The sequence below is a fragment of the Chiloscyllium plagiosum genome, unplaced genomic scaffold, assembly GCF_037043375.1.
Source record: "Chiloscyllium plagiosum isolate Xiang-an unplaced genomic scaffold, Cpla_swu_hap1 HiC_scaffold_43, whole genome shotgun sequence".
Lineage (NCBI taxonomy): Eukaryota > Metazoa > Chordata > Chondrichthyes > Orectolobiformes > Hemiscylliidae > Chiloscyllium > Chiloscyllium plagiosum.
Window position 1 is genome coordinate 19,182,650 of NW_028270181.1, and position 243,793 is coordinate 19,426,442.

Genomic DNA, 243,793 nt, shown 5'->3' on the forward strand with positions numbered 1-243,793 from the left:
CCATGCCAAACATAATCCCAAATTAAACTAGTCCCACCTTCCTGCTCCTGGCCATATCCCTCCAAACCTTTCCTATTCATGTACTTATCCAAATGTTTTTATACCCCATCTACCGCTTCCTCAGGAAGTTCATTCTACATGTGAACCATTCTCTGTGTAAAAAAAAATTGTCTTATGCCTTTTTTAAATCTCTCTCCTTTCACCTTAAAAACAAGCCCCTCATCTTGAAATTCCCATCCTAGAGAAAAGGCAAGTGCCGTTAACTCTATCTATATCCCTCGTCATGTTATAAACCTCTCTAAGGTTGGTGCATCTTCAAATGTCTGAGCAGGTTGATTAACAATACCAACTTATACAAAGGTTTCACATGGATTCTATGAAGAAGAAAAGGTTTATATAACACAAATAATATATAAGCTGCTTCCTGGAGTGTTACAAAGGAAATTTGACACTGAACCATTTCAAACTGTAATAGCACAGATGCTGAAAAATATGGTCAAAGAGGAAGGTTTTGAGGAAGGTCACAATGGAGGAAGACAGTGAAAGGTTTGGGAAGTGAATTCCAGAGCATAAGGGCTCAGAAAGCACTGCCAGCAATAGTGGAGCAATTAAAATGAGGGATCCTCAAGTGGGCAAAATTAGACAAACACTGATATCTTTGAGATTTGTGGGGTTGGAAGAATGGGAATCTCAGTGTTGAGGCATTATTTAACTGGGAGTTATCATAAGTCAATAAATGTAAACTTGTTTGGGCCAAACTGCAATGAAATGACAGGTGAAACATAGAAACTAGGAGCAGGAGTAGGCCATTCGACCCTTCAAACCTGCCTCACCATTCACTATAATCATGGTTGATCATGCAATCTCAGTATCCCACTCCTGCTTTCTCCCCATACCCTTGATCTCTTTAGCCACAAGGGCCACATCCAGCTCCCTCTTGAATGTATCTAATGAACTGGCCCCAGCGTTTCCTGTGGGAAAGAATTCCACAGGCTCACAATTCCCTGAGGGAAGGAATTCTTACTCGCCTCAGTCCTGAATGACTCACGCTTTATTCTTAGACTGTGATCCTTAGTTCTTCCCCAACATTGGAAGCGTTCTACTTTCATCTAGCTTGTCCAGTCCCATCGGGATTTTATATTTTTCTATGAGATCCCTCCCCCCCCAATTCTTCTAAATTCCAGCGAGTACAAGCCCAGTCGATCCTTGTACTTTCTTTATATGTCAATCCTGCCATCCCCAGACTCTGGTGACATCTATATTAAAGTAATAGGAAAGCAATCATATCAAGTTAAAAGGAAACAGGTTTCAGCCAGATGTCCCACACAAACAGGGGATATCAGGGCTGGACAATAAATGTTCCGCTTGCCAGCAATGCTGACACTGCATGAACGGGTATTAAAAAGTTTGGCAAATTCCTGAGATAAAACTACCAATTGGGTACCATCTCCACCTCCCCCAAGTATACAATAAATTTCAGAGCAGCACAGAGCCCAGGTGGTGCCTCTGATAAATGATGGATTGCTTTGAAGACCACATTTGAAAGCAAGATAACTTTCCTCAATGACACACAGTCAAACATCTCACTAACATCTGTGCTGTGCTTCAAATGATTCGATCTTTTTAAGCATATCTTTAATGGCATTTGAAATCCATGTTCTTGTGAGAGGCATTAAATGACTGAAGAAATGCCAAAAAAACATCAAAATGTATAAACAAACAACATGCAGTCATATAGTTGTTGCTAGGGGCAACCCTCACTGATGAAGAAATCAGAACGTGCAAAATTTTCAGCATTTTTTGGTCTGCTGCAAGATTGTGCAGTCAGATTTCAATTTCCTGTTCCATTAGTTGTTATTTCTGACAGGCGTGGTGATTACATCCATTTAGAGGTGAATTACTCATTAAGATTTGTGATGAAATGACAAAACAGCTATTTGGTCCATTTCACAGACCAGCTACAACACAGCCTACAGCAGTCTCCACCCCATAGCATTTAATTGCCTGAGAGAAGTTATCATTGAATCCAGGAAGGTGGTACAATGAAGCTGCTGCTTCATTTTCTTTACTCTGTTCATGGGTTTCTGAAGAGGACAGTTTTGCTTCCTACCTCCAATTCTTTTGAACCCAGTGGCTTGCTGAATCAGGACAGAAGGAAGTTAAGATTCAGTCGGATTATTGTCGGGACAATAGGCTAGGCAGAGATCTGTTTTATTCATTCATGGGATGAGGACATCTCTGGTTAGGTCAGCATTTATTGCCCATCCCAGAGGACACTTTAAGAGCCAAGTCAAGATTAGAGTGGTGCTGGAAAAGCACAGCAGGTCAGGCAGCATCCGAGGAGCAGGAAAATCGACATTTCGGGCAAAAGCCCTTCACTAGAAATCGGGCAGAGGAGATGACCTGGGGGTTGCAGTGAGAGAGAGACTCACTGAAATCCTTGTAGAGAGAGGAGAACTTCTTCAATGTAGGCATCCTTGCAAGTTTAAGAGCCAACCACATTGCTGTGGGTCTGGAGTCACATCTAGGCCAAAAATGGCAGTTTCCTTCCCTAAAGGACATTAGTGACCCATATGTCTTCTTTTCCCCTAGCAATGGTTTCATGGTCATCATTAGACCCTTAATTCCAGATTTGTTATTGAATTCAAATTCCTCCACCAGCCATGGCAGGATTTGAACCCAGGTTCCCAGGACATTACCTACGTCTCTGGATTAATAGTCTAGTGATAAAGCCACTAGGCCATCACATGACAGATTTCCTTTCCTAAAGGATGAAAAACAGGCAGGATTTCATGAAAATCCTGGTCTCTATTACTGAGGCTACCTTTACATTTCAGATTCATTAGTTGAATTTAAATTCTATCAGGCTAAGGCAGGAACTGATAATCCCTGAGCACTGCAGGATTACCAGCCCAGATCAATGCTATACCAGCCATTTCCCTGGCTCACATGCAACTATGTCTTACTAGCTGTAGCAACAGGTTTCTCCCCATTGTTGCCATGGAAGAATATACCTTTCTCCTATTCCTGTCTGATCCCAGCAGTCTATTGAATAATGCATTATTTCTTCAGCCCTTTACTGTCTAGAGATTTGGGTAAATCTCCTAGCTCCTCCAAATCTGATCTTGAGGTTGACACTTCAAATGCACCAATTAAAATCCAGGCTCCGCACCCGAAACAGCCAATCCAATGCCAGCAGGAGGATACGTTTATAATTAAATGGCTTTGTCAAACAGGGAAGCTGATGTAAGGTCTATTCTTTAACATTGTTCTGTTCAGCTCCACAAATACTGTCACTTCGTGACATTCATGCCCCGAATACAATCTCTGTATATTTATAGTACAGGACAACAGGCAGGACACCAGAAAGCTCAGATGAACAGAGGGATCTTGGGATGCCTACCCACAGAATCCTGAAGGTGGTAGGGAAGGTTAATAGAGTGGTTAAGAAAGCGTATGGGACACTTATCTTTAACAAGAATCGAGAGTGTGGTGCTGGAAAAGCACAGCATGTCAGGAAGCATTCCAGGAGCAGGAGAATCGATGTTTCAGCCATAAGCCCTTCATCAGGAAGCCAAGGCATAGCTTACACGTGCAGGGAGGTGATGTTGGAACTTTGGTTAGGCCACAGCTGGAGTACTGTGCGTAGTTCTGGTCACGACGTTACAGGAAGGATGTGATTGCACTGGAGGAGATTCACCAGGATCATGCCTGGGATTGAGCAGTTCAGCAATGACTACAGGCTGGGTAAACTCGGGTTGTTCTCTTTAGAGCACAGAGGTTAACGGAGGGACCTGGTTGAGTTGTAGAAGATTACAAGGGATGTGGATAGGGTGGATAGAAAGCAGCTGTGCACCATAGTTGAAGGGTTAAGATCAAGGGGACACATTTCTAAAGTGAAAAGTGGGAGGTTTAGAGGAGATTTACTGAAAAATATTTTCACCCAGAGGGTGATGGGTGACTGGAATATACCACCTCGTCAGGTAGATGAGGTGGGTAATCCCACAACCTCCTTGAAGCACTAGAAATGGAATAACATTGAAGATTATGGGCCTATTGGTGCAGGAAAGTGGAACTAGTGTAGGTAGTAGGTTTTTTTAAATGTCATAGACTCAATGGGCTGAAGGGCCTCTTTTGTATGATTCTCTACTTTGTTCATTTCAAAATGATGGTGCAGGTGAGTAAGGACTAAGTGATCTCTCCATAACTGAGTAACCAACAGACCTATTTGTTCCAATTGTTGTCAGAGAGCAACAGCCATGAGAAGAATTTGCACTTCCTCAATATCTCTGGATAGCTCTGATGATTAACTGGACAGTCAGAACAGTGCAGGCATTGGGACATTGAGTCAGACGTACATTGCCCTGTCAGTATAAATGCCATGATGCAGTCATGTAGTAGGGAAAGGGTAAGTTTGATCAGTGGTCTTCCTGTTGTCTCTTCCCCGCCGACTGCTTTTCTCACTCTGGTCATTCTATTGACAAAAAGTCATGAAACTCACAGCCTCCAGCTCCTTTCTGATTGATGGCACCAGAGTGCACATTCAGCAGCATTGCAGCCACTCGGATCAATACAGTTACAGCAGACGTGAAAGGCTACAGGTCAAGAAAGGAGTCTGCATTCCGATTAAGTATTCCTGAGCGCAGGGAGCAGCAAATGGAGAGGAGAGATCAGTAATAATTTAATATCAGAACATAAAGTGATAGCTATATGCACTGTGAAAGAGTTTAATAGATTGGCTCATGAGATTGGAGATGAGTGGATTGTAAATGAAAACACTTCAGTTCTTTTCCTGAGAGACTTGCCAAGTGAATCCCCACACAGTGGGGGAGCTTTTGAAAGCAAGTATTCTATTAAGCAGAGACAGCAAGGGAGATACAATCAAACTTCAATGCTTTGTAGCCTATCCACGTAGCGACCTCTGCTTGCTGACTGGCTAATCGTTAATCTCACCAGCCAGGGAAAATGCTACAAATCTTCACTTTGGCCTCACTGAACCATTATTGCAAGAATCGCTTTATCACTCTCCTTTATATTGTTTAATTTAATCTCATTTATTGCCTATCTCTGGTTCCCCTGAGATGGTTAGGGGGGCTTTCTGTAGCAGTTGTTTTTCAAACTCCTGTTGAATGAACGGAGAGTCAGCCACAACATGGCCATGTTGAGGAGCGATGACAGATTGTCTTTCCTGAAGCACGTGAGTTTTGATCTGAATTGAGCTTTTCTGATAATCTGGCAGTTTTCATGGTTTGTACTTTTATAACATCAATCCACAGTGAAAGGGTGATGTGATTTATTCTCAACATTCCCTTACCCTGGGGTTTTTCCACACAAACTGCACGTCTGTCAACAGAACATTGCTGTGATCTGTTGAACCATTTCTCTTCGTATCATTAGCTATAGAACTCATTCAAGTAGTCCCCTTTGGGCATCAGCAGTTGAAATAGACCCAAGCCGTGGTTAGACCAATGCTGGCCTATTTTCTTTGATGTGGCTTTTCAATAATAAAATAGAGCTTGGGTTCCCCCCAGAATTCAATCATCGTTAGATGAACATGTGATGCTGCCTGTGAGACATTACCATGTGCCAACTGCCTGCCACATTTCCCACATGGCAACAATGACGACAATTCCAAGTTTCTTAATTAAAAGAACAAACAAAAGAGAAGTACAGCGCAGGAAGAAATTCTTCGGCCTGCTAAGCCTGTGCTGACCATCATGCCCAACTAAAGTAATAAACAAACCTTCTGCCCTTATTTGGTCCACATCCCTCGACTCCCTCCCTGTTCATGTCACCATCCAGATGCCTCTTAAATGTCACCCATGTGCCTGCTTCCACTACTTCTTTTGACAGTGTGTTCCAGGCTCCTACCACTCTCTGCCTGATAAACGTACCTCACACATCTCCCTTAGACTTTCCCCCCTCACCTTGAACCTGTGCCACCTTGTAATTGAAACTTCAATCCTGGGAAAACGTGTCTGTCCATCCACCTTATCATAATTTTGTGGACTGTGAACATGTCTCCTCTCAGCCTTGGTCTTTCCAGTGAAAACACTCCTGGTGTGTTTAACCTTTGCTCACAGCCAATGCCCTCGGGTCCAGACAACATCTCGGTGAACCTTCTCTGCACTCTCTCTGTGCTTCCACATCCTTCTGGTAGTGTAGCGACCAAATCTGCACACAATGGCACCTAACAAGGGTTTTTATTATAGCTGCAACAATTGGCTGTAAAATATCTTTTGAACTTATGAAAATGTGCTATAGAAATAAAAATCGCTCTTTTCCATGCTTTAGCGTAGACATCCAATTCTCTTTACTCAATTTGATGCCAGTTCTTTAACTGAGACTAGATTGTGTTTGCCTTAAACTGTTTGGTAAAACTACATTTAAATAAAACATACTTAATTGTACTTTTTTTCACTGATGAAAGGTATGTGCAGTCAGCTAATCCCAGCGGAATCCCCATTGCAATACCTTGACCAGAGTCTATTTGCCTGCTTTAAATTTGAAATTGGTTAATCAAGACAGGTAACAGTTCAATAAAGAGTGCAGGAAGTCATACCATGAAAAATATGTATGCCGAACAACGTAAGACAGGGCTTAGCAATTCCACAACCAGATCTGCAGCTCTGCCACATCCAGTTGTGAATGATGGTAGACAATTAAAAACTCGCTAGAAAAGGAGGCTCCACAGATATCTTCACTCTCAATGGTGGGGGGAGACCAGCACATCAGTGCAAAGGATAAGGCTGAGGCATTCAGCCAAAAGTGCCAAGTGGATTATCTACCTCAGCTTCCCCCAGCAGCACAGGTATCACTCTTTAGCCAAAGCAATTGACTCCGTGTGATAAGGAAATGGCTGAAGGCATTGGATATTGCAAAGACTTTTGAGTCCTGACAACATTCCTGAAGACATACTCCAGAACCTGCTGTGCTCATGGCCAAGCTGTTCCAGGAAATCTATAACACTGGCATTTATCCAACGGCATGGAATACTGCCCAGGGTATCCTGTGCACAGGAAGTAGGTCAAATCCAACCTGATCAATTAACACACCATCAGTCTGTTCAATTCCAATTTCACCATCTATGTGTGGGATTTGAACCCGTGGCCTCAGAACAGTATCCTGGGGTTATTGGTTTGCTAGCCCTATGGCATTGTCACTCGGCCATGGCCTCTCCCTCAACCATCCATTTACTCTCAATCAGTAATGTGATGGAATATGTCATTAACAGTCCCATCAAACAACACTTGCTTAGTAATAACCTGCTCACAAATGATTATATTGTGTTCCGCCAGTGCCACCCAGCTCTTGATGTCATCAGTTCAAACATGGACTAAAGTACTTAATTCCAGTGGTGAGGTGAGAGTGACCACCCTTGCCATCAAGGCCGCATTCGACCGATTGTGGCATTAAAGAGCCCAAGCAAAACTGGAACCAGGGAAAATCTCTCCCCTGGCTTGAGTCACACCTAACACAAAGAAAGATGGTGGCGCTTGTTGGAGGTCAGTCATCTCAGATCCAGGACATCTCTGTAGGAGTTCTTCAGGGCAGTCTCCTAGACTCAACCACCATCAGCTTCTTCATCAATGACCTTCTCTCCATCACAAGGTCAGAAGTGGGGATGTTCGCCAATGATTGTACAATGTTTAACACTGTTCACAACTCCTCATATACTGCAGCAGTCCATATTCAAATGCAACAATATCTGGACAATATCCCGGCTTGGGCTGATAAGTGGCAAGTAACATCTACACCAGGCAGATGCCATGTTCAAGAAGAGAGGATCTAACCATCATCTCTTGACATTGAATAGCATTACAATTGCTGAATGCCCGACTATTGACATCCTGGGAGGTTACCATTGTGCAGAAACTAAACTGGACCAGCCATATATATATGTGTGTACTGTGGCTAAGGAGCAGCTCAGAGATTTGGAATCTTGCAACAAGAATCTCATCCCCTGCCTCTCCAAGCCTGTCCACCATCTACACGCCACAAGTGAGGAGGATAATGGGATACTGCCCACTTTACTGGATGGATGCAGCTCCAACTAAACTCAATAAGCTTGACACTATCCAGGACAAAGCAGGCTGCTTGATTGGCATCACATCCACAGGGATTTACTCCCCTCACCACCAAAGCACAGAGTAGCAGCAGGGCATTCCATCTACAAGATGCACTGCAGAAATTCACCATGACCCCCATACAGCACCTTCCAAACCCATGACCCACGTGATCTCTAACACCTAAAAGATTATGCAAGTGGAATTGCTCCCCATGTATGTTTCCCTCCAAATCACTCACCATTCTGACTTGGAAATACATCACTCTTCCAGCAGTATGATTGGATCAAAATCCTGGGATTCCCTCTCTTACAGCATTGTGCATCAACCTGCAACACATGGATTGCTGTGGCTGAAAACCACAGCTCATCACCATCTTCTCAAGGGCATCTAGCAAAGTACAATAAATGCTGGCCCTTCGAGCAACGCTCACACATATTGAGTGAATATAAAATATCCATGTCAACCATTGTCCAAAACATTAGCACCCTCTTTTCCTGCTGTATGATTTTCTCTATCCTTTCAAAAATTTGTCTTCTTGCGTTTTAATCCTGATGAGCTCAAGACAAAAGACTTCCACTTAGAACCCCTACAGTGTGGAATCAGGCCATTCAGCCCATACCAACCCTCCAAAGAGCATTCCACCCAGTCCTGTAACCTCATTTCCCATGGCTAACCCACCTAGCCTGCACACTATGGACAATTTAGCAGAGCCAATCCACCTAACCTGCACATGTTTGGACTGTGGGAGAAAACTGGAACCTACACAGACACAGGGAGAATGTGCAAACTCTACACAGTCACCTGAGTGTGGAATCAAACCCAGGTCCCTGGAGTGGTGAAGCACCAGTGCTAACCACTGAGCCGCCATGAACTTTAGGCCTTGTCTTGAAAAATTGCAGTATCTAATATTTATAAAGCTGCCAGCATTGTGTTGGTTATTCATCACATGAGAAGTTTTAATGGTTAGCAAGGTGCTAGAGCATCGTGAATACTTTTTCCATCATGAATTCTTCTTTAAAATTAAAAAAGAACACATTTCTTTGGAAGTGCTGCTCTTGGTAGACTGATGAAGAATCCAGTGAGAACAGTGCAGTTTCTCACTGCCTTTTTATCATCCAAAAAAGCCTATTGCATTTTTCAAGCAGCTCGGTTGGTGGAGAAAAATGTGGCATGCCTGAAACAGGCCTCAAAATAAAAAGATCCAGTGGGGGAATTCAGGAGAAAAACTATCACCCAAGCAACTGTAAAAATGCATAAGTAGCACGTGGAGCAGTTGAGGCAAATGGCAAATGGCACAGGAGCATTTAATTGGCAGGTTATCATTATTTCAATCAAAACTATTCAGATATGTTACAACACACCTTTGGGAAGGGGTGGGATTTGAGACTCTCTGATTCACAGGTAGGGACATTACCACTGTGGTGCAGAGAGCTTTATAGACAGCTCATAGTGTGCGGAGGAAAGGAGTGGCTGGATATGATGATAACATAGCTCAAGTCAGATTGGTAGGAGCATCAGCAATCAGCCTGATTCTGCCTGCTATCCCTGTACCAACGGACAACCGCAAAATCACTGAAAACGCAACTGGGAGATGCAACCAGTACAAGATATAGAATCCCTTGCTGAAAACATGGTGGAAGCAGAATGCATAGTTATATCATTTTTAAAAAAGACCTGGATAAATATTTTAAAAACAATAAAATGTAAAATAAAGGCAAATGGTTTTAATTGGAAAGATCTTTTGGAAATCTAATGAACTGGCCTGAATAGCCTCAATTCTGCTCCTATGTCTCTTGGTCTTATAGATCTTGTTGCACAGAAGGAAGCCATTCAGCCTGTCGAGTCTGACCCAGCATTCAGTGAGATCATGGCTCACCGAATAATCCTCACATCCACTGTCCTACCTTATTCCCATGAAACAACCGCACAGAGGCTGTTATCCCATCACCAAGTCACCCTTTATTTACACGTGCACTGCATACTGGCTCTGACCAGCCAGCTCAACGCCAGTCCCTAGACTGAGGAGATCTTCTGAATCTCCTGTTTATGTCTGTCAGTCAGGGCTCCCTGATTGGCACAGGTTAACAACCCCAATCAAGGATCTCACAGTCAATGAGATCTCCGGCCTCTACAGCTCTTTGCAGTAAAGAATTCCATAAATTCACTATCATCTGAGAGACGAGATTCCTCCTAATCTCAGTCTTAAATGTGTGTTGCCTTATTCTGAGATTATACCCACTGGTCTTAGACTCTGTCACAAGAGGAAATGATGTCTCTGCACTGATCCTGCCAAGCCCTCTAAAAAACAGACATGACTGTAAATGTTTAAAAACTATTTATATTTCAAAATATATATGTTACATATTTTTTAAATAATTAAAACTTTTGAAGTAGTTTCCAATCAGACTGCAGCATAAATGTTACATTTAGGAAGTTAGTTTCTCATATCTGTGACAGTTTCAAGGAGATTAATTACTTTCCTAATATTATATTAAACATTCACTTAATCAGAAGTAACAGATGGTCATGAAAAATACTCTACAGAATATTAAACTGCTCGGCATTAACTATGCCAAATTAATTTCAGAAAATTAGCATATTCCTAGCAAATTAAAACTTGTCTTGTTCAGAATGCTAAATGAAACGACAAATCTTGATAGATTGAAGTATGTGAACCATTTTAAAGTGGTGTTACATCATCTGTCAAAAGAGAAATATTCTCTCACTGGAATTAGTACTAGAGTCCATGACTATGAAGTGCAGCAGTTCAGATAGATTGAGATTGGTGCTCCATTTGAAATGATCTTACTGCTCTGCATTGCACACCCACACAGATAATCCACTGAGGATACAACAGCAGTTTGCAGAATTTATACTGCTTGTTGAATGTTGGTGGTTTCGCTTGGGGATTATTGTTGTCTCAGTAACTATTGGAGAACTTAAGCAAAATACTCCAAAACTCAGCTGCCTGGAATTTATAAATAGTTGGAATGCTCAGGGCTAGAAATTTCACTGGTTTTTGGATTCAACCCAACCCCCTGAAACACAATATTACAAGAGTCTGAGGGATGTGGGCTATGGCAGGACAGGTGGTCGAATACGACACAAAGTCCACAAGACCAGTCTGAGATCATTCTCGCTCCAACTTTTATGCTTTTCACAAGCGGCTCGCATGGCGCTCGGCAGTGGCGAGATGCTAACTGAAGGGGATTAACACTTGTCAAAGGCATTGTTAATGCCACTCAACTCCTTAGCATTCAGCATCCCATCTTACTAAACTTACCAATCATCTGTTCAACCAATGTGAAGTTATGTGCTCTGCTTCTATCTGTGCCCAACGATCTCTCCAGTTAAATCCACAAAGACTGCCACCAGAGAGAGGGCATAAAAGTAGTAGCAGTTGGTACTCTGAGGAGTGGGCACAGATGGGCCAGGTGACTGTATTTAGCTCCTTTCTTTGCCCTTTCCACCTCAGACTATAGAGCATAAATCCCACTGCCCATGCCAAAGTAATATCCACTTTAAGACCAGGTCTCCTACTTGAAGAGGGAACCAGATAGAGTTAAACAGTTTTGGAAGCAAAGGATGAAGTTGTAGTGCTGAGACTGGTACAACATAACCTACTGTCTGAGTTGACAGGCATGAGTGGGCATCCTGAGAAACAGCCAAACCCTGTAAGATGTGTCAATTGTTTTCTATTAGCACTTTGGTGAAATTATAAACAACTTCTCAGTGGATATTAGTGACAGGAAGATCCTGGGTCAAATGTACAAGAAACCAGAAGTGTAAGTGGAGTTCAATATTAGAATTTGGAATTTATTCAGTATGTGGATGAACTTAAACCGTAAGACATAGGAGTGGAAGTAAGGCCATTCGGCCCTAGAGAAACGTACTAGAGATGGAGCAAAACGCGATCTATTCTTGGGAAATAAGGCAAAGCTAGTGACTGCAGTGTCAGTGAGGGAGAACTTTAGGGACAACGATCATAAATCTATTAGTTTTTAAAAAGCAAAGGAAAAAGATAGACCCGATCCATAGAGTTCTAAATTGGAGGAAGGCCAATTTTGACAGTATTAGGCAAGAACTTTCAAACGTCTAATGGGCAGATATTTGCAGATAAAGGGAAGGCTGGAAAGTAGGAGCCTTCAAAAATCAGATAACAAGAGTCCAGGGACCGTATACTTCTGTTAGGTAGGTGTAGGCAATGCTGAATTATTAAAGAAATTGAGGCACTGGTCAAGAAAAGGAATGAATATTACAGAGGAGGAGCTGCCAGATGTCTTAAAATGCATCAAGCTGGATAAATCCCCAGGTCCGTATCAGGTATACCGTAGAACTCTATGAGAAGCGAGGGAAGTGATTGCTGGGCCCCTTGCTGAGATATTGAATCATCGACAGCCACAGGTGAGGTGCCTGAAGGTTATTTAAGAAAGGTGGTAAGGAAAAGCCAGTGAACTATAGACTGGTGAGCCTGACATCAGTGGTGGGCAAGTTGTGAGAGGGGATCCTGAGGGACAGGATGTACATGTATTTGGAAAGGCAAGGACTGATTGGGGATAGTCAACATGGCATTGTGCGTGGGAAATCATGTTTCACAAACTTAATTGAGCTTTTTGAAGAAATGACAAAGAGGATTGATGAGGGCAGAGCATTGAACATTGTCTACATGGACTTCAGTAAGGTGTTTGACAAGATTCCATGTGGTAGACTGGTTAACAAGGTTAGATTACATGGAATGCCAGAATAACTATTTGGAGCAAAATTGGCTAATAGGTAAGAGACAGAGGTTGGTGGTGCAGGGTTCATTTTCAGACTGGAGGCCTGTGACCAGCGCTATGACACATAGATCAGTGGTGGATCCACTGCTTTTTGTCATTTATATAAATGAGTTGGATGAACATAGAAGATATGGTTAGTAAGTTTGCAGGTGTTAAGAAGGTTACCTCAGAGTACAACAGATGGGCCAGTGGGCAGAGGAGTGGCAGTTGGAGTTTAATCTAGATAAACGTGAGGTGCTACATTTCATTAGAGCAAATCAGGGCAGAAGTTATCCATTTAATGGTAAGATCCTGGGGAGTGTGGCTGAATAAAGAAACCTTGGAGTGCAGGTTCATAGTTCCTTGAAAGTGGAGTCACAGGTAGACTGGTACAATTTCAACTTTTAAAAGGCACCTGGATGGGTACATGAATAGGAAGGGTTTTAAAGGGAAATGGGCCAAGTCCCAGCAAAAGGGACCAGATTAGTTTAGGATATCAGGTCGGTATGGACAAGTTGGACCAAAGGGGTCAGTTTCTGTGCTGTACAGCTCTGTGTCTCTATGTGTTGCAGTTACATAAGTGCCAGCAACCAAACCCCAACAATCACTTAATCACTCCTCAAAAACACTCTCAGCAAGCTCGGTTAATGAGCAGTTCCTGTTTGATGTTACTGAATTCCATTGACATCAGAAATATCCTATATTGTATACATACAAAAGCAAAAGCACAATTAAATAAATTGCATGTTTTCCAGTGAGTCTGCAACGCAGGAAGTCTTTTGAAGTTTGAGTTGCAGGTTTCAAACACATTTTAGCTACTGAGTACAAAAAGAAGTTTCCTCTGTGTTGATAAAGAGAAGAAAATTCAATCAGACACTGAAAGTATCTCATTTCCAATGCAAGGCGGAGCTGTATATGACTCTGTGACATCACTGGCATCAAAAGCTCAGTGATTCTCAAGAGTGGGCAGCAATTACTATGAAGGCAGTCTTTGAACTTTGACGAGTTAAATTGAATTACTGGGTTTAGCTGCCAAACAAGACATGGACTGACGCTGGTCTTTATAACAAGCATAAATAGACTCGCAGTGAGTCAGCAAGCGTTGCGGGTGGGAAGAGAAAGAATTAACCAGCAATTCATTCAGAACGAAAAGGCTTTACACCGAGCCTCTCATGACACCAGTATCCTGAAAGGTATTAGAACCGATTAGACAATTTTCGAATTGCAGTTTCTGTTTTAACGCAGGGAAAGCAGCAGCCAGCTTGTGCACAGCAAGCTCCCACAACCAGCTTTGGGATAGAGGCATGAGTGCCTTTTGTGTCCAGACTAATTCCTCCCACCAGTTTGCAGATTCTTTAACAGCTTTTGAAATACAGTATGTCATCAGTTTGACTGGGCCTCAGATCAGCCTGAAATATCCCTCAGATTTTCAAGTGATATCTGTCCAGAGTTCCCAGAAATTGGATCGGGCTGTTCTCCCTCTTCAACAATAAATCTACAAGGCAACTTTATCCTGTGAAGATCTGACTTATTGGAACATCTTATGAGGGTGAATTCATTTGCGAATTTGTTGATGTATTGTGCTAACATTGTTATATCTAATTTAATGCGATACTGGTTGGTCGGTTAGTTCAGATGATTAGAGCGTGGTGCTAATAATGCCAAGGTCAGGGGCTCAATCCTCGCATGTGTAGCATTGGGGTTCGCAAGTGGCAGGGTTTGGGGTAGCTCAGTGGTTAGCACTGCTGCCTCACAATGCTAGGGACCAGACTCAATTCCAGCCTCAAGTGACTGTCTGTATGGAGTTTGTACATTCTCCCGTGTCTGTGTTGGTCTCCTCTGGGTACTCCGGTTTCCTTCCATAATCCAAAGATGTGTAGGTAGGTGAATTGGCCACATTAAATTGCCTATAGTGTCCAGGGATGTGTAGGTTAGGTACATTAGTCGGGGTAAACATAGGATAGGGGAATAGGTTTCGGTGGGATACTCTTCAGAGGGTTGGTATGGATGTACTGGGCAGAAGGGCCTGTTTCCACACTGTAGGGATTCTATGGGGGATGTGGCGACTGATCATCTCTCTTAATTCATGGAAGCACATTCAGTCCTTTAATAAAAGAGCTACAGGTGCTGGAGGTCTGCAACAAAACCAGAAATGCAGCAGGTTTGGCAGCATCTGTGGAGAGAAAGCAGAGTTAATGTTTCAGGTCCAGTCATCCTTCTTCAGAAGATTTTGTTTTTGTCTTTTTAATGTTAGCTGCTGTGTTCCCTATTTTTTAGAAAACAGTCTTTCTGCTTTTGGTATAGATTGCAAGAAAGGCAATCAGAAAGCAACACAGCCCTGCCTCACTGCTCTCTGTTGAATTGTTTAATGAAGTCCTATTGAGCTGACAAAGTTCTGATTCAGAGACAATCATCCTATCAAATGAACAAAACATGACAATTGTCCTAAGAACTGAAAATGTGTTGCTGGAACAGCGCAGCAGGTCAGGCAGCATCCAGGGAACAGGAGAATCGACGTTTCGGGCATAAGCCCTTCTTCGGGCTTATGCCCGAAACGTTGATTCTCCTGTTCCTTGGATGCTGCCTGACCTGCTGCGCTGTTCCAGCAACACATTTTCAGCTCTGATCTCCAGCATCTGCAGACCTCACTTTCTCCTCAATTGTCCTAAGAATAACAGCCATGGGATATTGGCATAAAATCACTTAAAGTCGTTCTCCGAAATTTCACCCTCACTTATTTCTTTTTGTTTGTACAATTATTTCCGAACCAATCGAAATAATTAAAGCCAGGACTGCTCCTGAGAGAGTTACCAGCTCTCATATATCGGGACATGCCACAACATAAACTCCCACCTCCAAATACCCACCCCCGCCCCCAGTAGACAAACCTTTTCCTCCTTCTCCAATACATTTAGAAGTAATAATTCAAAAATTGGTCATGAAAATTTGAAGAGCTGAATCTAACCAGAAATGGGTTAAGTGTCAATATTGCATGAAGGATCTCTCGACGTTAGGCCGAGTGAGCTTTCTTATGGAATTGTCCTGAATTTACCTCACTATCTCCAATGCCTCTATGCTTCCCCTCTCATCTAATGCTAACCTGATTCTCCCACTCACCATAATGGAAGTACTCCCCACTGCTGTGATATTGTGGGAAATCCTGGGATCTCTGTGGCAACAGCATTGTCTTGGAACGCCAGACGTGTACCCGATGATGTGTTGGCATACTGGGGCTGCCCTGCATCATCAGCATAATGGTGCAGCAGCACAGAACAACTTCTCAGGGCATGTAAGTGGCAAAGCTGACACTTCCTTGCACATACAACTGCACATCCTACACCTATTGCTGTTTAAACAGCAGGCCAGACCTGTCCTTAGCCACATGTCATCTTACCATAAGACCATAAGACCATAAGACATAGGAGCGGAAGTAAGGCCATTCGGCCCATCGAGTCCACTCCACCATTCAATCATGGCTGATGGGCATTTTGACTCCACTTACCCGCATTCTCCCCGTAGCCCTTAATTCCTTGTGACATCAAGAATTTATCAATTTCTGCCTTGAAGACATTTAGCGTCCCTGCCTCCACTGCACTCTGTGGCAATGAATTCCACAGGCCCACAACTCTCTGGCTGAAGAAATGTCTCCGCATTTCTGTTCTGAATTTACCCCCTCTAATTCTAAGGCTGTGTTCACAGGTCCTAGTCTCCTCGCCTAACGGAAACAATTTCCTAGCGTCCACCCTCTCCAAGCCATGTATTATCTTGTAAGTTTCTATTAGATCTCCCCTTAACCTTCTAAACTCCAATGAATACAATCCCAGGATCCTCAGCCGTTCCTCATATGTTAGACCTACCATTCCAGGGATCATCCGTGTGAATCTCCGCTGGACACCCTCCAGTGCCAGTATGTCCTTCCTGAGGTGTGGGGACCAAAACTGGACACAGTACTCCAAATGGGGCCTAACCAGAGCTTTATAAAGTCTCAGTAGCACAACAGTGCTTTTATATTCCAACCCTCTTGAGATAATTGACAACATTGCATTCACTTTCTTAATCATGGACTCAACCTGCATGTTTACCTTTAGAGAATTCTTAACTAGCACTCTCAGATCCCTCTGAACTTTGGCTTTACGAATTTTCTCACCGTTTAGAAAGTAATCCATGCTTCTATTCTTTTTTCCAAAGTGCAAGACCTCGCATTTGCTCACATTGAATTCCATCAGCCATTTCCAGGACCACTCCTCCAAACTGTCTAGTTCCTTCTGCAGCCTCCCCACTTCCTCAGTACTACCTGCCTGCCCACCTAACTTTGTATCATCAGCAAACTTCGCTAGAATGCCCCCAGTCTCTTCATCCAGATCATTAATATATAATGTGAACAGCTGCGGCCCCAACACTGAACACTGTGGGACACCGCTTGTCACCGGCTGCCATTCCGAAAAAGAACCTTTTATCCCAACTCTCTGCCTTCTGTCAGACAGCCAATCCTCAATCCATACCAGTAGCTCACCTCGAACACCATGGGCCCTCACCTTGCTCAGCAGCCTTGCTTACAGCCCTAGCTAAGTCACTGGCACTCTTTCTCCAATGCCCAATGTGGCCCAACATCTTCTCATTGTTCAAGGTGGGGGCCATCACTTACAGGAAAACCTTCTGTCATCTCATAACAGTTCACTAAAAAGTGAGCAGATATCAAACAAACAGAAGCTGCAGTTGCCTCGTGGGAACAGAAGCAAACCAATTGCATGCTGAGCACCAAAAACATTCCAGCCAATTATAGTTCACAGCAGCCAGCTCACGTTGGAGTTCATTAAGACCTGTCTGGCCGGAAGCTGCTGTATCCTATTGTCAGAACTGGTGTTCCTCCTGCTCAATGCCATCATCCTCAGAAGATGAACCTGACTCTCCCAGTGCATCAGCCTCCATCACATCCCCTTTATTGCCTGTTCTAGCCTGCTGGGGTTGGACAGCACACTGTGTCAAGTCCCTACCCGATCCAAAAAGCATAATCTCATCTTAAGGTTGCGTATCATCTGCTTTACTATGGCCTGGCTGAAGAATGGGCTGTTCTCTACCTCAGGAGGTTGAGTAAAAGAGGGAAAAGCCAGGGTTACAGTGGGAAGCTCTTGTCTCACAGTAATCAACCTTGGAAGATATCTGCCTCCTCAAACACAGCAGAAACATGAAACATCTCAAGAATATAGGAATTATACTGGTTTCTGGGGTGCAGATTTCAAAGAGGTGGGCCCAATGATTACAAAGCACTTGTACGTTGATGGACTGGAATACTCTTCTATTGATGAACTGAACTGCGTTCTGATACTGCCCTTTCAGCACAAGCTGCATATACAGTCTATGGCACCCTGCACTTGGGGGAAGCCAGCTAAGGTATCAAGTAACTACTGCCTGGATGCAGCATGGGGAAACCAGATGAAGTGGTGTGATCTGATACAAATGGCATTGGAAACAACCCCGATATGTTTGTGAGTGGACAATTGAGAGCTCCCACACAGTGGCTCCTGAGATAGTCACAAGGATAGGATGGACGTCCATTCCTTCAGGTCACATCAGTCAGCATAGTTCAGTGACAGAGACCCGGAGCATGTTCAGTCTGTGGCAAGACTGTGCATCACTCATACATGGGAAACTGCACTGAGGACCTCAGACCCTGGCCCTCCTGCACATCCTGATGGGCCCTGCAGCTGCAATCTCTTCACGGTGGTTGTTTTGCAGACACTGGAGGCTGCTGCTGGTTCCTGGATGTTACTGACATATCTGTTCCTCTTCCATTTCCTTTCACTGCATCGCAGCAACTGACATTAACCCCGTGTGTGGCTGGATCCATTCAGCACACTTACAGCAAACCTGCTGTAGGGGAAGGAAGAAACAGAACAAGTTCTCTGTAATGTGAGCAGTCAGCATTCACATCCCCATGCACATGATAGCTCAACACACTCCTCTATACAGTGGGAGGACTCGACTTGGACCTTATTCTGATGAATGCAACACCAGACACTTCACAAAGAGTAGCAGAGTGGGAATGCCACATGAACCCTTCTCCTGCAGTCACACATGACCACAAAAGGCATCATTGCATAAGGCTGTGTTGTGTTCTCCTTACAGTTCAGGTGTTGAGGGAATCAGTCTTGCCCACCCAAGTGGTCTTGCATTAACTGCATGTTGTAGCAGACCCGAGGTACTTATTTGACATATCACCTGGGGAATTATTCCTCTTCACAGAGATGTCTACCTTCAGTCTGGAAGGAGCAGTGACATGGTTGACATTGCCAGTGACCAGCATTCGCATCCCACACACTTGTTCTTTGCGTGCATTTCACGCACACAATGACAAGACTGGAAATGACCTCAAGCTGCACTCTATTAAGCGTAAGATCTTGGTGCGTTAAGCACACCTTAAAGACCATCACATCACACAAAGGTGAAGCCTGTGCTTTTGGACAGCAAACAGGCACTGACTCCATGCACTCTCAGCGTGTTTCCAGCCAGTTTCCATTCGTAAGTCACATTTGGAAATAGGCAAATCGTGGAAAGCAGCGCAGGGGAGGAAATGGCTTATTAGTGCCAGACTGTTAATCCAGGGAACCAGGTACTGTTCTGGCAACCTGGGTTCGGGTGGAACTTGAATTCAATAAATATCTGGTCTCTAATGATGACCACAAAGCCATTGTCTACTGTTGGAAAAACCCATCTGGTTCACGAATGTCCTTTAGGGAAGGAAACTGCTGTCCTTACCTGAGCTGGTCTGTATGTGACTCCAGACCCACGGCAATGTGGTTAACTCTTAACTACCCTCCAGGCCATTAGAAATAGGCAATAAATGCTGGCCTAGCCAGTGACGCTCAAATCCTGTGGATGTATATAAAAACCAGGTCTTGCTGGACACTGTGAATACAAGGTTCTGCCTGGTTATCAAATCCATCCCACTTTCACTCTTAACCTCCATGATTCTTTTTACTTAGCACTCCTGGGAGAATCAATCTCTACTGAACATCCACAGGTCATACCCCCACCACCACCCTGAACAAATGTTTCCAACTCTCACCCTTAACGGCAAAAGCTGCACCAATACAGATTATCTGTAACCGTCACATTGCACAGTCTCCCCCATACTGAGGCTATGGCATCAGTGACAGCCTATAACCCCACCTCCTACAGCGTCCCATGTCCTCCCCACCCACTGCTGGCTCCCCCCTCTTCACCATCCTTGTCCCTTTGTATCTCAGTTTGCTACCTCCAAACCACAAATATTAAGATACCCCTCCAACAACTTCATTTCCAAAACAGTGTCCCCTTGAAAGCATTGCCCCCACCCCCCTCACCATGATATCATTCCACAGAACCCTAGGACTGACCATGCCTGATTGTCTAGACTAGATTGGACAGTCAGCTCTGAACTAGAGCTCCCCAGATCCCTGACTACTCTCTGTGCAGCTCCCCAACAGAGAGCCTATAAAGCCCCTAGCTGTGTGCACCACAGCTCCAGGACTGATCACGGCCCACTTCCCCAGGCTGATGTGCGATGGACCCCTAACCCTATTCCTAACCATCATGAGCACATGTCTGACCATATCCAAACCACCAATTTGATTACAAACTCTGCCTTTTGACCCCTTTGTTAAACTCATTCATGAGGTGTGGGCATCACTGGCTAGGCCAGCATTTATTGCCCATCCCTAATTGCCTAGAGGGCAGTTATGAATAAACTACTTTGCCGAGAGTCTGGAGTCATGTAAAGGCGAGACAATGTAAGGACGGCAGTTTCTTTCCCTAAAGGATATTATTTAGCCAGATGGGCTTTTCTTGATACTCACCAGTGGCCACCATTATTGCCAGATTATTACTGAATTCAGATTCTACCTTCTGCCATGCAGGTTTCAAAACCCTGGTCCCCAGAACATAACCCGGTTCTCTGGATTAATAGACGAGCGATATTACCACTAGGCCCATCACCTACCCTTGGCTGACAGCAGCCCTCTGCCTTGACATGACTGAGGGTTAAACCCCCTCAACCTTGAGACATAACCATTTGGTTGACGGACACATAGTGGCTTGCTTCATAGACTGCTGGCACATGCTGTAGGTATGAGATTGCCATCCACGCCATCAATGTGTCCACTCCCTGGACAGATAACTGCCCGCAACCAGGACCAAACTGCCAGGCTTTGTGTCTGCACTAAACAGCAAAGTGAGGCAGAAATACTGTGAGTCTTTAAAATATTTAAACTACATTTAGAGAATCGCACTTGATGATTTTACGATTGAAGCTATCAAATTTATTAAAGTTGAGAGAACAGTTCTGAAGATGGGTCACTGGACTCAAAACGTTAACTCTGCTTTCTGTCTCCACAGATGCTGCCAGACCTGCTGAGTTTCTCAAGCGATTTCTGTTTTTGTTTGCTTTAGATCTCCCACATCCACATTCTTTTTGTTTTATCCTACTGAAGTCGATGCTTTACATGGGACAGTGTCTGGCCATTTGGCCCAACCTGTCTTTACCAGTAACAAAAACAGAAATTTCTGGGAAAAACTCGACAGGTCTGGCAGCATTCGTGGAGAGAAATCAGAGCTAATGTTCTGGGTCGAGTGACCCTTCCTCAGAACTGTCTTTACCAGTGTTTCTGCTCCACCTCTTAAGTCTTGCCGCCCTTCAGCCAATCAGCACAACCTTCCATTGCTTCCATCCTCATTTACTTGTGTGGCTTCCTCTTCAGTTGTAGCTATATGGGTTACAGGTGAAAATCTGCTATTGTCTATCTTAATGGTTTTAAGTTGGTGCTGAGGGTCAAATATTGAACGTACCCTGAATGAGCTACTAACACAAACTGAAGAAACTGAGAGGCCCACTTCGGAAGAGAAAACTGTCCATTTATTTTTATCAGTTTGAAAGCAAGTAATCACTATCTCCATTTTGGCACTTAAGACACCTCAAAGTGCTGGCAGCGATGTGAAACTCACAAGATCTATAAATACATACAAAGTGTCGCTAAATTAACAGTGTCATACAGTGAACAGTAGCCGTACTAAGACGAATGCTGACAGAAGTGTCACAACAGTATTACGACATTTATTATATTTATTAAAAGCAGCGTCTCATTAGATTTTTAGACAAACAAAGGCGACCTGCAGAAACTTAATTAAAAATCTGTCAGCTCCAGTACTCCCACTCGCAATTGAATGCCATGTACATAAATGAATGGATTAGCTCCACAGCAGGATAAGTTGACATTTATACCAGGGCGTTGAAGCAATGAAGATTTCTTCTGATGGAAGTTCCCCTTTGCAAGTTTGTACAGCATTTTGTGTCAGAACTGGCCTGATGAAAATCATTCTTTTAACGTACCCAACAGAGCTGAGGGAGTGAAGCAGACTTAATTTAAACACACAATATTTTGTTGGTACAATGTTCACACATTGGACAGTCAAGTGGAGTGCCATTTTTGAATGCCTTCCTGGGTCACAAAGCCCGCTTGCTAATCGGAAAGCAGCCCCCGGTGTGTGCAATCCAAGTTGCCTGTGGGCTTGGAGAGCCCATACGTCACAATGCTGTGCACTCCAGTGAGATCTCGAGCTGAATTTAAAGTATGGATGCTTGGAGCTGCTCCAAATGACATGGTAACTTTCACCCAAACTTTCTAAGAACCCGATTATTGGAAAATCTAGGAACAGTGGCACGGATGAAGTGACTGTCTGCCCAAAGGTCATTCAGCCCGCTTCGAATATTTGCACATTTTGGCAAAGGACAAACCATTCCTTAGTGTCCTCATTATCCTTAACCCCTGGAGGGCACAGCCATTTCCTTACTCCTTGTCATTTATCTTCTGCTCTCCACCATAACATGTAAAAATATAATTACACTGAAAAAAAAGCTTTTGCATTTAGTCTTTAGGAATCTAATATGACTGCAGTTATTCACTCTTCTGACTTATTCAACTTTATACTTTGCCCTACCTGTTTATCTGCCTTCCAGCCACTCATTGTTGAAGGGGAGTGTCACCTGGCACACTATATCGTGAAGCACAGCTATAACAGGCTGCATATAATGCTGCTTTGTGTCATCGCTAAAGTATAAAGGTTATAACTTGCTCTGGAGGCAGAAAACTGCACTCAATCACATGAAGTGTCTGCCAATGCACAAATTCTAAAGCAGCCAATGCCATGATATTTGACTTGCCATTTCCAGGACATTGGCTAGGAATTTCATAAACACCCCTTCAGTGATGAGGGCTTTCGGGAGAGGATGGAGTGAGGTGACACTGTGTAACTTCTCTTGGGAAATGCTCCCTCAGGAAAGCAGAGGGATTCAGGATTCCAGCTTAGAGGAAAGAATGATATATCCCTTCACATTATCAGGCTGGAAACCTTTTATCCTTCCATCCTGACAAGGTAACATCAAGTAACTCGGTGCAACAAAAGGAAAATGATGTAAAAAGATGCATCTGGCCATACTGAGGAAATACTGCCAAATCCCGTATTCAGATGAGAACTAATGAAACACCATTTAAAACTAATTAAAATCAAAAGAGCTAAACTGGTCGCAGGTAGCTTCTATTCATAGCAGACATTAACGAGGTTACATTTCATTATTACTGTGCAGCTGTACAATCATTAGAAAGAAATTGTTGCTTATATGTGCTCATCGGGCTGTTTAACATAGTGACGCCACAACTGGTAACTCTCTGAGACTGTGTCTTAGGACTGAAATAATAGTCAAAAGTATATCATCAATGCTATTAATGTGGTGGCACTGTCACAAAACCAGATATCCACTGCTGCGCACACACTAGCTTATTTGAAGGGAAACTAGAATTAAAAAGCAAATAACATTAATCATCTCAATAAAGGAGAGGAGCAAAGCATTGTTACCAGCAGCAGTAATCTTGGGTTCAATCCATTTGCTATTCAGGCAAGTTATTTTAACCATCCCATAGTTTGACAGCTTTAAAGAAAGCTCCCAAATGGGACCATTTGTATTTGAAAGAGCAGAAAGAGGGGGTATGGATTTTGTAAAACCAAATTCAATAATTATTACAAACCTGGGGCTCCAATTTGGAGTCAAAAAGTGTGGACTCTGATCTCCAGCATCTGCAATCCTCACTCTCTCCAGGTTCGATTTGGAGATCACCTTTTTTTCCCAGTTATAAAACCTGGGTTTATCACTAAGGTTATTGATTTTGGGTGCTTTTAGTATTGTTAACAGCCTTTTGCTATTGAATTTTGATGCTAATAATGAATAACAAAATTTGGGGTCATGGGAAGATTAAGATGATAATACTTGTAAATTTGAATTAGGTGGAATGAAATAATTACAACACAGCTCAGAAATATCTGTGCACATTTCAAAGACACGAGGCCGAAACGGCCATCTTACATTTATATGATTCCATGATTCATATCTGGGAGGCCTTGTCTTAAAACTGGTGCCTCAAGCCTAAACTCCATGAAAATACTTTTCTGCTTCCGTTATCTTACCTTTTGGAGCCAGTTTGGATTTTTTTTTAGGGCAGACTCAATTAGCCTCCATTTTCACCCCAACACTGGCTCAACCCAACTAATCAAACTTAAATATGTCAAACGAAGGGATTGTGGTTTGCACACACATTCACAGATACACACACATGGACGTAGACACGCACACATACATACATATATGCACACACACACACACACACACTCTCTCACACAGATATCCCGCACACACATACACATCCTTAAAAGTAAGAACTTTTCTTTGTAAAGAGGATCATGTAATGCTTGAGTACTTCAGAACTTCAATGAACAATGAGATGAATTTGTCTTCCTTCTTTAATCTTCTATTGATGGGAGCTGTTAGGTTCCTCTTTTGATTTTGCTGGTCCTTTCAAGGCAGGAAGCACTGGTAGCCATGGCGATGACAGATCGGGAATGGTTCTCTTAGCCTGGCTTAAGTGGCTAATAACCGTGTAGAGGCTTCCACGAGAACCAGCTTCCTGCTCCGAGTAATACATCTCCAGAGCTGCAGGAGTACAGTGCTTATGCTGCAACAAGAACAAAACGGAGTGTGACAGTTATACAGCTCGCCAGATGGATCCTCACCACCACACCTCCCCCACCCCTGACAACCGTCCCTCGACCCCATTAAAAATTGCTTCACAATTACATTTACATATCATGCACTAGAAAGGTGCTGGATTATTCTTTAAGTGGGGATTTTTTTGGCTGAAGCCATGCAATTGCCCCCACTTTTCTTTGTCTTTTCAGGAAACGTGTTGTCCAATTATTGGCAAGAACGCAACCCATCCAAGCAAGGCTTTAACAATGAACCCGATGGCGCAGCTGTCAATGGCGGGACGTTTTGACGTAAAAATACTTCAGGGGCTTTGGCTCCCATGGGCTACGCTCTCTACAGGACAACAAAGTGAAAAACTCACTGTGTCCGACTGGTACCTATTAACATGCAAGTAGCACCTCAATTGTGCAAGAAATCCCAGTTCTTCCATCCAGTCCAACAGCTTTATCTTGTCTTCCCTGAGTAATGCATTAAATTTACATTCCGGAGGGAGCAAACCCATACAGGAATGGTTGGGAGCCTTTTGCGTAGCCTGATAATACATCCTATTGCACCGTTGTTGCTATGATGAATCATGAATTTACAACGTGACATATCACATTGGTGATATCACTGCAGTCAGGAACTCTCACATTCGTACAATCACGGTTTAAGTGTGACTGTTTTCTAGGCACAGGAACACAATTACTATTTTTACTCCTTAATAATTTGTCCTTCTAGTTTTAACTGGTTGTGCAGCCAAACTGTGCATTTGAAACAAATTAGAACTTGTATTAAAATTGTTTTATTTTACTATCTTCATTCTGTTGAGGATACTGCCAAAGCTTGCACGAATGAAATTTGATGCATATTTCTGAAATACTGTTGGACTGCTTCACAAAATCCTCAATAGGAAAAAAGGGGTTGGCAATTTCCAATTTGACTCCAGACAAATCTAAACATTTGTCTTGCAAAAACAAAAACAAAACCTCAACAGAAACATCAAAGCTTTAAGTGAACAAAAGCTCAGTTTTTGGCTCAGCTCTGTCCAGACTTTGTGAAATAAATTTCAACTTAGACAGACAACGACTCATTCGAACCCTGAGCAAGGTGGCAGTATTAAATCAGAGCATTTCATCAGATGGTGCGGAAACTAACTCACCAAGGAAATCCATGTACACAGGAGCCTGGATTATCCGAAGGACATGTGTGGGGTGTATTCATTCAGTTACTCGAATGCTGGATAATCAAACGCTGGATAACATAGTTTAGCCAAGCTTCGGGACCTTGCAAACTTGCCGGATAATCTGAAATTCAGATAATCCAGGCTCCTCTGTATTTCAAAATGGGGTAACTTTCCAGCACAGCCAGTAGGGAGACCATAGTACGGGATGGGATAAATAAGCAATTGAAGAAAAATAAGCTAATACTACAGTCAACATTGTAACAATGCTGCTCCTTTAACAAGGTTATGTTGTCCTTCATTTTTTTATATTTCAGAGAGGTCCGAAAAGACACAGACTCCGAAAGGTCTGGGGTTGAAGGCTTTTAGGGCCGGTTTGATAATAGCTAACAGATACTGCCTCAGGAAAAAGGCTTTCAAGTTTTAAAAAAGGAACACTTGTGCAATGAAAGGGGAGTAGCCAGTTCTCCCAGCTCAGCTTTTCTCTGGTTTGGTTTGGCTTTTGGCAGTAGTGTGAAAAAAGAACCAGGCCCATGCTGGTACTCTTTCTCTCTGACTTCTCTCCTATCAAACCCTGTGTTTGATTTTATCTCTTGTGCCAAAGGGTGTTGAGGGATTGTTGCAAGTATTAGGAACACCGACATTAGGTTAGTATAATTTGTTGGGTTTTCGGTGAGATTGTTATTCAGTATTCTGTTCTCTTATGTTTGTGTTTCATTCGGTAATCTTGCAAATAAATTTTGTTTTGTTTAAAACTAAGTGGTTTGAGCAACTGCATCTCCCCTGGAATATCCACTGTGCATCCGTTTAAAAGAACCAGCAAAGGTAAGGTCTGGGCTATTTTCCTGAAATGTTTTGAGGGGGTCTGGCCTGGTCCATAACAGCATGGCTTTGTCAAGGTTGGGTCTGACAAATCTAATTGAGTTATTTGACAAGGTGACACAGGCAGTGGATGAGGCTAGTGCCGTGGATGTTGTATATTTCGACTTTCAGAAAGCACTTGATACATCGCCACACAGAATCCTGACAGTGCAGAAAGAGGCCATTCGACCATTGAGTCTGTACCAACCCTACAAAGAGCATCCCACCCAGATCCAGTCCGAACCCTATCCTCGAAATCACCTACCTTGCGCACTACCAATAATTTAGCATGTCCAATCCACCTAACCTGCATATCTTGAGACCATGGAATGAAACCAGAGCTTCTGACAGGAAGTCTCGCAGACATGGAGCAAACATGCAAACTCCACCCAGACAGCCAAGGCGAGAACCAAACCCAGGACCCTTGCACTCTGAGGCAGCAGTGCTAACCACTGAGCCACCATGCAAATTGGTTAGCAAATTAGAATTGCTTGGGATTAATGGGTCCTTGGCAGAATGGATTCAAAGTCGTCTGAAAGGAATAGTTGGGCATTTCTCAGACTGGAGACAAGTTGAAAGTGGTGTCCCCACTTGCAACAATCGTTTTTCTGATTTTTGTGAACAATTTGAAATGGGTGTTGAGGGCAAACCTCTAAACTTGCAGATGATGCTGAGGTAGGGAGAAATAGTGATTTGTGAGGATGACGATGAGTGACTTAAGAGAGACATTGACAAGTTGGCCAAATGGGCAGTCACCTGGCAAATAAATTTCAATGCAGAGAAATGTGAGGTAATATGTTTTGGTAGAAGAAACATGGAGAGACAACACAGGCACATTGAAGTTCACGTGCATGATTCTCTGAAAGTGGCCAGGCAAGTTCAAACAATTGTTATGAAGGCTTTAGAGGATCTTTGGGTTTATAAATCATAGAATCCCTACAGGATAGAAGCAGGCCATTCCACCCATCAAGTCCACACAGACCCTCTGAACAGCATCCCACCTAGACCCACCCTATCCTGTAATCCTGCATTTCCCATGGCTAGCCCACTTATCCTGCACATTATGGGCAATTTAGCGTGACCAATCCACTTAACCTGCATACCTTTGGACTATGAGAGGGAACTGGAGTACATTCATGCAGACACAGGGAGAATGTTCAAACTCCACACAGACAGTCGCCCAAGGGTGGAATCGAACCCGGGTCCCTGGTCCTGTGACGCAGCAGTGCTAACCACTGAGCCACCATATTGCCCAAGAGGCATACTAGAGACAAAGAGCATAAAAGCAACAAAGTGATGCTATACCTTTACAGACCATTGGACAGACTATGTTTGGAGTACTGCTTTCTGTTTTGGACACCCTATTTAAGGATGGCTGTCAGAGCCCTGGTGAGAGTTTAAAGGAGATTTAGGAGAATGAATATCAGGAATGAGAGATTTTAGATGTGAGGAAAGGTTAGAGAAATTAGGTTTATTCTTCTTGGATCAGAGAAGATTGAAATGTGATTTTATTGAGGTGCTCAAAATGATGAACAATTTTGATAGGGTAAAGAAGGATCTTCTGTTTTCATGAGTTGGTACGTCAGTAACTAATTTCAAGATTGTCGCCTGGAGAATGAGGATTGAGATGAGGAGAAACCTCTACTCAGAGAGTTTAGGATTTGGAATGCACTACCTGAGAGAGTGATGAAAGCGGATTCCAAAGGAGATTTGAAAATGATGTATTTCGAGAGCTATTGCGATAGGGCTGGAGAATGGGATAAGTTGGTCGGTTCTTTCAGAAGCCGGTACAGACTCCCGAATGGCTGAATGGCCTCCATCTGGACTAAAAAAATTCTAGATTCTGTGCTTCTAACCACAGTGCAATGTACATTGATGAAATTCACAATAAATTACCGAGTAAAGCTAACAATATTAAATGCAGCCCAATCTTTGATGAAGAGCTGAAACTTGCTGTCATATATTCATGTATTATGAATGATCATTGTATTGCTTCTGTGTGATACGATGCACCTTTGTTCTCTGACCCAGGCAGAAAGAAAGCAAATGATGAAATCACAAGTTGGCTTTATGAAAATCTGCATTGGGAGTTACTGACGTGCTGTCAAATCAATCCTCTCTGAAATCAAAGGCACATTTACACTGTCTGGTTAGCAACAGCTAAACTGAACCTAGCCTTGCAGCAAGGCCAATTTGTCAGCTTGATTTGGCTTTAATTAGTGGAATTAGTGACCTGCTTTTCAGTCAAGTGACTTGAGATTCTTCTGGGTGGCTTGTCTCAACATCACCTAGATTTGATCCATAAACTAAGAGAGGCAACCCACTCACCAACATGCTTGCGATGAGGCTGGGTGCTTTGTGAAACCACCTCACATTAACTTCAATAGAGTTCTCCTATCATCAAACTCTTAAGAATTTAAGCCTCTACCTGTCAAGTACCTGGTCACATGCCCTGCTCCCTCCTAGACCAGCTATACAATTCCAGAAAGACAACAGCAGGTATCCAAGCTAGTCTTCAACCAGTGGCAGTTGTGGCAAATTATAGAATCTCACAGCACAGCAAGTACCTATTGTCTGAATAAAACAACTATCCAATTGGTCCCACCATTCTTTCCTCTTTTGAAGTGCATTTCCCAATTTTCTTTCAAATGTTGTTGTTGATTCCACTCCCTCCAGCTTTCGGACAGTGCAGTTCACATCATAACTCCCATCTGTAAGAAAAAAAACCTCATACCCCTCTGAAACTTCTACTAATCTTTCTTAGCCTTCCTTTGTTATTCATCTTGCCAGACTTCTTCCTACTCTCACTCCATGTTTACCATCAACCTGCTTAGACATATTCTGATAGATGTCCAGAGGAGATAGGACTTGAACCCAGACTTCCTAGCTTATAGGTAGGGACACTACCACTGTACCACAACAGACCAAGATGCCTTGACTTTTTTTTATATATCCAGATATATTTTTATGCACCATTGAATGGTTTTCCCACCACCATCTCACCCGTGTTACTTCTGACCTTTATCATAGAATCCCTACAGTGTGAAACACGCCATTTGGCCCAAGTCCACACCAACCCTCTGAAGAGTATCCCATCCAGACACATTCTCCTACTCCTATTATTCTACATTTCCCCTGACTAATGCATCTAAGCTGCACATCCCAGAACAATATGGGCAATTTAGCATGTCCAACTCACCTAACCTGTACATCTTTGGACTGTGGGAGGAAACCGGAGCACCCGGAGGAAGTGCATGCAGACACGGGGAGAATGTGCAGACTCCACATAGTCAGTCGCCCGAGGCTGGAATCGAACCTGGGTCCCTGGCACTGTGAGGCAGCACTGAGCCACTTTGCCGCCCTATCCTCCACCACTTAATCATCCAACCTTCTGATCCAATTACCAATGCAAACCCTCTTGTTCTATCAACAGATCTGATCATTTCGAACACCCATGTTAAATCTCTCCTTAACTTGCTGCACTCTGGAGGGCTTTTGTGATGTAATGGTAGTACTTTATCTCTGTGCTAGAAGGTCCACATTTGAGTCTCACCTGCTCCAGAGGTTTGTTGTAACATCGCTGGAAAGTGATTAAAAATAACTCTGTGGTCTGAGCTGGACAAGTTCCCCACCATCTCTATTGAGCCAAAGTCATTCATTCCTGAGGAGCATTCTGATAAATCGACACTGCGCCCACTCCAAGTCTCCTTCCTGAAATAGGCTGCTCAGAAGTAGATGCAGTATCAGTAAGGCCCACCTAAGGGGCACATTTTTAGCGTGAGATGTAAGAGATTTAAGACAGACATGAGGGACACATTTTTTTTTACACAGAGTGTGACTAAAGCATGTGGAATGAACTTCCTGAGGAAGTGGTGGATGTGGGCACAATTGCAACATTTAAAAGACATTTGGATAAATACATGAAGAGGAAAGGTTTGGAGGGATATGGGCTGGTAGCAGGCAGATGGGACTAGTTTAGTTTGGGATTATGTTAGGGTATGGGCTGTTTGGATGAAGGGCCTGTTTCCATGCTGGATGATTCTAGTCAATGAATCTGAACACTTTTTGAAAAGCTGTGAAAGCATTCAAGAAGTTACAAAAGAAATGATAGAACTACTGGGAAATCAGGAGCACCGTGAATTGAATGAGCTAATCTCTGCAGCCTGGTCTGTGCTTCCATGATCTGTGATTTACCATTGGCAACAGAGAATTGCTATGAACATCAGAAACCAGGGGGTGGGCAGGGGATTTGCCATTAGGCCTCTTCAGCCTCCTCCACCATTCAACAAAATCTTCACCCACATCTTCACATTTCCACCTTCCCTCCATATCCCCAATTGGCTGTGTGCCTCATTCCCAGAAAAGTAACATAAATCATGCTAGTATTCCTTTCGGCCTGACACACACATATGCTCATATGAACTTTCTTTTTTATATGGAGACTGTAATATTGGCCCAGTCAAAGTTCAAACAGACCTGCATAACATCACCCACTCCATTCTCCGCAAAACATGAGCTGACCACGATGCAAAAACCAAAATTAACTGAGTGTAATGATAAATTATCTTGTTGCACACTGCAGCTACTTCAGAAAGAGTAACAATTATTTCTGGCCCTGCTCTATCCTGAAATGAATCTGAACACCTTTTTGAAAAGCTGTGAAAGCATTGAAAAAGTTGGAAGAGAAATGACTGGGAAAACAGGAGCACTGTAAACCAAATGAGTTGCTTTGGAAAGGGCAGGAATTATTTCTGGTTCTGCTGTATCCAAATATACAGCAGATTAAGCTCCAAAAGGCCAGTTTTATAAAAAGCATTTTTGGCTCTCAGTAGCTTTTTTGCTGTATCTTTTATTCTTATTGTCTATTCTCGATGTAACCTTTATGTGGGAGATAACCAGTTTAAATTCACAAGGTGAAGAAAGGTCAGCAGCACAAACAATCGATGTTATGATCAGAATGACTATTCTTTCCTTGAGAAAAGCCCATGTCATCTCAGCCAAATCTGCTGTAATGTATGTGTTAGAAACAAAGACTGCAGATGCTGAAATCCAAAGTAGACAAGCAGGGGGCTGGAAGAACACAGCAAGCCAGGCAGCATCAGGAGGTGGAGAAGTCGACGTTTCGGGTGTAACCCTTTTTCAGGACCTGAGTGGTTCTAAGTGGGAGATATCAGTTGTGCACGTTGTTCTGTGCAAGCTTTTCCCTAACTCTGCTTGTTCTTAGCAGACTTTTCTCCAACACAACTGGTTCCTCACAGGCTTCCCTCAACTATACAGCATAAAACAAGGACTTCTGCAAGTCAATCACTGGTCAAAAACAGCTCAAGTGGAGTCTACCACATAAAAAGCAGTTATCACTGGTCATATAATTTCTATGCAAGTTAGTTTAAAAAAATCTCCAATGCCCACGTTGAACTTTCAATGGCCCCTTTTAAAGGAACAACACATTCCCCTAAATGCAAAATAAATCTATTTTCTATAAACCTTACAAAACACAAGAGTCCAGGCTTCCCATAACAGTTCTAGGAAGCACTGTTTCAGCTTGCCACTGGTTTGTTCTTTGAGAGTTTGATGGCAAGGTGTTCATTGTGCACATGCTGTACATCGTGTATGGGTTCTATACAGAGTCATTAGCCATGTGGGCCACAGCTAGATGGTCTTTAATCACCCAGTTGGTCTGCTGACTCAAACATATTTGGCACAGCAGACTGCCAGGATATTGAGGTCTGACCCGCATGATCTATTGTTCAAATGCACAAACTAGCTGGAAGACGAAGGAGATACTGACTAATAGTGAAAAGAACTGAATTGAGATAATCACTCAGAACCTAAGGCAGTTCAGTAAGAGCATGCTCAGATTCATGGAATCGGCATAATACTGAACGCAGTAAAGGTTTACCAGAATTCAGGAAAACCAAGGACATTGTGAACAATTCACTCTTACTCATTTAAAATTCAAGTTGGGCTCCTCATGCATAAACAACTGAAATAACCTCAAGCAAGCAGGAGTAGTTATTCAAAGAGAGGAGGTTAATCTCAGAGCAGGCAAGTTATCATGCTAACTCCTAAAGAAATCCTAAATACAATATATGTGTAAATGAAATCCAGATGTGGTTTAGGTTAATCACAGTTGGAAAGAATCAGAGCATCATGTAGTCTTTTCGGACACTGTACAATGTGCAATCTATTAGTTTTTCAGAATGTCAGTAATGGCACAATGTATTTCAGTATACTACAGCAACACACAGTGCAGTGTTCATTGTGCAATGTGTTGAATAATGTGTTTGTACATAATATCTAAGTGCATCTTTGTACTGTGCTGTGTATACAATGTGAAGCACGGTGTGTAACTGGGTTGAAGAATGTCAAGCATGTTGTGTCTGTGTTCCCTGTAGTGTTGCACTCTACACTGAAATGTTGCAGTACTTCTCAGTACAGAGTGGTAGCGTAAAGTATGCTTTTCAGAGCATCAATACACTATGGCATCAGATAGCCTAGTGTACAGTGAGCTGGTACACTTTATAACACCAAAATGGCATCAATAGACTGTGATATTGCACATTTGGTTGGTCATTACTGAACATACGCAGATCAAAGAAATTTACTTCTTTCTAAGTTCCTGAGCTCTCTTTATCCCCAAAATATATCAATGTTGCTAAATGGGTCAACATGCATGAGGCGAAATATCTCCACTCAGGATGAACAGGGTACCTCCTACTTCCCATTAGGGTTAAATATATCCACACTGCAACGACCAGAATCCAGTCCACATGAAGCAACTGAATTTTAATACCCGTCACACATAGTTTAGAGAGAGTGCCTGTGAGATATTGAGAGTTAGGAATCTGAAGATCTTTATTGCAACAACAAATAAGAAAATTTCCCCCATTCAGCATTTGCAAAGGGCTTTTTTCATTACCTAGTCTGCTGTGTAAAATCTGGAAGTAATAAGAGGAATACTGACTGTCATCTTACCTTAAATACAAAACCCTCTGGGCAGCTTAGCTGATCATACCAGAATGCCTTGTACATGACCAGCATTAACAGGCAAGCCAGGAATGCCATTGTAATGAGAATCAATCCAGTGAGCTAAAGGAATCAAATCACATTGAGAGTGAGAAACTGGCAATATATATTCAATATGAAGTGGCTGCTATTCCACTTTGATGTTTGATGATGAAAAATAAACTTTACTGAAGGTGTATGTAAGCTCTCTTTGCAATGATTTAACTGGATCACCTTGACTTTTTCCGAGACTTCATCATAAAGGTTAATGTTGAGTTTCTTAATTCCAGGGATGTGTAGCTTTTTCTTCTTCTTCTGTTGCAGCTGATATTCTGTCCTGGTCTTCACCACGACCTGCAGGGAGTTGGATAGAATTTAAGAACACAGCTCCTGAGAGTGTTCGAAATGTTGTTGGCAACAAATCAAAGCGAAACAACCAAATTTATTTTTTGCATTTTGCTTCCCCTCAGTAATTCTCGCTTGATTTTCCTGTCCCAATTTTAAAGAAAGCGCCCCTCCCCAACTCAATTTCAGCTATTCCAACTGACTGAGTTGCTCTTTGAAATGTCACCACAGATTTGAACAGAATCCTTCTGCACTGCACTGTTCTCTGATTTGAGCCACACAGCAGACCTTCAAACTCTGGTGTATCCCTGCTTTGTTAGATATTGATCCACCTGCATGAGGTTTCACTATCTCACAGGGAAGGGGGCCATCAGCTAATATTGGAAACAGTCAACTCCAAAGCAAAACAAATCTTTAGCAGTAACAGTTGAAACCTGCAACTAGATTATTTGTTGATGTTGAGCAGCAATTACCGCTTATGGCGATAGTGCTTGAGATGAGATGTCAGGTCAGGCTGCACTTTGAACACCCTCAAGGCTTGTTTACCCCTTTCCTCACCTAGATCTTATCCAGTCATCCTCACCTCAGTAGGGCACGGACTCGAGCTGCTGCTTACAGTTGTAAGCCCTCTCGGACTCGTGTGTTTTAAAGGCTTCATTCATCAGATTCTTTTAATAGCCACATGTTCATCTACTTGTACCCAGAACGAGCTTCAGGTGAGCACGTAGAAAAATCAGGGTGTCCACGTGCTCTGGTTTTCCCAGGAAGGCCGTAACATTCAGTGCATATCTTGAGCTATTGGATGGGAAGGTGCTAATCATTACACTCGTCACTCCCTTGACATAGAGGATTACAGAGGAGACACAGCACTGAAGCAGGTCAACCAGTTTATACTGGGCTACCCATCCTCCCTCCCACTAACCACGGCAAACAGAACTCTTGATTCTTGTCATCCTCTGCTTTGAATAAGACATATGCCCATTACGCTGGTCGAGGGTCCACAGTTCTGTCCAGCCTCACCAGGCACCATCCCCTTACTTCCAATCCCCTTCAGATTAAACTCTTAAGCGCTTCTCTGTGAGGCTGAGGGGCTGTGCAGATTCTACTCTTACCCACAGCAGCACTCTAAACATCCTGACCGAAACGACTTTCTGCTTGCTCATGGCAACACAATTGCACACTTCCCAGCGACGAGCTGAGCTCAGAGGAAGTGCGTGTTGTGGAGGTAACTACTGAAGCATTGATTTGCCAACCTCAGCCGCCTTCTAGACCCTGCTGTCTGGGAGCCGAATATTAGTCACATTGTCAGCATATCTCGACAGTGCTCTAACGCACTGGTCTAAAGATACAGTCACAGGGTACAGCAACAGGATCTAGCTAATCCAGCACATGGTGAAAGACTTCCACTTGGCATTAAACGTGAAAAGTTAAAGAGTGGCCTCATTGTGAAATTAATTATCCATAAGTGGAGCAAAAATTCTTTCCTGATGATAAAGGTATGACAATGATCCCTGTCTCACACCAGCAGCCTATTCAGCATAGACTCTGTGTACAGTAAATAGGTTATCGTTATTTTTAGGACGAAGTGAGGACTGCAGATGCTGGAGATCAGAGTCGAGAGTGTGGTGCTGGAAAAGCACAGCCGGTCAGGCAGCCCTTCAACCTCCTTAAACGTGATGACACACCTACCTCCGGGCAGGTGGGAACCTGAACACAGACCTCCTGGATCAGAGGTAGGGACACTGTCAATGTTTAATTGGCATGAGGGCCAAGTGTCTATATTGAGTTCAAGGTGTCATTAATGCATTAAACTGAATTATGGTTTGTGCAATGGAGATTGTGCCACTAAGGCTACGAATTAAAAATTCACTCCAACTCAGTAGATGGATTTCCTACTTGTACTACCCGTTGCTCACCAAACACTCAGGCTCTGGTATGTCTCTAGCTTAACCAAGCGTAATGTTTGACAATAGGATCACTGGTATTCGAGCTATTTGCAGAAGTGTCATTCGCAATAGGTCCACTGTTAATAGGATAACTGGAAGAGGATCATTGGCTAAATGATCATCAGTGATGGGATCCTTGGTCACTTTTGAAAACACCTGAACAGTTCAGCATGTCACAAGGTCACCTTTGGCGAAAGTGAGTACTGCAGATGCTGAAGATTAGAGTCAAGATTAAAGTGGTGCTGGAAAAGCACAGCTGGTCAGGCAGCATCCGAGGAGCAGGAAAATTGACGTTTTGGGCAAGACCCCTGTTTACTGCTGCTCAGATGCTGCCTGACCTGCTGTGCTTTTCCAGCACCACTCTAATCTTGACAAGTTCATCCGTGATGACACTCAAAGGAATTGGAATTTCGAAACCAACTAAGATTGCAGTAATCAACACTGTTCACTTAGCAGCCAGCAAATAGAAATCTGTCTGGCCAATGCCCACAACCAGGAGGCCTCAGCAGCTATAAATATTGACCCTCCAGTTTTATCTGTATCTTCCTATCATTAGTTATACCTCCACAGGCAGCTCTCCATATAAGATACAACATCTCAGGCTTGTCCATGCCTCTGGCAACAACCACCCATCCGGCCCTGTCTGTGGGGGAAAGGGGTGTGAATAGGCTACTGCTGGAGGACAGAGATGAATGTAATGCCTTTAGATATTTTCTAATCAACATGTTCAGAGATATTATTCCACAGAGATGTTTGAATTCAGCCTTTACTTTAAAAGCATTCTGCTCCACTTCTGGATAATTAATTTCACAATGAGGTCCCTGAATGGGCTCTGCATTAACATTGTTAAGTTTAACACCATGTGGAGGCCCCCTTATGGCACCGTGGTAGTATCCGTACCCCTGAGCCGAGAGACACTAGTACAAGTCTCACCCACTCCAGAGGTGTCTGATAACATCTCTGAACAGGTTGATGAGAAAAATAGGTTAAATAAAAAAAACTTAATATCATGCGGATGTCTTAAAAAGAGTCCCTAAGCACTTGTGATGCACTGGTAGTGCCCCTAGCTCTGAGCCAAGAGGCTTGGGTACAAATTCCGCCTGCAATTGAGGTGTGTGACAAAGTTTCTGAACAGGATAATTATAATTTTTTTTAAAAATAGCTCCCTGAATAAAGGATACCTGTGACACAGTGTTATTGTCCCTACCTCTCGACCAGCAGCCCCATGTTCAAGCCCCAACTGCTCCTGCAATGTGTAACAACATCTCTGAACAGGTTGATTAGAAAATATCTGCGATTATCTTAACTAGGGAGTTTGTTTAACCAGGATGGTTAGATTTGTCAAGCCCTGGACCCTGGAGGGGGTCTCCCGAGTTAATACGGGTATGTTACAATGCTCCCGTTCCTTTGTTTGGGAGCTTTGCACCGAGCATAGCTGTTCTGTATTTTGTGGGGTTTTTTTTGTTTTTTAGTTTTGTTTTTCTTTCTTTTCTTTCTTTTTTTGGTCTTGCTTTGCACAATGTTACGGTTTGCTTTGTATTCTAGGGTAGGTTAGTAGTTAGTAGATAGTAGTTGTATTGTAATTTATGTTTTTTTTCTTTTTATTATACTGATATGTGGTATTGATTGATTTTTTCAATAATTTTATATGTCTGTAAAGTTAAAAAAATTTGCTAATAAATATATTTACAAAAAAAAAGAAAATATCTACGAAAGGCCCTCAAGACACAAGAAATTTATTGGTGGTTGTTAGATGAAAAAAAAAACCATGAGTGATGGGGAAAAAAATATAGTTGTGTTTAAGAGCACTTCTGGATTAAAAAAAAACAAAAAACAAATCCCTGTCAATTAAACAATGCCATTGCCATGAAGATTGGTCACAGGCTGTCCCACTCCTATGTTGATTTACCTTACCTTTAGCTTATGCTAAATAAAACCAGAATCCAGACTAATTTTCACCCATTAGTAGCCGGAGCCATTTAAAATTTAAATACTTACAAAGAATTACATTTTGCTTTTTGCCTGGCTCTATTGCCTGGTGTTTGGTTCAGTTGATTGCTTGCTGTCAAAATTGCAAGTGTTGATGATGTCACCAGGAAGCTGGTTAGGAGAAGTTTAAACTGAATTATATGTGGGAGACAGGTGCAAATTGAACGGTTGACTGTTTCAAAGTGATTCTAAGCAGCATCTGCAACTGTCCTTTTGTTTTACAGGTCCTGTAAAACTGATTTGACTTTATTAATGTGTTTAATAGCACAACAAGGCACAGAGAGATCTTATGAAGCAATGATAGTGTGCCACTTCTTCCAGAGATATGTCATAACATCTCAGAACAGATTGATTAAAAATATCTGCAAGAGAGCTCGGTTTCTATCTGCACAGAGATAGTGCAGGCCCTTCAACATAATGGGTTCACCTTCAGCTGTACAAATTTTATTCAACTACCTCCCACCACTGGGCTCAGTATCTGCTGAAGATATCGTCTATGACACCATGTGACTGGAACTGCAGCATTGAAAATCCTATTTTAAGCTGTGAATTCTTCAGATACAAATGTTGCCACGATACATAATTTATTTTTCAGTTTCTGAGACTCACATTGAAGAATTTTCACAGCTCCCTGGCAGTTTAATGCTGAACAGCATTCAGTGACAAATTTCTGAACCAAAAGGACAAGATTTAGTCTTTCGTATGCAATTTTATCTTAGTCCAGATAACAACAGGGTCTTTGAAATTGAGCTCAGTATCCCCGAACTGGATGGGAGTATTGGGCATGGTTTCCACTCTTTATTTTAAAATTTGTGCAGATGCTTTGTCATTAACATTTTTTTAACCACTTACTTCTTGAAGCCTTGAATCTGCCTAATTCTCAATATTTTTCAATCAACCTGTTCAGATATATATGAGATGCCTTTGGAGCAGGTGGGACTTGAATCTGGGTCTTCTGGCCAGAGACACTGCACTATGCAAGTGGTAGGCCATAGTGTCTGCTCTTCATTGCCATTATCTTTGGATAGAAGACCCAGTCGAGACTCAGGTTTGGTTTTGATGATGCTGCCCTAATGCTACATAGCCTGTAAAGCAGATTACACATGAGGAAGGCTCATTACAGGAAAGTGCCAAAGTCATTTGGAAGTTTAGAATTTGAGCCTTGGTGAAAGAAAGATATTTTGTCAAAAACCTTTTCATTTTGTACTCATCAGGACAATTCGCAAGAATATCAACTTAATATCTTGTACAAAACGTAAGTGGTGATTGGTTGGCAAGTGGTCTCTGATTGGTACAGGCATTGCCATGGAGATGCCAAGCACCAATAATAATTGACAGTTAACTGACAATGTGCAAACACCACTCATGTTGCCACTGGAAGTAGCAGGTAAAGCAGCCAATCACACAAATGAGGAATGTGGTAGATCAATTTCAGTGCCAGTGTGATGCCAGGTATGTAGGCCATACATCTCCAAGACTGACAGATCATATCAAACAGACAGCCCTTTGTTGTTTCCAACTAGCAAGGGGCTAACTGCCCCTGACCAGCTTCCACTTGTAAAACTCACAACACAGTATCCAACATTACATGTAATTCTATATTCTTTTATTCTTATGTGGGATCTGGGTGTGATTGGTATTGCTGGTGTTAGTTGCCCATCCTTTAATGCCCTTGAACTGAACAGTTCTCTGGGTCATTTCAGGGGACTGTTTGGAATTGCTGCGAGTTCAGAGTCATATGTAAGTCAGACTGGGTAAGAATGGAGGATTTCCTTCCCTAAAGGGCATTAGTGAACCAAATGGGTTTTTATGACAACAATGGTCACCTTTAAACTAAGTATTTAATTCCAAATGTTATTGAATTCAAATTTCACCATCTGCCCTAGTGGAGTTCGAACCAATGACTCCTGAACATTAGGCTGTGGCTCATGGATTGCTAGTCCACTTATATTACCAATATTCCAAACCTTCCCACCCATCGGATAGCACTTGCTGAATAATCCTAAGTGTGCAAATAATTCAACTGATAATAAATTTATGATTGTCACTTGGGCTAACAGTATGGTGCTTGTCTGTACTGGAAGCTCCATATAATAACGCATAGGGTTCCGTTCTTTGTAGGCAGAAAGGACATGTACACAAATGGTGCTTGTTTTATCTCAGCAAGATAGATGACAACTATTCACTGGTCCATTTCTGAAGGCTCTGACCAAATATTAATGTTGATCTCTTTGCAGTTTCTCTGCTGTGCACCACTGTATTCCATACACTATTCTGCCATCTGATGCACTTTGTATGGTACAAACTGCTTGTAGAGCATGCAAAACAATACTGTTCACTATATCTTGGTACATGTGACAATAATAAATCAAATCAATTCAATAATCCAATCAGACCAATCAGGGTCAATCTGCCTGGTCTAAAATTTAAATAAAGTCTAGCAGCATGAATTGCTGTATTCTCCATGCCAACACCTGCTCCAATCAAAGCCCACTTGCTAAACAATCAGCACTCTGCTCTAATGTTGGTTTTCCCTTTGAATTGTTAGTCTTGCAAATTGTCCTGATGTGTGCAAGGTGGAAGTGCCTCACCAAAATGGGCCATTGTCTAACAGTCATAGTGAAATACCAAGGGTCATTTAGACCCATTGAGTTGTCTTGCAGAATCAGTTGGTGCCTTCAGGAGATGAAAAAGGCAACTTCAAGAAAAGTATATTTTTGCAGGATATACACAGCAGATTCATTGCTTCTGACAGTTCTACACAACAAGTACTGAATTTGTTTCTTAGTGTTCAAAAATTGAGAATGTAAAGACAGAGACCTCTCAAACAGAGTTGCTGATGTTCTCCTTGCCATGCTAAAAGATAAGGATTTAAACTCCCCTTTGAACAAAAAAAAGTCAACATTAATAATGTGACTGGAATGTAAATTTTGCAGTTTAGCTGTATTTGTGCTATACAAAACATAGGGTCAATTGATAATCTGAAATGACATATGTTTGTTGAGCATTGTCCATTGAGAGGCATATATTTGACTGACATTATTATGATGTCTATAATGAATATATTTTTATGTACTTACTTTTATGAACAACTCTCGTTCCACAATTAACATACATCATCATGAACACATAACGTATCACTATAGCAAAATTGCGTGTGTTATTTGATATAAATTCCTAATTTCATTGTGGATTAACTCACACTGTTCAATTCTGATGTACAATCTGGATATCACTACCTTTAGGCTTACTGCATTCACCCAATATTATAACATTCATGATTTTTCAAAGTGATTATCTTGTTTGTCTCTCTATTGAAATAGTTGAGGCATTCATTTTGTTGCAGTTTTTGATGCTTTCCATTTAACAGAGGGAGCTTAAATTGGAGTTTAAAAGAGTAGAGTAATTTTTACTTTGCATTTAATAGAGAGACCTCTACGTTGCATCTAACCCTGTGCTGTCCTTCATGCAGGAGGTTTTGATAGGAATAGTGTAGAAGAAGCATTAGTTTCAGATAGTTCATACTTTTTCTTTATTCACCTGTGGGACGTGGGTATCGCCGGCTGGGCCAGCATTTACTGTCCATCTCTAGTTGCCCTTGAGAAGGTGGTGGTGAGCTGCCTTATTGAACTGCTACAGTCCACCTGCTGTGGGTTGATCCACAATGCCATTAGGGAGAGGATTTCAGAATTTTGACCCACCAACAGTGATGGAAAGGTGATACATTTTCAAATTAGGATGGTGAATGGCTCTGAGGGGAACTTGCAGGTGGTGGTGTTCCCAGGTGTCCTTGTCCTGCTAGTTGGAAGTGGTCATGGGTTTGGAAGGTGCTTTCTAAGGATCTTTGGTGAATTTCTGCAGTGCATCTTGTCGATAATACACACTGCTGACACTAAGCTTCAGTGATGGAGAGAGTGGTTGCTTGTGGTTGAAGTGCCAATCAACTGGGCTACTTTTTTCCTGGATGATTGTCAAGCTTCTTGAGTGTTGTTGGAGCTGCAGCCATCCAGGCGAATTGGGGGCATTCCATCACACTCCTGACTAATGCCGTGTAAATGATGGAAAGGCTTTTGGGGAATGAGGAGGTATTTGCCATAGTGTCCCTAGTTTCTGTCCTGCATTTGTAGCCACTATATTTATATGGTGAGTCCAGTTGAATTTCAGGTCAATGGTACCCCTTGGAATGGTGATAATGGGCAGTAATGGTAACACCATTGAATGTCACAGGGTAGTGGCTAGATTGTCTCTGATTCATATCTTTAGAGATGGTTATTGCCTGGTATTTGTGTGGCATGAATGTTACTTGCCACTTGTCAGCCGAAGCCTGGATATTGTCCAGATCTTGTTGCATTTGAACATGGACTGCTTCAGTATCTATGGAGTCGCAAATGGTGCTCAATATTGTGCAGTCATTGGTAAACATCCCCACTGCTGACCTTATGATGGAGGGAAAGTCATTGATGAAGCAGCTGAAGATATTTGGGCTTAGGACATTACCCTGAGGAACTCCTGCAGAGATGTCCTGGAGCTGAGATGACTGACCTCCAATAGCCACCACCATCTTCTTATGTGTCAACAAGTTTACCCCCAATACCTATTGATTCCAGTTTTGCTCAGCTCCTTCATACCACACTCGGTTGAACGCAGTCTTGATGTCAAAGGCTGTCACTTTCACCTTCCCCTCTGGAATTCAGCTCTTTGTCCATGTTTGAACCAAGGCTGTAATGAGATCAGGAGCTGAGTGGCCCTGGCGAAACCCAAACTGGGCGTCACTGAGCAAGTTATTGCTGAGCAGGTGCTGAATGATAGCATTGACAATGACATTTTCCATCACTTCACTGATGATTCAGAGTAGAATGATGGGGCAGTAAACGGCTGGGTTGGATTTGTCCTGCTTTTTATGTAGAGGACAAACCTGGCCAACTTTCCACAATGTCGGGAGATGCCAGTGTTGTAACTGTACTGGAACAGCTTGGCTTAATTTCAGGAGCACAAATCTTCAGTACTATTGACGCAATACTGTTGGGGCCCATAGCATTTGCAGTATCCAGTGCTTCCAACTGGCTATTGAACTGGCTGAAGACTAGTACTGTAAGGCTGGGGACCACTGGATCATCTATTTTGCATTTCTGGCTAAAAATTGCTGCATTGTGCTGGGTTCTTCCATCATTGAGGATGGGCATATTTGTGGAGCCCCCTCCTCCACTGAGTTGTTCAATTTTCCACCACCATTCATGACTGGATGTGGCAGGATTGCAGAACTTAGATCTTACCGGTTGGTTGCAAAATCACTTAGTTCTGCCTATCATTTGCTGTTTGGCATGTGAGTAGTCCTGCTTGCTCGCTTCACCAGGTAAGCCTGGTGCTGCTTCTGGCATGCCCTTCCCTCTCCATTGAACCAGGTTGATCCCCTGGCTTGATGGTAATGGTTGAGTGGGGGATATGCCAGGCCATGAGGTTGCAGATTGTGGTGGAGCGCAGTTCTGCTGCTGTTGATGGCCCACAGCGCCTCATGGATGCCCAGTCTTGAGTTGCTAGATCTGTTCGAAGTCTGTCCCATTTAGCATGGTGATACTGCTACACAACATGATGGAGGGTATTCTAAATGTGAAGGTGGGACTTCTGTCTCCACAAGAACTATGCGGTAGTCATTCTTACCGATACTGTCATGGACAAGATGCATTTGGAGCCAGCAACTGGTAAGGATGAGGGCAAGCATGTTTTTCCCTCACCACCAATCTAGCAGCTATGTCCTTTCGGACTTCACCACCTTGATCAGTAGTGCTGCTGCTGAGCCACTCTTGGTGAGGGACATTGAAATCTCCCACCCAGAATATGTTTTGCACATTTAACATCCTCAGTGCTTCCTCCAAGTGTTGTTCAATGTGGAGGAATATTAATTCATCAGCTGAGGGAGGACAGTACATAGTAATCAGCAGGAGATTTCCTTGCCCATGTTTAACTTAACGTCTTGAAGCTTCATGCGGTTCTGTTGTGGTGAGATTTGAACCAGGTCCCCAGAACATTAGCTGTGTTTCTGGGTTAATAGTCAATGTTGACAACTCCTAAAGCAACTCCCTCCTGACTGTGTACCATAGTGTCACCTCCTCTGCTGGGTCAGTTCTGCCATTGGGACTGGATATATCCACGGATTATAATAGTTTTGTCTGGGATACTGCCTGTAAGTTATGGTTCAATGAGTTTGCCTCGTCAGGCTGTTGCTTGACTAGTCTGTGAGACAGCTCTCCCAACTTTGGCACTAGATCCCAGATGTTCATAGGGAGGGCTGTGCAGGATCAACGGAGCTGTTTCAGTCATGATCTTTTCTGGTGCCCAGGTTGCTGATAGGTGGTCTATCCATTTTCACTTCTTTGTTGAGACTTTTTAGCAACTGATACAGCTGAATGGCTTGCTAGGGAGAGAGTTGAGAGTCATACGACATTGTTGTGGCTCTGGAGTTACATGTAGGCCAGACCAGGTGAGGATGGCAGATTTCTTTCCCTGAAGAACATTAGTGAACCAGATCGGTTTTTCTCACAGTCTACAATGGTGGATTCAGTAAATTCTGAATTCCAGATTCTTAAAATCAAATTTAAATTTCGTCATCGGTTGTGAGATTTGAACCCAGGTCCCCAGAACATTAGTTGTATTTCTGGGTTAATAGTCTAGCAATAATACCACTAGGCCATGGCTTTCATGAAAGGAGTAGAGAAAGCTTTACCCTATATCTAATCTTGTGCTGTGCCTGTCATGAGATTGCTTGATGGGGACAGTGTAGGGGGAGCTTTAGTTTCAGTTTTTAAATGAATGGAGGCAGCCACATCAACGTGTCATGTATTTGTAAGTTGCATTGATTTCTCAATTGGTCATTATTGAAAGATTTAAAAAAGATATTATCTTTATATTCATGCTGGTTGCTGCCATTGTCATTTGAAATGCTCTTTCTCCTTCCCTCCTGTTTTGGTCAAGAACAGGACAAACAACTTACGCTGAGAGTCCTGCTCCTGAGAAGCTACCTGAAAATGGACAGGAATGTCTGAGGAAAACTTTACCTTCCAACTTCCATTTGGTTCCCAGTGAGAAAAATTCCCTTTCTAGGTAGCAAGATAGGGAGCTCACTGTGTAATGTATCACATCCTAAATTATATGTTACAGAAACCAACTCCTAATTCCCTCCTTTTGATTTTTAACCTCATAAATATCAACTTGCTGTGACAACCAGATGAGTTGATATAATCAACTGTCTTTTTTTAAGTCTGAATTTCATTGTTTTTTAACTCATAACATTACGTTCATGACATTTTCTACGAGTTATCATAGAGTCATACAGCATGGAAACAGACCCTTTGGTCCAACCAGTCCATGCCAACCATAATCACAAACTAAACTAATCCCACCTGCCTGCGCTTGGCCCATATCCTTCCAAACATTCCTTATTTGTGTACTTATCAAAATGCCTTTTAAATGTTCTAACTGTACCCCCACCCATCCATCACTTACTCTGGATGTTCATTCCACACACAAACAAAGTTGACCCTCATATCTTTTTTAAATCTTTCTCCTCTCACCTTAAAAATATGCCCCTAATCTTGAAATCCTCTACCCTAGGGAAAGGACACCTGCCATTCACCTTATCCGTATCCCTCATGGTTCTATAAACCTTTAGAAGGTCACTCCTCAACCTCCTACACTCCAATGAGAAAAGTCCCAGAATATCTAGCTTCACCCCATAACTCAAACTCTGCATTCCTGCAACATCCTGGTGAATCTCTTCTGAACTCTCTCCAGCTTAATGATATCCTTCCTATAACAGGGTGACCAGAACTGGACACAGTATTTCAGAAGAGGTCTCACCATCGTCTTCTACAACCTCAACATAACATTCTAACTCCAATACTCAAAGGTCTGATCAATGGAGGCAAACATTCTAATCACCTTCTTAACCACCCTATCCATATGTGATGCAAACTTTAAAGAATTATGTACCTAAACTCCAAGGTCTCTCTGTTGCACAACACTACCCAAGGCCTTACGTTTAATTATGTAGGTCTTGTTCATTTTACCAAAATGCATTTAGCCAAATTCAACTCCACCTATCACTCCTGAGCCCATTGACCCAACCGACCAAGATCTGGATGCAGGTTTGCTCGCTAAGCTGGAAGGTTCATTTCCAGCTACCCCACCCCCACCTTGGCATCATGGTAGCCCACAAACCCGCCAACACACTAAAACAGCAGCTAATGAACTTGAAAGACCCTATACAGACAACAAGCAAAACTAATGTCATTTACAAAATACTGTGCAAGAACTGTAACAAACACTACATTGGACAAACAGGCAGAAAACTAGCCACCAGGACACATGAACATCAACTAGCCACAAAACGACATGACCCACTCTCACTACAGATAAGGAAGGACACCACTTCGACTGGGACAACACATCCATCCTGGGACAAGCCAAACAGAGACACGCATGAGAATTCCTAAAAGCATGGCATTCCAACCGGAACTCTATCATCAAACATATCGAGTTAGACCCCATCTAACACTCCCTGAGAAAAAGAACAGGAAATGACATCACAGGAAATGACATCACCAACCCAAAGAAACCCAAACATATAAATCGAAAGCAGGAATTATCAGCAGTGCTTTGCCTGGAGGCCCACTGAAGATATTACCTAGTAGGGTGAAGAAACATCTGGAAATAAACCTGACAGCTCAGTGAGCAAACCTACATCCAGAACCTCAACCTGAGCTACAAATCTTCTCAAACCTTGCTGATCAAGATCTCTTTGTAATCTTTGTTAACTTTCTTCACTTTCTTAACTTTACTACCAATTCTGGTGTCATCCACAAATTTACTGACCATGCCTTCTATATTCTCATCTAGGTCATTTAGATAAATGACAAATAAAAGTGGACCCAGTGCTGGTCACAGGCCTCTAGTCTGAAAGCCAATCTTCCACCATCACTCTCTGTCTCCTGCCGTTAAGCCAATTTTGTATCCAATAGGCAAACTTCCTCTGAATCCTATGATATCTAACTTTATCAATTAGTCAACCATGCAGAACTTTGTCAAAGACCAATCCATTTCAATGTTACTGAAAAGCCACAGGGATTATTTCAGGGTGAGTTAAAGCACATTTGTCAAGCTATGACCATGGTTGCTGTACATTTCTCTGTACCTTTTCAGGGATAGGCTGCTGAAGCTGATTAACATCCAGAGGGGTTATCAGAGGGATGTTATCAAACCCATCATCTACACCGTGCTCTTTCTCTGCCTTCTCAGAGAGATTACATCCAGGCTTCACCATGTCTGGCTGGGATGGCGAAATCAGCCTGAAAAAGACAAGAAAAGATAATAAGGAACTTCTGATAAAGACGCTTGTGTTTTAGCAATTATTAAAGAGCCTTTTCGTAGTCATATAATACAAGGGGCATATTTTTAATTCAGTAAAGAGCTTTCAGGTGGGCATCAGTACAGGAGACTGATGCTGGAGGTGTTGGGAATCTGAAAGGTTAATTCTGTTTCTTTGTCCACAGAGGCTGCCTGACCCTCTTAGTTATTACCAGCATTTTCTCTTTTCATTTCGGGGCCAGTCAATTCTCTTCAGAATCCTTTTTGAAAATCTTATCCTATAAAGTTAGACCTCTGGAGGCAGAATTTAATACCTCCTCCAACATCATGTTTGGAGGCAATGAGAGCATTTAATCGAGTATCTATTAAGAAGATTGCTTTGTCCTGGATGGTATTGAACTTCTTGAGTGTTTTTTGGAGCTGCACTCATTCAGGCAAGTGCAAACTATCCCATTATACTCCTGACTTGTGCCTTCTGGATGGTGGAAGGGCTTTTCAAAGACAGGAGGAGAGTCACTTGCTGAAAGATTCCTAGCCGTGGAACTGCTGTTGCAGACACAGTATTTATATTACCGGTCCGGTTCAGTTTATAATCAATGGTAAGCCATAGTATATTGATAGTGTTGACCAGATATTCTAAATTAATCTGGTCCCACTAGCCAGCACTTGGCCCTAAACCCTTCCTCCTCATATACCCATCCAGATGCCTTTTAAATATTGTAATTGTACCAGCCTCCAACACTTCCTCTGGCACCTCATTCCATATACGCACCACACTCTGCGTGAAAAAGTTGCCCCTTAGATCTCTTTTATATTTTTCCCTTCTCACCCTAAACCTATTCCCTCTAGTTTTACACTCCCCTACCCTCAGCTATTCACCCTTTCCATGCCCCTCATGATTATATAAATCTCAATAAGGTCACCCCTCAGCCTCCAATGCTTAAATGTGGTGGGCCTTTGTGATTCTCCAATTGGGAGGCAAGGCTAGCATTAAAAATCACTGATCATCACCTTTGCCCCCTTCTCTTATTGATTTATGGTTTTTCTTCTTACAAGTTAGTATCCGCAGTTATAAAGCAATGTCACCACAACATATCAACACGGCTACTTTCACAGAGCTATCCAAGTCAATTCATTAACAGTCAGTTTCATTTGATAGTAAACAGTCAGTCTTTTCTCAGGATGCTGTAATGTAATTCTCGAGTTCTGTCAATTATTACAAAGTAATGAGTCATGCTGTACTGATCAAACCTAGCAGAATTAATGCTGTTGATATCTTGTTACAGTACCAACAGCAAGCTCAGAAACTGTGGGTTAGACGTGAGTTATTAGATGTTGTTCAGTGGGTAGCACTCTTACCTCCAAGTCAGAAAGGCCAAAGATTCAGGTCCCAAAAGGAAAGACTTGCATCTAATGCAGTACTGAAGGGTTGAGATAATAAACCGAAGCCTTGCCTGTGCTCCAGCAGCTAGTGATATAGTAATTGAGTATTTAATTGCATTATGGACCTTAATTGGGCATCCTTGGGTTGCAATATTTCGGAGCAGACTCACACTGGGGTGGTTGGGTTTGAAGGTGCATGTTTGTTACATGCCTCTCTGTACTTAAAAGTTTATAAAATAGATAAAGATTGTTCTATTCTGGCTTTCTTGGTGGAACAAAGAGGAAAGGAGTTCTCCTGTGAGTGCTCGCCAATGGTTGCCTCTCAATTAATTTAGCAAAAACAGATGACCTGGTCATTGTTACTAGTCCCATTTGCCAGCATTTGGCCCATATCCCTTCCTACCCATCCAGATGCCTTTTAAATTCTGTAACTGTACCAGACTCCACCACTTCCTCTGTCAGCTCATTCCACACATGCTCCACCCTCTGTGTAAAAAAAATGCCCTTTATGTCCCCTTTAAATCTTTCTCCTCTCTGACCTTAAAACTATTCCCTCTAGTTTTAGACTCCCCTCCTGTTGGCTACTCAGTACTTTTGCTATTTGTGGGAACGTGCTATGCACAAACTGGTTGTCCCATTTCCCAAGCTGTCAACAGTAACTGCTCTTCAAGAGTATCCAATTGGCTGCACACTGTCTTGGAACATTGTGAAGGGTGCTCTATCAATGCAAGACTTTCCTCAAATTTCCTTCTTTCCCACGTCTAGACATGAGTATCACAACAGAGTCCACTATTCTCTAAACCAGTTTCCCTGCCAATTTGTACCAAGTTGGCTCAAGTTACACACACGAGCAACAGAGTTCAGTTTGCCCAATACTATTTCATATGGGACTTCTATAACTAATCATAGGAAATGCTGGTAGGTGAAGTCCAACAGATTGCAAGGAATCTGCAACTCCAGGAAACGGACAACATACTCAGTGCGCAACTTTGCCTCTTAAGATTAATTATGCAACTATTGGATGGATCATTACTCTTATGGTTTGATGCTTGATTTTGTCAGAGGCTGTTAGAGATTCGCATTCTTAGAAAATCCTTCCTGTTTTATTTGAGTAACTGGCATGCTTGATTGCTCCTTTCTCTGGGATTGAACCCAAGCTCCAGGGTGCTTCGATTTTCCTTGGAGGGGTTCTGGATTATTGTACCATATTGTGTTGGCATCTGACCACAGATAAAAGAAAGCTGGGTCCTATAGGTGGGTCCAGTTGCAGGGCAGATGTGGACATCTACTCGGACCCATATTCTCTTAGCAGCTGGACATTATACAACCACAATCCCAGGAAAAACTAGACAGAAATCTTGTGGGTTTCCAGTTGTATCATCAGAGGAGTGCAACACTGACGTGTGGCTCATAGTCTACAAACTACCTTACCACAACTTCTCAAAAGAGAAGATTCAAAGAATATAGCCATGCCCCAGCAAACTGGGATTAAGAAACTCCTGAGAAGTCACCCTAAGTCCAATCTGTTTAGTGGTTGTATCTATGAAGATCTTGGGAATCTCACCAAAAGACAATCACCAAAAGGAGATGTGCAAAACCAGTGGGGGTCAAGGACCAGAGCCACAGTATATAACTGGGGGATCAACAATTGGTTTTACCATGCCATATAGAATACAGACCACATCAGAACTATATATGAGCACTGTAACACACAATATATATATGGACCATGATACAAACCCTATGTGCCTTTGTAGCATGGACCATCTTAGAAGCCAATTCTCATTAAGATGGTACTCTGCAGAAGTAGTTTCTAATCATTTTACCTTATCAAAGACCGAATTGTTCATGCCCAATGAGTACATCAATAATTAATGCTGTTTTTCTTGCGGCAGTAACAAGAAGAATACATGGCCAGTAATGTTACTGATGTGATCATATTTAGTTTTTAACCTCCTGCATATATAAGCAGAAAAGAGATGGGAAGTTCACTTAGACATCATTGCATGGTTGTGCATTTACAAAAATGTAACAAATAACTGTAAAGTGTTAGAGATCTCTTGGTCCTGTTTTATAAGAAACAGTAGGATACAGATAGGAACAAGAATGTCCGACAAGAATGTTCAATGTCCATCGAACCTGCCCCACCATGATGTGAGAATTACAACTCTGTAATGCCTCACTGCAGCCCGCCAACTCTCCAAAATCCATCCTCAGACTCACCTCTCCAGGAAAATAATGAACCTCGACACTTCTAACTATCCGTGAGTCAGATTGTTGGTCAGAAATGAGATGTATCAATAATAATTTGTATCTTTAATGTAATTTGGCTAAGCTCACAGACAGGGGAGTGCAAGGTGGCTTGGTCACTGATGTATGTCAGCACCAACTATGTGGCTGTAACAACTGTATATTGTATTCTATTGTTATTACATTTATATATTGGTGTCTCAAAGAAAAAGACAACCTATAGGGTGGAAACAGGCCCTTTGGCCCAACAAGTCCACACTGACCCTCCAAAGAGTAACCCACTCCCCCACCCTAATATCCTACATTCACCCCTGACTAATGCACCAAATCTATACATCCCTGAACACTATGGGCAATTTAGCATGGCCAATTCACCTAGCTTGCACATCACTGGACTGTGGGAGGAAACCCACACAGACACGGGGGGAGAATGTGCAAATTCTACACAGACAGTTGCCCGAGGCTGGAAGTGAACCTGGGCCCCTGGTGCTGTGAGGCAGCAGTGCTAACCACTGAGCCATCATGCCACCATTTTGCTTTAGCTCATTCAGATCAGCATGAAATAATTAGTGTGCTGAACAGTTTAGGCAGAAACAGAATGGAAGTGTGTCAGCTTTTTATTTTTCAGGGAAAACGTGTACTGCAGGCAAGACCAGTGCTACATGCTCATCCCTCATTGCCTGTGAACTGAATGGTTTGCTGTGCAGTTTCAGAGGGCTGCTAAGACTCAATCATATTGCTGTGGAACTTGGAACCACATGTTGGCCACAGCAGGTAAGGACAGCAGATTTCTCCCCGCAAAGACATCAGTGATCCACGTGGGTTTTTGCAATAACTGATGTTAGTTGCCATGAGCAGATTGGCTTACCATTGCAAATTTTATGAATGTGACATAAATTTCACCAGCTGCTGTGACGGAATTTGAATCCACACCCTCAAAAGAATTAGTCTGATCTTCATGGATTGCAATGACATTACCACTTTCGCAATTCCACTTCTCGAAACAACATGGGTAAAATTGTCCATTGATTGTGGTCACACAGTGGTTGCACAGAGTTGAGATTATGTAAAGAGTTGGCTCATGGGCAGACCAGGAGAAGTAAACAAAGTCACAACATAGCCACTGGCGCAATATAAATGTGGAGGTTGCATGAGCTTCACCCCAGTCTGGTGCTATTACACAGGCATTAGAGTGGAGGCAGTTCAGTTCCACTCTAGCCTGCAGGAGGAGCACATGTATTCTGTACAATTCCTAAAAACCCTAGTACGTAAGACAAACTGATGAGGAATGTAGTGCACTTATTGCTGTAATGACGTAAGTCATCTTGTTAAATAAGACAAGTGGCTTTTATGTTTAGAGTAACCAGAGGGATATCCACTATCTCTGATAATTAGGAGGTTGTAGACAGAGTATTAACAAAAGGTGGTAGTGACCTACCTCAACCACCCCTAGTCCAGTACGAAATACTGGCAGTGGTGGCAAATATCATATGGCAGCACCAATGCAGATGTAAATTCCATTTAGAGACCCCCACCACAAGTTCAAACTTACCAAAGAAAAAGAAAAATTTACAGCCAAGGTTACCTCAGGATACATCGTGATCAGATGGGCCAATGGGCTGAGGAGTGGTAGATGGAGTTTAACTTAAATAAAGATGAGGTGCTGCACTTTGGAAAGGCAAATCAGAGCGGACTTGTACACTTAATGGTAAGGTCTTGGGGAGTGTTGCTGAACAAAGAGACCTTGGAATGCAGGTTCATAGTTCCTTGAAAGTGGAGTCGCAGGTAGAAGGGATAGTGAAGAAGGCTTATGGCATGCTTTCCTTTAGTTCTCAATGCATTGATTGCAGGAGTTGGAAAGTCATGTTGTAGCTATACAGGACATTGATTAGGCTACCTGAGGAACGCTACGTGCAATTCTGGTCTCCCTCCTATATGAAGGATGTTGTGAAACTTGAAAGGGTTCAGAAAAGATTTATAAGGATGGTGCCAGGATTGAGAGGGTTTCAGCTGTAGGGAGATGCTGAACAGCCTGGAGCTGTTTCCCCTGGAGTACTGGAGGCTGACAGGTGAACTTATAGAGGTTTATAAAATCATGGAGAGGCCTGGATAGGGTAAATAGCCAAGGTCTTTTCCCCGGAGAGGTCGGAGTCCAAAACTATAGGCCATAGGTTTAAGGTGAAAGGGGAAAGATTTAGAAGGCACCTAAAAGGCAATGTTTTCACACAGAAGGTGGTGCATATGCAGGATGAGCTGCCAGAGGAAGAGATGGAGGCTGGTACAATTACATTTAAAAGGCACCTGGATGGGTATAGAGTGGTGCTAGAAAAGCACAGCAGTTCAGGCAGCATCCAAGGAGCAGGAAAATCGATGTTTTGGGCAAAAGCCCTTCATCAGGAATCTATTCCTGATGAAGGGCTTTTGGCCGAAACATCGATTTTCCTGCTCCTTGGATGCTGCCTGAACTGCTGTGCTTTTCCAGCACCACTCTAACCTAGAATCTGGTTTCCAGCATCTGCGGTCCTTGTTTTTACCTGGCTGGGTATATGAATAGGTTTAGAGGGATATGGGCCAAATGCTGGCAAATTAGATTTATTTGGGATATCTGGTCGACATGGACAAGTTGGAAGGAGGGGTCTGTTTCCAACCTGTACATCTCTATGACTTAAAGATACTTGAAGTGAATTTACTACTTTACGAAGACACAGGTAGTTTTTCATTAACTGAAATGTGAGAGACTGCATCAGCAGTGGAAGCAGCAACGGGGCAAGCTCAGCACTTCAAAGACAAACCATCACCTGGAGATGGTAAGAGGTTCCGGGGACATCAATAGGGCATAGGAAGAAAGAGAAAACACCCAGCCACTTTTAGAAAAAGGCAGATGAAATAACTGCACACAGGCTGGTATCATCAAAGATGGACTGGGTCCGAAGGGACTCGATGTATAAAGATATGGGCAATGGGGGAAACAATACACCCAATGCCACCCTCACCCTGATGGACACCTTTGTGTGTGGCTGCATCAGGTTGTGCGTGGATCCCTGGTACGCAAACACCAAGTGTCACTCCGTACTGAGGTTCTACCTGGCCCCGGTGTTACGAAGAATGGGCCTGACCTCGCTGCCGCGGAACGCTCCGAGTAGTTGGACCATTCCGTATCACCTGTCCTTCGTGGAGAAGGTTATGAAGAAAAACACCTTTGACCACAAGTCCATCAGGAAGTGGTCAGCACATAGTGTTCTTGAGACCCTTCGGGAAAAGGAGAGGGCGGATCCTATCGAGCGGTTCCCTGAGCAGACTGTCAAAGCCATTTGGCAGAATGCCTCATCGCCAGAACTTTCCAACAAGCACCAAGATATGGCTTGGCTGGTGGTGAGAAGGGCTCTGCCTGTGAGATCCTTTATGCACGCCTGGACTCTCTGCTGCACCGCACGCTACCCTCGAAGCTGCTGTGGGAGGGACGAGACTGTCACACACCTCCTTCTGGAATGTGCCTATGCAGAAGAAGTCTGGAGAGGAATGCAGTGGTGTTTGTCGAGGTTCGTCCCGAGCAGCGCCGTGACGCGGGACTCCATGCTGTACGGCCTGTTCCCCAGGACACACACCGAGACGAACATCAACTGTACCTGGAGAATCATCAATTCGGTGAAGGACGCTCTCTGGGCGGTCCGAAACCTGTTGATCTTCCAGCTGAAGGAGTTGACCCCAACTGAGTGTTGCAGACTGGCACATTCCAAGGTCCAGGACTACGTGTTGAGGGATGCGCTGAAGCTTGGGGCAACTGCCGCCAAGGCGTGGTGGGGAAAGACCACCGTGTAACATCTGCCTGCCTAAGAAGAACAGGGGGCCCACGCAGTCATTTGGGCTCTGCTGACGCCTCAGCTAAATATATGGATATATGATTGATAAACGTACAGACCTGTAGATACAAATGGTAAATTCTGATCTCTGTATGCAAAGAAATTGAATGTTTACGTATTTATGGCATGACCAACTGTACAGACCATCAAAATATTTTATGAATAAAGTATATTTTTGAAATAAAAAGAACTGCACAGAGGCTGGAATCCCATCACCAGAGCCACCCTTTATTTACAAAGCCAGCCAGATCGGTGACAGCTCTCAAACTGAGGAGATTCTAATCTCCTGATTATACACTTTTTTTCTTTTTGTTTGTTTTTGTTTTCTTTTTTCTTCTTTTTTTTCAGACAGTCTCCCAATCCCAACACTACTGCCAAATAGCGACAGTGCTTATTTCTCTTGACTATATTTTTTCTCCAAACTGACAGGATTGTAAATCCCCTGTTTACATATTTTTTTAAAAGGGACACCTTTTTCATTCAGAGGGTGGTGTGTGTAGCTGCCACAGGAAGTGCTGGATGGAGTACAATTACAACATTTAAAAGACACCTGGATAAGTACATGAATAGAAAGGGTTTAGAGGGATATGGGCCAAATGCTGGCAAATGGGACTATGTCAGAATGGGATATCTGGTCAGCATGGATGAGTTGGACCAAAGGGTCTGTTTCAGTGCATATGACTCTGACTATAGGGCTTTACCCATTCTTTCAGAAGAATTTATGATCTTTCATGTCTCTTTTATCATGTGGAAATTTGAAGTTTCACATCCGTTACATTGTATGGTTTTCCATTATTAATTTGGCTTGTCATTTCTTCACAATTACCAACAGATTTGGTCGAAATGAATCTTCCCTTTCGAAATGTAAAAGTGGTTGCTGTTTATCTGGCTAATGTCAAGTACTTACTCCCCTAGACTGCTAAATCTATTCCGATTATGGGATATTGTTGTGAGATTAATGGATTAAGAATAGACCAGGTTTACTTCGATCACGTTTTCTCAAAATGTGACTGTTTGTAACCCAGCAAAACTCCCTAACATTCAAGTAACTCCCTCTAAAAAGGCAATTAGCATTTCACAAATCCCATCTCCAGTCTCTCCTAATATGTGCGGATAATTGTCCTGCATCTCTGTGGTTAATATGATTTAGTGCCATTTTAATGTCCTCCATCAATCTCGTTTATTTGGAATAAGACTGATTAACAATGATGTTTGTGCGCAATATTCTTGATGACTGTTTAGCAGGAGTAATTATTGGATTTATTAACTACTTTATGTTCATTCTGACTGCTGCATCCTCCAATGTTCTCATTTTATCTTAAACTTCCCTTTTCTTGTTCAGCAAATGGAAGAAATCCATACATTGTGCTTATATCTGCAACTTTGCTCATTGCCAAATGTAACATTTCCCCTCAAGTTACACTTTTTTAATTGTATTTTTTTTGAGGGTCCAAGTATTGATTTCAGTGTTTACATGTAACTTTCTCCCTGCAGACCTCATCGTTTTTTTATGTTCATTCCTTGCCCTGGTGCTAAATTGCTTTGCTGAGGAATTTAGGGTGGTGTCGTTTAGCCGAGGTTCATTAACCCTGTCAGAAGTCACCTGAAAACTGAGGGAACCACAAAGGTTTAGCATATAGGACCAGAAATGCTGATATCTTCAATATTTCACAGTAATACCAGCTGAAAGAAGAACATGCTGCTGAAGAACATTAAGCTCTTTAAAAATCAAGCCACAAGTTGGTGCAACTTGTGAAAGAGTTAATGCCACTAAAATTAGCAACAGTGAAGAATGGACAGCTTATTCCCTCTGCTCGCATTCCTGTGGCATTGACGAATGGAACAAGGTAACAGAAAATGGAACAAGGTGGTAGAATAATAGGACACAGAGGCCGTAGCGTTCACACCTGAACAGGTCAACACGATGCACGTGTTGTCATTAGACGTAATGTCAGATTAGCATCAAAAAAGCAATTGTTTCAGAAATATTGGAGTAACAGTATGTTTACAATGTTCAATTTCCTACCCAATCAATTAACAGCATGATGAAGAATGTATACATTACACAGAAGGGAGAAAGTGAGGTCTGCAGACGCTGGAGATCAGAGTCGTGAGTGTATTGCTGGTAAAACACAGCAGGTCAGGCAGCATCCAAGGAGCAAGAGAAGATTCCTGATGAAGGGCTCCGGCCCAAAATGTCGATTCTGCTGCTCCTCAGATGCTGCCTGACCTGCTGTGCTTTTCCAGCAACACACTCTTAACTCTATATTACACATAACACAACTGCCCATGTGTCCTTCAGATCTTTCCAATTCAGGGACCCAAAGTGAATGCATCAACATGAAGATCTTCTACACTGTGCGCTGTGTTGAAGCCACACTGCCCATGTGTTTATGTTGAACAATGTGGAAGGAATGCCATTTCCCTCTGGTTCCATTGTTCTGACACTCAGTGGGTCACTGTCTCCTCTGCAGTTGGGATTTTCAACCTCATTCGAAATGCTAAAGCATCAGTTTGATTCCATGAAGTCTGTGGCGTTTCCAGAGCTTGGGTTCATGAAATTGCAGGCTCATCATTGCCCTGATTTTCGTGCTCCTAATGTAAATTGTTGCAAAATCATGATGTGCAGCAGCTCAGCTCCCTAAGCAGTGCTCCACGTAATTGCCAAGCCTCACTGGGAGCCCTAGGCTTTGTGATGAAATTCATTTGAGGATCAGCCATACAAAAGGGCCTGGCACAAACAAACAGGAATTGCAGTCACAGCCGGAAAGTGTTTAATTTTTGGCAAGGAGTTGCATCAGAAAGAAATAAAACTCAATTTGCCAGCCCTGTCATTGTGATCTTGATGAATTGAAAATTCAATCAAAATAGTTATTAAAATAAATTATTTCTTTAATCGGGCACCTGTTGGTTATTAACTGATTCCAATGTGCTTTAGGTATGAATTGATATCGCTGTTGATTAATTGACCTTTGTTTTTGTGTTCTTGAATGAAGCAATTTCTAGCCCAAGCAACCAGCTTTCACAAAGCCCATATTAACATGTCAGAAATGATAACTTCTGCAGTGGTTTCCTACACAATTTCAATCCGGTTTGATGCTATATTGAACAAAGCAAGAAGGTTTCCGTCCTCTCTGAGGGTTGTGCTGAGTTAGTTGGTGCCAGTTAAAGAGAAAACTCTCCCTGAATAACAAAAAGAAGAAAATTAGCCTTAGTTTCAGTTTCTGACTGGAATGTGTGCATGCATGGATTGTTGCTGAAGGTGGGATCATTACAATATGAGATCTCCTGGTGTCCCAGATTTGTGTTCGATTTTTATCGATGCATAATTAAAAATATTGGGACAGTTGGATTTTTTTTAACCTGAAACAGCAGCACTTCAGTGGGCTGAAAGGCCTCCCTCTATCATGAATGCCTCTGAGGCAAAACAGCCTGCTGATATTCAACATGAAGAAAGCCCCCTTGGGTGAAGTGCTGGAAATGTAATCCAGCATCAATTAGCATCTTCTGGGATTATAGGAGGAGCAAACTGGGAAAGAAATCTCCACTTAGAGCATCAAGAAATTCTGGCATTGCTCTGCAGCTCCACTGATACCAACCAGCACAATCACATCAGTTCAAATACCATCTGCCTGGCAACAAAGACACAAGACACTTTTTTATATCATTGGGTAAATAATGGATCTATTATAAGACATTCTGTTTCATACCCAATCAGCAGGGAAGATCTCCTCCACATGCAGCATCCATTGAAATTGTAAGTTTCTTTCTAAAGAACACATTTGCAACTTCACTACATGTTGTGCATGGAAGAAATCTTCCCTGCTGATCTCACAATGGGAGTGTAAAGGAAATTTTCTTCCCTATTCAGAGCTTCTATGCTTTGTGGTTTCATTTATACTATGATTCTGCAGTAAGTCCATGCACCTATCAACCCACATCATCACTGACCTACTCTGTCTTCCCGTACCTCAATACACTCTGTACAAAATTGTTCTACTAGTCTGAATACTTTCAGAGTGTTGATAGAGGTACTGGTAGTTATGGAGATGCATTGGTGATCATCCTCCAAAATGCTGGAATGGCCCCTACAGTTTGGAAGCGAATGACACCTCATTATTTAAGAAGGGAGAGAGAGAGAGAGAGAGAGAGAGAGAGAAACATGGGAACAACAGACCTATTAGATTTACATCAGCACCAGGAAAATTGTTGGAATCTATTACAAAACATGTGATAAATGGACAGCTGGATAACAATCAGCTGATTGGGTACGATCAGCATAGACTTGCAAATGGAAAATTGTGTTTGATGAGTCTGTTGGGAGTTTTTTAAGGATATGACCAACAGAATTCATAAACATGATGTAGAGGAGCCGTTGTTGGACTGGGGTGGACAAAGTTAAAAATCACATGACACCAGGTTATAGTCCAACAGATTTATTTGAAATCACAAGCTTTCAGAGCGCTGCTCCTTCATCAGGTGAAGTTGATAAGGTATTGAGGAATCAACAGTTAAAAGTCTCCATTTTGTAAGTCTCTATTTTGCAATAATAATCTGCCTGACAATTTCAAAATGGCAGCAGTACTCCCAATAACTGTGAGAACATGAATTGCAAGAATGCAGCAGGCTCTGCACAATCTTGGAAACGTTTCTGTATATGCCTCTTCCCAGTGCTATGATTAGGCTGATCAATACAGCATTGTTAAGTGGCTTGCTTTACCTACTCTTACGCATGAGAATGCCTCAGAAGTAGAAACATTTAAATCAATAGCTTTGTTTTGACTGATGTGAACAAGACTAGATGTATTGATTATCAACTTTTGAATTCTGAGAACTTAACTAGAGGTAGAAACATTACATTGTGTGGGAACTGAAACCTGTGAAATAGTTACACACATAAGGGTTATAAAATATGCTGCCTTTTTGCTAGAAATCAGAGATCTGTCATTTGTCTATCCAGAGATCGATACCCTGGACCATAGACTATTGATCTCTCGCTTGCTTAATCGAAATAAAGTGTTTGTTCACATTTAAACTTCTGTGTGGTCTGAGACTTTTCGAGTCAACAAAGTCAGCTAGCAACATTAAAGCACCCTGGATGAGGAGGTAATGTACTGGCATGGAAAAGGGATTGGCTCACAGGCAGGAAACAGAGTGTGGACATGAATGGATCATTCTCACAGTGGCCAGCTATGGCTAGTGGGGTACTGCCAGGATCTGTACTTGGGCCCCAGTTGATCACAACATACATCAGTGATTTGGATGTGAGGACCAAATGTAAAATTTCCAAATTTGTGGATGGCACAAAGCTAGGTGGAAATGTGATGAAGATATACAGTTGCTTCAAGAGGATTTAGACATATTTACAATGTAGGCAAGAACATGGAAGGTGGAATGTAATGTGGAAAAAATGTGAGATATCCACCTTGGTATGAAGAAGGAATGTACAGTGTATTTCTTAAATGGTAAAAGGTTAGAAAGTTGAATGTACAAAGGGACCTGCATGTCCTTGTCATTAAGCCACTGAAGACTAACATACAAGTGCAGCAGGCAATTTTACTTTAACCTTTATTGCAAGATGATTTGATACAGGAGGAGGAAAGTCTTGCTTAATCTTGATTAAATCTTGGTTAGACCTAATCTGGAGTCTTGTGATTTTAGTTCACGGACTTTTATTGCCATTGAGGGACCGCAACAAAGGTTCGTGACCATTTCCAGGAGTGCCCTATGAAGGGACATCGGGCAGACCGGGCTTATATGTGGATGGTTTTTACTAAGAGGATTGTGAATCTTCAGAACTTTCTATCCGAGAGTGTGATAGATGCTCAATTATTGAGTTTAAGGTCAAGATTGACAGCTTTCTAATACCAGTCAGAGACAAAAAAACTATAGATGCTGGATTCCAAAGTAGACAAGCATGAGGCTGGAAGAAGACAGCAAGGCAGACAGGTGGGGAAGTCGCTCTTTCAGGTATAACCCTGCTTCAGAAATGGGGGTGGGGGTAAGGGGAGCTGCAGATAAAGAGAGTGAGTTGCTACTTGCTGCACAATACTCCTGTAACCTTCTCCATTTCTATAATCCCGTATAAATATCATAGAAAAACAGAATTCTGACAGTGTGGAAACAGGTCACTTGGCCCATCAAGTCCACACCGACCCTCCAAAGAGCATCCACTCCACTATGCTGCATTTATAACTGCTAATCGACCTAGCCTGCACATCTCTGCACACTATGGGCAATTTAGCATGGCTAATTCACCTAACCTGCACATCTTTGGACTGTGGGAGGAAACCCAAACAGACACGGGGAGAAGGTGCAAACTCCCAACAGACAGTCATGGAATCAAACCCAGGTCCCTGGCACTGTGAGGCAGCAGTGCTAACCACTGAGCCACTGAGTACTGCCCTTGGCTGTTTTTCTTTGGGGTAAAGCCTTCAAATCTGAATTCTACTCTGCAGAACTCCCTCACTAAACTTGATGGCTGCTCCAACTCTTTCTGCATTTAAAAACCTCCTTAACCACATCTGTTCAACAGAGTTTTTGAAATTTTCCCTGATCTCATCATATCTAGTTCATTTTCATCATGCCAACTTACAGAGAGCCCCTAGGAGTTTGTTTTCTCTCTGTTAGAGGTGTTACATAATGCAAATTGGAGTCCAACTGCTTAAACACCATTTCTCTCAATTTAGCATATGCATCTTAAATTCAAATTTTATCACAGCAACTACTGATTTAGCAAATATTATTACAGATGTGAAAATTTTAAACTTGCACAGAATCACATTAGACATTATACATCATAACCTATTTGCATTCCCTTTAAATGTTATCTAGGTCAGTGACACATTTATGTATTGAGAACAAGTTCACAAAAGCAGCAATACTTGAGCTGAAGTGCTGTTGTGTCATTTGAGACACGTCTCATAATTTAGAATATTAACAACCTGACATCTGTTCATCCCGCCTGTCTATGAAACCTTATGTTTTGGTTACGTTGTGTGCGAACTTTCCTATTATAAATTCCTACATCAACACTAATAATGAAAACTGTCCATGTAAATCTGTTCTGCACTAATTACACTCTCCTCCCAGTCGTGCCTCAGCAATGCGTCTTTGTCCTGGGCTGCAGGGAAACTTTTATGCTCCAACCAACTCTCTCCCTCTGTTTTCCAAGTCTTACCATCTGACCTCTAAATAATGTCAAATTGAGATGGTTTACAAAAATAGGGTTCAGAATTACTGCCGCAGTTCTCCTCCTTTGGATTGGCTGAAACTCTCGAGAAATGTTATCCAGAGCCATTCACTATTTCTTTGCATTTTCTGTAGGACGTTGGCTGATCCTCCAATGAACAGGTGTGGGAGTTGAGTGAATCCCAATGGGGACTCCACCCCACCCCCACCCCTGTTGAGACCAGAAGGAGTGATTATTAGCATGAGAATGGAAGCATTTTTTCCAATTTCATTCAAATCAATTCAATCCTCTAAGCCTCTTTCAATTATGTCAGCACTTTCCCATAGGCGATGGACTGTGGCACTGAAGATCTACTAGATTTGATTAAGGACTCATCTTTCCCTATTGCCCTTTTCCTTCCCTCTCCTTCTTCTCTTCCTGTTTCATGTGCTTAATTCAGGACCAAAAGGTTGAGTAGACAACTTGCCCTTGAACTTTCTCCAATATCACATTGGCCAGCAAGGACCAAAAACTGCACCTTATATTTATAGAGCACGTTTAACATAACGAAAGATCTCAAAGCACCTGAAAAGAACATTACAAAACAAAGCATGAGCCTCAAGTACACAAAGAAATGCATCAGAATTGTGTGCTGATCTAGATTTTTGTTTCTAACTTCTGTAAGCACCAACCCCTCTGCTGACTGCACCTTTGCTATGACATGGCTGAGAGCCGTAACTCAATGTGAGGAGGATTCTGCGTACAAGTCAGCATTGCTATCCAAGGGTTGGTTTGCTTTGTTGGCTGGACAGCTAATTTGCAACACAGACTGACGCCAACAGTTGGGTTCAATTCCAGTAGAGGGTTCCATAGAAGATTCTCCTTCTCACCTTCTTCCCTAAAGTCTGGTGACTCCCAGGCTAAACCACCACCAGCTGTGTCTCTTTAATGAGAGAGTAGCCATAAGGTCTGGTAAGACTCTGGTGATTTTACCTAAATTTCAAAGTGCACTGGGGCTCCAGCAGGCTGGACCAGATGATTTTGACCATTTCTTGATGCTTTTTAAGATAAATAGTTTAGTATTTTCCGACATCACAGAGTGACACTTCAAATAAAAACCATTCGTAAAATATCAGAGGGTAGTGTCAGAGCTTGCTTTTCAGATGGAGGCCTGTGACAAAGATCAGAGCTGGGCCCACTGCTTTGCTTCATTTATATAAATAACTTGGTTGTGAATATGGGAGGCATAGTTATTAAGTTTGCAGATGACACCAAAATAGATGGGGTGCTGGACAGTGAGAAAGATTATCACAGAGTACAATACAATCTTGATCGGATGGGCCAATGGGCTGAGGAGTGGCAGATGTAGTTTAATTTCGATAAATGTGAAGTGTTGCATTTTGGTAAGGCAAATCAGGGAAGAACTTATACACTTAATGATAGGGCCCTTGGGAGATTTGCTGAGCAAAGAGACCTAGGGGCGCAGGTGCATAGTTCCCTGAAAGTGGAGTTGCTGGGGGTATACAGGATGGTGAAGAAGGCATTTGGCATGCTTGCCTTCATTGGTCAGAACACTGAGTATTGGAGTTGGGATGTCATGCTGTGGCTGTGCAGGACATTGGTGAGGCCACTTATAGAAAACTGGGAAAAATTTTAAAAAGTGGGTAACTTTTTCACACAGAGGGTGGTGCATGTTTGGAATGAGCTGCCAGAAGGACTGGCGGAGGCTGGTAAAACGAGGTTGAAAAGGCAATTGGATGGGTATATGAATAGGAAGGGTTCAGAGGGATATGGTCCAAATGCTAGCAAATGGGATTAGATCAAGTTAGGATATCTGCTTGGTGCAGACGAGTTGGAACAAAGGGTCTGTTTCCGTGTGGTATGACTCTATTTACAGGGGACCATATTCTTTTCCTTCAGTCATTGGATGTGGGCATCACCATCCTTATTTCCCCGTAAAGTGAGTGACTTGCTTGGCCATTAGCACAGGATAGTTAAAGAGTCACATTGCTGTGGGTTTGGAGTCACGTGTAGGCCATTCCAGGTGAGGGCAGCAGGTTTACTCCTAAAAGCAGTAGAAAGTGAGGACTGCAAATGCTGGATTCCTGATGAAGGGCTTATGCCCGAAACATCAATTCTCCTGTTCCTTGGATGCTGCCTGACCTGCTGTGCTTTTCCAGCACTACACTCTTGACTCTACTCCTAAAAGGACAATAGTAAATTAGTTTGACAACATCATTTCCCGTTGTCATGGGCAACTAACTTTCAATTCCAGATTTATTGATTGAATTGAATGGGATTTGAACGAATATTTCCAGAAAGTAACCTGGTCCTTGGATTACCACTGGCAGCCTACTCTGAAGTTGTCAAAGCTAAAATATAAATGTAAAGTCTACGTCTCTACCTCTCTCTCTCTCTCTTTGCATTTCCACCCAATGTCAGTGATAGATGGTTCCATATTAGATATCAGACAGATACAAAGAAGCCACCCCCAATCTCACAGGGTCACTTTCACAACTTCGATTTAATGCCAAGTTTTGAATAGTTTTGGTCATCAAAACTAACTTCAGTGTGAATTGGACTGACATTGCACATACGTAATCACATCAATTAAAACCATTGCGGCTGGAAGAAGTCTTTTATTATATTTTTAAACCCCAATCATAATCACCAGCCAATATGCACCCCCATTTTAAATTCAAAGCATGTAATGAGAATGCATCTTTAAGAATGTTTGGATGAAAATATATTAAGCATACAGTTTTGATTTTCTATCTGGTCAATCGCCTGAAGCTAGTCACCACCGAATGATAGAAGCAACGTGTAAAAATCATCTCATATTCCCTATCAATTTATATGCTTTGCATGAGAAAGCAATAATTCTTTATCCCCACAATAAAATCACTGCAGTGAAGCACAAATACTACAAGGACTGCAGCAAGATTCCATTGTTTTGCAATGACAGTCCCAGGTATGAGTACAGAATAACCTTAGTCAGTCAGGTTAGCATCAGTGATCAAAACCAGAAAGGTTTTTATTAAGCTGATGGAACTGAAAGCAAGATAAACTGCCCTTTAAAATAAGAAGGAAAAATGACTGTGTTGATGTCCTTGTACTCGTCTTCAAAACAGTTGTCTTATTTGTTCAATGCATAAGTGACATGGGATTTGGACTGAGGAAACCTTGAGAAGATAGCAATAGGATGGCAATCTTGAATGCAAAGCATTTGCCATGCAATGCCTGAAGTCAATCACAGCACAACCATGACAAATCCCCGCACCATGAGATTCTTAAAATTCCATTGCTTTATACGTTCTTCTAATTAGTTTCTGTTTGATCTGACAATAGAAGTTTATGGCTATGAAGCTATTGCCTCAAGCAACAAAGGGGTGAATATTGTCTCACCAATTTATGCAGGCAAGAGACACTAATGAGAAACAAGTTCCCCAAGTATGCTAGAGAGAATGGCTGACCTTCTCCACAGGGTATTATATGATACCCACTCCCATTGTTATCCTGCATCTAGTTAATTTTCAGTCACCACACTGTTAACGTGCCATAGAGTTTTCATTGCATGCTTTTAAACTCATTACCATAAATTTTCTGTCAGCAGTTAGAATCTTGCCATAGGTATCTCACTTGAATCCTTTGAAGGCTGCAGTAGTTTTTCTCTTTGTATAAGAGTTTAGCAGTACTGAATTAGGATGAGAGTTTTGCATATCCTTCTGTTCCATTCTTAATGTTGGAATTGTTGATATCACACCATAGTTAACTTACAATTCAACCTGTGCTCACTGACCTATATTAGCTCTTGATGAAGCAAGACATCAATTTTACAAACCTCAATTCCTGTGTTTAAATTTTTCTGTGAGCTCAATGCTTCTCACATCTGTAATCTCCTTCAACTCGACAGCCTCTCGACATTCTAGACCATAATCTCACTTTATCTCTCCCTCCCTGCCTTAGTCATTCCTAAAAATCTACTTCCTTCAACAAGCTTTTGGTCACATGCCCTTATATCTCACCAGGTGACTCTGTGTCAAATTGTGTCTGATAACCCTCTAGTGAAGCATCTCAGGACTCTTTACAATGTTAAGATTTCTATACAAATGTGAGTTGCTGTTATATTCTGGAATATATTGTTTCCGAGCCTCCTGGTGTATTGTTGCATGATAGCATGTCACATTCTGTATTCAGTTAGGGTTCCGACATCTTGCAATATTCCAGTTGTCTTATATTTTCTCTAGAATATTAGATTATAGGATTGTGGCCTTCCATTGCATTTCTAGAATGTTATATTTAATACATTTTGTCCCCTGCAGGCCATGCATGTAATTCCCACTGGAAGGGTAAGATATGTTGCAACAAGTGTTGTTCCATCATTGCTGATCTTATTCCCTGGCCAGTTGATGTAATTTACAATTCAACTCGGACAAGGCAGTCAGCATTAAGAAGTCAGGTTGGATCACTCTATTACTTTTAAAAATGTCTTTATTTTTTAATTATACTATCATGGAAGGACTGTCATTCTGAACTTTTTACTTTATCTTTCTAATTTATTACTGTGATTTTATACATCTGAAGGTTTGTAATGCTGGATTTATTAATTTTCTTTTTTTGCCTAAGAATTTGTACTCAAGAATTATCCCCAGGTAGCTAAGATGGCACTGTAAGTGGTGAATTGTAAACTTTTCACTGCACTCATGTCAGTACATGGGACCATAAAGCTAATTCCTTCATTATGTTGGCTCCATTGAAATCATTGAAGTATCAACTGTGACTGTTCGCTTCTCCATCAACTGAGCCACCTTCACATTCTGATATCCTTCTGAATGTAACTGGGTCATCATTCTACTTTTTAATCTGTGTAACTTAGAGTCCTGGAGCCATACAGCATGGAAACAGACCATTCAGCCCAACTTGTCCATGTTGACCAGGTTTCCCAAACTGGTCTCACTTGCCTGCATTTGTCCCATAATCCTTCTACCACTGCTGTCTCACAGCGCCAGGGACCCAGGTTTGATTCCTGCCTCGGGTGACTGTCTGTGTGGAGTTTGCACATTCTCCCCGTGTCTGCGTGAGTTTCCTCCTGGTGCTCTGGTTTCCTCCCACAGTCCAAAAATGTGCAGGTCAGGTGAACTGACCATGCTAAATTACCCATAGTGATAGGTACATTAGTCAGGGTTAATATGTAGGCTCGGGGAATGGGTCTGGGTGGGTTACTCTTCGGAGGGTCGGTGTGGACTTGTTGAGCTGAAGGGCCTGTTTCCACACTGTAGCTAATCTTAAATGTTGTAACTGTATCTGCATCTACCACTTTCTTGGGAAGTTCATTCCATATACAAACCATGTTCTGTGTGAAAAAGTTGCCCCTCAGATCCCTTTTAAATCTTTCCCCTCTCATATTAAAATTATGTTCTCTCATTTTGAACTCCCCTACCCTAGGAAAAAGACCTTTGCTATTTACCTTATCTATGCTCCTGAAGATTTTTTACACCTCTATAAGGTCACCCTTCAACCTCCTACGCTCCAGTGAAAAAAAATCCTCCAGTCCTGGCAACATCTTGATAAACGTTGTCTTAACCCTGTCCAATTTAATAATATCCTTCCTATAGCAGGGTGACCAGAACTGTACACAGTACTCCAAAAGTGACCTCACCTGATTCAACATTGAGTTCAACAACTTCAGACCATGAATGTTGCCTCCATTTTGATGTTTTAAATTATTTTTACCCCAACTCTCTTTTTGTATTTTCTTTTAATATTTTGTCTTCAGGTGTGGTTTATCTTTGTTCCATTATTAACACCTACTCTCGACCAATGTACTCCCACTCCTTTTGTCTTTTGACCTTTAACCTCCCATTGTACTGACCGTACCTATGTTCCACTTGCCCCCCCCTCCTTTATACCTTCTGTCTGAGGAGGTGTGGTGCCAGGTGGGTGAGAGAGGTAGGATTAGTGAAGACAGTCAGTTAACAGAGTCAAAAATAAAGCGCAGGCATGATTTTCTTTAAACTTACAAATGCCAGATGTATATTGGAAAGCCAGTAGCTTCTAAATATAATTCATCATAAAGCTCCTTTGGTTGCTTGATGCCCCATGTGATAATGAGTCATGCAATAATAGCAGCAGCGCAAACATTTGCATTCATATAGTGACTTCAGTGTGGGAGAACATCCCAAGGTAGAGAAACACTTGGCATTACATCTGAGGAGTAAAACCTTAGTTGAACATACAGGTTCAGGACGATTATAAAGGAGAGGGAGATAGAGAGGTGTGAAAATTTGCTGAGGGCCTACCAAATTCGAAGGTCTAGATAGTTTAAGATATGGCCCCTGTGATGAGCTAAAGAGGTTGGCGATGCATATTGGAGGAATGCAGAGTCATAGGACGGTTTCAAGGCTGCAGGTGGCAACAGGAGTAGGGAGGACCCTGAAGAGATTGAACCAAGATTTTGGTGGAACCAGAGCCCATTGTAAGTCAGAGTAGTGAGGCAACGGACAGGCAGAACTTCGGATACAGAAAGCAATTTTGGATAAGGCCAAGTGCAAACAGAATGAAATGTTCAAGGCCAGCCCAGAAAGCATTGGGAATATCACACCTGGTGGGAAGATAGGCATGGTCGAGAGTTTCAGCTGGTGTGAACAATGCAAGGAAACAGATGGGGGATATAGACTCATAGTGTTATACAGTATGTAAATAGACCGTTCACTACAACTCCTCCAGGCCGACCAGATATCCGAAATTATCTAGTCCCATTGATAGTTTTGGTTCATATCCCTCTAAACCCTTCCTAATCATGTACCCACCCAGATGCCTCTTAAATGCTGTAATTGTACCAGCCTTCACTACTTCCTCTGGCAGCTCATTCCATACATGCACCACCTCCTGTGTGAAAACATTGTCCCTAAGGACCCTTTTAAATCTTTCCCCTCTCACCTCGAACCCATGCCCTTTAGTTTTGGACTCCCCTTATTCTGGTTAACAGAATCGGAAGCCAAACAGTCTGTGTGTGGTGGTAAGATCCTAAACTGAGCTGATCTCACAAAGTGTAGCACAGAATATCATTGACTTTGCTATCCTTGGGCGATTCACAGTCAATCACTGTTTAGTGACCCCTGCAGGAAAGTGAGGGCATGCAATGAGGTCAATCCTGTCCAATTTCATTGTGCTATCTGTTAGTCTGAGTGATCTACCAACACTCAATATCTATGTTCCATTAGAAAATATGGAATTGGATAAATAGTAGCAGCCAGGGCTCGCGTGTATCATCGGAAGGAACCGCAGCAAAAAAAAATAATTTATTGACTTAAAATCATAAATTGTGTTCTTGTACTGATATTCCTGGCAAGGTAATTGCACCGTGAATCCTTCAAAAGTAGAATTTCTTAATAAATATTGCACAAACGGAGGCTTCGACATGCAATTTTCTCAATCGAGAGTATTTATAGCATTGTTCGAAACAAGGACATCCACTCGATCATAATCGATTGCAAATCGATGTGCATATCCCCCTGAAAAGCCCAAGTCAATAATACACACTGATTCCAATCTCAATGCTCACACAAAGTGATGCATGAAACAAAAACGTACTGCAAATCGGTGGAATGTGCAAGATTTCCTTGGACAGGATAGTTTTGACTGTGACTGTGAGAATGGGCATAAGGTTGAGAATTCAGGGCGTGCACTCACAAAAATACACTCAGATCTGTACTGAAAGTAACAAATGCTAGAGATCACAGCGGATTAGCCAGCATCCAAGGAGAGACAGCGAGCTAACGTATAGATTGTTCATGAGAGCACCTCAGATTGATAATCTCCAGCAGGCCACTGGGACAGTACCTGCAATCTGTCTCCTGCTGGAGAGCACTTCGGATCATGCAAGCACCCTGCGAACTGGCAAGTTGATTGTAAAGCAGAGAGTCCGCACTCCTTGAAGATAATTCGAGCAATTCGCCAAACGCACAAGACTCACTACCATCCCTCTTTGTGCGCGGGAAAGGCTCTTCTCACAGCTCGTCCAGCTCTCTCTACAGAGCTCACATCACAGCTATGCAAATACATATGTAAAGTTTTTCACTAAATACAACAAAGCAGGTCGATTATTTTTCGAAGCAAGTTGCTGTTTGATAAGCAATGAATCGCTCAGGTATATAAAAAAAAACCCCAGCCTGCCTTGTGCACAGTTCAGTTCATGGGTGAAATGTTTCCCATATCTTACAGTGTTGTTACCCACGGCTTTCCAGAATTACCATTGAAAATAAACATTTTTTCGCGTAGAATTCGAGATAAAACCCACCGCATCGTGACGGCCAGGAGGGAGATTGAAGGCAGGAATTGCTGGAAAAACTCAGCAGGTCTTGCAGCGTGTGTGATGAGAAGCCAGAGTTAGTGTTTCGGGTCGAATGACCCTTGCTCAAAAATAATGGGGGCGCCAGGGCAAATCCTTCCAGTGAAACAATGGGGGGATGCTTGACTTTGGGAGTGCTGGGTGTTTTGTTCAGTAATTCTCAAACGGAAACCTCAATCTCCTTGCAAGCAAAAATGGGGGTCCCTGCATTCCCAGGTGCAGGGCCAATGTAACGAGGACTGATTGGGGATGGGGAGTCAGATGCGGTGAGCTCACTGTTCCCAAACCCCAGTGCATTCTGCAGCCTCGGTTCTGATCACAGTCAAGCTGCGCTCTGCATTTCAGCTTCTCTATTGTCTCCTGTAACATGGGCGGAGGCTGCTGGAGCAGGAGGGGTGGACTCAACGCCCTGTTGTTAAATCTCCTGCTCTGCCTGAATGGTGTCTGGCGGGGGTTAAAACCCAGGTCCCTTCTCTGCCCAATGGTGCTGCAATTTACAGCACACTGAGCAGTGATGGACGCCACAGAGAGAGAGAAAAAAAACCCGAGTGCATTTTTGAAAGCGAACGAATATCTACCGCAATTCCGAGTGTTCATTCGCAATTTGCATTCTTTTAAAAATAAACAAAATCGCCCAAATAACATACATTCATTGAAATATCGTGCATTTTTTAGTCCTAACCCCTGCTTGGCTCCGGAATTGCAAATTACACATCATTTATCTCAAACTGACAGTAGTGCAAGAGAGAACAGTTTGCGTTTTTTTAAACAATACAAAGAATGACTGATTGCTGGTACTTACCAGGAGTCGAGTGTATGTGTGTGCTTTGATGGGGAAGGATTGGCGGTGACTTGCTGAGCTCTGGAAGGAGAGAGTCAATGAGAGGAAGAGACTGTGAGAGTGTGAAATAGAACGAGAGACGGAGAGCTGGTTGCCTAGGAGATGTTGTCAGCGTTATTTTCTCCTCAGACTTGGTGTGTTGAAGCTACCTGTGAGCTCGGCACTACTGACGTTAACAGAGGAAAGGTCAGCCTTCAGATCTGACCTCTTTACTCCATTAGGCAGGACAGAGAGGCTTTGGGAAGCTCCAAATATCATCCTAATTAAACACCAACTCCACCCCACTTAGTATTCAGGGAATGTAAAGGTGAGAGTTTTCTATTACAATGGTAATGTAGGTCTGCTTCTTTCTATTTCAAGGCACCATTATGTAACGTAGGATGCATTGGTTTTGTAAGCATGGAGAGCAGTGAATGTTGTGGTGCAGTGGTAGGGATTCGGCCTCCAGCAGCTGGTTTCCAGCCCTCTATGGGATTGTGTTGGCAATGGAAAGTCCATTTGATACAAGTTGCTCACAAGTTGCTGTGGGTCTTCCAGAGCAAGGAATTGACCTCAATCGAGTGTTGCAGACTGGCACATTCCAAGCTCCAGGGCAACATGCTGAGGAACGCACTAAAGTCTGGGGTAGCTGCCATCAAAGTACAGTGGGGAAAGACACCGTCTTTCTGCTGAAATTAAATGGGGGTCTGTTAAGTTATGGGACCCTCCTAGTGCCTTAAATGCATTTAAATATGGTCTTGTCTGTGGAAGATATGTCTTTGGTGTATTTGGACGAAGTAAAACTCCAGTGTTTGTTTCCTTGATATGCTAATATACAGAACCGAACTGTGTTTGTCACTATGTATATATATACAAAGTTTTTTTTATGAAAAAAGTATATTTTTGAAATGTAGAAAAAAAGTTGTTTATCAGCCTTTAAATCCTGCCTAGAGGCAGGTGCTAAGACTGGGACATTATCCTGCTCAGCTATCCTGCAGGAGGCAATGACATACCGAGCATGGACCAATGCAAAGGAAGTCTATGGCCAGAAATGAACACAGAAGAGACAGTAGTGAGTATAGATCCTGAAGAGAAAGGGAAAAAGCCTGATTGACTAAGTTAGTTTTAATGCTAGTGGGAAGTTACTGAGTATTAACATCAGACTTGCAATAATTGCCTACAGATAATCTCAGCAGCAGTAGATATAATCTCCAACTCATCAACATTGTTGTCAGGGTTCAATAATAAAAGCACCATTGTCTTCACAATAGGTCAACATGTCCAAACACCTGGAATGTAGGCATTGCTGGCTAGCCCAGCATTTATAGCCCATATCTAATTGCCCTGGAGAAGGTGGGTGTGAGTTGCCTTCTTGAACCGCTATAGTCTTTGGGGCATAGGGGCATACAAAACTACATTAGGAAGAGAGTTCCAGGAACTTGACTCCCACAATAGTGAAAATCAGCGATTTGGATTCAAGTTGTGGATTGAAGGGGAACTTGTAGGTGGTGGTTGCTGTCCTTATATATCCGTTGTCTTTGCCTTTCTTGGGTTTTGTATGTGCTATCAAAGGAGCCATAGACATGTGCAGCACGTTTGCTGCAGTGCGTCTTGTAAATGGTACACACTGCTGCTACTCAGCATCTATGGTAAAGGAAGTGAATGTTTGTGGGTGTGGTGCTTTGTCTTATGTTAGTGCCCAGCTTCTTGAGTGTTGTTGGAGCTGTACTCACCCTGAAAAATCACACTCCTGACCTGTGCCTTGTAGATGGCACACAGTCCTTAGGAAGTCAGGATTCCTAACTGCTGAGCTGCTCATGTAATCACAGCATTTATATGACTGATCCAGTTCAGTTTTTAATCGACTGAAACCACAGGATGTTGATAGTGAGGGATTCAGCGATGGCAATGCCATTCAATATCAAAGAGCAATGTTTGGATCTTCTGCTACTGTCAGCCCAAATCTAATAGAGACATAGAGTCATATAGCACACAAACAGACTCTTTGCTCCAATTTGTCCGTACTGACCAGGATTCCCAAACTAAACTAGTTCCATTTGCCTGCATTTGGCCCATATCCCTGTAAACCTTTTCTAATCATGAACCTGTCCAAATATCTTTTAAATGTTATAACTGTATCTGCACTTATCACTTCCTCAGGCAGTTCATTCTATACACGCACCACCCTCTGTGTGAAAATGTTGCCCCACAGGTCCCTTTTAAATCGTTCTCCTCTCACCTTAAAATTATGTTCTTTAGTTTTGAACTCCCCTGCTCTCGGGAAAAGGCCTGTCCTTTTTACCTTATCTATGCCTGTCATGATTTCATAAACCTTTATAAAGTCAGCCCTCAACTTCCTGTGCTCGAGTGAAAAAGGTCCCAGCCTATTCAGCCTCTCCTTATAACTCAGATCTTCCAGTAATGGCAACATCCTGGTAAATCCTTTCTGAACCTATTCCAATTTAATAATTCCTATAGAAGGGCGACCAGAATTGCACACTGTACTCCAAAAGTGGCCTCACCAACATCCTGTACAACCACAACATGATGTCCCACCTCTGATACTCAGTGGTGTGAGCAATGTAAGCAAGCATACCACAAACCTCCTTAACCACCCTGTTTACCTATGACATGACCTCGCTGCATTTGAACATGGTCTGCTTCAATATCTGAGGAATCAGAAGTGGTGTTGAACATTGAGCAATCATCAGCAAACATTCCTAATTCTGGCTTCACAATGGCAAGAATGTCATTGACAAAGCAACTGAAAATGGTTTGGCCTAGGACGTACTCTGAGGAACGGAGATATCCTAGAGCTGTCATGGCTGACCTTTGTGCTAGTATGTGCTAGCAGAGAGAGATTTCCCCTTCGTTCTCACTGACTCTAGCTTTACTAGGGCTCCTTGATAACACACATGGTCAAAAGTGACCTTGATGTCAGCTTCCACTGTCGGGTTCAGCTCTTTTGTCAGTATTTGAATCAAGACTGCAATGAGCTCAGGAAGTGGCTTGATGGGACCCAAACTGACCGTCAGTGAGCATGTTATTGCTAAGGAGGTGCTATTTGGGAGAACTACTGATGGCCCCTTCCTTCATTTTGTTGATGATCAAGAGTATTCTGATGATTCAGATCATTGGATGAGTTAGATTTGACCTGGTCTTTAATTCCAGGACATTAATGGACAATTTTCCACATAGCTGGGTAGTTGTCAGTGTTGTAGCTGTACTGGAACAGCTTGGCTAGGGATGTAACAAGTTCTGAAGCACAAGTCTTCAGCAACATTGCGGGAATCTTGCCAGGGCCAGTTGCCTTTGTAGTATCCAGTGCCTTCAGCCGTTCTTGATATAACTTGGAGTGAATCAAACTGGTTGAAGGCTGGCATCTGTGATGCTGGGCTTCTCTGGAAGAGGCCAAGATGCAAATGCTTCAGGAAATTAAAATTATTCAACCATGTCAAATTAAATACAACTTCGAAAAACCCAAGATAGAGTGGGAAATGTGAAATCACAGAAATACTCGATCATCTATGCTTTTAAATATATATATATATAAAATATTAAATCACATTTGAACTGGATATATTTCATACGTGAATGCTTCTTGAAAATAAATCCATTGTTTACATAGGATTACGTAGGATATATTGCACAGAAGCAAGTCATTTGGCTTAATCAGTCCATGCTTCACTTGAGCCTCCTCCAATCTTTCTCATCTAATTCTATTATCATTACTCTCTATCCCCTTCTACCTCATATGCCTATCTAGTTTCCCCTTAAATGCAGCTGTACAGTTTGCAATTCACTCCAGCTGCTTCCTGTGGTCATGAATTTCACATTCTCACTGCTCTTTGGTTAAAATAGATTTTTCTAAATTTTCCTTTGGATTTCATGGCACATTTATAACATTTGAGGCCCCTAACTATGCCCTTCCTCACAAGAAGAAGCAGTAACCATTGTATTAAAACCTTTTATAATTTTAAAGACCTCGGTTGATCATCCTACAGCCATCCTTTCACAAGAGAAAAGAGCCCCAGCTTGTCAATTGTTAATCGATCCAACGAAACCAGAACCGAGATTAGATCAAACAGAATGTGAAGTAAGAGAAACTCCATCCATTACAATTTAAAAATATTTAAGGACTTTGTGCTTAGAGTCATAGAGATATACAGCATGAAAATTGACCCTCTGGTCCACGTCAACCATGCTGACCAGATATTCTAAATAAATCTAGTCCCATTTGCTGGCATTTGACCGATATCCCTCCAAACCCAGCCTATTCATGTACCCATCCATATGCCTTTTAAATGTAATTGTACCAGCCTCCACCACTTCCTCTGGCAGCTCTTTCCATACATGCATCATCCTCTGCATCAAAAAGTTGTCCCTTATGTCCCTTTTAAATCTTTGCCATCTTACCTGAAACCTATGCCTTCTAGTTTTGGACTTACCCACCCCAGGGAAAAAACCTTGTCTATTTACCTTTTCCACACCCCTCATGATTTTACAAATCTCTATAAGGTCACCTCTTAGCTTCCAACGTCCCATTGCAGGAAGGCTGGGAAAATCTCAAGCCTCAGCTAATGTAAAGGAAATTGTCAATTTCGAAGTTCATAATCAAGTATTAAGGACCAAAAGGTAACTAGTAGGGTCGCTTAAAGATCAACAAGGTCACCTATGTGTGGAACTGCAGGAGATGGGGGAGATTCTAAACAAGTAAACAACTAAATCAGTATTCACTGTGCAGAATCATATGGAAGATAGAGAACATGGGTAAATAAATAGCAACATCTTGAAAAATGTCCATATTACAGAGGAGATGGTCCTGGATGTCTTAAAACACATAAAGATGGATAAATCCCCAGGACCATATCAGGTGTACTATAGAAACCTGTGGCAGTGATAGCCGGGCCCCTTGCTGAGATAGTGTATTTGGATCATAAATAGCCACAGGCGAGGTGCTGGAAGACTGGAAGTTGGCTATTGTTGTACCACTATTTTTTTAAAAGTTGGTAAGGAAAATCCAGGGAACTGGTGAGGTAGAGTCACACGTAGGACAGTAGATTTCCTTCCCTAAAGGACATCAGTGAACCAGTTGGGTTTTTCCTGGCAGTTGTTTCCTGGTCACTTTCAGAGTTTAATTCCAGCTTTGTTTATTGAACTCAAATTCCACCATGTGGTGTGGTGGGATTTGAGGCCAGGGTCCCAAAACTTTACCTGGATCTCAGGACCACTTGTCTAGCGATAACAACACTAGGCCATCATCTCCCCTATATAATGATGTTTTCATCAAACACCAGTGTCCAGGAATGGAATTATTACTCCTTCCTGGATACACTCTTATAGAACAAAATTACTTTTAATTTACCATTACTAGGGAGATGATGCCCTAGTGATGTTATTGCTAGACTGTTAATCCAATGACTCAGCGAATATTCTGGGGACCCAGGTTTAAATCCCGCCATGGTAGGTGGTGGAATTTGAATTCAATAAATGTCCAGAATTAAGAGTCTGACGATGACCATAAATCCAATGTTGATTGTTGGAAAACCCATCTAGTTCACTAAATTGCCATCCTTACCTGATCTGGCCTACATATGTCTCCAGACAAGGTGATTAACTCATAACTGGAGGTAATAATTAGATATGGACAATAACTGCTGGCCTAGTCAGTGACACCTGCATCAAATGAGTTAAAATAAAGACCTGTGCTCAGGTACTTAGATGGTTGCACAAATGCTTGGTTAGGGAAGTACAGAAAGTGTAATTAGTATACTTAGGTTAGGGCCAAGCGAAAATACCTGAATTTTTAAAAAATAAAATTATGTCAGACCAGAATTTGTTTCTGGTCATCATTTCTAGGGCATGATGCTTTGTTAATTGAACCTAAATTCTTCACCATTCTTGTCATGTAATAAAAGAGCTTATTAGTGAATGAGGTTTCTGAAATAATAAATCAAACTGTAACCACTTTTAATCCAGTTAATCGTAAATAAAATAATTTTGGCTCATGCTTTGCTAATGTCTAAGAGAAGATGCCTGGAGCTCAGTTTTCACAAGCTCATTCTTTTAGCACAGAATAGCCATTAACATAGTCCGCTCTCTGCAATTCTAATCCTTTAGGATGATATCAGAATTTTCAGGATCCTCTACTTATGTTTGCACCAGCCATCAATCCATGCTGTCTCAGATGTGAAATCCAGTTATATCAACTTAATTGTGAAAAGATAGCAAAAGAATGAAGGCATGTTGGTTGAAACCAAACAGAATTATTGTAAGAAGTATGTAAAATCTTTTCTGAAATCCCTAAATTGTAAAAATGTTGAACTTTCTCCTCACCAGGCCCAACCTAGGAAACGTTTGTGAGCTCTGAAAATAGATGTTTGCCAACACAACAAAGAAACTCAGTAAGAATCCCATCCATGATGTAGAGATACAGTCTGCCATTGGCTTAACATAACTACAATGTGCATTGCCTACAGGACACCTTCAACATCATCTCTCAATGGCTAAGAAAGGCTATAAGGAGAAGCCTGGAAATAATTGACCTATGAGTCTGAGATTGGTGGTGGGTAAGTTGTCACAGGCGATTCTGAAAAATAGGATTTACATGCATTTGGAGAGGCAAGGATTGATCAGAGATAGTCAGCATGGCTTTGTGCGCGGAAAATCATGTCTCACAAACCTGATTGAAATTTTTCAAAAAGCAACCAAAAAGGTTAATGAGGGCAGAGCGGTAGATGTTAGCAAAGCCTTTGACAAGGTTCCGCACGGTAGACTGATTAGCAAAGTTAGATCACAAGGGATTCAGGGTGAGCTTGCTAATTGCATACAAAATTAGCTATATGATAGGAGGGTGGAGGTGGAGGGTTGTTTTTAGGACTGGAGGCCTGTGACCTGCGGTGTTTCACAGGAATCTGTAGCGAGTCCACTTTTGTTTGTTATTTATATAAATTATTTGGATGACAATGTGAGAGGAATGGTTAGTAAGCTTGTGGATGACACCAAAATACGTGGTATAGTAGACAGTGAAGGAGGTTATCTAAGATTACAAAGAGGTCTTAATCAGTTCGGTCAATGGGCTGAAGAGAGGCAGATGATGTTTAATTTGGATCAATGTGATGGCTTGCATTTTGGTAGCAGAAACAAGGACAGGATCTATACAATTAATAGTAGGTAGCGTTGTAGAATAGAGATAATAATCACACAACACCAGGTTATAGTCCAAAGGGTTTATTTGGAAGAACGAGCTTTCGGAGCACTGCTCCTTTGTCAGGTAGCTAGTGGGGCAGGATCGTAGTACAGAGAATGTATAGCAAAAGATCATAGTGTTATGCAACTGAAATGATATATTGAACAAAACTAGATTGCTGTTCAGTCTTTCATCTTTTAGAATGGGTTGCAGGTTTCATTTCATTAATATGTAAATCCAGATTTTTTTATCCTGCCTGATGAAGGAACATCACTCTGAAAGCTTGTACTTCCAAAAATAAACCTGTTGGACTATAACCTGGTGTTGTGTGATTTTTAACTTTGCCCACTCCAGTCCTACACCAGCACTCATCTCAGAATAGAGAGACCTGGGAGTTCAGGTACATAATTCTTTGAAATTTGCATCACAGGTAGACAAGTGGTTAAGAAGGCATTTAGCACACTTGCCTTCCTTGCTCAGACCTTCGAGTGTAGGAGTTGGAACTTGTTGTTGAGGTTATAAAGGACATTGATGAGGGCTCTTCCAGAGTACTGTGTGCAGTTCTGGTCGTCCTGTGAAAGGAAGGATATTAATAAGTTGGAGAAGGTTCAGAAAAGGTTTACCAGGATGTTGTCAGGAATAAGGGTTTGAGACTGGATAAACTGGGACATTTTTCACTGGAGCATAGGATCTTGAAGGGTGCCCTTATAGAGGTTAATAAGATCATGAGGGGTATAGTTAAGGTGAATGACAAAGATATTTTCTGGAGGTGGGGAGTTCAAAACTAGGGGGCATATTTTTAAGGTAGGAGGAAGACACGAGACGCAACTTTTTTATGCAGAGAGTGGTTCACATGTGGAATGAACTGCCAGAGGAAGTGGTGGATGATTGTACAGTTACAATGTTTAAAAGACATTTGGCAAAGTTCATGAATAGGAAAGGTTTGGAGCGATATGGGCCAAACAGAGGAAGGTGGGACTAGTTTAGTTTGGGAACATGTTTGGTGTGGACTGGTTCATCTGCAGGATTTGTTTCCACGCTGTATGATACTATGACTCTAAATCACACCCCCTCCCAATTTGGACACACATGGTTTCTGCTTCATTGTTGCTCGGTCCGAGTCCTGAAACTCTCTATTAAAAAGCACATTGTGGAAGTAACTTCACCACAGCAGGTTTTCCTATTAGTACAAAACAAAAACTGTCAATTTTCAACTTCCTTTGTCATCTCATCTTAAAACCTGACACCCTTGTGGACTATAACAGTTTATAAAAAAGGAGAGTAAATGAAAGTGTCATAAGTGTAGCTACCAATGGCAGGATGGGGGTTGGTTTAGCTCAGTTGGCTGGATAGCTGGCTTTTGCAGTGTGATACTGACAGCATGGATTTAAGTCCTGCACCAGCTGAGGTCACTATGAAGGATTCTCCTTTTCAACCTTTTCCCTTGCCTGAGGTACTACCGACAGTCATCTATCTCTAATGGAAGAGCAGTCCTGTGGTCTGATAAGTCTAGTGTTACTACTTTTCTTTATTTTATCAAATGACATTAAAACTACTCACTGAGTTAAGCATCATGAACCTCGCATCTCCAATTTTGATTTACACCTGTGCAATAAGTTTTGTTTATTGGACACGAAAGGACTGCCGGCAACAATCCAGTTTGGAATGACAACAAAGCCAGGCTTGGGAATATACAAATAAGCTATATTTGAGTAGTTGCTCGGCAAAGCAACAGAGGGAACGATAATGGATTGGAACCAGCAAGGACTAAAAGATTTCCTCTTTACTTCCTTCTCATCACCTCTTAAACAAATTGGAGAAACATACATACTCCAAGAACTCAAGGATTCCAGAAATCTGACTATTGCTGAGGATTCACGACAGTAACTAAGTATCCAGTGTCTCAATCTTTCTAAGAACTTCTAAGAATTACATATTATTTATCTTCCAATTTGATTAGATACTCTCTTCCTTTTTTTAACTTTATACATGTGTTTGGATGTTGGGATTACTTTTCTTGGGATTAGTAAATAAAAAAATTCCTCTACCATTCACGCAAGAAAACCTTGCAGTTGACTCTGAATTTTGATCTAGTCTCTATCGTTTAATTGAAGAATGATGTAGCCATGTGCTAAAGGAATTAAATATCTTTGTTGTGCCCAAATGAGGAGATTAAAATGCGGGGAACTGATTTGCTCCTCCTCACCTGTTCATAACAGGGTCAAGAAGAAGGTCTATGTCCCTAAATTGACTAGATGTAGCAGAAATGTTGTAGCTGGCCAATTGCCTCTGGACCAGGAAAAGTGAAATGAGCCAAGGTTGTTGCGCCAGATGACCTGCTGTAAATATTTTGTGCACAGTTAGCCAGAACAATAGTCTGGTATGAGGATGGGGCCGTGCGTGAAGTAGCTAGAAGTACAAATGAAACCTCAATTCAACAACAGACAGGGAAGGGGATATCTTTTAAAATAATAAATTAGTCTCATGTTTCATAACACTTTGGAACACATTGGCTCAATTATCCTATCAATTATTTTCATCTCAAATGCATATTTTCTTTTCTGGCAGTCCCTAACTGTTTTCCCATGAGTTACCAATATATGTTCTTGGAAGCGGCTTTGAGCTGGTAACACTAATAACTTCCACTCCTTCTGGGTTCAGCTTGGCCAGCTTTTACAACCTATACATTATGAAAAATAAGAGAGTTCCAGGATCAAAATCAATTATCTGAAGAGGGCGTGAAGCTGACTCAATGGGCTGAATGGCCTGCTTCTGCTCTTGCTATGTCTTAAGTTTGAGGACGCAGGAAAGACACGGGATATGTTCAGTATCAATGGCTGAAACTGATGGATAAAGGAGCATGAGCCAAGCAGTTATTCTGAAGCCCTTTTAGGGCCCCATCTAAATGCAGTGAAACCACAAATTCACTCATTTTCCTGTGAGAACATAGCAATAGTGGGATTTTGTACTCTCAACAGAACCCATTCATTACTGGCATGGATATTATTCCATCTCTAGCGCAACTGGCAGATTAGTCCAGCTGGTAACATTCTCAGCTTGAAATTAAGAAGCATGGATTCTATTCCACTTGAGACTTTAAGCCATATTTTAAGATGGCATTTCAGGAACTACTCAGAGATTGAAATATTGTTGGTCATTCTACCTTATGGAATATTTAATCTGAGGAGGCATCTGAGAATTCTAACGCACTATGCAAAGAAAACAAACAGGGAGTATCTTGTTACCAGTCACTGAAAGCAAGCATTCAGGTGCAGCAGGTGGTAAAAAATGGCTCATTGCAAGAGGATTCGAATACAGGAGCAGGGATGTCTTACTGCAAACGTACAGGACCATGCTGAAACCTGGCCTCTTTTATCTGAGGAAGGATTATCTGGCGATGGAGTGACTGTAGCAAAGGTTTACCAAACTGATTCAGGGCATGACTGTATGAAGAGAGCCTGGATTGATTAGGACCATATTCACTGGAATTAGAAGAACAAGGGTGATCTCATAGAAACATATCGAATTATAGAGTCATAGCTATGTACAGTACAAAAACAGACCCTTTGGTCCAACTCGTCCATGCTGACCAGATATCCTAAACTAATCTAGTCCCATTTGCCAGCACTTGGCTCATATCCCTCTAAACCATTCCTGTTCATGTATCCATCCAGATGCCTTTTAGATGTTGTAATTGTACCAGCCTCCACCACTTCCGCTGGCAGCTCATTCCACACACCACTCTCTGCATGAAAAGGTTGCCCCTTAGAGCCTTTGTAAATCTTTTCCCTCTTACCTTAAACCCATGTTCTCTAGTTTTGGACTTCCATACCTTGGGAAAAAGACATTGGCTATTCAACCTATCCATACCCCTTATGACTTTATAAGCATCCACAAGGTCATCCCTCAGCCTCCAACGCTCCATGGAAAACAGCCCAGCCTATTCAACCTCTCCCTATAGCTCAAACCCTCCAACTCTGGCAACATTCTTGTAAATCTTTTCTCCACTCTTTAAAGTTTAATGACATTTCCCTATAACAGGGAAACAAGAATTTAATACAGCATTCCAAAAGTGGCCTAAACCAATGTCCTGTCCAGCCACAAAATGTCCTCTCAACTCCTATGCTCTGACCAATAAAGGCAAGCATACCAAACACTTTCTTCATTACCCTGTCTACCTATGACTCCACTTTCAAGAAACTATGAACCTGAAACCGAAGGTGTATTTGTTCAGCAACACACCTTGCAATTTAATTAGATTAGATTAGATTACTTACAGTGTGGAAACAGGCCCTTCGGCCCAACAAGTCCCACACCGACCCGCCGAAGCGCAACCCACCCATTCCCCTACATTTACCCCTTACCTAACATTACGGGCAATTTAGCATGGCCAATTCACCTGACGTGCACATCTTTTGGACTGTGGGAGGAAACCGGAGCACCCGGAGGAAACCCACGCAGACACAGGGAGAATGTGCAAACTCCACACAGTCAGTCGCCTGAGGCGGGAATTGAACCCGGGTCTCTGGCGCTGTGAGGCAGCAGCGCTAACCACTGTGCCACCGTGCCGCCCTAATGTATCAGTCCTGTCCTGATTTGTGTTCCAAAAATGCAGCACCTCACTTTTATATAAATTAAATTCTATCAACTCTAATAGGATTGGATGGGGTAAAGGCTGGAAAGGTGTTCCTGATGACTGTGAGTCCAAACCAAGGGATTACAGTCTAGGATACAGTGCAGTCCATGATGGACTGAGATGAGGATAATTTCTTCACCCAGAGAGTGGTGAGCCTGTGGCAATGTCTGCCAGACAGAGCAGATGAGGCTAATGCACTGAGTGTTTTCAAGAAGGAATTAAATATAGTTCTAAGTGCTAAAGGGATCATAATGTATGTGGAGAAAGCAGGGACATAGTGCTGAGCTGGATGGTCAGCCATGATCGTATTGGATGTTGGAACGAGCGTGAAGAGTTGATTGGCCTACTCCTGTTCCTGTGTTTCGATGGCTCTGTGTTATTTGTAAAAAGTACGTCATTGACTCTGAGGCGTTTGGAGGTATCATGGGGATGTGAAAAACACTTTTACCACTATTCCCATTGACTTCTGTTAGCTTCTTACTCCTCTGTCATCTAAAACTGGAAAAATAATCAAACTTGGATTTGAATCCCTGCATGAACTACCCCTTTATTCGATTAGATTACTTATAGTGTGGAACCAAGCCCTTCAGCCCAACAAGTCCACACCGAGCTGCCATCCACCCAGACCCATTCCCCTACACCTAATACTATGGGCAATTTAGTATGGCCAATTCACCTAACCTGCACATTTTTGGACTGCGGAAGGGAACCCACGCAGACATGGGGAGAATGTGCAAACTCCACACAGAGAGTCACTTGAGGCAGGAATTGAACCCAGGTCTCTGGCACTGTGAGGCAGCAGTGCTAACCACTGTGCCACCTACCTCTGTAATCTCTTCCAGTGATATTACTCTCTCCTTCCAAAAATCCTCATGTGCCCTGCCTCTCTTTGTCTTAAAACTTGACGCTATTCCATAAGCAACCCAGCTCCCAGTCCCCAGATTCTGTTTTGAAATCCCTCCATTCCCATTTTCCCAAATGTTTTCGGACTCTCCTTGAACTGATAGGCTGACCAAATTTCAGATAACACCTCACACTTGGTTTGATAACTATCTTAATCCTACTTCGGAGAAAAGCCTTTGGATTGTTTCTACATTAACCCCTCTCTCCAATAAAAATGCAAATTATTGTCAAATCATAATTGTAATGATGACTGAGACTAGTTCCCAACCTCTGTCAATTCTAGAATAGCCGCAGTTAATCCTTTGAAGTGATTCAATTTAATTATTGCACTCAGTGTATGTTTCTATCTCCATTACTCACTGATGGAAGAAAAAAATGGATTTTAAAATTGGCAGTTTCATAAGGATCCGAATTGAGCAGCAGGTTCCTATTACTGACTGAGATAAGAACATGTATTACTACTAATAAAACGTATTAATATTCATGTAACTTTCACAGTCCAAAATATCACAGGAAGAAATGTAAACTAGTGCAGTGGGAAATTATTAATTGCACTGTCTACTGCAGGATTTCTGCTGGTGGTATGTAATAGAAAATTGTAATTTAAACAGGTCAGTGTACTTTATCCAGTATTAATGTTAAATTGGATTCACTGCTATGAATTTATCACAGCTTTAAGCAGTACCATGCAAGGGAAAAGTCATCAATGAGAGCCACTAATAAAGGCTCAGGGAAGTAAATACAGAAAAAAATACAGTATAACTGCTTTAAGGATAATTGAGTGCAATTAATACGTATCTGAGAGGAAGGTTAATATCGCATGTTCTTCTTTGATTATATTTATGCACAGGATGTTGCCATCATTGGCAGGGCCAATTGTTATGGCCCAGCTCTAATTACCTTTGAGAAATCAGTGATGATACAAGCAGACCCCAGGTTTACTCATTCATTCATGGGATGAGAGCTAGGCATCTATTTGCCTATCCCAGAGGGCAGTTAAGAGTAAACGACATTGCTGTGGATCTGGAGTCACATATAGGCCAGACCAGCTAAAGGATGGCAGATTTCTTCCATAAACGACATTAGCAAACCACACAGGTTTTTCCCTTCACAACTGGCAATGGATTCATGGTCATTATTAGATTTTCAAAATTGAATTCAAATTCCACTATCTGACATGGCAGGATTTGATCCCAGGTTCACAGAACAGTACCTGGGTCTCTGGATTAACACTCACACCACTAAGCCATAATCTCCCCTGAATTTGCAGATGTTGAGGGATGAACTGACTCCCCTTCTATATTCACCCAGACCCCAAGTTATTTGGAACAAGATTAATTTACAAAGGATTCCACTCCCTTGTGAAAACCGTTCTCCCAGACCAAACTGAACTTGTATTTTGAAAGGAGCTGATTTAAACAGGCCTTCTCAAGGTAACAAAAGAGTGTGTTTCCTTCAGGACTGGACTCAAAATGTTACTTGGTTTCTCACTGCAGAGATGGTGCCACACCGGCTGAGATTCTCCAGTGATTTCTGTTTTCCTTTCAGATCTTCAGCATCTACAGTTCCTTGGTTTGTCTATTTATAAAAGAGTGAGTTCACTTGTTTATTACTAAACACAAGAAGGGGAAATAATGCAACACACACAATATGGAGATGCCAGTGTTGGATTGGGGTCGACAAAGTCAGGAGTTACCATGTTATAGTCCAACAGGTTTATTTAAAATCACAAGCTTTCGGACTCGTGATCCTTTGTCTTCACCTGACGAAGGAGCAGCGCTCCAAAAGCTTGTGATTTCAAATAAACCTGTTGGACTATAACCTGGTGTCATGTGACTTCTGACTTTGCAGACATAAATAGACAAAGATTAGAAATGAGAAGTGAGTCAAACAAAAGAAAGAAGTTGAAGGACGTATGGAGTAGTCTCTCTGGGTTATTGGTGAAGAGAAATAGTGGAATCTTGATAGTTGGACAGTCAATTTTGAGATTTTTGGCTTTGCAAGTTAGTCGAAATCCTTTCAATAGTGGCTGACCTTCAGCACTCAGAGTGAAAGAGTTCTTTCTATGCCACACAGAACTGGGTAGTTCTTTGACTGTGAGCTTCACAGTGCGTTGGTATTCAAATCAAGGTGAGCCCACATGAGTTATCTCAGCCCTCTGGCACACACCAACACCTTACTCACTGCCACAGCTTCTTCCATTAGATATCCAAACCAGGGCTGAGCTGATCGAACACTTTTCACTTATCAATGCAGGTCTTTGGGGAGGCTGATCTCCATTTCCTCATCCACATCTCATTTTTAGTGCAATAGCAATGAGGGACTGCTTCTGCCTTAGCTTCTGTGTGATCAGTCTGAGCTGGTGCTTTTAACAGTGGGACACTTCATTTGGGCACTACCAAGGAAGATGCATTTATCACCTCCTTTGTGATTTTATAAATTCTGGAGAATAGTCTCAGATAACCAGCCTGGAGAGGCCGCGATGTACAGCACCACCTCAGCCTCCAATGAGCTTCTTTGGCCATGAACCATATGACCACACATTCAGACAAAATCTCAGGCACTTTCTGCTGTAGCTGCTCAGTCTCTCTAACCTCAGCATTCCCACAGTCTCCACTGGGAAAGGCTATCAACTCTGGTCATCTCAGGTCATTCCCAAAGACCCTGTCCACAAGCAGAATGGTGATAACCTCAATGGTCACCAGTCCCAACTCAAGGTCACTCTCCAGCTGTAAAGAGCAATGGACGTGCAACCACTGTCAATCCCTTTTTGCTAGCGCCATAGCAGTTACTGCCTTTTCTTGTGGGAAGGTCATGCCTTTTCCTCCGCAGTGAAGTTTGGTCTAAGGCTCTGGTAAGGTCAGAAGTTGTGTGCCCCAAACTGAGCATCAATGAGCATGTTATTGCTGAATAAGTATTGCTTGATAGTATTGTTGCTGGCAACTTCCATCACTTTACTGATGATTAAAAAAAGAGTGGGGTAGTAATTGACTGGTTTAGATAGTCTCTTGTTTGTACAAAACAGGGCACACTCTGGTAATTTTCCAGATTAACTGTATGATTCTACAATTCCATGATCAACAAGTAGACACTGATAGTGTTGCCCGATTGGAGCTGTCTTAGGTATGGCCCACAGCAACGTTTCAGTGCTCCATGCAGGATGTTGGTCATCGCCTTATTGTACCCAGTGACACCAGTCATTGCTTGATATTGTGTCTGAAGAATGTAACATCTTTGATCCATGCATACTTAATTATTCACAGATTAGCTGTCACAGATTCTCCTAACAATGTTGTTAGGTGTGATTTACTGCCAATAAACGCCTCTGGCGTTGAGAAGCAACTATTACAAGTACAGAGTCTGATTCCTTCTGGTTGCAATTATCATTGGACATTTTAAAACTATAACTTATTTCACATATTGTTACTTTTGGAGACTTTTTTCACTATATATTCACATTGCACAGTTGGTTCAGGAATTTATGTTGCTGTTTGTTAACGAACAATTTACCTATCAAGATTGCATCACAACACATCATGCTGTTTACTTCTTGCACGATAGTGATGACGATACAGTGCTTTTCTCCAACCCAAAATCTAACCACATTTTTAAGCAAAGAGGTTACTATTAAATTCTCTTTCTTGTCATTCACCTTTTGCACACATTCAACACCATAGAACACTCTGTTCGACTGTGCCCATTACTCAGATCACCATAGTCTTACCAGACCATAGGGCTGCTCTTTCATTAGGGAGAGATGACTGGTAGTGATTTAACCTCAGAGCCATCACACCTCAGGCAATGGCAGAGGTTGAAAAGCAAAGTTTTTCATGGCAACCTCAGCCAGTGCAGGAATTGAACCCACACTATCAGTATGGGTTCTCAAACCAACTGAGTGAAACGTAACACTGGACATGTGATGTGATGTACTCTGGCTTCCGATATCTACTTAAAAAGTTGGTAATTGCTACCCAGTCAGCCCATCAATCAGGCTAAATCTAATAGTCTGATTTATTTGTACATAAAATAATACACAACTTCTTTGTTAAAATCTGTTGCTTAGTCATGTAACTAAATTCTGAATGAATCTCAGTTTTGAAGTACAAGGTACATATAAGGCATGGGCCTACCCAGAGTGGTTCAGGTCACACAAATGTGTTGGTGTGGAAAGTTCTACCAAAGTTTGCCCTGCCGTTTCAATAGAAAATGTTTGTACATTGCATTTTGACCTTTTAATTGGCTTTTTCATTTTCAGAACTCTTTGACAAATAGTCCAAACTTACATTCCCTAAAATGTGCTTGAAATAATGGGCTTGAGCATAATCAATAATAGCATTAAGGAGTGCAATTGCTACCCATTTGAATAAGGACACCTTAAATTACTAAGGGGAAGGGATACGGGAATGGGAGTAGGTCGACAACCTTTTTAGAAATAAGACAAATGAGAAAGGCTCCAAATAGCCTTTTGCATACTGCTATTTCCTATAATGCGATGAAACACAATTCACAAATTTGTGGTATTGCTGTCTACATTGTATTGACCCTTTTAGTTTCTGTCAGTAGAAATAGCATCTGACTCATTTAGCAAAGGTCAGGCAGTTCATTTGCACATTCTGCTCTTGCAAGGCTCCAGCTGACATTCTATTGGATGAGTTTGTCTATAATAAGCAGTCAATTAAAGTGACGTGTAATTACAGCGATAGCATGACTGCAGCCTTAAAATCCCTTTTGTTATTTAAGAAGTCTTAATATTCATGCACCAGGATTGTTATGGCTTTGTCTGACCACAATGTCCAACACAAATAAAGCCCTTCTATAACATTAAAAAGATACAGACTTCAAGGTTGTAGAGTTTATCCAAAATTACCCTTTGAATTATTACCATTGCTGAAAAATAGACACATTTCACCGTCTTCTACCTCTCAGGATAGTTCACAAGAATACCACTGCAAGGAAAAATCAACATAAGACTGTATGAGAAGCGAGTACTGATTGGTCAACAAGTTGATTCTTATTGGTTGAGGGATTTGCCATGGAAACTACACTAATTAATGATGAGTGAAAGTTAACTTCCAAGCTTTGTTTATATTCAAAACTTGCCAGCCAAAGCTCCAGTTGTACACACGCCCCTGGCGTTAGTTCATCTGTAACCAGACTTCCAGCACTGTGTGAATAGGCAGCTGTGTCAACAGTATTTACAATGAGTGTCAGGTTATTTACTTTTCATAAAGTGCAGCAATCCTTCCAACAATCTTTAATTTTTAAAACAGTTCTTTTCCCATTTCAAAATCAAAAAATTCAGAAAAATAGAAAGATAGTCTCCCACGGTGAAACCTCATGAGTTTTACCACATGAAAGGTCGTTATACAAATGCAAGTTGCTGTTAACAATCTGATGCGAATAAACTCCGCTTCCAAGTAAATGAGCTGTGTAGACCATTGCCAAACTGCTGAGCCAAGATTAAACACAAAATCCTTTGCTAGCTCAGCAGTTCCTGCACCAATTTCTCAGGGAGATGGTTCATTTTACTTTGATGACCCATCCAGACTCATCAAGGGGGAGCAGCCTTTCAAGGCTTGAGTCCAAGGTCTGGTAAATAATAATGTTCATTTATGGAAATGTCTAATAGTTTGTTTGGTATTAAGGAGAGGAATAATTTTTTCCTTGCCTAAAGCTAGAGGAAGTTGGCACGATTATGTTTTCCCACAGTGGGAAAAAACATTTCTTATTGTTACTTTTCTCTCAATCCATGAAGCACAGCCTGATTGACAGCTTTGTTTACATAGTGTCTCAAGATTGTACAGATGCATTTTATGCTTTAAACTTCTGCTAATTTTTCAGTGTCTAGTTTTTGCTGAATTTATTAACTGGGTTGTGGACCAGCATATTAATCAGCAATAGAGGGGAAGGATGAAGTCATATTCCTGGTAATGGTATGCTGCAGTTCACTCAAGGAGTCTGAGTCAATGAGGTATCTTTTTACATTCATGGTCTGGTCTGGAAGTAGCGAGAGGGTTGGTAGAGACTCTAGTGGTGACCAGGAAGGTCTTCTGCTCTTACCAACTGGCATCAGCGTGTAATAGAAGGATTTGAAGGTTAGTAAACACCCTTTGACCATATTAGCAACCCACCTGCCTTGGCCATCAAGTGATGGGGTGGGATTCAAACCAGGAGCTCCTTGCTCTGAGGTAGGAATGCTACCCATTACACCACAAGACCCACCAGTAATGCTCATACAATACCATTAATACATGACATTGGTCTGCCATTAGACTGGAACAGTTTACTCAGGAGAAACATTGGTGAACTAGTTTAGATTATATTTTGACAATGACTCAGAATGTCAATAGTGACACATTCAATATGGCAGCCATCAAATACGCCAGGGGAGGAGAAAACAAGATAACACAACACATTCAACCAGGAGAAGAGTATTTACCACAGTTTAAAGCTAATGGATAACATTCTAGCTCGATGTTTTCATTGAAATAATGCTTTACCCAAATAGAGTCATAGAGTCATAGGGTATGGAAAATGTGGTCTCTCTCTCTCTTCCTTTTTATCTTGTTATAGAAAAGCAGCTCTTGCCAACAGTTTTGACATTACTTGCAAGTTTACCCCCAAAGTTTATCCTCTTCTTCTTCATAATTTTGTTGGTCATTATTGGTTTTTAAAACTTTCTCAATCACTTGGTTTACCACTAACATTGCCATATTGTTTTTATCCCTTCAATTTGATTTAACTTAATTTTCAATTTAACTTCCCTAGCTAACCATGATGCATTTATAAATTTTATATATTGCGAAGCCAGTGCATTTTTCTTTCACCAAAGCGCCAAGAGATTGGAATTGTTGGATTGGGAATAAATTTCTAACAGATAGTTAGAAATATCTTGTTCTGCCTATTCCCTACAATTCTGCCATCCTAATATTTTGACAGACAAGAGTATGAAACCAGGGCCTGTTTACTCACTTGGTTCATATAACATCTACCTTCTTGTTCCGTTAACTTGGATAATTAATTGTGTACTGGTTCCAATGTAGTAATCTAACGCAAGCTCTGAGAACAGTATAATGCTACTGGGAGTGTTGAATACTCTAATTAATTGATTGATTCAATTTAGAAGTTTTAGATCAAGAGCTTTCTATCTTGGTGAACCACGAAGCAAACAAAGCAGCACTGTGGTTTAAATGGCAAAGCTCATTCCAATTCCTGCAAAAGTGAGTCCACGTTAAGATCGCAACACAAGAAAATGCAAGTGACAATGTCACATTCATCGCTGAAGTGCCAACATTTATCAGGGAAAATTGAGTTACATTTGGCGTTTGTGATGTCACCAGTGAAAGATATTAAATTGCTTGAATTTGGGTAGATTAAATGCCATTCACAGCCCTTCAATTCAAGTGATGCTCATCCCTGAATAGCGACTCCTGAAAATCTTTTTCCCAAGCTGAATGAATGGAACATTACAAAGGAATGTAGGAGCAGTAACTTTACCCACACCATAAATACTAGTTTTAGAGTAAATGCTTTCCATTCACTGACAGCAACCATTCAATGCTTTGAAGAGATCATTAAGAGTTTTCATCACTAGACAATTATGTCATACTGTCTGGCTGAAATGGATAAAATACATTCTTTTTGTATGTTGCATTATTGAGTGATCCAGACTTCGCCAACGTTGATGGGAAGCTGAGAGGAATTAAGTGGCAGTGGTTAGCTGGTACCAAATTGGGTTTCTAAAGCCTATAATTTGTCATAGGAAGTGAAGCCTGAGGGTAAGAGAGCAGCTCCATGTGATGGAAGCTATGAAAAAGCTTCAGAAAAGCCACTTGGATATTTAAGTTGCTGTGGTTCAAAGTCTGAGAGACTGGCATTAAAAAGGTAGCTCCCATGGATTTTAAATTTTTTAAGTCTTAAATGCTTTTGCCTCAATCAAGAGATTACTTGCACAAGAGCACAGTACTTGGATGCTAGAGATTTCAAATAAAAACAGAAAGGGCTGGAGAAACTCAACAGGTCTGGCAGTGTCTGTGTTGAAACAGAATTTATGGTTCGAGTCCAGTGTGTTTTTTTTGCAGCAATTTCCTTTAGTGTTTCAGATTTCCATCATCTCCAGTTCTTTGTTTTATGACTTCTTTAGAACTGAAGGTACTGTTCTGGTAAGGTCAGTTTGTCTAGGTCCCAGTGCTGTATTTTTAAAATTCTAAATGGACTAGTTTGTCGTCATTTGTTCACAAATAGTCAAAAGCTCCCTTATCCATTAAGAGTGGTTAGCATTGCTGCATTACAGCAGCAGGGATCCAGGTTCGAAACCAACCTTGGGTGACAGTCTGTGTGGAGTTTGTACATTCTCCTCTGACTGCGCAGGTTTTCTCTGGGTGCTCTGGTTTCTTCGCGCAGTCCGAAAATATGCAGGTTGGCCATGGTGAATTGTCCGAAGTGTCCAGGGATGTGCAGGCTAGTAGGGTTAGCCATGGGAAATACATAGTTACAGGGATAAGGCTGGGTCTTGGTGGGTTGCTCTTAGGAGGGCTGGTGCAGACTCGATAAGCTGAATGGCCTCTTACTGCACTGTAGGGATTCTATAATTGTATGATTCACACAGTTACCGTGAAGTAAAAGATGAACAAAATGGGCATTAGTTTCTTCTTCTGTCTAAATGTTCCTTTGTCTTGCAATAAAGGATAAATCAGCAATTGGTATTGTAGCTCCAAGTCTTTGTTCCAACACATTGCACAATTAGTTTCTTTAATCACTTACTTTTATTTGTTTAGCTTCCTACACATGCCCCTACAGGAACTGGTCACCAGCTGTACTCCAGTGTTATGAATCAAGTAAACAACCTGTGGGTGACAGTTTAGTGAGAGAACAAGGCCTGTGTCCTCCCCAGGCTCTTAATGGAGACCAAGCCAAAGCCATTCTGGGATTTAGGTTTTTGCTGCTGGGTTGCTTGTTGTCAATTGCCATGTTCAAGAGTGAATTCCTTTCACTTCTGAAAGCAAAACAGGTCGGAGGATGATTGGCAGGACTGTTATATGGCACAATTTATTGAAATCAACTGTTCCACAACTTCTCAGGGTAATTATTCCGCACAGTAATAGTAACTGACTCAGATGGTGAAATTGTTCTGTAAATTGGGGCATAGTGCAATCTGCCACTGTGATTCATCCTCCCTGCAGTGCACACACTATATTCCTTCCTTGTTATTAAGCCCATATGCAACCTTGTTCCTCATTCAGTAAGGTTAAAAATTGCATTGGTCTAGTTTGTGCTTTTTTTTAAACTGGGGAAAGGCAGCAGACATCCACACTAAATCTCAGCAGCGTGTATCCCACTGAGGGAGAAATACCCAAACAAGTGATTTCTATACAGTCTCAAACCTGCGTGTCAAATAAAAGCCCATTCTCACAACACAATCCCAAATGTTGCGTCTTAACATACAATGAACATTATCTTTTCATTGTAGCACACAACACATTATTGACTTTTATTCGCAAGGTGTTGGCAAGTCTTCTTGATCAGTACAGCTCCTTTTTAGAGTGTATGGCATGTTGAGTTAACTAGGGATTCTCGATGCTTTCAAAGGTAGCAGTAGCTCATATTGGAAGAGGACTCTTTGAATGAAGTTTTTGTGAGGATCTGTAACTTGGGAGTTGGTTGGATTTGTTGTTGGTCTGTTCGCCGCACTGGTAGGTTTGTTGGCAGCTGTTTTCTTCCCTTTCTCGGTGATATCATCAGTGCTGTGTTGCCTCCTGTGAAGTACTGCTATACTCTTGCAGTTTGAATTGATGTGGTTCTGTTTGAGCTGTTTCCAGGTGGTGCCAGTTATGGTTCTCCATTGCAGCGGTTTGTGTATCAGTCCAGCTCAATGTGTTTGTTGATGGAGTCCCAGGATGAGTACCACACTTCCAGGAATTCCCTTGCTGTCCTTGTTTTAACCTGTCCTAATATCATTGTGGTGTCCCAGCCAAACTCATAGTTCTTGTCCATGTGCGTGGATACCAGGGAGAGTTGGTCGTGTCGCTTAGTTGCTAGTTGGTGTTCATGGATGCAGCTGTCTACCTGTTTGTCCTGCACAGTGCTTAGTGCAGTCGCTGCATGGCAGTTTGGTAAATTCCATTCGCCTTGTACTTAGTGGGTATTGGGTCCTTTATTCTGGTAAGCCGCTGTCTGAGTGTGGTTGTTGGGTTGTGTGCTGGTCGCAGCAGTTTAGTTGTCAGTTCTGAAATGTTTTTAATGTATGGGAGAGTAGCCAGCATGGTGGGGCGTGTCTTCTTGGTATTGCATGTCCGTCAGGCATCTGCGGACGAAGCTGTGAGGGGTATCCGTTTTCAGCAAAGACTTTCTATAGGTGTTCTTCTTCCTCTCTTCCCAGTTCTGGGGTGCTGTTGTGTGTTTGAACAGGATCCTAATGTGGCTACTTTTATGGGTGTTTGGAGGGTTGCTGTTGTAGTTTAGGATCTGATTGGTGGGTGTGGTCTTTCTGTACACTTTTGTTGTGCATTCACCATCATGTATCCTTGTAACCATTGCATCTAGAAATGGGGGTTGGCTGTTGTTCTCCTCCTTTCTCGTGAACTTGATCCCAGTGAAAATGCCGGTGTGTGTGGTTCCCTGAATATTGTCTTGTCTCTTGTCCAGCTTTCATGAGTTTCACTAGTGAAATGCTAACATGAGGGTATCCAGTTTAACTCAATGCTGCACTCACCTGATGCCTATACGTACAGGCCTTACCAAGACTACTCCTCGGACAACGGTCAGGAACCCTCAACGTCTGCAGTGCAGAATTAGCCAACTTGGTCCATCTTGTCCATGTTGGCTTCCAGCCAGAGAAACTCGAGTCTGCTCCCTGTTGAGACCTGGCTGCTTTACCTCCTGCCTTAGCTGAAAATTACCGAGCTCAACTGTCCTCGAAATGTCTCAGTCACAGATGACTCAAGCTGACCCAGGAACATCTTTTCTGTCTGGCTGCTCCCACACTGGGAACTGCAATTAGCAGCTGAACCACCGAGGAACCAATTTTTTTTAATGTCTTACATTTGAATCACTAGTGTCAAATAAACAGATTTTTGGATCAAATTACTTGCATTTCATGATATATTGAAACCCTTTGTTCATTTTTGTTATGTTTCAAGTTCAGAAAGCCACCAGTTTTAAAAGTTGCTTTCTTTACATAAGAAAACCCTACATCCTTAATATTGTATTTTTAAAAAATCTTTCTTAGAATTATTGCAATTCAGCGTTATTAGCTTCCTGAGAAGGAACTAGTAAACCTCCATGAATAAAAATGATGGCTTCTTGGGCAATTTCAGATATTTACGAGTCAGTCATATTGCCATGGGTCTGGAGTCACATGTAAGTCAGGCCAGGAAGGAATGGCACATTTATTCCTGAAAGGACATTAGTGAACCAAATGGATATTCAACAAGAATCTGATAGCTCCAGGTCACCATTACTGACGCTGTCTTTTTTCCTGATGACCCATCACCGAACCACGCAATTAGCAAATTAAATCAAATAACAATTCACAAATACTCTCAATAACCAAAACAAAACGAGCGGGAATACAAAGGTGAGAACTAAATCGAAATAGTCTTGGAGTGGAAGATAATGCGCTGCAGCCCCTATGGTGCCTACCTTTCTTGAAACACTTGAGCGTGCTGTCGGATCCTTGTGTTCCCTTTTCCAAGGACACCTGGGTGTGGATGTAGCCATGGACGAGAGGCAGCAGTCAGGAATTATGTCCCCACAGACATTATCCATTCTGGATTGACTTAACAAACTAAATTTAACTTCTGACCTGTTTGAGTGGTGAAATTTGAATGTTTATCTTCAGTCCCAGGCCTCTTGATCATGACGTCTGTAGCACAGTATCATAGCATTGAGTTTCACTGTAAGCACATGACGAGGATTCAGGTATCCAACAAAGATCTTGGCGCATGAAGCTGTATCTGAGGAACACAAAGGTCAGACAGAGCAATTGGCTTCATTTATTAAGTGCCTTCTGCCTGGTAAACTGAAGGCAGTTCAGCTGCCCACATTCCAAAATGTGCTGGCTGAATTGAATTGAATGAGCTTGATTGTCACATGTATGCAAATGAGCATAGTGAAACATTTATAAGTCATCACTTACAGCACGATCATAGAGTCATCGAGATGCCCAGCATGGAAACAGACCCTTCGGTCCAACTCGTCCATGCCAACCAGAAATCCCAATCCAATCTAGTCCCACCTGCCTGCACCTGGCCCATATCCCTCCAAATCCTTCCTATTCATATAGCCACCCAGATGCCTTTTAAATGTTGTAATTGTACTAGCCTTCACCACTTGCTCTGGCAGCTCATACTATACACATACCACCCTCTGCATGAAAAACTGTCCCCTTAGGTCTCTTTTCTATCTTTCCCCTCTCACGCTAAACCTATACCCTCTCGTTCTGGACTCCCCCACCCCAAGGAAAAAACTTTGTCTATTTATCCTATCCACGCCCCTCATGATTTATAAACCTCTATAAGCTCACCCCTCAGCCTCTGACACTCCAGGGAAAACAGCTCCAGCCTGTTCAATCTCTCCCTATAGCTCAAATCCTCCAACCTAGATACAAAGGTACCAAGATACACTCCTTAGTTACAGAATAGAGAAATGAAAAGAAAAATTTACGTTACAGCTGTATGTAGTATAACCGTAGTTCAGAAAAACACAAAGCAAAGTTAAAAAGACAAACATCACAGCTTGCACCTAAAGATGAGATTTAAAAGTACTGTTTGTTAGATATCAGGAGGTACTCCTTTTTGCAGAATGACTGACAGTTGGAGTGGCTTGTTAACAAGGATGGCTCATGTGAACATATTGGACCCAATGCCAAAACAGCTAGACCTTGAAACTGGGAGCGGGAAGGCTGAAAAGGATGCGGTTACACTGGCTGAAGAGTTTTCTCACAATCTTGTAACATAGTGTTCAATTCTTTTCAGTCTTTGCATCTTTGTGCTGCTGACTTGATAAATTCACTGCTTTCATCAACATTTATCAAGTGTCTTGCCAGGAACATATAATCCTGGCAATGTTGCAGTTTACACAGTCTTTATTTTTGTCCTGATTGTTATGAAGATGTGGGTGTACCTTTAAGAGGGTGAAGGACTTGGCAAGAACACCGAGTACAAGGTAAGATTCAGAGCAAACAGCACTCGCTGAGTTGCTATGATACAAAAACACAAATTCGAATTCGGCCAATCAGTTTAAATTACACTCTGAAAAAAATCAAACTCCAATCCAATTTGAATTGTGTATATTGACAATCTTAAAAGCCAATGACACAATCCGATACTTTGGGGATATAAGACCGGGGAAGTTGAGAGGAGAACTGCTAGGCCCAGCCTGTAAACAGACTGCTTGAAAAATAGTTCTCTTAAAAGTACTTTTTCGATCAGTAACCTGTGACAAAGAAATTCCTAAGAAGAAGAAACGAAGACACAGGAAGATCTGAACAGAAGCACGGAAGCTGCCTGCTTTTGAGATAAGAAGTGTGGTTTTGTAAATCTTAATTGGGAATTTTATTGGACTGGTATTATAGAAGGGAAGGTAACAGATAGGTTAGAGGAAGGAGTGGTAAACAGTTGTTAGTTAATTATTCTCTGTTACACTTTAAGAAATAAAGTTGTTGATTTTTACTTTAGACAGTCCTTGGCCACTCTGACTTTTACAGATTACTGCGGGGGATAAATCTTTTCTGTGTTGTTGGTTTAAATTAAGCAGGAGCGTTTACCCCATGTCATAACAGTTTGGGGGCTCGGGTCTGTGACTTGAACTGGTCTAGACAGATTTGAATAGATTTGGGGGTACGAAACATCCCAGAAGATTTAAACACTTGCAGGTTAGTGCCCTAGATCTTTAAATAAAATGTAGGTGAGACAATTTGTTTAATTTCGGTGACTTGTGGTTGTTTAAATTACAAGTGAGAGAAATGGCTCTTAAAATTGCTGAAGAGGTTCTGGGATTTGAAGATGATTCTCAGATTTGCCAAGAAAGCTTAAAAGGAAAGAAAAGGGGCATACTTTTAGAATTAGCAAAGAAGTTAGATTTGGGTTTTACCAAGGACAAAAGCTGAAATTGTGAGGGAGTTACTCAAACACGTAGGTGTGTCAGAGAATTGGACAAGTACAATAGAGGTAGAAAAACTTAAATTACCATTGAGGAAAATGGAGCTAGAAGATAAAGAGAGAGCGAGAGAGAGAAAGAAAAGAGAGAGGGAGAGAGAAAGAGAACGAGAGAGAGAAGAAAAAGAGAGAGGAAAAAGATCGAGAGAAGGTTCTTGACTGAGCAAAGAGAGAGAGAGGAAAGGGAGGGAGAAAGAGAGAAGAGAGCGAAAGAGAGAGAATTTGAACTTGAGAAGTTGTGACTTAGTCACCAAAGTCAAATTAACAGGATGAAGATTAAAAGAGAAGGTAGTGATATATATAAATATGTCAAAACTCTGCCACATTTTGATGAGAAAGATGTTGAAGCCTTCTTTATTTCATTCGAAAAATTGGCTAGGCAGATGGAGTGGTCCGAGGATTTGTGGGTAATGCTATTTCAGACTAAACTGGTAGGCAGAGCTCGTGAGGTATTTGCCGCGCAGTCAGATGAGGTGTTAAGAGATTATGAAGAGGTTGAACAGGCTATTTTAAGTGCTTATGTGTTGGTACCAGAAGTATATAGACAGCAGTTCAGAAACACAAAGAAGGAACCAGATCGGGCTTATGTTGAGTTCGAAAGAATTAAACATAGTCATTTTGATCAGTGATCGTGCTTTGAAAATAGATAGGACGCTTAAGGCTCTCAGAGAGATTATTCTGCTTGAGGAGTTTAAACACGCACTTCCAGAGATGGTAAGAATTCATGTGGAGGAACGGAAAGTTCAAGTACTGAGAAGGGCAGCAGAATTAGCAGATGAGTATATGCTGGTGCATAAGACAAGCTTCCAGCCAGAATTTTGTCCTGTGAGGGATGGAAGTTGGGAGAAGGGGAAATCCTATGCTATGAAACCAAGACTAGAGAACACTGGTAATATTTTACCACAGGTTAAAGAAACCCAAGGGGATGGATAGGAGGTGAAAGGCCTCAGGTGTTTTCACTGTAATGGAGTGGGACACAGAAAATTACAGTGGCGGTGGTTTCAGAAGGGCACTGGGAAAAGTGTTTTCACTGCCAGAAGGTGGGACACGTAAAGACACAGTGCTGTGAGAAAAGATGTGGTAAAAGACGCTAAGCCAATGGCATTAGTGAAGGTCGTAAAGGAGACCCCACGAAGAGCAGCAGGAGAGTGCACAGCCGAGGCAAGGGCTGGGTATGGAGTTAGTACCTGTTCTCGACAAGAATTTGCCTCTGTGGGTAAAGTTTACTCAGAAAGAACAGGTGGAGAAGGACAAGAAGTTATAATTTTGAGAGATACATGATCTAACCAGTCGCTGATAGTAAGGGATGAGCGAGTATGCACTCTTTCTGAGGATGGTAAATTCTGGGTTAGATGGACGGAAATTTAGCGTTCCCCTATGTAAGATGAGGTTGGAGTGCCAACTTAAGCCTGGGGAAGTTACAGTGGGAGTGATTGACAGATTGACAGAGTGTCAGTTCCAGGAATTCAGTTTGTTCTTGGGAATGATTTGACAGGATGCAAAGTGGGAGTGACACCCCTTGTTGTGGAGAAGCCCAAGGAAGACCGAGAAAATAAGGAGTTAAAAACAGAAATATCCTGGTATTTTCCCAGACTGTGTGGTAACCAGGTCCCATTATCATAAGTCACAGCACAAAGCAAAAAGTAAAGAGAAAGATGAAGGAGTTGAGGTTCAGTTGAGCAGACACCCTGTTTGACGTAATGGTGCAGGAAAAACCTGAACAGGCAGAGAGTCAGACAGAAGTGTTTAGTCCTGAAAGACTAAGAGACTTGCAACAGCAAGACAAGATGATAAAAGTTAAAATGTGATGCGTACTCTGAAAAGGAGGCAGAGAATATTCCGGCGGGCTATTATCTGAAAGATAGAATCCTAAGGCAGAAATGGTGACCATAGCAGGTTAGTGCAGAGGAGCAATGGGCCGAAGTGCACTAGATTGTGTTGCCGGTAGCATACAGACAGGAAATGTTATGGGTAGCACATGAACTACCTGTAGAAGGTCACCTTGGGGTACGAAAGATTCAGGCTAAGATACAATAACATTTTATTGGCCTGGAATGCACAAGGATGTAGTTAACTTTTGCCGTATGTGTCATACATGCCAAATGGTCGATTAGCCACAGGTGTTAATAAACCAGCCCCTTTGTTGCCAATTCCTGCATTTGAAAAGCCTTTCACGTGGGTTATAATTGATTGTGTTAATCCCCTCCCAAGAACTAAAAGTGCAAACCCGTTAACCATAATAGATGTGTCTACCAGATTTCCAGAGATAATTCCATTATGGAGTACCAAGGCAAAAATGGTAGCAGAGGAGTTAGTAGCTTTTTTCATATGGTATGGGCTACCCAGAGAGATTCGGTCGGACCAAGGGTCAAATTTTACTGCTTGCTGTTTAAGGAGGTTATGGATAGCTTAGGTATTCAGCTCTTTGCATCCAGTGTGTATCATCCTGAATCCCAGGGCACTTTAGAAAGGTGGTATCAGATCTTGAAGACCATGTTGAGAGCATACTGTCCGGATTATTGGAATGATTGGGATAAAGATATCCCATTAGTTTTGGTTGCCATTAGAGATGCCCCAAATGAATCTACTCAATTTACTCCCTTTGAGTTAATATGCAGTCATGAAGTGTGAGGCCCTTTGAAATTAATTAATGAAAACTTGACAGGACCAAGAGACTTAGCTTATGTATTGGAGGTGAGAGAGAGACTAAATCGAGGAGGTGAGTTAGCTGAATAGTACTTAAAGAGGCACAGTATAGAATGAAGTAGGTGGCAGATAAAAGCTCTGAGACTTGGACGTTTTCCCAAGGGAATAATGTGTTAGTACTGTTACCAGTGATAGGAGATCCCTTCAAAACCAGATTTAGTGATCCCTATCAAATTGAGATAAAGGTGTGTCAGGTGAACTATTTAGTAAAGATGCCAGATAGGAAAAAAAGGTATCGGGTATGTCATGTGAACATATTGAAACCGTATTATACTGGAGAAAATGACCTGGAGAAACAGGTGTTAGTTACTGCCCCTCAGGGTGAGGAATCAAATCCAAATGATGTGGATTTTGATATAAAATAGATTTAAAAATGAAGAAGTCTTTGAAGATTGGGATAGATTAGTAAACTGTCTGTCTCAGGAGCTTAGAACGGAGTTGAAAGATTTATTACTACAGTACAAGGACATATGTAAGAATTAGATGGGGAGGACTAATGCTATTGTACACAAAGCAGACATAGGAAATACTGCTCTGATAAAACAACACCCCTATCGGCTTAATCCTTTCAAAGCCAGACAGGTCCAGATGGAGCTGGAGGCCATGCTCGACAAGAACATCATCGAACCAAGCCAGAGTGAATGGAGCTCACCAATAGTCTTAGTTCCCAAACTGGATGGGACTCAATTCTACATGGATTATCGGAAGGTCAATGACATAGAACATAGAACAGTACAGCACAGAACAGGCCCTTCAGCCCACGATGTTGTGCCGACCACTGATCCTCATGTATGCACCCTCAAATTTCTGTGACATTACAAAATCGGACTCATATCCAATTCCTAAATTGGAGGACTGTATCTAGAAAGTCGGACAAGCCAGTTACATCACCAAGTTGGACTTAATGTGTGGTTACTGGCAGGTACCTTTATCAGAGACGGCAAAAGAAATTTCTGTATTTGTAACTCCAAATGGGTTATATCAATTTAAAGTGATGCCCTTTGGAATGAAGAACGCACCCGCCAAAGACTCATGAACAGAGTTGTGGCTGGGTTAACAAACGGTGCAGTCTATTTGGATGATGTAGTGATCTTTAGTAAGTCCTGGAAAGATCACATGGTACAGTTGGCAGAGCTTGTTGAACGACTACAAGAAGCAAAACTGGTGATAAACTTAAATAAAACAGAATTCACAAAAGCAGAGGTGACGTTCTTGGGACATAAATTCGGTCATGGAAGGTTGACACCATGGAATGCAAAGACAAAGGCCATCGAGGAACTTCCAAGATCAACTTCGAAGAAAGAGGTGCTTCGATTTTTCGGACCCAGTGGATTCTGTCGGAAGTTTGTTCCAAACTTCAGCAGTATAGTGGCACCATTAACCAATTTGCTGAAGAAGAACACAACGTTTCAGTGGGCAGAGCCATGCCAGGAGGCATTCAACCATTTGAAATCAATATTAACCACCAAACCAGTTTTAGCAACACCAAACTTTTCAAAACCTTTTAAAGTCACCATCAATGCTAGTGACGTTGGAGTTGGAGCTGTACTCCCACAGGAAGATGAGGATGGGATTGAACTCCCCAGTTGGTTACTTTTTGAAGATCAACATCCACCAAAGGAACTACGCCACAATTGAAAAGGAACGATTGAGTTTGGTACTGGCCTTACACCATTTTAGTATATACATCACGAACAATGTGTCGGAGGTGGTAGTGTACACTGACCACAATCTGCTTACATTCTTAGAACATTTTAAAGGCAAGAATATGAGACTATTTTGTTGGAGTCTTATGTAACAGGCTTTTAATTTAAAAATCCTACATGTTGTGGGTTGGACGAATGTAATCGCAAAAGCGTTATTGCGGATTTAACTGATAGAGTTTAGAGGAGATTTGTCTTTATTTAATGTTATACATATATAGGTATATGGGAAAAAGTTAAGGTGAACTTATATTAAAGTTATCTGTATGTTAGGGTAATGTGTTTTAAAAGTAGAGAAAACAAAATGAAGCCATCTTTTCATTATAATGGTTCATTTTTTTTTCTTAAGGGGGGAGGTTTATGAAGATGTGGGTGTACCTTTAAGAGAGTGAAGGACTTGGCGAGTGTACCAAGTGCTGGAGAATTTACAAAGTAACATTTGATTCAGAACAAACAGAACTCGCTGAGTTGCTATGGGACTAAAACACAAATTCGAATTCGGCAAATCAGTTTAAATTATACCCTGAAAAATATCAAACTCCAATCCAATTTGAATTGACAATCTTAAAAATCAGTGACACAATCTGATGCTTTGGGGGTATAGGACTGGGGAAAATTGAACAGTTGAGAGGAGAACTGCCAAGCCCAGCATGTAAACAGACTGCTTGCAAAATTGCTCTCTTAAAAGTACCTTTTCGATCAGTAACCTGTGATGCCGAAGTTCCAAAAAAGAAGAAAAGAAGACAGAGGAAGATCTGAATAGAAGCACGAAAAGTTGCCTGGCTTTGAGATAAGAAGTGTGGTTTTGTAAATCTTAATTGGGAATTTTATTGGACTGGTATTATAGAAGGGAAGGTAACAGATAGGTTAGAGGAAGGAGTGATAAATAAATGTTAGTTAATTATTCTCTGTTACATTTCAAGAAATAAAGTTGTTAATTTTTACTTTAAATAGTCCTTAGCCACTTGGACGTTTATAGATTACTGCGTGTGATAAATCTTTTCTGTGTTGCTGGTTTTATATAAGCAGGAGGGTTTACCCTGTGTCGTAACATGATTGTACATCTGTGAATTTGTGTCAGCCTGGTTCGGCTGCTGACTGCCTTTTACCTGGTCTACAGCTGTCACTGTACAGTATTTGGTGGATCAGATTGCACTAAGGACTATGTTCAAGTTAAATTCTTGAAAAGCACATCTGAAGTCAGGGGAAATAGGAAATAGTTGAAGGTGATACTAAACCTTCCCATATTTTGGCAGTGTCACTTTTTGTTGGGTTTCATGGAGAGTGTTTCTCCACGAGGACCTAGCAGAGACTCTGCACGTTTGTCCCAAGCTCACCTCAGTAATGACTGACATCGGTCCCCTCTCATCTGATGTTAATCCGATTCTCCTACTTTCTGTAATTGGAAGTGTTTGCCACCTCTGGGATAACTCAGGCTATACTGGCACCCTGGTGCCCATGCCATTTATAAAAGGCCATTGCGAAGTCAGTCAGTGGTGCCCTGTGCAATTCATTACATTCACCCTGGACATGGCAGACAAAGGAAATGGGCACCTCGTTTGCAGACAGGGATCAGCAGATCCTGGTGATTGGGGTAAGGCAGAAAGGGCCATCCTTTTCCCTCAGGACCTATAGAGGAGACCATAATCCCAGACCCTGCCAGCATGTTCCATGACTTTCTCTGCTCTGTTGGATAAGTGCGACTACCTGCTCTTATACTGTATCTCTGCTACTGTACTGACCTCCTAGCAAGGCTCGCGCTGTATCATTCTCACTGCAACATCTTCCCTTAATCCCTCTTACCCACCCGAACTCTCCACACCACTAACCCTGCATGCCCTCTACATTGCTGACGCACTCAGTCAGGATATACCCCCAATAAGACCAGCGCTAACAGCTGTGCCACCCACTCAGACTTCACTCAATCCCTCTCATCATCTCATGACAAATGAAAATGACCCAGAGCAGGACATGGGGTGCCAGATATTCATCACCTCATTCCCTATGAGGAGTGGATCTAAGTCCTCACCAGCAAAGCCAGCGACCACACTGCTGGGGATACAGAAATCTCCATGCCCCAGCCATTGAGTAAAACTGAGCATTGTTCAATGTCATGCTGCTTTCCCATTACTCCGATTGTGAATTTATTGTTAACGTGCAACAACTTTGAACTCTTGTTTGCGACATTTTCTCTTCTGTCTCCTGCAGGCACCAGCAGGATGTCTCTGACATTGACAGTCAAGAGGGCAGCCCTACAGGTCATACCCTCCTCCACCCCCTGAGGAAGAAAGCACGGGCACTTCAGAGGATGCACCAACAGGGCTGTCTCCTGAACTAACTCAGATACTGGCATCTCTTTAGCCAGATTAGAGCATTTGGAGGGCATTTCACTGCCACGTCTCCACAGCCGGTTGAGGGAGATCGCTGGCACTCAGAGGATCACAGGAAGTCAGACACATACCCAGTCCCTCTGGCAGGAGAGGACCCCTGTGGTGTTGGAGTTAGGGTCTTCATAAGTAAGCAAAAGCAGACTCAGGAGCAGTGGGCAAGTTTGTCAGGGGCACTGGGAAACCAGACACAAAAGCTGCAGGCTTGTAACTCGAAAGTTGGTACTCTGCCAGGTCAGGTATGCAATCATCTGGCTGCTTCCCCCCCATGGGTAGATGGGTAGCCAGGTCCAGAAATCTCACAGATCTGCTCTCTATCAGCCCAGCTTTTGGTACTGAATAGCAATGACAAGGCAAATGGGGGCCAAAGGATCTTGACTTCACTCAAGGTGCCTCTTTCTCATAAGAAGACAGGGCAGCACCAATCGTTACCCAGTCACAGCAGGAACAGCTGACAGAGCCCCTCGCGATCCAATGTCAGGACCCACATCGAGGTGGCTGGACGTTCCACTTCCATCCTCTTGTCCCCCCTCAGGCCTCTAGGAGTTCAAGCCAAGGAAGATGCTTTTGGCTATTGCGTTATTCTAAAATCTTACCAACGACCAAGGTCAGGCTAACTGGCTTATAATTGCCCATCTTCCACCTCCCTCCCTTCTTAAAAGGGGTGTTATATTGACCATTTTCCAGCACTTGGGACCCTCCCTGACTCCAGTGATTCCTGAAAGATTACTTCAATACCTCCACAATCTTCCCAGCAATCTCCTTCAGAACTCCAGGGTGTAGTCCATCTGGCCCAGGTGATTTTTCTACCTTCACGTTCCTTCGCACCTTCTCCTTTACTGACGACCATTGCACTCACCTCTTCCCCTGACTCTTTGAAGTTTTGATATGTTAGTAGTGAAAACTGATGCAACACATGACTTGCTGTTGTGTTCACTGTATGGGTGTTTTGAATAGTGCTGCTCTTTCTTGGGCCTCACATCACTCAAAACCAAAACTCCCTCCCTCACAGAAGCACTGATCCTGGGAGCACTCTTGCCCTGAATCTGTAGATTATCGGTCAAAGTCCCATTCCAGAATTTGAGACTAAAAATTTAAGCTAACACTTGAAAGTGTTATCTAGACACTGTTAAATTAGATGTAAATCTGCGGTCCCATTTGCCCTCTCAGGGAGATGTAAAAATCCCATGGCACTATTTCCAGGAAAAGCAGGAAAATTCTCCCTGGTGGCCTGACCAATATTGATCCCTCAGTCCAATATCACAAAATCTGACTGGCTGCTTATTACCACATTGCTATTTATGGGAGCTTTCTGGGTGTTGATTGGTTGCTCCACTCTCTGAATATTACATTGGCCACACTGATTAAACTTCAGAGATACCTGTTTGGCTGTAAAACGCTTTGGGAGATATTCTGAGGTCAAGAAGTGTGCTGCCCACATTAGATGCAAGTCTTCAGTGTGAAATAATAGTACATTTTCTTCAATAGGCAGGATTTTAAAAAAGATAAATTCGTCATAATCCTACAGAACCTTTGGGCTGCTCTTTCATGTGTGTGTGTGTGTGAGAGAGAGAGAGACAAATGGTGGTTGTTTAACTTGAGGGCCATCATACCTCACACAACAGGATTGGTTGAGAAAGTGATACCATTGTGGTAACCTCAGACATACAGACCTGAACACATACTGTTGGCATTGGTCTGCATCACAAGCCAAGTGTCCAGCTAATGATCTCCCCTTCAACCAGATAATGTTCTGGGGACCTGGGTTCAAATCCCACCATGGCAGATGGGTGGATTTGAACTCAACCAATATCTGAAATTAAGAATCTAATGAATCCATTGTTGATTGTTGGAAACCCATCTGGTTCACTAACGTCCTTTAAGGAAGGAAAGTGCTGTGCGTATCTGGTCTGGCCTACATGTGACTCCAGACCCACAGCAAAGTGGGTTGACTGTTAATCACTCCTTGGGCAATTAGAGATAGGCAATACAATGCTGCCTAGCCAGCGACACCCTCATCCCGTGAATGAATAAAGGGAAAAAAAAATACTCAGGGAAAAGCACTCCATCCTACATCACTCTGTAATGAAGAGCTCTTTCATTAGTCTGACTTGACGACTCTTCACCATTGACACCTCAATCAGAGGGAACAGTTTTCACCACTCACTCGATAAAAATCTTTGTCGTTTTGAAGGCTTTTGTGGTGCCTCCTCTTTGCCCTCGGTGTGTTGTCCCTTTATGTAAAAAAAACTGAAAGAACTGCAGATGCTGGAAATCAGAACAAAACCAGAAATTGCTGGAAAAGCGCAGCAGGTCAGGCAGCATCTGTAGGGAGAAATCGGGGTTAATGTTTCGGGTCCTGTGAGCCTTGCTCAGTTTGAGCTTTTGCTGCAATGTTTGTTTTTGTCCTGTTATGTAACATTGGTCTTCATGGCAAGGGCTTTTCCCCAGGGTGGGGGAGTCCACAATTCGAGGGCATAGGTTTAAGTGAAAGGGGAAAGACTTAAAAGGGACCTCAGGGGTGACGTTTTCATGCAGAGGGTGGTGTGTGTATGGAACAAGCTGCCAGAAGAGGTGGTGGAGGCTGGTGCAATTACAACATTTAAAAGGCACCTGAATGGGTACGTGAGTAGGAAGGGTATAGAGGGATATGGGTCAAATGCTGGCAAATGGGACTAGATTAATTTAGGATATCTGATTGGCATGGATGAGTTGAACCACAGGGTCTGTTTCCATGCTCTACAGCTCCATAACTCTATAATTTAGTTTCCCATTGTTGGGATCATCCTGGTGAATTTCTATACATTCATCTTTGTTCTGTAATAGGGTGTCAAAAACTCCAAACTTTGTTACAACTGAGATCTAAAGATTGCCTTGCAGAAATTTATCAACACCTACTTGGTCTTGTACTCTGTGTCCCAATCATGATAAGGTAGTCAATGGTTACCAAGTTGGGATATCTTACTAATGAGCCCTGTTGTTCAACGAACACTTTGAACTTCAGTCAGTGTTACAAAGGTCCAACAAAGTGAGTATAAGCTAGTAACGCAGCATTCTGCCAACACTTACCTCCAGCTGCGATTGAAGGGCTTTTAAAGACTCAACAATGAAGAGGTAACATTTACATCGTTACATTCTAAGATCAGTTGTGTGTAAACTGCAAGAGGTAGATGAATTTGACACCGCTGCTGTTTAAAACCTGACCATAAAATGTATCTACTATTTTAAAAGAAACTTAGTGGGTTTTGTTTGATGGTAGTCTGAACCATGTGACTTGGTTTATCACTTACAATTGCAAGTGATAGTTTTCATCTTCAGGACGAGTAGTTCACCATCTGCTTTGTATGGCTTCGTTTTAGTCCATTCTCTTTGAATTGGAGCGGCCCAGTTGCTGATTTACTGTGAGTCACTGATTGCTTCAGGCCAGTGTGCTGTCAGTGTCACATATGCAACTCATTGACAAACATTTGCTCGCATTTAGCTGTGACATAACCTCGTGGGAGAAATTCCCTTATGGCGATCCTCAAGCTTACTTGCACACAAACACAAGATATTTGTCCCTAGGCACCTGACAGCCAATGGAATACTTAGTGGAAATGTTGCAATGTAGTGGCACCAGTTTGCACACGACAAGATCACACAAACTGTAATGAGGCTCTGGTCCGGACATTGGTTTTAGAGATTTTTTTACTCTGTCTTGGCGTGTGGATGTTGCTGGTTAAGCTAGTATGTATTGTTCATCTGTGGCGAAAATGTGGTGAGCTACCTCCTTGAACCACTGCAGACTTTAAGTGTAAGGACACCCACAGTGCTGCTAAGGGGGGAGTTATAGGATATTGACCCAGCAACGCAGAGCAGCACAGTGGCTCAGTGGTTAGCCTGCTGCCTCACAGTGCTAGGGATCTGGGTTTGATTCCAGCCTCGGATGACTGTCTGTGTGGAGTTTGCACATTCTCCCCGTTACTGTGTGGGTTTCCTCTGGGTGCTCCAGTTTCTTCCCACTGTCAAAAAGTGCGGTGTTGGAAAAGCACAGCCGGTCAGGCAGCATCCAAGGAGCTGGAGAGTCGACGTTTCAAACATAAGCTCTTCATCAGGAATGAGGGGTGGCCCAAGATGGGGGTTGAGAGATAAATGGAGAAGGGATGTGGCTGGGGGAAAGGTAGCTGGGAATGCGATAGGTAGATGAAGGTGGGGGTGATGGTGATGGAGTGGATAGGTGGGAAGGAAGATGGACAGGTAGGACAGTTCAAGAAGGCAGTGCCAATTAGAACATTGGATCTGGGATATGCTGAAGATGTGCAGGTTAGGTGAATTGACCATGGTAAATGCAGGGTTACAGGGATAGGTAGGTCTGGGTGGGATGTCCTTCAGAGGGTTAGTGGACCTGGTGGGCCGAATGGTCTGCTTCCACATTGTAGGGATTCTATGAACATTAAAGGAATTGCAAGTCAGGAACATATGGGGCTTGGAGGGGAGCTTGCGCGCGTGGTATTCCCAGGATATCTGCGCTTGTTTTTCTAGGTGGTAGAGGGCATGGGTTTCAAAGTGCTTTCAGAAAAGCTTTATTGAGTTGTTGCAGTGCATCTTGTGGCTGACCCACACTGCTGCCAGTGTGCTTTGATGGTGGAGGGTAGATAATGATGATGTTTGATTATCAAGCGGCTGCTTTGTCCTGGATGGTGTCAAGTTTCTTGAGTGTTGTTGGAGCTGCATCCATCCAGGCAAGTAAACAACACTTTTCACTGCATTTTGTGACAAAATTCACGTGACAATAAATTAATCAAATCAAGTGGGGAGTATTCCATCACCCTCCTGAGTCATGCTTTGTAGATGGTGGACAGACGTTGTGGAGTCAGGAAGTGAGTTACTGAGTGCAGAATTCCCCGCCATAGTATTTATACAGCGAGTCCAGTTCAGTTTCTGTTCAGTGATAACCCCCAGGATGTTAATAGTGGGGGATTTGGTGATCACAGGGTAATTAATCATTGAGGAGCAATGATTAGATTCTTCTTATTGGAGTTAGGGATTGCCTGGCATTTATGTGGTGTGAATGTTCCTTGTCGCTTGTCAGCCCAAGCGGGGATATTGTTCAAATCTTGATGCATTTGAACATGGACTGCTTCAGTATCTGAGGGGTTACAAATGGTGTGAACATTGTGCAGTCATCAATGAATATTCCTCCTTCTGATCCTATGATGCAGGGATGATTACTGATGAATCCACTAAAAGTGTTGGGCCTTGGACATTACCATACTAATTCCTGCCATGACATCCACAGTTGAGATGATTGACCTCCAACGCCCACAATTGTCCTCCTTTGTGCTAGGTATGACTCTAACTCGTGAAGAGTTTTCTTCTGATTCCAATTGATTCCAGTTTTGCTCAGGTTCCCTGATACCACCATTGGTCAAAGGCAGTCACCTTCATTCTGTTTTTGAGTTTGCTCTTTTGTCCACATCTGGAGCAAGTCTGTAATGAGGTGAGAAGTGAGTGGGCCAAGTGGAATCCAAACTGAGCGTCAGTATGTAGGTTATCATTGACAAAGTGCCTCTTGACTATCGATGAATCTTCCATCATTTTACAAAAGACCGAGAGTAGACTGCTGGTGAGGTAATTGACCAGGTCAAATTTGTCCTGCTTTTGATGTAAAGGATATACCTGAGCAAATTTCCACATTGTTACATGTTGTTGCTACACTGGGAGAGCTTGACTAGTGGTGGGGCAAGTTCCGGAGCATAAGTCTTCAGTACTATTATCAGAATGTTGTCAGGGACTTTGCAGTATCCAGTGCCTCCAACCATTTCTGGATCTCACCTGGAGTGAATTGAATTGGCTAAAGACTGGTATTTTCATTGCTCTGGAGGGAGCCAAGATGGACTGTCCAATCAGCTCTTCTGGCTGAAGGTTGTGTTAAATGTTTTAGCTTTATGTTTTCCACACTGAATTGCTGGGCTTCACTGTCATTGACGATGTGGATATCTGTTGAGCTTCTTCCTCTGGTGAATTGTTTAATTGTCCATCACCATTCATGATTGGATGTGGCAGGACTACAGAGCTCAAATATGATCCATTGGTAGAGGAATTGTCTATCTCTTGCTGCTTATACTGTTTGGTATGCAAGTAGTCCTTGTTGTTGCTTCAATAGGCTGTCACCTCATTTTTAGGTATGTCAGATGCTGCTCTTAACACACCTTCCTGCACACTTCATTGAACTAGGCTTGATTCCTTGGCTTGATGGTGATGGGAGAGTGAAGGCATATACTGAGCCATTAGGTTGCGTTGGAGTACAGTTCTGCTGTTGTGGTGACCCCCAGTGCCTCATGGATGCCCAGTATTTGATAAGAGCTTGGCTAGACACCAGGAATAACAGTCCTGCTCTTCTTCATAAGATGTTGTTACTTATTTTAATCAGACAGAGGAGGCATGATTTCATTTTAACCTTGCATCAGAAAGATGGCATCTCCAACATCACCACATTCCCTCAGCCTTCACACCAGGAGTTGAACTCAAAACCTCCTGACTCAGAGATACTGCTGATTAAACCACAAATACAGAAGTCTAGCTAATATCTATTGTAGTTGTTTTAGTAAAGCTAATTTAGGATAGAAGATGGAGTACATGCCTACACTGGACAATGACCTTTATTGACATGCAAGTTCTGCATTCTGAAGTAAACTGAAAGTGTACCACACATGTGGGTTGAGAAAAGGTGCTTTTATGCCACTTTTTAATTTAAGCATAACACATTGTTCAGGGTATTTAGGAGCATATTTAGTACACACCATCCTGTGTCATAGAGAAAGTGAGGACTGCAGATGATGGAGATCAGAGCTGAAAATGTGTTGCTGGAAAAGTGCAGCAGGTCAGGCAGCATCCAAGGAGCAGGAGAATCGACGTTTTGGGCATGAGCCCAAAGGGCTCATGCCTGAAACATCGATTCTCCTGCTCCTTGGATGCTGCCTGACCTGCTGTGCTTTTCCAGCAACACATTTTCAGTTTCAATCCTGTGTCATGTACAATCCACCATGGCTGAAATGAATTAACCAGGTACATTTGGGATATCTATGTGAATGAATGATTAATATGACCTTCAATTAAATCGCCTGATTTATACAAGATAGGGCACAATTCAATCTTTATTTGTAAAAATTACCGGGCAGCTGCCTCATAATCTATTCGCTCTAGGGTTTAATATTATTTGAAATGCATTGTGTAAACACTAACATTAAAAAAAACAATGAATTTAAAAATTACTTCCATTTAAACAGGAATTTTGGGCACAGACAGTGTTTATATCCTGATATTAATACTGTGGTTACAAAGCATTGACATCTCATTTGACCAATAATTAGTATGTCATTTTTAATACAAAATTTATCAGCGGAATTTTTATTAACAGCATTTTAATTGTACTTAATCAAATACAGACTCTGGACATTAACTGGCATTCATTTGAACTCTCTACAAACATACAGACAAAAAATATAATCATTGTGTTAGGAGATTTCTGCTTGTGATGTATAACTCTATAAACAAATATCGAAGTCTGTAAATATTGGCTCCAGTTCTATCTTTCATCCACAGGCCTTCTGGAATAGAACAATGTGAACGTTATAAATGTTCACCTTTTAAAGGGAATCAATTATACTTTAAAGAGGGAAAAACTGTAGTGCTATGGGGAATAGGAACAACTGGATAAGGGTACAATGGGTAAAATTATTTTCTTTTGTGTTCTGTGACTGCATGATTCTATTTCATGAATAAAGCTTCCTCTAATGTTCTAATTAGGAAGCTAACCTCAGAAGAGAAACTCTGCTACAAGTGCAGGTAGTTACTCCTATCCTCACCATAAGTAACATTATCCATGTCCTGCTGATTTATGGCAACTTATGGGTACAGTATAAGAGTTGAAGGTCATGTTGCATCTGTACAGGACATTAGTTAGGCCAGTTTTGGAACACTGAGTGCACTTCTGGTCTCCCTGTTATAGGGAGGATGTTGTGAAATTTGAAAGGGGTCAGTAAAGATTTACAAGGTTGTTTCCAGATTTGGAGGATTTGAGCTATTGGGAGAGGCTGAGTCGGCTGGGGCTGTTTTCCCTGCAGCGTCAGAGGCTGAGGGGTGACTTTGTAGCGGTTTATAAAACCATGAGGGGCATGGATAGCGTGAATGGACAAGCTCTTTTCCCCACGACGTGGTTTGGACTGGGGATGGGTGGGTGGGGGATGGTGGATTCCAAAACTAAAGGGCATAGATTTAGGGTGAGAGGGGAAAGATGTAAAAGAGACGAAAGAGGTAACGTTTTCATGCAGAGGGTGGTGCGTATATGGAATGAGGAAGTGGTGGATGCCAGTACAATCACATTTGAAAGGCCTCTGGATGGGTGTATGAACAGGAAAGGTTTAGAGGGATATGGACCAAATGCTGGCAAACAGATCTAGATGAATTTAGGGTATCTGGTCGGCATAGACGAGTTGGACCAGAGGGTCTGTTCCGTGCTATACATCTCTATGACTGTAAGTGTCTTGGTATTCACTGTGAACAGGGCTTAGCCTGACCAAACTCATTTTATGTGGGATCTCTAAATGCAGAAGAGAGAGGAGACTTTGAAGCCGTAATGAATAAACAGCTGTACTGTGAGTTTCCCACTTTCTAGCAAAGAGAGGAGAGTAATTTGTGGCAATTTCAACCCACCACTATTTCTGTCTGTACTGTGATGTTGCCAACAGAGAGGAGAAGGTGAGTGGACAGTATTGTGATGTTTAATTTCAGATCACAGGGCATATGGTGCCAGGATGTGTTGCTACAAATTTGACGTATACTTCTCCAGAGGGAATATGACAATCTCATATGAATAGATCACCAGATCAAGAGTGTTTCAAGACCCTGCAGTTCCAATTTCCTTCGAGCGACATTCAACATGAATCATTTAGCAATAAAATCACTCATACAGGCAGCCAGTGAAGTGACTGCTATTGTGCAGGTTTGGTTTCCAGGGAACTGATCTTTGACAGGAAAGATAATAATTAAAAGGTTTCTGTGAAATGACAAAACCAGCCAGAATTGATACTGGACTAATGATACCAGATAAAAATACTATTAGAGACCGGCAAAGCTACAGGAAAAGTAGCATTAACCTGGACAACTGCAATAAGGGAGATATATTGTCTCAGCAATGTTCCGAGGTGACATTAAAGGTAGCTACACTGAGTCCTGTAAGATTTATTACACCTTTTTCACCTGCATATTCTCATGCGCATGGGCAATTAGCTGGCTCAATGGCTTAGAACACTATCTTTTGTACCTCTGGGCACTTGGCACTGAGCATATGATAGTTGCAACAATTAGCTGTAGAATGAGTTTGATGGTTGCAACTAACAGACTTTGAGATTACAGTGAAAATGAGCCTTGAGAAGGTCATAAGGTGGCACTTGTGCTTGTCTGCTTTGGCAAGGTGGAAACTTCTAAAAGGGTTTGGATTTCAAAAGTGTCATTACACAGTAGAAGAAGCATCTCTGTTTTCCAACATCCAAAGTAGTTTTACTTTTGACATAAGCACAAGTGTCATTAAAAAAAAAAATTATGGGGCATCTAATCTCAACCTGTATTTACACAGTGAATAGCTGCAGATAAAGTCAAACCTTTTCAACAACATGCGATGGTGCAGAGGACATTTGGAATGAGAAACTGTTTGGAGATGTAGGTTTAGTGAATCATGCGACTAGATTCTGTTCTTTGTCACAAATGTGAAATCTTCAAACCTCAGAGGCTCAGGAGGTAGAAACTAAATGGGACAACATTGCATATGGGTGAGATATCCCAGGATTCATTGTTCAGTTCATTAGCTTGAGTGACTGGGCAAGAGAAAATTAGGTCCATGTGCATTTAGTATCATCATAGAATTCCTAGTGTGGAAACAGGCCATTCAGCCCATCGAATCTACACCAACTCTCCAAAGAACATCCCACCCAGACCCAAACCCCCTGCCCTCTAACCCTGCATTTCCCATGGCTAATCCACCAAGCCTGCATATCTCTGGACACTACAGGCAATTTAGCATGGTCAATCTACCTAACCTGAACACCTTTGGACTGTGGGAGGAAACTGGAGCATCCAGAGGAAACCTACACAGACACAGGGAGAATGTGCAAACTCCACACAGTCGCCAGAGGCTGGAATCTGGTCCCAATGAGCTACCTGCACTAGTATTAAGGCATATTCTGTCGCTCTACAAATGGTTGCTTATTATCTATTATAACTCTAAGTCCTGTACAAATAGCAGACAATATGCTTTTGGTCAACAATTCAGGCTCCATGAAATATTCAGCCAGAGAATTGCTCTAGTTCAGGTTTGTCCATTTCCAACACAAAGCCCACAATGAAACTGAGCCATCGAACTTGTCTTGAAAGAATGATCCTAATCATCCTAATTGGCAAACCTGGAGGTAAATTGTTTCATTTTGTATTGTTAAAACAAAAGTCCACCGGTCAGTCAGCTTGAGAATAGATTTACACCTGATTGGCTGAGCATTCCCAAGGTAAGGATTCAAATTAATTTTGAATCTTCAGTGTGCACTGAGCTGTTTAGGCAAGACAAACAAGAATTAGAAATGAATGAGAAAAAGAGTAATTCGCATTCCCAGTCACACTCCGTAATGACAATGGCAAATAGTTACGTGCTTTCACGACAATGCTTGCTTTTTTATACCAAGCCAGTTTTGGTTAGTGAGTGATAATATTCATTATTCGTGAAATAATCCCTAATTATAGTCTGCCGATAGGAACAATGGACGTCTTTTTTCTTGACTAACACAGCAGCTTCACTGAATATATTACAGATATCAACATGACAGCACATATTTCTTATATGATTTTACATTTCCCGAACAAGCAATGACTGATATTAGTGTCTCATTGCAGAGCTCAGCTGAAGCTAGAGCTGACAGAAACACAATCTCAAGTAGACTGACATGTACAGCTTTCAGCGCAGCATTTTCTGATAGATCTCAAGAAAACTGAGGGTGTTTTTAAGTCCAGAGCATTGTTTACTTACAATGTGAGGTTAGTCGTGGCTCACAGAGCACTCCAGTCTCTGGGTTCAACATACTTTAGAGCCTGAATCTTGAATCATAAGTGCAGCACGGTGGAAAGGCTGCACTGTTGAGAGTGGCATTCTTTTTTTTTCAAATGAGGTACTAAACTGAAGTCCCTACCTGCCTCCTCAGCTGGATGTATGTGATCCCAAAGTATTATTTCCAAGAAGCATATGGGAATCAGCCCTACTGTCGGGGCCAATATTAATCATTCAACCAATACCATGAAAATAGATGTTCTGGTGATTATCATATTGCTGTTTTGTGGGAGCTTGCTGTGTGAACATTGCCTGCCAAGTTTCCTCCAGCTGCAACTACCATGCAACAGCATGTAATTGGCTGTGAAGCACTTTGTCCTGACATCATGAAAGAGAGCGTCTGTGGAGGGAGAAAGGCTTAAAATTTCAGAACAACTAGGCTTCAACAGTTAGCCCCAATGCAGGAGTTGATGTCCAGTGATCAGGATTTGTTGAGTTTGATTTCCCTTGTCCAACAGCATCAGAGAACGCAGTATAGAGTAACAATTGAAGCTAAGGTGACCTAGTTTGGCCTGGTTTGGAAGTTTGAATTGATTTCTACATCTCTATAGAAAAAATTTTCATCATGATCTTTGATTAGCTTTGTACTGAGAAGGCAATTGAATAGTCAATTATAGCACAACATTTTGCAGATATTTGCTGAAACTCCTGATATGATGCCTTGAATGTCTTCACTTTTTTTTAACTCTGAGGAAATCCATTTCTGCTGCTCCTCTGACACTCAGGGAGTGCTGTGCATGTAGGTACCAGCCCCAATTTGTACAGTACATAGAATTCTAGAGCACAGACATAGCTAATAACCTTCTAACAAGCCCCCATCAGTGTTTATGCATCACATAAGCTCCTCCTATTCCATTTGACGTCATCTTATTGTTGGCCATTACATTCACTGTGGTGAAGCACTCATCAGCTGTGAATCATTAGAATCCCTACAGTGTGGAAGCAAGCCATTTGACCTATCAAGTCCACAGTGACCTTCCAAACAGCACCCAAACCCACCACCCTACCCTATCCCTGTAACACTACATTTCTCATGGCTAATGCACACATCCGTGGACATTATGTGGAATTTAGCACGGCCAATCCACCTAACCTGCACATCTTTGGGAGGAAACTGGAGCACCCAGAGGAAAACCCATGCAGACAACGGGAGAATGTGCAAACTCCATAAAGACAGTGGACTCGAATCCATAAAAAATGACATTGATGCAGTGTTGTCCACTTTTTGCACTGAGTTCAGGGAGTCGCAGATGAAGCCTTTTTATTCTGAGCAATCTGTCAGATGGCCTGCCTTGCTTGCCATTTGTTAATATTTTATTACAGGCTGAGCCAATTTGGAACAAAGGCCATCCTGATTTGTTGGTATCCATGTGCTATGAAGTGCGGCAGGTTGAACAGTACAATATTTTCCAACAGGAAGGTTGATTGATTTCGGCATCCATGTCAAAAGTGGCAGCCTGTACAGATAGGGGCTTTCTCAGAGCCATTCCTGTTTCACTCCATAACTTTTCCAGAAGGCAGACAGCAAATCCCATTTATGGACACATGAGGTCCACCGCACTTTGGCCAAGTTATTACAAAAGCTGCTTTCGTGAAACTCCAGATTCATATTATTCAAAGGGTAGTGTACGCACCTGGGGCTGAGGCAGAGCTTGGCTGAATTATATTTCAGCATCTCAGTCCCACTCCCCAGAGCTAGCCCTTTGTGTATTTCCATTCCCAATGATACTTGTATGTTGCTCAATTCCCCATTATCTGCTCAATGCTCCATTTCCTCCAGTCATCATTTTACACATAGGTAAGCACAAAACCACTTACGAAGTAAATGGTTCCATAATCTTTGAGCAGGTAAGAATATTGCAGTGCACTCATTCAAGCTGTTACAGCTTTGAGACTCAGAAGCAACTATGTTCCAATAGTTAGCAAAAAGAAATAAGCTGGAGAGTGTAGAAATTGCAAATAAAGACAGAAAATGCTGGAAATACTACCAGCCAGCCTCTGAGACAGTGAGGTAAGGTTAATGTTTTAGGTTGGTTGCTTTCCTTGGATTCTGAAGAAAGCTCGTTGACCTGGAGCATGAACCTGACTTTGCCCTTTTGCAGGGGATTTATTTTATTTTCCATTTAATGTGAATTGCTGTTCTTACCCAGCAATGCTGTTTCAAAACTTCTGTCTTGCCAGGATCAAGTGGAGGAGGGAAGACTTGAATTTAAAGTCCATCACAAAAGATGAAGCAGTGATCTGAAGTATCACAGCACAGGGAAATTAAAGATTAATTAGCCAGAGAGAAAATGAAAAAAATATAAAGTTGCTACATTGCATAAAGAAAACAAAAACATGCATCCAATTTCATTGCATTCCTGCATTATTCTGGGTTTTTATTGCATTTCAGGATTCTTATTCTTGTGGTTGGATTTGTGCTCATTCTCCAAACTGTCATTGTCAAGCCTGAGGTGAGTAGCATTCAACAAGTGAAAGCCTGTCTGATTATTGAAAGTTAACAGATATGTGAAAGGAAATGTAAGGCACACAGTCAGCCTGAAAGTTTGCATAATAACTATATTTACAACTTGCTGGAAGTTGCTCTACATTATTATATAAAATTGATGCAGAAAAAAAGAACAGATTAACATTTTGCAACAGCTTTTGTTTACCTACTAGCGTTAAACAGAATTTGTCCACTTGGCTCCAAGTTCCCCTACCACCTTGGCACAGACATGGGCACAAGAGCTGGACTCCAGAGGTGAGGTGAGAGTGACTGCCCTTGACATCAAGACCATAAAAATTACATCAATAGGGATCAGAGGGGAAGCTCTCCCCTGGCAACTACTTAACACCCTCGTTATAATCTCTTCCAACCTCTTATGTCATGCAAAAGATACAAAAACTGAAACACACAAACCAACAGATTGAATAACAGCGTCTTCCCCGCTGATATTAAACATCTGAATGGATCTCTCAAATTTAGATTAGATTCCCTACAGTGTGAAAAGAGGCCCTTCGGCTCAACAAGTCCACACCGACCCTCCGAAGAATAACCCACCCAGACCCATTTCTCTCTGACTAATGCACCTAACACTATGGGCAATTTAGCATGGCCAATTCACCTGACCTGCACATCTTTGGATTATGGGAGGAAACTGGAGCACCCGGAGGAAACCCACACAGACACGAGGAGAATGGGCAAACTCAACACAGACAGTCACCTAAGACTGGAATTGAACCTGGGACCCTGGTACTGTGTGGCAGCAATGCTAACCACTGAGCCACCGTGCCACCCCTATTTAATGTTGACCTTGCTTTTTGTCACCTTCTCTGCAGCCGTAACATCGCATCCCTCACTCTGGGACGGCATGGTGGCTCCATAGTTAGCACTGCACATTCTCCTCGTGTCTGCGTGGGTTTCGTCCGGGTGCTCCAGTATTCTTCCCACATTCCAAAGATGTGCCGGTCAGGTAAATTGGCCATGGTAAATTGCCCATAGTGTTAGGTGCATTAGTCAGAGAGAAGTGGGTCTGGGTGGGTTACTCTTCGGAAGGTCGGTGTGGACTGGTTGGGCTGAAGGACCTGTTTTCACACTGTAGGGAGTCTAATCATTATCCTAATGCACTTTGCATGGTATGATCTGCCTGTACTCCATTCAAAGCAAAACCTTTCACTGTACTTAGGTACATGTGACAACAATGCATCAAATCAAAGAAAGATGGTTCTGACTGTTAGAAGCTGGTCATTTCAGTTCCAGGAGTTCCCTCCCATTTTTTTCACCTGCTTCATCAATGATTTTCACATCATCGTAAGGTCAATACTGCATGCTACAAGATTTGGAGAATTTCCAGTCATGAGTGGCAAGTAATGTTCACACCACACAAGTGCCAGACACTGATGATCTCAACGAGAGGATGATTTATAAAAAAAGGCAAATCGACCAACACCTCTTATTTGTATGAAATTTCTTGACCTAGTTTTAAAAAGGGCATTGAGCAGTTTAAAAAAACAGTAATGGCCAGATTTAAACATCAGATAATGGAAAATTGCACTATTCATTAAGTATTTAACTATTACATTTAACAACAATAATTTCCAGGCTGCTGTAAATTCCAAATATTTAAATTAAATACCAGAAGTATTGAAGTGTAGATGTTTCACAAGGACATCTCTCAATCTTCTGCCTTCAGCAGAATCCCCTGTGCAAGAGTATAAATAGTTTCCCCAAACAACTAACAGGTAATTGGGAGCATGCCAATGAAAATTCTATTCAAGTTAAATGAAAATCATTGCTTACTTTTAAATTTGGGGGCAGCACAGTGGCTCCGTCATTAGCACTGCTGCCTCATAGCGCCAGCGACCCAGGTTCAATTCTACCCTCGGGTGACTGTGTGGAGTTTGCACATTCTCCCTGTGTCTGGGTGCTCCAGTTTCCTCCCACACTCCAAAGATGTGCAAGTTAGGTAGATTGGCCATGCTAAATTGCCCATAGTGTTCTGTGCTGTGTTGGTTGGGTGTGTTAGCTATGGAAAATGCAGGATTATAGGGTTAGGGGATGGGTCTGGGTGGAATGCCGGTTGGAGGGTTGGTGTGGACTTGTTGGGCTAAATGGCCAGTTTCCAAACTGTGAGGATTCCATTTTAAAAGGCTTTATAACAATTGCTTAAGTTTTTGATTTTCTATTTCTGTTGGAAATAGCAGAAGTTGAAACTTTATTGCTGGAACAGCACAGCAGGTCAGGCAGCATCCAGGGAACAGGAGATTCGACGTTTCGGGCACAGGCCCTTCTTCAGGAATCAGAAATAGCAGAAACATTGCACTGTAAAGCCCAGCCACTTTGACCTTTTTAAGTTGTATTTGAAAACTTACCGAAAATACTGAAAATTTACCCAACTGCTAAACGTCAGCTATCAACTTGCTTGTATGAAAATTCACAAAACAATCTTACAACACCATAACAAGACTTAAAGGTTGAATGATGAGGCTACTTATTCATTCCTGGCGTGTTGCCATCACTGGCAAGGCTAGCATTTGTTGCCAATCACTAAATGCCTTGAGAAAGTGGTGGTGAGCTGACATATTGAAACACTGCAGTCCACATGAGGTAAGGACACGGACCGTGCTATTAGGAATGGGGTTTCAGAATTTTGACCCAGTAACAATGAAGGAATAGTGATAAGACTCCAAGTCAGGGTGGTGACAGAACTGGACAGGAACTTGCAGCTGGACGTGTTCCATTCATCTAGTAACTATCATGGAAGGTACTATCCTAGCTAGTTGCTGCAGTGCATTTTGTAAATGGAACACATTGTAGCAGTTGTGCACCAGTGGAGGAAGGGGTAAATATTAAAGGCGGTGAATGCAATATTGACCGACTGTCTGTTTTATTCTGGATGACATTGATATTTTTGAGTGTTGGTGATGTACTCATCTAAGGAGTATTCCATCACACTCCTGACATGTACCTTGTACTTGATGGACAGGCTTTGTGGTCCAGTGCATGGCAGGAGTGGGAGGCGAGTCATCATTGAATCCCAACCCTCAGCTCTCTCCTTGCAGCCACACAATTTGTGGTGTTCATCCTGTTAATTTTAAGATCAACAATAGCTGCCTGGACATAGCACAAGGGCGAGGTGATGGCCTAGTGGTATTATCACTAGACTATTGACCCAGGTAATATTCTGGGGACCTGGGTTTGAATCCAGCCATGGCTGATGGTTGTATTTATATTCTGTATAAAATAAATCTGGAATTAAGAGTCTAATGGTGACCATAAATTGACTGTCAGGGAGAAGAACTCCATCTGGTTCGCAAATGTTCTTTAAGGAATGAAATTGCCATCCTTACCGACCATGTGACTTCAGGCTAACAGCAATGTGGTTCACGCTCATCCCCCCTCTGGGTAATTAGGGATGGGACATAAATGCTGACCTAGCGAGCAATGCCCTCATCCTCTGAATGAGTAGCAACGAAAGTGGCATGTTCAATGATGAGAATACAACTGAATATTAAGAGAAAATGATTGGCTATTCTTTCATTTCTTGTACTTGGGCCGTGTGAGTGGACATTAGTTCAAATAAACAAATTGTCCTGAATTCTACTCCCATTTGGCAGTGATAGATAGATCCTACAGTTACATACTGGGATTGCAGATGATTGCCAAACATTGAACTGAGGTGAAACGCTTCAATGATTGACCACCAATTCCTATGAGGAAGTCATGGGTGAGGGAAGAGCAATTATCACCACGTTTCAGGAAATAAAATTTCACTTCTTGATATGTCAAAGAAATTTATAAATCTCAAGTCCATGGCTGCACGTCTGGTACAGTATTTGAAACATCCCAATGAATCATCAGTACTTCATTGCAATGATCAAAACCCTGGTATTTGCATGGTCTGGCACCTTAGCTGGTTACATGGGACAATCTCTGCTAACACCCAAAATGCTCATCCAATACTTCTTCATTTACCACCAGTACAATTTTGCTGTCAGTGATAATTGAGCAGTAATATTATTGGCTCCAAATCGAGGGCCCTAATTGTTTAGCACTTCTGTGATCCATGTATGGCTGACAGCTTGAATGTTAATGAGTATCATCAAGAGAGGAATCACTGGCAGTTTCAACATACCCGGCAAATCCAGACATTGAATTATGACTAGTTTCAATGTCCAACAGAAATTCCACACTGACAGAAAGCATGTCAACTTAACATTCTGCTTCCTGCTGCCATATAGCCCCCACATCCTGACCAAAGCTAGATAAAAGGGCACCTTTAAGGTTATTTTGACGAAAAGAAACAGCCATAGTCTTCCCTACATAATACTCTGAGCTCCAAGAAGCAATTAAGGTATGTGTGCAATTATGGCATCAATTCATTAAAATTAATCTCTCAACAACCAATTAAGTGATGACCTCAATCATTATGTCAGCTTTATTCATCAGCAAGCTCAATATTTTCCAGCTCAAAGTGCAAACTATTGGGTAAATATTAGCCAATGTTTGTTACAATCTACCATCATGATTCAACTCATGGAAGTTAGTTATTTTACAAGTGGAGCACACATTGTTCTTTCAGTATTCAGTTTTCATCCATTTGACTGCCTTTTTACATCCATGTGGATGATAGCCATCACATCACAACACTGTAGAACAAGCTATTTGTTCACTTGTTGCTCTAAACAATAGTATATAAATGATCTGAGATCCAGCATTACCAGTTGGGTGCTCGGTAAATGTTTTGCTGCTGTACCTCAACAATGTCAAAAAATCAAACGACAGGTTTATTTGAAATTGCAAGCTTCTGGAGCTCTGCTCCTTCCCCAGCAGGGTTCTGTATTTACATATTCGGATGGGGTTGTCTTATTCCATCAATGTGACATGACAATTTTGAACTCTTGAACAATTGAGCAATATTCCACTTTAGTGCCAAACTGTAGGATGAACCGAACCTATTTTGAACTGCCAAACCTCTTTAGCTGAGGAACTCCAGTGGATGGAGAATGTATGAGCCTGATGTTCACACTCAATATCAAAGAGATAATGTCCTAACCCCTGAGCCGCACTGTCCCTAAATTACCTTTACATTTCATTTTCCTTTTGGTTTTATACTCAACAGAAACAGCAAGCTTACGATGGACTTGCTCACGATGAGTCACTGAATGAACCAGAGGAAGATCGAGACATGATCTATCACAGCCTGCCAGATAATCTTCATCACAACCTCCAGCCAGAAATGATTGTGTTACGTGAGACACCAATGAATGAGCCCGAGGAAGACCGAGATATGATTCACCACGGTGACTCAAATATTCTTCAACAGGAGTTCCAGACATTAGTTGAGCCAGCAGAAGATCATAACCGTGCTGAGATTCCTAGACATAATCATGTAAAGCTGGTTTTGCCATATGACCCATTAAATGAGCCTGAGGAAGATCGAGATATGATCTATCACAGCCTGCCTGATAATCTTCATCACAGCCTCCACCCCCAGATGGTTGTATTACATGAGACACCAATGAATGAGGCAGAAGAAGACCGCGATATGATCCATCATGGGATCTGAAGTCCTGATTGTCTGACAACACAGTTATACAGCACAGGAGATAGAAGATTTGATTCATCGCTGCATTAATTTAAAGCTTCAGAATTCTTCCAAATGCAACCCAGATTTATGAAACAGAACTGATGCAATCAGAACTGTTTTGAAAGACTAGAATTCCATAACTCATCAATTAAAGTTATTAAGATCAAAACATAAATTAAATATCTTTGAGAAATTAGGCTAATTTAAAAACTGGTTGGAAAAGTAATTATGGTCATATCATTAGATTGGTGTTGGAGCTACTTGGACTCATCACTGCTCAGCCACATATTGTTCTGTGAATTAATCACAGGCATCAAGAACTACTAATCAAAAAGTAATAAGACCGCAGAAAGGATAATGCTTCCACCAGTATTAAAAAGTAATTGCGTGATGACAACATGACATTATGCAGTGAGATAATGATGGGATTTGTTTTCCTTGGAGCTACTGTAGCACTTGGGAAGTGAGTTGACAATCGCATTTCCACCTCAGAAAGAGTTGGCCTCATGTTTTTCACAAAGTTATGCTGATCCATCAAGAACAGCTCCATGCAAATTCTCAGCCAAATGCGTTTGGACATATCAAAGCTCTATCAAGAATTCCTCTCTCTCCCGTTCAGTTTAAAAGCTATTTATCAATCTTAATTAAATGAATTGAAGGCTCTCCTTAAACAGTTGAGCAAGGAAAATCAGATTCAATATTCCAACCCCTCAATGTTAAAATTAATGGTATGAGTTTAAGAAACAAATTAAATATTCAGAACTATCCAGCATATCATATTGTTACTCTGTATTGCCTAACTGTAGGAGATTAAAATGACAGTGATTAGAGATTGAATTAAGTTTGAACTTCAATTACACATCACACTATTTTTACAGATTCACTCTGTTTAATGAAAGCTTTTCAATTATCTCGCTGACTTTTGTTTTGTTTCTTTGGGGGTTTCATTTGTATCATACAATTTAAGTGCCTGTTTTAGAAAATAATGGTGACTCAATATACTGCCTCTCAGCCATCAGGGAAAAATATTAACTGTTTCGTCAAATCCCTACAGTGTGGAAACAGGCCATTTGGCCCAACAAGTCCACACTGACCCTCCAAACAGGAACCCGCCCAGACCCATTGCTCTACATTTACCCCTAACTAATGCACCTAACCTACACATTAATGGTATGAGTTTAAGAAACAAATTAAATATTCAGAAGAACTATCCAACATATCATATTGCTGCTCTGCATTGCCTAACTGTAGGAGATTAAAATGACAGTGATTAGAGATTGAATTAAGTTTAAACTTCAATTACACATCACACTATTTTTACAGATTCACTATGTTTAATGAAAGCTTTTCAATTATCTTTGGGGGTTTCATTTGCAAAATACAATTTAAGTGCTGTGGGCTCAGTGTTTAGCACTACTGCCTCACAGCACCAGGTTCAATTCCAGCCTTGGGCAACTGTCTGTGTGGAGTTTGCACATTCTCCCCGTGTCTGTGTGGGTTTTCTCCGGGTGCTCCAGTCCTCCCACAATCCAAGGATGTGCAGGTCAGGTAAATTGGCCATGCTAAATTGCCCATAGGTGCATTAGTCAGAGGGAAATGGGTCTGGGTGGGTTACTCTTCGGAGGGTTAGTCTGGACTTGTTGGGCTGAAGGGCCTGTTTTCACACCGTAGGGAATCTAATCTAATTCCTGAATGCTATGGGCAATTTAACATGGTCAATTCACCTAACCTGCACATCTTCAAATTGTGGGAGGAAACCAGAGCACCAGAGGAAACCCACGCAGACATGGGGAAAATGTGCTGACTGCACATATACAGTCGCCCGAAACTGGAATTGAACCTGAGTCCCTGATGCTGCGAGGCAGCAGCGCAAACCACTGAGCCCATGTGCCACCCCATGCTTCTTTGGTCAAGCACATTGTCAGGCTTTAGAGAAACAACAGATATTGCTGGAAAAGCTCAGCAGGTCTGGCAGCATCTGTGAAGAGAAATTAGAGTTAATGTTTCGGGTCCGGTGATCTTTCCTCAGGCTTTGGAGGACTATGTTTTTATACTGAATATGATGCAGATTTGCATTTTAGTCCAATGGGGAGATGCCCCTGTTCCCCTCCTATGAAAGCTGTCCCTCATTGCCATCTGGTCCAAACTCTCACAATCAGCCTCTCCTCTTGCTTGCTATGACCTTCCCTTTGGTAGGCCTGTCCTCTGCACTTTGACCTCACTATGCCAAGGGGTGATGGGTAATGATGATCTCAGTCAATGCCTGAGCACTGAGAATCCTGCCAGTATCACCCCACCTCTTCCCCAAGTACAATGGGCCCCTCCTCTTGACTAGTTCCTCTTCGTCCTGCTCTCACATTGGCGGAAGCTGGGTGATATATCATGGAGAAGATGTCACTGGCTTCTCACTGTGTACCCACCTCCCCTCAGAAACTGACAGCTTTTTTAATCCATCCATACCCATTTCAGATTTCTTCCAAATTTCATATTCTCCTACAGTTGGCTCTGGAAGAGCTTTTAACTGGCCTTAACAGACAATGCAGCATAATCCTTGTTCCTGTTTCCCTCTGTCCTGGTGAATATTGTCACTGTACTAATATAGGAACATAGGAATTAGGAGCGGGAGTAGGCAATTTAACCCTTTGAACCCTCTCTGCTATTTAAAATGGTCATGGCTGATCTTATCCTGGTCTCTACTTTGCTGCCTGCTCCACGTAGCCCTCTGTCCTGCTTTTCATCAGAAACATATCTATTTCCTTCTTGTAGGAGCAAATTACTACAGATGCATGAATTTGAACTGAAAACAAAAAGTGCTGGAGATCACAGCGGGTCAGGCAACATCCATGGCAAGACAGCAAGCTAACGTTTCGAGTCTAGACTCAACATTAGCTTGCTCTCTCTCCATGTAGGCTACCTGACCCACTGTGATTTCCAGCATTTTTTTGTTTTCAATATTTCTTTCTTGAGTCTGTTGATTTCTTCTGCCTCCACTGCACTCTGGGGCAGATTCGCACCTATCTGAGAGAAATCATTCTTCTCATCTCAGTTTCAAATCGATCTCCTCTCACTTCATATCTATGACCTTCGAGACTGGTCCACCTTATCCCACTTAGCATGTTATAGACTTCAATCAGATCCCTCCCCCTCCCCCCAATCCATTCTTCTGAAGTCCAGCCAAGCTATTCATATAACAGTCCTTTCAACCCCGGAACCAACCTGGTGAACCTCCTCTGAACTACCTCTTGTGCCACCACATCCTTCCTCAACTAAGGAGACCAAAACTGGACACAATACTCCACGTATAGTCTCTCCAACACCTTGTATAATTCTAACAACACTTTATTACTTTCATAATCCAGTCTTTTTGTGATAAATGCTCCAATTCCATTTTAGTTTCTTTTACATGCTGCACCTGCAAACTCACTTTCTACAATTCATGCCCAGATTGTTCTGCACTGACACACTTTGAACCTGTTTCCCATTTAAAAAATATTTTGGCCTTTTATTTTTCCAGTCAGAATGGACAACCGCACACTTATCCAGATTAAACTTCAGCTGCCTATCAATACCCACCTGTAAACTCTTTACCTCTTCATCACAGCCTGCCTTCCCACCTATTTTAGTATCATTTGCAAATTTTGCTGTGTTACACTCTGCCCCTGCTGGCAGACTGTAAATAGTTGAGGTCTGAGAACTGAACCCTACAGCATCCCACTAGTTAGGTTCACCAAACAGAGAAAGACCCATCTATCCTGACCCTCTGTTTTCTTTCAGTCAGCCAATCCTCCATCCAAGCCAAACTCAACTCTTAACCAGCGGGATTGAGTCTATTTTTTTGAACCCCTTTCCCCAGTCCTTCACCTTCATTGCTTCTATCCCTGATCTAAGGAGACCAATGAATTCAGCTTTAGCTCTTATTGAACATCTAATGACTTCTATGAAAGGGACAGGCACATTTCATTCAGGCAGCATTGGAATCCTTAAAGGAAAATGCTTCTCAGAGGTTTCTAAGAGCAAGAATTTGAAGCCTTGCAAACAGGAATGGAGTTAGGAGCATGAAAGGGAGATTACATGCACAACAAAACAGAGTGATATCTTGGCAGCTTTTGAAGACCAGGAATGAGAGGAAAAACATAGAATTTTGGAGCGGAATACCAGAGGCAGGGACATAATGGTTGGTTGATCTCCAATGATGGAGTAATGCAACAAATGGGCAATTTATGAGAGAGAGAAACACAGTAAGAGGTAAGTACCTGTGGTTTTCTGGTTACATTTGAGAGAGTCCATGGCAGGATTTCCAAATGCTGGCAAGAATATTGACATCATTTTGCACAGGCAAGTTGGAGTTCAGGGAAAACAGCATTTTTCTGACTCTAAGAGAGGAATCATAGAATCCCCTACAGTATAGAAGGTGGCCATTTGGCTCATTGAGTCCACAATGACACTCTGAAGAGCATCCCACCCATACCCACACTTCTGCCTTATAACCCTGCACATCTCATGGCTAACCCACCTAACTTACACAACCTGGATACGGTGGGGAGATTTACCATGGCCAATCCGCCTAATTCTTTGCTATTTGGAGTTCTACAAAGCATATTGGAAGATGGTTGTAGTTGTTGGAGGTCAGTCATTTCAGCTCCAGGACATCTCTGCAGGAGTTCCTCAGAGCAGTGTTCTAGGCCCAACCATCTTCAGCTGCTTCATCAATGGCTTTTCTTCCATTGTAAGATCAGAAGTGAGGATGTTCACTACCATTCATGACTCCTCAGATACTGAAGCAGTCCATGTTCAAATGTAACAAGATCTGGACAATATCCAGGTTTGGCTGACAAGTTGCAAGTAACATTCACGCCACACAAATGCCATGGAATGACCATGTCCAATAAGAGACAATCTAATCACCACTCCTTGACATCTGAAGGTGCTACAGTAACTGAATTCCTCACTATCAACACCCTAGGTATTACCATTGCCCAGAAACCCAACTGGACTCACCACATAAACACAGTGGCTGCAAGAGCAGGTCAGAGGTTAGGAATACTGCGACCAGGAACTCACCTCCTGACTCTCCAAAGCCTGTCCACCATCTACAAGTCACAAGTCAGGAGTGTGACGGAACACTCCCCCCTTGCTTGGATGGGTACAGCTCCAACAACACTCAAGAAGTTTGACACCAATCCAGGACAAAGCAGGTCATGTGATTGGTACCACATCCACTCCCTCTACCACAACACTCAGTAACAGCATTGTATACTACCTACAAGATGCACTGCAGCAAGTTACCAAAAATCCTCAGACAGCATCTTCCAAACTCATGACCATTTCCATCTAGAAGGGCAAGGGCAGCAGATACATGGGAACACCACCCCCTGCAATTTCACCTTCAAGCCACTCACCATCCTGACTTGAAAATAAAATTGCCGTTCATTCACTGGGTCAAAAGCCTGGAATTCCCTCCCTAAGGGCATTGTGGGTCAACCTACAGCATGTGGACTACCGGGCTGGAGAAGGCAGCTCACCCCCACCTTCTCAATGGGCAATAAATGATGTTCACATTGATGTTCACATCACACGGAGGAATTTAAAAATCTGACTGAATGGTTGAGGAGACTTGATGGGCTGAATGGCCTACTTCTGGCCTGTGGTAATAGCAATCCTTGATACATAGAACACAAGGGGAGAACATTTCACTCAACATGTTGTTAAATCCTGCAGCAAAATAAATTCTTGGGAAACATTTCCAGCTGGGTTCTTCCTTAAGCAGTTTGTTCTGGGCACACTCATACCAGAAAATGTTGGCACTTTCCTGTTTGAATATTAATTTTTTCCCAACTGGATCTCAATCTCGATGCCAAGATTCGATTACTTGATTTTTATGTCATTTAAATATTGCCTTCACCTGCGGGGTGTGTGGGGAGGTTTTGAATTAGATCTTCAATTTAAGTCTTTCTTAAGCAGTACTCCTTAATGAAGCATTGTAGCAACTAATAATCTATCCCTCCAGAGTTCTGTAAGAAAAGTGGCCAACTTTTCATGGCTGCGAGTCAATTCACTTTAACAGCAAAGCCCACACACTGTCAAGAATGATTTAGCAAGCCCAGAGTCTCACGTAACATTTCCGCATATCTCTGCAAGTCATGGGCAATGTGCATGTTATTGCCTCTTGAGCGCAGTTTGCCAGAGAGGTCTGTATTGTGAATGCGTGTGCAGGCTTTGCTTTGTTTGAGCTGACAACTGAACCTGCTGTGCATTTCTCTCCATTCCCACATTAAACGCAACTAAGCTTAGTGTATTGCAGCTTCTGAGTGATGTAATCCCTGTGAATAATTCATCGCTGAATCGAATGGCCTGAGGATTTGTGTCAGACCGGCCAATTATTTGGCTGAACTATTATCCTCTCCATTGCCTGTTGCAATGTTTGCAAAAGAAATGCAGACTGGAGATCAAGTCAGGAATAGAATCCTGTTCCTACAATCAAATGATTAAGACCAGATTCAGCAAGTAGCTAACACACACAATAAAGCAACATGATCCTGCAAAGATGAGGAACAATGGGGTTAGAAAGCTGCAGTTTATGGTATAAATCTTCTTGTCCCTGGTCTCAATTAGTTCTTCCATAATAATTGCCGAATCTGAAGGCCAGACATGTCTTTTCCATTTCTATTTGGATCTCTTTATCACCCCCAGTGATCGATTAGCATAGCCAAGCAATCCATTAACAGGACTGGAGTATCAGCAATTTGGTCATAACTTTTAAACAACCTTACAGTGTGAACAACAGCTCTACTTAGCTGCTGGCATTTTGGACAGTGTTGATATTAAGCGGGCGAGTGCTTTAATTTCAGAAGGAACAGCCACAGAACATGATGTGCAGGATTCTGTACTTCCAGTGAAATAGTTTAAACTGTGCTCCTCAGATTGCGTGATCTGCATTTCATCTGAGCTGATATAAAGATGGCCTTAATGAAAACTTATTGCAAACACTTGGAGGGAAGAGAAAAGCCCCATATGTTTTTAAACAAAAACAGTTCACTGAATATTTGTGAAGGCGGTGGCTCTCAGTATGAATTTGTCCTTGGATTAATGTTTACAAAAGTAGGAAAATGCAAAACAAATGAAACTCATCCCTGGTAATTCATGGTAACATTGAAAGTGATGTTACATAATCCTCTCGATTAAAAAAGCACTGGAGCAAAAACCAGAATGATTTATGAAGAAATTGTAACCGTCACATAATTCATTACACAAAGCAGCTCACAATGTTCAATGATCTTAGCAATCTGCTGTAACACAGTCACAATATTTAGTCCCCACTTTTAATATTTGTACTGGGAAGGTATAAGTGCTACCATTAGAATATGTGCATTCTACTCATTTGCAGTACACGGGATATCTTTCCTTTTTCAGAGCTATGTCATTGAGAAACAACGACATTGAGAAACTACAATCACTGTATCACTAGAAGCAGGAATCTGCATTTCTGCAATTGCATTTATCAATTTATTTCCAGGAAAATCCCTTATTTTCACTCGCCATTTTGTCCAGCAGAAATCACGCCTTTTGTCAGAATGAGGTTTCCGTACAGTGCGGTTTCGCTGAAAGTGAAAAGCAACTAGAATGTAAATCAAGTTTCATTCCTATAAGATCAATTATGTGACCCAGAAATAAGGAGACAATAACAGCATATCTCAGTGTCCCTGTAATATGTAATCTGTTGGAAATCCAGATGGTAATCCTTTTTCTTCCCCAACATGCCCGGAAATCATATCATTGAAATAGAAGCAAAAACAATGAATATTTTCATCTTGTATTGTTCTCATTATTGCATTGACATCTTCCTGTAACCCACAGGAATATTTTAGCCAAGCGTACCAGTTTCTCAGGTAAAAATGTCAGGTCAATAAATTACGCTATCTATTTATTAAAAAATTCTTTTCCATTACAGGTGTCTGTGTCCATACTTAGAAATGGAAACTGCCCATGTAAACTTGTGAAGCTGTAACTACATTCACTGTTCCTATATGGGCAGTACAGCTCTACCTTTGGGGACTAGTTCAAATGACGATGTAACAAGATTGTGTAGGCAGTCTTCATTAAAAAAAAAGTAACATGGAACTTTATAATGGCAAAATAAAAGAAAGACAGAATGTATATCTTTTAAATGGGAACAGAACTATATCAGTGTACACTGATCCAATTACATATATTACCTTAAATTTACAGCCAGAAAATGACAATAAGCACAACAGATCAATGTTAGAGTGGAAGGAGACTGGTGCATGAACACTGTCTGCATACCCTTCCAACCTTCTCCCCCTTTCATCTGTTCTAATCTCACTTCAGCTAAGAACGCCACTTGCATTTCCTCACGTGCAATACTTAAATAGATAAACTATTGCATTGTTTTGAAAACAGGGAATGCAGAGGGTTTGAAAGGACTTGGGCTACATCTTCTGTGAAAATCATTTACTTTTCTCCTACAGATTCTGGTTTGTGTCAAACCTTTTCAAACTACCAGTGCTTACCCAAGGATCATGGCATATATGCCAACTCAAATTACAAGTTGACCAGTGTACAAGATGATTCCATCTTACCATTCCCCGAAATCTTGTCTTTGCATGTACTCATAGTATAATTCAAGCCGCTTTCACAGCCTCTCCAGTCACAACAAGCATAGCTCATATTAATAGCCTCAAATTTGAACGTCGTAAGTGGATGTTTCTTTTACTGGTGCCGTATAACTGGGTGCAAGGGATGAAATCGGTGATACGGGCAGCATAGGAATTTAAGACATGCCCACACACAGCATGACAGAAAACAAAAATGGTGATCACTCTCATGATATGGTCCAGTTTTATACTCAGCATATAAAATGACCCCTGCTTATGAAGAGATTTTTCGAGACTTCGGTAGGTGAGCCCATATGCCAACATCTACTGAACACAAAATAAAATGTGACAAAAACATTGAGTTCCAACATTATGGAGAAACTCACCCTGTAGCAACCACAGCAAATGATGTCTTTGTACGTTTGTAAAACACAAACCGTTCAACTTTTTCCAAGATTTTCTGAAAAAGTAATAACTACTGTGAATAAAAGATACAATGGGAGGAGAATTTATAGGACTTTGCCCATGGTGTTGGCACTACCCACTTCAGACTCAGTTACTTTTTTCTAACAGAGTTCATTTCTTTCCACCATGAAAAACCATGAAAGTAAATAATGAATGAAGCATTTATTTCAATTGATTTTCACAACTTTTTATCTCCATTATTGAAGCCTTCGTAACAACAACAACTACATTTTAAAAGTACTTCAGTAGTTGTAGGTATTTTTAATCAACCCATTCTGACATTTATTACACATCCCTGGGTGGGATTTGAACCGAGAGGTAGGGACACTACCACTGCACCACATGGGTCACTCGACCCAAAATGTTAACTCTGGTTTCTCTCCACGGATGCTGCTAGGCCGATTGAGCATTTCCACCAATTTCTATTTTTATTCACAACTCTTTAAATCTTTAAGTTTGCAGTTCAGTTGCCGAGATAACACTCGACTGGAAATTATTGATGACAAATCTTGTATAAATCTGTGTTCGCATTATCGATTAGCCACTTGATTAAACTAAAGAATAATCTAACATCAGAGTTAACATGCCTTCTACATACAAAAATGGTCACCTTGAACATATTCCAAATTTTCCTCCAATCTAATTCCTAAAACTCAAACTCTTTCAAAATCTGTGTTCCCAAACTATGACTCATATTCACAGTTCAAATGATCATACACTTCAGGTGCGGATGTCTTTAAGTAGATTTGTACTACCTTATTTGATATGTGACTGCACTATTTACAGTGTGCTGGTGCAATGTTTGTCATGTGGCATATTAAAAATTACTTCCGTTTCAAATTTAAAGTGACATTGCATTTATTTATGGATTTGATTGTTCGTTTAAAAATTCCTGTAGGTTGTTCTGCTTCACTAGTTGAAAAGACGTGACAAGGGCTAGAGTAGAAAAAGACAGAAAAAGGCTTCAGGTGTCTGTTCCTGTTCACCTATTTAGAACTACTGTGCTGTAAACCATAATCCGACATCCAGTACGGAGTTCCTTCATAATCTTTGCAAGCAGCAAACTGTGACTTGTGGTTGTAGCAGACAGATCAGCGAATTCTATCATTTTAATCACACATCCATAACAATGAAAAACAGAGCAACTTGCAAAATCAATTTGTCAAGGTCACGATGGACAAATCCTACCACTAGGAACGACAACTGCCACCTTTAACAGTTCTAACCCGCACAATTCAAAATCTCTCGGCATCTCTGAATTCCCCTTTCTGCCGCAAGGCCAGAGTAAGACACTTTATGCACTACAAAAGCTGAGTAACTTTCAATGTAAAGCAGTGAAAAATATATTCAACTCAGGTGTCAACTCTGACATTTTAGTTTAGGTTAAGAAAAACGCATTTTTTGCCCTTTGCTGTTCGATTAAATTATCACAAAATCCATTGTCCTTGAGAACACTGTCATTTCAGATTTTCATAGGAATTCTGCTTCATCTGAATAGTTGATTCATTGCTCTGTGGTTTAATACTATTGCTTCATTTATCCAAAATACACTTTCCCTGACTTGTGGAAATTCACCTTTCCTTGCCAAACATGGAAACCCATCCAGCATTTCCATTCTGCCAGTTGTTGTATGACACACACCATATTTTTATCTCAACGACACCCTGAGTTTGTACCCAGGAAGCTGCCAGTGGAGATTGACATTTCTGTCTCTCCACAATTCTCAGTGAAAGATCTCACAGATAACTCTATAGATAACTGTCAAGTTCCCACATATTAAGCTTGACCACAAATGCTTATTTTTCAATTTTCAAGACATTTAATTGCTTCGACACGCCTTTGATATTCTCACTGGGTTCCTCCACTGGTGTAGAAATAAAGAAAGTAGGGACAGGAGTAGACCATTTGACCCACTGAGCTCGCTCAGCCATTCCATATGATCATCCTACTCTGTGACATGTTCCCACTTTTTCTCCATAACCTTCGATCCCTTTAGCCCTCAGAACTATATCTAAATCCTTCTTCAATGTTTTGGCCCCAACCGCTTTCTGCAGACAATTCTACTGGTGTACATCCCCCTCAGTGAAGACACTTCTTCTCCTCTCAGATCTAAATGACCTACCCTATATCCCTACACCGTGACCCTGGTTTTGGACAACGGTGTCTAGTCCTATTAGAATTTTATACGTTTCGATGAGATTCCCCTCCCCCCATTCTTCTAAAATCCAGAGACCATGGTCCTATCCCTCTTCATACATCAACCTGTCATCCCAGGAATCGGTCTGGTAGACCTTCATTGCACTTCCTCCATAGCCATAACATCGTTCCTCAGATAAGGAGACCAAAACTGCACACTACTCCAGGTATGTTCTCACTAAAGCCTTGTACACTTTCAGCAAGATATCCCAGTTCCTAAGCTTGATGAGGGCAGAGCAGTAGACGTTGTCTACATGGACTTTAGCAGAAAGTGAGGACGACAGATGCTGGAGATCAGAGTCGAGAGTGTGGTGCTGGAAAAGCACAGCCGGTCAGGCAGCATCCGAGGAGCAGGAAAATCGACGTTTCGGGGATAAGCCCTTGATCAGGAATGGGGCTTGTGGACCAAGGGGGTGGAGAGATAAATGTGATTGGGGGGTGGGGTTGGGGGGGGAAGGGAGCTGAGAGTTTGATAGGTAGCTGAAGGTGGGGGTAATGATGATAGGTTGGGGTGGAAGGTGGAGTGAATAAGTGGGAAAGAAGATGGACAGGTAGGACAGGTCATGAGGGCTGTACCAAGTTGGAAGGTTGGATCTGGGATAAGGTGGGGGGAGGGGAAATGAGGAAACTGGTGAAATCCACATTAATGATCTGGGATAAGGTGGTAAAGACTTCAAAAACATTCCATATGGTAGACTAATTAGTAAAGTTAGATCACATGGGATTCAGGTACAGCTTGCTAATTGGATACAAAATTGGCTTAACGGCAGGAGACAGAGGGTGGTGGTGGAGGGTTGTTTTTGGACTGGAGGCCTGTGACCAGTGGATATTCCTCAGGGATCGGTGTTGGGTCCACTGTCGTTTGTCATTTATATAAATGATATGGATGAGAATTTAGGAAGCATGGTTAGTAAGCTTGCAGATGACACCAAAATTGGTGGCACCATGAACAGTGATGAAAGATAGCAAAGATTACAAAGGAATCTTGAAAGCATTCAGAAAAGATTTACAAGGATGCTGCAGAGTTGGAGGGTTTGAGCTATAAGGAAAGGCTGACTAGGCTGGGGCAGTTTTCCTTGGAGTGTCAGAGGCTGAGGGGGTGACCTTATAGAGGTTTATAAAATCATGAGGGGCATGGATAGGATAAATAGACAAGGTCTTTTCCCTGGGGTGGGGGAGTCCAGAACTAGAGGGCATCAGTTTAGGGTGAGAGGGAAAAGATATAAAAGGGACCTTAGGGGCTGTATTTTCATGCAGAGGGTGGTGCGTGTATGGAATGAGCTGCCAGAGGAAGTGGTGGAGGCTGGTACAATTACAACATTTAAAAGGCATCTGGATGGGTATAAGAATAAGAAGGGTTTGGGGGGATATGGGCCAAGTGCTGGCAAATGGGACTAGATTAGTCTAGGATATCTGGTCGGCATGGATGAATTGGACTGTCGGGAGTGTTTCCGTGCTGTACATCTCGATGACTCTAATTGGGCCAATAGGCTGAGGAGCGGCAGATGGAATTTAATTTGGATAAATGCAAGGTGTTGCATTTTGGTTAAATGAACAAGGACATGACTTGTACAGTTAATGGTAGAGCCCTGGGTAGTGTTCTTGAACAGAGAGACCTGGGGGTTCAAATATATAACTCTTTGAAATTCGCATCACAGGTATACAGGGTGGTTAAGAATCCTAAACCTTCTTAAAGGGTGCCTTTATCACTCAGAACTTTGAGTATAGGAGTTGGGATGCTATGTTGAGGCCACACAGGATGTTGGTGAGGCCACTTATGGAGTCCTGTGTACAATTCCAGTCACCCTGCTATAGGAAAAATATTATTAAATTGGATAGGGTTCAGAGAAGATTTACCAGGATGTTGTTAAGACTGTTTGAGTTATAAAGGGAGGCTGGTTAGGCTGGGACATTTTTCACTGGAACATAGGATGTTAAGGGGTGACGTTATAAAGGTTTATAAAATCAGAAAGGACATAAATAAGGTGAATAACAAATTGGGTTAGTTCAAAACTGGGTGGCATATTTTTAAGGTGAGAGGAGAAAGATTTAAAAGGAACCTGAGGGGCAGTTTTTTCACACAGAGGGTGATTCGTGTATGGAATGAATTTCCAGAGAAAGTGGTCGGTGCAGGTACAACATTGAAAAGACATTTGGACAGGTGCATGAATAAGGAAGGTTTAGAGGGATATGGGCCAAACGCAGGCAAGTGGGACTCATTTAGTTTAGGAAATTTGGTTGGCCTGGACGAGTTGGACCGAAGGGTCTGTTTCTGTGCTGTATGACTCTATGAAGGCATTCTTGCCCTCTTCACTGTCTGCAGCACCTGCATACCTACTTTTAGTAGGTGGCACAGTCGTTAGCACTGCTGCCTCAAAGTTTGTGCGAAGATTTGTAGCTCGGGTGCTTGTTGTTGTGGTTCTGTTCGCCGAGCTGGAAGTTTTCGTTGCAAACGTTTAGTCCCCTGGCTAGGCGACATCATCAGTGCTTGGGAGCCTCCTGCGAAGCGCTTCTTTGATGTTTCCTCCGGTGTTTATAGTGGTCTGTCCCTGCCGCTTCCGGTTGTCAGTTTCAGCTGTCCGCTGTAGTGGTTGGTATATTGGGTCCAGGTCGATGTGTTTGTTGATGGAGTTTGTGGATGAATGGCATTCATCCACAAACTCCATCAACAAACACATCGACCTGGACCCAATATACCAACCACTACAGCGGACAGCTGAAACTGACAACCGGAAGCGGCAGGGACAGACCACTATAAACACCGGAGGAAACATCAAAGAAGCGCTTCGCAGGAGGCTCCCAAGCACTGATGATGTCGCCTAGCCAGGGGACGAAACGTTTGCAACAAAAACTTCCAGCTTGGCGAACAGAACCACAACAACTGCTGCCTCACATCGCCAGGGACATCAGTTCAAATCTACCCTCGAGCGACTGTCTGTGTGGAGTTTGCACATTCTCTCCGTGTCTGTGTGGGTTTCCTCCAGCTACTCAATTTTCTCCCACAGTCCAAAGGTGTGCAGGTTAGGTGGATTGGTCAGGCTAAGTTGCCCATAGTGTTCAGGGATGTGCAGGCTAGATGGGTTAGCCATAGGAAATGCAGAAATGAGGTTGGGTCTGGGTGGGATACTGTTTGGAGGGTTGGTGTGGACTTGCTGGGTCAAATGGCCTAATTCCACACTGTACGGATTGTATGACTGGTTCACAAGGACACCTGAATCACACTGTACCTCCCCTTTCCCATTCACATAATCTGCTTTTGCTACCAAAGTGGATAATCTCTTAATTATCCACATTATGTTTCATCTGCCATCCATTTACTCACTTACTTCTCCAAATCACTGAATCCTCCTCACTGATCACCATCCTATCCAGCTTTGAGTCATCTGCAAAACTTGGAGACATAGTATTTAGTGTCCTCCTCTAAAACGCTCATATATTTTCCCTCAAACGTGAGGGAAATCGAGCTGTCTTCAGCCACAGGAAGACATTAACACCCAGGACTCGAAGTCTGGTCTGATTTCATGGAGATAACCTTTCAAAACACAAGTTCATTTCCCATTTTCAACTTAGGGGCAGCTTTTTAAAGCATCACCGTTCTCTGTCAATAATAAACCAATTACTGCAGCTTATTCACAAAATCCTGTCGACAGACCTTTGTCTATGGTGTTTGGATTCCAATCGGACAGAGACTGGTGAGGTTTCTTTTTAATTCAGTGCAATCTTGCATTCAGAGCAGATGCCAGCCAAGCTATGTGTTTTCAGAACAGGCAAAATGAGAGTGACCCTTTATTGGCCTTTAGCTTTTTCAGGTCTTTGAATAATTTATTCATTAGTGCATAAAGCAGTAATATAGAAATACAGCGCGATGAAGATTTTTGTCTTTCATTTCAACTTGGCTTTCATCAGTTGTCAGAGCTAACTGCAGACCCAAAGCACTTTGACATCAGTTTATCATGATTGGTTATCATCTCAGTTGTTTGAAAGTTAATTCTTTCCTTTGAATTCCTGTCCAATCTTCTGTCCCTCTTGACCATCGCCAATATTGCCATCTCATTTGGCAAATACTTCAATGTACCTGGTGCTGCTCTCTGATTCAATCATCAAATTTTCTACAATGGAACTGTTCAGTAATTATTTTCTCTATAACTTTGGAATAACGGTCAAGTTGCATCACTGCCTAATTTCCATTTCACAAACTTTAGCATTAACTGTCCAAGGAATTGAGTTTCTGCTAGACTTTGAATTTCACAGATTGGTCGCTTATTTTCACTGCAAGGTTAATTTCCACCTGTTAAATCTTTAGATTACCCAGCAGCCCGATAAAGCAATCCTCTGATGGATGTATTCTTTGTTCCCCACTGGCATCAGTTCTTTTTACTATTACATTTACAGCTCTCCCACTGAGATAGCCTATTATTCCATTTTTCAAATACTTGCTGAAATAAATCTTGTCTGCATTTTTATCTCTGCATTCTGCCCCTGTTGAAATCACTTCATTTCTTTAGTGACATTTGCCATGTTCACAGAAATTTATAAGTTTTCTTTGCTCCCAAAATTAAAAATTACAATCAAATCAGACATTTCTTTTGAAGAGCAGCTGAACAAAGGTCACAGGATCGTTTGGAAGCACAGCATTTTGTGCTGTCTACCATGTGCTGCATGCCTCACATCGCCAGGGACATCAGTTCAAATCTACCCTCGAGCGACTGTCTGTGTGGAGTTTGCACATTCTCCCCGTGTCTGTGTGGGTTTCCTCCAGCTACTCAATTTTCTCCCACAGTCCAAAGGTGTGCAGGTTAGGTGGATTGGTCAGGCTAAATTGCCCATAGTGTCCAGGGATGTGCAGGCTAGATGGGTTAGCCAAAGGAAATGCAGGAATGGGGTTGGGTCTGGGTGGGATACTGTTTGGAGGGTTGGTGTGGACTTGATGGGTCAAACGGCCTGCTTCCACACTGTACAGATTGGATGACTGGTTCACAAGGACACCTGAATCACACTGTACCTCCCCTTTCCCATTCAGATAATCTGCTTTTGCTTCTCTTTTGGGAAGGGCGCTTATTTGGACAGGATTGTGGCAATTGCAGACACCTCTATCTTCCAACTCTGATAACTCAGTGGCGAGAAGGTATTCTGTACCATTGACAACTGAGGCTCTTAGGTGGGCAACTGAAGCCCAAGTAGGGGGTTTATCCCACTGCCACTGTTCGTAAAACTTCAGGCCTGTTGTTCTGCAGGGAGTTCGACATGTAAGCTTGTACGGGTTGCTTGGGGCCAGGCCAGGCAAACATCCCGCATTCAGCAGTGTCTGATTGAGGGACCCGACATCAGGAGGTGGGGGGAATGCCAGTCCCTGCCCCCATTACTCATCCTCTCACGTAACCCTGCGCAACCCGGCCTGCCATCACTCTTGGGATCCAACAAAAATCTGGGGCTTGGGTGGCTGTCTTTCCTACTGCAGCCATAGCTTCCCTGGTGGCGCTGCTGAGCAAAACGGCTGCCAATCTCTGATCAGCCGGTCGCCTTTGCTGGATGTGACTTCCCTAATCCATCAGAAGGTCTACCAGTGACCTCTCAACTGCTGGATGGATACATAACCTTGACTCAAAAAGTGTGGTGCTGGAAAAGCACAGCTGGACAGGCAGCATCTGAGGAGTTGGAGAGCTAATGTTTCGAGCATAAGCTCTTCATCATGAAACGTTGACTCTCCTGCTCCTCGGATGCTGCCTGACTGACTGTGCTTATCTAGCGCCACACTCTTTGATTCCAGCATCTGCAGTCTTCACTTTCTCCTGCATAACCTTGACTGGAGGGCTATCCCAGGAGAAGGCAACACTGGTCTCCCACCAACTGTGAATGATTCCCCCATTCTGAAAAAAATAATTCCACAATTTTAAAAATATTACAATTTATTTGTTTCAGCCTCAACCTTAATCCCATTTATGTGATCCAAATCTTCATCACTCTCACTGTAAAATGGCACTAAAACATGAAGGATAATCAATTGTTTTGACTTGCTAGTTTGATGTCTGTTGGAATACTTCACTGTGATTGATTACAGGCGGTTGTCATATAACGCGACAGTTCCATTCCCGTGCGATGATAAGAAAATCATGCAACAGCCATGCCATTTAAGCTAATGTGGCCAGAATTGCGTTATAGCCAATACAGGGTGAGGAAAGTTCACGTTCCACAAAAAACAGTCTGAATTCTTTAATCGCGTGAAAGCCAACTTGCGCTGAAGAACACACGTTATCGCAGAACCAACTGTACTCGTGTTGCGTGAGGACATCACCGATGCAGGATGCCTGGAGATCCCCTTGATTTAGTGCCAGGTTCAAATTAATGTTACTGTCAGAATTCACATGATACCAGCTTATAGTCCACCAGGGACTATAAGTTTGAAATCACAAACTTTTGGAGGTGCTGCTTTTTCGTCAGATCCACAGCACAGAAGCCATGAGATGTTTAGATTAGATTACTTACAGTGTGGAAACAGGCCCTTCGGCCCAACAAGTCCACACCGACCCGCCGAAGCGTAACCCACCCATACCCCTACATTTACCCCTTTACCTAACACTACGGGCAATTTAGCATGGCCAATTCACCTGACTTGCACATCTTTGTGACTGTGGGAGGAAACCGGAGCACCCGGAGGAAACCCACGCAGACACGGGGAGAACGTGCAAACTCCACACAGTCAGTCGCCTGAGTCGGGAATTGAACCCGGGTCTCTGGCGCTGCGAGGCAGCAGTGCTAACCACTGTGCCACCGTGCCGCCCACCGTTGCCAACTTTCTTCAAAGCCAGGCTATGAGTGCCATCACCGCACTTCTGAATGCCAAACTGAGTTGACTTCAGGCAAAATGCTTCTCCAGTCCAATGAGATGTCCAAGAAGTACAATTATCACTTGTTTTCTCAAACACACTATTTCACCCAAAACGTGTTTTCCAATTCTTTTGGCTATTTCATCTTCAATCGTAACATATACTTTCATCATCAACCTAAGTTTTATTTAATTATCTGAAAAGAAGAATCCAAAGACAAAATAGTAGAAATCCATAGCCTGGTGCATCTGCTTAATGTTATCTCTGCCTCACTAGTACTGCTAAAAAATTCTAACCCCATGAATATAGGAATCAGATTAATCACCTCCTCCACGACCTATAACAATGAAATATATTCCGTGTCCCTAAAGAAAACATGTAATTTTCTACCCACCAGCATCATCAAATAACACAGATGCCTGCACTTAAAAGCCTTACAACATCATAGTAATTCAGACTGAGCTTTTCCATGAGTCCTGCTTCATTCTCCTATACCTCCACCGCCTCCTCCCCAGCAAGCTGCAACTAATGGTGACATCTGTATATGATTCTCGCAACTCACTCACACACATCAAAATGTGGCCGGCACCACACAAGCGTAGCTCCTTTAACAAACTGCGAGAGAGAAATGATTCATGGGCACCAGAGGAATTCACCTTTTCTTTCACTGCTCTCCCAAGACAGCACAATAGGCTTCTGGCGCTGGAAACAAAAGGCACACAAACTGCACGATTTCCCCAAACCTAACTTGTAAGGAACAAAAACTGAAGCTTTGTTCTCTCTTTCAGAAAGGCCAATCCGTTCATTTCCGTCAATGGTAACCACTGTAGTTTGTCTTCTCATGTAAAATGGTGCTCTGCATTCAGACGCTAGTCTAGTGGAAATTAAAAAGATATTTGAAAAGAAGTCGAATGATCAATAAACTACTTGGGCACAGTATAGATGGGTTTGAATGGAGTGGTGGTAGTGTCTCTACTTCTATGCCAGGAGCCCTGGGTTTAGGCTTCATCTGGTCTAAAGATGTGTTATAGAGTCATACAGACTCTTCAATCTAACCAGTTCATGCCAACCATAATCCCAAAATAAACAATTCCCACCTGCCTGCACTTGGCTTATGTCCCTCGAAGTCTTTCCTATTCATGAACTTACCCAAATCTCTTTTAAACTTTGTAACTGCACCCACATCCACCACTTTCGCTGGCCGTTCAGTTTACACACGAATCACTCTCTGTGTAAAAAAGTCGCCCCTTGAGTCCTTTTTAAAGTTTTTCTCCCCTCAACCTAAAAATATGCTCGTTACTTTCAATCTTCCCACCCTAGGTAATAGAGCATTGTCATGCACCTTATCTATGGCCCCTCATAATTTTATAGACCTCTGTAAGGTCACCCGTCAACCTCCTACGCTCCAGTGAAAAAAGTCCTAACCTTTCCAGTCTATTTTTACATCTCAAACACTCTATTCCCAGCAACATCTTGGTAAATCTTTTCTGAACCCTCTCCAGTTTAATAATATTCTTCTCCTAACAGGGCGACCAAAACTGCACACAGACTCCAGAAGGGGCCTAACCAATGTCCTGTACAACCTCACCAAAAAGTCATTGAGCAATAGAGATGTACAGACCCTCCCAAATAATCCTATTTGCCACCATTTGGCCCAAATCCTTCTAAACCATTCCTATTTATATACCTATCCAGATGTCTTTTAAATGCTGTAATCATACTAACCTCCACCACCTCCTCTAGCAGTTTATTCCAGTACACAAACCACCCTCTGTGTGAAAAGGTTGCCTCTTAGGTCTCTTTTAAATCTTTCCCCCCTCACCTTAAACCTATTCCCCCTAGTTTTGGCCTTCCCTACCCCAGGGAAAAGACCTTGTCTATTCGCCCTATCCATGCCCTTCATGATTTTCTAAACCGCTATAAGGTCACCCCTCAGGCCCAAAACATGACATTCCAACTCCTATGCTCATAGGGCTGAGCAATGAGGGCAATGTCATGATGTGTGTGAATAGAATTATATCCAACTATACCTATAAAAATATCTACAGGATATACTAAAGATTCCTTTCATCTTTGAGGGATTACTTAGCAAGTTTGGCTTGGTGTGGTTTACTCCTCAGTCACAGAATTCATTTGGCTGCATGTGAGTGAAATCTCGATATAACCTCATACCCGAAGGAGGGAAATAAAGTCTCAACTTTTCATCAGGGGCCTGGCCTTCCCAACCTGTGTAACCCTCTGAGTGATGTAGCAGCAGGGGCTGCCTGAAATAGGAGGTGAAAGCAATGGCTTCACACATCCCCCTCCAATCCTTTTGCTATTTAATTCTCTCACGGGATGTCCAGCATTTGCTGTCCATTCCAACCTGGGTCTTTTCCGAGGGAGGTTAAGAGTTGAGCACACTGTCGTGAATCTGGAGTCACATGTAGGCCAGACCAGGTGAGAATGGCAGATATCCTTCCCCGATAAGGAATGGTCACTATTACTGGCTTTCAATTTTCATTAAGTACATGAAAAAAGTACATGAACTGGTGCAGTTGGATTTCAACCATATCCCACAGCCATTATCCTGGCCCTCTGAGTTACTAGCTCAGTGACATTACCACTGCATTACCAGATCCCCCATACCATTCTTTAGAGTTACATTCAATTTACAGAGGGCCAGTTTGTAGTTATAAAAAATGATAACAACTGTGTAAAATTCATTTTAAAAATCTATTACAAGAAGAGGTTTTGTTTAAAACAAGATTGTGGAATAACGAGAAGATAATTCAGTAATACATTTAGTAAAGTGTTTTTTCTGCCTCCTTTATTTCTCAGCTTCTGTATTGTTAGATTGAAACGAGAATTTATATACTTGTTACAACATTCAATTACGCTTCAGAATGACTGGATTGATTTTGAGGCCTACTCACAGTTATTGAGGCAAACCTGGCAGTCAATTCATGATCAATGAAGGCCCACAAACAGCAATGAGATTAATGACCAGTTCATTGTTTTTCACTGTAGCATTAGTTCAGGGATTAATGGAGAAGTGAATGCTAAAATTCCCCATGTTTTTGTTAAATGATTGTAGGGATATTTTACACCCACCTGGGGGACAGGCCGATAGGGCATCATTTTAATTACCTCTTCTAAAATGGCACCTTCAGTGATAAAGGACTATTGTTTTTAATGTATCCTCCTGCTTGAGTCCTGGAGCAAGCTTTAGTTGCAAGCATTGAATTCAGAAGCAAGTCTGTTAACACTAACCCAAACTGACATTGCAATTACTCTCATTGTTGAGTCATGGCTTTCCACTGTCCCAAGGGTATCTTCTCAGGCCAGGTATCTAGAGAAATTCTGATAACATGTCCAAGTCAATGAACAGGAAACCTCCTCATTAATTATCTTAGTTACTAATCTATTTTGTACCTCCACAGGAATTTTATTCCATCCTTGAAAAGCAGCAGAGAATCATCACATCAGATCTCATTTTAGATTTTGTTTTACTATCCGGAAAATACATTGAACAAAATATGAACCAGCAAAGACATTGCAAGATGTACAGACATTGTAATCACAATTTGGACTTGCAAACTGTTCCTTTAGTCTTTTTGGTCAATTTCCTGGAATTCCCTCCAATTGCAGATCTATCTACCAGCCCATAGATTGCAATAGTTCAAGAAGGCAGCTCACCACCACCTTCTCAAGAGCACCTAGGGACAGGCAATAAATGCTGGCCGACCAATGACACCCACATTTCACAAGTTAATTTTTTAAAATTGTTGAATAAATTTACGGAATGTTTAATCAACATCCTTTCAGAGTTCCCATGGCATTGTTTCAAACAAGAGTTGGGAAAGTCTCTTTGATGTCTTGGCCAATATTTATCACTCAACAAACATCATTTGAATCAGATTTTCTGGTCATGGTCACATTGTACTTTGAGAGATCTGGCTGTGTGCAAATTAATTACCTACAACAGTGACTGTACTTGAAAACAAAATGACTGTGAAGCAATTGTGGACCATGCAAAAGTGCTAGATAAATGAAGTGTTTCTTTAATTTTGACAAATGCTGTTTGTTTTTGCTTCTTGGAAGCTGTTTTAACTGGGGGAGCTAGTTAGTCTTATTTATCTGTCCCTGCAAGTTCCAACTGACGTAACCCAGTTGTTCTCATCTTGACAGAACTGTACTGAGTTTTACAATTTCAGCTTATTATGTGCTCCTCCACCCACAGAAACAGCTCCTCCAACTTCCTGAGGTTAAACTCTAATCATCCAGATTCAAAAGTGATCGATCGTCTTATACATAGCTGAGCAATTTACATATTGTGTTTGTTTCAGTGTGGTTTCCTCTCTCGAGATCTCTATAGGACTTTAAAGGTAGTTACCAAATATTCAGGACAGTTGTATTGATTTAGGCTGAGGACCTGTAATTTCAAATGTTTAAATCTCGTTCCATATAGTTACAAAATTGAAGGAACTGCAATCAATCCAAAATAAGACAATATACTTCATTTGTGTCTTTTCAAATCTCTGCACATCATCTAGCCAACAGGCTGAGCTGCTTATTTTGTGAAGAGGCAATTTTTAGATGGCTTTTATTAAAATATCTGATTTGGCTGAGATTACATCCCCAGACCATTTTGATGTCTCTTAGTCTGTGTTTATCTTCACACAATTCCGACAGTTAAAAGTCAGATCCGCGCATTGTGCCATTTAGCATGTTCCAGCATTCACAGAAAGGTCAAGAAGCTCGATAAAATATTCAGCTTGAGTGTTCTATAATAACTGTCCTTCCTCCAAAAGCTAGGCAACAATTCTGCAATATGAAACATGACTGGAATATAAAACTATTGGTTTGGAACTCATTCCAGTCAAAGATAGGTTTGGTGGATTTTTCAGAACTAAATCCACTTTGCACAGCTAGCTTTGAAAAGAAAGGAGAAAAAATAGACAAGCATTTACGTAACGCCTTTCACAACCTTAGCTTGTTCCCAAAGTGCTTTACAAGTCAATGAAATACTTCATTGGAAGTGGAGTCACTTTTCTAATGTAGGAAATGTGGCAAGGCAATTTTGCACACAGAAGCTCCCAGAGACTGTAACGTGATAACAATCAGACAACAATCATCCTTAAGTGAATGTGTCAGGGGCCTCACCAATGGATTTGAAATAATACAAATCGGAGAGGGAGAGTGGAAAAGAGAAAGAGTTCTGCTAGAGATGTAACATCTGTTATCTGTTATGAGGCCAGCTAACATTATTACTGGACAAGCCAGATCCCGCACTGAAGTCTGTCTTGATAAATATTTTGTTTCTTTTTGGCTTTAATAAGGCCATTTGCACAAACCAAATAATGCAGTGCTGTGGATTTGGGTTCAGCAATAAAACAGGGGTTTTTTATGCAAAAAGAAATAGAGTCATAGAGTCCTACAGCACAGAGACAGGCCCTTCGGCTCAAACTGGTCCATGCTGACCAAAATGTCCGTCCACACTAACCCCATTTCCCTGCACTTGGCCCATATCCTTCTAATCCTTTCCTATCCATGTATTTGTTCAAATGCCTTTCAAATGTTGTTAGTTATCTGCCTCAACCACTTCTGCTGGAAGCTCATTCCATATGCGGACCACCCTCTGTGTAAAAAAGTTGCCCCCCGGGTTCCCTTTTATTCTTTCCCTTCCAACCTTTAAACTGATGCTCTCTAGTCAACAATTCCCCAACCCTGGGAGAAAGACTGAGTGCATTCACCCTATCCATGCCTCTTATGGTCTTATAAAGTTCTATAAGATGATTGAGGTCCTGCTGCAGTTTCTGATAACCTTCCTCAATGTCCACGGTACCGCTTATTTTACTGTCATCAGCAAATTTATTAATCATGCCTTGGACATTCTCATCCAAATCATTGATATAGATAACAAACAGTAGTGGACCCAGCATCGACCTAAGGAACTCCACTCGTCACAGGTCCCCAGTCCAACAAGCATCCTTCTACAGTTACCCTCTGCACTGTACCATCAAGCCATAAAAAGAGAAAAAATAGAATTTAATTTTAATTGCATCAATACATTCCCATAGATCCCAACACCACTCTATTACAATACTCACAACAGAGATAATTCCCTTCACTATTACAAATATAAAGTTGACTTTATCGAAGCCTTCAATTCTTGGTCTTGAACACCTGACAGCCTTTTCCTCAAATCTTCATACATCTGAGCTGAGACTTTCTTGGCTCCAAATAACCCCTTTCAACCAAACACTTCTGCTCTGGAATTAACAAAATAAATTCCCTACACTGAGGTGACCCATCTCTTAATCTGCAGCACAATTAACCCACTCAACCATTACCATCAAGCCAAGGAATCAACCCTGGTTCAATGGAAACTGCAGGAGGGCATGTCAGGAACAGCGTTAGGCATACCTAAAATTGAGGTGTCAACCTCTGAAGATACCAAACAGGACTTCTTGCATGCCAAGTGGTATAAGCAGCAAATTATAGACAGAGTTTAGCGATTCCCCAACAAATCAATCAGATATAAGTTCTGTAGTCCTGCCACATCCAGTCGTGAATGGTGGGAGACAATTAAACAACTCACCAGAAGAGGTGGCTCCACAAGTATCCCCCATCCTCAATGATGGAAGAGCCCAGCACATCAGTGCAAAAGATAAGGCTGAAGCATTTGTAGCAATTTTCAGCCAGAAGTACAGAGTGGATCTTCCATCTCAGTCTTTTCTAGTGGTCCCCAGCTTTACAGGCAACTCGATTCATTCCACATGATGTCAAGAAACGGTTAGAAGCCTTGGATACTGCAAAGGCTAAGGGCCTTGACAATTTTCTGTCAATATTACTAAAGACTTGTGTTCCAGAACATGCTGCTCCCCGAGCACAGTTACAACACTGGCATCTAACTGACAATGTGCAAAGTTGCCCAGGTATGTCTTGTACACAAAAAGCCGGACAAATCCAACCCAGCCGATTACCGCCCCATCAGTCTACACTTGATCTTCAGTAAAATGACGATCATCAGTCATCAACAGTACTATCAAGCAGCGCCTATTAAGCAAACAACCCTCTTAGTGATGCCCAGTTTAGGGATAATCCTTATTAAGGAAATAGGAAGTCAATCCTGACTGGAAAATCTGAAGCAATGTTCACAATGTCATTGCACTACTAAAGAATATTTACAAATCCCCTTTGGAAAATTATTAAGATGATTATTTAAAAAACATCTTCATCTTGCTTCAAGGCCACAGCAGCAAACAATATCGCCTGACATTAAATCACTTCCTGTGATGATGTATACTGTGCGTCATTAGCGTATCACTTTGGTGGAGTTAATCCATTATACTGCAAAGAAAGATCATGGAGAAAGTTAGGACTGCAGATTCTGGAGAGTCAGTCAAAACATGCAGTGCTCCCAGAGGTGCAGTGCACTGCAAAACGTGCAGTGCTAGAAAAAGCACAGCAGGTCAGGCAGCATCCGAGAAGCAGGAGAGTCACCGTTTCAGGCATAAGCCTTTCATCAGGAACGTGATATAGATCATGGACAATCTCCCCATAATGACAGATTTCACATACCCAAGCCAGAGAGTTTTGTTTTAGTCTTGAGCCCTAGTCTTGAGCCTGATTCCAATTGTATCTTTAATATCTGGACATCCTTTTACTGCCCTTTTGATTTCATGAAGAGGTTCCAGACATTAAGCACGTCAAATGATGTAAAAAAGAACGATTTGCTTCTGGTACAAAAGGTACACAGGGCAGATAGCTTTAATTTCCTCCAAACTAAACTGAAACAAATTCAGTCAAATCTAAGTCAACATATAACCATGATAATCAAACAAAGGTTCTTTGAAGTGTTCCAACTGCATGCTACCTATCTCCTTAAGGATGGAGTTGTGGAACCTGAACAACAAGGAGTCCAGGTTAGAGGCATTGCTCAAGATACTAATCTTGGTTTATTATAGGTTGATCAAATAACACACAGCACTTTTGGGTGGCACGGTGGCACAGTGGTTAGCACTGCTGCCTCCTAGCGCCAGAGACCCGGGTTCAATTCCCGCCTCAGGCAACTGTGTGTATGGAGTTTGCACATTGTCTGTGTGGGTTTCCTCCCACAGTCCAAAAATGTGTAAGGTTAGGTGAATTGGCCATGCTAAATTGCCTGTACTATTAATTGTAGGGTGGTGGGTTGCTCTTTGGAGGGTTGGTGTGGACTTGCTGAAGGGCCTGTTTCCACACGGTAAGTAATCTAATTTTTGCACTTTGTGGATTTGAGTACAGCATGCAGAGAGCTGATGGAAAGAATTTGCAGCTACATCTCTCCAACTTAAACAGCAATATCCATTCAGGATAGCACATCAGTAGAGCTTCCAAAGTTGAAAGCACATTAAAGATTTGCAGTCCAACTTTACCAATATAAAATGCAGCAAAGAGCTTCATCTTTCAACTACAAAAACAAGAATATTGCGGGCTATAGTTTTCCAACAAGTTGCAGGCCAGGACTCACCATTCACCAGGGCAGCACAGTGGTTAGCATTGCTGCCTCACAGCACCAGGGACCCGGCTTCGATTCTAACTTCGGGTGACAGTCCATTTGCACATTCTCCGTGTGTGTGTGTGTGTGTGTGCGTGTGCGTGTGTGTGTGTGTGTTTCCTCCCATGATGCAAAAATGTGCAGGTTAGGTGAATCAGCCATGCTCAAACGCCGATAGTGTTCAGAGATGTGCAGGCTGGGTGGGTTAGCCATGAGAAATGTAGGGTAATGGGAACAGGGTGAATCTGGGTGAGATGCTCTTTGAAAGGTCAGTGTGGACTTGATGGGCCAAATGGCCTGCTTCCCACAACACTGGATCACATCAATGTGCAAAAGTTGAGATTACAAAGCTTGAAGTTTCCTTGGAGAAAGTGAGGACTGCAGATGCTGGAGATCAAAGCCGAAAGTGCGGTGTTGGAAAAGCACAGCTGGTCAGGCAGCATCTGAGGAGCAGGAGAATCAATGTTTCAGGCATAAGCCCTTCATCGGAAGCGTCAATTCTCCTGCTCCTCGGATGCTGCCTGACCTGCTGTGCTTTTCCAGCAACACACTCTTGAAGCTTCCTTGCCTCGAGCCAAGGATGCTCTGTGATAACAGTTAGCAATGCTGCATAAATGCTTCACAAGTGGATGTTGAATTTTCTCAATTTCAATTTTGTCAAAGGTGTAAGCAATTTATGCAACACCTTTAATAACCTCAAGGCACTTCCATAATTTTTTTAATATATAAAATGAAATCGCTTTATTAATGTGCAAATGTGGCAGCCAGTAGATGCACAGCAAGGCCCTATGAACTGCAATAACATAATAACCAGGTCATCTGACCTCCTCAGTGACAAAGGTTCAAAGGTTGCCATGCTCCAAGTGGATATGCTACCTAATCCAATTGGCAATCATCCTGGTTTGCTCACAGAGGTAAGGGTGGAGATAGAAAGGGCTCTGGTTGTTATGTTTCATAGAATCATAGAATCCCTACAGTGTGGAAACAGGCCATTCAGCTCAACAAGTCCACACCAACCCTCTGAAGAGTATCCCACCCAGACCCATACCTTTACCCTATTACTTTATATTTCCCCTGACTAATACACTTAGCCTACACATCCCTGAATACTACGGCAATTTAGCATGGCCAATTCACCTAATCTGCACAGATGGAGTATGGGGGGAAACCAGAGCACCCAGAGGAAACCCACACAGTCAAAGGGAGAATGTGTAAACTCCACACAGACAGTCACCCGAGGCTGGAATTGAACAGGGGTCCCTGGTGCTGTGAGGCAGCATTACTAACCACTGAGCCACCATGCTATTTAAAGGAGGACTAGAGCCGCAGTACTTAACACAAGAGCTTTTATTAGGGAGATGTTCATTCAATGATGCAGCACGCTACACAGAAGGGTTTCCCTCCAAAAGTGCCACTGACATCATCACCATCATGTCAGGTTACTGGACTCAAAATGAGTATTCAACATACACCAACATTCAACCCTGTTCACAATCTTCCTCAGATAAGTGAGGCAAGCAAAAAGACTGGACGATTACAAATGTGGCATCCTCGTTCAACAAAATAAATTAGAGGGGTTAAACCCAGCAAATATGGGTCAGTCTGCCCAAAGTCAATGGTGGGGTGTGGGTGGGGTGGGGGGGGGGGGGGGGGAGGAATCCAAGCCAAATACATTGGCGCTTGTAAAAATAAGGGTTAATCAATGGCAGCTAGCATTGAAAAGCAGATCATGTTTAATTGACTTGCTTGAATTCTTTAAGGAGGTAATGGATGTTGCATATATCTTTAAAGTGGCATAGTCTAAGCTTCTATTGATCAACTCATACCTCAACAAGACATGATGTATTAGTCCCATGACTTGAAAACAGTCTGAACTAGCAGTGATAGGAGTAAGATGTACTGAACCTGGCTCCCAGTAAATCTATCTGTATACAGTCTCATATCAAGAGACCTCAATATTGTTTCACCAATCCCTGGGTGCAATTGACAGATTCACCTTCTCTCATGTAAACTTAACAATGGATGAGAACACGGTCCATGTCCTGTTTATAGACTTTGAAAAGGCAAAGAAACCACATAATAATACATCGTTAGAAAAAAATTAAAGCAGTGGTAGCAAGGATTTAAAATTGGCTATGGAACAGGAAGCAGAGGTGAGCTGTTGTCTGACGGGTAAGAGGCAAGTATGCTGTGATTCCCCTCAAGGGTCCGTATTTAGTATTAAGTCTTTTTGATACAAGTCAGTGATCTAAACCCACAAGTACGGTGCATTATTTCAAAATTTCCCGATGACAGAAGATAATGTTGTAAAGAATGAGCAGAATACTATCAAACCTTAGGGGAAGGACCTCGGCAGAAGAACAGAATATACAGACATGTGGCAGTCAGATAATAGAAAGCAGTGTACAATATTGCAATTTTGTTGGAAGAACAGAAGGAAGCAATATTAAGCAAATCACACAATGTTAAAAGGTGCAGGGAAACATTGGTGCATACTGTGAATGCACACAATTCTTTGAAGGGAGCAGCTCAACTTAAGAAATTTGTTACGGAAATCACATGGGATGCTTTTGTTTTATCCAGAAGATGAAGTCTGGAGAGTTATGCTAAACATTTAAAAATCTTTGGTTAAGCCGCAGCTGGAGTGGGTGTGTATAATTGTTAGCATCAGAATCACAAGGCCTTACAGAAGATGCCAATGAGATTGTCAAGAATGGTACTGGGGAATGCGGTGCTTCAGTTATGTAGAAGGAGAAAGCTAGAGAGGCTTAGGTTATCTTCCAACAGCCAAAACAACAGCTGAAGGTTCCTGTAAATGGATCCAGAAATGATCAGGAAGGGCTGGCCCCCAAATGGTACAGAGCTGCTGATGCACCTTATGGCTGAAGAAGGTACCAATCACATAATAATGATGACATGGTTGAATGTACAAAGTGGAGTTGTGGTTAACCTTGCGAAGGTCCCCTTATCAAGAGTTTTATGAGTTTAAGAAGATTGGGCTTGGGCTGTTAAAATATACTTCAATTAGTGAGTTAGTTTTTGTGAGACATGGGCATCGCTAACATTTGTCACCATCTCGAAAAGCTTTAAAGTGAGTGATTTGCTAGGGCCATAGTAGAAGGCAGTCAGGATTGCTGTGGTTCTGGAGTCCAGAAAAGTAACAATGGCAGATTTATCTCCCTAAAGGACAATCGAGAACCAGACAGGTCTTCATCACAATCAATGATAGCTGCATGGTCGCCATTACTGATGCTAGCTTTCAATGGCAAATCTTATTAACTGAACTTAAAACTTCAGAATGTACAGAAATGTTCAAAATCATGGAGCATTTGATAAGAGTAAAGAGAGACATAATGTTTCTTGTAGCAATAACCAAAGGGAACCAGTGAACACAGGTACAAAGTAATAAAGGCAAAACACTACAAATGTTGAAAATCTGAAATCCGTTTATTTCAGACACAAGGTAATTGGCAAAAGACGAGAGATATGAAGGAAAAAAAATGCAGTGAGTTGTTACAATCTGGAATATACTGCCCTAAAGAGTGACAGAAGAAGCATCAATACTAAAGTTCATGAAGGAATTGAATAAATAGCTGAAAGGGACAATTTAGTGGGTCTGAGGGATATTGCAGGGGAGTGAAAAATCATCTCCTGTGACATCACCAAACTTACAGCAGTCGATTCTTGGAAAAGTACTTTGAGGTAAGTGATTTGCTGACTTTTGTTTCACACCTACCAGCCACTATTTGAATCATTTTTTTCTGAATCATCTTTATTATTAGAAATGTAATAAGTAGGAACATGTCATTTCTAAATTGCACAATTTTGGTATAATGGTGAAAAATCAACAGGATTGTCTACTGTTCCATGACCAGAAGATATTGTTTTTATCTTAATATCACTGTTGGTGCCAAATGTTATTTTACAATGCACCTAGCAATGCTTTATTATGTTAAATGTAAGTGCAAGTTTGTTGTTGATTTGATGTGCAAAGGCTTGTTTTGCCTCCAATGAACAGTGACAACTATTAGAAGTAAGGTTTAACCTGACCCTGAGCAGGTCAAAAGTTCCAAATACTTTTCAGATTAAAAAGAACTGTAGAAGCAAATTCAATTGAGGGTTGATACACATATAGGGGATCATCCTAAATTTAATATAGGTTTGGCTAAAGCTAATGCTTTGCAAATAATTAAAGTAGACTCTCGCAAGAAATATGATTGATCCACTTCCATAAGAACGTAAGAACGAGGAGCAGGAGTAGGCCGTCGGGCCCTTCGAGCCAGCTCTGCCATTCAATAAGATCATGGCTCCACTCAGGGATATTGCAGGGGAGTGGCCTTAGTATTTGTGAAAAATCATCTCCTGTGACATCTTCAAACTTACCAAAACTCGTTCCCCAAAACTCTTAATTCTTTTACTGTTCAAAAAAATCTACTTTGGCCTTAAGAAACATTGAATGAGGTAGCCTCAGCTGCTTCATTGGGCAGAGAATTCCACAGTTCCACAAACCTTTGGATGAAGAAGTTCCTCCCCAACTCAGTCCTAAATCTGTTCCCCCTTATTTTGAGGTTATGCACCCCCCCCCCCTCCACCCCTCACCCCCAGTTCTAGTTTCATCAACCAATGGAAACAACATCCCTGCTTCCATCTTATCTATTCCCTTCATAATTTTATATGTTTCTATAAGACCATCCCCCCCATTTTTCTAAATTCCAATGAGTGCCACTCCCATTCTACTTCATAAGCCAACCCTCTAACCTTTGCCAGTCAATCTCCAAGTTCCATCTCTGATTGCTTCAACATTTTTTTTTCTGTTGCCAACAAAAGAACCAATTATCCTCAGGCCACATTGAAAACCAAAGGGACAATGTGCCCAGCACAGGGAAGGCAGACACAAATACAAGTATTCCAAAGAAAGGGCAATTTTCTTCAGTTAAGTGAGGTAAGTGGAGAGGCAGATAGAGCACCACAAATTTGAAATGAGATTAGCAAAGAGGAAGGAGTCACTGTGCCTGTTACACAAAACAACTTTGAATACATTTGGGGTGGCATGGTGGCTCAGTGGTTAGCACTGCTGCCTCACAGAACCAGGGACCCAGGTTCGATTCTAGCCTCAGGTGACTCTGTATGTGGAGTTTGCTCATTCTCCCCATGTCTGTATGGGTTTCCTCCTGCAGGTCAGGTGAATTAGACATGCTAAATTGCCCATAGTGTTAGGTGTATTAGTTGGAGGGAAATGGGTCTGGGTGAATTACTCTTCAGAGGGTCGGTATGGACTTGTTGGGCCAAATGGCCTCTTTCCACACTGTAGGGAATCTAATCTAAACCTTTTTATTTGGCAGGTAGACAACAGATTTTGGAAGTGTGAGCATGTGCACACCAAGCTATTGCTGCAGAAATATAGCAGTGAAGCATCTGTTGCTAATGCCAGTTTGGTGACAGATACACTTGCCAATTCTAAAAATTAATCTTGGAATAGTGCAGAAGGTGCTGAAAATACATCCTTTGTTGTCTGTTTAAAGTCTCCACTTTACCTTCAGAAACCATGAAAATACAACGTTGTTTCCCTTTCTCCCATGTATGATAAATCATAAGGGGACAGCACACAGGAGATACGTTCCTAGTTCAGGAAAGGAAGGAGGCACAGATTTAAATAACCGATTAAAGAAGCAATGACGACACAAAGAAACGTCTTCTCCTGCAGTGAATGGTTTGGGTCAGGGGTACACAGTCCAAGCACGCGGTGAAAATAGGTCCAACTGAGGCACTCGAGAAGGAACTGGATTATTAATGAAAAGAGGAAGAATGGGCAGTCCAGTGGCTCAGTGGTTAGCTCTGCTGCCATGCAGCTCCAGGGGACCCGGGCTTGATTCCAGCCTCGGGCAACTGTCTGTGTGCAGTTCGCACATTGTCCCCATGTCTGCGTGGGTTTCCTCCAGATGCTTCGGTTTCCTCCCACAGTCCAAAGATGTGCAGGTTGGATGGATTGGCCTTGCTAAATTGCCCATAATGTCTATGGATGGTCAAGCTGGGTGAGTTAGCCATGGGAAATGCAGGGTTACAGGGATGGGAATGGGATGGGTCAGCTCTGGGTGGGATGCTCTTCGGAGGGTCAGTGTGGACTCAATGGGTTGAATGGCCTGCTTCCACACTGTAGGGATTCTATGATTCTATAAATGCGCAGGGTTATAGAGAGGAGATTAGGCAAGAAGCTCACTTGGGCAACCGGTGCCAACTCAATGGGCTGAGTAGCCTCCTTCTGTAGTGTAACTGTTCTCAGACCCTGGTTCACTTCATGTTCTGGGCATCTAGGGTTCAATTGGTTAATTTGGCATGAGCTGCTCAGATCAAGTTCTCAAGAGACAAGGTATATTCATGACACAAGGAGCACAATAGTGCTGGCCTACCCGAGATTTGTCTCTCAATATCTTGGATGAAAGTTGGTCAAGGTCAATTTCGCTGTAGAAGTCATAACGTCATACAGCAAGGAAACAGATAGACAGGGTGGTGAAGAAGTTTGGCACATATACCCTCACTCATCATGACACTGCGTATAGGAGTTGGGATGTCATATCGTGTCTGTACAGGACATAGGTGATACTGCGTACAATTCTGGTTGTCCTTCTTTAGGAAAAATATTGTTAAACTTCAGAAGCTGGAGAAAAGATTGACAAGGATGTTCCCAAGACTGGAGGGTTTGATCAACAGGTAGAGGCTGAAGAGGCTGAGGCTGTTTTCCCTAGAGTGCCGGAGACTGAGGGGTGACCTTGTAGACGTTTATAAACTCATGAGGGACATGGACAGGGTAAATAGCCAAGGTCTTTTTCCTCAGCTGAAGGAGTCCAAAACTAGATAGCATAGGTTTAAGGTGAGAGGGGAAAGATTTAAGAAGGACCTGAGGGGTAATGTTTTCATTCAGAGGGCGGTGAGTGTATGGAACGAGCTGCCAGAGGAAGTGGTGGAGATTGGTACAACATTTAAAAGGCATCTGGACGGGTATATAAATAGGAAGGGTTTGGAGGGATATGGGCCAAATGCTGGCGAATGGAACTAGGGTCAGATTGGGGGTGGATGAGTTGGACTGAAGGATCTGTTTGCATGCTGCATGACTCTAGGACTATGCCACTACCATAACAGACTTTCATTAGTAAGTTAATCTGAACACTCCCCACCCGGAAACCATGGATGAAGTGGGAGATCCACCTCCGGCTGAAGTCCCGGTCTGAGGTGATCAAATCAGGCAACCCTATACATGAAATCCAGGTATGAGCTTCACAAATCCATCAGAGATGCCAAGAGGCAATACCAAACTAAGCTTGTGATCCAGACCAACCACATGGACACCAGTCATTTGTGACAAGGGTACAAAGCAAAGTCAAACAGAATCGGGGGCAACAATACATCCCTATGAGCTCAATGCATTCTACACTCACTTTGAACAGAAGGTCAGTGGAACGATATCACCTGTCCCAACTGTGCAGCTCAATGTGCTCCAATGAATTCTCCAACCACCCAGATTTAACAAATGATCAGCAGCTCTGCATTGAGATCTTTGCTAACTCAATAGGTCTTAATCACATTTTCATGTGTACTTTTTATAATGAGAATCCCTACACTGTGGAAGCAGGCCATTCGCCCTATTGAGTCCACACCAACCCTCTGAAGAACATCCCACCCAAACCCACTCTCCTACTCTACCCCTGTAACCCTGCATTTCCCATGGCTGACTCACTGAACCTATATACCACTGGACACTACAGGCAACTTAGCATGGCCAATCCTCCCTAACCTGCACATCTTTGGATTAAACAAAGCCAAATGATCCCACGATCAACAGATCAGATCCAAACTGGGATTCCAACCTCAGGTAAATGTCTGTGTGGAATTTACACATTCTCCCTATGTCTGTGTGGGTTTCCTCCAGGTGCTCCAGTTTCCACCCACAGTTCAAAGATGTGCAGGTTAGGCGTATTGGCCATGCTAAATTGCCCATAGTCTTCAGGGGTATGTAGGTTTGATGCATTAGTCAGGGGTAAATGTGGAGCAGTAGGGGAATGGGTCTGGGGTGGGTTACTCTTCAGAGGGTTGGTGTGGACTTGTAGGGCTGAAGAGCCTGTTTCCTCACTGTAGGTATTCTATATTCCCTTTATATTCCCAAACTCTGCAGTCCTACCATTTAAGTCACAAACGGTGTTGGACAATCAAACTCACTGGAGGAGGTGGTTCAATAAATACCTCCATCCTCAATGATGGGAGAGCCCAGCACATCTGAGTGCAAAAGACCAGAAGGAAGCATTGCAACTACCTTCAGCCAGAGGATGATCCATTGCGGCCCTCTCTTGCAGTCACCGACAGCACAGGCTCCAGTCTTCAGTCAATTCCATTCACTCTGCATGTTTTCCACAAATGGCTGTACGCAGTGGATATGACAAATGGACCCTGACCACATACTGGCAATAGTACTGAAGACTGGTGCTCCAGAACCAGCCATGTTTCTGGTCAAGCTGTTCCAGCACAGCTCTTCATCTTCCTAAGCAGTCTCTTAGAAGCCAAGCCAATACTGTGGAAACTCTTAAATGACTAATAGTCCAATGGCAGCTCCATGTGCCTTGCTGTGGGTGGGGCAGGCGGGGTTTGATAAGGTGGGTAGGTGGGATGCTTTGATTTTCACACTGCCCTCTGCTGTTGGCACCTGGCTCAGCGGAGACACTGGTGATGGCTGGCACCCTCATGGATGCCTCCTCTCCTGCTGAAGTGATCTGGGGGAAAGGGATTCCCACTGGTTTAAGGAGAAGGTGCATCCTTTTCAGGGAGGTTTTGAGAACTCGCCGAAATGTTCCTTTTGCCCTCCTGGGAGCTGCTTGTGGTGATGGAGGTTACAGTACAGAGTTTGTTTCGGGACAATGTGGTTCATTCAATGCAGCTGTTTTACTGTAAACACTGCCTTGATGTTAACTGAGACGGAGCGCTAGTGACGGACTGTAGTGTCAATTTATTTGCAGGTTTTTGCCAAAGTATTGATATATGTTGATATTCCTCTTGGGATTTGAGATGTCTGCAGTACAATGTCCGCTCCTCCAATGCTTATAGAAGGACAGCAAAGACAGGTGCACTGTAGATCATGACCTTGGTGTTGGGGTCGAGGTTTTTCTGGTCAAGTACCCTGTTCCTCAGATAGCCAATGGCTGCATTGGCCCCTGCAGGCAATGCTGAGTTTCATTGTTAATGTCTTCCCTCAATGGAAGGAGGCTCCCAAGGTAGAAGAATTGATGCACATTGTCCAGTCCTCACTGTGTACCCTAACAGTAGGGGGATAGTGTTGCTCAGCAGGAACAGGCTGCTTGAGGAGGATTTTTCTTTTCCAGAAGTTTAGCCTCAGATTTATTCTCTCATAGCCTGTTGTGAGCACATTGACAACAGTTTGGAGCTCAGTCTTTGAGTACACACACACACAAAGAATGGTCTGCATACTACGGCTCAGCGACTGAGGTCAGAGCACCCTTGATTTGGACTGAATGTGGCACAGGAATTGAATCATTTCTCATTGTCCTCTAGAGAAGCTTCACTCAAGTGGGAAGTGGGATTGGGCTGGAGTGTTGAGGTGGCCACATGGGTCAAATCCAGCCTGCTCTTGTGTAAGGTGTGTACTGGATAAAAACGTTAAAAAATAGGTATAGCAGTAGGCCATTAGACCTTCAAGCCTGCACAACCATTCGATCTGACCATGGCTGATGATGCAATTTCAGTATCCCATTCTCACTTACTCCCTTTAGTTGCAAGGTCCAGCTCCCTCTTGAATATCTCTAACGAACTGGTCCCAACCGCTTCCTGTGGGAGAGAATTCCACACGTTCACAACTCTCTGAGGGAAGAAATTCTTTCTCTACTCAGTCTGGAATGGCTTACCCCTTATCCTTAGACTGTAACCGCCCATCCCCCTCTAGTCTGGACTTGCCCAAAATCAGGAACATTCTTCCTGCATCCAGCCTGTCCAGTCCCATCAGAATTTTATATGTTTCCATGAAATCACCCCTTATTCTTTTAAATTCCAGCAAGTACAAGCCCAGTCATATGTCAGTCCTGCCATCCCAGGAATCTGTCTGGTGAACCTTCACTGGACTCCCTCAATAGTAATAATGCCCTTTATCAGATGAGGCGCCTAAAACTGCACACAATACTCAAGGTGTGACTCACCAAGGCCCTGCATAATTGCAGCAAGACATCCTTCCTCCGATAGTCCATTCCTCTCGCTATGAAGGCCAACATACTTTCCTCACTGCCTGCTACACATTGGTTAGGCCACTGTTGGAATATTGTGTGAAATTTTGGTCTTCTTCCTATTGGAAAGATGTTGTGAAATTTGAAAGGGTTCAGAAAAGATGTTGCCAGGGTTGGAGGATTTGAGCTACAGGGAGATGCTGAACAGGCTGGGGCTGTTTTCCCTGGAGCGTCGGAGGCTGAGGGGTGACCTTATAGAGGTATACAAAATTATGAGGAGAATGAATAGGATAAATAGACAAAGTCTTTCCCCTGAAGTCGGGGAGTCCAGAACTAGAGGACATAGGTTTAGGGTGAGAGGGGAAAGATATAAAAGAGACCTAAGGGGCAACCTTTTCACACAGAGGTTGATATTTGTATGGAATGAGCTGCCAGAGGAATTGCAACATTTAAGAGGCATTTGGATGGGTATATGAATAGGAAGGGTTTGGAGGGATATGGGCTGGGTGCTGGCAGGTGAGACTAGATTGGGTTGGAACATCTGGTCGGCATGGACGGGTTGGACCGAAGGGTCTGTTTCCATGCTGACTCTATGACCTGCCTGCCAACCTTCAGCAATTGTTCCACCCTGGAACCATCACACATCACCTTTTCCTAAACTGCTCCCATTCAGAAAATAATCTGCCTTCCTGTTTTGTAACCTCACATTTATCCACATTATGTTGCATTTGCCAAGTATCTGCCCACTCAGCCAACCTGTCCAAGTTACCCTGCAGCCTCTTATCATCCTCCTCACAGCACACACTGCCCCTCACCCACCCCCTGCTTAGTGTCATCTGCAAGATATTGCATTCAATTCCTTCATCCAAATGTATATTGTGAACAGCTGGGGTCCCAGCACTGAACCCTGCGGCACCCCCACCCAATCACTGCCTGTGACAATCTATTGATAAGAATCACAGGTTGCATAGTGTCACACAGCAGGTGGAAAATGGTCGCAAATGTCCACAGCATTTACCCAGCAATGTGGAAAATTGCCCAGGTATATCATCCTGTACATAGAAATCAAGACAAATCTAACCTGACCACGCCATCAGACTATTCTTGATCACCTGCAAAGTGATGGAAAGTGTCACTGACTGTGATCAAGTGGCACACATTCAGCAAGAGCTGTTCTTTAATGCGGAGCTTGGGTGCCACCAGACCCACTCAGCTCCTGACCTCATGACAGCCTTCATCCAAACTGGGATGAAACAGTTAAACTCCAGCAGGAAGTGAGGGGGCCTGCCTTTGACATCAAGGCAGCATTTGGCCAAGTGTTACCTCAAGGAGCCCGAGCAAAACTGCAGTCAATGGGAATCTCGGGGAAAACTCTCCGCTGATTAGAGTCAGATGTGGTACAAGAGAAAGTGGTTGTTGGAGATCAACCATCTCAGCACCAGGACACCTCTGCAGGAGTTCCTCAGGGTAGCCTCCTAAGGCCAACTATCTTTACCTTCGCTCCAACATAAAGGTCAAAAGTAGGGATGATGACTGATGACTGCACAACATTCAGCATCATTCACTGCTCCTCAGGCACTGCAGAGATCTGTGTCCAGCAAGACCTGGATAATTCCCAGACTTTCAATCCCTTGGGTGTACCTACGCCACATGGACTGCAGTAGTTTAAGAGGGTGTCTCATGATCATCTTCACAAGAACAATTTAGATGCAAAATAAATGCTGGCCCAGACAACAATGCTGATATTCCATAAAGAATAAACAAAATAAAATCCCTCTTTGATCAATCTTTTGATCGCCTGGATTAATATTTCTTTATTTGGCCCCTGGTTAGTCAAGCATCATTAAGCCGGTAATGCCAGTATATTAACTGTATAATAGACTTTAACCAGAGACACTGAACATCAATATTTCAGCTTAAATAAGTTTGCGCGCTTGGAGAAAATTTAATTCAGGTAATTTGCACAAACAGTGTAATTGTTTTCACAATTATCATATTTATTGTGTCTGTGCAGATCAAAGCCTTTCTATTCATGCTCCATCGTTGTGTTTCACCCTCTTACTTACAGCATTTTACATACTGCGTCCTCTGTTACTATCAGAGCACCTCTTGCTTTATGCGACTGTTTCTGACACAGTTTCTTGCCATTATGCATCTGTCTCAGTTGCTTACGGATCTGTGTTCATCTTTCTCTCCCAATGTAATGAGAATTGATGTTGACTTTACATTCATGTCTGAAGTGTAATTTAGCACTTGCAGTTTCCTGTAAATCAGAATATTTAAATGCATGACACAGAGAGAGATTATGCAAGAAAGGAAATGATCGAGCTTACTGAGACCTTATTAACTTTCGAAAGGCGAGTCTGAATCATGTCATATTTATTAGCTTCCAGCATCAGAGCTTTTGTATAATTCTCAAAGGGCCTGATGTACATGGCTGGCACTGGGCAGGCACCCAATCACAAGTATCTCTTGTTATGGACCAAACCCCCTCAAAATATGTCAAGGAGATAGCCTACACTCTAATTTTTATTTTGTTTAAAGGCAAGCTATTTAAAGAAATTCACCATAGATCCTCAGGTAATACCACGGCTACTTCCATCTAGAAGGACAAGGGTAGCAGATACACGGGAACACCATACCTTCAAGTTCCCCTCTGAGGCACTCGCCATCCTGACCTGGAAATGCATCCCTATTCCTTCACTGTTGCTGGGTCAAAATCCTGGAATTCCCTCCTTAATGGCATTGTGGGTCAACTCGAAGCAGGTGGACTGCAGTGGTTCAAGAAGGCAGCTCACCCCAATATCTCAAGGGCAACTAGGGACGGGCAATAACTGCTGACCCAGCCAGTGACATTCACATCCCACAAATGAATTTTAGAAAGTGTAAGGTGCTGTGATTTATTTGGTCAACTATTAGGATTAAAGCAAAACATGCTTTATTCTTACACCACTGTTTGGACACAAACAAAAAGAGAAGAATCGATATAGCTAACTCTATTGAAATACTTAATAAAATAAATATATTATTTAACTACTAATCATCAACGGTTCCAATATAGGAGCATCCCATGAACACACCCTTGGCAAAGGCGAATTCAGTAAAACAGATTTTTTTCGTGCCAGTCCAGGAGAAAGGAACACCAAAAGAAACAATCCTAGCTGCAGAGAGTGAGCTCAAGCTATTTGCTGCAGCAGAGAGAGAGCTGTATCTATCAGCTTAAACTTCAACTCAAAAACCCCAACTGAGAGCAAAACTCAAACCCTGGGTCTGGGTGAGCTTCTTTTGTCTAATTTTTAAAAAAACACTCAGGGAGCTCAAAGCTGTTCAGCCACTGCTCCTCAAACAGACATCTCAGTAGCCAACCCTTACCCGAAATCCCGAAATCCAAAAAGATCCAAAATCCAAAAGGTTTTCTCGTGAAGTTTTTTTTCTCATTAACAAGGTTGCTTACCGTGTAAACTGTTAACCTAACTCCATACCCACTCGATGCGTGTCACTCGGATGCGAGGTAGGTGGGCGTGGCCAAGCACTGGCAGGCCTCAATTCTGTCTCAGGGCCCGCAGTACTGATAGTGAGTCTGCTGTCCGGTAAGATTTTTAAAAATTTCACCGTCAGACTGTCACTTATTCCAAAATTCAAAAACTTCCAAATTCTGAAAACCAGCTGGTCCTGAGCATTTCGGATAAAGGATTGTGTACCTGTACCACTATGGCCACACCTTTCTGTAAGAGAAACAGCATAGAACAAATTCCTCTTAAAGTCACAGTACCATGATACTCAGAGCACACCGTCGGTCCCAATACCGTCTCAGCGTTGGTCCCGCTGAGTCTCTGAGTTTTGAGTTCAAATCTTACAACAGGATTCAAATGTGAAATTAACAAAGCTGACACTCTGATGCAATACTGAGGGAATGCTGCACTCACAGGGGTGCCATCTTTCAAATGAGACTTGAATCCAAGATCCCATCTGCCCTTGGGTGTATAAAATCCCATGGCAGTATTTCCCAAAGGAATGGGATGAGAAGTTATTCCAGATGTCCTGGCCAGTGGAGTCACACCGCATGGAAATAGACCCTTCGGTCCAACCAGTCCATGCCGAACATAATCCCAAACCAAACTAGTCCCACCTGCCTGCTCCTGGCCCATATCCCTCCAAACCTTTCTTATTCATGTATTTATCACAATGTTTATTAAACATTGTGAATGTGTCCGAAAAGAACTAAGATTTAATCAAAATAAAAATCTTATACTACTGAAATGAATAACTGTAAGAAACCAAGAAGTAAATCTCGAGGTAGGGTTGCACAGTGGCTCAGTGGTTGGCTCTGCTGCCTCACAGCCACAGGGACCCAGGTTCGATTCCAGCCTCAAGTAACTGCCTTGTAGAGTTTCCACATTCTCCCGACCTCTGTGTGGGTTTCTTCTGGGTGCCTTGATTTCCTTCCACAGTCCAAAGAGGTGCAGGTCAGGTGAATTGGCCTTGCTAAGTTGCCCATAGTGTTCAGGGATGTATAGGTTAGGTGGATTAGCCATGGGAAAAGCAGGGTTGCAGGGATGGGTGAGGGGGTAGTGGTGGGTGGCTAAGTTTGTGTGGGATGCTGTTTGGAGGGTCGATGTGGACTCGATAGGCTGAATGGCCTGCTCCTACACTGTAGGGATTCTATGGTAAATCTAGAAATAAGCCTGAAATCGTGGAGCAGTTGCAAGATCCACCTACTCTCAGTCCACCATTTTAGAATCTTGGTAATTAACCCTTATTTAACATCACAAAAGCATATTATCCAGTTATTAATGTTGTGGCTTTTTGTGGGAACTTGCTCTGCACAAATTAGCTGCTTCAACTTAGTTGTTACAAAAGTGACAACAGTTCAAGAACTACCTCATCCATTGTAAAGCTCTGTGAGAGGTGCTATATAAATTCAAGGCTTCCTTATATACGATTCATGGTTTTAAAAAAAAATCTGTTTACACATCACTTAGATCAGTTTTGAAATTAAGTGACGCAGAACGAAGGGTAGATGGATGTAAGACACAAATCAGCCATGGTTTGATTAAATGGTGAAATATGTTTCTGTTCCGATTTTCTCACCTCTGTTGAGATAAATGTGGACCCTTCCTTAAATGAACACAACACTGGAGGGGGAGCTCCACAAATATCCCCATCCTTAATAATGGGAGAGACCAGCACATCAGTGCAAACGATTAGGCTGAAGCGTTTGCAAAGTCCTTCTACCAGATGTGCCAAGTGGATGATCGACCTTGGCTCCACAGACAGAAGTCTTCAGCCAATTTGATTCACTCCATGGGATATCAAGAAACAGTTGGAAGCACTGAATTCTGCAAAGCATATGGGCCCCAGTAACCTCCATTCCCAGCTCCCGACTCCCTTTCCAACCACTCCCTATCCCTTCCACTGCTTCCTGCCACCAACTGGATTCATTCTTCCCATTGACCAACCAGGTCGTACCCTCTACCTGTCCCCACTCCACCATTCATGGCCCACCATCCCCTTTATCTGCAGCTACCCCCACACCCACCCCCAGTCCTGAAGAAGGGTTACACCTGAAACGTTGACTTCTCCACCTCCTGATGCTGCCTGGCTTGCTGTGTTCTTCCAGCCTCCTGCCTGTCGACTTTGGATTCCAGCATCTGGAGTTTTTTTTGTCTCTGACAACATTCTGACAATAATACTGAAGACTTGTGCTCCAGAAACTTCTACCTCTCATCCAGCTGTTGCAGTCCAGTTACAACACCGGCCTCTACCTAACGTGAAAAATTTCCCAGGAAAAATTTCTGGCTTTTATTGGTAGAGGAATTGAGTTCCGGAGTCCTGAGGTCATGATGCAGTTGTATAAAACTCTGGTGCGGCCGCATCTGGAATATTGTGTGCAGTTTTGGTCGCCATACTACAGGAAGGATGTGGAGGCACTGGAACGGGTGCAGAGGAGGTTTACCAGGATGTTGCCTGGTATGGAAGGAAGATCGTATGAGGATAGACTGAGACACTTGGGGCTGTTTTCATTAGAGAAAAGAAGGTTTAGGGGTGACTTGATTGAGGTGTACAAGATGATTAGGGGGTTAGATAGGGTTGACAGTGTGAACCTTTTCCCGCGTATGGAGTCGGGTATTACAAGGGGGCATAGCTTTAAATTAAGGGGGGGTAGATATAGGACTGAAGTTAGGGGTAGGTTCTTCACTCAGCGAGTCGTAAGTTCATGGAATGCCCTGCCAGCAGCAGTGGTGGACTCTCCCTCTTTATGGGCATTTAAGCGGGCATTGGATAGGTATATGGAGGATAGTGGGTTAGTATAGGTTAGGTGGGCTTGGATCGGCGCAACATCGAGGGCCAAAGGGCCTGTACTGCGCTGTATTCTTCTATGAATGTCCTGTTAGATAAATCTAACCCAGCCAATTTTTGCCCCAGCCTGCTTTTCATCTGCAGTTCTCGCTTCCACCTAGTTGATTTTAACCTCACTGCAAATCGTCTTCCAAGGATGCCTACCTTGAAGAAGTTCTCCTCCTCTCTCCTTAAAGATCTCAGTGAGTCCCCCTCTCACTGCAATCCTCCCAGGTCATCTCCTTACTCTCAACTACCTTCCCCCCAGCCCCACCCCTCTCCCGTTTATCACTCCACCCCCGAGGGTCCAAGCCTCATTTTGGCTTTTGTCCAAAACATCGATTCTCCTGCTCCTCAGACGCTGCCTGACCTGCTGTGCTTTTCTAGCACCACACTCTCGGCTCTAATCTCCAGCATCTGCAGTCCTCATTTTTGCCTACTTTTCATCATCAGTCAAGTGGTGGAAGGTTTCATCAACAGCGCTATCAAGCAATAACCTGTTCAGTGATGTTCAGTTTGGGTTTTACTGATGCCACTCAGCTCTTGATCTTATTGCAGCCTTGGTTCAGACCTGGACAAAAGAGCTGAATTCCACAATTAAGGGAAAATGACTAACCTTGACATCAGGGGTGCGTTTGACTTGAGTGTGGCATCAAGGAGCCCTAACAAAGATGGAATTACTTGGAATCGGGGAAAACAATTTACACTGGTTAGAGTCATAGCTAAACACAAAAGGAAGATGGTGTTAGTTGTTGGAGGTCAGTCATCTCAGCATCAGGACATCTCTCAAGGTAATGTCTCAATTTCAACTCTAATTGCTGCAATGATGACCTTCCCTCCATGAAAAGGCATGAAATGGGGATGTTCACTGATGATTGCACAATGTTCAGAACTGTGACCTCTCAGATACTGACGCAGTCTATGTCCATGGGTGCATCATGGCCTGGTACGACAACTGCTCTGTCCAGAACCATAAGAAACTACAGAAAGTTGTGAACGCAGCCCAGACCATCAGTTAAGCCAATCTCACATCCATGGACGCCATCTACACTTCTCATTTCCATGGAAGGGCAGCCAACATCATCAAAAGCCCTTCCAATCCCGGCTATACTGTCTTCCACCCTGCTCCGTCAGGCAGAAGACACAGAAGCGTAAACACACATACCAACAGGTTCGAGAACAGTTTCTTCCCAGCTGTTATTAAACTACTGAACGAACTAATTTCAAATCTAATGCTGATCTTGTTTTTGTGCACTTACTGTACAGTGTAACCTTGCATGCCTTGCTCTGCCTAAATACCTGATCATCTGTATGTCCTTGTATGGTATGATCTGCCTGTACTCCATGCAAAACAAAACTTTTCACCGCACTTAGGTACAGGTGACAACAATAAGTCAAATCAAATCAAATACTGCAAGAGCTGCCACGCATTCACTCATCCAGAAACCCGCACACTCTCTCAGACATGTGCATTCTCGGACTCACACTGGTCTGGGAAGTTTGGTGATTCTTATCGCCAACAGACGAACACACCAACATGTCCAACTGAACACAACAATTCACCACAGCCATAGAGACCGAATGGAAACAACCAGCTGAAGGGGACATTGGAGCAGAAGACCAGAAACTTGGTCAGGCGCAAGTGTATACTGCAGATGCTGGAGATTAGAGTCAAGATTAGAGTGGTGCTGGAAAAGTATAGCAGGTCAGGCAGCATCTGAGGAGCAGGAAAATTGACGTTTCGGGTAAAAGCCCTTCATCAGGAATCCTGATGAAGGGCTTTTGCCCAAAATATTGATTCTCCTGCTCCTCGGATGCTGCCTGACCTGCTGTGCTTTTCCAGCACCACTCTAATCTTGACTCAGAAACTTGGTCAGACAAGTAAGCTTGAAGGAACACCCTAAAATGTGGAGAGAAAGATCAAGAAGATGTGAGTAGGAGTGTAGATGAAGTTGTGATCTGATCAATCATAATCTCACTAAATGGCAGAGTAGGCATGAGGGGCTGAGTGGCCTCTATTGTAACTAATCCACATGTACTCATATAGAGAGCTACCCATTTACTTTTAAACAGGACAAAGCTTTGCAAAAGGATCAGTGTTAAAAGACAAAGTCAGCTTTGAGTTAAAAGGAACCCAAAGTCTGGACATCATATTATTTCCTGTGGTGTGGTTAAAATGCCCTTTCGGTTACCATCAGCAGAAAAAACAGAGACCTTTCTCCTGAATTCCATTTTAGATTTTTTGGTGACTATATTATACTTGGATTCCCCAGAGCCATCTTGTTTGTGTTTATCTTACTGAAACCCCCCATCATTGCAGAGACCAGGATGAGAAAGCCACAAGATCTCTTGGGCCCAAGATCCCTCAGCTTCTCTTGATGCACATATCGATGCAGTTCTGGTATCATTCATGGGGAGGCGATATCACTGAACTAGTAATCCAAAGATCTCAGGTGATGTGCTAGGGATCCAAGTCTGAATCCGACAGACAGTGGAATTTGTATTCAATTAGAAAGTCTGCAATTAAAAGTCTAATGATGACCGTTGTTGATTATCCAAAAAATCTGTCAGATCACTAATTTCCTTGCGAGAGAAGGAAACTGTTGTCCTTACCTGTTCTGGCTCCAGACCCACAGCAAGGTAGTTGACTCTTAACTGCCCTCTGGGTGCTAAGGAATGGGCAATAAATGGTCATAAAAGGCCTACAGTGCGGAAGCAAGCCATTCAGCCTATCAAGTCCACACTGACCCTCTGAAGAACATCCATCCCAGGCCCGTCCCCTACTGTATCCCTGTAAACTTACATTTCCCAATGGTTAATTCACCTGACCTGCACATCTTTGGACTGTGGGAGGAAACCGGAGCACCCGAAAGAAAACCTAAGTAGACACGGGGAGAATGTGCAAACTCCACACAGTCAGTCAGTCGCCCAAGACTGGAATCAAATCCAGGTCCCTGGTGCTGTGAGGAAGCAGTGCTAACCACTGGGCCACTGTACTGGCCCAAATGCTGGCCAAACCAATTGTACCAACATCCTTTTTTTGCTTTTTCTGCTATCATGTAAACCAAGTATCACTCTCGCTTCTCTGAGATTGAGACCACTCCCACCACTGCAGTGAAAATAATCACCGAACCTACCGAACGCTGGGTTGGACATGAGTAAACCACACAAAGAGCCAATGCAGTGATGCTTCTCAGGACTGGGTAAAAAAAATTAAAAAATTGAGGTTTAATCTACGATGGTGCTGAAGCACAAACAATATTTCAGTTCACTTTTAAATTGTTAAGGAGTCTATTAATTCAGCTTCTGCATGCTGAATCCCACCTTACCATCTTCTTTATGTGACTAAATTCAAATTCTTAAATATTTTTGGTTTGCACCGACTGATTCGTTTGGGGAAATACTGTATTTATTTTATTAAAACACCCTGTTATGGTTGCTAAGCAACATCAATCCACTTAACACTGTGGTAGGATCTGAAAAGGTGCTAATAAGAGACGCAGACACACATATACACAGACACAGGCACACACACTGACAAGCTCAGAGACAGAGACAGAAACACACACATACACACACAAATAGGGACACAGGCACACACACAAACAGGCTCAGAGACAGGGACAGAAACACACATACAAACAGAGACACAGGCACACACAGACACAGGGACAGAAGCACACAGATGCTAGCTCAGAGACACGGATTGAAAAAAACACACACACACACACAAACAGCACACACAGACACGGATCATGACATAATTTTACAGACAGCAATAGCAATCCAAGCTGCTCCAAATCTTACAGTAAATCACTACATGTTATCATAATAACATGGACCATTTTATCAACAAAATTCTTGAATCGAGAGGGTTGTACAAATTATTGCACAGGGACCTGTGTTGAACCATTGACATTCCACCTCCCTCTGTAATTCAAATAAAGGTGATCTTAATGAGGACAAAGAACAATGCAACCTTGGCAGCCAACATTGAGGGGCTGTGACTTTTCACTTCATGAAAGAAGGAAGAAAATCAAAACACAAACAGATGGTTGGGGAATTAATCACACAAAAAAAAATCAACACCTCACAGTGTGTTAGAGAGTTACAGTTCAAATAGGAGCTGCTGATGATGCTGTAAACAATGAATCCCACTTAAGTGCTTACTTTCTGGCTACATTTAAGTTGCCAGAATTAAACTCCTATGTCCTGCAAATAGGTATTTAATAATAATTCAGTCAGAATTTCGGTCTTCAGAGACAGATATTCCAGATCTGTATTGTCACGAAGAAAAGCAGAATAATGGTGGAGAAACTCAGTAGGTCTGGCAGCAGTAAGAGTGTTTTGAAGAAGGGTCACACTGGGTTTGAAAAGTTAACTCTGTGTCTCTCTCTCTCTCTCTCTCTCTCTCTCTCTCCACTGATGCTGCTAGATCTGCTGCGTTTCTCCAGCAAATCCCGTTTTTGTTTGTTTCAGATTGCCAACATCTGCAGTTCTCTGTTTTATTATGTCACACTTTTCTGACTCGTTGCCTGCTCAAGAATATAAAGACAGAATTACATGGAAAACATAAACTGAACTCAAACAAGACACAGAAACTGCAGATGCTGGAAATCTGGAACAACACAGAAATTGCTGGAGAAACTCAGGAGATGTGGCAGCATCAGTGGAAACAGAACCAGAGTTAATGTTTCGAATTCTCTACTCCAAATAAGTGTCACTGGACTCCAATCATTAACTCTGTTTCTCTCTCCACAGACGCTGCCAGACCTGCTGAGTTTCTCCAGCTATTTCTGGTTTTGATTAATTACATTTTTCTTGATTTTCACCTGCTGATCCCTCAGCATATTCTGTCACCTCTTGGACATTTGCAGAATGCCCACCTTTTTTAGCCATCTCTTGTCCGTGGAGACACTGGACACTAACCACTTTGTTCCATAGATGTGCCTGTTCCTCAGATTCGCAGACACAGACCCTTCAGTCCAAGTTGTTTGTGCCGACAAAGCATCCCAATCTGACAGTCCCATTTGCCAGCTTTTGGCCCATATCCCTCCAAACCCTTCCTTATCATATACCCATTGAGATGCCTTGTAAATGTTGTAATTGTATCAGCCTCCACCACTTCCTCTGGCAGCTCATTCCAGACACGCACCACCCTCTGTATGATGAAGTTACCCCTTAAGTCCTTATTAGAACTTTCCCTTCTCACCTCAAACCTATGCCCTCCAGTTTTAGATGCTCCCATCCAAAGAAAAGGAAATTTCCTATTTATCCTATCCATGCCCCTCATGATTTATAAACCTCTTTATGGTCACCCCTCAGCCTCCAATTCTACATGGAAAAAAGCCCCAGCCTATTCAGCCTCTCCCTAAAACCCAAACCTCTTGTCCCAGAAACATCCTTGTAAATCTTTGCTGCACTCTCTCAAAGTTTAACAACATCTATCCTGTAGAAGAGTGACCAGAATTGTATGCTGTATTCTAAAAAGTGCCCTCACCAATGTTCTGTACAGCCACAACATGACATGGATTAGGTTAGCTCGCTGAGCTGCAAGGTTCGTCTTCAGACGTTTCATCACCATACTAGGTAACATCTTCAGTGAGCCTCCGAATGAATCACTGGTGGTGTAGCCGGCTTTCTATTTATATGTTTGCGTTTCCTAGGGTTGGTGATGTCATTTCCTGTGGTGACATCATTTCCTATGGTGATGTCATTTCCTGAACTTTTTCTCAGGGGGTGGTAAATGGGATCCAAGTCAATGTGTTTGTTGAGAGATGACATCTAAACTCCGATACTCAGTGGTCTCACCAATGAAGCAAGCTTACCAAACGCCTTCTTCACCATCTTTCCTATAGGAAGGAGACCAGAATTGCACACAATATTCCAATAGTGGCCTAACCAATGTCCTGTACAGCTGCAAGATGACCTCCCAACTCCTGTACTCAATACTGTGACCAATAAAGGAAAGCATACCAAATGCCTTCTTCACTATCCTATCTACCTGTGACTTCACTTTCAAGGAGCTATGAACCTGCACTCCAAGGTCTCTTTGTTCAGCAACACTCCCTAGGACTTTACCATTAAGTGAATAAGTCCTGCCCTGATTTGCTTTCCCAAAATGCAGCACCTCACATTTATCTGAATTAAACTCCATCTGCCACTTCTCAGCCCATTGGCCCATCTGGTCCAGATCCTGTTGTAATCTGAGGTAATCCTCTTCGCTGTCCACTACACGTCCAATTTTGGTGTCATCTGCAAACTTACTAACTATACCTCTTATGCTCGCGTCCAAATCATTTGGAGTGATAAAGGCATGCGCCAGGGGTTACAGAGGGAGTGGGTCCGACAGAACGCTGACAGTAAAGGGGAGTTTGATGGTGGCATCCTGCTGGAGGTTGGTGGAAATGGTCGCAGATGACTGGAAACTAGTGGGTTGGAACGTGAGGACAGTAGGAACCCTCTCATTGTTCTGAGAAGGAGGTGAAGGGGTGTGGGTAGAGTCTGGGCGATGGGTTGGACACTGCCAAAGACCTGGCAAACCACTGGTGTTGGGGAGTCCTCAGGTCGTCATGTCAGAGGCAGCACATTGGAAGGTGGCATCATCAGAACAGATCCAACAGAGGCAAAGAAACTGGAAGAATGGAATTGCAGGAAGCAGAGTGTGAGGAGGTGGAGTCGAAGAAACTGTGGGAGTCTGTGGGCTTGCAATGGATATGGATGAACAGCCTATCCTCAGAAATGGAAGTAATGAAGTCAAGGAAGGGGACGGAAGAATCAGAGTTGGGCCATAGAGTCATAAAGATGTATAGCATGGAAATACACCCTTCGGTCCAACTCGTCCATGTCGACCAGATCTCCTAACCTAATCTAGTTCCATTTGCCAACACTTGGCCCATATCCCTCTAAACCCTACCTATGCATATACCCATCCACATGCCTTTCAAATGTTGTAATTATACCAGCCTCCACCATTTCGTCTGGCAGCTCATTCCACACATGCATCACCTTTGAATGAAAAAGTTGCCCCTTAGGTTCCTTTTATATCTTTCACCTCTCACCCTAAACCAATGCCCTCTAGTTCTGGACACCCCCACCCCAGGGAAAAGACTTTATCTATTTAACCTATTCATGCCCCTCATGATTTTATAAACCTTTATAAAGGTCACTCCTCAGCCTCTGACGCTCCAGGGAAAACAGCCCCACCCTATTCAGACTCTCCCTTTAGCTTGATACAACACAGGGTAAACCCTCCTGCTTAATTTAAACCAGCAACACAGAAAAGATTTGTCCCATGCAGTAATCTGTGAAAATTTGAGAGGCCAAGAACTATTTAAAGTAAAAATTAACGACTTTATTTCTTAAAGTACAACAGAGAATAATTAACGAACAACTATTTACAACTCGTTCCTCTAACCTATCTTTTACTTTCCCTTCTTTAATACTAGTCTGATAAAACCCCTGATTAAGATTTGCGGAAAAAAATTAAAATTTCAAAACCAACCAGCTGTCGAATCTTCAATTTGGATCTTCCTCTGTCTTCTTCTTAGGGATTATGCTTCAGAGATTATTCTGCAGATGTTGTTAGCTTGGCAGTTCTCCTCCCAATTGTTCAATTTTACCCAGTCTTATACCCCCATAACATCAGGTTGTGTCATTGGAGTTTAAGATTGTCAATATACAAAATTCAAACTTAATTGGAGTTTGGTATTTTTTCAGGGTTTATTTAAAACTGATTGGTCTAATTTGAATTTGTTTTGTTATCTCCAGGCAACCACTTAATTGAGTTGTTCAATCAAATGTTACATTATATCTTTTTCAGAACACTTGGTGCAGTGTCAGATAGTTTTGCGAGCTTTTAACTCTCTTAAAGGTACAGTACACCCACATTTTCATAACAAGCTCAAATCCTCCTGGCAACATCCTTATAAATCTTTTCTGAACCCTTTCAAGTTTCACAACATCCTTCAGATAGGAAAGAGACCAGAATTACCTGCAATATTCCAAAAGTGAACTAACCAACATCCTGTACAGCTGCAATATGAACTCCCAACTTCTATACTCAATGCTCTGACCAAAAAAGGAAAGCAAACCAAGTGCCTTCTTCACTATCCTATCTACCTGCGACTCCACTTTCAAGGAGCTATGAACCTGCACTCCAAGGTCTCTTTGTTCAGCAACAATCCCTGGCACCTTACCGTTAAGTGTATAAGTCCTGCTAAGATTTGCTTTCCCAAAATGCAGCACCTCGCATTTATCTAAATTAAACTCCATCTGTCATTCTTTGGCTCATTGGCCCATCTGATCAAGATCCCATTGTACTCTGTGGTAACCTTCTTCATTGTCCACTGCACCTCCAATTTTGGTGTCATCTGCAAACCTACTATATTCACATCCAAATCATTTATATAAATGACAAAAAGTAGAGGATCCAGCACCAATTTTTGTGGCACACCACCAGTTACAGGCCTCCAGTCTGAAAAGCAGTCTCCTGTCTTCTACCTTTGAGCCAGTTCTGTATCCAAATGGCTAGTTCTCTCTGTTCTCCATGAGATCTAATCTTGCTAACCAGTCTCCCATGGGGAACCGTGTCGAACGCCTTACTAAACCCCACACAGATCATGTCCACTGCTCTGCCCTCATCAATCCTCTTTGTTATACTTCAAACTCAATCAAGTTTGTGAGACATGATTTCCCACGCACTAAGCCATATTGACTATTCCTAATCAGTCCTTGCCTTTCCAAATACATGTAAATCCTGTCCCTCAGGATTTCCTCCAACATCTTGCCCACCACGGACATCAGGCTCACTGGTCTATGGTTTCCTGGCTTATCCTTACCACCTTTCTTACATAGTGGTATTACATTAGTCAACCTCCAGTCTTCCAGCACTCACCTGTGACGATCGATGATACAAATATCTCAGCAAGAGGCCCAGCAATCACTTCCCTAGCTTCCCCCAGAGTTCTAAGATACACCTGATCAGATCCTGGGGATTTATCCACCTTTATGCGTTTCAAGACATCCAGCACTTCCTCCTCTGTAATATGGACATTTTTCAATGTGTCACCATCTATTTCCTCACATTCTATATCTTACATGTCCTCCTTCACAATAAACACTGATGCAAAATGTTTGTTTAGTATCTCCCCCATCTCCTGCAGCTCCTTGCTGCCTTGCAACATCAGCAAGGCTGCCTTGCTGATCTTTGAGGGGCCCTATTCTCTCCCTTTTGTCCTTCCTCCATTTGTAAAAACCCTTTGGATTCTCCTTAATTCTATTTGACAAAGCTATCTCACATCCCCTTTTTGCTCTCCTGATTTCCCTGTTAAGTTACTCCTACTTCCTTTATACTTTTCTAAGGATTCACTCGATCTCTGCTGTCTATACCTGACATATGCTTCCTTCTTTTTCTTAACCAAACCCTCAATTTCTCTCTCAATTTCCCTTCCTGATGAAGGGCTTTTGCCCGAAACATCAATTTTCCTGCTCCTTGGATGCTGCCTGACCTGCTTTGCTTTTCGAGCATCACGTTCTTGACTCAAGATTTGCACCTTCTCTAGTTGGTACATCTACATACTAAATCAGAAAATGTTCTTGTACTCACTTAACAAATTCCTGTCCATCTAAACCCTTAACACTATGGCAGTCCCAGTCTATGTTTGAAAAGTTAAAATCCCCCACCATAATCACCCTATTATTCTTATAGATAACTGAAATCTCCTTACAAATCTGTTTATGAATTTCTCGCTGACTATTAGAGAGTCTATAATACAATCCCAATAAGGTGATCAACATTTTCTTATTTCTTAGTTCCACCCAAATAATGCCCCTGGATGTATTTCTGGGAATATCCTCCCTCAGTACAACAGTCATGCTATCCCTTATCAAAAATGCCACTCCCCCTCCCCTCTTGCCTCCCTTTCTATCCTTCCTGTAGCATTTGTATCCTGGAACATTAAGCTACCAGTCCTGCCCACCCCAAGCCATGTTTCTGTAATTGCTATTATTATCTCAGTCTCATGTTCCTAACCATGCCCTGAGTTCATCTGCCTTCCCTGTTCGGCCTCTTACATTGAAATAAACGCAGTTTAATTTATCAGTCCTACCTTGTTCCCTGCTTTGTCCCTGCCTGCCCTGACTGTTTGACTCGCTTCTTTTCTCAACTGTACTAGTTTCAGATTGGTCTCTTTCCTCACTATCTCCCTGGGTCCCCACCACCTCTCCCCCCCTCAACCTTACCAGTTGAAATCCTCCCGAGCAGCTCTAGCAAATCTCCTTGCCAGTATATTAGTCCCCTTCCAATTCAGGTGCAATCCATCCTTCTTGTACAGGTCACTTCTACCCCAAAAGAGATTCCAATGATCCAAAAATGTGAATCCTTCTCCCATACACCAGCTCATCAGCCATGCATTCATCTGCTCTACCCTCCTATTCCTGCCCTCACTAGCTTGTAGAACCGGGAGTAATCCAGATATTACTACTCTCGAGGACCTCCTTTTTAAATTCCTGCCTAACTCTCTATATTCTCCCTTCACAATCTCATACTTTTCCCTTCCTGTGGTGTTGGTTCCAATGTGTACAATGACCTTCTGCTCGGCCTTTCCCCCCTTGAGAACATTCTGAGATATCCTTGATCCTAGCACTAGGAAGGCAACATACCATTTTGATTTTTTGCCGCTGGCCACAAAAATGTCTGTCTGTGCCTCTGACTAGTGAGTCCCCTAACACAATCGATTACTTGGAGCCTGGCATACCCCTCATTACATTAGAGCCTGTCTTGATAACAGAAACTTGGCTGTTTGTGCTACATTTCCCTGAGAGTCCATCACCCCTTACATTTTCCAAAACAGCATATTTGTTTGAAATGGGGATAGCCACAGAAGACTGCTGCACTACCTGCCTACCTCTCTTATTTTTCCTGACGTTAACCCATCTACCTGACTGTATCTGTGGCTTTTCTCCATTCCTATAACTGCCATCCATCACACTCCCTAGCCCTTATAAATTCCACATTGCCTCTAACTGTCGCTCCAACTGGTCCATTTGATATGATAGGATTCGCAACCAAAGACATTCATTGCAGATATAATCCTCAGTAACACTTAAACTCTCTATAAATTCCCACGTGACAAGAAGAACATATCATACTATTAAAGTTCATTTTTGCTCCTTCACAATCTACAGACCCAGAAAATAGCACCGTCTTATAGCTCTAAAAAACACTGCTCCAGATTAACTTAATACTTATAGCTTATATTTTTAAAAATTTAATTAAGACACAGATCTCAATAAAACATATAATCAAGAAAGAACCCACACTACTCACTACTGTAGATTTACAGCAAGGCAATGCTTAAAATTATACACTTATCTGTTTCTGTGCTGTGACCTCTCCCAAACAGGTTCCTCCAAGATCAATTGTGAATTTTGCTGTTTAGGTTTTCTCTGACGCACTCCAATGTCCAGAGATACCTGAATTCAAACAGCAAAGGCAGTAACTACACAGATTCACTGCTGTGTCAATTTTCTTTTTCTCTCTCTCTCTCCTTCACTGACCACGTGCTGCTTGTTGTCTGTCCTCCCTTTTAAAACTGCTGTTGTTTTGACTTTTTTTTTCCAAAGTCCTAAAAGAATGCAACAGCATATAAAACAGTAATTACTGCTCCTGGAATTTGAGGAAATCACCTCCAACACCTAAAATACCTCAAAAAAGGAGCATCTCTTACAGCCATAATTTTTTCCCACCCTCCATCTTGGATTACTCAGAAGAGAGAAGGATAAAAATTGGAAGCAAAACTGATGAATTTTCCCAATTCCAGATGCGAACAGGAAGCAACATCAAAAACATCATCAATGTATCAGTGGAAGAGTTACAGGTGAGGGCCTGAGCAGGACGAGAACAAAGCATGTTCCACATACCCCATAAAGAGACAGGCATAACCAGATCCTGTGCAGGTACCCATGCTTTTGACTTTGAGGTGAGTTCAAGGAGAAATTTTTCAAAATGAGAACGAGCTCAACCCAGGTGAACGAGTGTGGTGGTAGATGGAAACTGTGCACGCCTGTCTTCATGGAAGAGGCCACAAACCATCCTGATGGGGAATGGATGTGCAGAGGGATTGCACGTCCACAATGAAGAGGGGCAGAGAAATGGAAATTGTGGGATCAACATGCAAGCCCAATTCAAATCAGCCAGCTGCCTTGGGATGGACTGGGAGCTGGTGGAGACCAAAGGTGATTGATGAAGGAAGAGGGTGGCTCTGGTTTAGAATCTTTCTACAGCTCATTTAAAACCATGGTGGAGGAGATTACAGAAATTATAAATGGAGTGCATGAGTGTGTTTCTCATCTTGCCTCCTCCTTCTCAATTCCATCATGATGACTTTTGGGCTAACTTGCTACTGAATGATGGAATATGATGGGAGATATTGATTCAGTTGTCTGTTATACATCTGTCTTCATTTTCATTTCCAATGAATAATGTTTCAAGTAGGTGCATCAGTATTGCTGGTTTTCACCATCAAACTGAAAATGGTCATTACTGTCTCGAATCATTGAATCTCCACAGTGCAGGAAGAGATCATTTGACCTACTGTGTCTGCACTGACCTTCTGAAGAGCATCTTACCCAGGCCCAGTCCCCTACTCTATACCTGTATACCTATATTTACCATGACTAATCCATCTCACCTGCACATCCCTGGTCACTATGAGCAATTTAGAATGACCAATCTACATAACCTGCACATCTTTGGACTGTGGGAGGAACCTGGAGGAAACCCATGCAGACATCAGGAGAATATGCAAACTTCACACAGTCACCCAAGGTTAGAATCGAACCCAGGTACCTTATACTGAGCCACTATGTTATCATATCTATGGATAGAAATATAAAGATCGCAGCATCAACTGGCTTCCTCCATTTGCCATGATGAGATTATCTACAATGTGAGACAGGCCATTTGGCCCAACAAGTCCACACCGACCCTCCGAAGAGTAACCCACCCCTCTACCTTATATTTATCGCTGACTAAAGCACCTAACACTATGGGCAATTTAGCATGGCCAATTCACCAAATCTGCACATCTTTGGACTGTGGGAGGAAACCTAGAGCACCCAGAGGAAACTCACACAGACACGGGGAGACTGTGCAAACTTCACACAGACAGTCTCCCGAGGCAGAAATTGAAGCCAGGTCCCTGACGCTGTGAGGCAGCAGTGCTAACCACTGAGCCACTGTGCTGCCCACATGCCAAGAAATTATTTCTTTGGCACCACTCCTGCAACTGAGTTCAGCTTTCCAAGGTTATACGTAGACTAACAGCACTGAACTGGAAGTTAAAGCAGCACGTTCACCTCCAGATTGCAGTTTGGATACAGACTAAACGTAACTTCAGTTACGAGGAGAGACTGGAGAAGCTGGGACTGCTGACCTTCAAGAAAATCAGGTTAAGAAGGGATCTGATACAGATGGTGGTGAAAATGGCGACGAGCCTGGACAGAGAAGATAGAGACCAACCATCCCAGTTGGTGAAACAGTCATGAGCCAGAGGGATTGATTCAGGGTGCTTGGCAAAAGAACCAGAAACAGAACAAGGAAAATCTAGATTCAGTATCCCACTCCGGAAAGCAAAACCACAGCAAAATCGAATTAAAACTGAGGGCAGGAAACAGAACCCAAGCTCAGACTTGTGGGAAACAGTCACTCTTGAGGAACCTGACCAGGACACACTTTGATTTGTAACATTGACAGGTTATTTATAGAGTCATAGAGATGCACAGCACGAAAACAGACCCTTCGGTCCAGCTTGTCCATGCCGACCAGATATCCCTATCTAATCTAGTCTCACTTGCCAGCACCCAGCCCATTTCCTGCTAACCCTTCTAATGCATATACCCATCCAGATGCATTTTAAATGTTGTAATCGTACCAATCTCCACCACCTTCTCGTGCAGCTCATTCCATACACATACGCGAAAAGGGTGCCCCTTAGGTCCCTTTTATATCTTTCCCTTCTCACCCTAAACCTAAGCCCTCTAGTTCTGGACTCTCCCAACCTAGGGAAAAGACTTAGTCTATTATCCTATCCATGCCCCTCATGATTTTATAAACCTCGATAAGATTACCCCTCATCCACTGATGCTCCAGGGAAAACAGCCCCAACCTATTCAGCCTGTCCCTATAACTCAAATCCTCCAAACGTGGCAACATCTTTGTAAATCTTTTCTGAACCCTTTCAAGTTTCACAACATCCTTCAGATAGGAGGGAGACCAGAACTGCACACAATATTCCAAAACTGGCCTAACTGATATCCTGTACAGCCGCAACATGACCTCCCAATTTCTATACTCAATACTCTGACCAATAAAGGTCTTAATCGACCTGCTCAGAAATGCACACCAAGTTTGCAGTCTACAGGGCTGGGTTCTCAGCCCACTGCTTTACGGCAGCGAGACCTGGAGCCTCTACCACAGACAAGAGCGGCATCTCAACATCTTCCACCTGCACAGCCTGAGACGCATGCTGGACATCAAGTGAACTGACTGAGTCACCAACAATGAGGTCCTGGCCCTCACCCCAATCCCCAGCCTCTTCACCCTGCTCCAACATCACCGTCTCCACTGGCTGGGCCTGGCCTGCACCCAGATACCCAACCTCTTCACCCTGCTCCAACATCACCGTCTCCACTGGCTGGGCCTGGCCTGTACCCAGATACCCAGCCTCTTCACCCTACTCCAACATCACCGTCTCCACTGGCTTGGCCACGTACACCACATGTCAGACAGGAGGATCCTGAAAGATCTGCTATACGGGGAACTGGCCTCCAGCAAGAGAGCATAGGGACAGCCCCACCTTTGTTTCAAAGATGTCTGTAACAGAGACATGAAGTCACTGATCATGAACGTCGAGAGGTGGGAGGGCATTGCAAGCGTTCACTCTCGCTGGAGGCTGGAATTACACTGAGGTCTAAAAAAGAGGAGAAGAGAAACTGAGGCCTGCTGCTGAAGGAAAGCCCACCCGCCGATCAAACAGCACCAAGACAACACCGGAGGACAGCGCCTTCAAGTGCAGTCGCTGCAGCCGTGATTGCCACTGCCGTGTGGGCCTCTACAGGCACAACAGACACTGCTCTACCAATAAAGATTGAAGCAAGACTTCCCAGGCGCAGATCCATGGTCTTGCAAGACTAACAGATGCCACCTCAGAAATGTTATATGACACACCTCTGGAGTAGGTGGGACTTAAACCTGCTCCTCCTGGCTCAGAGGCAGGGATACTACCGCCGTGCCACAAGAGTCCTGTCCAATAATGGGTGGTGGGCAGCTCTTGAAGCTGGAGGACCAATCGGAGGTCTTCAATCTGACCAATCAGAGGCCTTCGATCCGGAGCGCACAAGCTGGCTGCATAGGGTAAGTGAGAGGTAAATGTTTCATCATGAAGGTACCCTCTGAGGTACTTTAATTAAAAAGTATTGAGGGCCGAAGGGCCTGTACTGTGTTGTACCGTTCTATGTCCTAAAAACAAAAGAAAAGTAAGCATTCTGGCCACCAGTATGGTTGGGGCGGGAGGGAACGCAAGTAGTGTGACCTCCGGTTGCACCCTCACCAAGGCAGGGCAGACAGGAGGCCTACTTGGAGGCTGTAGTCCTAGGCCTGCCACTCAGTGCTTCCTCCCCTTGAGAAGGGTATTATTGCCAACAGCAAAACCTCTTCGCAAAAATGGCCAGCTCTGTGGTCTGGAACTAGCGGGAGTATTTTTGGGTCCCATCTACTTTCATCCTGACTCCAGCAAGGCCTAGAAATCCTGCTCCATGTTTCAGTTAAAAAAAATGCAGTAAAATGAATATAAATAAATCAGTGTGAAAAATTATTTACATGCAATATTAGTGGAAAATGCTTGTGCCTTTAATACTCTCGAACTAAAGCTGAAGAAAATTACTTATATTTATGCAGATTTGTTTGCCAAAATGTATCTCTTCCAATAATTTTACTTTTGCCATATCTTCCACAAACATAATGAGTAACATCCATTCAGAAAATTCATGACCTCAGAAATACCCAAGGCCAGCAGAAACTGAGCAATGCCACCATCTGCACTTTCCTGTCCAAATCACCAGAGGCAGGGATACACCATCCTGATTTGGGAACTACATCAGCTGCTCCTGCGCTGTTGCTGGGTCAAAATTCCGGAACTCTCTCGCTAACAGCACTGAGTGTGTCCATGACCCCAAAGACCACAGTTGTTTAAGGTAGCAGCTCACTGGGAAACAAATGCTGGCACAGCCTGCGATATCCACACCCCATAAACAGAAAATGTCCAGACCTTATCCTGTTGGCACTCACCTCATTCATATCACCCTAAACCTTTTTTCACTTTGACCATGTCTCTTGCTTTTCTCTCTCAACCTATCCATTGCTTCCTCTGTCTTCAACCATTAACTAATCCTGAAAATTTAAAACAAAATCACTTCATATCACCTCCCAGCGACCAAGGTAGCTGCAGTCTCACTGTATAGTCATTAGCTGTGTGTGAAAGGTTGGATATGATTTGAGTTCCCAAGCGACATGTCACCTGCTTGGTTCAATGGTTGTTCTGTTTGTTCACACCTCATAATAAATGTATCCAATAAGTATCTCCTAATCAACAAGGCAATTGTTACACAATCTGTCTCCCCAGCAACATCATGCAGAAAATAAAAAGACACCTTCATCTGCACTTCTAAGATTTGTCATTTAATAATTACTCTCACAGCAAGAAAGCTTTTAGCTACACACAAAATCCTGCATCTGCTCTTCTATTCGACTTAACTCCTGTGTGAGAGAATAGCATACACGCTGGTGACATGTGCCAAGTCTTTCTTGCTGTCCATATTAATTATAGCCCAAGTAGAGCTGTCTGTTTTACAAGCTACTTTCTCAGTTATTTCGTTGCTTTCATTGCTAAGATCAGATGCCGTGGAGACTGCTAAATAGACAGGAGTGCTGGTGGGTTAGTTATTATTCAGACAATGCAGTAACATATAGCAAGGCAGTTGCTGCACTGTGGATTAGAAATGTTGCATTCTCCAAGAAAAATGTATCTTTCAAGTGTTGGACATGGTCACTGCTCTTTCAGGCTGTTATGGAACAGACCAAGGCCCCTCCCCTGTTATGGAACAGACCAAGGCCCCTCCCCTGTTATGGAACAGACCAAAGCTAGGGTCTGTACTATATTTGGAATATAGTACAGACCCTAGCCTTTTCTTATTTTCAAGGCAAGGTGTTCTGTTCCAGATGCAATTCAACTGGTCAAACTACCAGATTTGAGTCAAAAGTCCCACTACACCAAGTTAAAGTCCAACAGGTTTATTTGAAATCGCAAGCTGTCGGTGTAGCATCTCTACAACGTGGCAACCAGATTTGAAGCCAAGCACACTATATTCAAACACTATCAGTAAAACACAACAAAAGAAAGAAGAACTTGGAATAACTTAGACCTATTGGAAAACTTAGAGTGATAGATCTTAAAAAAATGCACAAGGCTTCACAAACTGTTTACTCAGTGGCACGGTGTAGACTGTTCTGGATCTCTGCTTTAAAGCCTCTCTTCAAAAAGAAAACAGGATAAAGTAAACCTCTTAAAGTCAAAGTATTGTCACAAGGGTCACTACCATTACATCGCAAAACCCCATTTTATTGCTATGTTTAAGGACATAAAGGAATCCCTAGCTAAGGCTCACCACCTGAATACAGTTATATATATTTTAATATATAATTAATGGGCTATTGGAATAGTAGAAAGGAGAACTCCATTAGCCAGAAGGCTCTGGCCATTAACCACTTTAGAAAATTCCACAAGTAGGTAGTGTGTGCTGGCTGCATGCTTATGGTTTGTACCTTGGATATTTCAAGAGACACAGGACAGAGACCCTCACATGAGGCAGAAGTGGGTACTGCAGATGCTGGAGATTACAGTCAAGTTTAGAGTGGTGTTGGAAGAGCACAGCAGGTCAGGCAGCATCCGAGGAGCAGGAGAATCGATGTTTTGGGCAAAAGCCCTTCAGCAGGAATCCTGCCTGACTTGCTGTGCTTTTCCAGCACCACTCTATCCTAGACACCTTAGCATGACTACATTACAAAATGCATTAGTGATGTGAAGATGGCTTTAAATGTTTATTTTTTCTTGTGTTTTTTTTAAAGAGAGTGATTGAATGAGAGATGTCCAGCTGGCTACTGAAGACCAACTCGGGAGGTCATGGGTTTTTTTTTTAATATCCTGAATGGGTGTGGCTAGCTCTCTCAGATGAGGATTTCTGGGTTTTGGTTTCTCAGTAGCATTAGAAGCTGTAGGAGTCTCAACAGAGTTAAAAGCTACAGTGAATGCCTCCTAGGTGCTACTCTCTCTGAATTTTTTCTTGATTTTTTTTCCCTCCTGGATTGAAGAACTGCATGTGAGAATCTGTGTCTGAATTTTCCTTTTTGCCAAGGGGCGTGTTTATGGGATGTTATTATTTTGGAACAGTTAATTAGTAATAGGTACTGTATCTATTGTTCTGTTAAGTAATCTAAGAGAGTTGGTATTCTAAATTCCTCTTTCTTTGGTTGTATTTTAACTACAGGTTTTAAATAAATTGTGTTTTGCTTAATGTTGAGTTGTTTGACCATTCACATTGCATCTGGAATAAACAATTGCCTTTAAAACAAGAAAAAGTAAGGGTCTAGGCTACCTTCTTAAAATAGTTTAACGGGCCTGATCTGGTCCATAACAGTGAAACATGGACATCCTGGAGGTTAGATCAACAGATACCAAACAGTGACTCATTTTCTCTGCTTGAGCATCCATCATCTATCCCAATCAGTTATGAAGCACATTGAGACATCATCAGGATGAGGAAGGGGCTAAATAAATCAAACTCTTTCCTTCTTTAAGTGAAAGTTGTGGGGTACTGTCATAATATGAAGTGTGAGCAACTTGAAAATCTTCCCAAGACCCACAGCTGTCATCCTGACTCATTCTCATGTGATTACATTGTCAAAGCTGAGGCAGACCAGGTCCCGTCAAAACATTTTAGAAAGGTAATCTGGACCCTAACTTTTTCTTATTGTAAAATGTTGTATTCCAGCTGAGGAACCAGTATTTTTATCTGCTACTTCTATTTTAAAGTCAACAGCAAGCAGGTCCAGTTAGCAAAATGCAGAGTAATACTCCGTCCACACTACTTGCAAACCTCAACCTCCGTTTTCTCCTGCCGGCAAATCTCAAGTCTTGCTCAGTTTTGTTTTCCTTCATTTCTTTCATGGGACTTGGGCATCACTGTCAAGACTAACATTTGTTGCCGATTCCTAATTGCCCTGGAACAGAGTAACTCGCTACATCATTTCAAAGGTCAGTTAAGAGTCGATAACGTTGCTGTGGGCAGGTTGGATTAAAAGGACAGATTTCCTTCCTGGATATCAACTACTCCTATCTGTCACATGGCCACTATTACAAAGACTAGCTCCGTGTTACAGACTTATGAATCGACTAGCTTCTGTGACACGATTTGAACTATGTCCTCCAGTAAATGGGCTGTAACTCTGGAATATTGGCCCAGTAATACTGCCACTGCCTCATCCACAGTCAATCTTCCCACTCTGACTGAGATTGCCAATGTAGCTCTAAATGAGGAGCCAACTGCTCCATTTGTTGCTTCAACTGGACCATGATCAAAATGACATCACAACACTTGGACACTGCACAGAATTGATGCAATTGCACAAATCTGATAAGTGCCAATCAGAAGTCTTTTAAAAACCAGTTGAAAGAATAAAGACTCATTGCGAGTAAAATTGGAATTGACAAATTCTCAAGATGCCTATATTTGGAGCAAATGCGCAATAGGAGCTGGATTAGGGCATATTAACTCAGTTCCATTACCTTTTACAGTGTCCCTTCTAATTTAGATTTCCAAACTTACAAAAACCAAAGCTCAAGGTTTTTGTCTGAGTAACAAGGACAAACCATGTTCTTTTTTTCTTAGTGAAGGAAATGGGCCTCCAGACGAGCTCCTGTCCTGTTTGAACGTAAGAAATAAATACAACCGCCTGGTTTAAAATGCAAACAAGGCTTCGCAGTTAACTGTCAATCATCAGTAACTGGTGTGTTCTCCATTACAACCTCTCTGCCAGAGTTCACTTACCAACCAACGTGTCAAGTACATACACTGGCGGCCTTGCAATCTTCACCCCCTAAGGGTTAGGGCAGAGTTTGACTGTCTGCCAAAGCTTTGTAATTGGAATATCAAAAGTCTATTGCCATAGCTGTAGAGATCCCTGAAGGTCCGCTCAAAGAATGGAGATGTTCATTTACCCTTGAATTGGTTTTCTTGCAAATTGTCCTATATAGAACATAGAACATAGAACAATACAGCACAGAACAGGCCCTTCGCCCATGATGTTGTGCCGAACATTTGTCTTAGCTTAAGCACCCATCCATGTACCTATCCAATTGCCGCTTAAAGGTCACCAATGATTCTGAGTCTGACTCTGCCACTCCCACAGGCAGCGCATTCCATGCCCCCACCACTCTCTGGGTAAAGAGCCCACCCCTGACATCCCCCCTATACCTTCCACCCTTCGCCTTAAATTTATGTCCCCTTGTAACACTCTGTTCTACCCGGGGAAAAAGTTTCTGACTGTCTACTCTATCTATTCCTCTGATCATCTTATAAACCTCTATCAAGTCACCCCTCATCCTTCGCCGTTCCAATGAGAAAAGGCCTAGGCACTCTCAACCTATCCTCATACGACCTATTCTCCATTCCAGGCAACATCCTGGTAAATCTTCTCTGCACCCTCTCCAAAGCTTTCCTAAAGTGAGGCGATCAGAACTGCACACAGTACTCCAAATGTGGCATAACCAAGGTCCTGTACAGTTGCAACATCACTTCGCGACTCTTGAATTCAATCCCTCTGCTAATGAACGCTAATACACCATAGACCTTCTTACAAGCTCTATCCACCTGAGTGGCAACTTTCAAAGATCTATGAACATAGACCCCAAGATCCCTCTGCTCCTCCACCTTACTAAGAACCCTATCGTTAACCCTGTATTCCACATTCTTATTTGTCTTTCCAAAATGGACAACCTCACACTTGACAGGGTTGAACTCCATCTGCCACTCCTCAGCCCAGCTCTGCATCATATCTAAGTCCCTTTGCAGCCGACAACAGCCCTCCTCACTATCCATAACTCCACCAATCTTCGTATCATCTGCAAATTTACTGACCCACCCTTCAACTCCCTCTTCCAAGTCATTAATAAAAATTACAAACAGCAGAGGACCCAGAACTGATCGCTGCAGAACTCCACTTGTAACTGGGCTCCAGGCTGAATATTTACCATCTACCACCACTCTCTGACTTCGACCGATTAGCCAGTTTTCTATCCAACTGGCCAAATTTCCCTCTATCCCATGCCTCCTGACTTTCCGCATAAGCCTACCAAGGGGAACCTTATCAAATGCCTTACTAAAATCCATGTACACTACATCTACTGCTCTACCCTCATCCACATGCTTGGTAACCTCCTCAAAGAATTCAATAAGACTTGTAAGGCAAGACCTACCCCTCACAAATCCGTGCTGGCTGTCCCTAATCAAGCAGTGTCTTTCCAGATACTCATAAATCCTATCCCTCAGTACCCTTTCCATTACTTTGCCTACCACCGAAGTAAGACTAACTGGCCTGTAATTCCCGGGGTTATCCCTATTCCCTTTTTTGAACAGGGGCACAATATTCGCCACTCTCCAGTCCCCTGGTACCACCCTAGTTGACAGTGATGAGTGTAAGAACAAAAAGCCTTGACAAAAATGTCTCATTTTCAGCAATATTGAAATTCTGAACTGCAAAATGATTGAATAAACATACAAAAGAAGACAAGAAAATAGAACAGTTCATATGCCCAAACAAACAGATAACTCAGTATGCAGTCTGGATCCCAGGAAGAGGTACAGTGATAGACAGCCACACACTCAAAGGGCATTCACAACACCTGCACTTTTGAGTTTCTAAAGCAGAAATCCATTGTCCTACTTGTATATGTTTTTTCATTAAAAACTGGGGCCAATGGCTTTGCGTTGCTTCCCCATTTTCCCCAGGTGTGAGCAAATTCCTTGAGAAATGTTAATTCCAATTTTCTAGTGGTGAGTCTACCTTCTTTCAATTTGTTTTTAAAAGATTTCTGATTAGCAATGATCAAATTTGTGCCACTGCATTGATTCTGTGCAGTGGTGCCAGCATGTAGGGTGGCACAGTGGCTCAGTGGTTAGCACTGCTGCCTCAGAGCGCCAGAGTCCCAAGTTCGATACCAGCCTCAAGCAACTGTCTGTGTGGAGTTTGCACATTTTCCCCATGTCTGCGTGGGTTTCCTCCTACAGTCCAAAGATGTGCAGTTTAGGGTGAATTGGCCATGCTAAATTGCCCAGAGGGATGTGTAGGTTAGGTGCACTAGTCAGGGGTAAATGTAGAGTAACAGGGGAATGGGTCTGGGTGGGTTACTCTTCGGAGGGTCAGTATGGACTTGTTGAGCTGAAGGGCCTGTTTCCTCACTGTAGGGGGTCCTGTGATTCAGTGTGTCAGTGTTATCATGTGTATTTGGTCATGGAACATTACAGTAAGATGGGGTGAATGATAGTTGCTCTTTGGGCAGATCAGGAGACCAAGGTGAAGTCAGCTTTTGTTGCCAACAGAGTAACTTTGGATTATCTCCATGTTGGGAGGTGCCACTGACTTGGAGAACCCCACATCAACAGTTGGTGATGTCTGTTCTTTGAGATTTACAATGGCAAGACCCAGGAAAACAGAAGAGATCCAGAGAATCACTATGGCATAAAAGACAGCCATTGGGACCATCAAGTCATGTTGGCTCCCAATAGAGCATTCCAGTCAGTTCCATTCTTCCACTAGACCCACAAGACATTTTCCTCCAAGCCTCCACCTCATTACCTTTCAAAACCATCATCATCCAAGTTCGTGGTCAGTGGGTTCCAAGCCATTACTATTCACTACATTATAAAATTCTCCCACACACCCCTGCAACTGTAAATTAAAGTCTTAAACCTCTGCCCCGAGATCTTAAACTATGAATTCATGGGAACAGATTTTCTTCATCTACTTTTTCTTCACTTGTCAGAATCTTGCATTGAATCTCCCCTCCACCTCCTTTGCCATAAAAGAAATAAACTGAGCTTCTCCAGCAAGTCTTTGCGCTAAAATCCCTGCTCCCCAGAACCATTCTGATAAATCTATTAAATTTAGGTCTCAATTGGAACTTAGAAACTGCAGCTCATGAATAATTTACTTCAGTGACAGTGAGTTTTATGACGAGAGGGAATTGTCAGGAAGAAATTCCACTTCTGACTGCTGTGTGAAACATTCATTGCGTGTGGGCTTCAGTTAAGGACAAGAAGCAACTGACCTGAGGTACCCCCACAGTTCAGTAATCACACTCTGGGATCAGCCATCAGGTCTGTAATGCTTCCCCAGCACAAACTGGTGATTGTGGGAGAATAATAAAGCAAACCAGAGGGAAAGAATTCCACCGCTAACAACATATTTACTGCCACGCATGTCACAGCCTAATTGGAAAATTCAACAAACCTCAATTTTAAATAAAAATGTTAACAAGGGAAAGCAGAGAGAATAATCATGAAATATGTAATTCTACAACAGATTGACGTGCAGATGTGTCAAGTACATACACTGGCAGTCTTGCAATCTTCACCCCCTAAGGGTTAGGGCAGAGTTTGACTGTCTGCCAAAGCTTTGTAATTGGAATATCAACACTCTATTGCCATAGCTATAGAGATCCCTGAAGGTCCATTTTAAAATAGGCTCCATTGCAAGCACTTTTGACAGTGACTGTTATGTTCTTGAGCTGTGCAATTTTGCTATTTCCAGTTCAGAGAGAATAAATAATTGTATTAGTGCACTGCCAGGAATGGGGAATACACCAACCATTAAAACTGTGCTCAGGGTTTTGAGGCAAATAGTATTCATTTGAATCTTACAGGTCTTGTTGGGTATTTCAGTAACTCTGTTATATAAACAATGTCAAACTAATGTGTTATATTCTTGAAAATACTTACTTTAGTATAATTAAGTAGACATTGGCATAGAAGACAGGAAAAGTAATAAGTATTGACCCAAAAAGGATCCTAAATGATAGAAAACTTAATCGAAGTGAATTGAGATTTTTAAATAATGATTGCAAATCTATCTTGGTCTTGCTAATTTTCTTCCCCTTACAAGATGTTGAATCCTTACTCGGAAAAGTTAAATGGGTGTCCTTGACCATGCAGGAATTTCTAAGCAACATGGGTGACCCTGGTCAGGGAATGATGGCAGACGGGTTCATTAGAAACATGGAAATTATGTGGAGTAGGCCACTCAGCAATTTGGTCTTGCACCACCATTCAATATGGTCATGGTGGATTGTGCAATCTCAGTATCCCACTCCTGCTTTCTCCCCATACCCCATGATCCTTTTAGCCGTAAGGGCCACATCCAGCTCCCTCTTGAATATATCTAATGAACTGGCCCCAACAACTTCCTGTGGGAGAAAATTCCATGGATTCACAACTCTCTAAGGGAAGAAATTCTTCCTCATCTCAGTCCTGAAGATCTTACTCCTTATTCTTTGACTGTGACCCCTCATTCTAGATTTCCCTAACATCAGGAACATGCCTCCTGCATCTAGCCTTATCCAGACAAATCAGGATTTTATACATTTCCTTGAGAAACCCCTTATTCTTCTAAATTCCAGCGAGTACAAGCCCAGTTGATCCAATTTTTCCACATCTATCAGTCCTGCCATCCCGGGAATGTATCTGGTGAACCTCCACTGGACTCCCTCAATCGCAAGAATGAGCTTCCTCAGACTAGGAGACCAAAACTGCACATAATACTCAAGGTCTGGCCTCACCAAGGCCCTGTATAACTGCAGGAAGAGATACGTTTGCTCTTACCTTCACTTGATGTGGAATGATAGGGATCGCTGCACAATAAGCAGTCACTATAACATTACAAAAAGTGAAAGGTAAACTCATTATTGTCCTAGTGGACCACAGAGCTGCTCTCTTGTTAGAGAGAGATGACTGGCAGTGGTTTAACCTGAGGTTTGGGGAAAGGTTGAGAAGGAGAATCCTTCATGGTAACCTCTGATACCCAGAGCCCCATGCTCCAGCCCTGACCAGGGAACCAATCCCAGCACAGGCAATTCAATGGAAACTATTTCTGAAAGGCATATCTAATGGAAACTGTGGGACTGTTGTAAAACCATGATAAAGGTCAGTAATGTTCACCTCCACGTGACTCCAGACCCACAGCGGTGGAAACAGAACCCACGCTGTTGGAATCACTCTGCTTCACAAACCAGCTGTCCAGCCAACTGAGCTAACTGATCCTCCATGCTCCAACCCTACCCAACAGAATTGCTACTGTGGAGTTGGAGACCATTCAACCCATCAGGTTTGCAATAGTTCTCCAAATGACCACTATGATTTTGTGTCATCCTCCTGCCTTGCCCTCATAACCCTTGCTAGCTGTCTCCATTTAATGAGCTGAATGCTCTCTCAAATGCATCAGTTAAACCTGCATCCACCACATTTCCAGCCAATGCATTCTCGACCCTAACTAATCACTGTGTGAAAACGTTGTTTCTCACATCATAAAGGAGGTGAAGAAATTGAGGGTGAACTTTGTAAGGCATTTCAGTGCTTGGTGGTGATGTTGCCAAATTAAGCTTCTTTATTAAATACTTTTACTCAAGTGCTTCTTAATAAAAAGTACTGAGCAGGGGGAAAAAACAAAGTTACCATGTACTAATTTAACCTCTGAACCCAAGGGACACCTCTGGTAAATAGTTCACCACTACAAAGGACAGAGTCTAAATGGTGAACACATCATGGTGAAGTGCTCATTACCGCCAAATTTTCAAGATGCGAAGGCCATGGAGTAAAATGCATCTTTTGGATTGTACTGAATCATCTTATTTAGCTGCTACCATTTAATATAAACTTTATATTGCCTTGTGCCCTTAATTCTCCAATTTCTGGATTCAGTGGCAATGATAAGCCTTTGCAGAGTGTGCACTAACAACCTCCAAATCTTGCCCTGTATAATGGCTTTCTTTTCTGATTTAAATTTTTGTATGTAAATCAAATTTTAAAACCATCGTCATTTATAAATATTGAATTAGGCTGAACCCATTCTTTTATTAAGACCTTGTTACACATCATATATTGTTTATTCAATATATTTGACCAATGAAAGCATTATATTCATAACATGACTGTCACACCATCCACCACTTTAAACACGGTTCCCCGCCGAAGTAGGATGGCAGCAGTGTGTACCACTTACAAGATGCACTGCAGCGACCCTCCAATGTTCCTTCCACAGTACCTTCCAAGCTGGTGACCTCTGTTGTGATGTTGTCAATTTGTTGTGTATCTGCTACCACTCCGGGCAATATCGAGATGTTTCTGGTTTAAAATCCAAGCAACGTATTTATCGACCTTTAAACCATCTTAAATGCTCAATGGACTTGCTTCCAACTATTAAACATGAACCTCTCACCATTAAACACCTCATTAATTACGTCTACCAGCTCACACAAGGGCAGATAGTACACGTAAACGCCACAACCTCACCATTACCGACTTGGAAATATATCATCCTTCTGATATCAGCACTCAGTAAATATCCTGGAAATACTTCGGTGACAGTATACCTACACCATACAAACAAACTGCACCGGTTCAGAAAGGTGGCTCAGCAGCAATGACTCATGGGTAATGAGGGATGGGTACTAGACGTTAGTCTTTCCAACAATGCCCACGGCCTGCGAATAATTTTTTTTTAAATCACTGACATTACCAAATGCAAAATCTCCTCCTAGCTCCTTCTATATTTAGTGACAGGGAAAAAAAAACTACTGTTGGCCCAGAGAAGGGAAGGAGATTAGGAGTGTTTGTGGATATTTACTTACTCCACAACCAGCATTGGACAATAATTCCTGACACTTGTCTCAGACTAGAGTGCGGACGCCCTTTTCTTTATCCTTGCTCACCAGGTCCATTACGGCTGCCTAAGTTATAATAATATTGCAACATGTTAATGGATAATCACTCACATCAGCACATGATCTTTGCATAAAATTTACGTTGTTTCTATTTGTTTTTTTAAAATTCGTAACAATATGCAATTTCTTCCTTTTATCTGCTGGCATGTTCCAACCAATATTGTACCTGCTCCATTCCCTGGAGTGAGTGTCCTTCCCGGTGAGTGAGCTTTGTGACTATTATTTAATCAAAGGAATTCAATGGTATTCCCGTAGCTTGGATTAATCCTCCCCTTTAATCCCCCAATAAAAAGGGGGTGTCCCACAACCCACTCACCTTCATCCAAACCATCCTCAAATCCTTTCTCTGCAAAAAAATTCTTTTTCAGTGACTTTCATCACCCAAAAGGGGGATTCAAATAAATATCAGGATGTTTATCTAGCTGAGCAATATTAGGTCACTGAAGTGTTTTAATTGAAACCATTTAGCTCATTTGCAAAAACAATTCATTTACCACAATGTTACTCTGCCAAGACAAACAGTTATTTATTGAAATAATTACTTCCAAGGCAACTTTACCATTTACGGGCGGCATGGTGGCTCAGTGGTTAGCACTGCTGCCTCACAGTCCCAGGGGCCTGAGTTCAATTTCAGCCTCAGGTGACTGTGTGGAATTTGCATATTCTCCCTGTGTCTACATGGGTTTCCTCTGGGTACTCTGATTTCCTCCCACAATCCAAAGATGTGCAGGTCAGGTGAATTGGCCATGCTAAATTACCCATGTGTTAGAGGGAAATGGATCTGGGTGGGCTACTCTTTGGAGGGTCGGTGTGAAATTGTTGGGTCGAAGGGCCTGTTTCCACACTGTAGGGAATCTAATCTTTAAATTTGAAGGTTTATTTTTTTTCTCTCGATCATCTACAGGAAAACATTGAAGATGTATACAAAATAGGAAATCTTGTTCATTGCATGTGACAATTAGTGTCAAGCAGAACAGCACCTCCATTTTGTCTAAGAGTATAAGATGGATGTTGTAACTCTTGACAGTCCTAACAGGACTGCCACTGTTAGAAACATTTGGCCGCACCCCATAGATGACCTTCCTTTCACCTACACCATTTCTTTCTATAATATTTTTGGTCTCCTTATGCCTCTAAAGAATCTTTACAGAGTCTACTGAGGAAAACATAAATTTAGTCAAGAAACATGTTGCAAAACTGCAAGATCATGTGATATTACATCACTTCCTGTGATGAGGTATACTACATCTCATTGGCATATCACAAGGTCAGACTTAACCTCTTGTACTACACTTTGCCTCACAATTACTTATGATTCTCTTGGGATTTTTGTTAGTAAGACAATAGGTTTAAGGAGAAGGTGAGGACTGCAGATGCTGGGGATCAATGTTGAAAAGTAAGGTGCTGGAAAAGCACAGCAGGTCAGGCAGCATCCGCGGAGCAGGAGAGTTGACTTTTCGGGATAAACTCTTCATCAGGAATATGAGGGGGTTGGGGGGAGGGGAAGGGTGTTGATAGTGATAGGTCGCAGGGGAGGGTGGAGCAGATAGGTAGGAAGGAAGGTGGACAGGTAGGACAGTTCAAGAAGGCAATGCCAAATTGGAGGATTGGATGTGGGATGAGATGGGGACAGGGGAACGGAGGAAACTGGTGAAATCGACATTGATGCTGTGTGGTTAGAGGGTCTTAAGGAGGAAGATGAGGCGTTCTTCCTCCAGTCATTGGGTGGCTTGGATTTGGTGGATGGAGGAGGAGGAGGAGTTGATCAGCCACAGGGCAGTAGGGTTGTTTGATGTGTGTGTCCCAGAAACGTTCCCTGAAATGTTCTGCGAGTTGGCATCCTGTCTCCCCAGTATAGAGGAGATCACGTTGAGAGCAATGGACATAGTAGATAAGGTGTTTAGATGTGCAGGAAAATCTCTGCCGGATGTGGGATGGAGGACTTTGAATGGAGGTGATGGGGGGGAATGTGTGGGTGCAGGTTTTACACCTCTTGCAGTGGGAAAGGAGGTGCTGGGAGTGGAGGGTGGGTTGGTGGGGGGCTTGGACCTAACAAGGGAGTCACAGTGGGAATAGTCTCTGCAGAACACAGATAGGGGTGGGGAGGGAAATATACCTCTGGTGGTGGGGTATGGCTGTAGGTGACGGAAATAGCAGAGGAAATAGGCTTAAGGCTCAGATACACTCCTCAAGATGTTTGTTCTCCTCTCTGAGTTTAAATATTTTGCATTATCTTCTATTTGAACATAACCTTGCCAACCTCTGAACTCTCAACTTTTCCCCAATCCTCTGTGTCTCCCCTCTCTTGGCTCCTAATCCTCACTCCCTCCCTCACACATTCACTCTCTCATCCTTTTCCTCTCTCACACATTCGCTTTCACATCTCTCTTTTCCTTCCACACTCCTTCCTTCAATCTCTCAAACTCTCTCTACTTATTAACTGCTTTTCACACTTCCCCATCCTCATTCCATCAGATCCGAAGAGAAAGGAGCAGAATGAGGCTATTCAGCCCATCAAGACTGCTCCACCATTCCATCATGGTTGACATTCTCTTGTCTTCTCCCCCAACCATTATTCCCCTGAACAGTCACTCTCTCGTGCTGTTTCCTCCCATAGTATCTCTCTAATCAGTCTCTCCCTCACACTCTCCCTCATACAAATACTCTCTGTCCCTCCCTCCCTTAATCACTCTATACCTCCCTCACTCCTTCTCACACTGACTCACGCTCTCTCCCTTGCTGAGGAACCCTATCGCTGAAGGTAAGTGGCTTCTGATTGGATGAGCAGCTCCTTGCCAAAACCTCTGCTCCCACGTTCTGGTATTTGGAACCTCACACATAGCAACAGGGGCCCATGGGGTGCCTGTTCAATGAGTCTGATCGACAGGATTTAATGGCCAAACTTGGCAGCGTCTAATCATGTCGTTAATATTATCATAACCAGACAAAAAGCTTCAACTAATGCAAATTTCATGTGCCAGCTGGAGAGTTGCCAAGGGACGGCTCACTGGGGGTTGAGCAAGTTGGAAATGACGGAGCTGATTAATGTCAGCTCGCCTGTGCTGTGAGGGTTAGAATTCAGATTTGCGCTTCCCATCGTGATCTTGCTCATTTGGAACTAACGAGCAAGTGGACAGGACTCAACACTGAATCTAAGCTCTTACAGAACCAAAAACATCGAGCATTGGCAGACTCGGGGTAATCTCTGGGCCATGGTTTGGTTCAATATATCAGAGGATAATAACATGAAGAGAATCTTTATACCTCCTACTAAAGGTTGTATACAAAGCACAATATTTCGAAGTTTCGTCCAAGACTGAAATTGAGAAAATTCAGAACGTTTGTTAGTATTGTCTTAAAATGGACTGGTATTATCTGAGATATTAAGACAAAGAGTTATGATGATGTGAAACCATATCAAACCCATATACACACACATACACACAGATACACACACAAAAAGATACACACACACAGATACACACATGCGCGCGCGCACACACACAGATATACACACACAGATACACACACACACACAAATTCACACGTGCGTGTGCGCACACACACACAGATACACACGTGCGTGCGCACACATGCACAGATACACACATGCACACGCGCACACACAGATACACACGTGCGCGCGTGCACACACAGATACACACATGCGCGCACGCACACACACAGATACACATGGACACACACGCAGATACACATGTCCGTGTGTGAGTGCACACACACACACCGCCCCACGATTCCCAATCTTGAGATGGACTACTGGGAGATACTGAGAATAAACGAGACTTCTGTGGCTACAAGGCTGGAAGACGAGAGGCCGATTCATCCCAGGCTACTCTACACAGGCTGGTTACACAGTGACATACAAAAAGGCCTCGGGCAGATTCCTCATCTAATGACTAAGTCTGGGGAAACAGGAAACCTAACAGTAGGAGGGAAAATATGCAGTGATCTTTCAACACACATTTTAGTTTGTACCATAGCCATTCGCTTCCAGAAATCGACTAAGAGTTCTTTAAGTGAGAGTTAAAATGGAAAATATTCAATAGGAAAAGATTGAATAAAACAGGTCCTACAGAATTGTGGGAAACACTCTCATTATGCCTCTTTCACAGGTATCAATAACAAAGAACAAACAACAAAGAACAATACAGCACAGGAACAGGCCTTTCAGCCCACCAAGCCTTTTCAAAACTAAAACCCTTTTGCCTCTATGCAGTCCATATCCCTCAATTCCCTGCCTATCTGTGTTTCTGTCACGATGTTTCTTAACTGTTGCTATGTATCCGTCTGCACCACCTTCTCTGACAGTGCATTCCAGGCACTTATCACCCTCTGTGGAAAAAAAAATGCCTCACGTCTCCTTTAAACTTACCCCCTTCTCCCTTAAACCTATATCCCCCAGGAAATTGTTTTCTCCCCTGGGAAAAATTCTCCGACTATTAATTCCATCCATGCCTCTCATAATTTGTTAACCTCTGTCAGGTCGCACCTCAGCCTCCAACATTCACGTGAAGGCAAACTAAGTTTGTCCAATCTTCCTCATAGCTAATACCCTCCAAATCAGGCAACATCCTGGTAAACCATTTCTGTACTCTGTCCAAAGCCTTCATGTCCTTCTGATAGTGCGGTGAGCAGAACTGTGTGCAATATTCTAAATGTGGCCTAACTAAAGTTCTATACAACTGCAACATGACTTGCCAATGTTTATACTCTATGGCCCATTAGATGAAGATGAGCTTGCCAATAAGCCTTCTCTACCACCTTATCCATTTGTGTTACTGTTTTCAGGGAACTGTGGACCTGTACATCGAGATCCCTCGAGATGTTAATGCTTCTAAGGGTTCTACCATATACTTTATACTTCCCTCATGCATCAGATCTTCCAAAATGCATTATCTCCCATTTGTCCTGATTAAATTCCATCTGCCATTTCTCCTCCAGCCTATTCTATATCCTGCTGTATCCTCTGGCAATCCTCCTCACTATCTGCAGCTCCATCGAACATTGTGTCATCTGCAAACCTACTAATCTGACCACCAACACTCTGCTCCAGATCACTTATATATATATATATATATATCACAACCAACAGGTGTCCCAGCACTGATCCCTAAGGAATAACACTGGTCACAGATCTCAGTCAGAAAAACACCCTTCCTCTGCTACTCTTTTTCTTCTGTGACCAAACCAGTTCTGTATCCATCTTACCAGCTGATCACAGATCCCATGAGACTCCACCTTCTGTATCAGCCTGCCATGAGGGACCTTGTCAAAGGCCCAAGTCGACAACATCCATTGCTCTGCCCACACCCGTCATCTTTGTCACTTCCTCAAAAAAAACTTCAGTTTGTGAGACACAACCTTCCCTGCACATGTTGCCTATTTTTAACCTTTCTTTCCTAAATGTGAATAGATTCTTTACCTCAGAATCTCCTCCAATAGTTTCCCTATCACTCATGGAAGGCCTGTATTTCCCAGATTATCCCTGTTGCCCTTCTCAAACAAAGCAACAACATTGGCTATTCTCTAGTCCCCTGGGACTCTTCTGTGTCTAAAGAGGAGATAGACATGTTGTCCAAAGTCCCAGCGATTAGCTCCCTCATTTCCATCAGCATTCTGGGGTAGATTCCATCAGAGCCTGGGGACTTGTCTACTTTAATGCTTTTCAAACCAACCAAAACCTTTTTTTTATTTCGACATGCCCTTGAGTATCAACATACCTCTCTTTAGAATCATCATCCACCGTGTCCTTCTCCTTTGGTGAACAGCGATCAAAGTATTCATTAAGGACCCACTTCCTCTCGCTCCTTATATACACTTTCTGCTTTATGAAACTACTGTTTCCCTCACTACCCTCTTGTTCCTTATATACCTATAAAATGCCTTGGGATTCCTTAATCCCATTTACCAAGGAGACTTCATTGCTTCTTTTAACTTTACCATCTCCGTGTTAGAACTCCTTGTAACAGAAACAAAACATGGTTGGGATTTTGTTTTTTGGAAAAGAGAAGGTTGTACTGTTCAATATGAGCTGGGTAATGTGAAGGGGCCTGAAACTAATGACCAACCCCTTTCATGGCTACAAGAAGTCAGGAAATATGTATGGGTTTCAACTTTAATTAGGTCAATACCAATTTGTCTGGAATCTGTACAAACTTCAGGTCAATATTGATGTCACAAATGATTCCATGTGTTTTCAGTATGTATGGCATTAAAGCCTTGCCTCAACCATTCTCTACATGCACATTGTACACACACTGCTGATGTTAGACTAGGCAGTGTGAAACCATATTACAATGTGGGAAGTAACGTATGGAGAAAAGACAAAGGTTTTGCATAGTCATAGGGAATTTAGCACACCAAACGACAAAGTAATGCTTAAAATATATGTTATAGCCCCTTCTGAAACAATTGTGTTTCAGAGCTTCTAACAGAAAGAAACTTAACAGACTTTTTTCCCTTTTTATTTTTGCTTTTTTTTAACCCCTTTTCTTTTTTTTTGTCTTTGAGCCTGGATGGTGGCTGGGGACAGAAGAGGCCTCTGACGGCAGCAGCAGCAACACCAGTACAAACTGGACACTGCTCTATCCCAGCCTGGGGTCATCCACTGAGTGAGGAACAACACCCAGGCAGACTGCTCCAGACCAGCCTCCACAGCTAGGCTGAGGCTTCAGGTCCGCAGCTAGGCCCAGGTGGAGAACGGCAGTCTGAGTCTGGCATGGTGTTCTCCCTTTGTGGTAGTCTCACGGTGTGACGGTGTCATGGTGTGACAGTCTCATGATGTGGGGGTCTCACGGTGTGGGGGTCTCGCAGTGTGTCAGTCTCACAGTGTGACGGTCTCACGATGTGGGGGTCTCACGGTGTGGGGGTCTCACAGTGTGTCAGTCTCTCGGTGTGGGGGTCTCACGGTGTGGGGGTCTCACAGTGTGTCAGTCTCTCAGTGTGGGGGTCTCACAGTGTGTCAGTCTCTCGGTGTGTCAGTCTCAGGGTATGGGGATCTCATGGTGTGACGGTCTTTCGGTGTGATGGTCTCACAGTGTGATGGTCTCATAGTGTGACAGTCTCACGGTCTCACAGTGTGTCAGTCTCACAGTGTGACGGTCTTTCGGTGTGATGGTCTCACGGTGTGAGGGTCTCACGGTGTGACAGTCTCACGGTGTGATGGTCTCACAGTGTGACAGTCTCACAGTGTGACGGTCTCACGGTGTGATGGTCTCACGGTGTGACAGTCTCACAGTGTGACGGTCTCACGGTGTGACAGTCTCACAGTGTGATGGTCTCACGGTGTGATGGTCTCACAGTGTGACAGTCTCACGGTGTGACGGTCTCACGGTGTGACGGTCTCACGGTCTGACGGTCTCACGGTGTGATGGTCTCACGGTGTGACGGTCTCACGGTGTGACGGTCTCACGGTGTGATGGTCTCACGGTGTGACGGTCTCACTGTGTGACGGTCTCACTGTGTGACGGTCTCACGGTGTGACGGTCTCACTGTGTGACGGTCTCACGGTGCGACAGTCTCACGGTGTGACGGTCTCACGGTGTGACAGTCTCACGGTGTGATGGTCTCTCTGTGTGATGGTCTCACTGTGTGACAGTCTCACGGTGTGATGGTCTCACTGTGTGATGGTCTCACTGTGTGACGGTCTCACGGTGTGATGGTCTCACTGTATGACAGTGTCACGGTGTGATGGTCTCACGGTGTGATGGTCTCACTGTGTGATGGTCTCACGGTGTGACGGTCTCACTGTGTGACGGTCTTACGGTGTGACGGTCTCACGGTGTGACAGTCTCACGGTGTGACGGTCTCACGATGTGACAGTCTCACGGTGTGACGGTCTCACGGTGTGACAGTCTCACGGTGTGACAGTCTCACGGTATGATGGTCTCATAGTGTGACAGTCTCACGGTGTGACGGTCTCACGGTGTGACGGTCTCACGGTGTGATGGTCTCACGGTGTGACAGTCTCACTGTGTGACGGTCTCACGGTGTGACGGTCTCACGGTGTGATGGTTTCACTGTGTGACGGTCTCACAGTGTGATGGTCTCACTGTGTGATGGTCTCACTGTGTGATGGTCTCACTGTGTGACGGTCTCACTGTGTGACGGTCTCACGGTGTGATGGTCTCACTGTGTGACGGTCTCACAGTGTGACGGTCTCACGGTGTGATGGTCTCACTGTGTAATGGTCTCACTGTGTGACGGTCTCACGGTGTGACAGTCTCACTGTGTGACGGTCTCACTGTGTGACGGTCTCACTGTGTGACAGTCTCACGGTGTGATGGTCTCACTGTGTGATGGTCTCACGGTGTGATGGTCTCACTGTATGACAGTGTCACGGTGTGATGGTCTCACGGTGTGATGGTCTCACTGTGTGATGGTCTCACGGTGTGACGGTCTCACTGTGTGACGGTCTCACTGTGTGACGGTCTTACGGTGTGACGGTCTCACGATGTGACAGTCTCACGGTGTGACGGTCTCACGATGTGACAGTCTCACGGTGTGACGGTCTCACGGTGTGACAGTCTCACGGTGTGACAGTCTCACGGTATGATGGTCTCATAGTGTGACAGTCTCACGGTGTGACGGTCTCACTGTGTGACGGTCTCACTGTGTGACGGTCTCACGGTGTGACGGTCTCACGGTGTGATGGTCTCACTGTGTGACAGTCTCACTGTGTGACGGTCTCACGGTGTGACGGTCTCACTGTGTGACGGTCTCACTGTGTGACGGTCTCACGGTGTGACGGTCTCACGGTGTGATGGTCTCACTGTGTGACGGTCTCACAGTGTGATGGTCTCACGGTGTGATGGTCTCACTGTGTGACGGTCTCACTGTGTGACGGTCTCACGGTGTGACGGTCTCACAGTGTGACAGTCTCACGGTGTGACGGTCTCACGGTGTGATGGTCTCACAGTGTGACAGTCTCACGGTGTGACAGTCTCACGGTGTGACAGTCTCACTGTGTGACAGTCTCACGGTGTGACGGTCTCACAGTGTGACGGTTTCATGGTGTGACGATTTCACGGTGTGACAGTCTCACTGTGTGACGGTCTCATGGTGTGACGGTTTCACGGTGTGACAGTCTCACTGTGTGACGGTCTCACGGTGTGACAGTCTCACGGTGTGACGGTCTCACGTTGTGTCAGTCTCACAGTGTGAGGACCTCATGGTGTGACGGTCTCTCGGTGTGACAGTCTCACGGTGTGACAGTCTCACGGTGTGACGGTCTCACGGTGTGACGGTATCACAGTGTGATGGTCTCACTCTGTGGCGGTCTCACGGTGTGAGGGTCTAATGGTGTGGCGGTCTCCCTGTGTGTTGTTTTCCTGGTGTGACAGTCTCACGGTGTGACGGTGTGTCAGTCTCACAGTGTGACGGTCTCACGGTGTGACGGTGTCAGTCTCACAGTGTGACGGTCTCACAGTGTGACGGTCTCACGGTGTGACAGTGTGACGGTGTGTCAGTCTCACAGTGTGACGGTCTCACGGTGTGACAGTCTCACGGTGTGTCAGTCTCGCAGTGTGACAGTCTCACGGTGTGGCAGTCTCATGGTGTGTCAGTCTCACGATGCGATGGTCTCACGGTGTGTCAGTCTCACAGTGTGACAGTCTCACGGTGTGGCAGTCTCATGGTGTGTCAGTCTCACAATGCGATGGTCTCACGGTGTGACCGTCTCCCTGTGTGGAGGTCTCACTTGGTGTCATCTTGTCCCTGTGTGGAGGTTTTCTTTATCTTCAGTGTCCAGGTATTCCAGCAGCCTGGCAGGCGGTCTTGTCCAGGATTGGTGATCTTGGCCTGGCATGCCGATATTCTTTGTTGGAGGCTTCTGGGCTAGTATCCAGATCCCTGAATGGCAGTCTCATCCTGGCTGTGTCTTCAGGATATTCCATCATTCTTAAATCGGCTACCCCCAGCCCAGGAACTGTTAACTGAACTGTGATGAGCATCACCTTAATTTTCCTCTTTTTTTATTATGATGTGTGATTCTGTCATTAATGTAGGCGCCGTGAGGAGGGGCTTTTAAGACGTTCACTGTATCTTTCATGGAAAAGTACACATGACAATAAATAACTTATCTATTCTATTCTGTTCTAAGTTGCACAGTGATCACTGAAATATCCTCAAGGTTGAAATTCAGGACTTCATGTACACAGCTCACGTCAGTTATAGACGTCAGAACCCAATTAGCAAGATTCCATCTCAATCAGGATAAAAATTAATGGAATCAAACTGCTTAATTCTCATTTCTGGAATCTGTAACCATATGGTAATAAATTGTGTCCTGGAGAGAAGACAGAGAGAGAGAGAGAGAATAGATGGGTATATCCACCCCATTTTAGCTTAATCTCAACAAGTTTTGTTTTAATAATTCAAAACAAATTCCATTGAGGGTCCACATACTGAGTGAGGGCCATTTCAATTCCCCGGCTACAGGAGAAAGGACCACACATTAGATTATAATTTCAACCCACCATCCAAGAGGATAGCTGCCTTTGGGGATCATCCCCGTTTTATAGAAACCGCCCAAATTTCAGTTCCATTCCATTTTAACGGAATTGATGCAACGGAGTGTGATTACTTCAGTAACCTGAGTTCAAATCCAACAAATGTGCAGGCATCCCACATGAAATGAACTGGCAATCTCTGCAATCCTTCAAGAAAAATGCTCTTGGCCTGAAGCTGACTTTATTCAGCAGGTTTGGAAACGCTTAACTCAGGGAGCCCACACCAGATTATCCACCAACTACACAGAACTTTAATGCCAGGGATATTCTCTGTTGCAAAAATAGGACTTCAGTAACATACACTGTCAGCTCCCCAGATCATAGCTCACCAGTGCTTTCTCTTTTCAGAAAAGTCATAACATTCTTAAAACATTGACTCTGTTTCTCTCTCCATGCTGCTTGCAGACCTGCTAAGTTTCTCCAGCAGTTTCTGTGTTTGTTTCAGATTTCCAGATTTTATTTGACTATAAAAGACACTTTCAGCTGACAACTCCCTTTCACTCAGGTTTGCAGGATGAAGGACTGTTCAATTTAAACCAGGCCCCTTTACAGGCAGCAGAGTGACTCAGTGGTTAGCACGACTGCCTCACAGTGCCAGGGACCCAGGTTCAATTATGATTGAGTGGAGTTTGCATTTTCTCCCTGTGTCTGTGTGGCTTCCCTCTGGGTGCTCTGGTCTTCTCCCACAGTCCAAAGATGTGCAGGTTATGGTGAATTGGCCGTGCTAAATTGCCCGTAGTGTGCAGTCTAGGTGGATTAGCCATGGGAAATGCGGAATTATAGGGATGGATCTGGGTGGGATGCTCTTTGGACGGTTGTTGTGGACTTGATGGGCCAAATCTGAAAATGTGTTGCTGGAAAAGCGCAGCAGGTCAGGCAGCATCCAAGAAGCAGGAGAATCGACGTTTCGGGCATGAGCCCTTCTTCAGGAATGAGGTAAGTGTGCCACAAATGACTTTGAATGAATCAGCTCATGCCCGAAACGTCGATTCTCCTGCTTCTTGGATCCTGCCTGACCTGCTGCGCTTTTACAGCAACACATTTTCAGCTCTGATCTCCAGCACCTTCAGTCCTCACTTTCTCCTTGATGGGCCAAATGGCCTGATTACTCTCTGTCGTGATACCAATGATTACCATCGGAGCCTGAATTAAATACTATAACAACATGTTCATTACAGAACAGGTTGATTGTGGGGCGTCCCTTTTAAGGACACTCAGTCCCTCCTCAGACCCTCCAAGCTGGTGCTTTCTCAAGCAACTGATGAACGGCAAGAGTGTTGGGAGGAGAAGGTTCAAGATAGCTGAGGAAGTGGTCTCTCTGTGGTCAGCAGCATGCAGCTCTCTCCACGGAGCTGCTCCGTGGAGTCACGACGGATGGAAATAGGCTGAACAGAGATGGAAGTCTTGACTTCCCAACTCAGGCAGAGAAAGGATGTGAGCTCTTCACTGCAGCTCAATAGCAGAAAATGAGCAGAAGGTGGGCAAAGGCATTTCCCATCACCCAAAAACTATCCGCTGACGTATCATAACCTAGTGATCGCAGGCTCAGCAATGCTCCATAGATGGCCTCTGTAGTCTCTTAGCAATCTATGTTGGCACGTATCCTGCTGTTTATTTTGTGGCTAGAGACTCGAGGTCTCCTCTCCACAAAAGGGAGGGACCACGTTCATTCACATAGCAGCTCCGTTCATTGCTTTGACAATAAGGTGATGTCCACCTGCATGCCCCAAAGAACTCAGCAGATTTGGAATGTTGAAGAGTGGAAGCTAGTACAATTTTCTTTGTGGTCTATCTTCTGTCTGACCATGCTTGACAACTTGGGCTGACACCAAGAGTCTTACTTCAGGTTATCCTGGACTAATCAGAAATGTGATCATTTCATTCAAGTGTTTCTGGTTGAAATTATTCTAAAAATGACTGAAACGGGGCTGAGCCTGTCTGCGTCAAGTGATTAACAAAACGTGTGCTGCTGGAAAAGCACAGCCGGTCAGGCAGCATCCGAGGAGCAGGCGAGTCGACATTTCGAGCGTGAGCTCTTCATCAGGAATGTGAAGAGCTCGTGCCCGAAACGGTGACTCTCCCGCTCCTCGGATGCTGCCTGACCTGCTGTGCTTTTCCAGCACCACACGTTTTGACTCTGATCTCCAGCAACTGCAGTCCTCACTTTCTCCCTCGAGGGAATATCAAGCCGAAGAGACTGTAACCAGGAAATTCTCCTTTATATAAGGGACCACTTTATTGCTTGAAAGGACAATTCTCTTTAAAAAACCAGGTATCCATTCAGAATTAATGGGATAAGCAAGTTCGAGAGCTGTTCTGCTGTGTATAGTTATGACTCATATGTATATGGTTTCAATGTGATTTATATCATCATTTCGGTATCACACTTGAAAGAAAACTGCCTGATATTACTTTTCCATGAATAATAATGTTAATGCATATTAAATAATACCATAATTTCTGGACACTTATTCAAGTCGACGAGAGGCAATGGTTTTTGTCAGTACTGTGATACAGGATTAAGGTGATTTGAACAGAAAAGGAAAATCACCCTGTCATCCAAACTGGGCAACTCACTACGATCCTGTTCCTCCCAAACCATACAAACCGAATTTCCCTGCGCCAATTCTGGCATCGTGTCATGTATTTTACTCATTGCTGCCTTCTGAGAAAGTGTCTCAGTGTGCTGGTAAAACAGCAATTTTTTTTTTGCAATGGGAATGTTGGGTTTCTGGGCAAAATAACAAGTCCCATTTCTGAACCTACCCGAACAATTCCTACCTCAGGCAGGGTTTGAGGAAATACTGAAAAAATGATGACCTAATTTTTAAAAAAATTGAAATTGAAGTCTTATTTCTTGCAAGTGGGCACTCAGTGGTTAGCACTGCTGCCTCACAGCTCCAGAGACCTGGGTTCAATTCCACCCTCCGGTGACTGTCTGTGTGGAGTTTGCACACTCTCCCCGTGTCTCTGCAGGTTTCCCCCGGGTGCTCCGGTTTCCTCCCACAGTCCAAAGACGTACAGTTTAGGGTGGATTGGCCACGTTAAACTGTCCAGGGATGTGCATGCTAACAATGTGAAATGCAGGGTTACAGGGATAGGGTAGGGGTGGATCTGGGTGGGATGCCCTTCGGAGGGTTGGTGTAGATTCATTGGTGTAGAATGGCCTGCTTCCATACCGAAAGGATTCTCTGATTTCCCACAGGCGAGCTTATGGAAATAAGGGCTCTGAGATCCAGAGCTTCAGGACGATAAACTCTGAACATTAACAACTCAGTCCTTACCAACTATTCATGCACAAAGCACACTACTATCTCTGACAAATATATTCGACGCTGTTGCCTGTTCATCTGGAGTCCCTCAGCTTTCCTTTTGGATGCTTGATGTTCGTTTTACTTTGTAGGTCAATAGTTCAACCTTGTTAGCTCTCAGAGTGAATCAAAGCTGTTTCAAACTTGCTTCCAATGTGTTAGGTTTATTACTGTGAATTGAGCATATTAGCTTGTCTCAATGTTGAATTTAGTTTAACACAGAAAAAAATGGAGGACTGTGGGTAATGTGTGAGAAGTAAGGAATTCCCTGGTTCTGAGCTTCTTCAAATGAGTGAGTTGAAGGCTATTAGATAGTGACTCCAGGAAAAAATGAGAAAGGAAAAAGACAGTAGATACATGGAAACATCCCTGAAAACACACAATATCCTAATTTGGGGCCGAGAGTTTGGTGTTGGAAAAACACAGCAGGTCAGGCAGCATCTGAAAAGCAGGAGAGTCGCTGTTTCGGGCATAAGCTCTTCATCAGAAATGTGGTTTGTGGGCCGGGGGGTATTGAGAGATAAATTTCGGGTGTGGGGTTGGGGGGAAGATAGCTGAGAATGCGATAGGTAGATGAAGGAGGGGAAGAAGGAGAAGAGGATGATGGAGTGGATAGATGGAAAGGTGATGGACAGTTCAAGAGGGCATCACTGAGTTGGAGGGCTTGGGACTGGGATAATGTGGGGGATGGAAATGAGGAAACTGGTGAAATCTACATTGATCCTGCGTGGTTGCAGGGTCCCGAGGTGGAAGATGAGGTGTTCTTCCTCCAGGCATTGGGTGATTAGGGATTGGCAATGGAGGAGGAGCAGGACCTGCATGTCCTTGACAGAGTGGGATGGGGAGTTGAAGTGTTCAGCCACGGGGCGGTGGGGTTGGTTGGTGGGAGTGTCCCAGAGATGTTCTCTGAAATGATCCGCAAGTTGGCATCCTGTCTCCCTGATGTAGAGGAGACCACATAGTAGATGATGTGTGTGGAAGTACAGGAAAATCTCTGCCGGATGTGGAAGGATCCTTTGGGGCCTTGGACGGAGGTGAGGGGGTAGGTGTGGGCGCAGGTTTTGAACTTCTTGCGGTGGCAGGGGAAGGTGCCAAGAGTGGGGTGTGGGCTAACGGGGAGAGCGCGTGGATCTGACAATATCCTAACTTGGAACTACATTTCCATTCCTTCACCATTGCTGGGTTTGAATCCTGGAATTCCCTTCCTCACAGCACTATGGATGTACCTAACCCTCATTCCCTACAGCGGTTCAATGAGGCGATTCACCTTGGCCCTCACAGGGAACAATAACTGCTGACATAGTCAGTGTCACACACATGTCCCACAAGTAGTCTCTTTTTGAAAAATGGCTATTGAAAGTGGAGGAACTGAGTCTTCCCAAAGCATGCACCAGCTCAAGCTGATGGTAAGAGCTAGAATCTCAGGCCTTTGTTCCTGGAGTAAGAAATGGAGAGAGAAACAGACAGAGACAGAGAAGGAGGAATGGTTGTGTGGAATGCAAGAGAAAGCAGAACTGGAAAGTATTATTGCAATCCAACTCCTATAGTCATAAGGGTTAGAATATACATGCCATGGTACATAAACCATTGCACTGGAGAGATGAGGCAGAAGAGATTCACCAGGATGTTGCCTGGATTGGAGCAATTCAGCTATGAAGAGAGACTGGGTAGATGAGGGTCATTTTTCTTCCAGCTAGAAACACTGAGGGGGATCTGATCGAGGTGTGAAACATTAACAGGTTTGGTCATCTCGTTTATGAGAGGCGTGTCCTGCAGCCAATTCGGAGAAGGGTCACTGGATTCATTCCCAAGGTGAAGAAGGTTGTCTGATGAAGAAGGGTTGAGGAGTTTGGACGGTGATGGAATTTAGAGGAACGTGAGGCAATCTTACTGAAACATATACAACTCTGAGGGAGGTGGAGAGAGTAGATGCTGGGAAAACGGTTTCCTTTGTGGTTAGTCAAATGATCTCCTTCGGTTGCTTAAAGTTTCAGTCTCTGACAATGTACCGTCCAGAATTCTGGTGTCTTTGAATTGACCCTTGACCATTTAAAGATGGTCCATGCCTCTTTCATGAGAACATAAAAATGTAGAATATTCAATTTCTATTTAAAAACTCGAAAATCATACGCTTAGTCCAAATCCACGTTTGGGGAAACTGAATATCAGGAATTGTGACACGTGTAGCCTGCAACTGTCATAGATGGATTTTATCGGAGCTGACACTTCTGGTGTTTCATGGTAGCCTCATCTCAGGAGCAACTTTTCGAAACTTCTTTCTTAAGGCTTCAATATGAAAGAAAAAAAATTACTATTATGTCCAAAAATAAAAATGATTACTTCTTTTCCCGCCTTCGTTTTCTCTACATTCTCCCGTGTGCAGGTTATGCATTACTATTCTGACATTATCACTGTGTATTTGGAAGTCACAGACACACTCACACGCACATGTTGTGGTGGGAAGCAAAGACAATGGTTTCAGCCATCCCAATATTTAACTAGAGAAACTCTAGTCTGATAGTAAACAGGCTGCAAAAATGCAATGTCATCAGATTATTTTACCAAGGGACGGCACACAGATTAGGAAATAGGGGATGCAAAAGTGAGAACCTCGAGGGGAACTGCAAGTAATGTATGGACGTAGGTTTGCCCGCTGAGCTGGAAGGTTCATTTTCAGATGTTTCATCACCATACTAGTAACATCATCAGTGAAACCTAAGAAAACCCAAATGTATAAATAGAAAGCAGGAAACACCAGCAGTGCTTTGTCTGGAGGCTCACTGAAGATGCTACCCAGCATGGTGACAAAACGTCTGAAAATGAACCTTCCAGCTCAGCGAGCAAACCTACATCAAGAACCTCAACCTGAGCTACAAACCTTCTCAAAACTCAGTAGTAATGTACGGAACGAGAAACCAGAATGGAGGTCCCCTACTGTATATGACATTCCAGCAACAAGTCGAATACATTAAGCAGGGAAGGAATGCATAGTTACAGGCTATACAGCCTCCCCACCATCATAATGACTGTTCTGGGAAACGGAATGCTATACACTGTCACTGAATGAAAAGACCGCAGATAAAATTCACCCCAAAAGCTGTAATAATGTCAAAGGTACTAATAGTGTCATTCTTCTAAACTGTTCAAACCCTCATACTTTATCCTGTCCATTGCTCCGTGATTATGTTCTCTGTAATGAAAGTAGTCTAATCCATTATCTTGCAATTTAATTAAGCACTGACATCTGGTTAAATGAAACCTACAGGGATGTTGTTCCTTCAGGAGTCCACAAACACGGAAGCAGCTGCTATCCATATGTAATAAGGCCTGGACAACACCCACACTTGGGCTGACTCGTAGCAAGTAAGGTTCATGCCACACAAGTGTCAAGCAATAACCATCTCAAACAAGACTCTAACCATCTCTCCTTGACATTCAATGGCATCACTGTCACTGAATCCCCACTCTGAAAATGATTGGAGCTAACATTGACCAGAAACTGAACTGGACTAGGCATACAAACACAGTGACTCTAACAGCAGGTCAGAGGCCAGGAACCCAGCAACGAGTAACTCACTCCTGACGCCCCAAATATTGTCCGCCATCTACAAGCCACATGTCAGCTGTGTAATGGAACACTTCCCACTTGCCAGGATGGGTGCAGGTCCAACACACTCAAGAAGCTCAAGACAATTCCAGATAAAGCAGCTGCTTGATTGGAATCATCCATCCATCATTTCCAATACACACTCCATTCAAAAGTGACACATAGTAACAGCAGTGTGTATATGCTGCACTGCAGTAAATTACCAAGGCTCCTTCAACAATTACTTCCAAAATCATGACAGCTTCCTGAAGGGCAAGGGCAGCAGATACATGGAGCACCGCTGCCTGCAAATTCCCTCCAAACCACTCACCACCCTGACTTGGAAATATATTGCCGTTCCTTCAGTGTCACTGGGTCAAAATCCTGAAACTTCCTTCTTAACAGCATTGTGAGTGTGCCCGACACCCAAGGTCTGTAGCAATTCAAACATTCATCCAGGATCTTGGGTTCATGTCTACAGGTGACCCCACTATACAATACACTCTCACACACACATACAGACACTCACATGGACCCCCTCCCCATATATACACTCACACACACTCTCTCTCTCTCTCACCCTCCTCACACACGCACGTGCACACACATATCCATCTACGGGGTGAATTTGCATTCGCAGAATTATATTTTCAGATACATTCTATTTCGTTAAAACAGCACACAATGTGTAGGCAGTCTATCATGCAACATTTTATAAATTCCTACTATGGAACTAGAACCAGTCTACAATACAGACAGACTCTAACATCACACCTTTAATGCCTTGTCTGAGCTGAGATGTCACCTTTTATTTACTGATAAAGCTTTAAGTTATCTCAGGGCTGTGACTTGAAAGAAGTTCAGGAAGTTACATATTAATCAATCAAAACCTAAATCCCCATTCTAAGTGATAAAAGACTTAACAGCAATCTGGGTTTGTTCAATAAGTCACATCAGTTGTACAATACTTTGATCTTTTACTACAAATTCTATGTCCTGCCTCACTAGCTACCCGACAAAGGAGCAGCACTCTGAAAGCTTGTACTTCCAAATAAACCTGTTGGAGGTTTTTAATGCTATTCAAAAAGGCAGCTCCCCACCAGTTCCTCAAGTGCAGTCAGGATGGGCAACAAGTGCTGACCTCACCAGCGCTGCCTGCATCGCACGAATGAATAAATCAAAATAAACTCAGATAATTTTCTGATGTTGAAACATCATTTGCCTTTTCGATAAACACAAATGGGAGAGACAACAGGACGGAAACTAGAAATATTGCCACATAAATACTTCATTTAGGATATTGTGCTTATTACTCTGCAGATGTTATAGAGGGAGTGGGGGGTGAGGTAATTACAGCTAGGGCCAAGTTCAGCACAAAGTATCATTGATCACTAATTGAGGTATGTTAGTCAGGAGAGAGATGATCTGACTGATGCTTACTTTGCTGTTGAGCTTGTATGCTCGGAAGAATTCAAACATCTGGTTTATATTTAGTAGTGGTTAATTGCACTCTATAGAAAATCCATTAGCATCAGTAATATTTGTCAAAAAAACAAGAAATGGAGGCACGCATAAAAGATATTTAACCCCTTCATCGCTGTTTAATGATGACTGTCTAAGAACAGTAATGCTCTGGGACATGGGTTCAAATCCCACTGCAGGTGAAATTTAAATTCAATTAATAGATTTGGAATGTAAAACTAGTCTCGGTAATGAATTACTCTAAAGCCCATCTGGGTCTTCAGGGAAGGAAATCTGCCATCGCTATTTAATCTGGCCAAACCGACAGCAATCTGCAATGGCTGAAGTAGCCACTCAGCTCAAGGCTATTTAAGATGGACAACATTTTCTGGCCTTACTACTAAGACCCACTTCCTATGAAAGTATTAAATAAAAATGTCTGATTTTTAGCACAAATACATTCTGGGATGAAGGGGAACTAGCATGGGTTAGTGGGAATGTATCATCCCCACAGCACTGATTAGAGACGGTGCTCTAGTGAGGGTGGTATATTTACCTTTAATGCCCCTCAGACAGCGAGAATAAGAAGATCAGCAACATTTTCTCTCTTCTTCACAATTCAGCCAATTCTTCAGAAGTTGGTGGGTGAGGGGGCCTGAAAAGTTGATGGGTGATATGATATCTAAATTGTCTTTCACTAATTAATGAATTAAGAAAGCTCCCTAACCCCTCCTCTTCAGTGATGCACTGGAAGGTCAGTAAGGTTGTGTTCGTCTCAATCAGCTGTAGTTTCAAATCTGACTCCAGAATCTGACACTGCAGACTGACAGCACTGCAGTACTGAAGGAATGCTGCATTATCAACGTGGCCAGCTTTCAGTTAAAATGGTGTTTTCTGGATCCTGCTGTCCTCTTAGGCAGGCGTAAAAAAGTCCCATGATACTGTTAGGGGATTAGACATTGACTACTCCTCAGCCAACCTCATCCAAAGGTGAATAATTATCTCTTCATTGACATTATCTGAGGAAATTTGCTGTACATAAACTGGCTACTGATATCCCCAGACGACAGTAACTACACTTTAAAAGTAGGTGTTAAATGCTTTGAGGATATCGTGAGGTTGGGAAAGGTGCCACATAAATAAAGTAGATTTATATCATCCTGATTTCCAACAGATTTGCCAAAACAATTTTAAACAAAACCAAAATACTGCAAAGAATAAACAGAACATGCTGGAGAAACTCGGGAGGTCTGGCAGCATCTGTACAGAGGCACAGAGTTAATGCTTCAAATATAATACCACAATAATGAAGAGGAGTCATACCAGACTCGAGACGTGAACTCAGTGTCTCTCTCCACTGATGCTACCAGACTTCCTGAGTTTCTCCAGCACATTCTGCTCTCTATTTGTTTTCAGTATTAATTGCTAGAACAAAGAGTAGTACAGCACAGAAACAGGTCCTTTGACCCACCAAAACTATGCCTATCTATGATGCCTTTCTAAACTAAAAACCATTTGTCTATGTGCCGTCCCGTATCCCTCAATTCACTGCCTATCCATAAATCTTATCAAGGTGCCTCTTAAACGTTGCTGTTGTACCTGCCTCCACTACCTCCTCTGGTAGTGAATTCCAGGCACCTATCATTCTCTGTGGAAGAAAACTTGCCTCTCTCATCTCCTTTAAACTTAACCCTTTCTACCTTAAATTTCTGTTCCTTGGTAATTGATATTTCTACCCTGGGCAAAAGACTCCAACTATCCTTTCTATCCAGGCTTCTCTTAATATTGTAAATCTTCTCTTAATATTGTAAATGTTTATCATGTCTCCGCCTTGCCCTACAAAGTTCAAGTGAGAACAAACCAAGTTTGTCCAATCTTTCCTCATAGCTAATACCCACTAAACGAGGCAACGTCCTGGTAAACTGTTTCTGTACTGTCCAAAGCCTTCACATCCTTCTGGTATTGTGATGAGCAGAACCGTACACAATATTTTGAATGTGGCCTAATTCAAGTTTTATACAGTTGCAGCATGACTTGCCAATGTTACACTCTGTGTCCCTAACAAAGAGGGCAAACATGCTGTCTGCCTTCTTGACCACTTTATCCACTTGTGTCACCGTTTTCAGGGAACTATGGGTCTGTACACCGAGATGCCGTGATATGTTGGCACTTCTAAGGGTTCTAGGAGAAAGTGTGGACTGCAGATGATGGAGACCAGAGTTGAAAAATGTGGTGCTGGAAAAACACAGCAGGCCAGGCAGCATCAGAGGAGCAGGAGAATCGACATTTTGGGCATAAGCCCTTCTTCAGGAATGAGGCTGGTGTGCCAAGCGGGCTGAGATAAAAGGAAGGGGGGAGGGAATTTTGGGGAGGGGCGCGGGAATACAATAGAATAGAAGGAGGTGAGGGTGAGGGTGATAGGCCGGAGATGGGGTGGGGGCGGAGAGGTTGGGAAGAAGATTGCAGGTCAAGAGGGCGGTGCTGAATCCGGGGGTTGGGACTGAAATAAGGTGGGAGGCGGGGAAGTGAGGAAGCTGGAGAAATCTACATTCATCCCGGATGAATCGTCCTCATTTCCCCTCTCCCCACCTTATCTCAATTCCAAACCCCGGATTCAGCACCACCCTCTTGACCTGCAATCTTCTTCCCGACCTCTCCGCCCCCACCCCATCTCCGGCCTATCACCCTCACCCTCACCTCCTTCTACCTATTGTATTCCCAGCGCCCCTCCCCCAAATTACCTGCCCCCTTCCTTTTATCTCAGCCCGCTTGGCACACCAGCCTCATTCCTGAAGAAGGGCTTATGCCCAAAATGTCGATTCTCCTGCTCCTTTGATGCTGCCTGGCCTGCTGTGTTTTTCCAGCACCACATTTTTCAACTTCTAAGGGTTCTGTCATTTAGTGTACCCTTCCCCTCTGCATTAGACTTTCCAGCATGTATTACCATCCATTTGTCCAGATTAAACTCCATTTGCCATTTCTCCTCCCAAGTTCCCAGTTTATCTATATATCCTGCTGTATCCTTGACAATCCTCCATATTGTCCACAGCTCCTTCAACCTTTGTGTCAACTGCAAAGCTACTAATCTGACTACCTACATTCTGCTCCAGATCATTCATCTATATCACAAACAACAGGGGCCCCAGCACTATCCCTGCGGAACTGCATTGGTCTCCCGTGAGGAAAAACCCTTCCATCACTACTCTTCTGTGACCAAGCCAGTTCTGTATCCACCTTACCAGCTCACTGCAGATCCCATATGACTTCACCTTCTGTATCAGCCTGCACACGACATTGGGAGCCCTAAAATAGCAGAGGATGGCTTCCTCCATCGGCCTCTGGGTTATAGGCCAAATACCAGTCTGCACATTCTCCCTGCGTTTGTGTAGATTTCCTCTGGATGCTCCGGTTTCCTCCCATGGGCCGAGGATCTGCAGGTTAGATGGATTGGCCGTGCGAAACTGTCCACAGTGTTCAGCGATGTGTACGTTAGGTACGTTAGCCATGGGAAATGTACCGTTACAAAGAAGGGATAGGGGCATGGGTCTGGGTGGGATGTCCTCCTGAGGGTCGGTGTGGACTCGTTAATCCGAATGGCCTGTTTCCAAACAGTAGCAGTTCTATGGATTCTACAGATCGATCCCTGAGCTGTGCCACTCTGTTGGGAAAGAGGTGGATTTGGTCAAAAGCTCCTTTATGGTTGAGTACAGGAGGCTGAAGGTTTGGGCCCCTCTGAGACCTGAAATGGAGATGGCAGTGGTCTGAACATTACTAGGCCAGCCAGGGGCCTACAGTGCCTAATGTTGAACTCTTTAGTCGACAGAGTTCTGAGATCAGGAAGGAAGCCCACCCCCATGAGGAGGACAGTCAATTACGCACAGTGGAGTACCAGAGACACTGGTCTGTCACCATGCACCAGAGACAGGGACCTGTCACCGTGTACCAGAGACAGTGAACCTGTCACCGTGCATGAGACAGGGACCTATTACCATGCAACAGAGACACTGCCCTGTCAGCGTATACCAGAGACACTGAACTTCACCATGCAGCAGAGACACTGACTTGTCACCGTGTACAAGAGACACTGACCTTCACCATGCACCAGACACATTGACCTATCACCGTGCACCAGAGACACTGACCTGTCACCGTGCACCAGAGACACTGACCTGTCACCGTGTACCAGAGACACTGCCCTGTCACCGTGTACAAGAAACACTGACCTGTCACCGTGGACCAGAGACACTGCCCTGTCACTGTGAACCAGAGGCACTGACCTGTCACCGTGCACCAGAGAGACAGACCGTCCCCGTGTACCAGATACATTGACCTGTCACCGTGCACCAGAGACACTGACCTGTCACCATGTACCAGAGACAGTGACCTGTCACCGTGCACCAGATACACTGACCTGTCACCGTGCACCAGATACACTGACCTGTCACCATGCAGCAGAGACAGTGACCTGTCACCGTGCACCAGATACACTGACCTGTCACCATGCACCTGATACGTTGACCTGTCACTTTGTACCAGAAATAAAGACCTGTCACCATGTGCCAGAGGCACTGACCTGTCACCATGCACCAGAGACACTGACCTGTCCCCTTGGACCAGAGACAGTGACCTGTCACTGTGTACCCAGAGACGCTGACCTGTGCCCGTGGACCAGAAACACTGTCCTGTCACCTTGCATCAGAGGCAGAGACATGTCATCGTGTACCAGAGACAGTGACCTGTCACCGTGCACTAGAGACACTGACCTGTCATCGTGTACCAGGGAACCTGACCTGTCACCTTGCACCAGAGACTGGGACCTGTCACCATGCACTAGAGTCACTGACCTGTCACTGTGTACCAGTGGCACTGACCGGTCCCCGTGTACCAGATATAATGACCTGTCACCGTTGCCAGAGACACTGACCTGTCACCGTGTACCAGATACACTGCCCTGTCACTGTGCACCAGAGATACTGACCTGTCACTGTGCACCAGGTACACTGACCTGTCCCCTTGTACCAGAGACACTGACCTGTCACCGTGTACCAGAGACACTGACCTGTCACCGTGCACCAGATACACTGACCTGTCCCCTTGTACCAGAGATACTGGTCACTGACCTGTCACCATGTACCGATGACACTGACCTGTCACCGTGCACCAGAGACACTGACCTGTCACCGTGCACCAGATACACTGACCTGTCACCATGTACCAGAAATAATGACCTGTCACCACGTACAGAGACACTGACCTGTGCCCGTGTACCAGGGACAGTGGCCTGTCACCGTACACCAGAGACACTGACCTGTCACTGTGTACCAGAGACACTGACCTGTCACCATGCACCAGAAACGCTGACCTGTCACCATGTACCAGAGACACTGACATGTCACCATGTACCAGATACACTGACCTGTAACAGTGTACCAGAGACAGTGACCTGTCACTGTGTACCAGAGACACTGACCTGTCACTGTGTACCAGAGACACTGACCTGTCACTGTGTACCAGAGACGCTGACCTCTCATCATGCACCACAGACACTTACCTGTCACAGTGTGCAAGAGACACTAACCTGTCAACGTGTACCAGACACACTGGCCTGTCACCATGCACCAGAGATAGTGACCTGTCACTGTGCAAAGGAGACATTGACCTGTCATCGTGTACCAGGGACTCTGACCTGTCACCTTGCACCAGAGATAGTGACCTGTCACCATGCACTAGAATCACTGACCTGTCACCGTGTACCAGAAATAATGGCCTGTCACCACGTACAGTGACAATGACCTGTGCCCGTGTACCAGGGACAGTGACCTGTCACCGTACACCATAGACACTGACCTGTCACCATGTACCAGACACACTGGCCTGTCACCATGCATCAGAGACACTGCCCTGTCACCGTGCACCAGAGACACTGACCTGTCATCGTGATCCAGAGACAGTGATCTGTCGCGAGGCTAATGATTGATTCACTCACATGAAAATCTTCAATTTCATCAGCTTCTTACTGGAGCCGGCTTCCTGACTTGGGAAAAGTCTCACTTCTGTTCCTCACCCCCATGAAGGTTATTCAATCCTTGATATCTCCCAGAGCAGGAAAAGAAGCTCTATTCCAGATCGGTGCTGTCACGCTGGTAAACCGTCTGCTGAAATCCTGAGCTGCTGCTGAGTAAGAATTATTTTTTGTTTGTAAAACAACAAAGATGTGAGTCTGTTGACACAGTGCCAGGTAGCTCCGAATCCCCTGGGCTCATTTTCACAACAGAGATCTCAATCCCAATGGATGTATTTACTGACTTGGTGCATCATTTATTCCCTCTATGCAAATGCCCCAACCCTTCACATTGGCTTCCCGTAATTATAACCAACATTCAAACTGTTAGCAAAGGCCCTTTCTTTAATTCATTCAATGCAAAGTGACTGCTATGAGCAGAATGTGTTGACCATCCAGGATTGACCCTGATTGAGTCTTGTTCGGCCATTCCCAAGGACATTCAACCACTCTGCCAAGGGTCTGGAGTCACAGATGTGTCAGACCAGGTTAGAATGGTAGATTTTCTTCTCAGAAGGACATCAGTGAATGGGGTGGGGGGGGGTGTCAGGGCGTACACAATCGTACACAATTGACAATGATCAGCTGGTCCCATTGGACTAGCTTTTCGTTCAAAACTTTATTGAGTTTAAACGCCACTGTCGGTTTTAAACGCGTGTCCCCAGGAGATTAGCCTGAGGGTCTGGGTTACTGGTTCAGTGGTAAGACCATGATGTCACCACCTACCGCGGTGGATCTGTGGGATTGAGGCAAACACCAACTCAATTCCCCAACCCCAACCCCTCAACCTGACCCCCACCACCCTCCTCAATCCCAAACCAATCCCCACACCCACCTTTCAGAAGAAGTAAATCCCTATGTCTCCAACAATCCTCGACCTTCCAATCTCTGGCTCTGATCTCATCATTTTCTCTGTAATTTTGCCCTGGGGTTCTCCATCAAAAATCTCAATCTGATGGTCATCATTACTGAAAAGTGCTGTGTCACTTCCAATTGCTTACCACCCATGTTAACCTCTTGTCTACCTTAACAGTGCTAATTTTCTTTTATCTCCTCTCAACACTCTGCCTTTAACTTACTGACCCTATACCTGGTTACATTAGTCTGGCCTCACTGTTCTACTGATCTTGATGCTACACCTCCTCCCCCCCAATATTATCCACTTATCCTCAGTAACTCCCTCACATTCATCTGTGGGATCCCATACATAGAAACAAAGAACATAGGGCAGGAGTAGGCCATTCGGCCCTTCAGACCTGCACCATCATTCAATATGAGCATGCAATCTCGGTATCCCATTCCCACTTTCTCCCTTTATCCCACAATTCCTTTCGCCACAAGGGCTACGTCAAGCTCCCTCTTGAATATAGGCGAAAGTGAGGACTGCAGATGCTGGAGATCAGAGTCGAGAGTGTGGTGCTGGAAAAGCACAGCATCCGAGGAGCAGGAGAATCAACGTTTCGGGCATAAGCCCTTCATCAGGAATGAACTGGTCCCAGTAGCTTCCTGAAGAAGAGGTTCACAACCCTGAGTGAAGACATTCTTCCCCATCACAGTCTTAAATGGCTTACCCCTCATTCTTAGACTGTGACCCCTAGTTCTGGACTTCCCCAACATCAGAAATACTCTTCCTGCATCTAGCCTGTCCAGTCGCGTCAGGATTTCATATATATATCTATGAGGTCGCTCCTCATTCTTCTAAACTGCAACGAGTACATGCCCAGTTGGCCCAGTCTTTCCTCATATCCTCTCTACATAATACAATAACTTTTAGCTTCAACTTAGTGGTCCACACATTGCTATTCTAGCTGGTTCCCATCTTTCATGGAGAGGAGGTAGAAATTATTTAATTCCATTAGCTATCCTAGAAATTGGAATCTTGTGAGGTACATAGAGTCATAGGGCTGTACAACACCCTTCAGTCCAACCCGTCCATGCCGACCAGATATCCCAACCCAATCTAGTCCCACCTGTCAGCACCCGGCCCATATCCCACCAACCCCATCCAAATGCCTTTTAAAAGTTGCAATTGTACCAGCCTCCACCACTTCCTCTGGCAGCTCATTCCATATACGTACCACGCCCTGCATGAAAAAGTTGTCCCTTAGGTTTCTTTTATATCTTTCCCCTCCCTCCCAAAACTATGCCCTCGAGTTCTGGACTCCCCCACCCCAGGAAAAAGACTTTGCCTATTTATCCTGTCCATGCCTTTCATGGTTTTATAAACCTCTATAAGGTCACCCCTCAGCCTCCAGGGAAAACAGCCCCAGCCCGTTCAGCCTCTCCCTGTAGCTCAAATCCTCCAACCCTGGTAACATCCTTGTAAATCTTTTCTGAACCCTTTCAAGTTTCACAACATCTTTCCGATAGGAAGGAGACCAGAATTGCACGCAATATTCCAACAGTGGCCTAACCAATGTCCTGTACAGCTGCAACATGACCTCCCAACTCCTGTACTCAATACTCTGACCAATAAAGGAAAGCATACCAAACGCCTTCTTCACTATCCTATCTACCTGCATGATTGGGAAAAGTCAATACCAGGACAGTGGACAGTAGCTCTGTAACTGGCTTTAGTGAGACTTAATACAGGTAATGTATAAATCAAAGATATATTCTCTACACACAGGCCAGTACGACCAGGAAATTTATGATAATTTAAAGCTCCTGGTACACTGTACAGCCAAACTTACTGGGCAGCTGACGTAGGTATCCAAAAAAAGAGTTTTAGAATGGCCTGGAGTAGTTCTGGAATTCCAAGACCTTTAATGAGGAAACTAAAACATTGTTAGTTTCAAAGAGTTCTTAAACATTTACAAACTTGCAAAGTAACAGAATTCTTCATTGAAGCTATGCCACAACTAGTTCTGGGGCTCTGAACAGTTTCCCTCAGTTTGCAACAGTCTGAGCTCTCAGTGAGATACATGTCATTGACAGTACGGAAATCCTAAAGTCGCTGGCCACTTGAATGAGTAAGAGATTGGGGTGGTAGGAAATTCTTACACAACACTTTAATAGACAGTATGGGAGAGTTTGTTGACAGTGTTGCAAAGAATTATTTAGATATTTTGACTATTGAAATTAATGATTTTAAGTGGGTACGATAATGGGCTTCTCTCTTGGTGTGTGGTATTTTTGGCATGTCCAAAGAAATGTTGGCCCAGCCTCAGCAATGGAACAAGAGAGCAGAAATTTGGCCATTGGATCTCTTTAGCTCCAAATTGTGCTGCATGACCTTATTGCAAGGGGGAAAGGCAGCAATTCTTTCTGAACATTGGATTAAGGTAGTTACCTTTATAACAGTGAGCTGTAATGCCTGTGTTCCAGGGGCTAAAGGAATGGTCTCTAGACAATACAACTCATCAGTATTGAATTGTCAGAACCAATCTTGAAACTCCTTGAAACCTATGAGATTTTAAACATAAATTAAGAAATGGGAGAATTGATGAGGTGCATGAATAGAGGAGGGAAGTGCAATATGAAGTCAGCTACAGGAAGTGAAATAAAAGGAGGGAAAGAGTGTTGAAATGAGGAGAAGGAGCAAGAACAGACAGAGAGGAAAAAGAAGAAAACAAGACTGTCAAGTCATTAGCTTTTTATCCCATTAAAATTCTCCTATTTAATTATTAAAACTAATAATAAAACTATTATTAAAACTATATATTAAAACTAATTTAAAATAGTGGAAGGGTGGTAGGTGAAATTGATGAGGAAAGGGAAACAAGATTGACAAAAGCTGATCTTATTCTGTATTTGGGGTCTGGTGCAGATAATAAAGGCAGTTTGAAAGCTCAAAAAGGCAGAATAACTTTTAACAAAATAGATATTTCAAATTTAAATTGGGTAATTATCAGAAACATACTGAGATGGATTTTTATGGCATTATTTAACACTAATTCATGGCTAAGTTCACATAACCATAAAGAGAAAAGATTCTAAGGGAGGGAATAGACTAAACATAGCTAACCAAGGAGGTTAAGGAGAACTTCCAGATGATGGATGCAGTTACAATGTTTAAAAGACATTTGAAAAAGTACATGAATAAGAAATGTTTAGAAGGATATGGGCCAAGTGCAGGCAGGTGGGACTAGTTTAGTTTGGGATTATGGTCGGCATGGACTGGTTGGACCGAAGGGTCTATTTCCCTGCTGTATGACTCTATGACTTCTATAAGCATCTTTAAGTCTTTCTTAAACAATTTACAATTGAATTGAATTGGATTCATTTTACTGTCATGTTCTCACACATGTGCAGTGAAAAGTTTACAAGTCACTCGTTGGACTGAACCTCATACTTATAATTATTAACTTTTTGGTCAAGCAAGATTGGTGAGCAGTTTTAATCAAATATCTCATTGTTAAAAGGTACTTTCACTGTCAAATCTAGATCTAACTTTTCTTGAGGATTTAATGGACAGGTACTGTGAAAATTCAGCAACTTCATCTAAATTGGAGGCCATTTAAGACACTACTTTTGGGAAGCTAACAGTGGCGCTGTGTAAATCAGCCCGCAATTTGTGGTAATCATTAGCTCACAGAGTATCTCTTCTTCTGTCTGCTATTGCAACCATTAGTTTTAATCCATTTTTAAACTAATATCTATCGCAGATTATCCTGTTTAATTTCTAGTTTTCAATTTATGATATAGCGTCCCTATAGGCACGCTAACTTATAACCAGCAGTTCTTGAATAGGCTAGCAGATGTGGATAAGACAAACTCTTTCAGATGGAACAAGAAATTATATAATTCCCGCTGGAACCTGCAGGTCTCGAGCCAGTGAACTAAGGGATTATGGCAAAAAAAAGGGAACCTACCCTATCCTGTGTACAGACACCATCTAGAGGCTGATCACTGCATTTACTAACTCACTCATTTAAATAAGCACATGTGAAATCCTTTCAGAAACGTTTGTGAATAATTTCAGCATTCTTCATGTAGTGAAAATTTACTCTGTACAGGTAAAACTACCAAAGTTTAAGCACTGATTGGAAGTGGTACTGTCACCTTGGTGGATTGTTGGGGACAATACAGATAATGTCCAAATAGTACTCACATTTTAAATATGTATAAATAATTATAGTTTGGACTTGTTAGCAAAACCCTGTAATTTCAATTATTGATGGATTTATTATCTGTTATCTGGTACACCATTCAAACTTTCAGTCAATGATGCTTTTTCCACTATTGGAACATTTACATTAGAGAGCTTCTGAGACCCTCAAAACTACGCCTCTGAGAGAGACACATTCCAAAAGCTTGTCCCAATGTGTTTAATGAGAAAATGCAGCATACATTTAACTGACAGCTTCAGTGGGGTTGGCACTGTTTCCTCACAGCACTAGGGATCTGTGTTTGATTCCACCTTCGGGTGACTGTGAATGTGGAGTTTGCACATTCTCTCTGTGTCTGCGTGGGTTTGTTCTGGGTGCTATGCTTTCCTCCCACAGTCCATTGATGTTCAGGTTGGGTGGATTGGCTGTGCTAAATTTCCCATAGTGTCCAGGCATGTGCAGGCTAGATGGACTAACCAAGGGATGTAGGGAGAGGGTAAGCTGCTCTTCGGAAGGTTGATGTGGATTTGATGGATCAAGTGGCCGCTTTCATACTGTAGGGATTCTATGGAAAGACAGTATTAGCCCAACTGTGACTTCATCATCATTCAGGAATTCTTGAAATAAATGATGACAGGAGCAGATACCATTTATAAAGCACCAATGGATGTAGAGATGCTAGCAAAGAGGTTTGATATAGCGTTGTTATTAAAAACAAAGAATGACAAACATTTTGGAGTTCTTTTCTGGATGTCACTAACAAAATTCATCCAAGTACTATACTTGGGTTTTCAGAAAGATTTAGATAATGTCCCCCACAGAAGCTCGTTTCATAAAATTAAAGCACATGGATTAAGAGGTAATGCACTGACAGTGATCAAGGATTTGCAGAAAACAGAGTAAGAATGAAAGGGTCATTCACCATTTGGCATCTGTGCTTAGTGAGGTAGTGGGCTTCAGTTATATATCAATGATGTGGAGTTGGAGACTAAATGTAATGTTTCAAAATGTACAGATGATACAAAGCTAAGTAGGAATGTGTATTGGGAGGAAGTTGTAAAGGGATTTCAGGAGGATTTGGACAGGATTAGTGAGCACGCAAGAGTCTGGCAGATGGAATATAATGGAATAATGCTGATATAACTCCACGTAAGCTGGTATCCTGTCACCAAGTCACTCTTTATTTACACGGGCGTGGTACTTGACACTGGTCTGACCTCCTCAGAGCCAACTCTCAGAGTGAGCAGAACCTCTGACCCTCCTGTTTATATCTGCCAGCCCAGTCTCCCTGATTGGATCAGATTAACATCCCCATTTCTGTCATCATCCCCATATTTTGATGAATGAACTCGACACATGCCCAGCCATTTTGATTAAGAATGATTAAGAACGTAGAGCCCATGGAAGGACCGGCATAGTCGACATGTAACTGAGTCCAGGGTTTACCCGGCCATTCCCACAAATGTGGGGAAGTTACTGGTGGTAATTCATGCTTCCTTTGGCACTCTGGCACTTCTCCATCAATGGGACTCTGTCTGCATCCAGTCCTGGCCACCAGACATAACATTTCGCCATTTTAGACAACCCTGGTGGAGGTCTGCCATTATCTGGGGGTGACCTTTCTTGGGACAATCACTCTTGATCCCCATAATAATATGCCATCTGCTATGGTGATCTGGGTCGCTGGGTCCAGAAAGGTTTCAATTCTGGTTGTGATGGCCCTTTTGTATTCCCCATCACCACCACCAAGATCAGATATATTTGCAAGGAAAGACTGCATGAGGAGGGATCAATTTCACTGAAATCAATATGATATTCTAACAGCCCAAGTGAAAGGAGAAGGAGAGGCTGCAGACTCAGCATCAGAGGATGAGAAATTATTAAGGCTATAAGTAAGATCAGTAAAGCCTGCTAACATGTCTTGAAGGACTGAGGGAGCAGTAGAAAGAGCAATAGACGTAGTGGCAAGAGAATGAGGTCAATGCAAGAATTGGCTGAGAGATTCAACAACACCTTCACTAACTGACCTCCCAGGCTGAGAATGAAAAGTATGGTGCTGGAAAAGCACAGCCGGTCAGGCAGCAGCCAAGGAGCTGGAGAGTTGACGTTTCGAGCATAAGCTCTTCATCAGGAACTTACACTCGAAACGTGGACTGTCCTGCTCCTCGATGCTGCCTGACCGGCTGTGCTTTTCCAGCTCCACACTCTTCGACTCTGATCTCCAGCATCTGCAGTCCTCACTTTCTCCTCCCAGGCTGAGAAACCGTGTTACATCAGCTGAGACTACGATGACACCTGGTAACTCCCGAGCTCCTGCAGACTGGGAAAACGGTTGCTATTCATTATGAAGCAAGAAGTTGTCTATGATAATGAAGCAATCTTTATTGAAACCAATAATCACCATCGGCTCTTATTTCTGTTGGGCCAAAGCGACATACTGAGGATGTTGTGAAGCTGGCATCAGCAAGTACTGAATGATAAAGGGTTAGAGATGTATGAAGTGTCTCATGGAGGAACACTCTTCTTAAAGCCCAGTGCATACAGTGCAGTGAAAGTGCAGTCAAGAAACCACATGGTGAACATTTAGCTGATGATTCAACCCTTTATATAGCCCAATAGACAGCTTCCAAACTTAAAACAATGTTTCTTTAAGAAATGCAAGGTCAAATGATTTTTTTTTCTAAACTGTGTAATTTCAAGACATCCCCAGATCCCAGTGCTTTTACAGAATGATTTGATTTAAATTCTATCAATCTTGTAAAAGTTATCCTCAGTTACATATGCACTATTAAAATTATGGCAATCTCTCTTATCAATTAGAAAGCAAAAGTAACATGCTATAAATACTTGGATGCTTTACATTGAAAGACCTTGTGTCAGGTAAATTTCATATACAGATTAATCACTAAATCAATGTATATTTATCAATATCTGATACATATAATGTAATTGAGCATCCTAATTATAACTTTTCGGATTATGTCCAACTACTGTTACAAAGGAATTCATCCATGGATATGCAGTTTTGCAACAGAGTTATTGCATAGGAAACAACAGCAGATACCCATTTGATTGTTACAACTGCCAAGATCAGTTAACCGAGGAAAGAGGTGTGCCAACAACTGGAACATTCGACACAAACTATTGGTGAAAGGTTTCTATTCCTTGGAATGGAGAGCCTTCATTATAGTCAGCACAAAAAAAAATCATCTGAGTCATTAATCGAACATTTCCTTTGCATTTTTAGACACTGTTAGGTAATCAATCTCAACAGTCTGATCAGACGGAATCAACGCTTCTATTTCATATTTGAGTAAGGACATATTGCTGCAGTTATACAGGGTCTTGTGTGCAGTTTTAGTCTGTTGGCCTGAGAAAGGACATTCTTAATATTGAGGGAGACCAGTGAAGGTTCACCAGACACATTCCCAGATGGCAGGTATGACATATAAGGAAAGACTGGATCGACTGGGCTTGTACTCGCTGGAATTTAGAAGAATAAGAGGTCTCTCAAGGAAATTTACAAAATCCTGATGTGACTGGATAAGGCTAGATGTGGGAAGAATGTTCCCGATGTTAGGGAACAAGGGGTCACAGTCGAAGAATAAGGAATAAGCTCTTCAGAACTGAAATGAGGAAGAATATCTTTCCTCAGAATTGGGAACCTATGGAATTCTCTCCCCTAGGAAGCTGTTGAGGTCAGTTCACTGGATATATTATTATTATCCCTTACAGCTAAAGGGATCAAGAGGTATGGAGAGAAAGCAGGAATGAGATAGTGAAATTGGATGATCAGCCATGATCACATTGAATGGTGGCACAGGCTCGAAGGGTCGAATGGCCTACTCCTGCTCCTAGTTTTTATATTTCTATGTGTCTCAGGATGTGAGAACACTACCTTGGCAAAACTGTATCTATTGTCCTTTCCTACTTCCCACAAGAAGGTGGAAAAGATGGTGGTGGGATTGCTTCTTGAACTGCTGGAGTCCTTGATGATCAGTGAAGATGGGAAGAGGGGTGTGTTGGGGTCAGAAGGGTGAGTTTGGAAAGTAATTGGGAATTGGAAGGTGAAAACTGAGAGAATTTAGGGCTCGCATTTTCACAATCAATACTAAAACAGCAACGTTTTTAATCAAGATGGAATAAAATGCTATCATCTCTGTACATTCATTAAATGGAAATTGCAACAGTATAGCATATGGCATCCAAGACAACTATGATATATCATTGATTAGCGTACACACAACTACAACAGTGGTGCAAAGTGGTTTCACTGCAGTGATTGTGTAAATGCAACCAAAACCCACAGTGAAAACCAAGCCCAATGTAAATGCTGAGTACCAGTTAGCAGCCCAGCTGAGTAGCCAAGTTTCCTATGTCAAAGGTCTTGCTATTGTTAACCCATCATAGAGGCACCTGTCTTCAAACAACAGCCACGCACATGCACTTATGAAAAGGAATCATTGAATAGAGATCATGAGTGGATATCTTGATTCTTTTTTTAACCTGTCCAGGACGTGATGACCAAGTGATATTATCGCTACCCTGTTCATCTAGAGACCCAGGTAATGTTCTCAGGACTTGGGTTCAAATCCTATCATGGCAGATGGGAGAGTGTGGAGTGCAATAACAAATCTGGAATTAAGAGTCTACTGATGCCATGGGTCCATTACTGATTACTGGGAAAAACCCAATCTGCTTCACTAAAGTCCTGCCATCCTCACCTGGTCTGGCCGGCATGTGACTCCAGACCCACAGCAATGTGGTTGGCTCTTAACTTCCCTCTGGGCAATTAGAGATGAACAATAGACACTGGCCTAGCCAGCGATGCTCACATCCTGTGAATTAATGAAAAGAATGCCCAGAGTCCTCCATTTCAGTTTAATGCCAACCATCTTACACAATGCAAGTTTCAACAGAAGGTTTGAGTTGAAGATCTGGTCTCGACTGATTTGGTTGAATGGCCTATTACAGCATTGTAAAGTCTGTGTAAAGTTTAGTCAATGCAAAGCTAAGACCACTTTCCACTAGGGCTACACTGGGAATATGAATGCGGCTCGATATTAGTAATAAACCTTCCAACCTCAAATCAAATTAATACAGCTATCACGCTTGTGCCTGAAATGTTTCCACTCCTGATTAATTTCTAAAAGGCAGGGCAGTAATTGCACAGCGGAGCAGATCAGATCAGTGACCTGCACATTAAAGGATTCATACTAAGTATGTGAACAGAATAATCTACATCATGAATGTCAGATCCAAAAACAGCTTTGAGGTGGTTAGATGTGGAATCCTGGTGTAAAGCTTTGTCCTGGAAGTAGTTTAAAGGTATTGTTCAACCAATTGTAATGTCTATCTACGGTGTAATCTCCTGCAATCTCAATCAGCCACAATCTCAAATATAACTGGACAACAGTCAGATTATAACAGGTTATTGGATGTACATTTGCTGGCTGAGCTGGAAGGCTCATTTTGCCTTGTCCTAGGAAGGATGTGTTGTCCCAGTCAAAGTGGTGTCCTTCCTCATTCGTATGTAAAAATACTAATGACACCACTTCGACTGGACAACACATCCATCCTAGGACAAGCCAAATAGAGACGTGCACAAGAATTCCTAGAAGCATGGCATTCCAACCGTAATTCTATTAACCATTCATTGACTTGGATCCTATTTACCACCCTCTCAGGAAAAGAATAGGAAATGACATCACCATAGGAAATGATGTCACCACAGAAAATGACATCACCAACCCTAGGAAACTCAAGCATATAAATAGAAAGCGGGCTACACCACCAGTGATTGATCCGGAGGCTCACTGAAGATGTTACCTAGTATGCGACGAAACATCTGAAAACGAACCTTCCAGCTCAGCGAGGTAACCTACATCCAGGACCTCAACCTGAGCTACAAATCTTTGCAAAATTTGATAAGAGGCTACTTTCCACCCCAAATTTGAAATTAGTTCAGGCATCAGCTTTTTAAAAGAACTCTATGTGAAAATGTTAATATTGTGTGCTTGATTCAAATGTAAGAATCACACAATGTAGCAGTTTGTAATGTGGGACTTTGAGAAGCTGATTATGGTTTCGATTTTATTCTCTACAGATCTCCACACTTAATGCTTCATTTACTTTGACTCTGTTTAAACTCAGCTGCAACAGAGTGACAAAACATCCAGTCAACAGGTTAAAGCTCTCATTCCTCTTCAACACAGAAGTGGTACCTGAAGCCATTTTTACCTTAACCCCTGAATCACCTGTACAGGTTTCAACAGAGCATCAAATATCACATTCTGAATTAATTTCTGGGAATGTAATTTTAAGCCAAATTCAACTGTAAAGATTGAGTTTATTTATTGTTCCGTAATCATCATAGCATTGGAACATGCTGTGGTGCAGTGGTAGAGGGTGTTAGGAGGTCTGAGTTCAAGTGCTACCTATTCCAGAGGTGTGTCATAATATCCCTCAACAGGCTGACTGGAAATATACAGAACATCTCATGGTGTGTATCAGTCTGAAATAGGAGGACAGGCCAGAGAGAAGAGAGGGAGGGGAGGAAAAAGGGGGATGTGAGGCAGAGAAAGGGGATGTGGAGTAGAGCAAGGGGCTCTCTCACAGCACAGTGGTAGTGTCTCTATCCCTGAGCCTGGGTTCAAGTCCCACCTGCTCCAAAACGTCTCTGAACAAGTTGATGTGAAAAGTAGGTCAGGAAGTGTTGATTTTTGAGCATCGATTATTGGGCAAAGGCTAGCGTGTGCCTATTGGGCCGAATGGCTTTCGTTTGCATGTTTGCAGAAGGAAGGTATACTGAGAGGCAGGAGAGTCAGGCAGCATCCAAGGAACAGGAGAATCGACGTTTCGGGCATAAGCCCTTCTTCAGGAATCCAGCAACACATTTTCAGCTCTGATCTCCAGCATCTGCAGTCCTCACTTTCTCCTGAGAGGCAGGAGAGCAAGGAAAGGGAAATAGGAAAATGGATTGACCTACACTCCAACATAAAGGCCAGACAGATCAGTGCGGCTATCAATGTTTCAGTTGGAATGTGTGCTAGAGGTGAAAGGTAGGGATTGAACAGTGTCCGCAGGTCATCAGGGACAGGCCCTGCAGATGGGCAGAAAGCCCCGAAAACATAGCAACAGAAGAGACTGAAACCCAGGCTGCAGAATGTGGCCGAGCCTTGGGGTTGAGTTCATTGTGACCAGTGTCAGACTCCAACCTGCTGGAAGGAGACAACTCGAGAACTGGTTCATCTTACCAATTTCATCCCCGTGCCCCATTCTCGCCAAAGCATAAAGCAAATCGGGGGATATAATGTGGGGGAATCCCTTTCAGTATCACCATTTGCTCTGTAATTTCCTCCTCCCCTTTCAGCGCAGTCCCAGGCTGGGAAAAGCGGCGCTATTGTAAGAACATCAAAGTTACAAAACAAAACTGTCCCAGGTCAGCAGGGAATCCCACGTTAGCTCCTCGACTGCTCTGGGAACCTTGTCTTTTTCAGTTCTGTCTCTCTCCTCGTGCCTTCCGTCACTTGATATTTCAGACAAGACATACCTAATCTTGAAACAGAAATGTTGATATGTTTAAACCTTTTCTTTGTCTGATAATAAGGCGCATACCCATTATTCAGGCTCACCATGAACTTCCAGTGCGCAGCTTCCATGCTATTGACTCACCTTCGGATAAGGTAAAATTACCGCTATGTTTGACTTCCTGCTGGCCCCTACTCTGGAGTCAAGCATGTCCCTGGAACGACAGAGATAACTGATCTACATCAATGGTGCTGTTCAATACAGCCAAACGCTGTTGTCCATATTCTAATTAACAACAAGCACATTCCCCGATCAACGTTGTGCTCACTGACTTACATTGGATCATGCTCCTGAATACCTCAGTTCCAAGATTTCCACATTGTTTCCAAATTCCCCATGACCTCGCCACTCCTCGCTTGTATAAACAGCTCCATGACTATAACCATTTATCCAAATCTCGCTTCTTATGCATTCCTGGTTTTTAATCATTGGTGTTAGCACCCATAGCCCTAAACTCTTGGATTCTCACCCTTTGACTCTAATGATAGAATCCTTACAATGTTGAAGCAGGCTATTTGGCCCATCCAGTCCACACCAACTGTCCAAAGAGCATCCTACCCAGACCCACTCCTGTCCCTGTGACTCTGCATTCCCCATGGCTAATCCACCTAGCTTGCACATCCCTGGACACTATGGGCACATGGCCAATCCACCTAAGCTGCAAGATCTTCAGACTGTGGGACGAAACCAGAGCACCCAGAGGAGACTCACACAGACACAGGGAGAAGACTTCACACAGACAGTCGCCAAAGGGTGGAGTCGAACCTGAGTCCTTGGTGCTGTGAAGCACAAGTGATAACCTCTGAGCCACAGTGCTGCCCACACTGTTTATATTTCCTATTCTAAAGCACTCTTTCTTGGCCAAGCTGTGTAATATCCTCTCTATCACAATGTAAATGATTATGTCTAGCTATATCCTTAACAGGGCCGTGGAGTATTTTACTACATTAAAGGTTACATGCGTGGTATTGTTGCAAATGTATTGGAGAGAAGCTGCTGAGTAAAATTGCTGAGGGCCAATTTTGAGACTATCCTGTGCAAATAAAATCTTTGTATTTCTGTTGGTTTCAGAAGCTTTCAGTGTTCAAGGTTAATGCTGCAGTAATCACTTGAGTCATCAATGTTGCAGTATCTATTTAATTGGTGCCACTGGAAAATCACGGAACTTATACAGCACAGAGGAGGCCTTTCAGCCCATTTTGTCTGTGCTGAATGTGTGATTCACTTAATGCTTTTCTCCTGCCATCTCCTATAATCCTGCAATTTTTTTTCCTCTGCCATTAACAGCCGAATTCACTTTTGAAAGCCTCAATTGACCCTGCCTCCACAATACCTTCGGGCCATACATTCCAGACCTTAATCTCACTGCCTGTTTCTTTTTTCCCTATATCACCATTTGCTTCTTTTGCCAATTACTTGAAATCAGTATCTTCTTGATGTTAATCCTTTTATGTAACAATGCGTTTAATTTCTAGAACAATATATTTAATGCAATGAAGTACCAAATATAGGGAAAGAAGTACAAAAATACATTCTGAATTAATTCAAATTAAGGTAAAATTGCATTTGCAGAAAGTAATAAGTGAATAAATTCAGTGTGGCAGTTCAGGAAAGACAATCTCACTACCGCTTTGTGAAGTTTTCTATTCTTCTGAAGTTATTTACCACTCCCTCCGTGACTCCCTCGTCAGATCCACACCCCCCACCAACCCAACCTCCACTCCCGGCACCTTCCCCTGCAACCGCAGGAGGTGCAAGACTTGCGCCCACACCTCCCCCCTCACCTCCCTCCAAGGCCCCAAAGGAAACTTCCATATCCGCCACAGATTCACCTGCACCTCCACACACATCATCTATTGCATCCTCTGCACCCGATGTGGCCTCCTCTATATTGGGGAGACAGGCCGGCTACTTGCGGAGCGTTTCAGAGAACACCTCTGGGACACCCGGACCAACCAACCCAACCACCCTGTAGCTCAACATTTCAATTCCCCCTCCCACTCCACCAAGGATATGCAGGTCTTTGGACTCCTCCATCGTCAGACCACAACAAAACGACGGTTGGAGGAAGAACGCCTCATCTTCCGCCTAGGAACCCTCCAACCACAAGGGATGAACTCGGATTTCACCAGTTTCCTCATTTCCCCTCCCCCCACCCTGTCTCAGTCAAATCCATCGAATTCAGCACCGTCTTCCTAACCTGCAATCTTCTTCCCGACCTCTCTGCCCCCACCCCAGTCTGACCTATCACCCTCACCTTGACCTCTTTCCACCTATCACATTTCCGACGTCCCTCCCCCAAGTCCCTCCTCCCTACCTTTTATCTTAGCCTGCTGGACAAACCTTCCTCATTCCTGAAGAAGGGCTTATGCCAGAAACGTCGATTCTCCTGTTCCCTGGATGCTGCCTGACCTGCTGCGCTTTTCCAGCAACACATTTCCAGCACCAGTAAGCTATGGCATCATAAATCACGAGAATGCTTGACATTTTTACAGGGCAGGGGGAATCATTTGGTGGAAAGAGCTTAATTACAAAGATCACATTGTGTCATTCAAAAGCCGACTGCTGCAGGAGCAATGAATATGAAATCCAAACTTTTGTGCATATGGAGTATGATCAGGAATGGGCCATTAGGTCCCTCAAGCCTAAGAAGCCATTCGATAACATTATAGTTGATCTTCTAAGTCAATTTCAAGTGCCCACATTAACCTCATGTCCCTCGATTCCGTCAGTATCACTAAATTTGAATGTGAAGGTGACATTTATGTCCTAATTGGGGAAATGCAGCTTAGCTTTCAAGCTAGTAACTGCTGAAGATTTCGGTTTACCTGTCTTAGGTAACGAGGAAGCAGATTATTACAGTATGACAGCTGATTCCTAAGCACACCCTTATGATCCAGTCAGGCACAGAGTTTACTTTGCAGGACCCATGCACAACTATTCAATTTGGGACTCCTCGCTGTGATTAGATGATGGTATTTGATACAGTCCGCTCAGTCTGACGTCAAATCTGCAACAATATCAGCAAAGAGAAATGGATTCATTAGAAAGGTGAGAGTTTTAATGACCCAAAGCATTAATCTGTCTCTGCAAGTGCTGGCTATGCTACTGCATAAATCCTAGCTCTCATTGCAAACCTTTCAGCTGGTCTGTTCTTTTTTTAAGTCAGCTGCATTTCTACAGACATTCCTCAACTTTGTCAATCATGCGTTTGTTCTCCAGCAACACGGGAAGGCACATTGGGAAGAAGGTAAGGATGGATAGAAGGCAGGATGAAACAGAAAAAAAAAGAAATGGATGAAAAAGTTCCCAAGTAGCTTGGTCTGAGACTATTCCCCCCCTCCCCACCTTTAGACATTGTAGAGGAAACCAATGGCTCGGTAGCTACTTGTTTCAGACAAGCTTCAATAAGATTGTCTCCAAACTTTCTCGACACAAGCAAATATAGTCCAATCCCACTCAATCTCTCTCCAAAGAACAGCTTTTGTATTTCCAAAAATCTTTCTAGTGAAGATTCGTTGCATGCCATCTCAGGTAAGTACATCCTTCCTTTGATCAGAAGATCAAACTTCAAAGTTTTCATCAAGGCCTTATCTCATTTCAAGGAAGGTTTGTTTTTGTAATCTGATAGATCAACATCCTTGCAATAAACACAAACACATTATTTGCCTACCCCATTACTTATTGTAGCTGCATATTAATTAATTGTGATTTAAGAAATGGTAGCAAAACTAAGCAATTATTTCATTTCTTTCTTCACAGAGGACAATACGGAAAAATCTTTTGGCATAGACACTGTGGGCATCATATTTAATGCCCAGCTATGTACCAGTCAAACTCTGCAGGCAAGGAACAGCCCTTCAAAGTCTGCTCCTTAATTATTGTTAGGTTGGAAACAGCCCAGAAACAGAAGGTTTACAAAGAGGTCGCTGGAGTTCCTGGTGCATGGTGTGGTAGAGAGGAGAGCCAACCTCTTTCCCCAGAACACCAAAAGATGCCAAGGTACCAGACACTGCCAGCTGGACTTACATAGCCACCCAGGTCAGTGCAGTGTTGTCGGTGAGAAAAACTACTGTATCAACATGGAAAGGTCAATGACCTTGTGCTTCCTTCAAGGGTAAATGCCACCATGTTCTCTCCGCTATCAAACTCCCAATCAAACTCTGCCACTGCACATAAAACCCAGCAATGTTAACAGTCCACCACTTTCATCATTGCTTGCAGCATATTCGCTCAATGGTTCTCATCCCTTATCGCCCAAAGCACAAAGTCTTCCTATCCCAACGTATTTCCTATTCACTCACTGGGGACACCTCCACTATCTTTTCTGCTCCTGCATCTACACTTATGGATCTTCCAAATATTTCTCATCAGACTCAATTCTTTCTTTTCTAGATTTTGCCCGAAACGTCAATTTTCCTGCTCCTCGAAAGCTGCCTGGCCTGCTGTGCTTTTCCAGCACCACTCTGATCTAGTTTCTGATCTCCAGCATCTGTAGTCCTCACTTTTGCCGAGTCCATTCCTCCTTTTGCCTGGTCTGTGGAAGGAAGGGAGCCTGGGCTGGGTCGTGATGTCATTGATCGAGTAACCCAGAGCCAGACTGATGAGGACCATGGGTTCAAATCCCAATAAAAGATCCAAAGTAAAAGACTAACCTTATGCTGACCATTACTGATTACTGTGAGAACTCATTTTGTTAATAATGTCCATTAGGGAAGGAAATTTGCTATCCTTACCCGGTCTAGCCTAAATGTGAATCCAGACCCATTGCAATGCAGTTTATTCATGTCTCTGGACAATTCAAGGTGGACAATAAATGCTGGCCTAGCCAGTGATACCCACACCCACTGAATTATTTTTCTTTAAAAAGCGTCACCTTTATATTTGAAGTTTCTCCCTTGTCATTTGTCATTATTCTCTCTACTTTCTGTCTGCACTAAAATGCAATGGACTGAAATGTTAACTTTATTTCTTTATTTTTCTACTTTATACTAATGTGGCCTTTAATGTTGAACATTTAACTATATTTCCTTACTTTTTCTATTTTGTACCCAGTCACCTTTGTACCTAAGATGGCACTGGGAATGGTGACATTTTACACCTTTCACTGTATCTCCTGTATCCCTGTACTTGAGAATATGTGACAGTAAAACTAATGCTGATTCTAAAACGGAAGACAAGAGTGGAGATGCAGTGAGTACCCAAGCAAGTGTAAAGTACGTGAGTGCTAGTAAAGCAAGCTAACGCTCTGAGCTGCAGATGAATAAAAAGGGTGTGAGTCCCTGTGCACGGAGGAATGCCGGAGCATTACAATGAAAGGTCAATTTCATAATTCAGTCGCAGAAGTATCTTCGGAGTTAGTCCAAGATCAGATTTGGTGAGGCTGGTGCTTTGATGATGAAAGTTTCCTGGGATAAAGGGTGGAGGAGGTCCCTGTCCATGAAATATTGTTGAATGAGGGTGGTGTGGATGGATGCCCAGAGAAGCAACCAGTGAGCTTCACCTGCCCGATAACCAGTCAGACTTCCCAGTCAGGAATTGGAACTATCCAGTTTCTCACCAATGCCCGGGAGAACCGTGAACAGCATAGAAATGAGACAAGGTTAGCTCATGATACAACTGCAAGGAAATAAAATCCTTGTTACTTATGAGTAAAATTTTCATCTAGCCATTAATGCCTTAAGGACTTCTTTTCCCTCCATGTTGAGAAACACTTTTTTCATTCTCATCACATTTTCCCAAAATTCTCATCATTGCTAAAACTATTCAAATACTAGGAAAATTCCACCAATGAAATCAATTCTCTTCCCTTTCTAAGGAAGACCTATTCAGAATCTGTTGTAAAATGCACAGCCCCTCCATAATAGCATGATTGAGTCCAACAATCCGATGTATACTAAACTTGACATATGTTACCTAAATCATTTTATCATAAATCTCCCTCTTTTCAACACTATTGGTTGAGGTCATTATTATGCAATTAAAACTGTGCTATTTGTGACATCCTTTGGAACATTTGATGGAGAATTCATCTTTTTAAACCTTAAGTTATAATAATAGCACTTGTTCTGTATTTGAGCCCTAAGGGGATTTAACTTTACTCTAAAACGCGAAAGTACTTTTTAACTGAATGTTTACATACAGAGAAGCACCGTTGCCATAGATACAATCATATCTTAAATGGAAGACACACACTTGTGTTGACTGACATAATTAGTGCAAGTCTTTTATTCCAATTCTGTTATTGTGCTGTTGTATTCAATGGGAGATTTTTTGGGCACACCCAGAATTTCGCAGTATTTTTCACAGACTACAGAATTCAAGATGGAATTTTGACATATGACATTGGAAAAAGGAATGATTCTGACAAGTCCCTCCAGAATAAATGAGACTTCTGTAAGCCAATTCTTTTTTGACTTCTTTAAGGTAAAAGATTTTCCACACAATTTGAATTCTAATAAAAGTAGAGTGGAGATGCTTAAAAGAGAATAATTAAGAGAATGCGCCTTTTGTCTTGATAGTTAAACACCTGCATGAGTCATTGTGCTTCGAAAACATTATTTTACGTAATCACTGTTATAATAAATTGCCTTCTTTCTTTCATTACCCTCTTACTTACAAACTGTTGGTTACTACATCCCACACACAATTCAATACGTGAATTGCTCTGAAGCATTTTGCTGGCAAGTTATGGCTTAGAACGAATGTAAGGTTTTTTTTTGGGAATTAACTCTGGACAAAAATGAACCTATTCAATCTTCTACACATTATTTATAACTTGTTGCCACCTAGACTTGGTAATGCCAGATCAGCACTTTTGATTTAACTTGCCTTCTGATTCAATTGTGATGTTGTCTTGAGCTTTTGGGCTCTTAACCAATCAAACAGTGATCCTAATTTTTAAAAAATAGAAAATATAACCATACATTGAACGGAATTAAGGGGAATAGCGAGAATTAAGTAGATTTGTAGCTCAGGTTGAGGTTCTGGATGTAGGTTTGCTCACTGAGCTGTTGCTCCCTCAGCATGCAAACCTGCATCCATTAATGAGAATGATAAAATGTCGTAAATTTGTTTTAATCTTCAGCTACCAAAATACTGATACATATATTATTTACTTAATTAGCTGCTTTACTTTATGGAAAACTTACAATGTGTGTTACAAAGAGAATATCTCATGGCTAACCATGAGATATGATAATTTAATATAATTATGCATGGGTCAATCAGTTATGGCTTTGTGTATTATCCTGCCGGATTCACTATAACTGTACAAATAAAGATAAAAGTTCACTCTAATTCTGTAGCTTAGTGCTACCTCACTTGATAGAAGCATATAATCTTGCAGCAGAGGAGACCATTCAACCCATTGTGACTCTTTGAAACCACAATTCATTTAGTCTCACATAAAAAGTACTCATGAAAAATTTATCTTTTGTAGTATTTAGCCACTTCTCTTTCACTCCTCCTGATGTAACCATTCCAGGCAGAGCATTCAGAGTCAAAACAATACACTCCATAAAACAATTTCCACCCTCTATCACACTCCTGCCCTGTTTCTTCTACCAACTTCCTTCACCTTTCATTCACATTCGTTTCATTAAACATGTTGTGAAGTTAACAACAGTGTCACTGATGTTGACAGCAGATACAAATTATCCTGGTGCTATCTTATTTCAAAGCATATCATAAAGATGGACTACAACTCTAGATCATAAACAGATATATTGAACTTCTAATAATAATGTTTTTTTTTCAGGAAGAGACTATACAGCCAAAAAAATTACTGAGAATGTAAATTCTAAGTAATGTAATTCAGTGACTGCCTCAGAGGGTCATCCCCAGCCTCAACAGATTTGTGGAATGTTGCACCTGACGGATGTCAAAGACGCTTCAAAGGACTTCAAAGGGTGAAATGCACTTCAAACTGAGCTGTAATTTCCTTGGAGCTATCTCAGATTATGAACATGCTGGGGGAAAAAAGAGATCGATCTGGGCTAGAGCCAGCATTAAAAGGAAACAGATAAAAGAATTCCAGCTAAGATGCAATTCTAAGTACCTCAAACACAACCACTGAACAACATCAACACTACTGCCATCACCCCACAACTTGCCACTTTCTACTCTTCATGGGACTCAGGGTCTTTCTAAACATTTATCCTTTTTGGACTCCCTTCTCATTTCTAATATATGTGTACATGCATTTCATTATTATTTATTTTTGCATTTCATAACTCATAGACCCACTATTTTGTTTACTCTAGAACCAATGGTTAAATTGGCTCTTTTTAAAACATACATTAATTTGGGCTGGGAGAAAGGTATTGACAGGGGAAAGGATTCTCTTTAAAATAATACTAACCGAGGAAATGGATGAATAAAGATAGGGAGCAAGTTCATCCTTCCCTACACAGGAAGCTGACAATTTGAAGTATCCCATGACATGAAACTATAATAACTTGGGGAACTTTGCCAAGGGACTGGTTGTTCACTTGTAGGAACTTCAGTCAGTACAGATTTATTCTTTAATCTTGTAATTGTCAATTGCCATTTGTGGAAACAATTTCATGGTTTCTTGTTATGTGTGCCACCTCATGCAACAGTATTATGTGCTAATCTTCTAGTGACTAGTTCATAAAAATCATTAAAACTGAAGTGCTGAAACCTTATCATGGTGAAATATATTGTCCCCTTAGAATTTTAGCTTTTATGTTAGCAAATGTGAGCTAGGAATAAACGTAAATCACACACCACCAGATTATAGTCCAACAGGTTTAATTGGAAGCACTAGCTTTCGGAGCACTGCTCCTTCATCAGGTGACAACCACCTGATGAAGGAGCAGCACTCTAAAGCTAGTGCTTCCAATTAAACCTGTTGGACTATAATCTGGTGGTGTGTGACTTTTAGCTTTGTACACCCCGGTCCAAATCAGGAATAAGCTTACCTGTGGAATGAAACCTGTTCACAGATAGATGGAAGAACAATTTACAGAACGACTATATCATATACTCAGACTTGCATCATACTTATATCCAGTTGTAGCTGGTGTCAACAGATGTCAACATATTTGTAAAATTCAGAACCAAATGACAGACAAGTGGCAGTTTTATTGTTGAATCTTGCAAACACCATATTAGAATCTTGCAGCATACCAGGGGGAAGCCTTTTGATCCATCATGTGTGGACCACCTTTTTAATCTTGCACTCCCCTGCTCTTCACCACAGCCCTGCAATTTTCTCCCCTTCAAGTATTTATCCCATTCCTTTGGAAAGCTAATCTTGAATATGCAATTAATAAGTCTGGAATATAAAGCATGTTTCAGTAGTGGTGACCATGACAACTGTCAGTGATTACTGTAAAAACCCAAGCAGTTCACTAATTGCAAAGGGAATCTGGCCTCCTTTTCTGGATCGGTTGACATGTGACTCCAGATGTAGTTGACTCTTAACTGTTTTCTACAGTGGCCTAGCAAGCCACTAGGAACTGACAACAAATGCTGACCTGGCCAATGACTCCTGTATCCTATGAAAGAATAAAGAATTCCATGAAAAAAAAAGGTTGTACATTCCAGATTATAGCAATGCTTCCCTGATGTCTAGATTATGGAATTTCAATGATGTAGAGCCTGCTTGTGCCAACCACTTCTGACAGAATTATAAATACTGTGGCATTATAATTTCAACTTAAACACTTCCGCCAGCAAACTGAAGCAGTAAAATAAATCATGAATGGACACATGAGTTTATTCTGTGAAACAAGTGATTAAATTTTTGACTGAATATTCATTACAGCAGTTACAGAAATGTCTCTAAGATATGTTTGCCTGATGATTGTGAAAAAATAATCTCCTGTCAAATTACACCCTTCTACTTCAAAGATCAATCAGGTACACCAAAGCATCACTTTATTGTCTTACATTTCACAACAGTCTACACATCAATCGTAAATGCTCAAACATTTTGTGACTACATCTGTATTTCCAACATGTTATATCCGAAGCAATAAATACCTGCGAGTGAACATTAAACTGAAACTTAATGAAAGACATTCAAGCTCCCACTCAATGAAGCTAAACATTATTATTTGTTTAACAACTGTGGGATCTTTTAATTGCTTTTTGTCTGCATTGCTACTTATTTAACAACACCTAATATTTAGGCAATACCACACCCAAAGTAGAACATAGAACTGTACCGCACAGGAACGGGCCCTTCGGCAGTACTTTGCGGGAGCATTACAAAACAAATTTGACATGAGCCACATAGGAGATATTTGATCAGTTGACCAAAAGTAGTCACAAAGGTCGGTTTTATGGAATGTCTTACAGAAGGAAAATGAGATCAAGTTGGAGATTGGGAATTCCAAAGTCCAGAGCAATTGAAAGCACAGCTTCCTTTGCAAATGTTAGATGATTAAATAACTGAAATAGTTAACGGACTCAGATCACAGCATGAACTGTGCAAACATCAAAATATGAACATGCATTTAGGAGCAGAAATAAGCAATTTTCCTCCCCTAACTTGCACTGTCATTCAACTGACCGGATTGTGGTCTCAGCATCATATTCCTAGCTCGCCCTGTAACCACTGGCTCCCTCTTTAATCAACAATCTATCGGGCTCTGCCTTAAAACATATTACATTGCCCCCTATCTCCAACATTTTGAGTGGAAACGATTTCCAAGACTCACAGCCTTCCAAGAAAAGAAAAGCTCCTCATTATCTCAATCTTCAGTAGGAAGTCTCTGAATCAATACCGTGAGATTTAAATGTTTTATCAATATCATCTGAGCCCCCAGATTCACCTGCTCCTGTGCACAATTTTTTTTTGTGTATGTGCCTATGTTATTTGGTGGCAGTGGGACATTCATTCTCCCACGTTATATGATAGACATACGATGAAAGAGTGGCTTCAAACAGTGTACATTTGGCCAAAGAAACCAATACATGTGAGGCCATTTCTTCCAGCGGTGAGGTTGTTCACAGATGTCATTGTGGATTGTTGTCTACAGTGTTGGCATCTGCTGTCAAGCCATTCCAGCCACTGATCATCATGGCTGCATAGACTAGTCTGTCGGTAATGTTGCCATTTCCCTCTGATTTGGGTTAGTGTCCCCCCCCATGTGTAAGCCATGCATGCAAGAATATGAGTATCAGGGTTGGGACATTGTGCTGTGGCTGTGTAGGACACTGGTGAGGCCATTTTTTGAGTACTGCGAGCAGTTCTTGTCGCCCTGCTAGAGGAAGGACATTATTAAATTGGAAAGGTTGCCGAAAAGATTTATAAGGATGTTACCAGGACTGGAGGGCTTGAGTTATAAGGAGAGGCTGGATAAGCAGGGACTTTTTGTTTTCTCTGGAGCGTGTTTTCTCAGGGGTGACCTTATAGAGGTTTATAAAATCATAAGAGGCAAGATCAGGTGAGCTTTTTCCCAGGGTAGGGGAATCCAAAACTAGAGAGCATAGGTTTAAGGTGGGAGAGGAAAGATTTAAAACATCAAATGGGACAACTTTTTCACACAGAGGGCAGTACTTATATGGAATGAGCTGCCAGAGAAAGTAGTAGAGGCAGGTACAGTTATGACATTTAAAAGACATTTTGACAGGAACATGAATAGGAAAGGTTTAAAGGGATATGGGCC

At 42.7% G+C, this 243,793-nt stretch overlaps 3 protein-coding genes across 3 annotated transcripts; 1 reads left to right on the forward strand and 2 right to left on the reverse strand.

Moving 5' to 3' along the window:
* Window positions 1-21,696: 21,696 nt before the first annotated feature.
* On the reverse strand, window positions 21,697-71,538 carry caly (calcyon neuron-specific vesicular protein). The gene is made up of 5 exons (XM_043678876.2): window positions 71,381-71,538; window positions 47,392-47,545; window positions 34,159-34,278; window positions 33,895-34,008; window positions 21,697-24,864 (listed from the first exon to the last, which is right to left on the reverse strand). The coding sequence occupies exons 2-5, from the start codon at window positions 47,518-47,520 to the stop codon at window positions 24,661-24,663; spliced, it is 567 nt and encodes a 188-aa protein (XP_043534811.1). The 5' UTR covers window positions 47,521-47,545; window positions 71,381-71,538; the 3' UTR covers window positions 21,697-24,660.
* Window positions 71,539-108,100: 36,562 nt separating this feature from the next.
* LOC148137444 (uncharacterized) lies at window positions 108,101-125,118 on the forward strand. Its single transcript, XM_087982488.1, has 3 exons — window positions 108,101-108,192; window positions 118,602-118,662; window positions 123,814-125,118. Exons 1-3 carry the CDS (start codon window positions 108,185-108,187, stop codon window positions 124,258-124,260), a joined length of 516 nt encoding a protein of 171 aa, XP_087838614.1. The 5' UTR covers window positions 108,101-108,184; the 3' UTR covers window positions 124,261-125,118.
* A 4,444-nt stretch (window positions 125,119-129,562) lies between these two features.
* fuom (fucose mutarotase) lies at window positions 129,563-231,903 on the reverse strand. Its single transcript, XM_087982489.1, is given in 8 exon segments — window positions 129,563-131,879; window positions 133,280-133,353; window positions 194,470-194,568; window positions 222,204-222,229; window positions 222,232-222,273; window positions 226,963-227,031; window positions 231,818-231,881; window positions 231,883-231,903. Coding segments are annotated over 8 exon segments (465 nt in total). The 3' UTR covers window positions 129,563-131,809.
* Window positions 231,904-243,793: the final 11,890 nt, after the last annotated feature.

What these genes read in the sequence shown, in the direction of transcription:
- caly (XM_043678876.2), bottom strand. Translation starts at nt 47,520, where the DNA reads ATGGTGAAGCCTGGATGTAATCTCTCTGAGAAGGCAGAGAAAGAGCAC. An exon ending in AGCAGCCTATCCCTGAAAAG is followed by an intron (nt 34,279 to 47,391) that starts GTACAGAGAAAT and finishes AACTCCCTGCAG; the next exon opens with GTCGTGGTGAAGACCAGGAC. An exon ending in CAGAGGGTTTTGTATTTAAG is followed by an intron (nt 24,865 to 33,894) that starts GTAAGATGACAG and finishes TTCTTGTTGCAG; the next exon opens with CATAAGCACTGTACTCCTGC.
- LOC148137444 (XM_087982488.1), top strand. An exon ending in CTGTCATTGTCAAGCCTGAG is followed by an intron (nt 118,663 to 123,813) that starts GTGAGTAGCATT and finishes TATACTCAACAG; the next exon opens with AAACAGCAAGCTTACGATGG.